The sequence below is a fragment of the Xenopus laevis genome, chromosome 2S (assembly GCF_017654675.1).
Source record: "Xenopus laevis strain J_2021 chromosome 2S, Xenopus_laevis_v10.1, whole genome shotgun sequence".
NCBI lineage: Eukaryota > Metazoa > Chordata > Amphibia > Anura > Pipidae > Xenopus > Xenopus laevis.
In genome coordinates this window covers 56,576,218-56,864,575 of record NC_054374.1, presented here as the reverse complement: position 1 = coordinate 56,864,575, position 288,358 = coordinate 56,576,218, and the positions used below count along the sequence as shown (strand labels likewise).

The 288,358-nt window shown below is 40.7% G+C and overlaps 3 protein-coding genes across 5 annotated transcripts in view; 1 reads left to right on the top strand and 2 right to left on the bottom strand.

The window, feature by feature from the left end:
• Positions 1-7,997, bottom strand: part of mdm4.S (MDM4, p53 regulator S homeolog) — a 109,613-nt gene extending 101,616 nt beyond the window's left edge. The window contains exons 1-2 of one of the 3 annotated variants that reach the window (XM_018248141.2): positions 7,861-7,997; positions 6,815-6,921 (exon numbers count right to left, since the gene is read on the bottom strand). In XM_018248141.2, coding sequence (XP_018103630.1) covers positions 6,815-6,895 — 81 coding nt within the window. In that variant the 5' untranslated portion in view covers positions 6,896-6,921; positions 7,861-7,997. 3 annotated transcript variants of the gene reach the window in all.
• A 41,575-nt stretch (positions 7,998-49,572) lies between these two features.
• Positions 49,573-261,964, bottom strand: LOC108708909 (phosphatidylinositol 4-phosphate 3-kinase C2 domain-containing subunit beta). The gene is made up of 14 exons (XM_041584723.1): positions 261,878-261,964; positions 257,533-257,625; positions 247,912-248,041; positions 227,188-227,324; positions 201,540-201,709; positions 200,415-200,571; positions 198,268-198,377; positions 159,562-159,763; positions 155,599-155,723; positions 135,467-135,584; positions 90,798-90,870; positions 75,737-75,843; positions 56,960-57,085; positions 49,573-49,820 (listed from the first exon to the last, which is right to left on the bottom strand). Exons 1-14 carry the CDS (start codon positions 261,962-261,964, stop codon positions 49,632-49,634), a joined length of 1,824 nt encoding a protein of 607 aa, XP_041440657.1. The 3' UTR covers positions 49,573-49,631.
• Positions 204,087-208,287, top strand: LOC121400539. Its single transcript, XM_041583819.1, has 3 exons — positions 204,087-204,722; positions 207,020-207,058; positions 207,170-208,287. The coding sequence occupies exons 1-2, from the start codon at positions 204,129-204,131 to the stop codon at positions 207,032-207,034; spliced, it is 609 nt and encodes a 202-aa protein (XP_041439753.1). The 5' UTR covers positions 204,087-204,128; the 3' UTR covers positions 207,035-207,058; positions 207,170-208,287.
• Positions 261,965-288,358: the final 26,394 nt, after the last annotated feature.

Sequence of the window (288,358 nt, the reverse complement as noted above, 5' to 3'; positions counted from 1 at the left end):
GACCTTTGTTTATCGTAACATGTTCTAGTGCTATGATCACTATTTCCTAAATACTCACCCACACAAATGCTAGAGATGAGTTCAGTATCATTAGTTATTACAAGATCCAAAACAGTTATTCCTAGTAGGTTCTTGAATGAGCTGGAATAAAAAGTTGTCATTCAGCATATTTACAAACCTACTAGCCTTTACTGTCTTGGCAACCCCATTACCCCAGTCAATGTCTGGATAATAGAAGTCATCCATAGTAATAACTTGACCTAGTTGTGAAGCCGCTTCTATTTGTAAGAGTAGCTGGGCTTCATACTCCTCACTTATACTAGGCTTTATAGACATCGCCTCTTAGCGTCACTGTTTAATAATCCTGATTTAACATCAGGTCAGGAACCTAAACACTTCCCTTTGTGTATAGACAAGGGTCTTACACATATACATCATTATATATATTACATGATAGAATATTAGCTGAACAGTCCTGCATTAAAGATACAATGTCCCAACTGAAGAACTTTATTAGTAGAATCAAATACTACATTTTTAACTGTCTTACAGAAGAGATGCCCTTTTTCTTTGCACTTTTGTAGCAATTGGTTTTTAGCATCCTCTAGTGGAAAGATATCTCAGTTTTTCACTATTGACAATGCACCACTACTCAATATATCAACACCTTAACCCTTTCCCTGCCAGCTGTTTTGTCCTAGATGCGAACATCTACTGCCAAGCAGTTTTTAGATATTTTGCACTCTTTCACTTTAAGGGCCTTTCTTGGGGCGGTCTTTTAGTTTACCCAGGAAAACAATATATTGTTTTATTCAGGACAACCTGAACTTTCAAAATATGCAAGAATTTTTGTGTAATTCTACTTCTCTAAAAAAATATAGGCTTCTAAGTGTCCAATAAAGTGAAAAAAATCATGTTTCACAAAGAACAATCACATATATCAGAAACATCATTATTTTATGTACGAGAACACAGCCGATTTGGAAAGGTCTATGTCTCCTGAACGCGGCAATACCAAATATATATAGTTTTATGGAGATTTCTCACTTGTATAGATCAAAATCTACAAGCAGTACACTACCAAATTTCCAAAGCACCGCTCCCCAAACGGCATACTTCTGATTTCAAGGCCAAACATTCCACTAACAGTAGGTTTACCCTAGAAAACTACCCATTATTAGAAAGAACAGATTCTGGTGAATCAAAAATGGGTAAATATAGTGTTGTACTCCAAACTACCAAGTTGCAATTGTTTCCTAAAGTTATGTTTTATCGAAATTGGTGAATTTTTTGAAAAATTACCTCAAAGCTTCCAATCTACAGAATCATATCTCCCACACATCATTAGGTATCAATGTAAAACACCCCAAATATGAAAGCCTGGGGTCCACTGAACAGTTTGATGCCCAATATGTATAGGTGTACCCAAGCATGTGGCATATAGGGGCCCAAAAATTTAGGCACCGCATTTGAGCTATCAGTTCTGTAATTCCAGATACTGCAAAATCAACACATTTACATAGTTTTGTGGGGGGGGTAAAAGTAGAAAAAAAAGTAAGTTCACCCCCAAAAAAAAAAACACATTTTCGGAAAGTACACATTCCCACGAATCTAAATTGGGTATGCATGTCTTTGTACTCCAAAGTACCAAGCCGCAAACCATTTCTAAATTTGGTGATTTTGGCGACATTTCCAAAAATCACCTCAAAATTTCTACCCTGCAGCATCGTATTACTCACATACTTTTAGGTATAAGAGAAATCACCCCAAATATTAAAGCCTAGGGTCCTCTGAACAGTTTGATGCCCAATATGTATAGGTGTACCCAAGCACGTGGCATACAGGGGCCCCAAAAGGAAGACCCCATATGGTCTGTCATTTCAGGTACAGCAAAATCAACACATTTACATCATTTGGGGGGGGGGGTCAAAAGTAGAAAAAAGTAAGTTCACCCCAGAAAACCTTATATTTTCGGAAAGTACACATTCCCACAAATCTAAATTGGGTATGCATGTCTTTGTACTCCAAAGTACCAAGCCGCAAACCATTCCTAAATTTGGTGATTTTGCTGACATTTCCAAAAATCACCTCAAAATGTCTAACCTGCAGCATTGTATTACCCACATACTTTTAAGTATCAAGAGAAATCACCCCGACTATGAAAGCCTGGGGTCCTCTGAACAGTTTGATGCCCAATATGTATAGGTGTACCCAAGCACGTGGCATATAGGGGCCCCAAAACGAAGACCCCCCCCATATGGTCTGTCATTTCAGGTACCGCAAAAGCAACACATTTACATCATTTTGAGAGGGGCAAAGTTAGAAAAGAGTAATTTCACCCCAGAACACCATATATTTTCGGAAAGTACACATTCCCCCGAATACAAATTGGGTATGCATGTCTTTGTACTCCAAAGTACCATACTGCAAAGCTACGCTAAAGGCTGTGGTTTTTAGGACATTTCTAAAATATCACCTAAAAATATTGTAATTGGCTGCATTTTTCTCACCCAATTTCTAACATACAATTGTAAAACACCCTAAATAATGATGCCAAGGGTCTACTGAACAGTTTGATGCCCAATATGCATATATACCAAAGAAGCTGGCATGTGCGGACCCCAAATACAAATAGTGTATATGAATTTTCTCGGCTGCCAATTCGCCTTCTGTGAACAAAGACCTTTGACTGCGCATTGTGTGCCACAAGACCCTCCTAACGGCACAAGGACCCCCAAAACCATATATTTTTGGAAAGTACACATTCTGACAAACCCAAAGGAACAACAACGAAAGCATAAAAATCACAAAAATCAAATACAATTAGGCAAATCAATAAAATAACTGATCCAACAGTGTGGTTAGTGGTCAGAATGCTTGATCCACTAGTCACACTGGTAAAGCAACAGTTTTTTAGGGAATAACAAGAGGGAAACTGATAAACTGAAGAACTAAAAAAAATAAATAAATAAAAGTTCCTATAAGTGTGTATTTATGTATACATGTGTGCACAGCTCTGACAAGTGTATAAGTGTGTATATCTGTATGTGACTCTGTAAAATACAAAGAAAAAAGCCAGAAAATTTTTAAAAAAAAATCTTCCTTTAGTTATATGTGTGCTGTGTATGTGTAAATGCATGTATGTATGTGTGGTTGCATGTATGTGTGTGTGTGTGTGTGTGTGTGTGTGTGTAACTGTGTAAATAGAAGGGCACTTAGTTTTTTGGAGAAGAAGGGATCAGAAGCAGATCTGCAGACTCCAGGATCGCAGAGATCAACAGCAGGAAGTGCGTGGGCGGAGCTTCACACTAGGTCGGTCCAGGAAGAAGCAGCACAGGGGGAGCAGCATACAGCAGCCAGGATCAGGTAAGAAGTCGGGACCTGCGACAGTCGCAGCACAGGACCCGACTGGCAGCCCCCTAGGCTCACCGTTTAGGGGGTGGAGGGGCCAGGAGAACCTCTCTGCACTTTGATTATTGCAGAAGTGCAGAGAGGCAGCTGAGAGGCAGGTAGCTCCTAAGTTCCTGGCACTTGCAGCCTTTTTTAAAATAACATAGGAGCTACGTTCTTGGCAGGGAAAGGGTTAAAGGAGAAGGAAAGGCTTAACTAAGTAAGCTTTATCAGAAAGGTCTATATAAATACACCAGTAATGCTGCTCAGAGTCCTCTGTCAAAAGAAATACCACATTTCTTTCCTTCTATTGTGTACACATGGGCTTCTGTCAGACTTCCTGTTTTCAGCATAAACCTCCAGGGCTAGGGCTTGAGCGTGCTCAGTTTGCTCCTCTCTCCCTGCTGTAAACTGAGCTCAGAGCTATGAGTGAGCAGGGAGAGACTCAGGCAGGAAGTGATGTCACAGCAAGCTAAATATTGCAGCTGCTATCCTAAACAAACAGACAGCTTCTAGAGCTGTTAACTTGGGTATGGTAAATCATTCTGCAGAATAAATACAGTGTTATGGCTTGCACTATTGGGGCTGATCTATTGGCAATAAACTGCTTCAGTAGCTTTCCTTTAAACATTTATAAAGAACTGGACTACAGCATTATCCCTTGCCTTAGATCAGTGCTGTCCAACTTTTGTGGTACCAAGGACCGGAAGTTTTCTGGCCTATGTGGTGGGGGGCCATAATGGAAGCCAGTGTTGACCACTTCCTGTTTTTAAACCAGACCCGTGTTACCACAGGAACTTTTAACACCATGTCCCTATTAATGGTGGTAGCACACCAAAAAAAAAAAACAAATGGTTGGTGCGAACTGCAAGGAAATCCCTCATCACTCATATGTGAAAATTGAAGTCATGTTAAAACATACTCTTAAATCCATATGCCTCATCCTCCCCTGTGGATAATACAACAACCCCCCAACACATGATTAACCTTAGGGGCCCTTAACAACAATTTCCAAATGCTAACAAACCCAGAGAACAAACCCCTAACAGGCTTACATTCCACAGGTAGCTTAGGGCAAACAGAGAACTCATCTCTTATGTGAAAATCTTGATTCATATTTAAACATACCCTTAAATTCATATGCCTCCTACGACTGCACCCAAGCACATGATTAAACACCTTAGGGGCCCCTAAGCAACAATTTCCAAATGCTACTAAACCCCCAGAGCAAACCCAACCAGGCTCATGTGCCACAAGTAGCGATGGGAGAATCTCACCCATTTCCCTTTGAAAATGAGCAAAACTGCAAATATATTCGCAAACTGCATTGAAGTCTATGGGCGACTGATTGTTTTGCAAGCATGCGTCATTTTCACTGCAAATCTTCACAAAACATTTCGCTCATCGCTACCCACTGGCAGAGAAGGTCACACACAGGAGCACAGGGAAGGCAGAATATGGCACACAAGTAGCATAGGACAGGCAGAATATGGCACACAAGGAGCATAGGGCAGGCAGAATATGGCACGAGCATAGGGACATTTCGCTCATCGCTACCCACTGGCAGAGAAGGTCACACACGGGAGCACAGGGAAGGCAGAATATGGCACACAAGGAGCATAGGACAGGCAGAATATGGCACACAAGGAGCATAGGGCAGGCAGAATATGGCACGAGCATAGGGCAGGCAGAGTATGGCAAACACAGGGAGCATAGGAATAGGGCATGCACAAGAAGCATAGAGGAGGCAGAGTAGGGCACATAGAATGGACATGGGGCAGGCAGAGTATGGCACGCACATGAGGCATAGTAGGGCACCCACATGGGAGCATAGGGAGGCAGAGTAGGGCACCCACAGGGAGCAGGCAGAGTAGGGCACCCACAGGGAGCAGGCAGAGTAGGGCTTGCTTGATTTTGCATTTTTTGTCTATTTAGCCTCATTTCCTACTCCAGTGGCCCCATTGGATCATGTGTGTTTTTCTGATGGCAGAAAAGAGTAAAAAAGAGTAAAGCAGAATCATGTGGTTACACTGAGTGGAGTTTGGCCCAAAAACACAAAAGCAGGCATTCTCAGAGCCAGGGAAAGGAGCAGATCCACTTCTCTCAGCCTGCAGAAAAAATGCAAGCAAAGAGAAGTGAAGCCAAGGCTCTGTGTGCCCTCATCCTAACTGCACAGTATTGTACCTGCCTTCTGGTGACGTGTGCAGGGGATTGTGGGATTTAGAGGATACACATTGAAGGCAAGCTGAAGACGGTCGACTACTGGTACTTTTTCTTTGAGTCTCAAATAGTTATCCAGATTAGCAGAACAGTGGGCCAGGCTTAGGTAACTGTTCTAAACCACATTATTGCATTACAAAAAGGCTGTATATTTTCTAATTGATGTATATTGCAAAAGTGCTTGAAATTATGTTTATTTTTCAAAAAGCTTACGTTAGAGGTTAAGTGATTACCCTTTGGGATCTCAAGCTAGAGACCCTGACACATTTCCCTGTGGAAACTCCTTTTAAATAGAACAAGTGTCTTAATCTCCCAGTGTACCTGCATACAATACTTAATAGCCAGTGCAATTGCTGGAGAAAAGTGCTATATAAATTACTTTTTTCATTATGAACATGGACAGGCTAGTGTTAAAAAACATCTCTACAATTTGCCTTTGATTGACCTGATACAATGGGCTGATGTGCCTGATCGTCAAAAACTGCACTGGTCCAAAGTATTTCTGTGGATGCTCATTCCCGGCAGTTTTCTTCAGTTTCTGTCTTCTTTTATTCAGGCCCAGGCAGGGGCATGCACAGTAGTGTGAAAAAGTGAACTTTTTCCATCTAAAGGTGGCCATAGACACACAGATCCTATCGTACGAATCGAGGATTCGTATGATTTTCGGATCGTGTGTGGCGTGTGCCGACATCTTTCATCCGGCGAGATCGGTCGTTTGGTCGATCAGTCAGGGTTGATTTTGACCCGACCGATCCCATATGGCCGAACAATCAGATTACCCCCGATATAGCCATGCTCGCTAATGGCATATCGGGGAAAGATCCGCTCGTTTGGCAATGTTGCCAAACGAGTGGATCTTTGCGTCTATGGCCACCTTTAGCTTGGATTTAATTTTACTATGCATGCACCTGCCTGGACCACAACAAATAAAAGGTGGAAGAAGCTAAATAAGGTGGCAACAATGAATTTCTACAGATATACCCTGGGCCAGTACAGTATTTAGCCAACAGATGCACTAGCCTGTGGCTTCAGGATAGGGATTATAATCAATGGGGTGCCTAACATTTTTGCAGCCACAAGTAATACCTTTCATTCTCTTTTAAATATCTGCCAAGATTTTTAATGAATGACATTGCTCTTGAAAAGGCATCAGAGATAATCATTTTACAATCATGTTATCAGGGAAAAAAATAACTTTACATACCAGACTTTCCTCCGTATTTTGAATGGTCGTTGGTGCAGGATCCTGTTCATCCATCAGATGCAAAGCAGTTGATGTAGACATGTTAGTAATTTAGCTTTGTCTTAGACCTACATATTTACAAAAAGTAAACAATAGTATTTGGAAAGAGTAAACAAAAATGAACAAACACCAGACCAAAGCTAAATCAGCAAAGTCACTGGAAGCGTCCAAAAGTATAACAACTATAGAACATTAGTTCTAAAGAGGGACACATTGTGTGTCTAAGACATATTGGAAAAATTGCTCATACTGCCATTATGCCTTTCTTTCAATCTGTAGAATAATATAATTTGCTTCATGAACTTCAAGATCGGCACTTTTATAACACAACCCAAGCCCGTTTGAAACAAAACATTGCCTTTATGGACCTTGCTGATACGGATTGGCATTCATTACTATAGCAGAGTTTTATTATACACACCCCATCTGTCCTCAAACAAGGGTGTGCAATGACTGGCAAGCAGACACACAATAAATGAACAGATTATGTAGAAGTAGACCTAAAAAACATGTGGCACATAAATTATCCTAGTCCAATTAGGGAGTTTACTCTTGACTACTTTCTGCACATGATCTATTATTACCAACTTACCTAGTCATGCACAAATACAAACCAACAAACTTTCGTTTACAAACACTGTACGAAAAGCTTTAGCAAAATCTGAACTAGAGCATTTCACTTGAACTTCCACTAACTTAACACATAAAAATACAAACAACAAACATGGGTGCAAAATACTTATTTTCCAGGTGTGCCACAGCAACCTTTTTATTACAAACTGCAATAGTTCTTCTGAAGCAAACACAGAAGACAGTACCAGCACACTATAGCTAAAGTCATTCAATGGACTGTTCTAGCTCTTAGACTTTGGTCTCAATGACGTATTACATCAGGCCCCAGAAACGTACTCACATTAATTTTGTTACAAAGACGTTAAGTATTGAATATCTAAATCTACCAACATCACAACCGCATGCCCCAGTGTAAAATATAAAGAAACCACTACCGTGTGTTTATTCATATATCGCGCGTCTCCTCCGTTTCCCTAGCACGGCTGCCATTTTGAAAACTCGTTTGAGACAGGCGCTCTTTCCTCCGCCTACCGCTACGTCAGTGTCTCCAGAAAAGCCAGGCGCGCGTAACCATTTTCATCTCTAGTACGCAGTAGCATAGTAATAGGTGCGCATGCGTACTACAACAATAATGCAGCTGCTTTATTATAGCATACCTCCCAACATTTTGGAAATAAAAAGACGGACAAAAAGATGTGCCCTTTAAGCTGTGAGTCTAACTTTTCCTAAGGGACCTCCTTATCTAAATTGTATAAATGAATTAATAGTATAAATAAATAGTATAGTATATAGTAATAGTATAAATTAAAACTAGAGATAATTTAGACAGAGTTAGTTTATTGCTTGTGCACTGTGTGAATAGAGTTGGGATAAGGGTGTCGGCACAGCTGGCATCACACACACAGCAGCAAACACACAGTCAGTAACATACACACACACATTAACACACACAGTAAGTCACACAGTAACACACACAGTAACACACACACAGTCAAAAACACACACAGTGTCAGCACAGCTGGCATCACACACACAGCAGCAAACTTACCAATCATTCATACATACAGTAACACACACACACACACAATCAGCAACATATACACACAGTCAGTAACACACAGTCAGTAAAACACACACACACACACACACACAGTAACACATACACACAGTAACACACACAGTAACTTGCACATAGTCAGTAACACACACAAAGTAACATACACACTAACTCACACACAGTCAGTAACACACACACACAGTAACAAATACACACAGTCAGTAACACACACACAGTCAGTAACACACACACAGTAACACACAGTCAGTAACACACACACAGTAACACACACACAGTAACACAAACACGCACATAGTAACACACCCTAACTCACACACAGTCAGTAACACACACACAGTAACTCTCACACACAGTCAGTAACACACACACACATAGTAACACACTAACTCACACACAGTCAGTAACACACACAATAACACACACACACAGAGTCAGTAACACACACACAGTAACACACACACAGTAACACAGTAACTCACACACACAGTCAGTAACACACACAGTCAGCAACACACACATAGTAACACACACACAGTAACTCACACACACAGTCAGTAACACACACAGTCAGTAACACACAGTCAGTAAAACACACACACACACACACACACACACAGTAACACACACACACACACACACTGTAAAAGCAGGAAGCCAGTTACTCACTGTCACAGATGCACAGTAACTTCCAGCACAAACAGGCAGTCATAGAAAGATGTTGGCAGCAGTGTAGAACATGAGACGGCGCCATATTCCAGCTCCAAGTTTACCGAGCCCCCAGCACAACACTAATTCCAGTCACGGGCGGCAGAGTTTAGGGGACGGAGTTTAGGACCCATCCGAGCAGCCTCTCAGACACTGAAGCACCACCCTGTAGGTTCAGCCCCCAATGACGTCATAGTTAGAAATATAAACTTCGGGGTTCTTTCTCAAATTCTGGCTGTCAGTGCAGAGAAAGTCGGGAATTTTAAGTAGAAACTCGGGACAGCTGGTTGAGCTGTCAAAAGCGGGACTGTCCCGCTGAAAACGGGACAGCTGGGATTATGTTATAGTTACTTTGCAACATCACTTTCGCGCTGATTTTTGATTACGTTGGTAAAGCTGAATGTATATATTTCTGTCAACACTTTGTAGCCATAAACTTTTTACACGGTTTGCTATACCGTGTTTTATGTTGTGATTGTATGACTAGTGCCTTTTTGATGTTATTCAATACTAAATAGATATATATTTTATTATTAAGGAGGAAGACCATGGCTGGGTACGAATTGTATATATAGAACATCAAGCAAATATACAATTTGCTAGTAGTGTAGAGTTAAAGTACAACACCACAACTGTGTCAATTAAAGTGGAATCAATTAATATAGTGAATTAGTCCCAACATATAACATTAATCCATCACTGGTAACCTGGTTGGTGCTGCTGCCTGAGGCAAGTTTCTTGGTTTGCCTCAAGTCAAGGCAACTTTCTAAATTTGCCTCATTGCTGGAGTGCCCCTGCCTACATGATCAAAATGCACTGTTTTTATGATTTTTTTTTACAAGAATACAAAATACTAACCCCAGCCACGCTGTTTGTGACTTCACACAGGCTGATCAGATTCAAACCAATGGAGCAGGGGCACTGAGCAAATCTGCGTCTCTCAGCCTGCAAAAATACTCAGGCTGACAACAGCCAGAGAAAACAGCCTGTGGGGTATATTCACTAATGGGGAAATTGTCGCCAGTAACCGCTTTGCCATACTGCGCACAACTTCTCCTGGTGCAAATGCACTATACAGTAGGTACGACAATTCACTAAGGAACACAAGTAAATTTTTTCGTTAACGGTCACTTACATATGACGCTAGCGTAATTTGTATTTTTGGTGCAAAAACATTAACGTTCTTGCACTAGCGTCTGTTTTGGTGGGAAAATTCGCTAGCTTAGGTGCGCTAGCGTCCAATGAAATTTAATTAAAGGGTATATATGGCGCAGCTGGAGAGTTTCCTTTTTCGGATGCTGCTCAACTTGCTGGAAGACATATGCCTGTTTCCATGGTTCTCCACAGAACTTGCAGTAATGTCTCTCATGCTTGCCCTTGTGGACTTGGATTATGTGGTGCTTAATATCTTTTTTCCTTTTAAACTTTTTGCCTTCAATAGATGGAGCTGGTTTGTTGTCATTCACTATAATTTAAAATATTGAGCTTTCAAGATGGTCATCGAATTAAAATATTGAGCTTTCAAGATGGTCATCGAAATAAGTTGAAGACATCAACTGTTCCTAAGTAAAGTAAGATGACTGTAAGCCTACTTTAGGTTTTCCCTTCACATAATAATGATTCTTACATGGCTTGAAAAAGGAAGAGCGACCATTCTCTAGCACGTTATTCTTCAATGTACTGATTCTATCCGGTGGGCGTATTTTACTAATTCACACATTTCCAACTATCACCCATCCAAGATTGGGTCTCTGGGCATAAGGAGCATTGCTGGGACCATTGCAGTACTGACATACTTTGTGAGCCTGTAAGATGTCCCTGCCAAGCAGAAGCAGTATGTTTGCATTCTTGTCTATTGCTGGTATCTGGTCAGCTATGTGCATCAAGTGGGGATGAAGACTTATAGCTTCAAGTGTTGGAATCTCATCTCTGTTGTTTGGTAATTGATTACACTCAATTAAAGTTTGCAATGGTAAAGTGAAGTGATGTTGTTGTGATGAAGTGATGCTACCATGAAGCCATTTGCTCTTCTTCCAATTGTCTCACGGCACATGTTCCAAGTTTGTAGGGTTCGGTGTTCCCATTAATATTGAACAAGTCAAAGAATTCAGATCTAGCTAGTGATCAATTGCTATGATCATCCAGGATAGCGTATATTCTTATAGCTTTTCCCAGGCTGTTCTTTAGGATACACATTAACAAGACATATTTTGGAGCATGACTTGCTATCAAGGCGATCTCCACAAACCTCTGTGCATGTAGAATAAACTATGGGAGATGTAGTGGTTTCCTCAGCTTCCTCCCCGCCATTCTATGCTGCAGGGGTTATCTGTTGCACAGATGAAGGTGTAACAGTCATGTTATCAGGAACCTTGCACAGTGATGGGTACACTCAATTGCACAGGGAATCCCTGTGGATTCCGGTGTTCACAGAGGCCCTTTTCGGAATCGTAGTCAAAAAGTCAGGTAGGAGTCAAAAATCAGGAGTTCAAAAGGCAGAATAAACACTTGGGCAGGATCAGTAAACTGAAGCCAGCTTGGGCACTCACAAAATGGAGGACTGGGCTTTAAAGGCTGCTTTGGCGCCAAAAATTCGAATTTGGCAGCAGTTCGTGACGTCACAATGTTTGGCGTCACGAAGCGAGCATCGTGCCGCTCAGCGTCATTTTAGCTGAGGACCCAAAAGTGTGCACCTGTGCAGAGTGACGCACCAGGAGGTAAGAGACGGAGGAAATCTCCTGATGCGTCTCACAGAAGGATTGATAGGCTTAGGATGAAGAGCAGAAACATGTTTAATGCTTTTACACTCTAAACAATCGATGAGTGCCTTACAATCTTTAGCAAGGTGTTCTGTTGATGCACTACAGCTGTAGCAAATGCCATATTTTTGAAGAAGCTCTTTGCATTCCTTGAGGGTTTTAGCCAGTTGTAAACCACTACACTTCTTAAGAGCATGTGGTTTTTTATAAAGAGTGTGCAGTATCACGTGCACACTCAGGCCCTTTCCCAAATGATTTCGCTTGGTGCACAGCTCCTAGGGGAGACGGCCCTCCCAATCTCAATTTGAAAAAGCAATACAGGCTGGCACACAAAGCGATTTTGTTTTTTAAAAAAAGGGAAGAAATATTGAGGACTTTTAAACAAAAAAAGACATTACATCAAAAAAAAATCCCTACAGGAACCTACCCATGCCATAACTGTGGCCACTGTAATAGCATTATCAAAGGGGAAAATGTAATGCACCCACTAAAAGGTACACCATATAAGACCAAGCATTTCCACACTTGCAACTCAAAGGGGTAATCTATTGCATTAAATGCCCGTGTGGCATGGCATACATGGGTCAGACACAAAGAACAATCAAAATCCGTTTAAATGAACACAAATCGGTAATAAGGAATTATCAACCAGGGATTGAGGACAAAACCAAGAAGAAAAAAAAGGAAACAACTTTGGCCAAACACTTTTTTGAAAATAAACACAGGATTTCACAAATTCGTTGGCAAATTTTGGAAAAAGTATATGAGAAACAGCGACTAGACTTTAAACAAAAACTTTTACAACTTAAAGGTTATTGGATATTGACTTTACAAACACAGACCCCCAGAGGGTTAAATGAGGAATTTAGTTTATCATGCTTTCTATAGAATTGTTGTTTTGTTATTAAACAACTTACTTTACAGATATTAATTGAAAGAAATGAAAATACATCCAGGGTGAGGTAAAACATTTTTGTCCCATTTTTACGGAGAGCTAATTGTCTAGCATTGTATAACCTTGTGATGTTATCTTTGTTTATCTCCTTGAAACTAACATAATTGCATTGCAATTGAATACTTTGTATAACTGAGTGTGGTTAACAAGTTACTTTTTTTCAAGCCGTAATTGGTTACATTTGTGGGATTGACAATAATTGGCAACACCATTTGGACACTTTTTTGGACACTATATTTCTATTTTGGACATTGGACATTTAATTGCTTTATTGGGGGTGGTTTTTTTGGTTATATAATGGGTATGCACGTTGGATTCTGTATTACCTGACGAAGGGGGAACACCCCCGAAACGTTGTGACGCAATAAACGTAGCAGGGGTTGCACCATGATTTGAAACACTTTGTGTGCCAGCCTGTATTGTTTTTTGTTTTTTATGAAGTGGACATTGTTTCTCTAGATTTTCAACCTTCTCTCTGAATGATGTCTGTTTTCTGAACAAATACTGACTCAGTTTTCTTTTTGTACCTGGAATCTGGCTTCTGTGACTTAGAAGAAAGAGACAAATGTACTCTTGAGTCAGTGTATATGAAGATTGGGTCATTCTTGGATCTGGCTTTATCCTGGATGAACTTACATTTCCCAAGCAAATGGGCTGCTGTTTAATTGTGCACATGCACTCTTCTGATCTGAACAACATGTTTAGCAGACTCAGAACCTAACCATTTCACCAGTAGGTCAAGTTCTTCTTTTGCAGTTATTCCCAAATCCTCTATTGTTGTTTTGTAACTTGACTTCCAAGCTCAGGACAGTTATCAAAGTTTGTAAGACCAGTGCTTATAAGCTAACGGCGAATCATGTACTTGGCAAAATCAGACATCTCTGACCTTTCTGTCTTAATGATCTGAGGAGCATGTTGCAGCCTGGTATCTGGAATTGTTACACTTGAGGTTGCAGGAATTTATGGAGGTGCAAAGGTGTTCAGTCCTGGAGAAGGGTTCAATGAGTTCAATATGCTGCGAGGGAGCCATATCACTTAGAAGCATTTGTCCTAGGGAAAAGGTCTTTCTGTCATGCGGTGTATCCAAACTTGTGATGCCAGCCTGTTGTAGTGCACCCATCTGTAGCTGCGTGGGTTGAGCACTGTAAAGGCTCCTAGTATTAATAGTTGTAACCACAGTAAGTTGTCCCTTGTTACATGACAAAACGTATGCCTCCTGTTGGGACTGCACCTGAGCTTTATGTGTAAACTCAAAGCTTTAAGACGGTGCTTATAAGCTCAAGGCTGATCATGTACAGTACTTGGCAAAATCAGACATCTCTGACCTTTCTGTCTTAATGATCTGAGGAGTGTGTTGCAGCCTGGTATCTGGAATTGTTACACTTGAGGTTGCTGAAATGTATGGCGGTACAAAGGTGTTCAGTCTTGGAGGAGGGGGGGGCAAAGGTAGAAAAAAGTATGTTCACCCCAGAAAACCATATATTTTCGGAAAGTACAAATTCCCCCAAATCCAAATTGGGTATGCATGTCTTTCTACTCCAAAGCACCAACTCACAAACCTTTCTTAAATTTGGCAATTTTGGTGACATATCCAAAAATCACCTAAAAAAATTCCACCCTGCAGAATAATTTTTCCCACGTACTATTAGGTATCAAGATAAATAACCCCAAATATGAAAGCCTAGGGTCCTCTGAACAGTTTTATGCCCAATATGTATAGGTTTACCTAAGATTGTGGCATATAGAAACCCCAAAATCTAGACACCCTATTTGAGCTATCAGTTCTGTAATTCCAGATACTGCAAAATCAACACATTTACATAGATTTGGGGGGGGCGACAAAGGTAGAAGAAAGTATGTTCACCCCACAAAAAGGTATATTTTCGGAAAGTACACATTCCCCTGAATCCAAATTAGTAATGCATGACTTTCTACTCCAAAGCACCAACCTGCAAACCTTTCCTAAATTTGGCAATTTTGGTGATATTTCCAAAAATCACCTCAAAACTTCAACCATGAAGCATCATATTTCCCACATACTATTAGGTATCAAAACAAATCACCCCAAATACGAAAGCCTGGGGTCCACTGAACAGTTTGCAGCCCAATATGTATAGGTTTACCTAAGCATGGGGCATATAGGGACCCCAAAATCTAGACACCCTATTTGAGCTATCAGTTCCGTAATTCCAGATACTGCAAAATCAACACATTTACATAGATTTGGGGGGGGGGGGCGACAAAGGTAGAAGAAAGTATGTTCACTCCTCAAAACCATATATTTTTGGAAAGTACACATTCCCCTGAATCAAAATTGTGTACACATGACTGTCTACTCCAAAGCACCAACCCGCAAACTTTTCCTAAATTTGGCAATTTTGGTGACATATCCAAAAATCACCTCAAAACTTCCACCCTGCAGCATCGTATTTCTCACATACTATTAGGTATGAAGGCAAATCACCCCAAATATGAAAGCCTGGGGTCCACTGAACAGTTTGATGCCCAATGTGTATAGGGTTACCTACTGTAAGCATGTGGCATATAGGGACCACAAAATGTAGACACCCCATTTGAGCCATCAGTTCTGTAATTCCAGATACAGCAAAATCAACACAACTACATAGATTTTGGGGCAAACATGCTTGGATTTACATACCTGCCGCCCCTAGTCCAGCTCTGCTCTTTACCCCTTCCGGTTTCGTCCCTCCCTCTGATATCCCCTTCCGGTTTCACCCTCCTGTTCCCTCCCCTTCCAGGCCCTGTCCTCTCTCCTCTTCTTCTCCCCTGCCAGGCACCGTCCCGTCCCTTCCCCCTGCCAGATGGCATCCTCTTCCTGTACTCCTCATACTGCATAGCTACGCTAAAGGCAGCGGTTTTTATGACATTTCAGAAAATCACTTAAAAATAATGCAATTGGCCGCATTTATCTCACCCAATTTCTTACATACAACTGAAAAACACCCTAAATATTGATGCCAAGGGTCTACTGAACAGTTTGATGGCCAATATGCATGGATATACCAAAGCAGCTGGCATGTGCAGACCCATGGGCAGAGGGTGATTTTTGTGTTTGGGGAGGCTAAACCCTTCCTTGCCAGGACTTATAGGTAATAGCTCACACTCACACTGTTTTATGAAGACCTTTCCATTAGCACACCAGTAATAAGTAAACATAATGCCAAGGAACTTATTTGTCCCTGACTAGTGGCAAGATGTGTATGGGTAGTGCGTATTCCTGCATTTCAGACTGCTGAATTAAAAAAACTGACAACAAAGGTGATGAAAGCAGATTCTACACAGGTAATCTATCTACCTTGAAAGGACCAAACAAGGGGTAACTTTAATTTATTCTCCAATTTAAAAACCTAAGGAAATCTAAGGATATTGAGAGATGCAGTTGAACACTGGCTTGGGACTGCAGGATGAACCCTGGTTGCTGAAATGTCTGGGTAGAATCCAGTGCACATGAATGGTAATGGGTAATAGCAGGGCAGGAACTAGGGGTAAACAGAGTAGGTACGTGCCTAGGGTGCAACGCTGGGGGGGCACCAGGCACATACCTTCTCTGCCTCCTAGTCCAGTCCCCTCTCATCCCGAATGTGCATGTGAGCGTGTTGTTGCGCATGAGCACACAAATGCTGCGACCGGCTGGGTTGCTTGGGGCACTGGATACTGGCAGCGCAAGCACATGATGTAGTGAGAGACATTGGGTTGAGGTATAAGGACATAGGTTATGATGCAGTGGCTCTGGGTGCACAGACAGAAGAAAGCAGATATGAGCGGAGAGGCTGTTTCTTGGCCTGTGCTTACTGTTTATACAGCCCAGTGTGGCATTAGCTACAAGAAAGCAGAAGCTGCAACACAGATACATTTTCTAAGGATGGTCCCCCTATTCTTCTCTCTCAAATTAGTCTCGCTTTATTCCCTTTTGTATTTGCTCTCTAACTCATTTCTATCTTGTCTCTACTCTATTTGATATCTCCTTTCTTTTTATTCTGCTTTCAACCATCACCTATGCATTCCAGGTTTTTTTTTTTCACCTCTTCTTTTCTCTTATTCTGCTTATGTACCCAATATATTTTCCCTTCTATCCCCTTGTATTTCTTGCATTTTTTCACCCCCTTTATTTCTGTGATCCAACTTAATTTTTCTTCAGTTTGAATACATGCCTTATAATTTTCTTAATGTTTTCTGGCTGGTAGAGAAAAGGCTGAAAGGAATTCAATGGGCAAAATAAAAGAAACTGAATTAAAGTACTTGGGTGCTGGCCGTCTCACATATAACCAGGAGGCTTCTCAATACTCATAAAAGCAGGCACGAAGGGACAGATTTCAGGAACTTCAGCTTTGTCCCTTCAAGGTGTATGTCCCAATCCTGCCACTAGGGGATTGACTAGGGTGAAGGAAGGTTCAAATTTCCTTCTGTAGCCTAGCCAATCACCTGGCAGCTCAACCGGGACATAGAACTTGAGGGAGAAAAAGCTGCAGAAGCTGTCGGAAGCTGCAGATGTCTCTGAAATTGCCAAGTTGTCGATTATTTGTGATCCCCACTTGCAGTGCAGGCAGAATAAAGTTTGTAAACGTTTTCATTTGTTTTTTTGCTTTAGTTTTTCTTAAAATAATTTGACTGCTTTATTCGGTTTAGTTAGAAGCGGAAGGTTTGGAGAGGCTAAGCCTTCCCTAGCCTTTATGAAAATCCGCCCATGTACGGACCCCAAATAAAAATAGTGCATATGAATTTTCTCCACTGTCGATTCACCTTCTGTGAACAAAGCCCCTGGACTGAATATTTTGGGCCCAAGACCCTCTAACAATAGAAAGACTCCCCCAAAATCATATATTTTTGTAAAGTACACATTCTGACGAATCCAAAGTTTCCAAAAAAAAAACAATGCATGCATGACTCCCCAGACAACGCAATATGGGCCACCATTGAGCAAGATACCCTCCTTGTGGGATCCTTACACAACCTGCTGTGGTCTAAACCTCCCCCCAAGAGAGGCAGCTACAATCCTGTCATCTCATACTCCTTGAGAGTCTGGAAGTCTATCCCCGATACGCACAAATTGTCTTCCTCCCATAAACCGGTGGTCCACTTTAACCTCAACACGGAGTTCTCACCGGGGGCTGAGAAAGGGTCCTTTCAGTGGTGGAAACTGAACAATCTCCACAACATACATGCTTTGACCAAAACCAACAAACTATTGTCGTTGCAACAGTTGCAAGACTCTTACAAGGCCCCTCAAAGTGAATATTATAGATACCTGCAAATCAGAAGCTACATATCTTCCCTTTGGCCTGACAAGAAATTTCCTAGCCCCACCATGTTTGAGAAAATGTGCTTACAAATACTCCAGCGGGAGAAGGCACTTTCTTCTATATATGATCACTTGATCCACCTGGTTCCTCTTAAGGACTTAAGATTTATTCAACTATGGGAAAAAGACTTGCTTATCTGCATGGAGGCAGATCAATGGTCTGATATCATTAAAGACAATGTACACTGCTCGGTGAACATTTCCATTCTGGAAACTTCCCAGAAGGTACTACACCAATGGTACATGGTCCCCTCTAAATTGGCAAAGTGGTACCCTGCTTGCTCCCCCCTGTGCTTTCGGAGCTGTGGCCACCACGGTTCGTTTCTACATGTATGGTGGGAATGCCCCAAAGCAGTCCGATTCTGGATACGAATATACACTATGATTACAAATGTGACAAGACTTTCACTTAAGAAGGATCCGGGGGAAGCATTGATCAATAAGCGAATCCCAAGAATTAACAAATTCACCAGGAAATTGATAACACATATTTTCTCTGCCTCCAAGCAGGTCATCGCTGCAGCCTGGAAGTCTCCCATCCTGGACTTTCCTGAGGTTAAAAGGAGGCTGGATAATGTCCTCATTCTGGAGAAATTAACTAGCTACACAAACGGCTCGCAGAAATCTTTTCACAAAGTTTGGTCCCCCTGGTTATCATACCAAAATATTTCCTCAACCTAATTTCTCTTGCATGTCCTCCCACTCTGACTCGGGGGAATCCCTAAATTTCCTTGACCCAATGCTGTACCAGTTAGTGCAGAAATGTTGACAGTACTCACTGTTATAGGCAACTGTTTATTTAGTTTTTGGTTTACTTTTGATTATTTCTTTTCTCTTGCTCCTTTTTCTATTTCTTTTCTTTTTATTTCTGTATAATTTTCTTGTCAGCTACTTGGGCTACTCTATTATACAACTCAGGAATACATGTTATGTACCCATGTGCCATAATACTACTGCAGCCTGGGGATTGTCCAGTACCTGCAGATTCTGAGTTTTGCTATGTGCCAATTTGTGCTATCTGCTGATATTTGAAAATAAAAATTTTAAATACAAAAAAAACAACAATGCATGGTTTTCCTAGGTGATTTAAAAATCCCCTCCAGGAAATGACCCTAAAATGAGAGATCACAAATAGTAAAAAAAAACATCTGGTACCGAGTGCAAATAAAATGCAAAATTCTGCTGGCAATTGTTTTCTGTTTATGTCACAATACACCTGTACATATTGCTCTCAATATTAACCCTTTAAGTGCCACCCCACGTAGAATCTACGTTCTTTGGGAATGGCACTTGAAATGCCACAGAACGTAGATTCTACGTTCTGCTGCATTTCAGGGTTAGGGAACAGAGGAACAGCTTTTCAAGCCGTTTGCTCCATTCCTCTTCGTTCCCCAGCCAACGAGCAGGGGCCGGGAACGAGTGGCCCCTGAGGCGCGATCGACCCAGGGGCCCCAAATGCAGCAGCAGGCACGTGCACTGCTGCTGCTTTCACTTCCTGATCCGAAGCCCCGCCCCTTCACAACGGATGTTCATGGGAGACGCAGCATTTTCTTCCTCCAGCCCGGCAGAATGATCTGGACCTGCTTCCCCCAGGTTAGTGCCCATCCACAAACACACACTTATTTTCCCATTACACACTTACATTCACACTTACACACAATCACATACATTTTTGGGGGATCAGGGGGGGTCACACACATTCACAGCACCCCCACACGCTTACACACGCACACAACATGCAGTTGGTCAGTTGTACACACATATACACACTTACACTATGTTGTGGTTTTTTTTTTTTTCTTATCGCATCGTCTGCTTTTTTTGCCTGAAAAAACTGTTTTATTGCCATTGCGAATAGCGTATTCGCTAATTGCACTGCACAATACCTTTTTTTATGTTATTTTGGTGATTATACTGCAATTTTGGTGATTTTGGTGCATTTTTAGTCATTTTATTGCATGTTTTGCCATTTTATTACATTTTCAGCTTTGCAAAGGTATTGTTCCCCTTTTTCTGTCTGTAAAACCTAATTGGCCATGCTAAAATAATCAAACATTGATTCTGACTGCTGATTACAGTAGGCAAAAAAAAGCATAGATTTTTTGCGGTTTTGTTGGATTTTAGTGATTTTTGTTACTTCATTTTGACCTTGGAAATTTTGTCTGCTATATAACCATTTGGAGGTCTCTGTGTGCAAAATAGTTTGGTAAATCTTTTCATATCAGGCATCAAACTGTTCAGTACACCCCTGGCGTTCATATTTAGGATGACTTTTGCTGGTACGTTGCAAATTGTGGGGTATATATTGGGGTAAAATGCAAGCTTTGTGACTATTTTCAGAAATTTCATAAAAAGCGTTATGCTTAGCATTGCTTTGCGGTTTGGTAGTTTGCAGCAGAAAGATGTAATTACCTGCTTTAGATTAGTCTAAATGTGTACTTTCGGAAAATATATGGTTTTCTAGGGTCACCATACTGTTAGGGGGTCTTATGGTGCATAATGCACATACCAGGTGCTTGTATTGTAGCAGTCAGAGTGTCATATGTGAAAATTCATATGTACTATTTTCATTTGGGCCTCTCTGTATGCCACCTAGTTTGGTAAATCTTTTCATATCAGGCATCAAACTGTTCAGTACATGCCTGGCTTTCATATTTAGGATGGCTTTTGCTGGTACATTACAAAATGTGGGGTATATAATGGGGTAAAATTCAAGCTTTGTGACTATTTTCAGAAAGGTTAAAAAAAATCCTTAGGTTTAGCATAGTTTTGCTGTTTAGTAGTTTGCAGTAGAAAGATGTAATTACCTGCTTTAGATTCGTCTGAATGTGTACTTTCAGAAACGATATGGTTTTCTACAGTGTCCGTACTGATAGGGGGTCTTACGGTGCATAATGCACATACCAGGTGCTTGTATTGTAGCAGTCAGAGTGTCATATGTAAAAATTCATATGTACTATTTTCATTTGGGCGTCTCTGTATGCCACCTAGTTTGGTAAATCTTTTCATATCAGGCATCAAACTGTTCAGTACACCCCTGGCGTTCATATTTAGGATGACTTTTGTTGGTACATTACAAAATGTGGGGTATATATTGGGGTAAAATGCAAGCTTTGTGACTATTTTCAAAAAGTTAAAAAAAAGCCGTATGTTTATCATAGCTTTGTGGTTTGGTAGTTTGCAGTAGAAAGATGTAATTACCTGCTTTAGATTCGTCTGAATGTGTACTTTCGGAAAATATATGATTTTCTAGGGTCTCCATACTGTTAGGGGATCTTATGGTGCATAAAACACATAACAGGTGCTTGCATTGTAGCAGTCAGTGTCATATGTGAAAATTCATATGTACTATTTTCATTTGGGCGTCTCTGTATGCCACCTAGTTTGGTAAATCTTTTCATATCAGGCATCGAACTGTTCAGTACACTCCTGGCTTTATATTTAGGATGACTTTTGCTGGTACATTACAAAATGTGGGGTATATAATGAAGTAAAATGCAAGCTTTGTGACTATTTTCAGAATTTCCATAAAAAGCGTTATGTTTAGCATTGCTTTGCAGTTTGGTAGTTTGCAGTAGAAAGATGTAATTACCTGCTTTAGATTCGTCTGAATGTGTGCTATTGGAAAATATATGGTTTTCTAGGGTCTCCATACTGTTAGGGGGTCTTATGGTGCATAATGCACATACCAGGTGCTTGTATTGTAGCAGTCAGAGTGTCATATGTGAAAATTCATATGTACTATTTTCATTTGGGCGTCTCTATATGCCACCTAGTTTGGTAAATCTTTTCATATCAGGCATCAAACTGTTCAGTACACTCCTGGCTTTCATATTTAGGATGACTTTTGCTGGTACATTACAAAATGTGGGGTATATAATGGGGTAAACTTCAAGCTTTGTGACTATTTTCAGAAAGTTAAAAAAAAAAAGCCTTATGTTTAGCATAGCTTTGCGGTTTGGTAGTTTGAAGTAGAAAGATGTAATTACCTGCTTTAGATTCGCCTGAATGTGTAATTTCAGAAACAATATGGTTTTCTAGGGTCTCCATACTGTTAGAGGGTCTCATTGGGTGCTTATGTTGTAGTAGCCAGAGTGTCATACTTGAAAATTCATATGCCCTCTTTGGATTTGGGGGTCTCTGTATGCCTCATAGTTTGGTAAATCTATGTTTATTGGGTATCAAACTGTTTAGTAGACCCCCGGCATTCATATTTAAAATGCTTTATGCTGGTAATAATACTTGGACAATACAATGCTGGAAAGTTGAAGCTTTGCAGCAATTTTCAGATATTTCACTAAAACTGATAATTTTGGGAAAGCCTTGCGACTCAGTTGGAGCAGAAAGGCATGGGTACCCATTTTAGATTCGGTAGAATGTGTCCTTTCCAAAAATATATGGTTTTGGGGGGTAAACGTATATTTCTGTGTTTTTACCCCACAAAAAATGCAGTCAATGTGTCACTTAAATTAAAGTGCACATAAATATGGAGTGTGAGGATTGTCTGAACAGAAACAAGGTCTGGGGTTACTGAGCAAAGTACCCCATCTATTGCCCACTGGTCAGCAAATTTCTTTCTTTCAACCGACCAGTAAACACTGCTTGGGTGTACTCTGCTCGGATTTATGAATGACTAATTTAGCTAAAGCCAGGAGCAAGTTGGAGAGAAGGTCTTTCTCTTGATTGTCCCGGGATACTGGGTGTCCAAAAATATAAACATGAGGTGAAAAGTGTAACCAGAACTGCTGGTAAAACTTCCTCAAAAGAGCAAGTCTGGCACACGTAAAATAAGCATGAAACACAGACTCTCCTTTGCCGCAGAATGGACAAGCAGCTGGGGAGTCTGTAAAATTAGCTAAATACTCTCCCGTGCTCAATGCACCATGCAGCACTTTCCAACTCAAGTGTCCAGTGGGTCTAGGCACCAAACTGGAATAAAGAGCTTGCCACTGAGGTCTTTCACCCTCGTCTCCAGATGGTATCATAGCGTGTCAATGGAAAATTCTCCAACTCAAGTTGGGGGAAGGAGGTGCTTGGGGGGATTGACAGGTTTGGGTGCTATTATTATGTCTGGAGGCGAGGAGTTCCAGGGTGGTCGTGGCTCTCTAGCATGTAAAACCCCATCAATAAAGGTATGAGAATCAGCAGAGATTGTGTCCTTGATTTCCTTGAGCAGACAGTGTGGAACCCTAGTGAGGTGAGGAATCCCATGCGTTGCATAACTGCTTGAGAGTCCACCCAATCTGATTTCTCAAAATCCAGTGTTTTTCCCTTCAATGGCTCCTTTCCTTAACACAGAGACCATGCTCCAGGTCTTTAGATTGTCTTGGTAGTAAGCTGGGAGGGTTGAAAGGTTTCTTAGGAAACCCTCAGGTTCAATGATAAACAATTGCTGGTCATATCCCATATTTCGTACCTGGCGATAGAAACTCGATGCTAGAGTACACCACTGTAGAGAAGGATCTGCATACAAGTATCTCTGTATTTGCTGGAGACGGAAGGTGTGCACCTGAGAACGTATACACACGACTCCCTGCCCTCCCTCTTTCAATGAGAGGCTTGATACACCTGCAGAAACCCAGTGCTTTCCTATCCAGCGAAAGTCCAGTAACCTTCTCTGGATCTGGAACATATCAGCCAGTACCAGATCTGAGTGGCCACAATAAGGTATTGAGCTGTATTATAAGGGGCATAGAGACAAGGGAGGAGGGGGTCCTTCTTCCACTGTATAGAGCACTTGTAAGGCCCCATCTAGAATATGCTGTACAGTTTTGGTCTCCATCACTCAAACAGGACATTATTGTATTAGAGAGGGTACAGAGAAGGGCAACTAAGCTGGTTAAAGGTATTGAAAATCTTAGCTATGAGGAAAGACTGGCCAAATTGGGGATGTTCACGCTGGAGAAGAGGCGCTTAAGGGGTGATATGATGACTATGTATAAATATATAAGGGGATCATATAATAATCTCTCTAATGCTTTATTTACCAGTAGGTCTTTCCAGCTGACACGAGGTCACCCATTCCGATTAGAAGAAAAGAGGTTCCGCCTAAATATTCGGAAGGGGTTTTTTACAGTGAGAGCTGTGAAGATGTGGAATTCTCTCCCTGAATCAGTTGTACAGGCTGATACATTAGATAGCTTTAAGAAGGGGTTGGATGGCTTTTTAGCAAGTAAGGGAATACAGGGTTATGAGAAATAGCTCATAGTCCAAGTTGATCCAGGGACTAGTCCGATTGCCATTTTGGAGTCAGGAAGGAATTTTTCCCCCTCTAAGGCAAATTGGAGAGGCTTCAGATGGTTTTTTTTGCCTTCTTCTGGATCAACTGGCAGATAGGTAGTTAATAAAAAAAAAAGGGTTGAACTCGATGGACATGTGTCTTTTTTCAACCTTACTTACTATGTTACTATGTTACCAGCTGATTAATCACCAAAGCCCTCCCCCTCATAGAAAGTACTTTAGCAAAACCCTTCCACTTTCCCAGGCGGGTTAGAATACGCTCCTCAAGTTCAATGAAATTCTGTGAGACAGGATACTCCTCAGCTGATAGGTAGACGTCTAAATATTTAATGATATTACTCTCCCACAAGATGTCATGAAAAGCAGGAGGCAGAAAATCTACCTGTAGAGAACTCTCCAGAAGGCTCTTGGACCAGTTGATCCGGGCAGATGAGGCAGCAGCGTAGACTTCTTGACACTCTTGTGCCCGCTCAAGATCAACTAGGTCCTGGGCCACAAGCATTACATCATCAGCATAGGCTGAGAGAACCACCCTCATGTCGGGTTCTTTGAGCACCAGTCCCATGAGCCTTTTCCTTAAGAGACAGAGGAAGGGCTCAATGGCTAGCGAGTACAAGAACTCCTCGCCCAAAGCCCAGAGGTGCAGTCAGAGACCAGTTGATTTCAACTAAACACTCTGCAGAGGCATACATTGTTTTCAGGTAGCCCACTGTCAGGAGTGTTAGAGCCAATTACTAGAAGAGTTCAAGCAGTTAAAACTGCTTAAGTGTAACAGCCAATCGAAAAGAACTTCAGTGGAGAGATTGACAGGCTGAAGTTCTCAGGCAGACTGAAGACAGGCGTAGTCAGAAGCAGGCAGAGGTCGGTAGGCAGGCTGAAGGCAAGCGTAGTCGGAAGCAGGCAGAGGTCGGTAGGCAGGCTGAAGTTGAACGTAGTCAGAAGCAGGCAGAGGTCGGTAGGCAGGCAGAAATCAACGAAGTCAGGAACGGGCCGAGGTCAAACACAGAAAATCAGAATATCAAGCAAGTCAAATCACAAGTGGGAATCACAAGCAAGGAAATAACCAAGCACTGTTTGTTTCCTCAGACGCCTATTTAAAGGGACTATTTTGGCGCCAAACGTTAAAGCGCCAAACATTACGCGCGCGCGCAGAGATGCGCGCGTCCGCGCAAAGATGCGCGCACAGGCAACAAGCCCCGAGGATGTACAGAACCCTGTACACCCCTGTGCCTGCGCACAGACGAAGGCTTAACTGTGCCCAGTGGTACCTTACATTGCCCCCCCCCTGAAGGACAGCCTGAGGACATCTTCAACAGGCTTATTTGGATGATTCCTATGAAAAGCTGAAGTTAATCTTGGTGCATGCACATTTTCAACCGGTTCCCAAGAATTCTCTTCGTTAGGAAACCCCTTCCATTTGACCAAGTATTGTAATCTCCTGCCCCGAAACCTGGAATCCAGAATCCTTTCGACTTCAAACTCCACTTCATCTTGACAAGAGATAGCCGGAGGAGGAAGAGGAATACGCCCAGCAAAAGTATTTGGAACAAACTTTTTGAGTAAAGCAGCATGAAATACAGGATAAATCTTGAGAGAATCAGGCAACTTCAATTCAAAAGAGACTGGATTAATAACTCTTTTGACAAAAAATGGCCCTAGGAACTTTGGAGCAAGTTTTTTAGAGGGATTAGAAAGACGTAAATTTGTGGTAGACAGCCAGACCTTGTCTCCAGTTTTAAATTCAGGATCCTTACCCCGTCTTCGATCAGCAAAACTTTTAAAATTCTGTTGAGCTTTAATAATGTGTTATTTGAGATGCTTTGTATTCTCTTTTAAGAAAGCAAGACGATCTTGCAAGGAAGGAAGGGTCACCTCAGGGAAAATATCAGGAAACATCATGGGATGAAAACCAAGATTAGAGAAAAAAGGAGTTTGACCGGTGGATGAATGTATTGAATTATTATAGCAAAACTCTGCACAAGGAAGAAGAGATACCCAATTATCTTGTAGATATGTAGAAAAGGTACGAATATATTATTCAAGAGTCTGATTCGTCCTCTCCATTTGTCCATTAGTCCGTGGATGATATGCAGAGGATCTGGACAAAACAATAACAAGAGCTTTGCATAAGGCAGTCCAAAATCTTGAGGTGAACTGAGTGCCCCGATCAGAAATAATTTCCATGGGTAATCCGTGCAACCTAACAATCTCCTTATAAATACGTCCGCAGTAGCTGCTGCAGAGGGTAACCGAGGAAGTGGAATAAAATGTGCAAGTTTAGTAAGACGATCCACAACCACGATGAAATCCATAGAAATGGAACTCCACGGTCTCTCAGGCGGGGCAAAGGGCGAAGCAACCCTACAGGTTTGCTGCAAGATGACTTGGATCTAGCACAAGACTCGCAGGAACGAACATAAGAGATACACTCTTTAAATAAAGAAGGCCACCAAAAAAAACGTTTTGCCAAATCTAGAGTCTTTCGAATTCCAGTATGCCCGCCAATGGATAATCATGTATTAGTTTAAGGGCTTCTAATCGAAGACTTGATGGTACAACCAATCTGTTATTCCGCAACAAAAGATTATCTTGAAAAAAAAAATTTCAACACCAGGATAGTCTGTTATGGACTGAGGAATTCTTTTTAAATTTTCAACAAAAGAGGATTGAAGAAGTAAGACGTGCCCAGACTGAAGAATAGTGTCTGTAACCATAGTAACCTTTTCCACCGGAAATACCCTGGATAGAGCATCGGCCTTCGTATTCTTCGAACCAGGTTTATAAGTAATATGAAACTGAAAACGAGAAAAGAAAAGTGCCCATCTTGCTTGACGAGGATTCAAACGTCTCACTGTTCGAAGATATTCTAAATTTTTATGGTCCATAAAAATGATAATAGGATGGAAAGCTCCTTCCAAAAGTTGTCGCCACTCTTCTAACGCCCCTTTAATAGCCAATAGTTTGCGATTCCTTACATCTTTGTTTTTATTACTTAGGGCTTAAGTTTTTAGAAAAGAAAGCTACTGGATGTAACACATCTTTAGGACCAGCACGTTGTGAAAGAATTGCTCCAATGGCGACTTCTGAAGCATCCACCTCGAGAATAAAAGGTTTAGTAGCATCCGAATGTACCAGAATAGGTGCATATGTAAAAAGCTTCTTTAGATGTTCAAAAGCTTGCTGTGCAATTGAAGACCAAGCTAATTTAACTTTAATACTTGTGAGATCAGTAAGAGGTTTTATGATAGCCGAATTTTTTTTTATAAATCTTCTATAAAAACTAGCGAACCCAACAAAACGTTGAACCCCTTTACGATCCACTGGAGGAGGCCAGTTAATAATTGCTTCCACCTTCTTAAGATCCATCTTGAACCCTTGGTCAGAAACCAGGAATCCCAAAAATTCAATTCGGGATTTTCTGAAATCACATTTATAAGCCTTGGCATATAACTGATGTTTTCTAAGCTGAAGTAGCACTTCTCTCACATGAATTCGATGATCTTCCAAAGAATTGGAAAAAACTAAAATGTCGTCAAGATAAACAATGACAAATTGATCCAGTAAGTCATGAAAAATGTCATTTATGAAATATTGAAATGTAGCAGGAGCATTGCAGAGACCAAAAGGCATAACAGTATATTCAAAGTGGCCATAACGGGAACGAAAAGCAGTCTTCCATTTATGCCCCTCCCCTCTTAGATCCAATTTAGAGAAAACTTTGGCATGACGAAGTCTTTGTAATAAATCAGAAATGAGGGGTAAAGGATAACGATTCTTAATAGTGACTTTATTGAGTTCACGGAAATCAATGCAAGGTCTTAAAGAGTGATCCTTCTTTTCAACGAAAAAAATACCTGCTCCAGCCGGAGAAGTTGAATGACGAATAAAGCCTTTTTCAAGATTTTCATCAATATTAATACTTCCAGAGAACTTTAGTGTAGCCAATTCAGTCTCAGAAAGAGGGTAAATTCTTCCAAAAGGAATGGCTGCCCCAGGAAGTAAGTCAATCGGGCAATCGTAACTTCTATGAGGAGGAAGAGGATCTGCAGCTTTCTTATTGAATACATCCGGATGGGCCCATGCTTGGGCTTGACCCTGCAACAGGGAAATCATGACCCCAACTCGAATTTGGTCAGTAGGATGTGACTGAGGTTTCAAAGTAAATAGGAGCCGACAACTATTGATAAAAGTTCTGAAAGTCTTTCGGTCACCTGAAAATCTATCTGGCATGGCAACTTTTGGTTCTCCGTGAGAGGAGTTAGCTGCAGCCTCTCTTGAAGCTGATGATGACTGCCTAGAAGTAGAAGGAAATGGAGGTACAGTAGACATTCGTATGTCTTGGAGCTGACCTTGCACGGTCTGATAATCTCCCCGGAGATCCCTCACGGCTTGAGTGAGTGAAGAAATCTGCTGGGACAAATCGAATAGCGTAGGTAACTCTTCAAAAGACTCCATTCTGGCTTGGTTATTCTGTCAGGAGTGTTAGAGCCAATTACTAGAAGAGTTCAGGCAGTTAAAACTGCTTAAGTGTAACAGCCAATCGAATAGAACTTCAGTGGAGAGATTGACAGGCTGAAGTTCTCAGGCAGACTGAAGACAGGCGTAGTCAGAAGCAGGCAGAGGTCGGTAGGCAGGCTGAAGGCAAGCGTAGTCGGAAGCAGGCAGTGGTCGGTAGGCAGGCTGCAGTCGAACGTAGTCAGAAGCAGGCAAAGGTCGGTAGGCAGGCAGAAATCAACTAAGTCAGTAACGGGCCGAGGTCAAACACAGAAAATCAGAATATCAAGCAAGTCAAATCACAAGTGGGAATCACAAGCAAGGAAATAACCAAGCACTGTTTGTTTCCTCAGACACCTATTTAAAGGGACTATTTTGGCGCCAAACATTAGGGTGCAGCGTGATGATGCTGAGCGGCAAACATTACGCGCACGCGTGCGTCCGCATAAACGGTCGCGCGCGCCCGCGTAAAGACACGCGCACAGGCAACAAGCGCCGAGGATGTACAGAACCCTGTACACCCCTGCGCCTGCACACAGGCGAAGGCTTAACTGCGCCCAGTGGTACCTTACACCCACAAACTGTGGGCCAAAGCTATAGGCCTGCAGAGTGCCTAAAAGATATTGGTGATCCACCCTGTCAAATGCCTTCGTTTGATCCAGAGAGAGAAAAGCAAGAGATAGACCAGTACTTCTCGCAAAATGTAGTAAGTCTCGGATTGAAAAGACATTATCAAAAATTGTCCGACCGGGGACTGTATAGGACTGGTCAGGATGAATCGCCTCTGCCAGCACAGATTTGAGCCTGAGTGAGATAGCTTTGGCCACAATCTTATAGTCTGTGCTGAGCACAGAGACTGGTCTCCAGTTCTTAATAAGACGGAGATCCCCTTCTTAGGAAGTAGTGATAACACTGCTCGACGACACGAAAGTGGCAACTCACCTTTCTTGAAGGCCTCAGTTAGGACCCCATGGAAATCAGGGCCCAGATTATCCCAGAAGAAATGGAAGAACTCTACGGTAAGTCCGTCAAGACCAGGAGATTTATTGTGGGGCATTAAACGGAGTGCTTGGGAGAGTTCATCTAGAGTGATTGGTGTTTCCAACCTCTCTTTTCTCCTCTCACTGACCACTGGAAGCCCATCCCATAGCTCCTCACAGGCATCTGGAGAGATGGGATCTGGAGAAAAAAGGTTTTGATAGAAGGACCGGGCTCTGTCCCGTATAGCCTCCGGATCCTCAAGGGGAGTTCCATCCTCCGCAAAAAAGCATGTGATTTGTTTTCGGTTCCCCTTCTTCTCCAGAGCATAGAAGAATCGCGAACCACGATCCATATCACAAAGTAACTGCATCTGGCTTCGCACAAATGCACCATGAGCCTGTTGTTGTTCCATGTTACGCAGCGATTCTATCCTTTCTAGGTATTCATACTGAAGGGCTTGGTCTTCAGAGCCTGATAGCCTTTGCTCAAGATCAAGCACCTCCCCATTCAGTGCCTCAATCTCTGCATTGCGCTGCCTGCTCACACTTTTGGTATACTCTTGACACAAGAGCTTTAGGTGAACCTTGCCTACATCCCACCACTGGTTCAATGTGGCAAATTCATCCTGAAAAGCCCTCCAGCCTCTCCATGTATCCTGGACTGATTTTGCAAAACCCTCTTCTTCTAATAAACTGTTGTTAAAGTGCCAGTAAGCAGCTTTTGGCAGAGATTGACATTCTCAGGGATACACAATTGTGGTCTGAGAATGGTGCCAATCTAATGGTGCTTGACTGGGCTTGTGACATGAGATAGCTCGATATATATATACTATCAATCTGGGATTGAGAAACATGACCATCTCTCACCCTGACATAGGTGAAGGCAACTGTCTCTGGGTTCTGTTCTCTCCAGACGTCAATCAAGGAGAAATGAGCAATTAGCTCTCGCAAAACTGACTCAGACGAGTCCCTTTTCTTGGGTACATTGCAATCTCGAGCATCAAGGGTGTAATTAAAATCACCCCCTATAATTAAGGCTTCATCAGAGTCAATTGTCTCTATATAGGCTGACAAACTTTCAAAGAACCGTGCCCTCTCTGGTCCGTTAGTAGGAGCATACACATTCATTAGATTATATGTTCTACCTGACTCCCGGACCTCTGGCTGGAAGGAATTTGAGAAAAGGGTCACCACCCCACATGATGTCCAAGTGAGGTGATTAAAAAAGACCCTTCCCTTCCACTCCAGATTCCAGCTTGCTTCAAGCTCTGGAGTGGTGTGGGTCTCTTGGAGGAAACTCACAGAGTACCCTCCTTGACGAAGAAAGGAGAGTACCTGAAACATTCGGGATTCCGAAGGATTCCGACAGCCATTAGTATTAAGTGTGTTTATACTCAAGGCCATTACTGAGTCTTAGGAAGTGCTTTAACCTTCATCAAGGCCTGATGAGACAAACATTTGTTGTGAAACTTCATTATACGGAGATATTCGGCTGTTTCTATAGTTCTTGGCATCTTTTATGACCTTAATGTATTGTCTCACAGAATTGATAACTAAAGGCAAATCATGCCACTTCTCCAGAGCCATATGCAGCTTCTTCTCTAATTTAACACCAAGGGTGCTCTCAAAAAACTTTTTGAGTTCCTCAGCAGGGATGATTGGGGTAGAAAGATTTGCCACTCCTATGTCAACCTCCTCTTCGATGTTCCCCTCATCCATGAGCTCTTCGTGGCTAAGGGATTGATGATCTCCCCTCTTCACTAGAGCTTTGAGAATCTCTCCACAAGATGTTACAGGAAAAGGATCAGAATCACTTTTCTGGAGACCCTGCAATGGCTCAGGTGTTCCCTCAACTTCACTTGAAACACATTTGGAAGTGTTAAACACAAGAGCAACAGAACTAATTAGCTCCCCAGCAAAAGGTGGAGCTTTGGAGGCCTGATGTTTAACCTCTGCCCTCTCCACTGCCTCCTGTGCTTTCTGGATGGCAATTACATTGGGATCAGTGGAAGACAAGGGGGGAGAGATCTTAGCATAAACAGTAGAGTTTGTCTGGCTACCCTCCTCCTTATTTACAACTCCACCCTCACCATTCTCCCCAGCAGTCTCATCTGCAGGGTCCTGTATGGGGGTTAGCCCAATATTCTCCCCCTCCTGGAGTGAAATACCCTGAGGCACTAAAAACTGAGACTGGTTGTAGTTCCCAAACTTCAGCACCTCAGGAACACTGACTGTCCATTCTTCAGGGGTCTCATTAGGTGTCCCTTTACACTCCAGGGGAAGATCTTCCAAATGATTTTGAGGCAGATGCTGCACCCCTGACTCTGTGGGGAGACCCACACTGCCATGTTCAAGGCCATGTAGACCATTAATCTCATTATTCCCCACCTGATCTGGAGGCAAGAGTGCATGGTCTGACACCGGTTGATCGCGACCAACAGTTGGGCCAGACAATGTCAACACATGAGGAACAGATGTTTTGCTGCCCTTTTTACCCTTGGATGGGGGTGCTCCATCATTAACCACTGATGCCCATTCCTCAGGCAGCAGCCAGTTTGATTTAAATTTCCTCTTTTTCTTGGTATCTGAAGAGGAAAGGACACTATCTGCCCAAACCCCAACAGGTGTTGCAATCATGGGTACCCCCACACCCTCAGGGTTACCCATAACAGGGGTACAATTTTTTGTGGTAGGAACAACTGTGGCCCCGGGGGATGCATTGACATTATTTCTCCCCTTCTCTTTTGCTGCAATTGTAAGACATGCTGCAGCCTTAGATATCTTCAGTGAAGAAAGAGGAGGTTTGGACGTTGTAGAGGTGGGTTGTGTAACAGCCACCTTAAGGTTTTTTAGTGAAGGAGATATCCTCTTTGAGGACCCTGCTGAAATAGTCCCAGCAGGATAAGAGGTTTTATTTGAGGCACTGGGGGCAGGAACAGGGGCTGTGGTCTTAATATGCCCTTTGAGGCAACTCTGGTGAGTGTGCCCAGGGTTCTTGCAAAGGAAGCACCTCACTTCCCCTGTGCTGTAAAAAAATGTATACAGCACCCCTTCAAAGGGAACCCTGAAAGACCCATCAATAGTGTCTTGACCCCAAAGTAAAAGTAGTTGCACCTGCCTTTTAAAAAAGGACATGCCTCAATCTGCTCTCCTTACATCCCAAGGGAATTCTAGACATATTTTACTTTAACTCCCCAAGGGCTTGCAGGAAGGGGGGCACATTCGATAAGACCACCCTTGTGCCTAATCCTTCTAGGGGTTCTACAGGGACATAACTCCCTCCCACTATGATAACACTCTGCACCAGAGCATGCACTGCAGTTAGCATACGGGCAAAGATTATGGCTTTCCCATACATTTTACTTGCTGCCACTACTGCAGAGGGGCCCACAACTTCAGCTTTTATATAAGCCTCTATGCCATGAGCACTTGACATTAGGCATCTGACCCCATGCTTCCTTGTAAGCTGCTCTACCCCAACAGTGACTTGGCTTGGGTTGCTGCCAGTAGCCACCGCCTGTACAAATGTTTTAGCAGGCTGCAGCACAGTCACATTGGATGCAGCAGCAGAAGTAGAGGCAGAGGGGCTTTTTGACATGGGCTCTGACTGGTGTTTCCTTGCAGAGCTACAGTTGGGTTTTTCAGGTCCTTTTGCTGAAAAACCTTAGGTGTTTATAACTTTCCTTTTTATTCCCTCCCATTATTTTACAAAACACCACATAAAAAGAAAGCTTTATACTATTGATCATCACAAAAGTAAATTTTAAGTTGGGAAGCTGTGGCAGGGAGAGGGTTAATATGAGCAGATGCCTGGGAGCTGCACAGCTGCTGCTGGAAAAGATTTTATATTTATACTTATATTAAATCCTTCTCACTTTAGCTTTCTCTCCTCACAAGACTGAGTGCAAAATCAAAATACCCACTCAATCTGTACAAAAAGTAAACAATTTGTGCTGAAACAACAGAAAAATGCAAATGAAACTGACACCCAGGTGCGAGGGAGGGGTAGGGGATCTAACAGTGAGTTTGTAGCCCAGAGCAAGTGAAGGGAACTGGGTTAGGAATCACTCACCTTCAGGGTCAATAGATTTTTAGTAAAGAAAATCAACTCAAAACTTCCCAAATTTCACCCACCAGGTGGACAACACATTCACACACCAAGGGGCCCATTTACTTAGTTCGAGTGAAGGAATAGAATAAAAAAAACTTCGAATTTCAAATGTTTTTTTTGGCTACTTCAACCATCGAATTGGCTACTTAGAATCGAACGATTCGAACTAAAAATCGTTTGAATATTCGACCATTCGATAATCGAAGTACTGTCAATTTAAAAAAACTTCGACTTCAATACTTCGCCAAATTAAACCTGCCAAAGTGCTATGTTAGCCTATGGGGACCTTCTACAACCGATATTTCACCAAAACAGATATTTCACCAAAACCGTCAATTTTGGGAAAGCCTTGCGTTTGGAGCAGAAAGGCATTTTAGATTTGGTAGAATGTGTACTTTCCAAAAATATATGGTTTTGGGGGGTAAACATATATTTCGGTGTTTTTACCCCACAAAAAATGCAGTCAATGTGTTGATTTTTCAGTAGCTGAAGTAAAGCCCTGGACAATTTGGATGTGCTAACTTCATATTGGGGTCTCTAAATGCCAGGTACTTTGGTAATCCTATGCACAATGGGGATCAAACTGTTCAGTGGACCCCTGGCAATCATATTCAGGGTGCTTTTTCTTGGTATCTAATATGGTGTGTGATATGCGGAGCAGCAAAATAAAAACTTTGAAGTGATTTTTCGAAATGTTGATACATTTTTAGAAAAAACGCTATGTTCAGACAAGCTTTGATGTTTGGTAGTTAGGAGTAGAGAGACATAATTACCCATTTTGGAATCGGCAGAATGTGTACTTTCCAAAAATATATGGTTTTCTGGGGTAAACATATTGTTTCAGGATTTTGTGGCCTTGGAATCTAAAGTATGCCGTGTTCTGCCTTCTGCTTTCAAAATTCGATAATATTCTGCCGGGAGTTTTTGCTGTACAGATGTCCTAAATCTGCCTAAAACTATACATATATAGGTATTGGCACGTTCGAGAGAAATGAGGCTTTCCAAATCAGTTGGATTTTCATGCATAAAATGAAATATTTTCCAGGTATAAGTTGATATATTGTGAAAAATAGGAATTTTTCTTTTTTTTTGTATTTAGCACTATAAATCTTTTTGCAGAGGTGGAAATACATGAAAACTCAGGCAGATTTAGAAAGCTCAGTTTCTCCTGAAAAAAAACAATGTTCCTAGGTAAACTATAGGTTTCCCCTCATACATGCCCCTAAAGTGAGAGAGCACAGAATGTTTCAAAAAGGTCTGGCATTTCGCGTAACCAAAATGGTCAATTCTGCTGGCACTTAAAGGGTTAACTATTACTAGTTTTTTTTATTGTAATCTACAAATAATGAGAGGAAGAATTAAAATATATGTAGGAACTTGTTTATTTGCACAATAATATGCAAATTACACACAACACATTGCACTTTATAAACTGGGTATGGTGAAAATTTTAACACAAAGTTTTATAAAACAAACTAAATAAAACAATATGTTTATTACGTACTGTGATGATATACTGAAAAGTGGAAAATTACAATTGCTCTGTACACTGTTGTTTTGGAACTTCACTTTTTTGTTGTAGTTGAAATGACAATGAAGTCTGACTTGAACTTAATACAGTGTCGGACTGGCCCAGAGGGATACCAGGAAAAGTCCCAGTGGGCCAAGGTGTCAGTGGGCCCTCATGCTGCTAGACATTTGCCCTATTTCATGCCATTCCCTATTTCTATGAGAACAAAATGGCTAAATAGATGGAATAATAGATTATAGTACGTAAAGAAAAGGAGAATAGATGAGTGAGGAAAGGAAGAATAATAGTACCAAGAGTGGGCCCCTGGTCTAAGATTAATTGGTGGACCCCTAAGTCAAAGGTTTTTGGGTGGGCCCCTGGTGTCCCAGTCCGACCCTAACTTGATATCTACAGTATATACAGTATCTATAAGTGGTTTTCATCCTTCTTTCCTGCTTCAAGATGTATTCATGTTTGAGAAAGACAAAAATGCTTTAAATCCCCAATGTGTATGTTAGCTGATTATTAGTATTGAAAATCAATGACTTTTTCGGATAAAACTAAGCTTCACTCGCATAACTGGCAGTTGAGAGGTCCATGACTAGCAAGTAAAAATATGGCTCTGCCTTTTTCAAGACTTTAAAGGAGAATGAAAGTATGTTTGCACTTGGGGGTGCCAAATGTTAGGCACCTCCAAGTTATTGTATTGACTTACCTGAAACCCGGGCCGGTGCTCCTACTGGCAGAAAACTGCACTGGCCCGGGGTTATACCAGTGAGCACCACGGAGCGATCCTCTTTTGTCTTCCTCTTTCTTTGCACGGTTGCACATGTGCAGTAGAACGAAAAGCCAAACTCAAACTAAAAAGTCGGCTATTTTGTTCTACCACGCAAGCGTTTGTCCGGGAAAATTTGAAGAATGAAGATGCCGGAAGAAGATCTCTGTGTGGTGCTCGCTAGAAAAACCCCATCCCGGTGCAGTTTTCTGCCGATAGGAGCACCAGCCCAGGGTTTCAGATAAGTGCAAACAGACTTTACTTCTATTTTAAATTATAACTATGGTGACTAACTACATACTGTACATTGCACTTAGGCAAAGCTGTCGTTTTTATTTATTATATTTAAAGCATCACCATAACTTTTATAATTTACAGAATCTCAGGTTAAGAATTTACGAAATATTAAGATCTTTTAATTAAGAACCCCACTTTTTAACCTTTTGCCTGCCAAGCATGTGAAGAGTGAAGTTAGAGATTGCCACAGTCTGCTAGAGTGAAATTCCGTCACTCTCCATTAATTTCTATGGGATTTTGAAAGGCATTTTTATGAAAGGAAGATCTATCACTTTCACCCATTGATAAATACTCTTTTAAAAATCCCATAGAACTGATTGGGGAATGGCGGAATTTCACTCTAGAGGACTTTGGTGATCTCTAACTTCACTCTTGATAAATATACCCCAATGAGTGTAGGTCCTTCTTGTGACCCTTCTCCAACTTAATTGCCCCAGAGCCGACCCTCTGCATCATCAACACGTGTCAACTGCTGGGGTATTTATCTGTGTGCCTCTAGAGGTGCCCCCTTTGTGCTCTGTTTCTGGGTGATGTTGAAGGAGCCTTCCTTCTACTGCCTGCAGTCCCTCGGTATCCATTCAGTGATATCTGCCTCCAGGTAAAGCTTTTGCATTCCCATTACACAACTACACACTTATTGCACATTTTTACCTATATTGATTGTTTTTGCATTTTTTTACTTTTTTGCACTTACTTTTGCATAGACATTTACTCACACATTCATACACACACACCTTTTGCAAGTGTACACACACATATACATTTTCTAATGTTTATTAGATTTTCAGTTCTGTATTACCATTTATTACTTTTTATTGCTTGTGCTACCTTTATTTTGCAATGTGACTAGTGATCAGGTACTCTGAATGCAAATGACATGTTGTAATCATTCTTGTTTATTGGTTTTATTGCATTTTGAGTGTTTTTTTGAATATTTGGGTTTGTGCTGCATTTTACTACTGTTTCTTACTTGCATTTACTGAATTTTTATTTTTTTATTTATTAAAGAGTTTCTCTTTATTTTTTATTGCTTGTGTTATGATTGCTATTGTTTTTGCCTTTAAAATTGTCATTGATTAGTGGGTTTACTGACCAGGTATTCAAAGCACACTACTTAATCACCTTTAGGTTGATTTTAGGTTGAAGTTTTGAAAGGTGTTTTATTTGGTGTTGATTTTCTTTGGATAGTGGGAGTGAAGTTTTCACCAGAAGGTTTCTGGGAGTTCAAGGGAATAGGCTCTGTTGTGTGTCAAATTGTTGGCTCTTTTGGCAGGTACATAGGGCATAGAATTCATCAAGTCAAGGGAGTTCAAAGCATTTGACTCATAGCTTTTTTCTACATGTGTAAGTGCTGCAGTTACAAGTAATCTTTCTTTTTCTGGCTACAGGTATCGGGTTTATATAGAGTGTGTATATATTTTGTTGGATACACACACATATACGTCTTTAAACTGAAAACTGCATGATGTGCACTCTTTGATAAATATACCCCCATGAGTGTAGGTCTTTCTTGTGACCCTTCTCCAACCCAATTGCCCCAGAGCCGACCCTCTGCAACAACACGTGTCAACTTTTTCTGGGTGATGTTGAAGAAGCCTTCCTGCTACTGCCTGCAGTCCCTCTGTATCCATTGTCAGTGATATCTGCCAAGAAACAGTATGCATTTTAAAGCAATAATATACATTATTCACATCACATAGTCCTTGGTCCATGCAGGTAGTTTTCTGATTCTCTCAGTACGCCTTATAGGTTCATTTTCCTCAGGCCTATTGCAGTTGGCAACAGGAGTAGGAAAATGTCCAACACCAAATGGAGCCTCTCCAAAGTCATATCCAGCAGGCACAAGACGACTTGCATTCCATATGTGTCCATTAGATAGTTCATATATGTATGGTCCTCGCTGGCGTCTCACTTCAAGTGGTGTAGTAAATTTAGATTGTCCTTGTTTCAGTATTCCTGGTTTCTTAATTCTGACTAAAGATCCAAGCTGAAAGTGTACTTCTCTGGCACCACGTTTTCTGTCAATATAAGCCTTGCATTTGGCTTGGTGATGTTTCACCTTGTCAGCAGTAGATGATTTTGTAGACAGTATTTTGTGGAAGTTTGATGTCTGCAACATGTAACTTAGTGTGCATCTGTCTGCCATGTAATAATTCAGCTGGAGATGATTGGGTTGTTGCATGTCGTGTTGCTCTGTAGTTATGTAGGAACTCTGTTAGTAATACTTTCCAAGATTTCCCAGTAAGATTTGCTGTCTGTAGTGCTTCTTTCAGACTTCTGTTGAATCGCTCAATTTCTCCATTTGCTTGTGGGTAATACACTGAAAATCTCCTATGCACAATATTCCTCTCTCTCAGAAAGAATTCAAACTCTGATAAGACAAACTGTGGTCCATTGCCTGATATTAACTCCTTTGGATTACGTTCTCTGCTGAAGACTGTAGACAGAAATGTTATTACTGTAGCTGATGTTATATGAGAAACAAATGCAATTTCAGGCCATTTACTGTAATAGTCTATCAAGGTTATAGCAAATCTACAGTCTGTAGGAGCATCTGTAAAAGGGCCGACAATATCAATAGTAAGTTTTTCCCATGCTGAATCAGGAAATGGTACTGGTTTTACATCTGGTCTCAACTTAACTTTGTGTACAAAGTTCTTTGCACAACCCAGTGAAGTTTTGCTTTGTGGTGAAATTTTAGACACTGCCTGAGTGGCAGGCACTGGTGCTGTAGTAATGAGACCATCAAATAATTATAGGTTTAATGCAGCAAAGAGATCCCTTTTAAGTAGAACAGTACCCTTATTCACAATGTAAAAGTCACATTTTGCAGTATTTGATTCAAATTGTACAGTCACTAGCAAGCAACCAAGCACAGGGATTGGATTGTTTAAGTAACTGACCAGTTTCAGGGCAAGTGCAACAAGCGGATCTTTTGCAAAGTATTTCAAGAAAATATCCTTTGGTAGTATAGAAAAAGCTGAACCTGTATCAAGCATCAGGTTAATGGAGTGTACTTTGTCAACAGACGCAGTATTGACACTGACAGTGCATATAAACTTGTCTGGAATAAATGTACCAGCTTTATCCACACTTAATACTGTGACATTTGTAGTAGTGACTTCATGAACATCAGGTAAATAGGTAAATTTAACACAACTGGACTTGCTGAGTAATCAATGAAGACGTTTCACTACTCATCTGAGCAGCTTCTTCAGTTCAACTGACTGGTGTGGGAAATTCTCGGCATATAAACTCTTCCACTAATCCAATCACAATGGCACATTGTAACTCTTCAAAGAGGTGACATCTGAAGAAATTCACAAATATGTTGATTCTGTGTAGTTACTGTAATAGGATTATCCAATGTGTCATGCAACTCCTAGAAAGAGGTGTTACTTGTGAGAGTTGCATGAATGGATGTGTGAAGTGTAGTGAAACGAGTAGTGAAAAAGAGTAGTGAAACGTCTTCATTGATTACTCAGCAAGTCCAGTTGTTTTAAATTTACCTATACTAGATATACCATGACCTGGGTGAATGAAAATCTTCATAGTAACATCTTTAGCAGAACTACGGCAGATCTTCGCAAAATGTCCTACCTTTTTGCAGTTGCAGCACTGTAAAGCTTTTGCAGGACATGTAACATAATTTGCAGTGTGTTGTGTTGAACCACAGCGAAAGCAGTATTTTTTATTCATATTTGCTGTATGATTTTGTAGTGTAGGTGAATCCCTTTCCTTAGCACTGTATTTTGCCTATGACTATGCATTATTAGGCCACAGTGCTGAATTCACAATCTGTACATCCCCAGCAGTTCCCTGCTTGAGAGTTTTAGCCTCTGCCACTGCTGTTTCAATTTGGCTAGCAACTGTAATAGCCTTTGCAAGGGTTAAAACCTGCTCTAGGAGCAGTCTCTCTCTAATGTGAGGTGAGTTAGTTTTTTCCAATATTTGGTCTCTTAGTATTTCATCTGTTAGATTCCCAAACTCACAAGTAACAACCTGCTCTCTCAAAGCTGCTACAAATTGTTCTGTGGATTCGCCATTACGCTGTCCACGTTGGCGGAATTTATGTCTTTCAGTCACCACCTCTTGGCACGAAAAAGTTCTTTATAGCAGTAAGAGCAGTTTCATAAGTATCATCAGATAATGGTAATAGAATATACACTGTCCCTCTGCTCCCAGGCAGTGAATAAGTAAAGCACGCTTTCTAGCAGCAGAAATCTCCCCTTGGTCAGCAGCAATAATGTAATTTTCAAACATACGAATCCAAGCAGTAAAAGGTATAGTAGACTCACCAGGATTTGGAAGAAAAGGTGCAGGCTGCTGCAGAGGTAGAAGAGCCATCCTTGTCGCCAATCTGTTATGTTTTTGGGTAGCCGAGGAGAGTAGACGAGTAGAGTATAACAAGGCTTTATTAGCAGAGACTCATGCAGCCATTACACAACAGTAACTTTAACTTTCACTTTTAAGCTACCAGGAAGTATGCACAGTATTAGTATGAGCACAGTGACATCTACAGGCCTTTTGCATGAACACCACATATTTCATGTAGGTTTGCTTGTCAGAAAACCTAAGTAAATGTAATGAATTAAAAATGTCTAAAAACTGCTTGGCAATAGATGTTTGCTTTTAGTGCAAATCAGCTGCCAGGGGTTAATAATACCTTAAAAACATCACCAAAATAATAAAACTATTAGGAAATGGTACAAGTTTCACTGCCAGTTAACTACCAGATAGTTTTAGCATTTTTTGCTCTTTCACTCTTGGTACATTTTACTGAGAGGGACTTTTATTTAACATAGGAAAAATATAAAAAGGGCAACATAAGATTTTAAATCTGGTTTATAAAAATGTAGTTGTAGAAATAGTTGTTTTCATAATATTATGAAAACAGAATAAATTAAAAAGTGAATGTACAGTAAGGGGCAGATTTACTAAGGGTCGAATATCGAAGTTAAAAAAACTTCGAAATTCGACCCTCGCATTGAAATCCTTTGACTTCGAATATCGAAGTCGAAGGATTTTTCATCAAATTTAGCGTTCGAACGATCGAAGGAAAATCGTTCAATTAAATCCTTTGGATCAAATGATTTGAACGATTTTAGCGTACGATCAAAGGATTTTGCTTCGATGTACAAAGACTTAGAAAATGGTTGTAGAACGTCCCCATAGGCTAACATAGCAATTCGGCAGGTTTAATTTGGCGAAGTATTGAAGTCAAGACATTCGACGGCAGACGGCACTTCTGAAAAAAGAGGGTTTATTGGAAATCCTGCTGGAATACACCTAACGCGTTTCGGGAGTTATCCCTTAATAATAGGTTCAAAATTCATTTGTTACAGCTGGGCTTCTTATACACTAGGTAATAGTGCCCTCCAGTGGGCTCTTAGTAAAATTACACCTTTATTACAGTCAATTAAAAAGTGAAACAAAATGAAACAAAATGAAACAATAAGAAACATTAAAACTTTTTTCTTTCCTTATTTTAGGAACATTAATCTTGATTTAAAAACCAAACAAACTGTCATTGTAACCTTTGTAGCTAGGGCGGTATGAATAACCTGTCTCTCTAGTATATATTGTTTTTCCCAAGAGGGAGGGGAAGGGAGGGGGAGGGGGGGGGTTTGATTTCTTGTGTAACTGGAGAAAAAGCTACTAAAGTGGCCTATCGTATCCATTCAACCATATTGGGCTTTCTTCAGTTAAAGCCTGGGGTAACTTCCTTAGTATAGATAGCTAATATCATGCCTATAGTTCAGACCCTTCGGGATCCTTGTATCCAATTTGAGGATCCAGAAGGCTTCTCTGAGATTTAGTCTATGGATAATGTCGCCCCCTCTGATAGGGACCCGTACTTTCTCAATCACTTTCACCCTTAGGTCTTTCAGACCGTTGGGTGTACACATCCTAAAATGTCTGCCAACCGGGGTATTTTCCTCCCTATTGGAAATGCTTCTGATGTGTTCCCTGATCCTCTCCTTCAGCATGCGGGATGTGCGACCCACATACTGCTTATTACAATAACCACACTCAAGTAGGTAAACCACATTCCTGGTGTTACAATTATAAAACGCAGTGTTCTTAAAAACATGCCCTGATGTATTAGATCTGAACTCGGACCCAATAGAAATTACTTGACACGTTTTACATGTGTTAGCCCCACATTTGTATGTCCCTTTAACTTTTAGCCAGTTATCAGCCACATTGGGTGAAGCCGATGAGACCAAACTCGGTGCCAGCATATTTCCCTAGAGTTGGGGCCTTTTTTGGGACATATTTAATCTCCGTTTGGGCCAGAATTTCCGACATTTTTGCATCGCCATTCAATATAGGTAAGTATTTTTTAATGATCTTACAAATCTGGCCATATTCCTCACTAAATTCGGTTACAAAAAACATTTTTTGTTTATCTAGCCTGATTGGTTCAACATGATCTTGGGTCAACCGTCTTGTGTCATTTTTCTCTCTCTTCAATACTGGTGCTACTCTGGCTTTCTCATATGCACTTCTGATAAGGTGTTTGGGATATCCTCTATCCTCTAATCTTTGTCCCAAGTGCTGAGATTGAAGATCAAATGTAGCATCCTGACTACAGTTTCTCCGGAATCTAACAAATTGGCTGTAAGGGATACTGTTCAGAGTATGCTTTGGATGGCAGCTATTGTATTTTAAAATAGTATTACCTGCCGTCGATTTCCTAAAGACTTCCGTGTCTATAAGGTTGGTGCTTGTGTTACCTGTTAAGGTTAAATCTAAGAAGGTAATAGTCTTCTTGTGACATTCAAGTGAAAATTGAAGATTGTATACATTGGTATTGAGGTAATGATGAAACTCGTCAATCAACTTTGGAGGACCATCCCATATAAATAACAGGTCATCGATGTACCTCCCGTACCAAACAATGTGTTCTCGAAAGGGGTTAGCACATCCATAGACGTGGCACTGTTCCCACCGGCCCATATACAAGTTCGCATATGAGGGAGCAAAGGAAGCCCCCATAGCAGTGCCACGTCTCTGGAGGTAGTAACCCCCATCGAAGTGAAAAAAATTGTGTGTTAATAAGAATTCAAGAACAAGTAAATTAAAGTGAATAAAATCTGGTGTATAAGTGTTTGATTCCGTCAATGTGTCTGAAATAGCTTGTATACCCATATTATGTGGGATCATGGAATATAAGGATTTAACATCCATGGAGATCCAATGATAAGTATCCCGCCAAGTAAAGGTGGATAACTTTTCAATCAGATGACCCGTGTCTCTAATATATGAGCCCAAAAGTGGGACTAGTGGTTTTAGATTCAAATCAAGCCAGTCCGAGAGTCCCTCGTTTGCTGATCCTATGCTGGCGACTATGGGTCTACCCTCAGGTGTATGGATGGATTTATGTATCTTTGGGAGATGGTGAAAGATAGGGACGATTGGGACCTTTTTGACCAAATAGTCCCTGTCGCGGCCATCCACCACTCCCAAAGACATACCATATGACACCAGTTCCTCGATTGCTTTCGTAAATTTTTCCTGAGGATTAAAGGAGAGGGTGGAGTAAGTTTCACAATCATGTTGTTAAATCCTTATATTCCATGATCCCACATAATATGGGTATACAAGCTATTTCAGACACATTGACGGAATCAAACACTTATCCTTATATTCCATGATCCCACATAATATGGGTATACAAGCTATTTCAGACACATTGACGGAATCAAACACTTATACACCAGATTTTATTCACTTTAATTTACTTGTTCTTGAATTCTTATTAACACACAATTTTTTTCACTTCGATGGGGGTTACTACCTCCAGAGACGTGGCACTGCTATGGGGGCTTCCCTTGCTCCCTCATATGCGAACTTGTATATGGGCCGGTGGGAACAGTGCCACGTCTATGGATGTGCTAACCCCTTTCGAGAACACATTGTTTGGTACGGGAGGTACATCGATGACCTGTTATTTATATGGGATGGTCCTCCAAAGTTGATTGACGAGTTTCATCATTACCTCAATACCAATGTATACAATCTTCAATTTTCACTTGAATGTCACAAGAAGACTATTACCTTCTTAGATTTAACCTTAACAGGTAACACAAGCACCAACCTTATAGACACGGAAGTCTTTAGGAAATCGACGGCAGGTAATACTATTTTAAAATACAATAGCTGCCATCCAAAGCATACTCTGAACAGTATCCCTTACAGCCAATTTGTTAGATTCCGGAGAAACTGTAGTCAGGATGCTACATTTGATCTTCAATCTCAGCACTTGGGACAAAGATTAGAGGATAGAGGATATCCCAAACACCTTATCAGAAGTGCATATGAGAAAGCCAGAGTAGCACCAGTATTGAAGAGAGAGAAAAATGACACAAGACGGTTGACCGAAGATCATGTTGAACCAATCAGGCTAGATAAACAAAAAATGTTTTTTGTAACCGAATTTAGTGAGGAATATGGCCAGATTTGTAACATCATTAAAAAATACTTACCTATATTGAATGGCGATGCAAAAATGTCGGAAATTCTGGCCCAAACGGAGATTAAATATGTCCCAAAAAAGGCCCCAACTCTAGGGAATATGCTGGCACCGAGTTTGGTCTCATCGGCTTCACCCAATGTGGCTGATAACTGGCTAAAAGTTAAAGGGACATACAAATGTGGGGCTAACACATGTAAAACGTGTCAAGTAATTTCTATTGGGTCCGAGTTCAGATCTAATACATCAGGGCATGTTTTTAAGAACACTGCGTTCTATAATTGTAACACCAGGAATGTGGTTTACCTACTTGAGTGTGGTTATTGTAATAAGCAGTATGTGGGTCGCACATCCCGCATGCTGAAGGAGAGGATCAGGGAACACATCAGAAGCATTTCCAATAGGGAGGAAAATACCCCGGTTGGCAGACATTTTAGGATGTGTACACCCAACGGTCTGAAAGACCTAAGGGTGAAAGTGATTGAGAAAGTACGGGTCCCTATCAGAGGGGGCGACATTATCCATAGACTAAATCTCAGAGAGGCCTTCGGGATCCTCAAATTGGATACAAGGATCCCGAAGGGTCTGAACTATAGGCATGATATTAGCTATCTATACTAAGGAAGTTACCCCAGGCTTTAACTGAAGAAAGCCCAATATGGTTGAATGGATACGATAGGCCACTTTAGTAGCTTTTTCTCCAGTTACACAAGAAATCAAAACCCCCCCCCCTCCCTTCCCCTCCCTCTTGGGAAAAACAATATATACTAGAGAGACAGGTTATTCATACCGCCCTAGCTACAAAGGTTACAATGACAGTTTGTTTGGTTTTTAAATCAAGATTATTGTTCCTAAAATAAGGAAAGAAAAAAGTTTTAATGTTTCTTATTGTTTCATTTTGTTTCATTTTGTTTCACTTTTTAATTGACTGTAATAAAGGTGTAATTTTACTAAGAGCCCAAATGAATTTTGAACCTATGATTAAGGGATAACTCCCGAAACGCGTTAGGTGTATTCCAGCAGGATTTCCAATAAACCCTCTTTTTTCAGAAGTGCCGTCTGCCGTCGAATGTCTTGTCGTATACACAGTGGGGTCACTGTCTGACTGTGCACCTGATTAGAGGGGAGAGCGGTGAGCTAGTGCGGCCCTTCCCTTTTGTTTGCCTATCTACGGAAGTATTGAAGTCGAAGTTTTTTTAAAGAGACAGTACTTTGATTATCGAATGGTCGAATATTCGAACGATTTTTAATCGAAGTCGAAGTAAATTCGAAGTTGTAGTATCCTAATCGACGGTTGAAGTATTCAAATAATTACTTCGACATTCAAACTTTTTTGACTTTGAAAATTCACTCGAACCTTAAGTATTATTGACTATGCGTTTTCTGTATTTAAAAATGTGACAAATACTGTATATTTCAGATTTCTTAAAAAAGAAACTAAAAAAACAATCAAAGACCAAATAAGTGTACTCCAGCTTTAAAGGAACAATAACACCAAAAAAATCAAGTGTTTAAAAGGAATGACAATATAATGTAATAAATGTATAAATGTTGCCCTGCACTGCTAAAACTGGTGTGTTTGCTCCAGAAACACTACTAGAGTTTATATAAACAAGCTGTTGTGTAGGCACGGGGGCAGCAATTCAAGCACATGATACACAATAGATAACAAATAAGCTCTGAAGAATCCTATTCTATACAATACTGCAGAACCTGTTATCTGCTGTGTATCCTGGGCCTTTTTTCCTTTTTCAGCTTTGAATGGCTGTCCCCATAGATACACTGTACCTTGTTTATGTAAACTATTTGTCAGGGAGCCGGGAGCTCCCTCCAGGGAGGTAGTCAGGATCAAGGAGGAAGCCCTCTAGTGGGAGCAAGAAGGGTTAAGCAGAATCAGTAGTAGTGGTCACAGGCAGGAGTTAACGAGGGCAGGCAGATCAGATGCAAAAGTCCAAAGTCCAGGCAAAGTTCAATAACACAGGCAGGTAACAAGAATCACAGACAGGGAGCAGGAATCAAGGCTGGGAGCAGGAATCAAGGCTGGGAGCAGGAATCAAGGCTGGGAGCAGGAATCAAGGCTGGGAGCAAGGCTGGCAGCAAGCAGGACAGGAACCCAGGATCAATAGTGGTTTGAATCCTATTCTTGGGTGCCGTCACAGTGTTTTGGGCGCCCTTTTATGACGAGATCCCGGCACCAGTGATGACATCATCATGCAGCGACGCTGCAGCCATGTGTTCAGCATGGGCGCCGCCATCTTGGATCTTCACTGACCGCCGAGAATGTAAACAGCGCCGTTGGGTACTTCTGGCAGTCCTGACACTATTATAGAGTTTCTGAAGCAAATACAGTATAACCCCGAAGTTTCATCCTTGGATTTAACTTTTCCCCGCATTTTTACATTTTTATCAGTTTGTTAGCCTTGTCCCTTGCCAATTGCTGCATTTTTAGATACAAAAAAAACCCTTACTTTGAGATTTAAGACTCCTGAAACTTTCCCTCACTCTGTGTGTATCGTCCATATCCATCTGAAGCAAGAAGAGAAAGCCAGCGAGGCAGCAGTGAGAGGGAGAGGTTGGGGAATGTGACTGTGCAGGCAACTGTGGCGAGCCCTGTGGTGAAGGAAGGCACTGTAAAGGTGACCGCACAGGCAAGGGTGGCAAGCTTTGAGCGGGAAAGGAAGAACGATGTGAATTGCGTTGGAGCAGGAGGGGGCTTGTGTGGAAGGGCAGAAGACTGAGAAGCAGCAGAAGCAGTGAGCATTGCTAGAACAGAAGAGGAGCAGTACGTGTTTTAAATAAAAGTATGACTCCTGGCCTTACTTCCTTTGTATACTTCACATTTAAGGGTCTTAAAGGGATCCTGTCATCGGAAAACATGTTTTTTCCAAAACGCATCAGTTAATAGTGCTACTCCAGCAGAATTCTGCACTGAAATCCACTTTTTAAAATAGCAAACAGATTTTTTTATATTCAATTTTAAAATCTGACATGGGGCTAGACATTTTGTCAATTTCCCAGCTGCCCCAGGTCATGTGACTTGTGCCTGCACTTTAGGAGAGAAATGCTTTCTGGCAGGCTGCTGTTTTTCCTTTTCAATGTAACTGAATGTCTCAGTGGGACATGGGTTTTTACTATTGAGTATTGTTCTTAGATCTACCAGGCAGCTGTTATCTTGTGTTAGGGAGCTGTTATCTGGTTACCTTCCCATTGTTCTTTTGTTTGGCTGCAGGGGGGGAAGGGAGGGGGGTGATATCACTCCAACTTACAGTACAGCAGTAAAGAGTGATTGAAGTTTATCAGAGCACAAGTCACATGCCCTGGGGCAGCTAGGAAATTGACAAAATGTCTAGCCCCATGTCAGATTTTAGAATTGAATATAAAAAAATCTGTTTGCTCTTTTGAGACATGGATTTCAGTGCAGAATTCTGCTGGAGCAGCACTATTAACTGATTAATTTTGAATTGTTTTTTCCCCCCATGACAGTACCCCTTTAAATTCCCTGATTTTAAGTTTACAAAATGTTTCCCTGGTCCCCTGAAAAACATAAAATGGGGGTCCTACTGTACATCAGTTTTACAAGTACAGGGAAACTATAATAAATTATATTGTCATTCTTTTAAAACACAAACAATTTTTGGTGTTACTTTTCCTTTAACATGCTGGGAGTAGCACAATTTCATGTGGGTGGCCTGGGAGAAAATGCAACCCCACTGTTCTGGTGAATGCAACTTCACAATTTTATTCTGCATAAATATAGAAATTGCTGTATATTAATGGAGTGGGATATTTATCTGGAGTTTGATGCTAGAAACTAGTAGTTTTATAGTTTAAAAAAATTATAAATCATGAGGGTGGAGAAGGAAAAGTCCAGGTAAAAGCTACAAAGACATTGCTACAGGTGTTTGTTTTACTTTATTATGCATATTGACTAAATGAGGCTAAATTATTCTAAAAACAGATTTGAGTACAAAATATTAATAAAAACCTTACTGATTAGTAAATAACACTCACATCAGCATATTTATTTCTAAAATCAGTATGCAGCTCTCTGAAACACTTTTGTGTGGGACATTACTGAAATTGGCTTGTTCGTCTATCTGTCCCACCTGTTGTTTGAGTCCACTACCTTATCTAGTCAATTTGGCGGAACCTTTTGCAAATAAGCTAAGCAATGGTCATACAGTAAATGCTGTTGCCTCCAAATACTACCAACAATACCAGGAATTCAAAGGTTCTTTGATCAATCTGCTCTAGCTATTAGCTCAATTCTTAACATCACTATTGTGAATAGACTAATAGACTTACAAAGTTTACATTTTAAAAAAAATCAAATGATTAACTCTCAACAGCAAAAGTGTAGTATGTTAAATTCCCTTGAAAAAATATTCTTACAACATCCATTAAATGATAAAAAAAAATCTTATTTTTGTTATAACACCCTTATGAAAAAAAGTATTCTTTATTATGCAACATGATATTCCATTGTGGTTTCATAAAAGCATTTAAACTGCAGTTTGCATGGTGGAGCCCAGTTTGAACCAACACAGCTTCCCTTTGCTAAGATCCAAATCTTGCAGTCGTATGCTGACCTCCCCGAGAAGGATGTTTTCCCGAAAACCTTCTTCACTAAGCACAGACAGCCTAATTTCACGTTGATGGAGGTCTTTTTTAGGGATCCCTTCATAAACTAGCTGTAAAACAGAATGGGAATCTTTGTGATTTGCTTATGACAACAATTATATTGACAATAATTTAGGATACAAGGATAATAATATTTTTATAGATTTGTAAGACTAACAAATTGCAAAATATACTATTACTCCAGAAATTGTAATACATTTGAAACTATTAAGATATATAAAATGTGGACATTAATGGGACTAAATTAAATGAATGGGATTAAATTAACATTTAGAAAATTTACTTCTAAAAGCAGCAATTCCGTTTGCTGTTGGATCCAAATAAGAAAATGAATTTGCAATAAAGAAAAGTCTTAATGATTCATTTGCAAACTGTTATACCAAATGTGAAATCTCTCAAGATAACTTGTAATTTATCACCAGACATGCACATTAAGGTTTATATATTAAATGTATGTTATACTAGGCATCATCTTCAGCTTTGCTGTTGGCTGGAACAACAAAGAGGATTTTTTTTTACTGCAAAGAGTTGGGTGTTGTTATTTGGGTTGAACACCTTTAAATTAATTTTTAGTATGACATAGAGGGTAATATTCTGAGACAATTTGCAGTTGGTCTTCATTTCTTATTTTCAGAGGTTTTTGAATAATCTGTCTAACCCTTTTGATAACCCTTCTGTCTGTGTTACACTCCACGGGACAAATATACTTACCTTCAAAGTTGCGCCAGCGTTGGCTTCGCCGCACTTCGGCAGGCGAAGTTTAGCCAGGGCGCCGCTAATTTATTAAAATCTGAAGTTGAGCTCAGGGAGGTGAAAGGTAGTGAAGTTGCGCTACCGTTAGTTCATCAAGCAAAGCGAAGTTACGCTAGCGATGCCTAATTTGCATACGGCGCCAAGTTAAGTACAATGGACGTATATGTAGCAGCAAATACATTACACTACACAATCCTGGGAAAGCTTCATAAAATAAAATAAAGTTGTTATTTTGCCTTATGCATGTGCCCGTTGTATAGTTTAGGTGCCATATGCTAGGAAATGTAGGGGGGAAGGAGGGTACCCCCAAAAAAATTTACGATCTTTTTCAGCATATCACCCTTAAAAAAGTAAAAGACGCCAGCGTTTTTTGGGACTTAGAAAAAATTTCAACTTTTTGTGAAGCAAGCCCTATCTACTCTATTGCACTTCGCCTGGCGTAAGGGTGCGAAGTACTGCTACAGTAGGTCCACTTCGCTAGCGAATTTATGGTATTGGAAGAGACTGGGTATCCGGTACTTATTAGCACATTTCCTCCACCTAGTGGGATTCGAGAATGCTCCTATGGGTGACCTAACTAGAAAATAATTATAATGCAGACACAGACTGGTGCCATTGCACTGGAGCCGCGACCCACATGGCGGCCATGGGTGCCTCCATTTTGGTTGTGATCCCAGAGGAGAAAGGCGTGCCATTGGGTGTTCCTGACAGTACCCCCTCATCCAAGGGGCCACTGGACCACCACGACCAGGTTTTTGTGAAATCTTCTTGAAGTTGAACAACCACTGGGTTGATGATCTCCCGAACAGGGAAATTATAAATAAATTTAGGGCCCAATTTGTGAGAAGGGATCCAGAGATGGATATTTTTGGTGGATAACCAGACTCTGTACCCAACAGAGTACTGAGGAGAATTTTTAATATTCCTATCAGTTTAGTTCTTTTGGGCTAATAAACATCTCTCCAAACTTGATTTAGTGGCATGATAAGGTGATAAGCCAAAGAAAATGGAAGAGAGATGCCAAGGGATTTGCATAGGGAATGCCAGAAATTGGAAATAAATTGGGAACCTCTGTCAGATACAATCTGCGCTAGAAATCCGTAAAGGAGAAAGGTAAGTGAGCTTAAGACAGCAAATGGAAGTATACGTAGAGGAATGAAATGTGCCATCTTACAGAAGCAGTCAATTACAACCCATATGACTGTTGCACTTGGAAGGTGGTGACTCAATAATAAAGTTCACGGCTAAATGAATCCGCAGCCAGGAGGGAGGGAACAGGAATGGATTGCAATAGTTCACATGGTAGAGAGTGGCTGGGTTTGGAAGAGGTAAAGACAGAGCAGGAAGCAACAAAGTAATTTATGTCCTTCTGCATAGAAGGCAACCAAACCAGATGATTGAGCAGATCCAAAGACTTTTTTTTTACCCCAGGATGATGGCATACTTGGAACTATGCATTTGCTGTAAAATAGAGTGACAATACCCAGGACAGGAGCTTCTATAATGAGCATCTGCTTTCTTATTCCTGGAACCAGGATGATATGTTATGACAAAACTAAACAAAGAGAAGAAGAGTGCCCACTGGGCCTGCTGGGGATTCAGCATATTGAACTCTAGATTTTTATGGTGAGAATAATAATGGGATGTGATGCTCCTTCCAGAAAAGGCTAACTTGTCGGCAAGTAATTCTCAGATTCCAATGTTGTAGTTACGAGGACTGGAAGCAAAGGAGTCCTTTAAGGATTTAAATGCTTCCAGAGCTTGTGAGTACCAGATATTAGGTTTACCACCTTTATGAATGGATAGGAATAATATGTGTAGAGAAATTGATAAATTGCCTATAATTGACAAAACCAATAAAGCTTTGTATGGCTTTGGTGTTGGTAGGAAGAGGCCAGTCCTGGATTGCAGAGACCTTGGTAGAGCCCATTTTAAACCCTTTTGGAGATATAATATAACCAAGGAAGGGTATATTGGGGACTTCGAAGATATATTTTTCCAGCATAAAGAGAGTTTTTACTCACACAGCTGGGCTCTATAATGAATAAAACTGATTATATGGATGAAGCACTGAGACTTAGGGGCCGATTCATCAATAGTCGAATATCGAGGGTTAATTAACCCTTGATATTCGACTGGGAACTAAAATCGTTCGACTTCGAATATCGAAGTCAAACGATTTTGCGCAAATCCTGCGATCGATCGATCGAAGGATTTTTCGTTCGATCGAACGATTAAATCCTTCGAATCGAACGATTTGAAGGATTTGAATCCAACGATCGAAGGAAAATCCTTCGAACAAAAATCACAGGCAAGCCTATGAGGACCTTCCCCATAGGCTAACATTGACTTCGGTAGGTTTTATCTACCGAAGTAGGTGGTCGAAGTATTTTTTAAAGAGACAGTACTTCGATTATCGAATGGTCGAATAGTCGAACGATTTATACTTCGAATCGTTCGAATCGTTCGAATTCGAACGAATTTAACCAATTCGATGGTCGAAGTACCCAAAAAATACTTCGAAATTCGAAGTTTTTTACATTCGAATTCTTCACTCGAATTTTGTAAATCTGCCCCCCAGAGTTGAATGATACAGCACACTATGTAAGGCTTGATAATGATCCAACTTTTGCATTGAAAAAGGAAATAGATGCCTATGTAATGGAAGTGTATAATAATGGTGTAATTGATAAGAATGTAAAAGATTTGTTAACAACAGATCACCCTATGGTCCCGGTTTTTTATCTCTTGCCAAAGAGTCACAAGAATTTGCACAAACCACCAGGGAGGCCAATAGTTTCCAGTGTCAATTCGATGTTACAACCATTAAGCATTTATCTGGATAAACATTTGCAACCTTTGGTTCAAGAGATAAAATCCTGCCTTAAAGATACAACAGATTTCTTAAACAAAATCACAACCATCTCAGACTTAGATACATGCACTTATTTATGTACTGCTGATATTCAATCCCTTTACACCAATATCCCACACACAGAAGGGATTATGTTTATTGAAGAAGCATTGTATCAATACGGATATGAGACACAATTGGTTATTTTTTAAGTCGAACTATTAAGGTTTGTACTAACTAAAAATTATTTCCATTTTGATAAAATCTTCTATTTACAGAAACAAGGCACAAGTATGGTTAGTAATGTGGCCCGAGTTATGCGAATATTTTTGTTTCCTTCATTGAGATCATGATCTTCTTTAAGTAGGCTGACAGTGTAAATGTAAAAAACTTTTTTAGATATGTGGATGACATATTCTTTACATGGCACGGAAGCAGGGAAGCATTGATCGATATGAGTGTGAAAATTAACTCATTACATCCCACACTTAAATTTACACTAACCTTTCATGAAAAAAAAATATATAAAGTTTTTTGGATGCATTGGTCACTAAGCAATCTAATGCTTTAAGCACTGATCTTTATCGTAAGGAGACAGACAGGAATAATATGCTAATGTGTTCTAGGTTTCACCCAAGAGCGTTAGTGGAGGTCTTCCATACAGCCAGTTCCTGAGAGTAAGGCGGATTGTTTCGGATGACCAATTATGCCTTAACAGGATGCTGTAAATGAGGCAAATATTTGAAGATTCCCCCAAAACGTGCTAGGAGCTTAGGTGATCAATTAACTAATACAGATCTGATAGAGAGAGATAGTCGCCAACCCATTTTTTTGGGGAAACCACAGAAGGGCATATACCCATGCTTATCATGCCAATGCTGTAGTAGCATAATAAAGGTTAGTAAAATTAATCATCCTTCGAAAGGATTTGAGATTAAGATGAAAGATTTTGCTACATGCAGTACAGCAGGTGTTATCTATATGCTTAAATGCCTCTGTGGGAAAGCATATGTGGGGAATACAAAGAGACAAGTAAAAATGCGTATCAGTGAGCATAAAAGGGCTATTTATAATTGTGATTTGGTAAAGGCAGCCAATTCTTTTTTGGCAATATGGACTCCAGTGGGAGATCTGGCTATTGGATCAATTGATGACAGGGTTATGTAACCGGAGCCAAGGTAACCCCAACACCACTGAAACAGGACAATTGATTATTAGAAAATATAGTTTCTCTTTATGCAGACCCCCATAAACTGGGATAGGTTTCCTGTAGATTTGGAGATTATTTCAGACGACAGAGATCTATTGTCAATTGCGAAAACCAGATGGGGGTAGTCGAATGAATAAGGGGAAACCCAAGGTGCTTGGAGAAGGCAGAGTGTTGACAGGTCTGGACTTCAGCAGAAACTGCACAGGGAGTAAGAATCTGTGAGAATTATTTTTGGGAAAAGGAACAACACCGTTCATATAAGACTCTCCAATCTTACCTAGGTGTTGGTATTTCCCTACTTCAGAGGGAAGTTGCTGGCAAAATGAGCCTTGCCACCACAGTATAGACACAATACAGTAGAACACCCCCAGGTGCCGGGCCGGGCTTGGAAGAAGGGGCATTTGGAACCGTGGTACCAATACAGGTTGGAATCTTTTCCCACAATCTTTATCTGATTACCACTTTCGAAGACGGGTGTCAACTTTGATAGTAAGGGCAATCAGTTCCTCAAGTTGTTCAGGGAGATCCCTGGTAACCAGATCGTCCTTTAATTTGTGGGACAGCCCCTGATAAAAGGCTGCCACATATGCCTCATAGTTCCAGAAGGTTTCTGCAGCAAAAATCCGGAACTCTTATCACGTACTGACTTGCACTGCGATTTCCCTGGCAAATCTGCATAAGCCATGAAGAGGCTGCAGCCACTCATCCTGGAGCATCAAAGAAAGTCCGTAAGGAAGGCTTTTGCATCATTGATCAGGGGCGAGTTCTTCTCCCAGAGAGGATTGGCCCATTCCAGTGCATTTCCCTCCCACATAGAGATGACATACCCCACTTTGGCTTGTTCCGAATGATAATGCAAGGACTGGAATTCCACCTGGATCAAGCACTGATCCACAAACTCCCTGCAAGCCTGAGGATCCCCACTGTAAAGAGGGGGTGGAGGAATACAGAGTTCCTTGTTGGAGAGTGCTGAAGGCGGGGCAACTGCTGCAACTGGAGAAACAGTGGGAGCTGAGGCAACAGCAGGAATATGGGAAAGCAAAGCCTCCAGAACTTGCCAATATGAGCCTATTGGACTTCATATGCCTCCATACCTCGCAGGCCTTTTCCAACTCAAAGCTTCCTTATCAGAGTCCGTGGTCCAAGTATACTGTCAGGGCCAATTTGCACAAATGGGTAGGGGTGGGGAACAAGGAGGAAGCTGCACACAGATTCCAAAGGGTTAAGGCAAGTTTGTATTCAGGAAGAGATCAGGGCAGGTGGCAAAGCAAGAAGGTAAAGATTCGGAAATCAGTCAGAGAATTATTATAACACAACCAGGAACACTCTAAAGTAGGATCTATACTCGAGCATTGAACCCAGGCCCTCAGCATCTATTTTTCATTTTCATGCCAGGCGCGGCATGATGACATCATGCACCTGTGCATTGGCGCTGTTACGTTGGTGTCGAGACTCACATGGCGGCCATGGGCCCCACCATTTTGGATGTGGTCCCGGAGTGGAAAGGAGTGCCGTTGGGCATTCTTGGCACTGATTCCTCCAGTCCGGACTCCTCTCATACTCTGTCTCTCCCAGTACAGTATCTGCCTTCCTTGTGCCAGCCCGAGCCAAATGACTGCTTTTGGTGAGGCCTCTTTCCTTTTCCACCTTGTGGCTCTACCTGCAAGGCTTTTTTGCTTCCTCTACATGACGCCCACTCCCAGTCTGCTGTGTAACTCCTGCAGCCTGGAGATCACTGTGCAGCTAGTTGCTAGGCAATGGCTTACAGCACACAGGCTCTGTGCCTGCTCCATTACAGGGAACTGCTGCAGTAGAGTGGTAAGTGCAAGGATTCTGCACCACCTCCCTACATTTGTACTATGTATATATGTTTGGTTGTTTCCAGTGTGGAATTTTGGCCGCTATCTGATGGCTAGGGTCTAATTTATCCTAGTGACCAGGCAGTGTTTTGTAAGAGAGACTGGAAGATGTAAGAGGGCTTGAACAAAACTAAAAATAACAGCATTGCACCCTCACACAGCCATAGCTGTTATGGCCCATTTGAATAACTGAAAGGAGGCAGAAGAGGAAGGCAAAAAAATGAATATAACTGCTAAGAATAGGCCATTCTATAACAAGTTAACTTAAAGGTGAACTATCCTTTAATTCTAATTATGGTGAAATATTGAACAGTAAATTATGTAATACATGATATACTTTTATATATGTTTTAACATACTTATGCAGTTAACCATATACAGTATTATTATTTACAATATATTTTTTTTATTTACAAATGCATTTTATTTGTATATACTACAAAAGCATTGCAAGCAATTTCTTGTATCCTCCCAGTGTTTTGTTTAGTAAATTTCCCTAAGGTTTCTTTTTACCATTTCATTGTAAGTTGGGTTGCAGGTTTTCCGAGCCACCTTAGTTTTCCTCTTGGTTGTTTTCTGTGAGTCAGGAAGGAGGTAAGTCTTTACATATGGATCAGGTTCATTGTTATTCTGAAGAGGCTGTTCATGTGGCATTGAGAAAAAAAGAAAAGAAAATACTGGAATACTTTGTGCTCACATTAGCAAACCCCCCCCCAAACATTTAAAATGATATCCCCCTCTACTGTGAAACAGTGCAGCCTATATCCCCCTCTACTGTGAAACAGTGCAGCCTCTATTCCAATATGTCCCTTATAGTACTGGCTGTACTTTTTGAAAGCGCCACTAGAAATTTACTCAAACAAGGCTATTGAATTGCCATCCAGCAGCATTACTGGGGACTGGACAGGATTGGTAAATTAGATTTATGGCACACTCTCTTCCTCTAGTTTTAGAAGTTTGGTTCTGGTTGTTACATAGTCAATTTGAGTTGAAAAATGGACAAAAGTCCATCAAGTTCAACCCCTCCAACAAACCCAGTGCATATATATATACATATGCCTATACAGATCTACAGGTATATATACATTCAACTATACCTATAGTAAACTGTTAAGTGGAATTATTGGGAAAATGAAAATTTTATATAAGTTTCATTAAACTAAAATAAATACATTCAATTAAAAATTCTAAACTGTTTCTGAAATAATCAAGTTTATATTTACTCTCCCTCAGCATCAGTTTCTCATCATTCTGTCATCATGCAGGAGCTGGGTGCAGATTTTCACTACCTATATATCATAGAGGGAACCTTTTTCCTAGCAAATGTATTAGAGCTAACTAAAATAACCAAACTCTGCATGCAGTGAAACAAGAATTCAGGTTATTGTGAACTTCCGGGTTATGCCACCTGCCAAAATTTTCATAAAACTGTCAGAAATTTGCCACATAGCTAATTCTGCTTTGCATGACAAATAATCAAGTTCTTTCATCATGTAGGAGTTGGGTGTCAGATTTTCACTGACTATATACAGTTTCATGGGGGAAACCTCTTTCCTAGCAGATGCATTAAGCCAACTCAAATAACCAAACCCTGCATGTAAGGAAACAAGAATTCTGGTGATCACTGTGAACGTCAGGGTTTCACCACCTACAAAAATGTACACAAAACTTTTCCAAAAATTCAACACGTGGCTAATTTTGCTTTGCATGACAAAGAAGTGTGACAAACACATATGTGATTTTATCCTTCCGCTCTCCTTCCACATCAACCATAGGCACCTGAGCCATCCCGCTATATAAGGATATACAGTACACATAAATTTAAGGTTTATTCATTTTAATGTGGGATACAATGCACCAAGATATTATTTGTTGGTGGTCAGATTTATTATTAGCTATGCCTGTGTTTGTAAGCTAGTAGTAATATATAAACTATAGATGGTGCTTTTTGGTTAAACAGCAACAGATACTAAGGGGGTATATTTATCATAGAGTAAAGTTAATAGTGAAGTTCCGCCACTAGAGTGAAATTCCGCCACTCTCCATTCATTTCTATGGGATTTTTATAGGCGTATTTATCAAAGGGTGGAGTTTCACTTTCACCCATTGATAAATACGCCTTTCAAAATCCCATAGAAATGAATTGAGAGCTGCGGAATTTCACTCTAGTGGCGGAACTTCACTCTTTGATAAATTTACCCCTAAGTGTAGTAGTAGATACCATTACAAGTGGACCAGTCATATGTCTAACATCACAGGCATATTTTTAAGAAATTGGCAACATGGGAGCCTATTTTTCTATTGAAAAAGCAGTTGTAGCCTGGTGGATATGATGTCCTCTAGCAATGTAGGGCACGTGTGCAGAAGTGAAAAATACATGTGATACCCTCCCAACTTTTATTGGTAGCTCTAAAGCAGAAACAAGGTGCCAAAATGGCCATAGACTCTAATGTTGTTTGCTAAAGAATAACGCGCAGCAAAATATTTGTGACAAATCCCTTTCACAAATTTTTCACTGTTTCACAAATTTTTATGCAGTTTTGCAAAATTACATCAACCAAAACAGGACATATTTACTCATCACTATGTGTAATTTTAAAAGACTGAGGTACATTTATCAAAGGTTATCGAATATCTAAAACTCTCACAAATTTTACTGACTCGAAAACTCGAATCAAATCAAATTCGACTAAACTCGATTCAAGTTTTTTCTCCGAAAGGCTACTCAGGAGGGCTACTAACATGTCCAAATTGATTCCTGGACCTCTCCCATTGACTTAAACATGAGCTTGCCAGGTTTTAGGTAGTGAATAGTCAAATTCTAGTTCTTTTTTTTTTTTAAAGGTAAGTTTTATTTCTTATTTTAAACACACACAACAATCATACATACAACAAATAAGTACACTCGCAGACTAAACTGTAGAAGTTAGGCAGGAAGAAAACATGGCACAGGCTATCACCAAGCATAACACAATACAGTTATTGAGAAGTTGAGATGGACACTATCAAACTCACTAGGAGGGGTGGTGAACTTTACATCCGAAGGCTAGGTTGGGACCCTCGAGGATAGGTAGGAGAACAAACCATGAAGGATTCCAGAATAGGAGATGGATTCAGTTAAGACGTGCTATAGAGGGGTCGGGTCAATGTCATTCCACAAGCCCCAAATTTTATCAAATTTTGCTGGTGTTCCCCTAACTTCGTAGGTGAGTTTATAGAGGGGTACTGCTTTGTTAACCAGTTGTATCCAAGCATTGAGAGAGGGTGAGAGGTTACCCATCCAGTGTAGGGCTACAGTTTTTTTTGCATAAAAGAGTAGGATACGAAAAGAGATTCGAGTATATTTAGCCGGGATTATCTCTTCTAGGACCCCCAAAAGGCAAACTGTAGGTGAAATTATTCTCGGGAAGTCAAGATTATCTGATAGATAGTTTACGACTTGTGTCCAAAAGCTCAATATGTAGTGGCATTCCCAGATTAGATGGAAGAAATCCGCAGCTTGTTGGTGACACCTGGGACAGGAGTCGCAGGGGATCCGGCCCATTAGTTTGAGTCGTGTGGGAGTTATGTAAATATGATGCATAATTTTATATTGTATTAGTTTGTCTTTCAACGATATCAGGCCAGTGTATATGTGTTCTGTTGCTTCATCCCAGTTATCTTGCTCAAGGCCTACAATTTTGGAATTCCACCAGACTTGTGTTGATCGAAAAGGTTTGGGGCCGGATAAAAGGCAAATTCTAGTTCTTAAAGGGTCAGAGTATGATAAATCTCGAAATTAGAATTAAAACTCGAATCGAGTTTGGATAATTCACAATTCCAATTTGAGAGTTTTGGGAAATTTGGAAATTCAAATTTGAATTTTCAATTCAACCCTTAATAAATCTGCCCTATAATCTAGGCAAAAGGAGCCCCCAGAGGCTGTATTAGACTTAACTTTATAATACATCCTTTTGTCTATAATGTCTATATCAAGAAGAAACACATTTGTGGTTAGTGATTCAATAGAATTGTTGATGTTGAGGTTGATAATAAAAGACGTGTTTTTAAGGCATTCAAGTTAGCTGGAATAGCTGAAACATTCATTAGCTACAAGGAGTCAAATAAATAATACAAAAAAGCTTTCAGACAAGCTAAAATAGAGATGGAAATGGGTACTGCGGGAAGAAGTAAAAAGAATTTATTTTTTTAAATATGTAAATATTTAGTTGATGAGAACAGAGAAAAAGCATAAATTCTGAATAGTTATTGTTCTTCTGTCTACACAAATAAGATACCAACCAATGAGGTTATGCTTTGCAACGACATTCTTTGCTTACAAGGGCAGTATACTGATGTGTATTTATTAAGTGTAAATTAACATTTAAAGACATCCCTAGTAGGTTCTTAAATGAGTTGAAATAAAAAGTTGTAAAATAGTACCATCAAGTTCAACCTTTAAAGTTTATATATAATGTGTCTAACTGCTAGTTGATCCAGAAGAAGGTAAAAACCCAATTTGTAGCCTGATGAAGGATATGTTTATCTGAAACATGTTGTGATGGAATAAACACAGAATTTGATGCGGTTCTCCAGAGTCAATTTTATTTTATATCAATTTGAAGCCTCTCCTCTCCAATTGGACCAGCCCCTGGATCAACTTGTACTATGAGCTTTCTTTTATAACCCTGTATTCCTTCACTTGCTAAAAATCCAAAAAACCCTTCTTAAAGCTATCAAAAGCTATTAAATGTATCAGCCAGTATGACTGATTCAGGGAGAGAATTCCACATCTTTACAGCTCTCATTGTAAAAACCCCTTCTGGATATAGATGGAACCTCCTTTTTTCTAATTGAAATGGACCTACTGGTAAATAAAGCATTAGAGATTATTATATGATCACCAGTCTTTCCTCATAGCTTAGATTTTCTATACCTTTATTTCTGGACCTTCTCTAATTCAATAATGTCCTGTTTGAGGTTTCAAACAAAAATTGTATGGCATACTGTAGATGGATCCTTACCAGCACTCTGTACAGTAAAGGAATAACAACCTCCTCCAGCGACTCTATGCTCCATTTAATACAGCTCAAGACCTTGTTTGTATCAGACCACTCCATTGTGGAGTATTCCACTTCGTAGACACACACAGGGACACACACTGACGACATTACACTGAAAACAGTGTGAAAATTCACAATAAAAGGAACACCAAGACACGGATTCAATGCCCTAAAATAACTCGCACTTGTTAGCATTCTTGGGTGTTTCTTAATTCTTTGCTAATTGTTTACTGGACTTCTGACCCTCCACTTTGTTCCTGACCATGACTGATGCCGCCTGCCTTTGAATCTTTGCCTGAAACACGCCTATGATCCTTCTTGACCCGTGGCTACCTCGTACTGGACTTTATACCTAGTGCTTCCTCCTTGGTCCAGAATTCTTTGCTTATTGAGTCGTGTGGCCCTGACAGTATTTTCGAGCCATGGGCCATATAGAGGAAGCTCTGCCTGATGTAGAAAGAACTCTTTGGGGGTTTGATGACTCACACGGAGGCCTATGAAGATCATCAAACTTGCATTGGGCAAGTTCTTGAGGCTCTTCTCTACCTTGATGCTTTCTGATTCACCAGTCATTGGGAACCCTGCCTCAGGAGTGCCACCTTCTCCAGCTTCTACAACAGCTAATGAACCCCTATATTTTACCACCTCCTTTTCGTCCTAATGGGCACTCTCAGGCCTGCAGAGGTTTTGTGAACCAATGTCTTATCCAGTTTGAGTTTCAACCCATGCAGTATGTTTTCGAGCTGGCCAAGGTGGGGTACGTAATCTCCAAGTTGGAAGGTAAAGCTCTGGCATGGGCAAGAACTCTCCCTTAACCTACGATGCTAAGGCTTTCCTCCAGTCCTTCTGAACAGTTTTTGATGCACCCGGGTGTGTTGCTAAATTGCAGTGCTAGTGAGTATGCTATTGATTTCAGAACCCTGGTGGTGAAAAATCACTGGAAAAATTATGCTTATGTGGCTGTCATCTGTTGAGTCCTGATCTATCTGGTAGCCCACCTTAGGACCTAAAGGACCTTTCACCTGTTTTATTTCTTTCCTTTTGATATATCAAATGCAATGCATATATTTTCATATAACAGTAATGATTTTATAAGATGCAGTTTTTTGCAGAATATAACAGCTAAAATGTTTGTAAGACAATGATTTTGATATGATATGATAAGTGATAAATATTTGTGTAATGGTCAGCTGGGACAAAGTTCTCTCCGAGCTACCGAATGCTTCTGTATTCTGTGCTTGAACTTCCTTCTCTGATTGAAACTTTGAAAAGGGCATTGGCTGCAATCATTGGGATAGACTGACACCGAGGTCCAGACCCAACACTTCTATTAAGGCCTGTCAAGTAAACTTAAAGATGACTTGGTGTCTAGAGATCTCCCAGAGCAGCTGGAAGACCTGATTGCCCCTGCTATCAAGGTGGACACCCGACTTAGGGAACATCAAGCAGTCAAAGAGCGTGACAAAAATTCCAGCCTATACAGTTCCAAAGACCTCTCCTTCACATCCCTGCCTCTTAACCCCCAGTTACGCCCTCTTAGGACCCTATGAAAATTAGTAGGGCACATCTCTCTGAGCAAGAGAAACTCTGGAGACACTCCACTGGATTGTGTTTATACTTCGACAGCAAAACCCAAACTGCCCCTTGAAGCAGGGAACTCTAGTGCCTTGGTAAGATTGGGGAGTCTTAGCTGGGTGGCACTGAAACTTCTCCCCAAAACAACTCTGATCGATTCCTCCTCCTATTACTGATTTGGCTGACCTCCAAGACTGTCAACATACAGGCCTTTCTAAACTACAGGCTGCAGGGAATTTTATGGACTCTGCTTTCACCAAGCATCTTGGTATTCCCCTATTTCCCTTGTCTACCCCCTTGTGGGTCCTGGAGATTGATGACAATTAATGTATGAAATCATTTCCTTTGGGGAATTTCCTTTGACAGTCAGAACTCTGCATAAGGAAAAATCATCTTATTAATTGCCCTTCTGCTCCTGTGGTGTTGGGGTTACCCTGGGTTTTCCTACATAATCCTTCCATTGACTGGTCAGCCAACCAGATTTTTCCTTACCAGCTGTCTATAGGGAGTTCTCTGATGTTTTTTGCAAAGAGTAAGCTGAATTCCTCCCTTCTCACCACCCCTATGACTGCCCCATCAATCTCCTCTCTGGAACCATACCCCCAGATGTTGTTACATAGTTACATAGTTAAATTGGGTTGAAAAAAGACAAAGTCCACCATGTTCAACCCCTCCAAATGAAACCCAGCATCTATACACACACCCCTCCATACCTTAACATAAATTATATATAACCATATTTATACTAACTATAGAATTTAGTATCACAATAGCCTTTGATATTATGTCTGTCCAAGAAATCATTCAAGCCACTCTTAAAAGCATTAACAAAATCAGCCATCAGCCATCAGTACATTCGGCAGTACATTCCTCAACCTCACTGTCCTCACTGTGAAGAACCACCTATGCTGCTTCAAATGAAAGTTCTTTTCTTTTAGTCTGAAGGGGTGTCTTTTGGTGCGGTGATCCCCTTTATGGGTAAAAAGATCCCCTGCTATTTGTCTATAATGGCCTCTAATGTACTTGTAAAGTGTAATCATGGTGACTTTTTTCCAGAGAAAACAACCCCAACCTTGCCAGTCTACTCTTATAATTTAATCCATCCCTCTAATCAGTTTAGTTGCAAGTCTCTGAACTCTCTCTCCAGCTCATTTACTGTATATCCCTCTTTAGGACTGGAGACTGTACAATTTTGTATCATCAGCAAAAATAGAAACAGTACTTTCAATGCCCACCTCCAGGTCATTAATAAACAAGTTTAAGAACAACACTTGTCCAATTAAAAAATGTTCCATTTACCACCATTCTTTGGAATCTATCTTTTAGCCAGTTCTCTATCCAGGTATAAATACTATGTTCCAGGCCAACATTCCTTAATTTAACCAGTAACCTTCTGTGTGGCACTGTATCTACTTTTAGCAAAGTTTAAGTAAATCACATCCACTACCATCTAGGATCAGAGTCCCTGCTCACCTTCTCATAAAAATAAATTAAGTTAGTCTGGCAAGATCTATTACGCATAAAACCATGCACGCACAAACTCCCTTTTTGAATAGCGGCACCAAATTGCCAGTCTCTCTGCACCAAGCCAGACCTCAATTAATCCTGAAAAATTAAGTAAAGAGGTTTGGCAATCACAGAGCTAAGCTCGCTAAGTACGGCACTCCAAGAAAGAGGCAGGTTTATTGCAGGGTCCTGCGAATAACAATCGCCTTAGGTGTTTCGGGAACAGATCCCTTAATCATAGGCTTACATAATCAGTAGTGCATGTGTGTTATATACAGAAAGGATGTGGCGATCCCTGCTGGGCCCCATATCACTTAATGCTCTTTCTAGTGTATCATAAGTTATTTATAAGGTAAATACATTCTGTGTATATCGATATTTGCCCCCTCATATAGTTACATAGTTACATAGTTAAATTGGGTTGAAAAAAGACAAAGTCCATCAAGTTCAACCCCTCCAAATGAAAACCCAGCATCCATACACACACCCTTCTCTACTTTTAATTAAATTCTATATACCCATACCTATACTAACTATAGAGCTTAGTATCACAATAGCCTTTGATATTATGTCTGTCCAAAAAACCATCCAAGCCATTCTTAAAGGCATAAACTGAATCAGCCATCACAACATCACCCAGCAGTGCATTCCACAACCTCACTGTCCTGACTGTGAAGAACCCCCTACGTTGCTTCAAATGAAAGTTCTTTTCTTCTAGTCTAAAGGGGTGGCCTCTGGTACGGTGATCCACTTTATTGGTAAAAAGGTCCCCTGCTATTTGTCTATAATGTCCTCTAATGTACTTGTAAAGTGTAATCATGTCCCCTCGCAAGCGCCTTTTTTCCAGAGAAAACAACCCCAACCTTGACAGTCTACCCTCATAATTTAAGTCTTTCACACCTCTAACCAATTTAGTTGCACGTCTCTTTACTCTCTCCAGCTCATTTATATCCCCCTTAAGGACTGGAGTCCAAAACTGCACTGCATACTCCAGATGAGACCTTACCAGGGACCTATAAAGAGGCATAATTATGTTTTCATCCTTTGAGTTAATGCCCTTTTTTATGCAAGACAGAACTTTATTTGCTTTAGTAGCCACAGAATGACACTGCCCAGAATATGCCCATATGCCAACCTATACATGGGTTGGTGGGAGCGGTCCCACGATTTTGGATGTGAAAACCCCTTTCAAAAGCACATTATTTGGTATGGTCGCTATATTGACGACCTCTTATTTATTTGGGGGTGGGTCACAAGACACGATAGAAAGGTTTCACACATATTTAAATAACAACAAATTCAATTTGAGTTTCACGCTAGAATCCAACAGAGTGGAGATCAGTTTTCTAGATCTCAGTCTAAAAGGCAATAGCCACACGGCCATATTGAGTCCAATATTTATAGGAAGCCGACGGCAGGGAATACTATACTAAGAGCCAACAGTTGCCACCCTAAACACACCATACGGAGTATCCCCTATAGCCAATTTGTTAGATATAGGAGGAATTGCAGTCAGGATGATACATTTAAAGAGCAATCAAGATTGTTAGGAGATAGACTACAGAGGAGGGGCTATTCCCATGAGTTGGTCAGGGCATCTTGCGACAGGGCAGGCAGGCTACATAGCAAGGATAAGAAATATTTGTCCTCTAACGATAGAATAAAGAGAGCTGAACCAACAGGGCAGGATCAAATTTATTTTACCACAGAATATAGTGAGGAATATGACAAAATCTGCGGCATTATTAGAAGACACCTGCCTGTACTTCAGAACGACGTTAGGCTATCTGGGATTTTGTCCTCGATCTACATTAAATATGTTTTAAAAATGCCCCTACCCTTGGGAGGATGTTAGCACCAAGCCTAGTAACTACAGCTTCAACAAACCCCAGGGAGAGCTGGTTATCATTAAAAGGAACTTACAAATGTGGGGCTGTTACTTGCAAGACTTGTACAGTTCTATCCACGGGGCCAAATTTTAAGTCAAGTGTTACAGGAAAGACATATCAAAAGTATGCATACTATAATTGTAACACGAAAAGGGTGATATATTTACTGGAATGTAAAAGCTGTGGCAAACAATATGTGGGATGCACGACCCATTGCCTAAAAGAAAGGATAAGGGAGCACATAAGGGCAATTGAAAAGAAGGACGAGGGGTCCCTGATAGGCAGACATTTCTCCCAATGTTCCCGTAGAGGTACCCAAGACCTGATTGTGAAGGTTATAGAACAGGTGAGGTTGTCTTTCAGAGGCGGTGACCAAATACGCTCCATAAATTTAAGGGAGGCATTTTGGATCCTTAAAGGGCACCAATCATGACCAAAATCATTTCCTAAGTAAATACACTATGTGAAAGTTCAAGAAAACCAATTTTTAAAACAGTTAGAATTGTTTGTATAATGTAAATGATCAGCTCACTTCTGCCAGATCTCGCCCATCTCCACTGTAGTTCTAGCTGAGGCAGGCATCTTGGATTTCACTGGCTCCTCCTACTTATATCTTCCCAGCCAACTGTAGCTCTGAAATCTCGCACATGCTCAGTTGAAATTCCTTGGTTGCTTATCAACCCTTCTAAGCTATTTTCAAATCAGCCAAACCTCTGTGTTAGCTGCTGTTCAGTAGTGCTGCCACCTGCTGGAAGTTAGTGTGTGTCCTTCATTTGCATAATAACATCACCAGCAGGGGACAAGATAGGGAAATCTCCTGATACTTCTAGTGGAGGAGTTTACTAAAACAAGGCATTCTGGGTAGAATACTCAAAGCAGAGTTACAATCTGAGCATGCTCCTGAAATTTGCTCTGTTATAGTCTCAGTATGGCCTTCCCTCAGTGAAAGAACCTATTGGACGAAGTAAGGGATTTTTTTAAAACCTGCAGTTTTTTCAAAAAACTATATATGTAGTTTGATTAAATGTGTTTAGCTTGTACTGGTCAGATTGTTAATATGTGTTTGATTTTTGCTAGGTGCCCTTTAAGTTGGACACGAGAATACCCAAGGGTTTAAAATCGAGACATGATATCACATATTTATATTGATCATACTAAATAGAGGACAGAAGTAGATCCTAGGCTAACCCACTGAATCTGAGACCCGAATATATGCACATTTGGAAAAAATCCATCCCTCCCCTATGTTCTGCAGAGCTTTAATTGATTTTATTGAGTTTTATTTTATTTCATCCAGAACACTGAATGTTTTTATAGAATAAATAAATGGTGTCTTAACTGTTAAGTGATATGGGGCCCAGTAGGGGTCGCCACATCCTTTCTGTATATAACACACATGCACTTCTGATTATGTAAGCCTATGATTAAGGGATCTGTTCCCAAAACGCGTAAGGCGATTGTTATCCGCAGGACCCTGCAATAAACCTGGCTCTTTCCTGGAGTGCTGTCCTTTACTTTGGTTGTGGACTTTGTGTGGACAGTGGGGACGCTGTGGACAGAGCACCCGGACTTTCGTGGGGGAGCAGCTACGGGAATGTGAGTTTTAGAGCGGTGCCCTTTGTTTTCTTTGTAAGCTCGCTAAGTACCCTGGGTGAATACCATCCGGCCCTAGTCCTTTGTTTATCTTAAGATGTTCTAGTCTCTTTTGAATTTCTGCATGTGTGAACCACGCATCATTAGTTGTATTACTAGAATTAGGACTATTAAGAAGGAAACCTTTATTAACGGGTTCCTCATTTGTGTAGACAGATGAAAAATACGAGTTCAGAATCTCATCTTCTTTTTGTTCTCCACCTGACCCACCTCTGATATTAAGGGTCCCATCCCTTCCTGCTTAATTTTTTTACTATTTGCATATTTAAAAAATAATTTTGGATTCTTTTTACTGCTTGCTGGAACATCCTTTTCCATATCAATTTTAGGTTGCCTGCTTTTTTGCATGATTTATTGGCCTCCTTGTACCTTATAAATGTTTCAGCAGTCTCAGCTAACTTGAAAGCCTTCAAAGCTCTTTTATTACCCACCTCAACATCAACACTTCTATTGAACCAAAAAGGTTTTGCTTTGCAATGATATTCCTTGCTTACAAGGAGAATATACTGACATGTATATTTATTAAGCAGCATTTTAAAGATTTCCCATTTTTGTGTTTAACCCTGTAAAAAGCAATTCCCACTTAATATGGTTCAGAGATGTCCTTATACTGTGGAGCGTGAAGGAAACGCGGGTCGGAACCTAAAAACAAACTACTGGGAAGACTTGCAGCAGCACGGATTTGCATGGAAAAGAGACAATATGCCTATTTTAACTACTGAAATGTGAGTGTAACCAATTGGTTTTTATATGATAAAAAAAAGGATTTTACACTATATTTGCGCACTTATATTTGCGCACTTTTAACCTCCTCCAGCTTAGAAAGAACATTCTACAGCTTAATTTTCTACAAATCTTGATGTGCATGTGTTAGACTTAAACGTCTGTAAGTACCCATCTAATAGTCAGAATCTCAAAGGAGACATGAGATATGATCACTTATCCTTTATCTCCTGCAGAGACCTCCGACTATAGTTAAATAGTAAGTTAGGTTGAAAAAAGACACACGCCCATAAGTTTTAACCTATTCAGTCTATTTATAACCTGCCTACAGCTAGTTGATCCAGAGGAAGGCAAAAAAAACAACATTTGAAGCCTCCACAATTTCCCTCAGAGTAAAACCCTTCCAAATGTTTAGACAGAACCTCCTTTCTTGTAATCAGAATGGGTGCTCTTGTGTCAGCTAGAAAGACATACTGGTAAATAAAGCATTAGAGAGATTATTATATGATCCCCTTATATATTATATATTATTATATGATCCCCTTATATATTTATAGATGGTTATAATATCACCCCTTATATGCCTCTGCTCCAGCGTGAAGAACTCCAACTCATAGCTAAAGTTTTCCATACCTTTTACCAGCTTAGTTGCCCTTCTCTGTTTGAGGACTCGAGAGCAAAACTGTTCTATTCTAGATGAAGCCTTACCAGTGATCTTTACAGTGGAAGAATATCCCTCTTCTACTGCACTGGGGGTATATATTCATGGAATAGCTACTATGCCATCCTGCTAAACATTCTGTGGCTATTTATACATGAAGTTGTCTCTGTGCCATCCTGATATGCCTTCTGGGGTATTTATTTATGGAATTGCCACTGTGCTATTCTGCTGTGAATTCTGGAGGAATTATACATGTTATTGCCACTGTGCCATCCTGCTCTATGTCCTGCTGCATTAATTTATATATTTACTCAGGGTGTGTCTGTAAATTGGGGAATGGTTTGCTTGGGGCATGTCTCCCTATATGGGTGTGGCCTAAAAAATGTCATGCCGTCCTTTGCGTGCTACAATATTTCCTTATTATTTGTAGGTCGGGAGTCGATATTAATGATTTCCGTAAATCCCTGACAAAGCCAGAGGGACCCGCCCCAGTTAAAAAGGCAATCAAAATGCAAAAAAATTATATCAAAAAGATATATGTCCCAAAGGTAAAGGTAAAAACAAGTCATTTATAATCACATTAAAAAGTTTTCGGTACATACTGACCCCACATGGCCCACCTTACACGTTTCGTACCCTCTGGCACTTAGTCATAGGTGTGTCTGCCAGTGAAAAATCAAGTACAGAATTTAAATCCAGGTGATCACACCCCATTTTTATTTAAAACCAATCGAAAGTCACAGGCAATTAGCCTTCCCGTATATACTAGAGTATAAGCCGAGTTTTCCAGCAAAATTTCACCAAAATGTGCTGAAAAAGTCTACCTCGGCTTATACTCGAGTCAGTGGGCAGTAGCTGAGATTGCAGTCACTTTTAATCATTCCTATACCAAGAGTTTGCTTGGGGAGAGACTGCAATATCACACAGAGCCCTCTGTTGGTTATATGAAAGAATAACAGTGCACCCTCTGTTGGTTATATGAAAAAAAAACAGTGACTGCAATATCACACAGTGCCATCTGTTGGTTATATGAAAGAATAACAGTGACTGCAATATCACACAGCACCCTCTGTTGGTTATATAAAAGAATAACAGTGCTCCCTCTGTTGGTTATTTGAAAGATTAACAGTGACTGCAATATCACACAGCGCCCTCTGTTGGTTATATGAAAGAATAACAGTCACTGCAATATCACACAGCGAGCTCTGTTGGTTATATGAAAGAATAAAAGTGCGCCCTCTGTTGGTTATATGAAAAAATAACAGTGACTGCAATATCACACAGCGCCCTCTGTTGGTTATATAAAGGATTAACAGTGATGGCAATATAACACAGCGCCCTCTGTTGGTTATACGAAAGATTAACAGCGATGGCAATATCATACAGCACCCTCTGCACATGGTAGTGAGACAGTGGGACAATGCACACAGTAATCCGTTTGGCAATTCTCTGTCACCATCAACTTTGCAAAGAAGTCTGGTTGATCGCTGGGGGGTCGCTTTGGCGGAATGTGCGCTGCTGGGAGACAGGGCTGTAGTTGTGACTAGGCTTATACTCGAGTCAATAAGTTTTCCCAGTTTCGTAGGTAAAATTAGGTACCTCGGTTTATACTCGGGTCCGCTTATACGCAAGTATATATGGTACTTCCTTTGTATTTTTTAACCCATAGTGCCTATGCAGGGTATTTGTACCATTTCCCTTAAGTTATACATAATAGTCTTAAGTTGTACATTATATTCAAATTATCAATTAACATCACAATCTCTAAAATTGATTATTGCACAACTACATTAGTAGTATATATGTCCAACTCTTAAAAAATCTAGTTAAGCTATAACTTTACACATACTTCATTATCATCAAACTGTTCTAAGTTACATTCTGTTTATATATGCTATGGGGTAGGTATATTTTTTTACTGTTTTTATACATTTAGGGGTAACATGTCACATCAAACTCATAATCAAGCCCTAATGGCAAACGCGTTCTCAGGTGAAAAATCCAGTATACTTCTCTCCTTTCTAAGAGCTCCTGGTGGTCCCCTCCTCTCACTCCTAATCTTACCCTCTCTATCCCTTGAATGGAGAACTGATTTATATCCCCTCCACTACACATTGCAAAGTGCCTAATAATATTACTTTTTTCTACTTCTTGGGGGTTCCTAATCTGACTCATATGTTCTCTCGCTCTTTCTTTCAGTTTTCTACCGGTACAACCAATTTCTTAGACACTTTCATATGTCCACAGGTAATACATCTGCGACTACCACATTTGTAACTACCCATGGACATAAGTGGCCCCATATCTCGTTTCTTAGATTCCATTCTGAAGAGGCTGTGTGATAACATGTGCTTTAAAGTGGGAGCCCCTTTGGGGACAATATTAATCCCCAGGCTCAACTCTTTAAAGAAGTGTTTGTCACCATAAAGGATAGGCAAAAATCTCTTTACAATTTTAGATATTTCAAAAAATTGTTTACTGTTTCCAGTTGTAAGTACCACCTTTTCTGACCAAACCTGACCTTTCTCCTTGGTTCCAGTTTCTTTGAGTAAATCCCCAAATGGATATATAGCAGTGCGAAATGCAATTAAATCATTAAAATCCAATAAAACCACAAAAATCAATGATTTATTTTGCCTAATGTAATCAGCAGTTAGAATCACAGTTTGAATATTTTACATTGGCCAGATAGATATTACAGATGAAAGGCAGCACTTTATTTCTTTTAGTAGTCACAGAATGACAGTGGCTGGAATTATACAACTTGTTATCTACAAAAAACCCTAGATTCAATTAAGGAAACCCCCAACAAGCTGCCATTAAGTGTATTAACTTGCATTTATATTATTTCTGCCAAAGTGTATGACTAAAGTGTAAAACCATCTATCAATATTGAACCTCATTTTCCAATTTGCTGCACATTTTTCCAATTTAGTACAATTACTCTGCAAAGTGGCAGCATCCTGGATGGAACTTATAGTTCTGCATAATTTAATATCATCAGCAAAACTAGAAACACTACTTTTCAGTGCCCACCTCCCATCATTAATAAACAACTTGAAAAGCAAAGGACCAAGTACAGAGCCCTGCGGTACTCCACTAACAACACTGGTCCAATTAGAAAATGTTCCATTTACAACCACTCTTTTGTGATTGATCCGTCAGCCAGTTCTCTATCCAGGTACAAATACTGTGTTTCAGGCCATTATTCCTTAATTCAACCTTCTGTGTGGTACTGTATCAAAAGTCTTAGCAAAGTCCAAGCCGATTACATCCACTGTCATCCCAGAGCCAAGGTTCCTGCTTACCATTTCATGAAAAGAAATTAAATTAGTCTGGCAAGATCTATTACACATAAAACCATGCTGGCACAAACTGATTTTTATGATTTGCAAACTGAATTTTATGTATTATGATTTGCAATGAAGTCAAGTATCTTACCCATTAATGCACCTTTGAAAAGCTTTCCTATCACTGATGTCAGTCTAACGAGCCTATAGTTTTGAGGCTGAGAACGGGATCCCTTTTTGAATAATGGCACCATATTAGCAATTCACCAGTCTCTCTGCACATACCAGACCTCAATAAATACTGAAAGATTAAGTAAAGAGGTTTGTCAATCACAGAGCTAAGATCATTTATTACCCTAGAATGAATACTATTCAGTCCTGGACCTTTGTTTATAAAAAGATGTTCTAGTCTTTTACTCCTCGCTGAAATACCCTTTTGCATCTTGATTTTAGCTTGTCTGCTTTTTGCATGATTTATTGGCCTCCTTATACATCAGAAATATTTTAGCTGTCCCAGCTAACTTGAAAGCACGTCTTTTCTTATCAACTTCAACAACACAATCACAGAGCTAAGCTCCTTTAGTACCCTAAGATGAACTATCCGGTCCTGGACCTTGGTTTATCTAAACATCCGTTCTAGTCTCTTTTGAATTTCCTTGCATGAACCTTGCATCTCTTGTTGAATTACTACAACAAAGGACCCCACCCTTAATTTTTTTACTATTTACATATTATTTTGGATTCATTTTACTCTTCCATATTGATTTTAGCTTGTCTGCTTTTTTGCATGATTTATTGGCCTCCTTATACCTAAGAAACATTTTAGATAAACAACGTTCCTTGCTTACAAGAGAAATATACTAACATGTACAGGGCCGGAACTAGGGGTAGGCAGAGTAAGCACGTGCCTAGGGCGCAAAGCTGAGGGGGCGCCAGGCACGTACCTGCTCTGTCGCCTACCCCATGTACGGTCCCCTCACTCCCCGAACGATGATTGGGGCTTCTGCGCATGTGCGCACGTTGATTGGCGCTTCTGCGCATGTGTGCTGCACGCTGGCGTTGACATGCACATGCGTCCCGGCGTTGACACAGACATGCACGACGGCGTCATCAACTTGCGCATGCGTGCACTCACCCCCCGCTCCGGCTGCCCAGGTCGCCTAGGGCGCCTGGCCAGTGTGGCCCAGCTCTGAACATGTATATTTATTAAACAGCATTTTGAAGACATCCCACTTTTCTTCTGTGTTTAACCCTGCAAACAGCCTTTTCCAGTTAACATGTTACAGAGATGCCCTTATCTGGAAAACTTTACATGTCTAAAATTTAGTGTTTTAGTTACTGTCTTATATAAATCAACATATCTACAAACTCGCTAGCTTTTTATGACTTGGTAACCCATTACTCCAGTTAATCTCTGGATAATTTAAGTCACCCATAATAAAAACTTGTCCTAGTTGTGAAGCTGCTTCTATTTGTAAAGGTAGCTGGGCATCATTCTCATCACTTATACAAGCTGGTGTGTAACATAAACCAAAGATAAATCTAGGTGACCTAGGTAAGGGGGCCTCCCTATCATCTAGAACTGCCAATCCAGAATTCACACTCCCATCTTCTTCGCACAATCTGGTCAATCTGATGGGATGTATAACCCCTGGAGCAGCCTCCCTTTTCCTTTTGCCCACACTAGATTTTCTAACTGTCACCCAGCTAACTGCCTTACCATCCTGCTGCTGTTCTCCTCCCCCCAAAATATCAAGCCCTGCTAAATCCTGCTCACTGAGCAAGAGACTCCTATCAAGATTGTCAACTGCATTATTGCAATTTGTTGCTCTAACACCGTGATCCAAAACCAGTAGCTTGTAAGCAACATGTTGCTCTCCAACCACTTGGATGTTGCTCCCAGTGGCCTCAAAGCACAAGCTTATTTTTCAGACTTGGAGGCAAGTTTTGGTTGTATTAAAACCAGGTTCACTGCCAAAAGAGCCTCAATGTAGGTTGACAATCCACATAGGGGTTACAAAATGGCCAATCACAGCACTTATTTGGCACCCCAAGAACATTTTTTATGCTAGTGTTGCTCCCCAACTACTTTTACTCCTGACTGTTGCTCACGGGTTCAAAAGGTTGGGGGTCCCTATAACACGAGCCTCTAAAGTGGCAATTTGCTCACAACCATAACAAATCTTGTTCCAAATCTGCATACATATGGCAGACCTTCAATATTGCTAACACTCATTATCCAAATTACAGATAAAAAAATAGGAATAAAAAAATTAGGTTTGGTTTAGACCAAACTTTTGACCTAGTTTGAATCTCCTTTAGTTTGAAACTTCTGTGTTTGTAACTCCACTTACAGAGAGTTTCCATTGTGAATAGTTGTGCCTACAGACTTTTTTTCTAAGCCATGGTAGCCTTCTGCTTCCTGGCCATGCTCTACTGTAGACATTGCTAGTTGATGCAACAGTTTCGATATCTTGGAGAAAATAGGTTACTGTCTCTTGAAATGTCAGTTTTCAGAAAAAAATTACTTTTCCTTCAATAATGCCTGCTCGCATTCTCCATCAGTTGTTACATTTTGGGGGTTTTACCATAAATGCAGAACTCTCCAGACTTGAAGGAAAGCAGTCTGTTTATTTTTCAACTCAAAAAAGGCTTCCCAGCAGCAGTAAAAGGGCAACAGAAAACAGTTTGTGTTAAGCAACAAAAGTCCAACAAAACACAAATTTCTTTTATCACATTTTTTAACATTCACTTATGCTATGCTCAATTTAATTAACTGTCCTGTATTTTTTTGGAGTGTAGAAGAAACCAGAGTACCTGGAGGAAAACCAAGCAAGAACAGAAAGTATATTTATACATTTGTGGCTAGACTTGAGCCAAGTATCCCAAGCAAGTCTATCCAATAAGAAATCAGTTCTATTTCAAAAGAAGTTTTAAATTCAAGTATTTACCAAGCCACGGATGTGCATCACCATAATCAAAAGATTTTCATTCTTGTAAGATATGGAGAGTTTGACCTCTCCTCCAACTGCCCCTTTGGCTACTGACCATGTGGTATCTACAAATTAAACAAAACAAATGATAAATGGAGAGAAATACAGTGTTTATAAAAAAAACAATTGTAATGCTTAACTCTTTGCACCAAATACTTTTTGTTAAAACATGGTTTGTGCAAAACATACTTTTTGCCTACTAATTAGAAAATATGTATGGTTATTTCTTGCACTAAATAAGGTAAAATCTGATAAGACATTACTTCCTTGATCCCTACAAACACAAATATAATTTATCATTATATTTATATATAAATATAATTTATATATATATATATATATATAAATATAATTTATATATATATATCTATATCTATATATGCTTGGTGATGTGGTGATGTCATCAGTTATAATTGGTGCTAAGTGATATAATTTATGCCACATAATTAACTTAAAGTTGTGCATTATAATAAATAAAGTACCCCCTATTACAAAATATGAATATTTTAAAGGTCAGCCTTCAGACTCATACTTTTATTTTTTTATGGGACTCCTTGGTGACTTACAGTCTTATACTATCCATATATTTTACAATGGGGATACTTTATTCATTATGTAATTAACATGTTTTTATAAAGTACCAACAAAATAAAAAAAAATCAGTAGTACCCTCTGTATAAACAAGCCGGGGCTCATTTATTAAAGCAACGCAGCGCATAAGTGGACGCAAAAGATTGTCTGCGCCATCACAAGCGTGATCGCTAATATATTTGCGTGATATTGCGCATAACACAGAGCTTTTGCGAGGGTTTTGTTTATGCGCATTGCGCAAAAGATTGGGCATTTATGTCGCAAACAATGCCGTGGTTGTTAGGGGCGTGGCTGTGGGCGTGGCTACAATGCGCTTGCACTGCGGCCGTCGCAGATTTGCGTCTGTATATGTGCAAAACTGCACCCGGGCAACAGCACCACAATTTTTACGACTGCCTCTTCGTGGCGTAATAGTAACGCTCTTCAAAATGCGCATTCCTGCCCAGCTGCGCTAGTATATTCACATTTTTGCGTTTCATGTTGCTTAAAAGAGAATTTTATATATGTGTGCAGAGCCACACTGCTAAACTGGGTTCTGGCAAATACAATGGTGCTGCTGTTGGTGGGGATGTTTGTTAACTCAAAGTTAACTCAAAGATGAACAACCCCTGTAAAGTGCATATTAACCACGCCTTCCACCCAACATGTTTATATTGACCAAGGTTCCTTTAAGGGTATCAGGTAGGCTAAACACCTTTGCAACCAAACAAATATTAGCACAGAAACAAATGCAGATGCGTCTAAGTGAACGCAATATGCGCAATATGTGACGCAACTAATTAAAGCAGCGCATTCATACATGAGCACAACTAATCCTTACCTTTGCGGTATCTTCCTGTGCGCACAATTTATTATAAGCACTGCGACAGCTGATACGCAGTTTCACACGTCGCACCTGTCTGTGTCTACATTAGCGCACAAATTGCACTGTTAAGGTATCGTGCACTACATTATTAAATACTCGCATGCGCTGGGCAAATGTAAGGCCACTGCGCTCTTTTTAGCGCTGCGCTGCGTTAATAAATGAGCCCCGCCATCCCTTTCCCCCAGTTCAGATATCAGATATCTTTCAGATAAAGAATAGCTCACTATACAGTCTGATTTAAATCTTTCATCCAAGATTTAACAAAGAGGAGGGTCAGAGGCTCATTTGTACCCAAAAAGGTTACTAAAAATAATGGTTATCAAATGTTTTGGGGGAATTGAGGCAGGGAATAGTTTCTCAAAGTGTGTGAAAATGCAATTGAATTTATGGTTACCGCCACTTTCTTGATAAAAGTGGCTGAGCTGATGTATGATTTGAAGGTGGTCATTCATTAGCCAGTGTCTAAAATGCTCCCATTTCATCTAAATCATGTGACCAGTCCACTATCCAGTTGAGGATAGCTGCATAATAATATTTTTTGCAATCTGGTAAAGCCACCCCTCCAAATCTTTTAGGTTTTTAAAAATTTTCACCCCTAACCTAGGTGGTTTACCTAGCCAGAGAAATTTAGTTATGAATCCTGACAACCAGTTAATTGGGTAGCGTACAGGAAGAGTCTGAAACAAATATAGTCGTTTGGGAAGAACAATCGTTTTAATGAGATTCATTCTACCAAACCATAAGAGGTTGTTTTTTCAATTTTTTTAGGTTGGCTTCTATATTTTTATATATCGCTAGACAATTCCCATTTCCCCAAGATGTGTAGTCTCGGGTCAGTTTAATACCGAGATAGGTGATTTCCCCATTTATAAGGGAAATTCTGTGATAAAGAGATATTAAAGGATAAGTAAACCTTTAAAATAAGTGGCATTTGCCTCGGGTACCACCTAGGCTGGGGGGTAGGAGATAGGGGGGTCTACAAAGGGTAGGGGGTAGGATTTTTTATGTTACAGGTTTGTTTCTCCTTTAATCAGGCAGTCTGTGGGAGCATCAGTTAGTAGCACTTAAGTTAGACCACGTATGGGACAGATTTCAAATTGTTATTGTATTTTTAGACAAAAATCCTCCCTGTGTGCTCGGACTGGTGAATTTCAACTTTTGCTAATGTTTATGATATGGGAGTGAATCAGCTGTTTCTCTGTCAGTGGAAAATCGCTGATGAAGAAACTATTGAAGTAACATTAGACTTAGCCTACCAAAACACAAACATCACCCTTCCATCTATGAGGGCTGCTCTGACGTTCTGTTTATTTTAAAGGTTTACTTATCTTTTAAGAGCATGAGATTTTGTGTAATTGATATTAAAATTGCTGATCTTCCATCCTTTCAGTACATTATTAAGGTTGGGGATAGAAATGACAGGGCTATTTAGAAAAAATAATAGATCATCATAATGATCTTGATAGATCATCATAATGATCTTGATAGATCATCTGCATAGGCATCAATGTTGTGTTATCTTTTTCTAATTTGGAGACCACCAATATCAAGATTATTCTGAATTACCTTTAAGGTCAAAATAAATATGGTGAGAAAATGGGGATAGCACTGATGGGTGCCATCACAGATATGTTCTGTCCTTTGAACCACTCTTTTTTGGACTTCTGTACATTATATCGCAGTATCATCCAAATACCCTGGCACTTTTGCCTGTAGCCCTCCACCACCTAGTACATGGACTCCAAGAATCTTCTTGTCATGCCTTATAGAACATAAAATCAGTTCAGTGGCACAGACAAAAAGCAGTGGGAACAAATAACAACCTTGTTTGGCACCACATTTTATGTGAAAACAGCCATTAATAAAACTATTTAGAAAAACTCAGATGCAGTTATCATAAAAGGATCTTGATAAAATAACCTTCAGGGATACACATTTTCTTTTTAACATTAAAAAGATTCACAAGGTATATGCAGTCAAAAGCCTTTTCAAAATCAAGTGATAAAATTGTCATAAGATGTCTACAGTCTTTCTTATACCAAATGATTAGTTATTAGGTAGATTGTGCACCCAGGGATACAATACACTTGATTGGCATGGTTGACCTGGCCTAAAACCTCCTTGTCATGATCGGCACCAAAAATCCAGAACCAATGCTAGGCTCTCTGGTCTCGGCTCTTATTTCTGCCTTTAACAGCCGCCTTTCACCTTGGGAGGAGCCCTCGGCTAATTGGATGCCACCAGGTCTTATAAAGAGAGGAGCTAAGCTAAGGGTTCTGCAAGAGCAGAGGGGCACGATCGTAAAACAAGGTCTTTGGGCAGAAGGTCACAGTTCAAGGAACAGATGTAAAAACAGTAGTCAAACAGGCCGGGTCGGTCAGAATCCAAGCGAAGTCAGACAGGCAAGGGTCAAAGCCGGGAGTTCAATCAGAATGGTCAAGATAGGCACGGGTCAGAATACAGATATCAGAATAGTTGGTTTACCAGGCAAAGGTCGGGATCACAGAAATCAGGAAAGTCAGGCAGGCAGGGTCAAAAACAGGAATCAGAATACAGGATAAATCAGAATAGCACCCAGGAACTCTCAAAAGATGAACCTAACAACGGGCAATGAACATAAGCCAAAGTCCCCTTAAATAGGTTTGAATTTGGTGCCATTGCGTGCTGACATCATCAGGTCAACGTCAATGCGCCTAGAAGATACGTAAGTGCACGCCGTGTGTGCCCTAAGGCAGAACTAAACAGTCAGGAAAGGAGGAAGCACCATGCGGCGGGCGTCCCCGCTAGCTAACTGGACCACCAGGGTGAGTTTTTGTTACACTCCTTTCATATATGTACAAATATTTTGGAAAGTATTTTAAAATCAGTATTAAGCAAGGTTATAGGTATCCAGTTTTTCAGGTCAGTCTTGGTCGCCTTCCTTGGGTAGAATTTAAATTACCCTTTTTTCCAGAAAATAATTCTCTGGATGACTCAACTTTTCTAAAGAGTATCTGATACATTTTAATTACGGTACTTCAGCATGCTGGACTCTGGTCTTATAAATCACATTCTTTGTGTTTTCCTTCAGATAATTTTTTTAACTTACATAATTACATAGTTAAATTGGGTTGAAAAAAGACAACGTCCATTGACACTGACCCCTCTATAATCTATAAATACACATATCTATACTAAATATATATTTTAGTATCACAATAGCCTTGGATATTATGCTTGTCCAAGAAATCATCCAAGCCACTCTTAAAAGCATGAACAGTATCAGCCATCACAGGGCAGGGCATTCCACAACATCACTGTCCTCACTGTGAAAAACTGCACTGCATACTCCAGGTGAGGCCTTACCAGGGACCTATAAAGAGGCAAAATTATGTTTTCACCCCTCGAGTTTTTTTTATGCAAGACAGTACTTTATTTGCCTTAGTGGCCACAGAATGACACTATTATCCTTCTCAGTTAAGGAAATTCCCAACACATTGCCATTTAGTGTATAACTTGCATTTATATTATTTTTGCCAAAGTGCATAACCTTGCATTTATCAACATTGACCTAATTTTCCAGTTTTCTGCCAAGTTTTCCAATTTATTAAAATCACTCTGCAAAGTGGCAGCATCCTGCTTGGAACTTAAAGTTCTGCACAATTTAGTTTCATCAGCAAAAATAGAAAAAGTACTTTCTGTGGTGTTTATACAAATGGCCTGTAGATGTCACTGTGTCCAGACTTATACTGTGCATACTTCCTGACAGCTTAAAAGTGAAAGTTACTGTTGTGTAATGGATGCATGAGAGCCTGCTAATAAAGCACCGTTATACTCTCCTCATCCTCGGCTACCCAAAACATAACAAATGCCCACCCCCAGGTCATTAATAAATAAGTTGAAAGCAAAAGACAAATGATAGAGCCCGGCTCCACTAACCAGGGCCAGAACTAGGGGTAGGCAGAGTAGGCAGAGTACCTTATCTGGCTCTTACCCCTAATCCAGTCACCTCTCTCTTGTTTATACTGTCCGCATTGGTTCCCTCTTGCTCTTTTGTGCGGCAATTCACGCTTGCATGCCAGCTTCAATTCGCGCGTGCGCACCAGCGTCAATTCGCACATGCACACCTGCATCAATTAACGCATGAGCACCAGTGTCAATTTACGAATGCACACCAGTGTCTGTGCACGCAAGCTTCTATTCATGCATGTGTGCCCCCCTTCAGCGCCACAGCTGGCCAGGTTGCCTAGGGTTCCTGCCTGTCCTGGCGCGGCTCTGCCACTAACAACACTAGTCCAGTTAGAAAATGTTCCATTTACCACCACTCTTTGTAATCTATCTTTTAACTAATTCTTTATTCAAGTACAAATACTATGTTTCAAGCCAGCCTTCCTTAATTTAACCTGTAACCTGTGTGGTACTGTATCAAATGCTTTAGCAAAGTCTAAGTAGATCACATACACTGCCATCCCAGAGTCAATATCCCTGCTCACCTCCTCATAAAAAGGAATTAAATTTGTCTGGTAAGATCTATTATGCATAAAACCATGCTGGCACAAACTCACAGTATTATGATTTGCAATAAAGTCAAATAGCTTATCCCTTAAAGTGTCGAGCTGCCAGACAGTCGGGTGCAGAACTGAAGAGTGGATTTATTAAGTGAGAAAAAACTTTAAGGAGAAAACAGTCAGCATGACCTATAGGTAACTTCAAATGAAGATTAATTTTTTTAAAAGAAGTTTTTTGGTGTTAGCTTCTCTTTAATATCCCTTCAAAAAAGCTTTCCTACCACTAACATCAGAATTACCAGCCTAGAATGGCACCACATTAGAAATTCGCTAATCTCTGCACCATGCCAGACCTCATTGAATCCTGAAAAATTAAGTAGAGAGGTTTGGCAATCACAGAGCTATACTCGTTTAGTACCCTGGGATGACAACCATCCAGTGCCAGACCTTTGTCTATTCTTTGAATCGCTTCTTGCATAAACCATGCATCGTTTATTGTATTACAAAAATTAGGACTATTATGAAGGAAACCTTCATTAGCTAGTTCATCATTTGTGTAGACAGACATTCTCATCAACCAACTGACCCCCCTGGTTATACATCTATATTAAGAGTCCCACCACTTCTTGCTTTATTTTTATTTACATTTTAAAAATAATTTGGATTATTTTTACTCCTTGTTGCAATACCATTATCCTTCTCAATTCTAGCTTGTCTGATAGCTTTTTTTGCATGATTTATTGGTCTCCTTGTATCTGATAAACGTTTCAGCTGTCCCAGCTAACTTGAATGACTTAAAAGCATGTCATTTCTTTCCCACCTCAACTCCAACACTATCAAACTACAAAGGTTTTGTTTTGTGACAACGTTCCTTGCTTACAAGGGGAATATACCAACGTATATATATTATGATCACTATTCCCTAAATGCTCACCCATGCAAATGCTATAGATGAGTTTGATATTATTTTTTATTACAAGGTCCAAAAGAGAATAATTTCTAGTAGGTGTTCTGGCCCTGTCATTTATAGTTTTCCTGTTTGGTGTTCTCAACCTATGAACCTGTAGCTACCTTAGCTGTTGCATGTGACAGGAAGTCAGTTTAACAGGGAGAGTAAAGCAAGTATTGGCAGTAATCTGCAGAAATTTACAGTCTTGAGGCCTCCTACATTATCCCATTGAAGGCATTCCCTGTAGGTTTTCTGCTTAGTAGTTATACATATTTAAATTCATAACTAGGTAATGATAATTTTACTATATCTTTGTTAGTATATAAGGGTTCATTGCACATCCAGCTAGTGAGATGCTTCTTGTAGTAGCCATGTTTATAATTCTGCTTCTTCAAATGATGAATTGTATTTTTTTATGTATTTGTATTTATCGTTTAACGCCATTTGTATAAGCAAACACTTTCAACATCACTTTGTCGTCTAAGAGTTGTTATGCAAAAGTGTTTAGCTTGCTGGATAATTGAACAGGACATTCAGTGATGCCATTACAGTAGGTTCTTGAACAAGCTGAAATAATAAGTTGTCATTCAGCATATTTACAAACCTGCTAGTTTTTCAAATACTCTATTACTCTGCCTGTCAGATCAGATAAGGAGTTTATGTAATTTGAAGTGTGGCAGTATAGGGATGCATTAGAAGTTAAAATAATATACTCTGATGAAAGGTTAAATACTCAGATGAAAGGTTTTTAGAATATTTGTGAGGAAATATCATCACTACTAAGGTATTTTGAAAATAAGAATTTGGAGGATGATCTACCTTTTCTTCTGATTCTGTTAACTGGGATAAACATGATGAAAATCTGAAAGATGACGTTCATGGTGTCAATCAAAACAATGCAGATTTATCATTTGCTAGACACTATCCCTAAGTAGTTGTATGTCTGATACACTGTGTGATACCTTGGCGGCCTAGTGGGCCAGCGGGGACTTTGACCGTGCTCTCGGCGGGGACGCCCGCCACACTGCCTTCCTTCTGATGTGCCGGTTCCTTAGTGCGCGCGGCACGCAGCTCCTTTTTTTATAGGCGCAAAGGGGCTTTAGCACTATGATCATTGCCCGTTATAGGTTCCTAGAGTTCCTGGTGCTTTAGCTATTGTAACCTGATTATCTGATTCCTGTTTTGACCCCTGCCTGCCTGACAACTCTTACTTACTTACACTGTTTAAAAGTGAACAGTCAAACTGAGAATCTATCCCATGACCATGGTTAGTCTATTCTATTAAAGTAAGTAAAAAGATTTTTTGTTCAGCTTGCTACCAGTATACAGTATATATCGGAATTGACAAGTTAGCACATTAAGGATTTAATGACTGAAAGAATGATAATTTTAACTGAATGAACAGGTAGTCAAAATTTCACAAAGACTGATATTTGCAGATGCAAAATAGGGCAAAAATTAGTTGCAGAGTTGACCAGCTTTTTTCTTGAGAAACAAAATTAAGAAATAGAATACTGGAGGAAAAAGGGTTTTTACAGCTGTGAAAATATTATCATGAGGTTTGCCATTCCAAAGCACAGATGAAAATTTTGGGTCACTCTCAAATGGCAACTACTTGATTCTTCTAGAAGCAGTAGTGGAACATGATGCCTTTTTAGCTGAGCACATCAAGAAGTATGGAAACACTGATTCTATATCTTGTGGATTCATTGATATTATAGCCTCCAATGAACTAGAAGTTATAATAAAGGAAGCAAAGCAAACTAATTATTACTCAGTAAGTATTGCTGCAGAAGTATCACATACAAATCAGCTTGCCTTCATCATTCACTATGTAAAAAATTATGGCATCCCCAAAGAAAAGTTAATTAAATGTATAGTTACATAGTTAGATCAGGTTGAAAAAAGATCAAAGTCCATAAAACACAACCCCTCCAAATGAAACCCAGCATCCATACATACACATACATACTATACATGCGGATCATAAATCTTTAAATCATAAACATTTCAGTGCAGTCAAGGACACAGTGAAAAGAATACCACATTGATGTAATAGATTGCAGATGACAGTGATTCCTCTAGCTGTATACATCCCTTGTGCTGCTGAAAGCTGTGGGGAAGCAGTCTCTTTCTTTTGCATTTTGCAACAATTGTACAATTTATTCTCTTCTTCCTCTGCAGAGTGGAAAGTGTTGATGTCTCATTACAGACAAAAGCTGCAGTAGTTAAAATTTGATATACTACATATGGTCAGCATGCCTCAGTCTAAGAAGATCATGAATATCATGTTTCCCAAACACCAACAACTCAAAATGAGGCTGCAGGACTAAGCAAAACTTGCAAAAGTTAAGAGACTGCCAACATGATAGTATTATGAAGCTTTATTTTTGAGAGGTTTAATACAAACAAATGCTATCAACGTGTGGATTGAAATAGGTACAGTGCAAAATACTATACCAGGGATGAATTTTAAAGGATTGAGATAGAAGCTAGAACATTATATGGGCTATAAGATTATGATTCATCTACACCAAGACCAAGATTGATAAAACTGCCATTTGATGTCAGCCCCCAAGGACACACACAACTAAGAAATAAACAAGTTAACACCTTCCTCCCTATCCTGGATAAATTGTCCCATGAGCTTAGAAGGAGAACAGAGGCTAAAATCACCAGTTATTGCACCTTATTTGAAAATGTAAGCACACTTAGCAATGAGGATTTGCTTGCTCAAGCACATCATCTGTGCAGTTAGTACAGAAAGTTTTCATATGACAGCATCATTGATGTAAAAGGGTGTATTAATATACATTTTTCAGATCTTTTAAAAAATCTACACGTCAAGCTATTTTATATGTTTTACTTGTATATACATTAATTATATTCAACAAAATTATTTCCAGTTTATTGTTATTTTGCATAAATACCTTGGGGGGGTGATGGCATAGCAACTGGGCCCAGGGGGCATGAAAGGTAAATCTGGCCCTGTTCATCTCCCATAATTATCAGACAAAACTAACTATTTGCCTTTGCCCACTTGCCCAATATTGAGATGTGTCTGGTGTCTGCTTGCTCAAAAGAACCATAAACCCTAGTAAGAGTGGGGAAGAATATTATCATCAATATTATATTATAAATCTTACATTATGGTGATCCAGGCAGACTATAATGTAAGATTTAATATTGATAATAATAATAGCAAGCAGACAAAGAATACACACCAATAAGTGTATAATAAAGTGATTATATTTAATAATAAATCGATTGACTGTTACAACTACCGTACACTTACAATTAAACTAAAATTGTACTCTACATTGTTACCACCAGACCAATTATATTTTCTTTCTGGTCATCTGATCCTGCTCCCATCTTAACTCCAGCATCTCTGGTCTGCAGTCCTCACATGCTTTCTTGTAACAGGCTTCTCTGTCTAATCTCCAGGCTGCCCCTGTCTTCCCAGGCTGCCCCCTCTTCATGTATCTGGTGCCCACCTTTATATATGTTTTCCCACCTACCTCCACAGCTACCAAGTTTCCTGCATACACAAATGAGTTTTATGGATCCTGTAGAACCTAACTATAATTTATAGGAAGTCCTTTTATTTGGAAAACTGACTTAGGGTGTGAGGTTAATGTAAGCTTCCTGGACAACTTGTTTTCTAGGGTGTGAGGTTAATGTAAGCTTCCTGGACAACTTGTTTTCTAGTAAGCCTTCATTAACCATATGCTCCATATAACCAATTGCCATGACCAAATACATTTATACCAGAAATATAAAATACCAAGATGGCAATTTCTCACCTTTAAGTCACGGTAAGCCTTTTGGGGCTCACCTGTTAGGAACTGAGCAAGCCCATTTGCCCATTGGGCCACCATGGTCAGCCTTCTCAACTGCAGAGGAGTGGAATGTAGCCACTGGAATACAAGCTCTCTCTCGGCCAGGGTTTTTATCTGCTGGTGTAGAAACTTATTTAACAGCTGTTGTGGTTCACCCTATAGAATGGGTAATTCTAAACAACTTTTCAATTGACTTTCATGTTCTCTTTTTTTATAGTTTTTGAGTTATTTTACTTCTGACTCTATCTAGCTTTCAAATGGGGGTCACTGACCCCATCTAAAAGACAAACTATCTAAAAGGCTACAAATGTATTGTTATTTCTAGTTTTTATTACTCATCTTTCTATTCCAGGTCTTTCCTATTAATTTTACAGTCTCACATGTAACATGTGAGTACAGATTAGATCCACACATTTGATCCTAGCAAATTCTTGATCAAATTGGTATTGGTAGAGTTAAGGCAGACAGATGCCAAATTTACAAATTTAAAGCAGTTTTCTCACTGGACAGTTTATTATCCGCAAAACAGGTTGCAAACAAAATAGTGCAATAAACACAATTACTTCTGCAGAGACATCAATTTAACAGCAAACAGGACCCTCACTCCTGTGGGGTCTACATGATGGCATTCTCTAATTCAAACAAGGTAGGTCACATGGCTTGCAGCCCTCGATCATTTTGCCCTAGAGCAGCTCTTCAGAGAGACTTCTCTCTAGGGTTGCCACTTGTCTGGTTTTGACCCAGATAGCCTGTTCTTTTGAAGGGCTGTCTGGGTCAAGCCCAGAGATTGATGTGGCAATCACTGATCCCCACATCATAGTCCTGCCCCTGATGTTACTGGCCCACCCCTGATACAATATTGACCTACTCACCCTGTTATTGGCCCACCCAACACGTTATTGGTCTGCTCCATCATGTCACAGCCCCATATTCCTCTCCCTATCTAGACAGTATCCAGATTGAGACAACAGACATCTTCTCAGCATGAGTCAGTTTAGGCTAATAATACTTAGCCTGGCACTCCTCACTATTCATAAGTGAGAATACTAGGAACAATGTATTCCTCACCACTACTCTCAGGCTGTGCCTTACACTATTATACATTTTGTTTTGTGATTGTTAAGAGAGTTACTCCTGTTTCCTTTACTGTATATCCTGATGGCATATACTTTGAAAATGTTGAGGGCATAGTTTGTAGCAAGTGCTGTTCTGGTGGTTCTTGTAACAACAACTGAACTGATTTATTAACAAAGATCCACATAGGAGAACAGCAATGTGATACAGAGCATATACAGTATATATGTAATATATACTGATGGGGAATATCCATCTACCCAGAGTATCTCCTGTTTCTTCTGGGGTAAGCTTACCATTTGTCCCCATCCCACGGGGACTGGCCCTGTTTCAGGACCTCAGTCCCTGTAAGAAATTGCACCGTGAAGTGTCCCTGTCTGCTGAAAAATCTTTAAAAAATCCCAGTGAAGCCGTTGATCAGGGCCCGCATTGCATTATTCTACAGGCAGGGGGTGCAGGAGAGAGCCAGCAGGCAGCAGGTTGATGAAATCATGAGGAGACTGAAGAGAAAAGGCACACCTATGCAAACCTCCGATGGACTCGGCTGACTAATCAGGCAGGATCATGTTCCCTATGCTGCAAATTCCCCCCCCCACTCCTCCCAGACAATCAGTGGCAGGCACGGAATGTTGGTAAGGTTCTGTTTATTTTCTCTGTCTGTTCACTGAGTTTCACTCCCTATCCCCTCATGAATGCTCTTGCAAAGTTTTATCTGGTTCACCTAGTTTCTCCCATTATGCTACCATTAACCCTTTCCTTACCTTTATTTATCAATATTACCTCTATGCCATCCTACTATGAATTCTGGGGTATTGTACATGGAATTGCCTCTGTTATACAAGGAATTGACTTTATGCCATCCTACTATGAATTCTGGGGTATTGTACATGGAATTGCCTCTATGCCACCCTACTATGAATTCTGGAGGTATTGTACATGAAATTGCCTCTATGCCATCCTACTATGAATTCTGGGGGTATTGTACAAGGAATTGCCTTTATGCCATCCTGCTATGAATTCTGGGGGCATTGTACATGGAATTGCCTCTGTTGTACATGGAATTGCCTCTTTGCCATCCTACTATGAGTTTTGGGGTATTGTACATGGAATTGCATCTATGCCACCCTACTACGAATTCTGGGGTATTGTACATGGAATTGCCTCGATGCCATCCTGCTATGGATTCTGGGGGTATTGCACATGGAATTGCCTCTGTTGTACATGGAATTGCCTCTATGCCATCCTACTATGAATTCTGGGGTATTGTACATGGAATTGCCTCTATGCCATCCTACTATGAATTCTGGGGTATTGTACATGGAAATTTCTTTTGTGGCATCTGCAGTGAGTTCTGGAGGTATTATACAAGGAATTGCCACTACGTTCATTGATATATTCACCAAGGGTGTATTTGTAAAATGGGGAGTGGTTATTGGGGTTTGTCTTACAAGTGGACGTGGTCTAAAGATTTGCGTGTGCCGCTACATTCTCCCCTGTCCCCAGATTTCTTTCCAAAACTCTGGTCACCTTACTCTGGGGAATTGAAAATAACCACACACCCTACGTTCCCAAATCTCTCCTCTTGGTGTTCAGTGATGGGGGAATCGGCAACCTCCAGTCCAACGTATGAAGAATATCACGACACACAAGACGTGCGTTCAGCAGGGCAAGCTCTTGCAATTTTATTTAATGCATGGTCCAGTGTAGAGAGGAGTGCACAGATCTATACATTGGGGAGACAAAACAACTGCTCACCAAGCGAATGGCTCAGCATAGGAGGACGAACTCTACAGGGCAAAACTCAGCTGTCTTTCTACACTTAAAAGACAAGGGACACTCCTTGGAAGATAGCAAGAAGATGCCTTCGACACCAACTGTCTGCTACATACAATGCTGTTCTAACATCTGTACCCGGCGGTTTCAGAACACTTCACACGTCCATTCATGTAACTCTCACAAGTAACACCTGTTTCTATGAGTTGCATGACACATTGGATAATACTATCACAGTAACTACACAGAATCTACACCTCTGTGAATTTCTTCAGATGTCACCTCTTTGAAGAGTTACAATGTGCCATTGTGATTGGATTAGTGGAAGAGTTTATATGACGAGAATTTCCCACACCAAACTGAAGAAGCTGCTCGGATGAGTAGTGAAACATCTTCATTGATTACTTAGCAAGTCCAGTTGTTTTTAGATTTACCTATACTAGATATACCATGACCTGGATGAATGAAAATCTTCATAGTCATATTACAGGTTCTAGCTACCCCATACTAGTCCTGACTAATGATGGCTCCACGGGAGGCTGAAATCCACTTAGGTTCAGGTGACAACCCTGACCAAAGTCTCTGGCAGAATCACCTGAAGCCACATGGCTCAGGCATTATTTACTATATATTATATTATAATATATTATATTAAGTGTGGTATTACTCCATTCCTTAGTCTATGGACACACAGGTTGTTGTCCGCGGCTGTTGTCAGCCTGTGTATTTTTGCAGGCTGAGAGAAGAAAATCTGCTCAGTGCCCCTGCTCCATTGATTTAAATCAGATCAGCCAGTGTGCAGTCACACATAGCTTAGCTGAAGTCAATGTGTAACTGCACACAGGCTGATCTGATTTAAATCAATGAAGCAGGGGCACTGAGCAGATCTACTTCTCTCAGCCTGCAAAAATACGCAGGCCGTTGACAACAGTATGTGTGTCCAAAGCCTTAGACTAAGGGTCCCCTTTGGGCACAATCTTTGAGGGAAGACAAAGTAAATGGAGATATATTTACCAGTCCCCTACAGTTACTTGATGCATAATCAAAATTTCCTTATAGTGTTCACACTTATCAGGTATGTATCACTATGGCTTTAATATGCTCTTTAGCGAGAAACTGGTACAGGTGGCCCCTCTGCTGGACCTCTGTTGTCTACTGTTGTCCTTACCCCCCCCCCCAATACCATAGTACGGGGGAGGGGGTAAGGACAAATGTAGACAACACCTCAGCAAACCAGGAGTTTGGCCTGCCCTCAAAAAACAATGAATGGGACATTAGAGAAAGGAGCTGAATTGGACTCGAACAAAGATCTGTAAAATAGGTTCCTTGGGGAGGCAGGCAACTCTACAAGCAACAGATCTGATTTAACACTATTCAGTGCTTCTTATTCTGTACTTAGCAAAATAAATAAAGCAAGGTCAGTTATTTAACGAATTACCTGTGGTTGTAGTGTTGCTAGGATTTTTCTCATCACGAAGAAAGGAATGAAAAAAAGTATAGACCAGGTCACACTGCAGGCAAAAGAATAACAAAAATTAAGCTTTGAAGGTAAACAAAAGCATTATTTTCTAGCAACAGTTCCCCAATGCAATTGCAAGATAACCATGGGGTGCACCTTAGTGCTCATTTAAACACTTGCTGCCAAGGACTGCGTCTGGTCTGCACCTCACAATGAACAGAAAAATGTGACTTAAATTACAGCAAAATAAAATATCTTTTGGCACTCAGTGGTGTAATGAAACATCTTATACATACAATGGTCACCGTGGTTGAATGGTCACTAATGTGGTCAAAGCAATTAAAAGCAATTAACCAACATAACAAAGAGTTTAGGAGCTACAGTATATGATATAAATAGTAGTACTCATAACATCTTATAAAGTCCAGCATCATCCTTTTTAAATCACAGCTGGAATGCATTAACAGAAAGCAGTATTCTAAATAATGAACCCCATAAAGCAAACAATTTAAAAAATAATATGTCACTCATTAAGACAATGTGGGGGTCAAAATATATTACAGCATCTGTTGCTAGCTACATCATACCAATGTAATTAATGGAAACAATAAACTGGACATGAAGTGAAAGAATAAATAGATACTATCAATTCAAAGGAAAAACAAATCTATACATTAATTCAATGTAGAAACAAGATAGTAGACATATATTTTTGCAGTCATTTATCAGTAAATATTATTAATTTGTGATCCCTTTTAGGTTACCTAAATTTCTGCATTTATTACTGATAAAAAATGTGGTCTGATCTTCAACTAAGTCATCATCTGACTGTACTTTTTGTTACATTGCCCAACTTTAGGTAACAGATCACTACTTTGACATTCCCAGTCTCAATTTTGAATTGATATGATACAATTTTGGACTGATTTGCTGCCTCAGGATTAATCATAAGGAATATTGTATATTATTAATTTAATTGTTATCAACATGTATTTATAAAGCATCAGTTTTGTGGAATGGTGGAAAAAAATGCCATTGCGGTAAAGTAGTCAGGTTTAGGAATAAATGGTTTTAAGGAGCAATACACCACTGTGAGCATCAGCTAGCGCTGGGGAATAGTTCACTGATCTGATCAGATGGTGCTGTGAAAGCTATGGCTGTAATTGTAAGAGTACCATCTGAAAGATAAAAGTAACCAAAGCACATATTTAATCATTTATGCTTGTAACGTATAAGCAGCACCCACAAAGAGACTGTGATATGCTGAATATTAAGTTATTTTATTTTAAAATGGACCTGTCACCCAGACACAAAAATCTGTATAATAAAAGTCCTTTTCAAATTAAATCATGAACTCCAATTTCTATTTTTTTATTAAAGCATTCTTATCTGTTGTAAGCTCATTTAAAAATCTCAGCTGTCAATCAAATATTGTCTGCCCCTCCTCTATGCCTAAGCATAGAAGCGGGGCAGACAATTACTTTCACTTTCCATTCAACACTTCCTAGATGTCACTGCTCTCCATGCATTGCCTCAGTTCTCTTCACCGTTTAATTGTGTAGCCAGAACATGGGGATGGACATCAGGTCCCCCACTCTGGTGCACAAACAAGATTTGGAGATGATGCAAGGCTTGTCTTAATAACAGTGTCCACAAAATGGCTCCTGCCTGCTTGTTATAATTATGAATTCCCAGACTGATGGAAACATGATTCAAATAATTTATATAGTGTAATTAAAGTTCATTTTGCTTGACTAATGTGATAAAATAGGATTTCGAACAATTTTTTTGGATGACGGGTCACCTTTAAGAACTACTGGTGCCCAAATTATTTGAGAGATCAGCTTAGCTCTTTGTCCACCAGTATAGTGAAAGCCCATCTGACTAAAAGAGTTGCATGTAACACGTGCTCTGCCAAGTTGTAACTTGTCCGGTCAAGTCTTAGGGGCAACACCTGAAGATAACACATAGGTCCAGATTCAATTCAATGCAATATGGTACTTTACATATCATAAGTGTTTTTTTTGTACCCTATGCAGTTCATTGTGCTTAAATAATTTTTCTTTTTGCTACTAAAGTTTTTGCAAGCAAACAGCCCATTGAAACTGCTAGTAACATTTAATTATCACAATTCAATTAATCCCAAAAAGGCTTAAGTAGTGAAGTTTGTTGCATTATATTCCGGTTTCCTTTGCACTAACTTGAACTTGCATAAATGCATTTACTTGCAATGCGACAACCTTTATTCCTTGATAGATAGCTTCTATTCTGACACATGCACATTTTTCCCACAAGTGTTGTAAGGGTAATTCGAACTAGGCCAACACATATTTTTTTGCCATCAGTAGTTTAAAATTATATATGTGTTGCCTATGAAGATTCTCATTTATCCAGGTCATGATATACAGTATCTAGTAGAATTAATTCAAAGGCAACTAGTAGGTTTGCCACCATTCCTCCTGACTAACTCCAGGTGGGGAGATGCAGTGTCGGACTGGGACACCAGGGGCCTACCCAAAAACCTTTGACTAGGGGCCCACCAATTAATCTTAGACCAGGGGACCACTCTTAGTACTATTATTCTTCCTTTCATCACTCATCTATTTTCCTTTTCTTTACATACTATAATCTATTATTCCATCTATTTAGTCACTTTGTTCTCATAGAAATAGGGAATGGCCATGAAATAGGCCAAATGTCTAGCAGCATGAGGGCCCACTGATACCTTGGCCCACCGGGACTTTTCCTGGTATCCCTGTGGGCCAGTCCGACACTGGGGAGATTAGTTAGGTCAGTGATATAGCGGGGGTGGCGCCGCGTTGTAGCAGTTGGGGTGTGATGTAGAGAGGGCAAGATCTGACATAGAGGGGCAGGATGTGGCAATTGCCTGATAGCCTCATGAATCTCAGGGAATGATGAGATTTCCTAATTTGGAGAAATCGAGAATACACACCAATGCTATTTATTTAACTAAATGAGGTTGACCTGCATTTGTGCTAAGTGTAACATTGTTTTGTATCTTTTTGTTTTTAGATTAATACAGCTCGTGCTCTGGGAATGGCTGTGTTTCTCAATACATAGGCATTTTCGGCGCAGGATTAGAGCACAAAAATTGTGAGTAGTGATTTTAATGTATGTTGCAAGATTTCTGGTTAAGCAAACCATATTACTGCAAGTTGCAGAGTTTTAATGGACACTGGACACTTTGGACACTTTGGTGTTTTGGATTATATATGAACAAAAGGTACTTGAATATTTATTATGCATTTTATGGATTTTTATATGTCATAAAGGGTTAAAATAAATTTTATCACATGGGAGGAGGCAATGTGTTCTCCCCTCCCCCTACTGAGGTATATAAAGGCATAAATGTTACACTGGTGTTAAGCTTGATAAAGGGCTGGTTATGCCCGAAACGTTGCTTCATTTGCACAAATAAAATTTTTTTCACCTTACCGGAGTGCTGCTGGAATTTGTATTGGAACTATTATTCCATCTATTTAGTCACTTTGTTCTCATAGAAATAGGGAATGGTCATGAAATAGGCCAAATGTCTAGCAGCATAAGGGCCCACTGATACCTTGGCCCACCGGGACTTTTCCTGGTATCCCTGTGGGCCAGTCCGACACTGGGGAGATTAGTTAGGTCAGTGATATAGCGGGGGTGGCGCCGCGTTGTAGCAGTTGGGGTGTGATGTAGAGAGGGCAAGATCTGACATAGAGGGGCAGGATGTGGCAATTGCCTGATAGCCTCATGAATCTCAGGGAATGATGAGATTTCCTAATTTGGAGAAATGGGCAGGCAGTTTTGACCCAAACAGGACAGGTGGCAAACCTAGCAACTGGACATTTAGACTTTTTCTTGAAAATGTTTCAACACTCATCTGAGTGGTTTCTTCAGTCTATATGTTATTTTTTTTTTCATATTATGGTTTCCCCTTTTCGATCAACACTCAAATAATAATTGATGCAAATATGCACTTTCTGAATATTTTTTGCTGCCTTCCCTGGAAGTACACACAGTTCTTACATTCTTCATCAGTGTACAGGCCTTTTGTAACATTTTGCCTGGGTTTGAACCAGAGACCTGCAGGTTGCTATTTAATCTCCTACACAGAAGCGCTATACAAGCAGACAAGCAGATCTTAGTTCACTATTATTGATATCCTTTGATTCCCTGGTAGACAAGATGAACTTAGCTGTTGCTTATCAGGCTACATGTGCTCAGTATTAGCCATTAGTCTGGGTTTAAAGCAGAGACCTGCAGGTTGCTATTTAATCTCCTACACAGAAGCTCTATACAAGCAGACAAGCAGATCTTAGTTCACTATTATTGGTATCCTTTTATTCCCTGGTAGGCATGGTGAATTTAGCTGTTGCTTACAAGGCTACATGTGCTCAGTATTAGCCATTAGTCTGGCTATATAACCCTCTGCTCTGCAGTGACTTATTGCCCATTATAGGTCAAGTGTGCATGGTCCTACGTGCTCTGTTCCCTGTAATTGATGTTCTTTTAATACTTGTTTCTGCCCCCTGTGTGACTTCGTGGTTCTGACCCTGGCTTATTCCTGATGTTGAATTTGCCTCACGATTCTGCTCCATTTATCTGGTTCTGACCTGGCCTGTCTGACTACATCCAGTTCTTTCCTTACTGGCTCCTTCCCAGAATACAATGTAATTCTCCTACCGCACACCTGTTGTTCACCAATCCTGCAAGCTGGTGGTGCGTTCCTTCCGTTGACCTGGCCGGGTCCCTTAGCAACCAACATGTAAAAGAAACGGATCCGCACACACACTGATTAGTGCAGTCGGGGATTATCCCCTTTTATTCAGCCACCAAACATCAACGTTTCGGGGGGGAAACACCCACCCTTCATCAGGTGAAGGGTGGGTGTTTCCCCCCCGAAACGTTGATGTTTGGTGGCTGAATAAAAGGGGATAATCCCCGACTGCACTAATCGGTGTGTGTGCGGATCCGTTTCTTTTACACGTTGGTTCCTTCCCAGAATATACATTTGACCTCCTTGCCTGTCCCTGTGGGAGTACTGAATTCTTGTGTGGTACCCAAGAAGGCCCAGGCCCATAGTCAAAGATGGCTGCTATAGGCAGAAAAGCACAACTAGATAGGAATCCAGTCACTCTCCTCGCATTTGGATTTGCCAAACGTGACATTTTATTAATCTGCTCATTTAAGTGGTGGTTGTCTTGTAGGTAAGTATTTTAAAATGTTTCTTTATATTTATGCAAATTTTGTTGTCATACTTTAGTATTGTAAAATTAACCCAAAATGTTGCATACTAATGTTGTGAATGTAAAAGATTGACAAATGTTAAATTTTATTATGTATTAAGTATTAGACATAATTCGTAGTAAAAATTGTTCTAAATAGTGATGGGCGAATTTGCGCAGCTTTGCTTCGCCAGAATATTAGCGAATTTCCCGCGCCGGCGTCTCGTTTTTGACAACGGCAATTTTTTTCGGGTGAATTTTCACGGGCGTTTCGCAAATTTATCCACTGTCGGCAAATAGCGCAAATTCGCCGCAAATTCGCGCCTGGCGAATCAATTCGCCCATCACTGGTTCTAAAGTATTTACTTAGTGCTTTGGGGCTTTAGCAAAGTTTGCCGTATTATTTTAGCAGCCTGCATTTTACACCAATTACAACCCGACCCTGCATGGAAACCAGGTCTGCCAGCAAGTAATTCATGGACACTTCCCTTGTATTTTATAAAAAGCAATAGGACATCATAATAGGATTTTTAGTTTCTAAATCTCAGCAAAAACTTTTCCATCTGTGTGACCTTTTTTTTTTTATACATCTGCCATCTTACTGCTAGTTCACCCATGGACATGCTAAGCTTGTGATAATATATTTTTTTATAAGGCCACATTTATATGGGAACAGTCTATTCCAATGACAGACAAATGGTTATGTGTCAGAGTGTAAGAATAATAAAATCTAATAACAAATGCCCCTATTTGATCAAAAAAACCAAATGCCCAAGGCAGGAAATGTGAAGGGAGGGGTGATGTTACCCAATTAATTATTTCTCTTATAAATGACACCGCCGTGATGAGAGTCCACTTTGTAAGCTACTGACAGAATCCAGAGTGTCAGCAGATACTAGATGGGGCCTACTTTGTACAGAAGTGTTTTCTTTTTATTGCTGAGACACATCCCTGTGTCTGCTTGTAACAGATAAAAAACTGCAAGGCTGAGGGACAGCCTTATCTCTGAGTTTTGCTTTCCATATAACGAGGTCCTAGCAATAAAAATTAGCAAAACATATTTGGTGACCCCGACGTGATAATTTTCCGGACGCTGGACGCCTGAATTTTTCCATTCGCATTTCTTCAAGGGCCAGTTATCTACAGGATATCTACAGGATATCTACAGGATAAATTGATGGTAGTGCAAGCGGTCTATCGCTGAGGTACAAAGTTGATCCCACAGCGGCACTCCATAGTGTGAGTATTCATGTTTTTCAACCTGTTCTATTTTGTTCATTTTTTTGTTAAGTGTTGTGTCAATTTGTTCAAATAGTTCGTGACAGGAATATGTTTTTTTCCTTACTATTTTTGTCATGTATGTCGTTCCTTATCATGAAGCATTAGACTAATATGAAAACATCTGTCATAGAAACTACACATGCATGTTGGTTGATGAATGAAAAAGAATCCCTGTGTCTTGAGCTGGATGAATGAGGTTGAGACCGGATACAATAACGGCATCAGCCTAGTGCGTGAATAAGATTTAGAATAACTATAATCTGTATGAAAGTGTCCATGAGGGAATTCGCAGCTCTTTCACAGAGTCTGTTTGTGATCTAGGATTTTCCCTACATTTCCTGTTTAGGAGGCAACTCCACGGGCTAGGGAATGGAAATCTTAGATCTTCCAGACTGAATTCTTGTAGTGTGTGAGGTGTGCATCACTTTCCTGTCTGTTTGAATCGGCAGATGACAAACGAGAGCCCTGGAAACATCTAGGTGTCCACCATCTGCAACTTCAAAAGGGTTTTCTTCCCTTACACTCAGTTGTAAGCCGCACACAGTAAATACCCACTACAGACACACTTCCCACTATCTATACTAGGGAGCTTTCTCATGTCTCCAAATGGAGAAATTAGTACTGCAGAAGCTGAAAGCTCCAGCTGTAACTATCTTCTGCCTTACTTTTTTCATTTTCGGTGTCTATTATTTGATATTAATTGTTCCCAATTTTAAAATCCAAACCCTTCTAAATTACAGAGAAAAGTATAACATAATTTTTTCCTGCAGGTGACTCGAGTTTATATGTATGTTTGTCTCCACTGTTTGCTTTTATAAACAAAACAAATGTTAATAGCTTGCTGCTAAGCTTTTTTGCATCCTTACATTGTTATATAGGTGTGTTTCTACAGGTCTGTCAGAGCATATTTTGAATGTAATACTTGTGTGTATGTTAGAAAGAAAAGGACTTGACGGAAATATGAATTTGATGTGTCTGTAATGAATACATTTACTATATTGTTTTTGGTTCTCTTTAACCCTTTCCCTGCCAGCCGTTTTGTCCTAGATGCGAACATCTACTGCCAAGCAGTTTTTAGATATTTTGCACTCTTTCACTTTAAGGGCCTTTCCTGGGGTGGTCTTTTAGTTAACCCAGGAAAACAATATATTGTTTTTTTCAGGACAACCTGAACTTTCACAATATGCAAGAATTTTGGTGTAATTCTACTTCTCTAAAAAAATATTGGATTCTAAGTGTCAAATAAAATGAAAAAAATCATGTTGCACGAAGAACAATCACATATATCAGAAACATCATTCATTTTATGTACGAGAACACAGCCGATTTAGAAAGGTCTATGTCTCCTGAACGCGACAATACCAAATATATATAGTTTTATGGAGATTTCTCACTTGTATAGCTCAAAATCTACAAGCAGTACACAACCAAATTTCCAAAGCAACACTCCCCAAATGGCATACTTTTGATTTCAAGGCCAAACATTCCGCTAACAGTAGGTTTACCCTAGAAAACTACCCATTACTAGAAAGAACAGATTCTGGTGAATCAAAAATGGGTAGAAATATCTTTGTACTCCAAACCACCAAGTTGCAATTGTTTCCTAAAGTTATAATGTTTTATAGAAATTGGTGAATTTTTTGAAAAATGACCTCAAAGCTTCCACTCTACAGCAACATATCTCCCACACATCATTAGGTATCAATGTAAAACACCCCAAATATAAAATCCTGGGTCCACTGAACAGTTTGATGCCCAATATGAATAGATGTACCCAAGCACGTGGCATAGGAGGCCCCAAAAGGAAGACCCCCCGTTTGTTCTGTCATTTCAGATACTGCAAAATCAACACATTTACATCGTTTTGGGGGGCGGCAAAGGTAGAAAAAAGTACGTTCACCCCAGAAAACCATATATTTTCGGAAAGTACACATTCCCCTGAATCCAAATTGGGTATGCATGTCTTTCTACACCAAAGTACCAAGCGGCAAACCATTCCTAAATTTGGTGATTTTGGCGACATTTCCAAAAATCACCTAAAAATTTCTACCCTGCAGCATCGTATTACCCACATACTTTTAGGTATCAAGAGAAATCACCCCAAATATGAAAGCCTAGGGTCCTCTGAACAGTTTGATGCCCAATATGTATAGGTGTACCCAAGCACGTGGCATATAGGGGCCCTAAAAAGAAGACCCCCATATAGTCTTGACATTTCAGGTACTGCAAAATCAACACATTTACATTGTTTTGGGGGGGGGCAAAAGTAGAAAACAGTAAATTCACCCCAGAAAACCATATATTTTCGGAAAGTACACATTCCCACAAATCCAAATTGGGTATGCATGTCTTTCTACGCGAAAGTACCAAGCCGCAAATCATTCCTAAATTTGGTGATTTTGGTGACATTTCCAAAAATCACCTCAAAATATCTACCCTGCAGCATCGTATTACCCACATACTTTTAGGTATCAAGAGAAATCACCCCAAATATGAAAGCCTAGGGTCCTCTGAACAGTTTGATGCCCGATATGTATAGGTGTACCCAAGCACGTGGCATACAGGGGCCCCAAAAGGAAGACCCCCATATAGTCTGTCATTTCAGGTACTGCAAAATCAACACATTTACATCGTTTTGGGGGGGGGCAAAAGTAGAAAACAGTAAGTTCACCCCAGAAAACCATATATTTTCGGAAAGTACATATTCCAACGAATCCAAATTGGGTATGCATGTTTTCTACGCCAAAGTACCAAGCCGCAAATCATTCCTAAATTTGGTGATTTAGGTGACATTTCCAAAAATCACCTCAAAATATCTACTCTGCAGCATTGTATTACCCACATACTTTTAGGTATCAAGACAAATCACCCCAAATATGAAAGCCTAGGGTCCTCTGAACAGTTTGATGCCCAATATGTATAGGTGTACCCAAGCATGTGGCATATAGGGGCCCTAAAAGGAAGACCCCCATATAGTCTGACATTTCAGGTACTGCAAAATCAACACATTTACATTGTTTTGGGGGGGGCAAAAGTAGAAAACAGTAAGTTCACCCCAGAAAACCATATATTTTCGGAAAGTACACATTCCCACGAATTCAAATTGGGTATGCATGTCTTTCTACGCCAAAGTACCAAGCCGCAAATCATTCCTAAATTTGGTGATTTTGGTGACATTTCCAAAAATCACCTCAAAATATCTACCCTGCAGCATCGTATTACCCACATACTTTTAGGTATCCAGAGAAATCACCCCAAATATGAAAGCCTAGGGTCCTCTGAACAGTTTGATGCCCAATATGTATAGGTGTACCCAAGCACGTGGCATACAGGGGCCCCAAAAGGAAGACTCCCATATAGTCTGTCATTTCAGGTACTGCAAAATCAACACATTTACATCGTTTTGGGGGGGGCAAAAGTAGAAAACAGTAAGTTCACCCCAGAAAACTATATATTTTCGGAAAGTACACATTCCAACGAATCCAAATTGGGTATGCATGTCTTTCTACGCCAAAGTACCAAGCCGCAAATCATTCCTAAATTTGGTGATTTAGGTGACATTTCCAAAAATCACCTCAAAATATCTACCCTGCAGCATCGTATTACACACATACTTTTAGGTATCAAGACAAATCACCCCAAATATGAAAGCCTAGGGTCCTCTGAACAGTTTGATGCCCAATATGTATAGGTGTACCCAAGCATGTGGCATATAGGGGCCCTAAAATGAAGACCCCCATATAGTCTGACATTTCAGGTACTGCAAAATCAACACATTTACATTGTTTTGGGGGGGGGCAAAAGTAGAAAACAGTAAGTTCACCCCAGAAAACCATATATTTTCGGAAAGTACACATTCCCACGAATTCAAATTGGGTATGCATGTCTTTCTACGCCAAAGTACCAAGCCGCAAATCATTCCTAAATTTGGTGATTTTGGTGACATTTCCAAAAATCACCTCAAAATATCTACCCTGCAGCATCGTATTACCCACATACTTTTAGGTATCCAGAGAAATCACCCCAAATATGAAAGCCTAGGGTCCTCTGAACAGTTTGATGCCCGATATGTATAGGTGTACCCAAGCACGTGGCATACAGGGGCCCCAAAAGGAAGACCCCCATATAGTCATTTCAGGTACTGCAAAATCAACACATTTACATCGTTTGGGGGGGGGCAAAAGTAGAAAACAGTAAGTTCACCCCAGAAAACCATATATTTTCGGAAAGTACACATTCCAACGAATCCAAATTGGGTATGCATGTCTTTCTACGCCAAAGTACCAAGCCGCAAATCATTCCTAAATTTGGTGATTTTGGTGACATTTCCAAAAATCACCTCAAAATATCTACCCTGCAGCATCGTATTACCCACATACTTTTAGGTATCCAGAGAAATCACCCCAAATATGAAAGCCTAGGGTCCTCTGAACAGTTTGATGCCCGATATGTATAGGTGTACCCAAGCACGTGGCATACAGGGGCCCCAAAAGGAAGACCCCCATATAGTCTGTCATTTCAGGTACTGCAAAATCAACACATTTACATCGTTTGGGGGGGGGGCAAAAGTAGAAAACAGTAAGTTCACCCCAGAAAAACATATATTTTCAGAAAGTACACATTCCAACGAATCCAAATTGGGTATGCATGTCTTTCTACGCCAAAGTACCAAGCCGCAAATCATTCCTAAATTTGGTGATTTTGGTGACATTTCCAAAAATCACCTCAAAATATCTACTCTGCAGCATCGTATTACCCACATACTTTTAGGTATCAAGAGAAATCACCCCAAATATGAAAGCCTAGGGTCCTCTGAACAGTTTGATGCCCAATATGTATAGGTGTACCCAAGCACGTGGCGTATAGGGGCCCCAAAACGAAGACCCCCATATGGTCTGTCATTTCAGGTACTGCAAAATCAACACATTTACATTGTTTTGAGGGGGGCAAATGTAGAAAAAAGTAAGTTCACCCCAGAAAACCATATATTTTCGGAAAGTACACATTCCCACGGATCTAAATTGGGTATGCATGTCTTTCTACGCCAAAGTACCAAGCCGCAAACCATTCCTAAATTTGGTGATTTTGGGGACATTTCCAAAAATGACTTCAAAATTTCGACCCTGCAGCATTGTATTACCCACATACTTTTAGGTATCAAGACAAATCACCCCAAATATGAAAGCCTGGGGTCCTCTGAACAGTTTGATGCCCAATATGTATAGGTGTACCCAAGCATGTGGCGTATAGGGGCCCCAAAACGAAGACCCCCATATGGTCTGTCATTTCAGGTACTGCAAAATCAACACATTTACATTGTTTTGAGGGGGGCAAATGTAGAAAAAAGTAAGTTCACCCCAGAAAACCATATATTTTCGGAAAGTACACATTCCCACGGATCTAAATTGGGTATGCATGTCTTTGTACTCCAAAGTACCAAGCCGCAAACCATTTCTAAATTTGGTGATTTTGGTGACATTTCCAAAAATCACCTCAAAATTTTCACCCTCTAGCATCATAGTTCCCACATACTTTTAGGTATCAAGAGAAATCACCCCAAATATGAAAGCCTGGGGTCCTCTGAACAGTTTGATGCCCAATATGTATAGGTGTACCCAAGCACGTGGCATATAGGGCCCCAAAACAAAGACCCCCAAATGGTCTGTCATTTCAGGTACTGCAAAATCAACACATTTACATTGTTTTGGGGGGGGGCAAAGGTAGAAAAAAAGTGCGTTCACCCCATAAAACCATATATTTTTGGAAAGTACACATTCCTGCGAATCCAAATTGGGTATGCATGTCTTTGTACTCCAAAGTACCAAGTCGCAAGCCTTTCCTAAATTTGGCGATAAAAGCAACTGTTTTTACATTTCTGAAAATCGCCTAAAAATATTGCAATTGGCCGCATTTATCTCACCCAATTTCTTACATACAATTGTAAAACACCATAAATATTGATGCCAAGGGTCTACTGAACCGTTTGATGCCCAATATGCATAGATATACCAAGGCAGCTGGCATGTGCGGACCCCAAATAAAAATAGTGAATATGAGTTTTCTCCGCTGCCGATTCGCCTTCTGTGAACATAGACCCTTGACTTCATATTATTTGCCTCAAGACCCTCCTAACAGCAATGACCCCCCAAAACCATACATTTTTGGAAAGTACACATTCTGCCGATTCCAACAAAGATAACGACGTCTTTCTACACGAAACTACCAAACTGCAAAGCTTTTCTAAACATATAGGTTTTTACAACATTTCTGAAAATCGCCTAAAAATGTTGCAGTTTGCCGCATTTATCACACACAATGTTTTACGTACAAAGAAAAATCTCTCTAAATATGGACGTCAGAGGTCTAATAAATAGTTTGATGCCCAATATGTATAGATTTACCAAAGTATGTGTTGTGTATGGACCCCAAATGAAAAACGTGCCTATGAATTTTCACGCTAGCCAACTAAGCTGCAGAAAAGAGAACCCTAACTGTACGTTATGTGCCGTAAGACCCCCAAACTGTAAAAAGACCCCCAGAAACCCATATATTTTTGGAAAGCACATATTTTGGCGGATCAAACTAAGTAAAATCTATCTTTCTATACCAAAGCACCAAACAGCAAAACGATACTAAAGATACATAAGGAACAATAATGCAGGGATAAAATTGCAATAAAACCACAAAAATAGCGTAAATCAATGAAATAACAAAATAATTGTTCTGACAGCGTAATTAGTGGCCGAAATCGATTATCCAATAGTCACGCTGCCAAAATAACACGTTTTTAGGCAAAAAAACCAAAAGATAACAGTATAATGAATTCGTAAAAAAAAAAAAAAACACCTGTTTGTGTATACATATTTGTGCACTAATAAAAGTTATCTGAGTGTGCAAATACATGTAAATAAGTGTAAATAAGTGTAAATAACTGTACAAAAGGGACCAAGTGTGCTAAAATTAAAAAAATTTTTTTTTAAAAAATTCCAATCTTTACTAAAATGCATAAATGTACTGTAAGTATGTGTAGGTGCAGGTAAGTGTGTAAAAAAAACGTGCACTTACCGTTTTTGGAGCAGGAGAATCACTGTCTTCTTTGGAGGAGTCCTGGCAGCGTGTCTGCAGAGTTGCTGCGCAGCAGGAAGTGCGTGGGCGGCTCTGCAGGCAGGAAGAAGGTGAGTGTAGTAGAAGACGCTCCATGCGATGCGTCTGCTACTTTGAAGTCGGATCTGCAACAATCGAGTTGCAGATCCGATTTGACAGCCCCCCAGCCTCGTTGCCTAGGGGGCTGTCTTCTCTCCCCACTCTCTGCGGAGGCGGCAAAAGCCTCCGAAGCAGAGAGAGAGCTCAGCTGCCAAAGAACGTACAATGTACGTTCTTGGCAGCCTGAGCATTTGCCTGCCAGCACGTACGCCGTACGTGCTTGGCAGGCAAAGGGTTAATGTTTATATGTTTTAATAGGTACCACTTGTAATATAATATTTGTTCTATGTGTCTGTCACTATTATACTAATATTGTCATTTGGTCTTTGACTATCATGTCATTATTCTTATCTTATCCTAACATTGTCTTCTTTGTTATTTAGTTGTGTATTTTCGTTTGTGAATGGGTTACTCATGAATAAGGTTAATACACTCCAATTGTCATTATAGTGTTAACAGAACTATTAGTGTTGTCTCTTTAAATGTTCTCTGTTATAGTTTTTGTCTCAAACTAACTTTACTTCTATTTTTTATCTTTATGGGTCAGATTGATAACTCTTTTTAAGTGTATTATGTTTTACTTGTGATCTGAAACAAAACCACTTTCCATATCTAATAATCCTTTAACCTTTTCGCTGCCAGACAATTTGGCTGATTAATACTTTTATTGCCAGCCCAGTTTTGAACATTTTGCACTCTTTCACTTTAAGGGCCTTTCCTGGGGGGGGGGGGGTCTTTTAGTTTACCCAGGAAAACAACCTGAGCTTTCAAAATATACTAGAATTTTGGTGTAATTCCTCTTCTATAAAAAATATAGGCTTCAAAGTGCCTAATAAAATGAAAAAAATCATGTTTCACATAGTACAATTACATATATCAGAAACATCATTTATTTTATGTATGAGAACACAGCCGATTTGGAATGGTCTATGTCTCCTGAACATGGCAATACCAAATATATATACTTTTATGGAGATTTCTCACTTATATAGATACTATAAGCAGTAAACTAGCAAATTTCCAAAGCACCGTTCCACAAAACGGCATACTTCTGATTTCAAGGCCAAACATTCCACTAACATTAGGTTCACCCCAGAAAACCATATATTTTCAGAAAGTACACATTCCCCTGAATCTAAATTGGGTATGCATGTCTTTCTACCCCAAAGTACCAAGCCGCAAATCTTTCCTAAATTTGGCAATTTTGGGGACATTTCCAAAAATCACCTCAAAACTTCCATCCTGCAGCATCTTATATCGAACATACCATTATTTATCAAGACAAATGATCCCAAATATGAAAGCTTGGGGGTCTTCTGAACAGTTTGATGCCCAATATGTATAGGTGTACCTAAGCACGTGGAATATAGGGGCCTCAAAAGGAAGACCCCCCATTTTGTCTGTCATTTCAGGTATGCAAAATCAACACATTTACATAATTTTGGGGTGGGCAAAGGTAGAAAAAAGTACGTTCACCCCAGAAAACCATATATTTTCAGAAAGTACACATTCCCCCGAATCTAAATTGGGTATGCATATCGTTCTACCGCAAAGCACCAAGCCGCAAATCTTTCCTAAATTTGGCAATTTTGGGGACATTTCCAAAAATCACCTCAAAACTTCCATTCTGCAGCATCTTATATCAAACATACCATAAGTTATCAAGACAAATGACCCCAAATATGAAAGCCTGGGGTCTGCTGAACAGTTTGATGCCCAATATGTATAGGTGTACCTAAGCACGTGGAATATAGGGGCCTCAAAAGGAAGACCCCCCATTTAGTTTATCATTTCAGGTACTGCAAAATCAACACATTTACATCATTTTGGGGTGGGCAAAGGTATAAAAAAGTACAATCATCCCAGAAAACCATATATTTTCAGAAAGTACACATTACCCCAAATCTAAATTGGATATGTATGTGTTTCTACCCCAAAGCACAAAGCTGCAAATCTTTCCTAGATTTGGCAATGTTAGTGACATTTCCAAAAATCACCTCAAAATTTCCACCCTGCAGCACCTTATATCGTACATACTATTAGGTATCAAGATAAATCACCCCAAATATGAAAACCTGGGGTCCTCTGAACAGTTTGATGCCCAATGTACATAGTATTATCGAAGTACATGGCATGTAAAGACCCCATACTTATACATACTTATTTGATGGCTTACATTTGTACTAATTTCCAAACATTACCAGTTTTATATGGGATAAAAGCTATAAAAAGTTATAGTGACCCCTAAAAACCTTATATTTTTGGAAAGTACACACGCTGATGAATCTAAAATGGGTAATTATATCTTTCTACTCCAAACTACCTTACTGCAAAGCTACGGTAAATGCAGCGGTTTTTATGACATTTCTGAAAATTGTCTAAAAATATTGCAATTGGCCGCATTTATCTCACCCAATTTCTTACATATAATTGTAAAACTTAAATATTGACGCCACGGGTCTACTGAACATTTTAATTCCCAATGTGCATAGGTATACCAAAGCAGCTGGCATGTGCGGACCCCCAAAAAATTAGTGTATTTGAATTTTCTCCGCTGTCTTTTCGCCTTCTGTGAAGAATGACCCGTGACTGTGTATTATTTGCCAAAAGACCCTCTTAACAGCACATAGACCCCCAAGACCATATATGTTTGGAAAGTACACATTCTGATGAATCTAAAATGGGTAATTATGTATTTGTTCTACAAGCTACCTTACTGCAAAGCTACGCTAAATGCAGCGATTTTTATGACATTTCTGAAAATTGTCTAAAAATATTGCAATTGGCTGCATTTATTTCACCCAATTTCTTACATACAATTATAAAACACCCTAAATATTGATGCAAAGGGTCTACTGAACAGTTTGATGCCCAATGTGCATAGATATACCAAAGCAGCTGGCATGTGCGGACCCCCAAAAATTAGTGTATTTGAATTTTCTCCGCTGTCTTTTCACCTTCTGTGAAGAAGGACCCATGACTGCGTATTATTTGCCAAAAGACCCTCCTAACAGCACACAGACCCCCAAAACCATATATGTTTGGAAAGTACACATTCTGACGAATCTAAAATGGGTAATTATGTCTTTCTACTCCAAACTACTTTACTGCAAAGCTACGCTAAAGGCAGTGGTTTTTATGACATTTCTAAAAATTGTCTAAAAATATTGCAATTGGCCGCATTTATCTCACGCAATTTCTTACATACAATTGTAAAACACCCTAAATATTGGCGCTAAGGGTCTACTGAACAGTTTGATGCCCAATATGAAAGATATACCAAAGCAGCTGGCATGTGCGGACCCCCAAATAAAATTAGTGCATTTGAATTTTCTTCTCTGTCTTTTCAACTTCTGTGAAGAATGACCCATGACAGCCTATTGAGCCACAATACCCTCCTTACAGCACATAGACCCCCAAAACCAATACAAAACGAATACAAAATAGGTAATTATGTCTTTCTACTCCAAACAATCGTACTGCAAAGTTACGCTTAGGCAGCGGTTTTTATGACATTTCTGAAAATTGTCTAAAAATATTGCAATTGGCCACATTTATCTCACCTAATTTCTTACATACAATTGTAAAACACCCTAAATATTGATGGCAAGGGTCTACTGAATAGTTTGATGCCCAATATGCATAGATATACCAAAGCAGCTGGTATGTGCGGACCCCCCCAAAAAATTTGTGCATTTGAATTTTCACCTTTTGTGAACATAAAGCAGTGACTGCATATTGTGCCACAAGACCCCCTAACAGCACAAGACCCCCCAAAAACATATATTTTTGTAAAGTACACATTCTGACATATACAAAATTTCAACAACAACAAAAAAGCCTGAAAAGAAATCTGGATCTTTTCACCAACATGAAGGTAATATTTCATATATTATTATTGTTCTGCATTTGCAGTACAACAAAAGGGGAGTATTATATTGTGGGTTTTGTTGTTGTTACTATTTTTTCTTATTAAATAAGCTTCAGTTCATAAAAATGCAGCTTATGTGCTTGTGCCGCTGCTAAAAAGAGAAAAGAATTCTCAAGTATCATTGCACTTGTGTATTTTGTATCACAAGTCTGCAAGTGTAAGAAAATGCACAAGTAACTTAATGGATTTATTGTTGATTTCATCGGATAAACTAGTAGTTTTACTACCAAATTTGCTACCAAATTTGTAGAACTAAATGATGCTACTAAAATGGGTCTATGTCATTTTCATTTAGGATAAATATATAAAGATACAAGAGAGAACTTGTTAAATGTTTTTCCTAGTTATGATTAATCAAAATTGTTTTGTTATAAGAAGGAAACAGTACAGGTTGTATTTGACAGTTCACACAATTACATTTTCAATTCTGTTAGAAATTTGCAAATTACACTGATATTAAGTGAAGTTGTGTCTTTGTACCATCCCACTTCCAACAACACAATTACTGGCAGCATTTGATTGGATTTACTCCCAGCTGTCCTGTCAATTCTCCACAACAATCCTATCAGGCGTTGTGGACTTTCTTCATTAACCAGAAGAAAACAAACGTCCTTCACTCATATCATAAATATACAACCACTTCTACTTCTAGTATTACCAGAACACGTCACCAGATATTGTCACATTGTCTCTTTGTTTCCAGGTTGGTGATCTGAGCAAAACTCCATCAGCAGCTGTTGAGATTATCCACTATATTCCAATCCATTCCAAACAGAGCAGTTATCATTGATCACCACTCACCACTCATTGAAGGAAACTCTGCATGCATACAAAGAGCCATTTCAAAAGTTTGCCATTCATATCTGTGATGCCTTTATGTCTTTCGCATATGCTAAATGGACTGATTATGAATTCTTAAAGGAACAGTTCAGTGTGAAAATAAAAACTGTTTAAATAGATAGGCTGTGCAAAATAAAAAATGTTTCTAATATAGTTAGTTAGGCAAAATTGTAATATATAAAGGCTGGAGTGAACAGATGTCTAATAAAACAACCAGAATCCAACTTCCTGCTTTTCAGCTCTATAACTCTGAGCTAGTCAGCGACTTGAAGGGGGCCACATGGTACATTTCTGTTCAGTGAGTTTGTAATTGATCCTCAGCATTCAGCTCAGATTCAAAAGCAACAGATATGACCCATGTGGCCCCCCCTCAAGTCTCTGATTGGTTACTGACTGGTAGCCAGGGTTACCAGTCAGTGCATTAACTGAATACAAGTGACTGTTGAATATTAGGGATGTAGCGAACGTCGGAAAAAAAGTTCGCGAACATATTCGCGAACTTGCGCAAAAATGCGAGCGGTTCGCGAACGGTTCGCGAACCCCATAGACTTCAATGGGAAGGCGAACTTTAACATCTAGAAAAGACATTTCTGGCCAGAAAAATGATTTTAAAGTTGTTTAAAGGGTGCAACGACCTGGACAGTGGCATGCCAGAGGGGGATCAAGGGCAAAAATGTATCTGAAAAATCTGCCTGTGTGTGCTTGGAAGAGATAGTGTAGGGGGAGAGCTGTTAGTGATTTCAGGGACAGATGATAGTAAGCTTGCTGGCTAGTAATCTGCTTGATACTGCTCTGTATTGGAGGGACAGAAGTCTGCAGGGATTTGAGGGACATTTTAGCTTAGGTAGCTTTGCTGGCTAGTAATCTACTGTTCTCTTTAAACAACTGCCATACGTTGACCTTGTAGGCATTGTTTGCCCAGTTTTTTTGGACGCAGCCACTGAAGCACAGTTGCCAGAAAAAATATGCCATATAAATGCTGAAAATAGTAATTTTTCGCCATACGTTGACCTTGTAGACATTGTTTGCCCAGTTTTTTTGGACGCAGCCACTGAAGCACAGTTGCCAGAAAAATTATGCCATATAAATGCTGAAAATATAAATTTTTTTGGTTGCAGCCACTGAAGCACAGAGGCCAGAAAAATTATGCCATATAAATGCAGAAAATATGCATTTTTTTGGTCGCAGCCACTGAAGCACAGTTGCCAGAATAATTATGCCATATAAATGCTGAAAATATAAATTTTTTTGGTTGCAGCCACTGAAGCACAGAGGCCAGAAAAATTATGCCATATAAATGCAGAAAATATGCATTTTTTTGGTCGCAGCCACTGAAGCACAGTTGCCAGAAAAAATATGCCATATAAATGCTGAAAATAGTCATTTTTTGCCATATACGTTGAGTCAACGTATGGCAAAAAATTACTATTTTCAGCATTTATATGGCATATTTTTTCTGGCCTCTGTGCTTCAGTGGCTGCGGCCAAAAAAACTGGGCAAACAATGCCTACAAGGTCAACGTCGTTGACCTTGTAGGCATTGTTTGCCCAGTTTTTTTGGCCGCAGCCACTGAAGCACAGAGGCCAGAAAAAATATGCCATATAAATGCTGAAATAGTAATTTTTTTGGTCGCAGCCACTGAAGCACAGTTGCCAGAAAAATTATGCCATATAAATGCTGAAAATATAAATTTTTTTGGTTGCAGCCACTGAAGCACAGAGGCCAGAAAAATTATGCCATATAAATGCTGAAAATATAAATTTTTTTGGTTGCAGCCACTGAAGCACAGAGGCCAGAAAAATTATGCCATATAAATGCAGAAAATATGCATTTTTTTGGTCGCAGCCACTGAAGCACAGTTGCCAGAAAAATTATGCCATATAAATGCAGAAAATATGCATTTTTTTGGACGCAGCCACTGAAGCACAGTTGCCAGAAAAAATATGCCATATAAATGCTGAAAATAGTCATTTTTTGCCATACGTTGACCTTGTAGACATTGTTTGCCCAGTTTTTTTGGTTGCAGCCACTGAAGCACAGAGGCCAGAAAAAATTAAACCAGTAGGGTTTGCACCCTAGTTTGTAACGGTGGCGGAGGGAGGAGGAGGACGCTAAAGGACAGCTGTGTGTGGAGTCATGAGGCTTGAAGAGAAGGACAGCTGCATAGAAGTCAGAACAAGTCTTCCGGCGTGCAGTAACCCTCCGAGATCCACCCCTCATTCATTTTAATAAAGGTCAGGTAATCGACACTTTTGTGACCTAGGCGAGTTCTCTTCTCAGTTACAATCCCTCCTGCTGCACTGAAGGTCCTTTCTGAGAGCACACTTGAGGCTGGGCAAGACAAGAGGTTCATGGCAAATTGTGACAGCTCTGGCCACAGATCAAGCCTGCGCACCCAGTAGTCCAGGGGTTCATCGCTCCTCAGAGTGTCGATATCTGCAGTTAATGCCAGGTAGTCCGCTACCTGCCGGTCGAGGCGTTCTTTGAGGGTGGATCCAGAAGGGTTGTGGCGCTGCCTTGGACAGAAAAACATTTGCATGTCTGACGTTACAGACTGGCCAAAGGGCTTTGTCCTTGCAGGTGTGCTCGTGGCAGGATTACTGGCACCTCTGCCCCTGGAATGTTGATGAGTTCCTGAAGTGACATCACCCTTAAAAGCATTGTACAACATGTTTTGCAGGCTGGTTTGTAAATGCCGCATCTTTTCGGACTTGTGGTATGTTGGTAACATTTCTGACACTTTATGCTTGTACCGAGGGTCTAGTAGCGTTGCGACCCAGTACAGGTCCTTCTCCTTAAGCCTCTTGATACGGGGGTCCTTCAACAGGCATGACAGCATGAAAGACCCCATTCTCACAAGGTTGGATGCAGAGCTATCCATCTCCGCTTCCTCATTATCAAGGACTGCATCATCCACGGTCTCCTCCCCCCAGCCACGTACAAGACCAGGGGTCCCCAAAAGGTCACCACTAGCCCCCTGGGAAGCCTGCTCCTGTTGGTCCTCCTCCTCCTCCTCCACAAAGCCACCTTCCTCCTCTGACTCCACTTCTGGCACCTCTCCCTGCGTTGCAGCAGGTGCCTGGGTTCGTTCTGGTGATTCCGACCAGAAATCGTGCGCTTCCAGCTCCTCGTCACGCTGGTCTACAGCCTCATCTGTCACTCGTCGCACGGCACGCTCCAGGAAGAAAGCGAAGGGTATTAGGTCGCTGATGGTGCCTTCGGTGCGACTGACCATATTTGTCACCTCTTCAAAAGGTCGCATGAGCCTGCAGGCATCGCGCATAAGCACCCAGTAACGGGGGAAAAAAATCCCCAGCTGTGCAGATCCAGTCCTACCACCCAGTTCAAAAAGGTACTCGTTGACGGCCCTTTGTTGTTGCAGCAGACGTTCCAACATAAGGAGCGTTGAATTCCAGCGAGTCTGGCTGTCAGAAATCAAACGCCTGACTGGCATGTTGTAGCGCTGCTGAATGTCAGCAAGGCGTGCCATGGCTGTGTAGGAACGTCTGAAATGGGCCGACACCTTTCTGGACTGGGTGAGAACGTCCTGGAATCCTGGGTACTTGGAGACAAAACGTTGGACTATTAAATTTAACACATGTGCCATGCAGGGCACATGTGTTAAATTGCCTAGTCTCAACGCTGCCAACAGATTGCTTCCATTGTCACACACCACTTTTCCGATCTGCAGTTGGTGTGGGGTCAGCCACCGATCGGCCTGTGACTGCAGAGATGACAGGAGTACAGATCCGGTATGGTTTTTGCTTTCCAGGCACGTCATCCCCAAGACAGCGTGACAACGGCGTACCTGGCACGTCGAATAGCCTAGGGGAGAGCTGGGGGTGCACAGGTGTGGAGGAGGAGAAGGAGGACCCAGCAGCAGAGTAAGAAGAAGAAGAAGACGAGGTAGAGAGCGATGGAGGAGTAGAGGTGGTGGCAGAACCGCGTGCAATCCGTGGCGGTGACACCAACTCCACTGTTGTTGTTGAGCTACCCATTCCCTGCTTCCCAGCCATTACCAAGTTCACCCAGTGGCAGTGTAGGTGACATACCTGCCCTGACCATGCTTGGAGGACCATGCGTCAGTAGTCATATGGACCTTTGGCCCAACACTAAGTGACAGAGATGCGGTAACTTGGCTCTGCACATGTTGGTACAGGTGTGGTATTCCCTTTTTAGAAAAAAAATTGCGGCTGGGTACCTTCCACTGCGGTGTCCCAATTGCTACAAATTTGCGGAAGGCCTCAGAGTCCACCAGCTGGTATGGTAAAAGCTGGCGGGCTAAGAGTGCAGACAAGCCAGCTGTCAGACGCCGGGCAAGGGGGTGACAGTCAGACATTGGCTTCTTACGCTCAAACATGGCCTTCACAGAAACTTGGCTGGTGGCAGATGACTGGGAATGGGAACAGGTGGTCAAGGTGGAAGGCGGAGTGGAGGGTGGTTCAGACGGGTCAAGGAGAGCAGAGGTAGAGCAGTAAGATGCTGGACCAGAAGGAGTGTGGCTTTTAGTTTGCCTGTTGCCTTTGAGGTGTTGCTCCCAAAGTGCTTTGTGCTTGCCGCTCATGTGCCTTCGCATAGAAGTTGTACCTATGTGGCTGTTGGGCTTACCAAGGCTCAGTTTCTGACTGCACTCATTGCAAATTACAATGCTTTTGTCAGAGGCACACACATTAAAAAAATCCCACACTGCTGACTTTTGGAAGTGTGCGATCTGGCGGTAACAGTAGAAGTTGGCGGAGTTGGCGGTATTGGCGGCAATGGCGGGTGCGTTGGCCGGCTGAACACAGGTGCCGATACATGTTGTTGCCCTGCTGATCCCTGCGGGCTGTCCTCCCTGCTTCTTCTAAGTCTTATTCTCCTACTGCCTCTCTGACTCTCCGTCTCTCCATCTGAACTACCCTCCTCTTGCTCTCTTCTACTAGGCACCCACAAAACATCAATCTCCTCATCATCATTCTCCTCAGATGCATCAATTTCTTCTGACACATCACAGAAGGAAGCAGCAGCGGGGACCTCCTCCTCATCACTCATTATGTCCATCTCTATCGTGTTCTCTGCCAGAATTAAATCTGGTGTAAGGTCCTCATCTCCTTCATCTTCTTCTGGCAATAATGGTTGCGCATTACTCAGTTCAAGAAACTCATTGGAAAATAACTCCTCTGACCCCAGTGAAGAAGGGGCACCGGTGGTGGAGGAAGTGTTACGTGGGGTGGCCATAGCAGTGGAGGATGAGGAGGATGTTGTGGTAAAGTTAGAAACGGTAGAGGATGGGGTGTGCTGTGTAAGCCAGTCAACTACCTCTTCAGCATTTTGGGAGTTCAGGGTCATTGGCTTTTTAAAACTGGGAAATTTGCTAGGGCCACAGGATTGCATAGCAGCACGGCCCCTAGCACGGCCTCTGCGTGGCGGCCTGCCTTTGCCTGGCATTATTTTTAAAAAAACAACAACAACAACAAAAACTCAGTTGGTTTTTCTGGAAACGATAATACACACAGCTAGATGGCGGGTTGAAGAAAACACTGTGCAAATAATGCCTACAAAGTCAACGTATACACTACTACAGCGGTGGATACGGATTACGTAAAATATATGAATGCTGCTTGAAAAAAAGTAACTCAAGTGGTTTTTCTAGAGACGATAATATTATCAATATTTAGACAAAATGTGAACAAGGTCACACAGCTCGATGGCGGGTTGAAGAAAACAGTGTGCAAATAATGCCTACAAGGTCAACGTATACACTACTACAGCGGTGGATACGGATTACGTAAAATATATGAATGCTGCTTGAAAAAAAGTAACTCAAGTGGTTTTTCTAGAGACGATAATATTATCAATATTTAGACAAAATGTGAACAAGCTCACACAGCTCGATGGCGGGTTGAAGAAAACAGTGTGTAAATAATGCCTACAAGGTCAACGTATACACTACTACAGCGGTGGATACGGATTACGTAAAATATATGAATGCTGCTTGAAAAAAAGTAACTCAAGTGGTTTTTCTAGAGACGATAATATTATCAATATTTAGACAAAATGTGAACAAGCTCACACAGCTCGATGGCGGGTTGAAGAAAACACTGTGCAAATAATGCCTACAAGGTCAACGTATACACTACTACAGCGGTGGATACGGATTACGTAAAATATATGAATGCTGCTTGAAAAAAAGTAACTCAAGTGGTTTTTCTAGAGACGATAATATTATCAATATTTAGACAAAATGTGAACAAGCTCACACAGCTCGATGGCGGGTTGAAGAAAACAGTGTGCAAATAATGCCTACAAGGTCAACGTATACACTACTACAGCGGTGGATACGGATTACGTAAAATATATGAATGCTGCTTGAAAAAAAGTAACTCAAGTGGTTTTTCTAGAGACGATAATATTATCAATATTTAGACAAAATGTGAACAAGCTCACACAGCTCGATGGCGGGTTGAAGAAAACAGTGTGCAAATAATGCCTACAAGGTCAACGTATACACTACTACAGCGGTGGATACGGATTACGTAAAATATATGAATGCTGCTTGAAAAAAAGTAACTCAAGTGGTTTTTCTAGAGACGATAATATTATCAATATTTAGACAAAATGTGAACAAGCTCACACAGCTCGATGGCGGGTTGAAGAAAACAGTGTGCAAATAATGCCTACAAGGTCAACGTATACACTACTACAGCGGTGGATACGGATTACGTAAAATATATGAATGCTGCTTGAAAAAAGTGACTCCGGTGTTTTTTCTGGAGACGGTAATATTATGGATATTTAGACAGAATGGGAAAAGGTCACACAGCTCGATGGCGGGTTGAAGAAAACAGTGTGCAAATAATGCCTACAAGGCCAACGTATACACTACTACAGCGGTGGATACGGATTACGTAAAATATATGAATGCTGCTTGAAAAAAGTGACTCCGGTGTTTTTTCTGGAGACGGTAATATTATGGATATTTAGACAGAATGGGAACAAGGTCACACAGCTCGATGGCGGGTTGAAGAAAACAGTGTGCAAATAATGCCTACAAGGCCAACGTATACACTACTACAGCGGTGGATACGGATTACGTAAAATATATGAATGCTGCTTGAAAAAAGTGACTCCGGTGTTTTTTCTGGAGACGGTAATATTATGGATATTTAGACAGAATGGGAACAAGGTCACACAGCTCGATGGCGGGTTGAAGAAAACAGTGTGCAAATAATGCCTACAAGGCCAACGTATACACTACTACAGCGGTGGATACGGATTACGTAAAATATATTATGGCTGCTTGAAAAAAGTGACTCCGGTGTTTTTTCTGGAGACGGTAATATTATGGATATTTAGACAGAATGTGAACAAGGTCACACAGCTCGATGGCGGGTTGAAGAAAACAGTGTGCAAATAATGCCTACAGGGCAAATAATGCCTAAAAGGTCAACTTATACACTACTACAGCGGTAGTAAAATAAAAAAAAGTAAAATAAAAAAAAATGAATATTAAAAAAAAAAAATTAAAGTTGGTGCTGCTGAACTACTAGGAGCAGCAGATTAGCACACCAGTCCCACTCCCCAACACTGCTAGACTAATAGCACTGGGCTCTTATAGTAGTAGTAGTAGTAGTAGTAGTAGTAGTAAAACAACAAAAAAATAAATAAAAGCAGTCCTTACAAGGACTACTGTTATTGCAGCAGTCAGCAGATGAGATCAGAAGCAGGACAGCTGCCCACTGCAGCTACATACAGAGCACTGCAGTAGAAGGTAGATTACTAGCCAGCAAAGCTACCTAAGCTTAAATGTCCCTCAAACCCCTGCAGACTTCTGTCCCTCCAATAACAGAGCAGTATCAAAACGATTACTAGCCAGCAAACTTTCAACTGTCCCTGAAATCACTAACAGGCAGCAGCTCTCTCCCTACACTATCTCTTCAGCACACACAGGCAGAGTGAAAAAACGCTGCAGGGCTTCGGTTTTTATAGGGAAGGGGAGTGGTCCAGGGGAGAGCTTCCTGATTGGCTGCCATGTACCTGCTGGTCTGGGGTGAGAGGGCAAAAAAAAGCGCCAACAATGGCGAACCCAAAATGGCGAACGTCGCGCGACGTTCGCGAACTTCCGGCGAGCGCGAACACCCGATGTTCGCGCGAACAAGTTCGCCGGCGAACAGTTCGCGACATCTCTATTGAATATTTCTTCATATGCCTATCCAAAGCCATGATGTCTTTCTGATTGGACTTTCCTTTATAATGAACTGATGGACTGGTATTGAAATGGGTTAATTTTAAGTTTTAGATTGTTACAGTATTGAATGTGATATAGTTAAATTGTGTGAAATTGACAAGAAAACAATGGGAAATATATAATGTAACATTTTCTCTGTATGTTTAGTTATAGATTAGTTATGAAAACAACAAAGGTAAAATTGTATTTGTTTAAAAAGGTTTTAAAAGGAAAGTTTCCTGTAATTACTTAATTGTATTATTGCCCCAGGTCCTCAGCTCTATATGCAGCTGGTTGTGTGTAAACGGCACTGACATAAACAAAATGATAGAATCCATAATAACAGAACTTTGTCATGTGCTAATATTAGTATTGAATAGAGTCTAGATTCCAAGACTAGCCCTGCCCATAATGTTAAAATCTTTAAATCTATCACCGTCATAAACATAGAGGTTGTCCAAATAAATAGAGTAGCTGACCAAAATAGTATGACTTTAGATTAGTATGTGTTTTGATAGGAGAAAGAAGGTGGTACTCATATACATATAAAAAATATTGGTGATTTTTTTTTATTTCAAAGATATTAAGGAACACAGGTATTGTTAATATGAATGAATTTTGTTACAACAGTGCCATCTGAGCATAAGAAATTAGCCATTATTCTCTCCTTATACCTCCTCTTCTATACTGTATATTGATGTGTGTGACCACAGCTGCAGGGATGGGCGCCTTGTTTCGCCATAAACTTGTATAACGTCAAAAAAAAAAATAGACACGCGTCAAAATAATTTTGCTGCACGACAAAATATTTTTGACGCCCATACACTTTTATAGGGCAATGGCAACATTTTGCTGCCGGCGAATTTTAGGCGAAACGAAACAGGTCAAATTCGCCCATCCCTACACAGCTGTGCTTAGTGTCCTAACACCCACCCATCTTAGGCACAGATATTATAGGATACATGTATTGTTGATATGAATTTTGTGCTAGTCTGCTAGTCAACTGGCGATTTTTCGGCCATTGACTGCCAAGTAGTCAAGAAAGAAGTTATCAGGAGAAAGAAAGATGGCTGTTCTGATGTTTTTCTGATTTGAGAAAGGTTTCTATTTTTTTTCCCAACAATGTCTGTATTGACTACTTGGTGGTCATATTTGTTGGAAGCTGACCAGTTGACTAGCTGTTGACACAAAATTGATTAGTATCAACAGTACTTGTATCCTATAATTCAATAGTTCTATTTCCTGCAGAAATGTTAAAAATGTTTTTGTAAAAATTAAAAAAAAGTATCGTGAATACATGACATGAATGTTTTAAGGCATGTTTTTTTTTCATTAATAAGGCACATTTTAAGAAAGTTCAAACTGTTTTAACCATTATTGTTGACATGCAGAAACCAGAGCAGTAGCTAATCAGTTTCTAGGCATAGTGGCAGAAAAAATGGGTGTGTTTAACACTGTAGTGGTAACACAAAACAGAAAATGCAATAAAAAACATTGAAAATACAATAAAAAAATGAGTCACAACGTTAGTAAACGTTAGTTCTCCTTTAAAGTTCCAGTCGTGGAACCCTAAAAACTAATATGGCTGGAAATGCTATAATATATATATTGAAGTTATAGAACCAGTCTCAAGTTTCAGCATCTCCACAGTAGTTATGATCCAGTCCTTCAAAGTTGTCACAGGAGTTGCCCATCTTTCCCAACCTATATACCATAATGGCATTTTATCATTTCACATGTTGTTTATTTTCACATGGCATGGGTATCCCATCCAGAAAATAGAAATTTCATGTCTAGATGGATATGCCCAGCATCTATACAATGGCGTGTTAGTAGTAACTCCTTAAACTGACCTTTTACTCAGGATCTACTGTATGTTGGGAGAAGTGGTTCTTGACACAGTTGGCTCAATTTAATCCAATGTGATATAGTACTTTCACATGAAATAAACACTTATGGCATTAATCAATATATCTTTTCTTACCTATGTTTTCACTAGCTAACAGTCCATTAAACGTGCCAGTCACATTTACTTTTCACAATTCAATTCAATTCAACCTGAAAACAAGCCTGTTGTGTGCTGAAGTTTCCCTTACGCAACTGGAACTGGCGGAAGTGCTATTTCTCGTATCAAATAAGCCTTATACTGTAGCCTTCTTTCCGTCTTTCTGACACATGGGCCTTATCACAAAAGTATTTTAAGGGCAACGCTAATGTATATTTACAGTTAATTACCACATGTACTTTCAAATGATATGTTAGTCTATATATATTTCTTAAAATGATATGACGAATTTCCCTTATTTTTATTTATTCCATTTTCATTTATGTCAATTTTTTTTCATAAGGGTGTGTATGACACTTTACTAGAACTACATAAATGTATTTATTAAACATCTCTTATCTTTCTCTCTGTCACCTTTACATTAACTTTTCTCATGCTGCATAAAGAAATGTTTTCTTTGCTGCTACAATGTATTTTTTCCATTTTTAAAATATCACCTCTATTTTTTATAATTTTATTGGTTGTTTCTTTTTGACCCTAGCAAGCAGGCAGTGTTTGACTTTGACTGCAAGTTGACTTGGAGAGGGCCTGGCCCAAACTCCAATTTTTTACCTTAAAATAACATTATAATGTTAAACCTCACTCGTGAATATAATTTGTCTTTTGGGTCATTGGTCATATTTTAAAACTGTGAAGACAAGGCTTCAAAAGATATTGATGTGTTTAAAATATAGTATTTGTTAACTAAAACATATTCACACAAATCCTAAATAGGCCTTTCAACAATTGCCATTACAAATCATTCTTAATCAATACCTTTCACCGGATCCCACTAATACACTGTACATGACTTGTCATCTACTTGTCATCTTTGCAAATTGAATGTGTATTCAATGTATTTTTAATATTCAGATTTGAAAGTGTTAATGCTTGATTTTGTTATGTCAGGACTACAAAAATCCTCAGTCCTTGGCTTGTTACTGTGCAAACTCCAATGTAAAAATGTAAATTTATTATGCAGGTGTTTGGCAATAACCTAATTATTATTAGATTATTTTTAGGATGCAGTGCATGCCCGCGCACGTTTGCAGACGCGCACGTCATCACACTCCGCGCAACGAAACAGACGTGGGCATCTAAAAGTCTGCTAACAAGAACTTGCGCATGGACATGACACTGGACGCAGGCGTCGTTACGTTTGGTGCCAAAACTACCTCCTCAAAAGGACACTCAGGGAATGGTTCTGTGCTTGATTATAAACTTGAACTTGTATCCTATTGAATTGATACCGGTTTTGACTCCTGCTTGATTATTTGACTATGCTTGTCAAATAATCAATGCCTGCCTTGACCCCGGCCTGCTTATTCGAATACGCTTGAACTCTGCCTGCCTTGATCCCGGCTGAACTACTACTATATTAGAGGGAAATTGTGGAAGCACTCAAGGCTAAATCAAAATATATTTAAATATAATGGAAGTGCTACTTACAATGCACTTCCCTGGGCCCCTGTCTCATAAATAATTCAGTATAAATGCAAGTGCATGTTTACAAAACAGGGGTTTTTAGTTACCGAAGTTATGATCATAAAATTGAAAAGCCACCATACCACGTCAAGGTAAACCCCATATGGCGGTCCCTAACTTACTTATTAAAAAGAAATATTTCTCTGCATAATAGCATTACCTGTGTTCAGTGTATGTTGAGCATTGGTTTCAATTTGAAGGCTGAATCCTCCCCCGCCAGTAAAGGCTTTTAAGAGAGAGGGATTGCCAAACCAACGCCCACATTTAAAAGCGTAGGACCACCATTAGTTTTAAGGGGTGGGTATGGGGTGCTATTGAAAAACCACATGAAGCTATGCCACAGCTTCAGGCCAATATACTATATTAGAGGGAAATTGTGGAAGCACTCAAGGCTAAATCAAAATATATTTAAATATAATGGAAGTGCTACTTACAATGCACTTCCCTGGGCCCCTGTCTCATAAATAATTCAGTATAAATGCAAGTGCATGTTTACAAAACAGGGGTTTTTAGTTACCAAAGTTATGATCATAAAATTGAAAAGCCACCATACCACGTCAAGGTAAACCCCATATGGCGGTCCCTAACTTACTTATTAAAAAGAAATATTTCTCTGCATAATAGCATTACCTGTGTTCAGTGTATGTTGAGCATTGGTTTCAATTTGAAGGCTGAATCCTCCCCCGCCAGTAAAGGCTTTTAAGAGAGAGGGATTGCCAAACAAGTTAGGGACCGCCATGTGGGGTTTACCTTGACGTGGTATGGTGGCTTTTCAACTTTATGATCATAACTTTGTAACTAAAAACCCCTGTTTTGTAAACTTACTTTTGAGACAGGGGCCCAGGGAATGTGCATTAAAACTAGCACTTCCTTTATACTTAAATATACTATTACTTAGCCTTTAGAGTGCTTCCACACCCCTATTTTTATACATTGTATTGTTGCCAGAAGCTGTGGCTGAGCTTCATGTGGTTTTTAATAGCACCCCATACCCCCCCTTAAACTAATGGGGCCCTATACTTTTAAAAATGGGCGTTGGTTGGACAATGCCTCTCCCTTAAAAGCCGCATACTGGCAGGGGAGGATAGATCCTTTTCACTGAAACCAAGGTTCAACAGACACTGATTACACTGAATGCTACTATGCAGTAAGACTTTTTATACTATGGCCGAAAGGCAAACAAGTTAGGGACCGCCATGTGGGGTTTACCTTGACGTGGTATGGTGGCTTTTCAACTTTATGATCATAACTTTGTAACTAAAAACCCCTGTTTTGTAAACTTACTTTTGAGACAGGGGCCCAGGGAATGTGCATTAAAACTAGCACTTCCTTTATACTTAAATATACTATTACTTAGTCTTTAGAGTGCTTCCACACCCCTATTTTTATACATTGAACTACTACTATGCCTGAACGGTCAGTCTCACTTCACACATTGGCTCACTTCTCCTCACACATTGGCTTAGAGAAAGGGAGAAGCCCGACAGTATAACCAAGCCTCATGGAGCCTAAAGAGGAGACTTCTATTCTTCAGACTCTGTCACGACAGATTGTGGGCCTTGCCACAAGGAGGGTACCAAGTCATGCAGGATCAGCTACAGGCTCTGCAGAATCCTGCCGTTCCTCCAGTTTCCTCTTGCGGCCCATCGTTGTTGTCTCCAATGTCTCAGAACAGCCCTACTCTAGCGTCCATGGAGACTTTTATTCAGGTCTTATCCTCCTTCTACGATGACCCTCATCGTGTTGACAGCACTGAAATAGCTTTAGGTGCTCTCCATCAAAGGCAAGGACCTGTGGAAGAATACATTGCTGAATTTAGGCGCTGGGCCCCTGCCACTGAATGGAACGATAAGGCTTTGAAACGGCAATTTTGCATCTGAACTCTCTGAACTTTAAAGAGACGAGCTAGCTTGAGTTTGGAATTCCAGAAACACTAGAGGAACTTATCCTGCTGGCAACCCAGATTGATCTGAGATTGAGAGAGGAAGACGACAAGAAAAAACTATGTCCCTCCTTCTTCCTCTTCTCCTTCTTGGCTCATTCCGAAGGCACCTCCTCCAATTCATCAAACCTTCACCTCGTCAGTCTCTTCTGAATCCATGCAGATTGGGGTTGCCGAGGGGCCCTATCAGCTGAAGAAAGACCCTGACATAGGCCCCTCAATATGTGCCTGTTTTGTGGCCAATCAGGTCACCTCCTCTGTGATTGCACAATTCATCCTAAGAGTAATCTGCTTCCTAGTCCATCTCTTGTTTCTCAATGACCTCATTTTTGATCATTCACATTTTCTTGCAGATGGACTCAAAGAGGCTTGAAGTGGATGCAGTAATAGACTCTGGGGCCTGTGGCTCCTTTATTTGCTTCCTTATACAACATTCCTTTGACCCCAAAATCACAACCTTTAATTATCAAGCTCGTGCATGGCACCCTGATGTTTTCTGGTTCCATTCTTTTGGAGACCCCTTATCTATGTGCCTCTTCTTATGTCAAGCATTATGAAAGAAGAAAGTATGACTATGAAGATTTTCATTCATCCAGGTCATGGTATATCTAGTATAGGTCAATCTAAAACAACTGACTTGCTGAATAATGATTGAAGACGTTTCACTACTCATCCGAGCAGCTTCTTCAGTTCAACTGACTGGTGTGGGAAGTTCTCAGCAAATAAACTCTTCCACTAATCCAATCACAATGGCACATTGTAACTCTTCAGAGAGGTGACTTCTGAGTCCAGTTGTTTTAGATTTACCTATACTAGATATACCATGAGCTGGATGAATGAAAATCTTCATAGTCATATTGCCATTAATTTTGGAGAGAATACTTTAAAACTGGTTCGGGAATATGAAAGAACAGCAACAAAACTGGCAGACTATGGTAACCATCTACGCTTTAATATCAGATGCCGACATCAGGGACTCACCCCTTGTAGCCTATGCCTGGGTTCCACTGTAAAAGGTCACAGAGCCAACAAGATTTTACAAAAAGCCCAAAAAACATCTAATAAATGAATGGATCAGGCAGATCAACTTTACTATTGATGCCCTTAAGCAGAAAGTTGAACATCTGAAACAGAGTCTGGCAAAAGAACTGCCAGATGGCACTCTGGAAAGGGTGGTTGTTTTTGTTGAACATGCACAGATTGCCCAACACATTAAGAGTAAGGAGAGACAAATAAGCAAATTCACAACCTTACTGTCATGAAGCAGCAGTTGGAAAAGGACAGAAGAACTAAGAAAGATGAGACACCAAAGAACAACAAAGACATGTGAGTTAGGAACCTATCAGGGTACTACAGATGCAGCCACTTTGGTTTGTCTGTTTGACACAGAATAACTAAACACAGATATCCCATTTATCTCATTTAACACAGAAAACTGTGTCACAACAACCCATCTAATTAAAGCATTCACCATTGTGAACAATGGAGCTTTGGTATGCTAATGAAAAGGTTAAATGCATTAAATGAGTTAAGATGACTTAAGATAACACAGTTTCTTCAATTACCCCTGAGTCATGACGCATTTAACTCACAAATCCAAGTGGCTTCATCTGTAACTCAGCCGGAAAAGGATGTGCTAGTTAAACAATGCAGTGACGCCACAACACATCCCAGTAGCTGAACTCATCACAGCCACAGAATCTGCTATTAATAATAATCACATGAAAAAGGAAGAACAACTCTGGATAAAAGTGTCAGCTGCCTTGTCAAGTGCCAGAACACCTCCCTCTATTTACCCACTTTCCGAACCTGAACTCCAGAAGCTCAAGAAATATATTGACGAAAAACTAGTGAAAGAACTGTTTCAAAGACTGGGTCAAGCCAAGATTTTTTTCGACACGGGACTTTAAGGGAGCATATAATTTGATTTGGATCCTTGAAGGAGATGAATGGAAGACTGCTTTTCATTCCGGCTATGGTCATTTCGAATACATAGTCATGCCTTTTGGTCTTTGTAATGCCCTCGCCACTTTTCAGCATTTTGTGAACTATATTTTCCACAACTTACTTGACCAGTTCATTATTGTTTACCTCGATGGTATTTTGACTTTTTTTCCTCTTCTCTGGATCAACATCATGAGCATGTTAAAGAGGTCCTTCTTTGATTGAGAAAACATAATCTCTATGCAAAAGCTTTTAAGTGTGAATTTGAGAAGTCCTCTATCAAATTCATTATTGTTTACCTCGATGGTATTTTGACTTTTTTTCCTCTTCTCTGGATCAACATCATGAGCATGTTAAAGAGGTCCTTCTTTGATTGAGAAAACATAATCTCTATGCAAAAGCTTTTAAGTGTGAATTTGAGAAGTCCTCTATCAAATTCTTGGGATTCATAATGTCTGCCTCAGGGTTTCGAATGGCTGGAAGCAAGGTGGACACAATCCTTAAGTGGCCTCTTCCAAAGGATCAGAAAGAAGTCCAAAGTTTTGTGGGCTTTGCCATCTTCTATAGGAAGTTTATTTAGAACTTTTCTGCAATAATTAAACCAATCACAGACTTAACTAGTCTCAAGAGAATTTTTTTTGGTCCCCTGCCACTCAGGAAGCATTCGAGAAGCTTAAGGTTCTATTCCCTTCAGCTCCAATTTTATTGTACCCGAATCTCACAAGGCCTTTTTTACTAGAGGTGGATGCTTCAGAAGAAGTAGTGGGAGCTATTCTTTCTGTCAGGACTGCCAGAAATAACTGACGGCGCTGTTTACATTCCCGGCGGTCACAGTGAAGTTCCAAGGTGGCAGTGCCCATGCTGAACACATGGCTGCAGAGTCGCAGGCTGGAATGACCAGCTCTCTCAAAGCTTCTACAAACTGTTCTGTGGATTCGCCATTACGCTGTCCACGTTGGAAGAATTTATATCTTTCAGCAACCACATTTACTCTTGGCACAAAAAAGTTCTTTATAGCAGTAAGAGCAGTGTCATAAGTATCATCAGGTAATGTTAATGTATAGAATATACTCTGTCCCTCTGCTCCCAGTGAATAAGTAAAGCACGCTTTCTAGCAGCAGAAATCTCACCTTTGTCAGCAGCAATAATGTAATTTTCAAACATACAAATAAGATCCAAGCAGTTAAAGGTATGATAGGCTCACCAGGGTTTGGAAGAAAATGTGCAGGCTGCTGCAGAGGTAGAAGAGCCATCCTTGTTGCCATTTGTTATGTTTTGGGTAGCCAAGGATGAGTAGAGTAAAACAGTGCTTTATTAGCAGAGTCATGCAGGCATTACACAACAATAACTTTCACTTTTAAGCTACCAGGAAGTATGCACAGTATACGTCTGAGCACAGTGACATCTACAGGCCGTCTGCACAAACACCACACCGACTAAGGTAGGTATGTTAGCAGAAAACCAAAATGAAATTTGCTTGCGAAAGTAAGCTAGTGTTATATGCCCGTGTTTGTTCGCTGAGATGCATCTTCGTATTTTAGTGAATAAGCGTAGTGGTAACAAATTTACCTGACTAAACCTATTATGTAGTAGTTGAACTGTAGCTAAGCCTATTATTAAGAGACTGCTTAAATAACTGGTGTAAAATTACAGCTAGGAAGAGACATTGGAGCCTAACAATCATATGCATACATATTACTGAGAGTTTTTTACACATAGTGAGGGAATATTAGGCTTATCATAATAATGGGTTAGGCTGCAAGATAATTAGTGTGATAAACTGCCTGCTGTGTTTCTTCAGGTTAAGCAGCCAAACAAGCACAGTAATTTCTGTTACATTTTTTTTACAACGTTGCAAGTACAGGTATGACGGCAATGCTTCATGCTTGCTTTCAGCTTAGGCAGGAAAAGGGAAACAGGAACAGGAATCATAAGATAATGGCAAAGTAGCAGGAATGCCATTAACCAAAATGTCGACACAAGCAGATAACTACAATAGCCATGTAACCTAAAATTATCATATTTATATTTTGCATGCTTTTCCTTCTCTAGAATTTGAGCCAGAAGATCAGTACAGCATTATATTCTCAGCCATTTGTATGAACTTCCATTTAAGAACCTTTTAGGAAATGTTTGTTCATTGTTCATGTCCATTGCTATGCCAGATAGTATCATATGCATTAGTGATGATGCAACAATGCGGAGCAGAGCTAGAAACTTTTCATCTTGTTTGTTATAGGCCAATAAGCTTTGTTCTTATTGGTTCAGTTATGTGACAGTTTTTTTTTTCAAAGAATGGATATTTTATCAGTTTTGTGAAACTGAGTTTTCATTTTGTTGATAGAATAAATTCTGTGTTATAAAATCTTGCTTTCTGTCACAAGCAAATATTTGGCCATTAAAATCAAGCTTGGCATGCACTAGTTAGTTACACCAAGATTTTTTTATATAATTCATTCTGTAAGTAACTTTGCACATAACTGTGTTTGTTACATGGATGTTACATTTTTGAGATAGATTGCCTGTTAACATTTACAGAATGGAGTTTGTAATTTTTGTGCATAAACCAGATTTTGTTTTCATCCTTTAATAGTAATGGGTCTTTTGTATATTTTTTTTATCTTTGTATGGTCACAAATACGTATGTACACCGAGAGACATTCATTCTATGTACTGTGCTGAAAAGGAAAGGTAGATGATCTGTTTGAAAGGCTGAAGATGGTCCTTTTCAGCTGCTCTGAGGATATTGAGTATATTGTTTAGAGTGCAAGTGGAAAAATTGTGGAAAGTGGATAGATGGAAGCAGCGCCGGATTCGCTGGGTGGGCGCCCCTAGGCCGTGCGCTCTGCGCGGTCCTAGCGCCCGCCCGCACTACCACACGCTGGCACAAAAGTGTGCAAGCGCCGAAGCACTGGGGAGCACAGGCGGCTGGGCAGCATGCCGCCCTAGGCCCGGGTCTATGTGGCCTCGCCACAAATCCAGGCCTGGATGGAAGTCCATAAAACAATGTGAGGGTGATGGTTTATTTTGATGCAGTTAAGTTAAAATGTTTGGGTTTTGTGGGTTGTTTGAATGTACATTACTGTATTTTGGCAAGGACAAATGTGCCTGGAATAGTGGGCTTGACACAAGCACCTGCAGCATGGAGTTCAAAGCAGTACAGAAACAAAGATAAATGACCATACCTGGAAGGCTAGCGATTGTCTGGTCTGAGGTTCGATATAGAGTTAAACATAGTTAAATCAGGTTGAAAAAGACAAAGTCCATCACGTTCAACCCCTCCCATAGAAATGTTAGGTCAGTGTTGACCTTTAGAAGGTAACCAGGAGTTATTTTCCACATAAAAAAGTGAAAAAGTTATTAACTTGGCATATGTTGTATTTAACAAATTCTAGATATATTATAGGTATAATATTGTGTTTTAAGCTGTGCCATCATTTGAGAAAAACAGATAGATACAAACAGTTTCCACCAAAAACACTAGGCAAAACCAGAAACAGGAATAACACAGTTAAGCCAACTTGACAGTTTCTTGCATTCAATAAATTCTATATCACAATGAATTGAATTTGGTAATATTGTGCATTATTTTTGGAGGTAAAGACATCTTTATCAATTTATCGCAACATTTATTGCATTTAATTTCATCTGACCCATTGTGTCATTTTACCCACATAGATCTTCTTACATGGGCAAAATATATCATATACTACATACTAGGACAGACAAGTATAATAGCTCTGTACTTTTATGGTGCCAGTATTAAATGTATGTTTACAAATGCAAGAAGTCTGACTGGTGAAATGGGAGAGCTGGAGCTGCTGGTGATGGAAGGAAAATATGATGTGATTGGTGTGGCCGAAACATGGCTGAATGAGTCGCATGACTGGGCAGTAAATATCAGTGGCTATACTTTGTTTCGGAGGGACAGAGGCAATAGAAAAGGAGGAGGGGTATGTCTGTATGTTAGGCAGGATTTAAAAGCTCATATAAAGGAGGAGGTTATGTTAGAAAATGAGGGGGCAGAAGTCGTATGGGTGGAGTTCTTCACCAATTGTAAAGAATCCAGCAAATTAATTGTAGGCGTATACTAAAGACCCCCTAATGTAAGTGAGGAGGAAGAGACAAAGCTCCTAATGCAAATAGAAAAGGCTGCTAGTTAGGTAAAGTAATGATAATGGGGGATTTTAATTACCCAGATATTGACTGGAGCAACGGTACTGCTAGATCAGTTAATGGGAACAAGTTTATAAACTTATTGCACGACAATTTTTTTAGCACAGGTTGTTGAGGAGCCTACCAGAAAAAATGCTATTCTTGATTTAGTGATCTCAAATGACCCAGAACTTATAGCAAATGTGCAAGTCATTGAACCCCTGGGTAATAGTGACCATAAGGTTATATCTTTTAATGTCTGGTGCAAAAACAAAAATATACTGGGGCAACAAAAACCATGAATTTTGCAAAAGCTAATTTTAGTGCCTTGAGGGCTGTCCTACAGAGCATTGATTGGGGCATTAGGTTTTCAGCTAAAAACACAGAACAGAAATGGTTGTCCTTTAAAATGATATTAAATCATTACTGTTCTCAATTTATTCCCTTAAGGACTAAACGTTGAAGCTCTAAGAATCATCCTGTGTGGATTAATACAGAAGTAAAGAAGTTAATGGGAAAGAAGAGAAAGGCATTTAAAAACTACAAATCTGTAGGGACAGAAGCTGCATTTAATGAATATAAACACTGTAATAAATGTTGTAAATCAGCAATCCGGAAGGCTAAGAAAAGAAATGAAGAGTTAATTGCGGTGGAGGTGAAAACTAACCCTAAAAAGTTTTTTTAAATATATTAATAGTAAAAAGATGCAGGTTGAGAGTGTTGCTCCATTAAATAATGGTACCAGTATGGTTGTAACAGATACAGATAAGGCAAATGTGTTAAATCAGTTCTTTTCTTCAGTGTATACAATAGAGGAGTCTGGGTTCACAGGCTCACTTAATAACTGCACGAATGGTGGCCACTTTTTGGAAAATGTCATTAAAGTGGACCCGTCACCCAGACATAAAAATCTGTATAATAAAAGTCCTTTTTAAATTAAATATGAAATCCAATTTCTTTTTTTTATTAAAGCATTCATAGCTGTTGTAAACGCATTTAAAAATATCAGCTGTCAATCAAATATTGTCTGCCCCTCCTCTATGCCAGTGGCATAGAGGCAGGGCAGACAATTACTTTCACTTTCCATTCAGCACTTCCTACATGTCACTGCTGTCCCTGCATTCCCCCAGCTCTCTTAACGATTTAATTGTGTAGCCAGGACATGGGCATGGACACCGGGTCCCTGTCCCCTGGGCCACAAACAAGATTCTGAGATGATACAAGACTTGTCTTAATAACAATGTCCACAAAATGGCTCCTTCCTGGTTGCTATAATTATGAGTTCCCAGACTGATGGAAACAATATTCAAATAATTTATACAGTGTAATTAAAAGTTCATTTTGCTTGACTAACATGATAAAATAGGATTTGGAATAATTTTGCTTGGGTGACGGGTCCCCTTTAAGGAGAGTAGTCTCTGCTGGGGGGGGGATATACACAGTCACCAAAATATATAACAGGCCGTTCAGTCTACATTTAACAAATACATATCTGCCCATCCGATCAGTGATCACCCACTCCAAAGCAAAATTGAGGGACTTCCTAACCAAAACAGCCACACCTCTTGAGTATGTGGAATATTCCGAGTGATATACAGCCGCCACCCAGTTACGTTTCAGAGCTAGCACTCGCTGACCTATAAGATGCGTTTCCTGAAGCAAGATTAGATCTGCTCCAGATTTCCGTAGTTGACCCATTACTACAGAGCGTTTAATCTTGTCATTGAGCCCCCGGGTATTCCAGGACAACACCGTGAATTTCACTGACATAAGTTACGGTATAAAATAAACCAGCACCGGTGGGGGGTCGCAACTCGGGAGCCGCCACCCAGAAGCTGTGGTATCTTTCTGTACTGTGCGATACGTAGCCATGGGTTTCAGGCCCAGGGCAGTTCGCCCCCCCGGTGCATGCACATCATAGCAGTTGCATATACAAGATAGGCATGGTACTCATTACCTGCTTCCAGAAGAGAGAAAAAGAAAAGAAAAGAAAGGACAAAAAAAAAATACATACATATCACCCACATTTTCCCCCCTCCCCGCATCCCCTCCCCAACTTGGGGATACCTCTATCCCATAACAGAAGAAGTTTCAAACTCAGAACGTGGTTAAGGCAGTTCCAGTCTCTAGTCTGTCGTCAAACAAGGGCGTTGGAAATAGAGAAAAACATCTAGGTTCCATAGGGGCCTGGGCAAAACAGAGTGACAGGCCGCAGAAGCTTCTCGTGTGCTGGAAAAAGGAGGCTGTGAATTAGGGGGTCATCTCGGGAAGCCTCTGGCGCGCTCTTTCAGCAAAAAACAGGGCCGACGAGCAGGGTTAGTGACACATCCGAAACTCAGCAGAAGAATCCAGAGCAGAGGCCCAGGGTCGATCAAATTTACGCAATGCCGAGGATGCAGCAGAGGATAAGAGTTATAAGAGGGTTACGGCAAAACAGCAGCCGATGTAATACACAGTAGGGCTCCAAATAATGGTAGTATCACACAAATGGCTGGTCGCAGAAAAAGCGGTAGCAATCGACTGTGTTGCGGCTCTGTGTAGTGAGAGTGGGGCCAGCAAAACACCATCGTGAGAGGAGGGGGAGCCCCTATGTATAACCGGGTGGAAACTGGGTATAGAAAGACATGGTAGGTAGCGAGGCACAGGTATCCATGTCATAGTGAACCGAGTACTCACGGATCGCGAGGCGAGCGGCTCCTGCTGGGCCTGGCTTCCAGCCATTCATGGGCATCCGCTGGGTGTTCAAAAAACAGGGATCTGTCGCCCTCCACCACTTTCAATTTGGCCGGGAACAGCATCGCGTATTTGAGGCCCCGATCTCTCAATTTTCTCTTGACTTCGATAAAGGAGCCTCTTTTCTTCTGCACTGCAGCAGAGAAGTCAGGGTATAGCGATATACGGGCCCCCGAGTATTGCAGGGCTTCCCTGTTCCGAGCCTCTCTCAGGGCTGCGTCCCGGTCCCTGTAGTTCAGTAGCTTGATCAGGAAAGGGCGTGGTGGCGCTCCAGGTGGACTGGGCCTAGTAGGGACACGGTGCGCCCTCTCTACCACGAATTGCGCCGAGAAGATGGCTGGGCCTAGGAGATCTTTGAGCCAGGCCTCCGCAAACTGCTCAGAAGATGTCCCTTCGCTCCGTTCCGGCAGCCCGACCACTCTAATGTTAGACCTACGCAGCCTGTTCTCCATATCATCAAGGCGGTCTGTGTTGGCTTGGACTTGGCGGCGTAGAAGCCTCAGATCCTCTGGCAAAGAGGCAGTGCGGTCCTCTAGGTCGCCGATTCTGCTTTCGGCTCTGTTGGTTCGCTCACGGACATTTTGTAGATCCTGCTTAATCAGGGAGAGGTCCACCCGCAGCTCTTCTATCTTGCAGGTAAAGGTGGTAGTCAGGGTGGTCTGGCATTGCAAAATAGCCGTCATTAAGTCAGACGGTGTTGGCGCTGGCTGCGGGTCAGTCTCTATTGCGCCTGCGTCTGTTCCATGGAGGGTTGGTGCGTAGGACTCTGCGAGGGCCCGCCGCCATCTTGGGCCTGCTGCCGCGCAAATTGTTCCAACTTGGTAGCGGCTTCTGAGCGCACTCTCTGGGTACTTTTCCCCATATCCTCACCAGCGTAGTCCAAGGAACGTTGGGGAAGAGAGGATGAGCCTCTTGCAGCCCTTCAGTGTACTTTAAAGTAAAGTTCAGGATGAATGTAGTGCGGAGCACCTAGTGCGCAAGTCCTGCTAGGTTGCCATCCAGACCACGCCCCCCTGGTAGCTTTAATACAAATTAATGTAAACAAGGCTCCAGGGCCTGATGGCATACACCCCCGGGTTCTAAGAGAGCTTAGTTCAGTTTTAGACCAGCCCTTATTTCTGATTTTCTCAGATTCACTGTCATCTGGTATGGTGCCTATGGATTGGAGAAAAGCTGATGTTATTCCAATATTTAAAAAGGGATTACGATCTCAGCCTGGCAATTATAGGCCAGTAAGCTTGACATCTGTGGTGGGCAAATTATTTGAAGGCTTGTTAAAGGATCACATTCAAAATTTTGTCCTAATGAATGGCATTATGAGCAACAATCAGCATGGCTTTATGAAGGATAGGTCATGTCAAACGAATTTGATTGCATTTTATGATGTGGTAAGTAAGATTCTGGATAGTGGGGGGGCAGTAGATGTGATCTATTTGGATTTTGCCAAAGCGTTTGATACTGTGCCCCACAAACGACTGCTTTCTAAACTGAGGTCTGTCTGGCTTAATGAAGTCGTTTGCACGTGGATAGGAAACTGGCTACAGGATCGGGTACAGAGGGTGGTTGTTAATGGGACATTCTCTACTTGGAGTAAGGTTCTTAGTGGGGTCCCCCAGGGCTCAGTATTGGGTGCACTTTTATTTAACTTGTTCATTAATGACTTAGGGGAGGGTGTTGTAAGTAATGTATCAGTGTTTGCAGATGACACCAAATTATCCAGCCCAATTAATTCCATCCAGGATGTGGCATCCTTGCAACATGATCTTCACAAACTGGCAATCTGGGCAGCTAAGTGGCAAATGAGATTCAATGTTGATAAATGTAAAGTCATGCACCTGGGATGTAAAAATATCCAAGCCATTTATACCCTTAATGGGACTGCACTAGGCAAATCCATTATGGAAAAGGACCTTGGAGTCCTTGTAGATGATAAACTTGGCTGTACCAAGCAATGCCAGTCAGCAGCATCAAGGGCAAATAAGGTCTTGAGCTGTATTAAAAGGGGCATAGAGTCAAGGGAGGAGGGGGTAATTCTTCCACTGTATAGAGCACTTGTAAGGCCCCATCTAGAATATGCCATTCAGTTTTGGTCTCCATCACTCAAACAGGACATTATTGTATTAGAGAGGGTACAGAGAAGGGCAACTAAGTTGGTGAAAGGTATGGAAAATCTTAGCTATGAGGACAGACTGGCCAAATTGGAGATGTTCATGCTGGAGAAGAGGCGCTTAAGGGGTGATATGATGACTATGTATAAATATATAAAGGGATCATATAAAAATCTCTCTAATGCTTTATTTACCAGTAGGTCTTTCCAGCTGACACAAGGTCACCCATTCCGATTAGAAGAAACGAGGTTCTGCCTAAATATTCGGAAGGGGTTTTTTACAGTGAGAGCTGTGAAGATGTGGAATTCTCTCCCTGAATCAGTTGTACAGGCTGATACATTAGATAGCTTTAAGAAGGGGTTGGATGGCTTTTTAGCAAGTAAGGGAATACAGGGTTATGGGAAATAGCTCATAGTCCAAGTTGATCCAGGGACTAGTCCGATTGCCATTTTTGAGTCAGGAAGGAATTTTTCCCCCTCTAAGGCAAATTGGAGAGGCTTCAGATGGGTTTTTTTTTACCTTCCTCTGGATCAACTGGCAGATAGGTAGTTAATAAAAAAAAAAAGTTGAACTCGATGGACATGTGTCTTTTTTCAACCTTACTTACTATGTTATCTGCCTGTCCTCCTCAGGTATATCTCTGGTATCTCTAAAAAGAAAATGTTACTGCTAGTTTCTTCAGCAAGGTTTTAAGTATGCGGTACATTGTAGGTGGTTTCTTCCATGTCCATTACAAAACAATAACTGCGGTACCATGTTAGCCAGTGGCAAAAATAAATAAAAAACAAATCAATAAAAAAGCATTGTAGAAATGGTACCTAAATTATCTAACAAAAAAAATACATTGCAAGATACCACAACGTACTACATACAAATAAAACTTAAAACCCAGCTGAAGAAACTGGAACAACTGGACAGTGATATTTTTTTCCCACAAAGTGTCACAAAGGAAACCTGATTCCAAAAGTGAAAAAATGATCTAACCAAATATATGCTGTGCCTTTCCAGCCTTCATTTGTATTTTGCCTGACAAAAGGGCTGTGAGAAAATTGCCTGGTGGTCTAGTGGGGGTGCAACGGAGACACCCGTCGCACCGACAGCAGAGACGCCTGCTGCCTCTACTCCCTTCCGTGGTGCCTTGACTCCTGTGCTGTTCTCCTCAGGTAGCGATCAGGTATCTTCAGCTTTATTCAGAAGTGTCGAACTTGACGCCATTGCTTGGCGCGAAGTTTTAACATTTAAACAGTATCAAAGTTTTTGTTTTGTGATTATTAGGTATTTTACAAAACTTAAAATGGACTCTTTGGGAGACTTCCTTAATAAGGAATTTCTGAAAAATGGATTTTCAGATAAGAGACCCCACACAAATACTATTTTCAGCTAACCTTGTACATTTACTGCCTTTATAATGATGTAAATCTCTTACAGTGTTCAAGTGTTATATTACTGATTATTGATACAGCGCATGTGGTGTTGTAATAAAGAGATACAGAATGAAAGCACCTTGTAAAGAAAATTTCACACAGAACAAGTCTATGTTTGTCTCACCTCATCCACCCCATAGTCTGAATAAAATAAATGGCACACATATCTGTTCAGTTCTTCTTTCCTGCGCTCAGCTGCAGTCTCCCCACGAGATCGGCCAATTGCAAAGCGGCTAGGAAAACTGGAAAAAGGTAAATATGTGTCTTAAAGGGCATAATGTACTCCTGAAAATGTGTAAAAAGTAATGTGAAGCTAAAGAAACATTTTTTAAAATTCTATTTCAGGCTAGCCCTAATATATTTAATAATTACAGTAGACAATGTGTTACTGTACTGTCATTTCCCTGTAACATGGTCTAGACTTTACCAGTACTACATGGACCGTAATCTGAAAAGACAATAGACCCACTATGGAAAATGTTTTTTAAAACACAGATCAGCAGTGTCCAACTTCTGTATGGAATGGGTTGATAAACTGACATTGCAGATTACTAGGTTACAATATCTAAATCCCTATAGCCTTAAGGTGTTTAACTTTATGGGACTGATTTACTGATGTGTTCAATTGCACTGCAGGAAAGGGTAGTAATCAATCAGGAATTAGTTTTATTAGGTCTACTACAAGTAAAACAATTGATTGCTTGTATGGGTAACAGAATTTGTGCAAATTTTGTATGTGTTATGTAAGGGTTCTTACACATTGGTGTTTGTTTTTTTTTGAGCATGTTTTTTTCCATTCCAAATACAAACCTCTATTCTATCGAGAGCTGAGTGCACATCAAGCACATGAAAATGCAGCATGCTGCAACTAAAGAAGTGCACTGAAATACAAATAGAGGAAAGTGCAACTCAGAATGCTTAGGCAGAATATAATTTATTCAATTAGCGAATGCATTTATTTGCACTGAAAACTGCATATAAATGTGTGTGAAATGCATGAAAGAAAAAAAAACACCTGTGTCTAAGAGCCCTAAGCTTGTTGTATAAGCTACTGGAAGTGAGGCACAGAGATGCCATCCTTTCACTTCTTTATTTCTGTGAAATAGCACCTCCACTTGTGTTTGCAGAAGCTAAAGTAGCAGCCAAGAAAAGTCATATTCATGATTTTAATTTTAGGGTCCTTGAAGGCCACATACGTGTCGGCATCAGTAAAAAGAAGCTGCACACAAAATATAAGCAGCAAAAAGCTCCCCAAAGCTGCCCCCAGCCTGGCCAACCTTAGTAACAGTGACCCTCCGACATTATTAAATCATCTTCAGTCACACTGGGCTGGGGGCGGCGCAATCCCTCCATAGGCTGGAGTCCTGTTTTCATTTGTAATTAGCCTATGGAGGGATTGTGCCTTTCCCAGCTCAGTGTGACTGAAACAACTCTTGAAGATCATTTAATAGTGTCAGAGGGTCGCCGTTACTAAGGTTCGCCGGGCTGGGGGTGGCTTTTGGGGAGCTTTTAGATGCTTATATTTTGCGTGCAGCTTCTTTTCACTGATACCGACACATTCTTATTTTTATAGGAATGTGTCAGTATCACTTTAAGTCAATTCTATGTATACTGGGCATCAAAATGCTTATTAGAAAGAAACACCAAAAATGAAAATAGCAAAATGGCTTTGATTTAAGGTAGCTAAAGACAGAAAATATTGGTAGGTAAAGCTTATTATAAAAGTATGCATGGCTTATAATTGTAGGAGTGGCTTATTTGTTTTTGCACCTCCACTTTTTTTCAGCCCAATTCAAGTACTACTTGTTAACCAGGACTAGGGCTAGGCAGAAGAGGCATGTGCCTAAGGTGGTGGTGGTGGTGGGGGGGGGTCACTATGCATGTACCTTTTCTGTACCCCTAGTCCAGTCCTTCATCCCACCACCTCCTGCTTCTCTATTTGCTGCAACCCTGCCAAAAATCATTCTTTATTTGTTCACTGAACTGAATAGATCACAACATTGTAAAATTTCTGAGAATCATCTCTAATCTTGCACTTTAAAACTTCTTTTATACCAGGTGTTATTGGGTATCATGAATATGAATGCCACAAGACTTCTCAGCAGTTTAATATGCTGAATCAGTATGATTACCCAAAACATGTAAATTATAAAGACCTTAAGATATAAAGTATATACATTTTTTTATGGCTAGCACTTTGGCCACTACAAACACACTCCTTGGTTATATGTGTTGTAAAAGTCACCCTCCCATATGTCCCTCTACTTAAAGGGCAAGGAAGAGGTTTATCACTACAAGTGATCCCTGAGAAAGGCAAGAAGATGACAGCATGGCACTACAAACAATAGTGGAGGGGGGGGGGTCTGAAGTAGAAAATATAATCACCAGGGCTTGTCTAAAAAATTGCCACCCCTCCTGTTTTTCCCTTTCATCATCATTTATTTATATAGCGCAGACAAGATACACAGTGCTTTCTTTAAATTAGAACAGCATATCATGTTATAGTACAAGCATTAATAGTTTTTCTTATGAAAGACAAATAGGTTTTGCATGGGCAATGCAAAGTTCAACCTAAGCTAGAGCAACCATTTGAAGTACAGTAGGTCATGTTTTATTTATTTATAATGCTGCAAAAGTAGGAATACCAGGTGAGCTACGGGGGTCAATTTTGGAAAATTGAAAAATATGGAAAATGTTGTTTTTACCAAAACAAACTTTAGAGAGAAGGGACTGGTTGTGTATCAAGCCACAATCTATTTTCCAAACTATTCTGTGCAATTTTTGGATTTGTGAAGCAGATACTTGGATCAAAATTGCAAGTTACTGGCATGCTTAAAACGATCAACATGAGCTATAGGTAACTTTTCATGTACATTAATATTTTGAAGAATATTTTTTTAGTATCAGTATTACTTTAACCTTCCAGGTCAAATTAATTTAATAAATATAGTATTTCTCTCCTACTTTATAGTTTGATTAATATTTTGATTCCCCTTCCATCTAATCTCTCCTCAGACATAGATGAATTCTTCGAGAAACAACCTGGAGACCCTGAAGCAGTGGAAACTTCCAAAATGGGCAACGAGGATACTCAACATCAGATCTCATCCAGAGATGCAATTGAGGACCCTACAGAAGGAGCGGTTCTACAAACTTTTATTTCACTGAACTGCCGAATAAAGCCAATCTAGCCCAACTATTAACTGAAATTAAGTCTACTCTTAAACAAGAAGTTGTCACACTTCCATCTGAGCTTACGACGCTTACCCAGAAAATTACCACAGTCAATGCCTCCCAGGCGGTGACACAAGTGGCTACTGCACAGTAAACAGCAACGGTAGAATGCCATGACTGGTAATTGTTCTTACTCAAGAGCTATGGAAGACGCTGAAAATCGGAGCAGACGTTGCAATATCAGGATACGCGGTATCCCTGAAGACGTTGGGCTCCCTGAAGCATGCCAACTCACGTAGAACCTGTCTTGCCAACTGCTAAATCCTGAGCAAGAGGCCCCGATTCGCATTGAGCAAGTTTTTTAAAGAGTGGCTGTCTCCAGATCGGGAAAGCCCTGCAATGTACTATGCTGCCTCCATCACTATAATCCAACGGAGGGCGTGGGAAGCAATCGACCTGAAAATAGAAGATGACAAGATTGAACTGTTTCAAGGCCTGGCTTACTCTACAATACTACAGCGGCGCTTCCTCCTCCAGAGTCACAGAGGCTCTACAAATGGGCACATCCGTTTGCTCTTTAAGCTCGTTTCAATGGTAACTGGCATACTCTCCGAAAACCAGTGGAAGCTGTCAGGTTCTGCAAACCTGTGAGTATCTCGATCCCTGATCTCTCTGAATGGAGCAATTATCTATTCAGTTCACTCCCGATGAAAGACGCAAAAGGATGACTGAGCCACTGACGATCATATCGATCCGATTCTTCAGCCTTTTTGCAACCAGTTTGTAAGTTTCATAAGTTATATGTTTTTTTGGGAGTAATCTGATGCGCAAGGGCGTCCGCCTCCCCATTCATAGTTCAAAAGATTGACCTAGTTATATGTTAACGGCTTTAAGAACTGGTCCTCGGGTATATTCCTACATGATCGCAGCGACTAAATATTAGTCCCCTCTACAGAGAACAAATGGGATCTAAGAGGGCCTAGGGCCATACACTCGGACAATGTAGATAACCTCACAGGAGAACTACAGGCATATGAACCATACTTTGGGCCTAATCTACTACTAACGCCAGTCATTTCACAAGGGATTTAGCGACTCTCCATAGGCAGACACATAAGCTGCATGTGACCTCTACAGGAGGCGATTAAGCCAACGACATTAACCCTCTCCATGGAACATCGGAACTTTGGAACTAGTTATACAAAGTCAAGATTACCCTAGCCAATCAGTTTAACCCAATTCTCTCTAAGGATGTGTGTTTTACTGCTTAAATAGGTTACGATTATTGTTTCACTACATATATTAAGCAGAAGGCTTGAAATTATATATATGCTGTGACACTCTGTGCATGATGGTTTAAGACGTAAGGGTAATAAGCTATAACTTAAAGATAAAAGGTACATAATTATAGTGGCGGATGGTTATTCCCCTTCTGAATATAAGGTTAAATGTTACAATTGGTACAGAAGGGCTGACACACCGGAGTAACATTATCCCCAATTACAGCTCACTCCATGTCTCCCTAACACACATGCTAGTAGCCAGAGCCACCCAGAGGCTACTGTTTATCTACCCTTTGGAGGTGGTATAGCGTATACCTCTCCACCGGATTAAAGGAGGACTCTCCTTCCAGTGGCTTTCCTTTTAACCCCACTTTAACTCTATCTCACTTTCCCTCTCTCTCTCACACCCCAGTTTAATCCACCCCTCCAATAACTTTGTGAAACATGGCAAGCACAGGTAAAAATCAGAACAAGGATGCACCTAAACCGCTCAAAATACTGAGCCTCAATGTAAATGGTCTTAGTATCTTAGAATCCTGAGTGATTTTTCTGAAGCGGTATTGATCCTGGGGGGAGAATTTAAATGAATTGTTCAGTATAAAAATAAAAACTGGGTAAATAGATAGGCTGTGCAAAATAAAAAATGTTTCTAATATAGTTAGTCAGACAAAAATGTAATGTATAAAGGCTGGAGTGACTGGATGTGTAATATAACAGCTACAACACTACTTCCTGCTTTCCAGCTCTCTTGGCTTCCACTGACTGGTTACCAAGCAGTAACCAATCAGTGACTTGAGGGGAGGCCACATGGATCATATCTGTTGCTTTTGAATCTGAGCTGAATGTTGAGGATCAATTGCAACTCACTGAACAGAAATGTACCATGTGGCCACCCTTCAAGTCGCTGACTAGCTCAGAGTTATAGAGCTGAAAAGCAGGAAGTAGTGTTCTGGCTACTGTATTAGACATCCAGTCACTCCAGTCTTTATACATTACATTTTTGCCTAATTTTTGACTACTTGTTCATGTCACAATACAATCTGGATAGCACCCAACAAGCCCAAATCCAGACACAAACTTGGTCAGACCACTCCACGATCACCTTAGATATTGCACTCAAACGTCGGTCTCACCGACAGAACACATGGAAACTGAACGAATCGCTTTTAACAGATCCCTCTATCTTGAAAGATGTTAAAAGAGAACTAACCAATTATTTCAAAGAAAATACAACAGCAGACATGAGTCCAATTATCATATGGGAAGCTCATAAATGCCTAATCAGGGGAATACTGATACAAATGGGGGCAAGCATGCTCATCAAGCAAAATTCAAGGCAGTACTAGATGAGATCCAGCATTTAGAAAACCCACACAAACAAAACCACACCATAGAGAAAACAACACAATTAGCTGTTCTACGCAAAAAATGGCAGATTTGCAGGGCTTATATGTTGAAAAGGTCATAACAAGAATGAGGCATCACTTCTATGAGCATGGGGAAAAATGTGGCAAACTATAAGCCAGACTCCTACAGTCACAAACTTCCAAAAACCAAATACATAGCATTAAAAAGAAAGATGGAGACAAGGCAACGGCATTTTATCAGATTATATACACATTAAAAATAGCACAAGCCAATTTTGCCAGCTTTCACCTACCCTTTTTATTCTGGCACTCAAACCTTTCTTGGAGAAAGTTTGCAGATCCCCAGACATCTCAAGAGTACACATAAAACATAAGCATTACAAAATAGCGGCCTATGCAGATGACCTGCTCTTTTTTATATCCAATCCATTAACTACCATTCCTAAACTAAATGGCCTGTTTGATACTTTCTTTAACATTTTTAAAGGGATACTGTCATGGGAAAAATTTTTTATTTCAAAATGAATCAGTTAATAGTGCTGCTCCAGCAGAATTCTGCACTGAAATCCATTTCTCAAAAGAGTAAACAGATTTTTTTATATTCAATTTTGAAATCTGACATGGGGCTAGACATTTTGTCAATTTCCCAGCTGCCCCTGGTCATGTGACTTGTGCCTTCACTTTAGGAGAGAAATACTTTCTGGCAGGCTGCTGTTTTTCCTTCTCAATATAACTGAATGTATCTCAGTGGGACATGGGTTTTTGCTATTGAGTGCTGTTCTTAGGTGTACCAGGCAGCTGTTATCTTGTGTTAGGGAGCTGCTATCTGGTTACCTTCCCATTGTTCTTTTGTTTGGCTGCTGGGGGGGAATAGGGAGGGGGGTGATATCACTCCAACTTGCAGTACAGCAGTAAAGAGTGATTGAAGTTTATCAGAGCACAAGTCACTTGACTTGGGGCAGCTGGGAAATTGACAAAATGTCTAGCCCCATGTCAGATTTCAAAATTGAATATAAAAAAATCTGTTTGCTCTTTTGAGAAATGGATTTAAGTGCAGAATTCTGCTGGAGCAGCACTATTAACTGATTCGTTTTGAAAAATTTTTTTTTTCCCATGACAGTATCCCTTTAAGATAAATTTTAATAAACCGCATTGAATATATCTTTGACTACTCCCACAACTCAAAGGTTGTCACAGAATTTTCCATATAGTTGGTAGAAAAAGGAGTTCACTTACTTGGGGATACCAATCTCTAAAGATGAAGAATGGGCTTCTAATAATAGCAAAATCTTGCTAGCTAAACTTAAAACATATATACAAAAATGGATTAGACAGTCAGTCTATTGGTTAGGCAAAGTAAACGCCATAAAAATGAACATAATGCCAAGACTTTTATATTTATTTCAGTGCATTTCTCTCCCCTTTCCTTGCTAAAGTCAATTCAAGCAAACATCACCAAATTTATTTGGAATAATCGTCCCCCCAGAATCAAGGTCTCAACATAACACAGGGCTAAGCCTGAAGGAGGGTTAGGTCTACCAGATTGCTTACGTTATCATCAGGCCTCTGTCTTAGGGTAGGACTACACGGACGTTTCTGTCGGATCTGACGCTGGCCGACAAAACGCCCACGTCAAGTCGATGCGACGGGAAACAAGGTAAGTAATGCAAAAGTCACATGGTGTCCCAGCGCTAGCACGGTGCGACATGACTGACGGATGCAAAGGCAGCATTGTAAGTGGAAGACCACTAACAAATCATTCACTTGATGGTCCGGGGTCAGCTGGCTGATATAGAAATGTTGCGGTCTGCTAGACCAAATAATAATTTGCGAGATTTATATTACTTTCAGATCAGACACTTCTATATGCACCTGGGGGGCAAAGGAAAGTTAGGAAGGGATCTCACAAAATTTGAAACCATATCTAATAGCCCACCAAGACACATGATCTTGACACTATACAAACTCCTTAGCCTTACGGGAGACAGTAAACAACTGCTATTTATTAAGGCTTGGGAAAGAGATTTGGAATGCGACTTGCCTGAAGAGACGCTCAAAAAAGGCATAAGTAACCTGATTTTTAGTTCTCAATGCTGTAAAATCCAAGAATTCAATTATAAGATCCTTACCAGATGGTACCACACAACCCATAGATTGAAACAAATTTACCCGCAAGCAAGTAATATATGCTGGAGATGCCTGACTGACATAGGGACTTTACCACACATTTTTTGGGAATGCACAAGGATACGTCCGTATTGGACAAATATTCTCCAAATGTGCAAAACAATTTTGGGTCGGGATTAACCAGATTCTTCAACTCAGATTTTATTGTTTTGGGATGTTGGGCATATGACCAATATTACAGACCGGGTGTTAGAAAGGCTACATATTCCCCTCAGATGGAAAAATGCCACTCGCCCATCACCCAAAGACCGGTTACTTAAAGTAGATGAACTACCTAGTTCAAGAATTGTCAGCACATTCGAGTAGGCAAAAGAAAGTCTACAGAAATATCTGGTGGTTTATTTTCAAAGAAACAGATGAATACAAAACAACAATGGGTCATTAAGTCATATGTGGTAAAGCTTTTGGAGATGACATGTTACCCTGCCTAGCAATAGGCCACCAGAATATAATAGGATGTTTGTAATTTTAATCAAATGTTTACACATAAACCAAAGGCAAAGTTAACCAGTTAAACCTGAGTAAGATAGGGGTAATACATAAGACCATTGCGGTCCTTTGCACTGAATGTATAGGTTGGAACTAAGCTGTATAACATTTGGAGGACAGGTACTCCTCCCCCCTTCCCCTTTCTTCTGTACCCCCTTCACTTATGTTATCTCTGTTTATTTTAACAAATGCTCAATAAAAAGCTATGATAAAAAAAAATCTTCAAATAGTTAATGAGAAAGCTGCATTTGACTTAATAAATAATCCTTTAAGTGTGAAATGCATAGTTGTTATAAAGTCTGCTATGATGAGTCCAGCCATGCATTTGAGGTCCTGAAGTAAAGTAGAAAAACAGGGGTAAAACCATCCACAGAAACCAACTTAGCTGTTCATAATTATCTTTTCCCACCTGAAATATGTCCCTCAACTTTTGGGCCTCCATAGAAAAGTAAGAAAAAATGGACACAAATTGGTACATTGTATACTTCCTTGCCAGGGAGAAGACAATGCATATGTCTTTGTCATTTAATAAGCTATCAAAGAGAGTTTAGGTGGGCTGTCTGAAGGAAGGATCTTGTTAGAGAGAAAGTGTACTCTTTAATAAGTAGTAACAAAATAAAGCAATGGGTTGTGGAACCATTTAGTATCAGAGTTACAAAAAATTAATTCCAATCCCAGTGTGTCCCCAGTCCAGCAACCTGTTGGGCTCTTTACTACCTTAAAAATATCAAATCCAATAAGGGTTGCTGTACAACCACAAAAGAAATAGGGGGAGAAAGACAAAAAAAATATAGTGAAGCATTCTATAATATACTACCAAAGCCATTGTGATTTTAAATGTGGGTACCAACCATACCCTAATTCTGTCTTCTTTGTCACCCATTCACTATACAGTATTTGATGTAAGTTTAGGTTCAATTTCACTTTTCACTGAAACTTTTTTAAGTAATATAAAAGGTGAAAGTTCTTTTAGCACTGATTAGAGTGATTGTTTGAACACTATACTGTATATGGGCATGTAACGCTCACGTTATCAGGAACCTTGCGCAGTGACGGGTACATTTGAATGCACAGATGAACCCTGTGGATCCCGGTGTTCCCCGATGCCCTTTTGGGGCCCCGGGCTTTCTGCTGAGGAAACCAACAAGCTAGAAACAAGTCCGCAAGTGAGGTACCGGCAAGGATTTAGAAAAGACGTGGTCAAGAATCAGGCGAAGAGTTCAAAGACAGGTGGCAGGAATCGTCAAGGGTCAGGCAGGAGTCAAAAACCAAATCAAAAGACAAAAATACACTTGAGCAGGAACAGTAAACTGAAGCCTAGCTTGGGCATTCTCAAAATGGTGGACTGGCCTTTTAAGGAAGATTTAGCGGCAAGAATGAAAATCTGGCGCCCGTGGTGACGTCATGACACTCAGCATCATGACACAGGTGTCAAGACTCACAACGTCAAACGGCAGCGTCACCTAGCCCCTAACCAGAAGTGCGCGCCTGCGGAGTGCACGATGCAGAGAGATGCGCCAGGAGGTAAGAGAAGGAGCAGATGTCCCGGCGCTTCTTACAGTATCCCCTTCAGGAGTAACCCCCGGGGACTCCCAAAACTTCTTTGGAAATTTCCTGTGAAACAAGGAGCATGAGTGTCTGCAGCCTATGACTAAGTGTCTACCAAGGACACTTAGTCATAGGCTGAATCTTTTGAAGTTTCCTGGTTTTTGATCCTCTTGCTGAAGGTCTGGGACATGTGCACCTGGGTCCACCGTATACAGCGGTAAGCTCAAATAAACGTATCTAAACTTAGTATATACTGGTTACACAATTGTATAGTTTATCTGCAGCTCTCACCCAAGACCTTTCTTCTGGTCCAAAACTCCTCCAATGAACAAAGTATTGGACCTTGCTTCTCACATTCCTAGAGTCCAAAATCTCCTGAACCTCAAACTCTTGATGACCCTGGAGAATAATGGTGTCACGGTCGGCACCCAACACCAGAACAAATGCCAAGCACACTGGCGTTGGCTCGTTCTTCACCTATAGTGTGACGGCCTTTGGCCTCGGAAGGAGCCCTCAGCTACTTGGATGCCACCAGGACTTAAATGAGAGTTGCAAGACCAGATGTTCTGGATAGGCAGAGGGGCACTATGGTTAGCGAGAGTCTTTGGGCAGAAGGTCGTAGTACAAGGCATTAGGCAATAGAGTAGTCAGATCAGGCTGGGTCGGGGCAGGCAGAGAATAAATGTAGTCAGGCAGGCAAGGGTCAAACCAGGAAGTCAATCAGAAGGGTTAAGCAGAAGAGGTAGTCTGTATTCAGGCAAAGGTCAGGATCCAGAGGTCAGAATAGTCAAAAAAGCCAGGCAGGGTTCACAACAGGAATCAAAACAGGTTCAAAACAGGATTAGCAAAATATCAGAAAGCACCAGGAACAAACTCCTATAACGGGCAATGTGTAAAAAGAAAATGTACCTTTAAGTACTTTTAAATTTTGCGCCATTGCACGCTGACGTCATACGTCAGCGCGCCTTTAAAACAACAGGAAACCGGCATAGCACACTGTAATGGTGGGTGTCCCCGCTTGGAGTGCAGTGGGCGTCCCCGCCACCCCCCACGAACCCCACCAGGGTAAGATGTAGACTTTATCACAAATGGGAGCAGGAGGAGGAGATTGATCAACCGACAAATTATTTCTAACAAAAGGCTTGAGTAAAGAAACGTGAAAAGAGTTGGAGATATTCATGGTAGCACAAAGTTCCAAACGAATGGACACAGGATTGATCACCTCCTTAATCTTGAAGGGTCCCACATAACGAGGTCCAAACTTGGGAGAGGGTAAATGTAGCTTGACATGTTTAGTTGAAAGCCAGACAAAATTTCCAACTTGATAGGGAGGACTAGCATGAAGGTGCTTGTCAGCAGCAAGTTTCTGAGAAGAAAAAGCCTTGAGGAGGGATTGATGAACTTGAGACCAAATGGTTTTAAAATCCCAAACAAGAGTATCGGCTGCAGGAATCTTGAATACATCAGATGGAAGAGCAAAAGGAGTATAACCAAACACAGTGAAAAAAGGAAAACATCCCAGAGAGTCGTGCTGAAGGTTATTATGAGCAAACTCAGCCCAGGGAAGTAGTTCAACCCAATTATCTTGATTGCGGGAAATAAAACAATGCAAGAACTATTCCAGGATCTGATTGGTCCTTTCGGTCTGATCAAGAAAAGTTTAACGTGATTCCTAAAGTTTAGAAAAAGCTCGCCAAAATCTGGAAACAAACTGCACCCCCAGATCAGACACTATAGATTGAGGAACACCATGTAAATGAAAAATCTCTTTAATGAAGACTTGAGCTAACCCAGCAGCAGAGGGAAATTTCTTCAAAGGAATAAAATGGGCCATCTTGGAGAACCTGTCTACTACTACTAAAATAGTAGACATATCCTGAGATTTAGGCAAGTCCACAATCAAGTCCATAGCTACACCTAACCAAGGTTGAGTAGGAATAAGCAAAGGCTGGAGAAGACCATCTGTTTTTTTGTTGTGTACACACAGTGCAGGCCGAAACAAAAAGGTTAACATCTTTCAACAATATCTTGAATTAAAGTCATGAGTCTTCTTGATGCCGGGATGTCCAGAAACTTTGGAAGAATGGGCTCATTTGAGGACTTGGGCAACCCTTTGCTGGGGTACAGAAATATTGCCAGGAGAGCACTCAGGAGGATGGTCCCCATTAGGCAAATCTGACCATGAAAGAGAAGTAGGTGCCACCACTAAATCAGGGGAGATAATAGGAGTGGGTGGGACTGGATTCACCCCTCTCTCTGAACCAGACATCTGGACAAAGCATAAGGATGAAGAAGAATTGGAGCAGAACTAAACCATCTGTAAAGGCAATTCTCCCTTAGTTTGAGAAGAACTTGTTTTACTTGGAAAGGATGATCAGGTATTGCAGAAGAGTAAACCAGAATATCGTCCAAATAGACAATGACACAAGTTTGCAAAAAGTCACGACAGACATCATTGATGAAATCTTGAAAGACAGCGGGTGCGTTAAACATCTTCCACTCGTCACCTTGACGGATACGAATAAAGTTGTATAGGCCCCCCAAATCTAATTTGGTGAAGACTTTAGCTCCTTTTATATCGTAGAGAGGGATATAGGAGGAATGGAGCCAGGAATCAAATCAACAGGACAGTCATATGGATGATGAGGAGATAAGACTTCAACATTTCTCTTCTCAAACACATCTGCAAAATCTTTGTAGGCATTGGGAAGAAGAGAATTGGATGCTGGAAGCAGAGAAGAGGCGCTACAGGAATAACAGAAGAAGAAATACAATTAGAACAGCAAAAAGGGCTCCATGCCGTAAGTTCACCAGTCAATGGAAGGGTTGTAAAAGTCAAGCCAAGGAAATCCCAAAATGATGGGAGTCTCAGGAAGTAGACCTCCTCTTCATGAAGACTGCCAACTCGAATTAGGACTGGAACAGTAGCAGAAGTAAGAACACCTGGTGAAATTGGTCTCCCATCCACAGCCCGGGCAGAAAGAGGAATCTTGAGAGGTACAGGACTCAGACCACAGGATTTAGCAAAGGAATTATCGATGAAGTTTCGTGCTGCTCCGGAATCCAGAAAAGTTTGGCAGGAAAACATACCAGACAAGGTGGACACGGAAGCAGGGAGAAATAAGCAAAATCTATAAGAAACCAGGAGTGCAGAAATATTAAGTGATGACTTGTCCCTCATCCTGGAATCTATCTTGACAATGAAGATAATGAATTCTTCAAAGGAAGTAGGTAGATCCCGAGTAACCAGCTCGCCTTTAAGGTCCTTACTAAGCCCCCTCCAGAAAGCTGCAATAAGCGCATCATTGTTCCATGATACTTCTGCAACCAGAGTCCGTCAATTAATAGCATATTTGGAGGCTGTATAGGATCTTTGGTTGATTTTCATGAGCCGGTCTGAGGCATTACGTTTTCAACCTGGAAAATCTAAAATTTGACGAAAAGTGGAAAAAAAGGCTGTGGAGTCATGTACTAGGGCAGTGTTTTTCAACCTGTGTGCCGCGGCACACTGGTGTGCCACAAACTAATGTTAGGTGTGCCGCTATCAATTTGAAGGCCGAAGTGCGCGGACCATTCACGTGACGTCACGTGACCTGAGCGGGCAGAAGAGCCGTGCCTGGGTTGGCTGATCAGGGAGGTCGCTGGCTGCACTGCACGCAGCTTCGATGTGAAGGCAGAAGGCAGAAGTGCACGGACTGACAGGTGAACGGCTAGTGCTGTTATCAAAATATTAAGGAAGCAGACCCTGCGGCTTAGCCATGCTGTAATAAGGAGAACCATATTTCTAGCTGTCTGGCTGCAATGCATGAGGCAGAAGGTTGTCAGTAAGAAAGTAGAAGGAAACATATATGAAAAGGCCAATTGAACTTTTACCTGATAAGATTTTCCAAAGCAGGGTAGCGCTGCCCTCTAGGGGATTGTCTCTATCCAATAATGGAGAAGCCCAATCAAGGGCCTTCCCCTTCAGAAGGGCGATGATATAGGAAACTTTTGCCTTTTCAGATATAAATTGGTTCAGTGCCAAATCGAACTGGATCTTACATTGCACCAGAAAATCATGACAAGCATCCGGATCACCCCCTCACCCCCAAAGTGAACTGGAGCAGGAATCTTGGACACTTTTGCAGGTGCAGATTAAGAAGAAAGCTGCAGACCCAGAAATCTGAAGTGACTCTAGACGGGACATAATGTGCTGTAATGCTTGAGCAAGATGAGCCTGTTGAGCCTCCTGGCTAGGGATGTAGCGAACGTCGGAAAAAAAGTTCGCGAACATATTCGCGAACTTGCGCAAAAATGCGAGCGGTTCGCGAACGGTTCGCGAACCCCATAGACTTCAATGGGAAGGCGAACTTTAACATCTAGAAAAGACATTTCTGGCCAGAAAAATGATTTTAAAGTTGTTTAAAGGGTGCAACGACCTGGACAGTGGCATGCCAGAGGGGGATCAAGGGCAAAAATGTATCTGAAAAATCTGCCTGTGTGTGCTTGGAAGAGATAGTGTAGGGGGAGAGCTGTTAGTGATTTCAGGGACAGATGATAGTAAGCTTGCTGGCTAGTAATCTGCTTGATACTGCTCTGTATTGGAGGGACAGAAGTCTGCAGGGATTTGAGGGACATTTTAGCTTAGGTAGCTTTGCTGGCTAGTAATCTACTGTTCTCTTTAAACAACTGCCATACGTTGACCTTGTAGGCATTGTTTGCCCAGTTTTTTTGGACGCAGCCACTGAAGCACAGTTGCCAGAAAAAATATGCCATATAAATGCTGAAAATAGTCATTTTTCGCCATTACGTAAAATATATTATGGCTGCTTGAAAAAAGTGACTCCGGTGTTTTTTCTGGAGACGGTAATATTATGGATATTTAGACAGAATGGGAACAAGGTCACACAGCTCGATGGCGGGTTGAAGAAAACAGTGTGCAAATAATGCCTACAAGGCCAACGTATACACTACTACAGCGGTGGATACGGATTACGTAAAATATATTATGGCTGCTTGAAAAAAGTGACTCCGGTGTTTTTTCTGGAGACGGTAATATTATGGATATTTAGACAGAATGTGAACAAGGTCACACAGCTCGATGGCGGGTTGAAGAAAACAGTGTGCAAATAATGCCTACAGGGCAAATAATGCCTAAAAGGTCAACTTATACACTACTACAGCGGTAGTAAAATAAAAAAAAGTAAAATAAAAAAAAAATGAATATTAAAAAAAAAAATTAAAGTTGGTGCTGCTGAACTACTAGGAGCAGCAGATTAGCACACCAGTCCCACTCCCCAACACTGCTAGACTAATAGCACTGGGCTCTTATAGTAGTAGTAGTAGTAGTAGTAGTAAAACAACAAAAAAATAAATAAAAGCAGTCCTTACAAGGACTACTGTTATTGCAGCAGTCAGCAGATGAGATCAGAAGCAGGACAGCTGCCCACTGCAGCTACATACAGAGCACTGCAGTAGAAGGTAGATTACTAGCCAGCAAAGCTACCTAAGCTTAAATGTCCCTCAAACCCCTGCAGACTTCTGTCCCTCCAATAACAGAGCAGTATCAAAACGATTACTAGCCAGCAAACTTTCAACTGTCCCTGAAATCACTAACAGGCAGCAGCTCTCTCCCTACACTATCTCTTCAGCACACACAGGCAGAGTGAAAAAACGCTGCAGGGCTTCGGTTTTTATAGGGAAGGGGAGTGGTCCAGGGGAGAGCTTCCTGATTGGCTGCCATGTACCTGCTGGTCTGGGGTGAGAGGGCAAAAAAAGCGCCAACAATGGCGAACCCAAAATGGCGAACGTCGCGCGACGTTCGCGAACTTCCGGCGAGCGCGAACACCCGATGTTCGCGCGAACAAGTTCGCCGGCGAACAGTTCGCGACATCTCTACTCCTGGCTGTCCAGAAGCTTCATCATTACGTCAAAGAATCCCTCCATAAAATAGGAAGCAGCAGCCTGGGAAGGTTCCATACTGGCCCAAGCTAACTCAAAATGGTGGACTGGCCTTTTAAGGAAGACTTGGCTCCAAGAATTCAAATCCGGCACCTCTTGGTGATGTCATAATGCTCAGCATCATGACGCGGGTGCGAAATGCCAGCGTCACCTAGCCCCTAACCTAGTGCGTGCCTGCGCACCCGAAGATGCAGAGAGATGCGCCGGGAGGTAAGAGAAGGAGCAGATCTCCCGACGAGTCTTACAGGGTTGTTTAAACTAGAATATACACTATATTTTTTTTCACCCCCTATTTGTTTTGAGGTTGTACAGCAACTGTTATTGGGTTTGATACAGTATTTTGAAGGTAGAAAAGAGCCTGAAGGGATGCTGGACTGGGGACACACTGGTTTTGTGATTCATCCCAAACCTTGTAGATACTGGATGAATTACCTCACTAATTGTACTCCATACTGCTACTGTTTGGAACAAGCTATTATTATTTTGAACACTGCTATTATGTTAATTTGTTTGCTTTTAGTTGCTTTTTCCAGTCAGCAGCATGTTAGTACATAATTTTTTGTATTTGTTTTAAGTTATTAGCCTTTGTAAAAACTATAGTTGGCTGTGTTGGGATCACTTTTCTCTCATCACAATTTAGTACTTCCCAATGTTTAATAATTTTACCAATTTCCTTTGCCAAGGGATTATAAACTGTGGAAAAAATCTATGGTATTGTCATCTTTAATACCCTTTCCTTTTGTTTCAGCAAATCCTGTCTGCTGATATTCTGCACTTTTTTAATTGATCTTTCTATGATATTCTCATTGTATCCTCTCCCTAAACCATTTGCTCATGAAATCCATTTGTCTAGAAAATACCTCCTCCTCTATGCAGTTCTTTTTAAATCTGCACCTCTGTCCAAAGGGGATATTGTGTATCCATATTGTGTATCCACTGTGGATGATGGTTGCTGGTTGGAATTATATAATTATTCGAGTCCGATTTTTTATGTGTCTTAAAATGAATATGCTATTTTTTATGTAAATCTCTAGATCTAAAAAAGTGATTGTCTCCATATTATAAAACAGAAAACAACTCTAAATTAAGATAATTCTAATTCAAATCTTCCATAAATTGTTTCAGATTCTGTTCTGTTCCTTTCCATAATATAATAATATAATCTATGTAGCACTGCCATAGGCACAGGTTACCACCCAATTTCAATTATGGAAATATATGGGAGTATATGGCACTGTGAACCTAGTCCCTGTGGCGGTCCCACATGTCTTCAAACCAAAAAAATTGTGTTCTAAAATAAATTCTACAAATTATTTCTGTTGAATGGTTTCATCCTTTTTAAAAGCATACTTTTAATTTTTTGTTACATTAGATTTTTCTCTTTTATTACTATTAGCTTCATATCTGTCTTGCAATTGTGCCAGATTTTACCAACTCCTCTTACAGTATGTCTTTATGTGATTTATGAAAAGACCTATTTTAATAACAATCAGCATTCTGTAATCCCCTCCAACAGCAGTCATTTTCAAGCAGCACTATCATGCTGAGAAAAAACAGCTGACTTGTCTATCTGGAATCTCCCATGCAGCTGCAGTTTCAGATAAGACCAAGACCCGTGATTCTGCACAGTAGTGTCTCCAAGGTAAGAAGAGCGGATTGAGTGGCAGAGTAGAAGGAATGCCTAACCTCCCTAGTGTTTACCAGCAGCCAACAGCAACATGTGCGTCTGGTTACCTGGTTGATGTCACGTGTCAATTCCAAATACAGATTATGCAGGAGAGACGGTGGGTTATGATGGCGCATGCGCGCACACACACACTGCATACACCATCTTGAGATTGTCAGCACATAAATCATGGCAGAGTGGAAAGGAATGTAGGAGACAGCATGATTTAAGTGAAGAAGGCACTTTTCAGAAATTTAACTTAGCGATTATGTGCACCAAAGGGTAGCGAATATATGCACAAGGGGGTCTTTATCTGATGGGCAAAATCATTAATAATGACTTTCCTTGTCCTGTATACACAATGAAAGACTGTTTAGTGTAAAGGGCACATAATAAACATTAAAAACTGTGGGTACTGATACTCCAAGCACATGTATACACAATGAAAGACAGTGTAAAATGTACAGGGAAGGTGGATTTGACACTTGGATAATAATAATAATTATAAACAGTATGGGTGAATGATGACATTGTATTTATTATTTATTATTAACATATATTTATAAAGCCAACATATTGCGTAGCACTGTAGCATTTGTATAAAAAATGACATTTACACACAGAGTGCCATCCTTTTTTTGCTGGTGGTAATCCATGCACACTGCATTAACTGCAGTTGCAGCAGGACAGATAAATTTTCTTAGGTTTGGGCCGGTGCCCTATTCTGCTCTCCTATGTTATCCCGCTGTTTTTGACTCTTGCTCATTAACCAGTTCTATCCTACTGCTCTTATTTTTTGATAGCCAATCCCCCTCAACTTTTATTGTGCTTTCCAGCATCACATATCAATCTTCCTGTCACGTTCGGTATCCTAAATCCAGAACCATTGCTAGGATCCCTGGTCTCGGCTCTTGCTTCTGCCTTTAACAGCCGCCTTTCATTTTGGGAGGAGCCCTCCGCTAATTGGATGCTGCCAGGTCTTAATAAGAGAAGGGCCAAGCAAAAGGTTCTGGACGAGCAAAGGGGCACAATCATTTTACCAAGGATATTGGATGGAAGGCAACATAGCTCAGAAGATGGGCCACATGGGAAAGCATGGTCAGGCAAACTAGGCCAGCACAAGCAGCGTACAAGAATAGACAGACAGGCTGGGTCGGTACAGGCAGAGTACAATGAATGGTCAGACAGGCTAGAATCAGGATTGGAGAGTTTAAAATAGTCATCAGGCAGGCAAGGGTCAGATTGGAGAGTTCAGAATAGTCAGCAGGCAGGCAAGGGTCAATATCAATATAACCAAGCAGGATTCACAAGGAAATACCCAGGAGCAAGTTAGACCTATCAACAGGCAACTTCCTCAATTCAAAATCCCTTTAAATACCTTTTGAATTTCACGCCAATGACGTCATCACCCCGTCGCATAAAACCTGGGCGTCCCCGCTGGAGGCACGGTGGGCTCCGCCACCGCCCACTAGACCACCAGGGTAACACTTCCCTTGAAGCACTTTCTAGGTCCCCTTGTATTTTTCTTACTACTAACCTTGCATGTTGGAGACTTCCCCCCATGTTTCTGCACTCTAACTTCATGTTTCCCTGATTTTGAATGTCTGCTCTATTCTTTTCATTTTGTATCCTGATTGATGGGGTAATGGAAAGAAACATGCAAAGCCTAAGAATTAAAATCAACAGCCTAAGGTGCTGTCCCTGGGGCATATAACCAAATGTGTTTAACTATTAATGGTAGCTGCTGGGTACTGAATGAAAACCAAGGCAGAATCAGAAACTTCAGCTTTTCCCCCCTGAAATTATAAGTCCCGGTGCCGCCAGAACTGGGACTTAAACCTTCAGGGGAAAAAAATTAACCACAAATTGCTTAATTTATTTTATTTGCTCTTGTTCCTCTTCTAAATGTAGGAGGGTAAAGATTATGTTAACCTTTAGGTCCTTTAGTCCCCTGGGCATCATTTACTCACCTAGATTGGGTCCTCAGTTATAGAAGGGAAGCTGTTTCCTTTTCCTGTGTGAAAGTATTCTGCTGGCAGTTCGGTGCCTGGCCAGTAGATGTCACTATTCTATTATTAGAGGGGAAGGTCACGTGCTCAGTCTCTTTGACCTGCACACTTTCTGGAGAAAGTACAGTTGTGCTCCATAGGGCCTGGAACAAAGGTAGGTTCCAGAATAGATGAAGTAAATGCAAGGGCAGTTCTGTTATAGTCACTCTAGGAGCAAAAGACAGGATCAGGAGTTATTTAGTGAGCAGCCGGAAGCCCAAAAAGGAGACCAGGAGGGTTAGAACCATGTGGTGACAAGGCCGAAAATCTGCCCATGTGCATAAAGCCTCAGATCCATTCCTCCAAATTGCCCTTGAAGTAATCTATATGTTATTTTCATCAGCTCTCCCACATAATCATTGGCTCTGTATTGTCATATAAATTGTAGCATAGCAATTTAGGGGATTATTTACAGTTAAGCTATCTATCTGGAATGTATTTGGAACTAAGTTTTTTTGGACAAGATGTCTTTCCATAATTTGGATCTCCACATATTGTCTGCTAAAAAAATCATATAACAATCAATAAACCAAATTATTTTGCACCAAGATTACCTAGGCAGTTGTGCTGAAGGGAAGAGAATCCTTAGTTTGCTATGTAGCTCCTGGAACTCTTCAAATGATCTTTGAATGAGAGTGAACTCTTTGGAGTTTTCTCTTACCACTTTAATGACAAATACCTGTATAAAATACACAATGACCTTTGTTAATTTGTTTAAAATATACAATTAGTATACAAGCTCAATGAACATAATAACATAGTAAATAAGGTTGATAGAAGACCCCTACAGCATGATGCAGTTAAGCAGGTTATGTAAAGACATAAAAGGTTGTTTTATGACTGTATATACCTTGCCTAACTGCTAGATAAGCCAGAGGAGGGCAAAAACTACTTCTACAGCCTCTACAACTTGAACTATAAGATATCTTCTATAACCCTGTATGCCCTCACTTGCTAAAAGCCAGCCAACACCTTCTCAAAGCTATCTAATGCATCAGCCAATACAACTGATTCAGGGAGAGAATTCTACAACTTCACAGCTCTCACTATATATTTAGATGGAACCTCATTTCTTCGAATCGGAATGGGTGCCCTTGTGTCAGCTGGAAGGACCAATTGGTAAATTTGCCTAGTGCAGTCCATTTAAGGGTATAAGTGACTTGCATATTTTTGCATCCCAGATGCATGACCATACATTTACAGTATTAACATTAAATTTCATCTGCCCAGATTGCTTGTTTGTCATGATCTTGTTGCAAGGATGCCGCATCCTGTATGGAATTAATTGGGCTGCATAATGTTGTGTCATCTGCAAACACTGATACATTACCTTCAATAACCTCCACCAAGTTATTTATAAATACGTTAAGTAAAAGTGGACCAATACAGAACCATGAGGGACCCCACTAAGAACCTTACTCCAAGTAGAGAGTACTATCCACTAACCATCCATTCCTGTAGCTAGAGATCCATGTGCTAATGATTTCATTAAACCCAACAGCCCTTAGTTTAGAAAGTAGTTGTTTGTGGGGCACTATATCAAATACTTTGGCAAAATCCAAATACATAACAACTAATGCAACTCCACTGTCCAACTTCTTACAAACCTCATAATAAAAAGCAATCGCATTTGTCTGACATGATCTATCCTTCATAAAGCCATGCTGATTACTGCTCATAATGCCATTCTCTAGGTCTAGAACATAATTTTGAATGTCATCCCTTAACAAGCCTTAAAATTATTTGCTCACGTCAAACACACTGGCCTATAATTGCCAGGCTGAGATTGTAAACCTTTTTTAAATAAAAGAATTACATAAACTTTCCTTCAATCCATGACAGATTAAATAAAGTCTAAAAAAATCTGAAAAATAAGCCAGTCTAAAATTTAACTATGTTAATAAAAAAGGATCCCGTTCTCAGCCTCAAAACTATAGGCCAGTTAGTCTGATGTCAGTGGTAGGAAAGCTTTTCGAAGGGTTAATAAAGGATAAGATACTGGACCTTATAACAAATAATAAAAATATGAGTGTGTGCCAGCATGGTTTTATGCATAATAGATCTTGCCTGACTAACTTAATTTCTTTTTATGAGAAGGTAAGCAGGGACCTCGATTCTGGAATGGCAGTGGATGTGATTTACTTAGACTTTGCTAAGGCATTTGATACAGTGCCACACAAAAGGTTACCGGTTAAATTAAGGAATGTTGGCCTGGATTGGAACATAGTATTTGTACGTGGATAGAGAACTGGCTAAAAGACTACAAAGAGTGGTGGTAAATGGAACATTTTCTAATTGGACCAGTGTTGTTAGTGGAGTACCGCAGGGCTCTGTACTAAGTCCCTTGCTTTTCAACTTGTTTATTTATGACCTGAAGATGGTTCCATGCAGGATGCTGCCACTTTGCAGAGTGATTTGTCTAAACTGGAAAACTGGGCAGCAAACTGGAAAATGAGGTTCAATGTTGATAAATGCAAGGTTATGCACTTTGGCAAAAATAATATAAATGCAAGTTATACACTAAATGGCAGTGTGTTGGGAGTTTCCTTACATGAGTAGGATATTGGGGTTTTTGTAGATAACAAGTTGTCTAATTCTGGGCAGTGTCATTCTGTGGCTACTAAAGCAAATAAAGTTCTGTCTTGCATAAAAAAAGGGCATTAACTCAAGGGATGAAAATATAATTATGCCTCTTTATATGTCCCTGGTAAGGCCTCATCCTGAGTATGCAGTGCAGTTTTGGACTCCAGTCCTTAAGAGGGATATAAATAAGCTGGAGAGAGTGCAACTAAACTGGTTATAGGGATGGAAAATTATGAGGGTAGACTGTCATAGTTGTTTTCTCTAGAAAAAAAGACGCTTGCAAGGGGACATGATTACACTTTACAAGTACATTAGAGGACATTATAGACAAATAGCAGGGGACCTTTTTACCCATAAAGTGGATCACCGTACCAGAGGCCACCCCTTTAGACTAGAAGAAAAGAAATTTCATTTGAAGCAACGTAGGTGGTTCTTCACAGTCAGGACATTGAGGTTGTGGAATGCATTGCCGGGTGATGGCTGATTCAGTTAATGCCTTGGATGATTTTTTGGACAGACATAATATTAAAGGCTATTGTGATACTAAACTCTATAGTTAGTATAATTATGGGTATATATGATTTATGTGAAAGTATGGAGGGGTGTGTATATGGATGCTGGGTTTTCATTTGGAGGGGTTGAATTTGATGGACTTTTTTCAACCCGATTTAACTATGTAACTCCAAACTGTATTCCATCTGGCCCTGAGGTGGGTTTTGAAATTCTGACTCCACTGTTGTATACACTGAAGAAAAGAACTGATTTAGCACATTTGCCTTTTTTGTATCTGTTACGACCATATTGGTATCATTATTTAGAGGAGCCACACTTTTACAAACTGCATATTTTTCCTATTAATATACATAAGGGGGAATGTAATTAAAAGTCGCAAGCTTTACTTAAAATGGTGCCTTTACGAATGTTTAGAACTGCTCGCAATGAAAATCTGGCGAATATTACATTGCGCATTTTTCACCTGCTCTGGAGTTTCATTAAATATTTTGTCGCTAAAAAGAATTTGCATTTGCGAAAATTAATTACATACACTGCAAGTGTTCAGAAACTTTGCAAAGAAGTAGTTGAGGTCTTTAATCGGTCAAAAAGGGAGCAAACATGGTCGCTAACATTCGCAAGCATCTTGATGCAGGTTTTTTGCACTAGCAAAACATATTACACTCCCCCCCTAAAATGTTTTGGGCTTAGTCTTAGCCTCACACAAAATACAATTTTTAAGGAAGTATCTCTTAGGCAATCAGTAAAAAATTAAAATTTTTTTTAAAAAAACAGACGTTTAAAAGCAGCAAACAGGCATCATCTTTTAGACACACCATGTGTTATGACATAAGTAGTCACCTGATGCGTTTCATGCCTCATTCTGGTACTTCATCAGAAGTCATATCATTTTATTTAATATCATTTTGAATGACAATCATTTCCCAAACCAAATTTCTGAACTGAAGGACAGCCCTTAAGGAGCTAAAATTAGCTTTTCTGAAATTAATGTTTTTTATTGCCCCAGCATATATTTGTTTCATGCACCAAACATTAAATTATATCACATTATGGTCACTATTACCTAGTGGTTCAACCACATGCACATATACATTTGGCCAGGGTCAAACTTGGGGGCCTAGGGCCCTCCGGGGTTACTGCCTCAGGCCCCCTCCCTCACCGCATATGTGGGCGTGTGTGCAAGCGTGCAAGCTCTGCGATTTGCCGCAACCAGCTGCTCATGGCAGAAAGAGAGGGAAAGGTGCAGGTGCTGGTCTGGGCCGGCGGCAAGAGCCGTGGTGAAAAATTTCCCACAGGTACTACTAAAATCCTTTTCAATATGAGCAGAGGGCTTCTTTATCATAACATAATGCATTTATGCATTCCAATATACTTATATGTCAATAAACAAATATAAATGTTAGAATATCTATTTGACTTACATATCCTTTGTTAGGGGTGAATATCTTCTTGCATTTGGTCAGAAAAACATTACTTATTCTTCCATCTAACTTCATTGTATACATCTGTTGACAGAAGGACAATGCGAGGTGTTCATCTGTGTGGCTGAACTTCAGTTGTGCCAGGTTATGAATAAAAAAGTTTAGCTTAGTTGCTACAGATCCAAGACTAGATTCTATGAGCCTGTAAGGAGAGTCGGGTATAAAAATAGTTTAGACCTGTGGAACAGGAACTATGGTTACTATAGCGAAGTTTAAACTGACTCACACGTGCTTCAGCTATACATATAAAAAGCACAAATATTTCTTATGAAAACCAATTCAAATATCTTTTTTCAGGAATACTTTACATATATACTGTTTTACTTTTAGTACAATATGCAGTCTTTATATTGTATGTAAAGAAACTACAGTACATTGGACAAATACAAGTAACTTTTTAGGGTTGTAAAATAGGGATCAGCAAATGTTTTCACCAGATACAGTTTTGTGATGATTTGTGGTATCTCTGCAGTCAAAAGGTTTGTGAGATGTGTTAGGAGATTGTCATGCTGTCCATTCTGTGAAAAAAGTGGTCTGTAGTGCTGGGATAAAAACACATATGTCATATTATCCTCCCCTTGCCTTCTACCTCAACCAATGTGATTGGGGCCCTCCCACCAGGGCCGCCATTAGAAATCATGGGGCTCGTACAACAAAATTTTTGGGGCCCCACCCTACCGACCCTTGCCCCCAAGCCCGCCCCAGATCCCGCCCCCTCTACATCACAGTTAGACGCCATAGACATCAGCACTAAAAAAGGTAACCCCCCCCACACACAAGTTATAAAAAGCTATTGGTGACCAGGGCCCCCCTTACAAGTTAAAAAAAAATTGGGGCCCCAAACAATATTTTTTAAAAAATCATTGGTGGCAGGGGCCTTTAGAGTATTAATATAATACATTGGTGGCCAGGGGATGTAAAAAAAAACAAAAAACCAAACACTGGTGTTCAGAGGAATTGAACTTCGCCTCCTTTCGTGACTTTGGGTCTTTTCGCCTCTTCAAGACTTCAATTACAGCTGTTTTTGTGACTTTGGGTCTTTTCATTGCTTCATGACTTCAATTCTAGCTGTTTTCGTGACTTCGGATCTTTTCACCGCTTCAGGACTTCAGCTTCGGTTGTTTTCATGACTTCAGGTCTTTTCGCCACTTCGGGACTTCGGCTATTCGGCTTTTCAGCACTTCCGCAATCGAGAAGTCAGCTTTTCGGCACTTCCGAATTCAAGACTTCGGAAGTAGACGGCACTTCTTCGAGCTTAGCCACTGTCAAGGGCGGCCAGGCTCTTTCAAAAGTTTAACACTGGCAGGCCCTCTTCAGGTCCGGGCCCGGTACACTCATACCCACTGTCCCCCAATGATGGCGGCCCTGCCTCCCACTGTCTACATAAGGAGCTGTCAAGGAAACCATTGCTCAATGCATTGTAGAGCAGTAGATAGAGCTGTAGTAAGATAATTCAGCTAATGTAGGAGTTGGAGCTAATTGAATCAGTGCAAATAGAATCTGTGGAGCAGCTACTACTGTTTTCCCTATTCTGCTGTAGGACCCAAAAGCCCTTTTTATGGCTATGTATGTACTGTATGTACTGTATATTTTTTATTTATATACTGCTAATGTATGCAGCAATGTACAGCAGTACAATAAATTGATAGAACAAACAAGGGTTATGAAAGTAATAAATACAAATACATCACTCACACATAGAGCTAATTGCTGTCTGTGTGCATCCCATGTACCTTTCTGTTTTTTTTTTTAATTGATTTTAATTTATTTTAGTACTAGTTAGGTGTAGGGCTGTTTTTTATCTGGGCAGTCAGGTTATTACACAGATTGTTTGGTTCGACTGCCTGTCTGAATTTAAACTGTGATAGCAAGAAGCACACCGACTTTTTAGTCAATGCCTTTATCTCATTTTATTGCAATAAAAAGAGATAAAGGTATTGCCAGAAAAAGTTGGTGTACTTCTTCCCTACACAAGTCAAATTACCAGCAGCACACTAAGTCAGTTGTAATGATGCAAAAAAGTGATTTATTTAGCCCAAAAACACATACCAAACGGGCAACTTACGGGCCTTCAAGACCCTTAACCGAGCCTAAGTCTTAAAGGCCCGAAACGTTGCCCGTTTGGTATGTGGTTTTGGGCTAAATAAATCACTTTTTTTGCATTAGAACTGACTTAGTGTGCTGCTGGTAATTTGACTTGATATATTTATGATCCCGTGGCAAGTGGGAATCTTCCAGTTCAGCACCAGACACCGTTGCTTGGATGTACATTTTTGGGAGTCTAAGCTCTCCATTCCTGTTACTCTTCTTCCCTACACAGTCTGGATGACATAAGTGGCTTGGAAGTGGCTTGGGATACGAATGCACCCTGCAGTGATATGTAAGTGGTGCGCTGCAAGAAAAAGCTGTTGTTGAATTTAAACACATTGAAACACTTTGAAAACTCTACAGGACCCTGTGTCCCCATGATGTTACCATGTCATTGTGTTGTGATGTCACAATGCCATTGTCCCCCAACAATGTTACTCCCATCACCTGACATCCCCATGACTGGACCTGCAGTGGAACAAAGGTGACAACTCAAGTTAGGGACCTAATTAGTATTAGTACAGTTCATGTTCCCCCACCTACACTCTTCCCTTTTAATACAAATACCTCCCACCCTTTTCCAAGTAAGCTTTCTTTTTCTTGTATTAAACTGTTTCTTGATACTGATCCAGTACGAGGAGCTGAGAAAGAGGGAGAAAGGGTTGTTTAGGTCATGGAATTGGCAGTAGCCCTAAATTGGCCCCAGTAGTGTCCAACCGACAGGATGTGGCCATTGAGTTGCAGTGGGGCACCTGACACCAGCAGGAACATTTGTGAGATACAGAAGATTACAAGGGAAGAACAGTATATATTGTATGGAGGAAGTTAAGTGATCATAGTACAAATCTAAAAATGAAGTAACAGGAAAATCACAAGGGGAAAAGGAACAAAAGATCCAGCCAAACTGAGGGACAGAGGCAGATACCCAAAGCAATCAGATTTTGAGTTGAATGACCTTTGTGGAAAAAAGTGAATTGGTTTCTGTCCAGTAGTAAAAAATGGATTAATTTACTTTTTTGTGAAAAATGTACATAGGCTCAGACTCAGGGAGGGCTTCCAAAAATTGGGAGCCCTCACCAGCAGCAGCCAGATTTTAACTGTCTTACTCTTTGCTCATCCAACTGATAATAAATAAATGTTAACTATACCTCATCCTATCTATTAGATAACAGATAGATAACAGAGCTCCTTACACAGTGCTGTGTGTGTGTAGTTGTCAGCGGGGGCCTGCAGCACCCACAGAGGGGTGTAGTAAGGATCAAGGAGGAAGTCCTTTTCCAGTGAGTCCAGGCTAAGTACAATTCAAGGGAAATCCAACAGAGAGGTCTATCAATCCAAGTAGATGGGTAAAGAAACCAATCAGCGCAGGTGTACTGCTGCAAGGTGCTTTTATTGAATACACGACATGTTTCGAGCTTAAAAGCTCTTTATCAAGTGTCACCAGAGAGGTCTAGTCCAGGCAAGGGTTCAAGATGGCAGGCAGCAAGGTTCAAGGTCAGGAAACAGGCAGATAATCAATAACAGGTAAAACAGGCAAGCAGGGAGACCCAGGAACACAATATAATATTGAGCTATACTCGGGCATCGAACCCGGGTCTCCGGCGTCTTTTTATGTTTGAATTCGGCGCCACATCGCGTGACGTCACCGCGCCGGCGCTCCAGCCATGTGTAGTCCTGGGCGCCGCCATCCTGGATCCACCGCCGCGCCGGGAGGAAGGTAGGGAGCGCCGAGCGCTCATCGTGACAGTACCCCCTCCCCCACGGGGGGCCACCGGACCACCAGGACGAGGCTTCTGGGGAAACCGATTATGAAAGACATTCACAAGGCGGGGAGCATGCACATCCGAGTCCTTCTCCCAGGAGCATTCCTCAGGAAAAAAGCCCTTCCATTGGATGAGGTACTGGAGAGATCCCCTGGAGAGTCTAGAATCCAGAATCTTCTCGACTTCGTACTCTTGCTGGCCGTCCACGAGAATGGCAGAAGGAGGGGACTGACCAGAGGAGAAGTGATTGGACACTACAGGTTTCAACAAGGAAACATGGAACACGCTGGGAATCCGCATCTCAGGAGGTAGTTGCAGATGGACAGCCACAGGATTGATCACCTCAAAGATGGAGAAGGGACCCACGAATTTAGGACCCAGCTTAGGGGATGGAACCTTCAGGCGGATATTCCTAGAAGAAAGCCAGACTTTATCACCAACCTTGTAAGGAGGGGAAGGCTTTCTCCTACGATCAGCAAAGGTCTTGTGCACCAGGGAGATCTTCTCCAAATTAGACTTAGTGGCAGTCCAGATGGCCGACATGTGAGCTGCATGATCCTCAGCAGCGGGAACGTCGGAGAGAAGAAAGTCCTGAGGAAAGGCTAGAGGATGCTGACCGTATACAGACAGGAAAGGAGATCTTCCAGTAGAAGAGTGATTGGCATTGTTGTGAGCGAATTCCGCCCACTGAAGTAGATCTGACCAGTCGTCTTGGCAGAGGGAAACATGGTTTCTCAGAAATTGTTCAAGAGCTTGATTCACTCTCTCCGCTGCCCCATTAGTCTGAGGTTGATAAGCAGTGGAGAACTGAAGAGAAACCCCCAGAGACTTGCATAGGGTACGCCAAAATCTGGAGACAAACTGGGAACCCCTATCGGAGACAATTTCCACAGGGAAGCCATGTCGACGGAATATATGCTGTATGAAGAGAAGAGACAGTTCCACAGCAGAGGGAAGTTTCTTTAAGGGAATGAAGTGTGCCATCTTGCTGAAGCGGTCTATTACCACCCAAATGACAGTGTTCCCACAAGAGGGCGGCAACTCCACAATGAAGTCCATATCCAAATGAGTCCATGGATGAGAGGGTACTGGTAGAGGTTGTAGAAGACCGCAGGGTCGAGAGTGGCTGGCCTTAGTGGTGGCACAAACAGTACAAGCTTCGACAAAGTCTCTGACACCCTTGCGGATGGTCGGCCACCAAACTAGGCACCGAAGGAGCTCAAGAGTCTTTTCTGAACCAGGGTGGCTGGCTTATTTGGAGCTATGAGTCTGCTGGAGGATGGGAAGGCGTAACTCAGGGGACACAAACGCCATTCCAATGGGGGTATCTGGAGGAGCGGCAGACTGGCAAGACATGATTTGTTCAGTGAATTGGGGTAGTACAGCAGCAAAGATCCTGGATGGAGGGATGATAGGATCTTGCTCTATAGGAAGGCGGTCCTCTGGGGAGAAACTTCGAGACAGGGCGTCTGCCTTCCGGTTCTTGGTCCCAGGACGATACGTCAGGACAAAATTGAAACAAGAGAAGAAGAGAGACCATCTTGCCTGACGGGGTTTAGTCTCTTGAGGGATTGTATAAACTCTAAGTTCTTATGGTCAGTGTAAATCGTGACCGGATGAGGTGCACCTTCCAAGAGATGACGCCATTCCACGAGGGCGAGTTTGATAGCCAGAAGCTCACGATTCCCAATGTCGTAATTCTGCTCGGCGGAGGAAAACTTCTTGGAGAAGTATACACACAGATGGAGCTTACCATCTGCAGAATGTCTCTGGGAAAGGATAGCACCTGCCCCGACATCAGAAGCGTCAACTTCAATGAAGAAGGGTAGATGAGGCTCAGGGTGCCGAAGAACTGAGGTAGAAATGAAGGCATCCTTCAGGGACTGAAAGGCTTCAAGGGCCACAGGAGGCCAACAATTGGGCTTCCCTCCTTTGCGGATGAGGGAGAGGATAGGAGCAATGCGGGAAGAAAAGCCTTTAATGAATTGGCGGTAATAATTCGCAAAGCCTATGAACCTCTGGATCGCCTTGGTACTCTGGGGGAGTGGACATTTCTGGATAGCTGATACCTTGGCAGGATCCATCTCGAAGTCCTCAGACGAAATGATGTAGCCAAGGAAGGAGATCTTAGGAACTTCGAAGGTACACTTCTCCAGCTTGGCGAAAAGGGAATTCTCCCTAAGACGAGAAAGAGCCTCTTTGACTTGGGAGCGATGGGTTTCCAAATCTTGAGAGAAGATGAGAATGTCATCCAGATACACAACAACCGACTTCCCCAGGAGGTCCCGAAAGACATCATTAACGAACTCCTGAAAGACGGCAGGGGCGTTGCAGAGGCCGAAGGGCATCACGAGGTACTCGTAATGCCCATCACGAGTATTGAAAGCTGTCTTCCACTCATCGCCCTCTCGGATCCTGATGAGGTTGTAAGCCCCGCGGAGATCCAACTTGGAGAAAACCTTGGCCCCTTTAAGCTGGTCGAAAAGTTCAGAAATAAGGGGTAAGGGGTATCTGTTCTTGACAGTTATCTTATTAAGACCCCTATAGTCTATACAGGGACGGAGACCACCGTCCTTCTTTTCCACGAAGAAGAAACCAGCTCCGGCTGGGGATGTGGAAGGACGAATGAAACCTCGCTGGAGATTCTCTGAGATATACTCCTTCATGGCAGTAGTCTCCGCAGGAGACAAAGGGTAAGTCCGCCCACGGGGTGGCATGGTTCCAGGAAGGAGGTCAATGGGGCAGTCATACTGCCGATGCGGGGGGAGGAATTCTGCTGACTTTTTACAGAAGACATCAGAGAATTCCTTGTAAAAGGAGGGAAGTGTCTTCAAATCAGATGTAGAAATATTCACCCTCTGGATGGGTTCAGCAGGAAGGCAGTGCTGTTGGCAGCATGGACTCCAACGGGAAACCTGCCCCGAGGACCAATCAATGATAGGGTTATGCAGGCGTAACCAAGGAAGCCCCAAGACGACTGGAACAGAAGGGCAGGAAATAATCAGGAACGATTACTTTTCTTTGTGTAAAGTCCCAACCTGCACAGGCAATTCCCCAGTCGTCATAGAAATAAACTTGGATACAAGGGGTCAGTCATCAATGGCGGTTACTCGAAGTGGAGGAGTCAATGGAAATAGGGGAACATTCATATGCTTGGCAAAGAGAGTGTCCATGAAATTTCCGGCAGCTCCAGAGTCAATAAAAGCTGAGCCAACAATGGTCTTAGTGGACAGACGGATCTGTAAAGGCAGAAGAAACCTGTGAGAGTTCTGTTGTGACTTGGGAGTAACACCGCCTACATGAGTCTTTCCAAGGTTACCTTGAAGAGGGGAACACTGAGGCTTCACAGGACAGGAGTTGGCAAAGTGAGATTGACCCCCACAGTAGCGACAAAGTCCAGCCGTACGTCTCCGGAGTTTCTCCTGTTCAGAGAGACGAGCTCTTACGACTTGCATAGGTTCCTCCGGAGGAATAACAGAAGGCTGCTGGGGGGTAGGAGGTAATAGAGGTCTTTGAAAGCGAGGTGCCAACAAGGGTTGAAATCTTTTACAACGCTCCTTCTCAACTTGATGCTCTCTGAGACAAGTGTCCACCTTAATGGATAGTGCAATCAGATTTTCCAGCAGGTCAGGGAACTCCCTGGAGACAAGATCATCTTTAATGCGAATAGACAGACCTTGATAGAATACGGCCTTATAGGCATCGTCATTCCAGGAAGTCTCAGCCATCAAAGTTCTAAAGTCAATAGCATAGTCACTGACACTGCGGTTTCCCTGCCGGAGTTGCAGAAGACGAGAAGGGGCATTAGTGACCCGACCCGGGGCATCAAACACAGTACGGAATGCTTGAAGAAAAGCCTTGGCATCAAAAGTCAGTGGAGAATTCTTCTCCCAAAGAGATGTTGCCCACTCAAGCGGTTTGCCCACCAAACGAGACATCACATAGCCCACCTTGGAACGTTCATTGGGGAAGTGCGAGGGTTGAAACTCAAACTGGATCTGGCACTGTGTAGTGAAACCTCTGCAGGCCTGTGGGTCCCCACTGAAGCGAGGAGGAGGCGGAATACGAGGCTCACCAGACGAGAAACCTGTGGTAGACGAGACAACCGCCATGGGAGGATTTACAGCAGCTTGGGAAGCAGGAGGCGCTGGAGGCACTCAAGAGAGAAGGGTATCGAGTGCCTGCCCTATGCGGTACTGCTGGGCTTCATATTCCTCCATGTGGGATGCCAGTCCGCAGAGCGCTCGTCCGACATCAGGCGTAGCTTCCTCAGTAGGATCCATGCCCCGAGTAAAATGTCAGCGGGGGCCTGCGGCACCCACAGGGGGGTGTAGTAAGGATCAAGGAGGAAGTCCTTTTCCAGTGAGTCCAGGCTAAGTACAATTCAAGGGAAATCCAACAGAGAGGTCTAGTCCAGGCAAGGGTTCAAGATGGCAGGCAGCAAGGTTCAAGGTCAGGAAACAGGCAGATAATCAATAACAGGTAAAACAGGCAAGCAGGGAGACCCAGGAACACAATATAATATTGAGCTATACTCGGGCATCGAGCCCGGGTCTCCGGCGTCCTTTTATGTTTGAATTTGGCGCCACAGCGCGTGACGTCACCGCGCCGGCGTCCTTGCGCCCACGTGTAGTCCTGGCCACCGCCATCTTGGATCCGCCGCCGCGCCGGGAGGAAGGTAGGGAGCGTCGAGCGCTCATCGTGACAGTAGTGTGATTGGACAGTTGGCAGACTATTGCACTTTGAACCTCTGCACTCACTGTCCAGTGATGCTGCACACATTGCAGTGTGAAAGAAACTCTTCATTCTAGTAGATAAGATAAGGTATATTTAACCCGTTATTAAATGCAAATAGCAGTCTTTCGACAACTTTTTTATTATTAAAAAGAAAGAGGATGTAAAAAGAAAGAGAAAAAGTTAATAGAAAAGTTCAAAAGGAAAACAGTATAAGTTCATGTGGAATGAAAGCTAACAAAGAGAGGGAATTATAACAGGTATAATACTGAGCGGAAAGGAAAAAATTTACATAATGCACAGAAAAACAAAGATTAACACAAAAATAGATTAAAACAAAAGAAAACGAGAGCCATTTCCAAGTTACATAGTTAAATTTGGTTGAAAAAAGACAAAGTCCATCAAGTCCAACCCCTCCAAATGAAAACCCACACCCCTCCCTACTTTCACACAAATTATATATACCCATGCCTATACTAACTATAGAGTTTAGTATCACAATAGCCTTTGATATTCTGTCTGTCCAAAAAATCATCCAAGCCATTCTTAAAGGCATTAACTGAATCAGCCATTACAACATCACCTGGCAGTGCATTCCACAACCTCACTGTCCTGACTGTGAAGAACCCCCTACATTGCTTCAAATGAAAGTTCTTTTCTTCTAGTCTAAAGGGGTGGCCTCTGGTACGGTGATCCTCTTTATGGGTAAAAAGGTCCCCATTAGGGATGTAGCGAACGTCGGAAAAAAAGTTCGCGAACATATTCGCGAACTTGCGCAAAAACGCGAGCGGTTCGCGAACGGTTCGCGAACCCCATAGACTTCAATGGGAAGGCGAACTTTAACATCTAAAAAAAAAATTTCTGGCCAGAAAAATGATTTTAAAGTTGTTTAAAGGGTGCAACGACCTGGACAGTGGCATGCCAGAGGGGGATCAAGGGCAAAAATTTATCTGAAAAATCTGCCTGTGTGTGCTTGGAAGAGATAGTGTAGGGGGAGAGCTGTTAGTGATTTCAGGGACAGATGATAGTAAGTTTGCTGGCTAGTAATCTGCTTGATACTGCTCTGTATTGGAGGGACAGAAGTCTGCAGGGATTTGAGGGACATTTTAGCTTAGGTAGCTTTGCTGGCTAGTAATCTACTGTTCTCTTTAAACAACTGCCATACGTTGACCTTGTAGGCATTGTTTGCCCAGTTTTTTTGGACGCAGCCACTGAAGCACAGTTGCCAGAAAAAATATGCCATATAAATGCTGAAAATAGTCATTTTTCGCCATACGTTGACCTTGTAGACATTGTTTGCCCAGTTTTTTTGGTTGCAGCCACTGAAGCACAGTTGCCAGAAAAAATATGCCATATAAATGCTGAAAATAGTCATTTTTCGCCATACGTTGACCTTGTAGACATTGTTTGCCCAGTTTTTTTGGTTGCAGCCACTGAAGCACAGTTGCCAGAAAAAATATGCCATATAAATGCTGAAAATAGTCATTTTTTGCCATACGTTGACCTTGTAGGCATTGTTTGCCCAGTTTTTTTGGTCGCAGCCACTGAAGCACAGTTGCCAGAAAAAATATGCCATATAAATGCTGAAAATAGTCATTTTTTGCCATATACGTTGAGTCAACGTATGGCAAAAAATGACTATTTTCAGCATTTATATGGCATATTTTTTCTGGCCTCTGTGCTTCAGTGGCTGCGGCCAAAAAAACTGGGCAAACAATGCCTACAAGGTCAACGTCGTTGACCTTGTAGGCATTGTTTGCCCAGTTTTTTTGGCCGCAGCCACTGAAGCACAGAGGCCAGAAAAAATATGCCATATAAATGCTGAAAATAGTCATTTTTTTGGTCGCAGCCACTGAAGCACAGTTGCCAGAAAAATTATGCCATATAAATGCTGAAAATATGCATTTTTTTGGTTGCAGCCACTGAAGCACAGAGGCCAGAAAAATTATGCCATATAAATGCTGAAAATATGCATTTTTTTGGTTGCAGCCACTGAAGCACAGAGGCCAGAAAAATTATGCCATATAAATGCTGAAAATATAAATTTTTTGGTTGCAGCCACTGAAGCACAGAGGCCAGAAAAATTATGCCATATAAATGCTGAAAATATGCATTTTTTTGGTTGCAGCCACTGAAGCACAGAGGCCAGAAAAATTATGCCATATAAATGCAGAAAATATGCATTTTTTTGGACGCAGCCACTGAAGCACAGTTGCCAGAAAAAATATGCCATATAAATGCTGAAAATAGTCATTTTTTGCCATACGTTGACCTTGTAGACATTGTTTGCCCAGTTTTTTTGGTTGCAGCCACTGAAGCACAGAGGCCAGAAAAAATTAAACCAGTAGGGTTTGCACCCTAGTTTGTAACGGTGGCGGAGGGAGGAGGAGGACGCTAAAGGACAGCTGTGTGTGGAGTCATGAGGCTTGAAGAGAAGGACAGCTGCATAGAAGTCAGAACAAGTCTTCCGGCGTGCAGTAACCCTCCGAGATCCACCCCTCATTCATTTTAATAAAGGTCAGGTAATCGACACTTTTGTGACCTAGGCGAGTTCTCTTCTCAGTTACAATCCCTCCTGCTGCACTGAAGGTCCTTTCTGAGAGCACACTTGAGGCTGGGCAAGACAAGAGGTTCATGGCAAATTGTGACAGCTCTGGCCACAGATCAAGCCTGCGCACCCAGTAGTCCAGGGGTTCATCGCTCCTCAGAGTGTCGATATCTGCAGTTAATGCCAGGTAGTCCGCTACCTGCCGGTCGAGGCGTTCTTTGAGGGTGGATCCAGAAGGGTTGTGGCGCTGCCTTGGACAGAAAAACATTTGCATGTCTGACGTTACAGACTGGCCAAAGGGCTTTGTCCTTGCAGGTGTGCTCGTGGCAGGATTACTGGCACCTCTGCCCCTGGAATGTTGATGAGTTCCTGAAGTGACATCACCCTTAAAAGCATTGTACAACATGTTTTGCAGGCTGGTTTGTAAATGCCGCATCTTTTCGGACTTGTGGTATGTTGGTAACATTTCTGACACTTTATGCTTGTACCGAGGGTCTAGTAGCGTTGCGACCCAGTACAGGTCCTTCTCCTTAAGCCTCTTGATACGGGGGTCCTTCAACAGGCATGACAGCATGAAAGACCCCATTCTCACAAGGTTGGATGCAGAGCTATCCATCTCCGCTTCCTCATTATCAAGGACTGCATCATCCACGGTCTCCTCCCCCCAGCCACGTACAAGACCAGGGGTCCCCAAAAGGTCACCACTAGCCCCCTGGGAAGCCTGCTCCTGTTGGTCCTCCTCCTCCTCCTCCGCAAAGCCACCTTCCTCCTCTGACTCCACTTCTGGCACCTCTCCCTGCGTTGCAGCAGGTGCCTGGGTTCGTTCTGGTGATTCCGACCAGAAATCGTGCGCTTCCAGCTCCTCGTCACGCTGGTCTACAGCCTCATCTGTCACTCGTCGCACGGCACGCTCCAGGAATAAAGCGAAGGGTATTAGGTCGCTGATGGTGCCTTCGGTGCGACTGACCATATTTGTCACCTCTTCAAAAGGTCGCATGAGCCTGCAGGCATCGCGCATAAGCACCCAGTAACGGGGGAAAAAAATCCCCAGCTGTGCAGATCCAGTCCTACCACCCAGTTCAAAAAGGTACTCGTTGACGGCCCTTTGTTGTTGCAGCAGACGTTCCAACATAAGGAGCGTTGAATTCCAGCGAGTCTGGCTGTCAGAAATCAAACGCCTGACTGGCATGTTGTAGCGCTGCTGAATGTCAGCAAGGCATGCCATGGCTGTGTAGGAACGTCTGAAATGGGCCGACACCTTTCTGGACTGGGTGAGAACGTCCTGGAATCCTGGGTACTTGGAGACAAAACGTTGGACTATTAAATTTAACACATGTGCCATGCAGGGCACATGTGTTAAATTGCCTAGTCTCAACGCTGCCAACAGATTGCTTCCATTGTCACACACCACTTTTCCGATCTGCAGTTGGTGTGGGGTCAGCCACCGATCGGCCTGTGACTGCAGAGATGACAGGAGTACAGATCCGGTATGGTTTTTGCTTTCCAGGCACGTCATCCCCAAGACAGCGTGACAACGGCGTACCTGGCACGTCGAATAGCCTAGGGGGAGCTGGGGGTGCACAGGTGTGGAGGAGGAGAAGGAGGACCCAGCAGCAGAGTAAGAAGAAGAAGAAGACGAGGTAGAGAGCGATGGAGGAGTAGAGGTGGTGGCAGAACCGCGTGCAATCCGTGGCGGTGACACCAACTCCACTGTTGTTGTTGAGCTACCCATTCCCTGCTTCCCAGCCATTACCAAGTTCACCCAGTGGGCAGTGTAGGTGACATACCTGCCCTGACCATGCTTGGAGGACCATGCGTCAGTAGTCATATGGACCTTTGGCCCAACACTAAGTGACAGAGATGCGGTAACTTGGCTCTGCACATGTTGGTACAGGTGTGGTATTCCCTTTTTAGAAAAAAAATTGCGGCTGGGTACCTTCCACTGCGGTGTCCCAATTGCTACAAATTTGCGGAAGGCCTCAGAGTCCACCAGCTGGTATGGTAAAAGCTGGCGGGCTAAGAGTGCAGACAAGCCAGCTGTCAGACGCCGGGCAAGGGGGTGACAGTCAGACATTGGCTTCTTACGCTCAAACATGGCCTTCACAGAAACTTGGCTGGTGGCAGATGACTGGGAATGGGAACAGGTGGTCAAGGTGGAAGGCGGAGTGGAGGGTGGTTCAGACGGGTCAAGGAGAGCAGAGGTAGAGCAGTAAGATGCTGGACCAGAAGGAGTGTGGCTTTTAGTTTGCCTGTTGCCTTTGAGGTGTTGCTCCCAAAGTGCTTTGTGCTTGCCGCTCATGTGCCTTCGCATAGAAGTTGTACCTATGTGGCTGTTGGGCTTACCAAGGCTCAGTTTCTGACTGCACTCATTGCAAATTACAACGCTTTTGTCAGAGGCACACACATTAAAAAAATCCCACACTGCTGACTTTTTGGAAGTGTGCGATCTGGCGGTAACAGTAGAAGTTGGCGGCATTGGCGGCAATGGCGGGTGCGTTGGCCGGCTGAACACAGGTGCCGATACATGTTGTTGCCCTACTGATCCCTGCGGGCTGTCCACCCTGCTTCTTCTAAGTCTTATTCTCCTACTGCCTCTCTGACTCTCCGTCTCTCCATCTGAACTACCCTCCTCTTGCTCTCTTCTACTAGGCACCCACAAAACATCAATCTCCTCATCATCATTCTCCTCAGATGCATCAATTTCTTCTGACACATCACAGAAGGAAGCAGCAGCGGGGACCTCCTCCTCATCACTCATTATGTCCATCTCTGTCGTGTTCTCTGCCAGAATTAAATCTGGTGTAAGGTCCTCATCTCCTTCATCTTCTTCTGGCAATAATGGTTGCGCATTACTCAGTTCAAGAAACTCATGGGAAAATAACTCCTCTGACCCCAGTGAAGAAGGGGCACCGGTGGTGGAGGAAGTGTTACGTGGGGTGGCCATAGCAGTGGAGGATGAGGAGGATGTTGTGGTAAAGTTAGAAACGGTAGAGGATGGGGTGTGCTGTGTAAGCCAGTCAACTACCTCTTCAGCATTTTGGGAGTTCAGGGTCATTGGCTTTTTAAAACTGGGCAATTTGCTAGGGCCACAGGATTGCATAGCAGCACGGCCCCTAGCACGGCCTCTGCGTGGCGGCCTGCCTTTGCCTGGCATTATTTTTTAAAAAACAACAACAACAACAAAAACTCAGTTGGTTTTTCTGGAAACGATAATACACACAGCTAGATGGTGGGTTGAAGAAAACAGTGTGCAAATAATGCCTACAAGGTCAACTTATACACTACTACAGCGGTGGATACGGATTACGTAAAATATATTATGGCTGCTTGAAAAAAGTCACTCCGGTGTTTTTTCTGGAGACGGTAATATTATGGATATTTAGACAGAATGTGAACAAGGTCACACAGCTAGATGGCGGGTTGAAGAAAACACTGTGCAAATAATGCCTACAAGGTCAACGTATACACTACTACAGCGGTGGATACGGATTACGTAAAATATATTATGGCTGCTTGAAAAAAGTCACTCCGGTGTTTTTTCTGGAGACGGTAATATTATGGATATTTAGACAGAATGTGAACAAGGTCACACAGCTAGATGGCGGGTTGAAGAAAACACTGTGCAAATAATGCCTACAAGGTCAACGTATACACTACTACAGCGGTGGATACGGATTACGTAAAATATATTATGGCTGCTTGAAAAAAGTCACTCCGGTGTTTTTTCTGGAGACGGTAATATTATGGATATTTAGACAGAATGTGAACAAGGTCACACAGCTAGATGGCGGGTTGAAGAAAACACTGTGCAAATAATGCCTACAAGGTCAACGTATACACTACTACAGCGGTGGATACGGATTACGTAAAATATATTATGGCTGCTTGAAAAAAGTCACTCCGGTGTTTTTTCTGGAGACGGTAATATTATGGATATTTAGACAGAATGTGAACAAGGTCACACAGCTAGATGGCGGGTTGAAGAAAACACTGTGCAAATAATGCCTACAAGGTCAACGTATACACTACTACAGCGGTGGATACGGATTACGTAAAATATATTATGGCTGCTTGAAAAAAGTCACTCCGGTGTTTTTTCTGGAGACGGTAATATTATGGATATTTAGACAGAATGTGAACAAGGTCACACAGCTAGATGGCGGGTTGAAGAAAACACTGTGCAAATAATGCCTACAAGGTCAACGTATACACTACTACAGCGGTGGATACGGATTACGTAAAATATATTATGGCTGCTTGAAAAAAGTCACTCCGGTGTTTTTTCTGGAGACGGTAATATTATGGATATTTAGACAGAATGTGAACAAGGTCACACAGCTAGATGGCGGGTTGAAGAAAACAGTGTGCAAATAATGCCTACAAGGTCAACGTATACACTACTACAGCGGTGGATACGGATTACGTAAAATATATTATGGCTGCTTGAAAAAAGTCACTCCGGTGTTTTTTCTGGAGACGGTAATATTATGGATATTTAGACAGAATGTGAACAAGGTCACACAGCTAGATGGCGGGTTGAAGAAAACACTGTGCAAATAATGCCTACAAGGTCAACGTATACACTACTACAGCGGTGGATACGGATTACGTAAAATATATTATGGCTGCTTGAAAAAAGTCACTCCGGTGTTTTTTCTGGAGACGGTAATATTATGGATATTTAGACAGAATGTGAACAAGGTCACACAGCTAGATGGCGGGTTGAAGAAAACACTGTGCAAATAATGCCTACAAGGTCAACGTATACACTACTACAGCGGTGGATACGGATTACGTAAAATATATTATGGCTGCTTGAAAAAAGTCACTCCGGTGTTTTTTCTGGAGACGGTAATATTATGGATATTTAGACAGAATGTGAACAAGGTCACACAGCTAGATGGCGGGTTGAAGAAAACACTGTGCAAATAATGCCTACAAGGTCAACGTATACACTACTACAGCGGTGGATACGGATTACGTAAAATATATTATGGCTGCTTGAAAAAAGTCACTCCGGTGTTTTTTCTGGAGACGGTAATATTATGGATATTTAGACAGAATGTGAACAAGGTCACACAGCTAGATGGCGGGTTGAAGAAAACAGTGTGCAAATAATGCCTACAAGGTCAACGTATACACTACTACAGCGGTGGATACGGATTACGTAAAATATATGAATGCTGCTTGAAAAAAAGTAACTCAAGTGGTTTTTCTAGAGACGATAATATTATCAATATTTAGACAAAATGTGAACAAGCTCACACAGCTAGATGGCGGGTTGAAGAAAACACTGTGCAAATAATGCCTACAAGGTCAACGTATACACTACTACAGCGGTGGATACGGATTACGTAAAATATATTATGGCTGCTTGAAAAAAGTCACTCCGGTGTTTTTTCTGGAGACGGTAATATTATGGATATTTAGACAGAATGTGAACAAGGTCACACAGCTAGATGGCGGGTTGAAGAAAACAGTGTGCAAATAATGCCTACAGGGCAAATAATGCCTAAAAGGTCAACTTATACACTACTACAGCGGTAGTAAAATAAAAAAAAGTAAAATAAAAAAAAATGAATATTAAAAAAAAAAATTAAAGTTGGTGCTGCTGAACTACTAGGAGCAGCAGATTAGCACACCAGTCCCACTCCCCAACACTGCTAGACTAATAGCACTGGGCTCTTATAGTAGTAGTAGTAGTAGTAGTAAAACAACAAAAAAATAAATAAAAGCAGTCCTTACAAGGACTACTGTTATTGCAGCAGTCAGCAGATGAGATCAGAAGCAGGACAGCTGCCCACTGCAGCTACATACAGAGCACTGCAGTAGAAGGTAGATTACTAGCCAGCAAAGCTACCTAAGCTTAAATGTCCCTCAAACCCCTGCAGACTTCTGTCCCTCCAATAACAGAGCAGTATCAAAACGATTACTAGCCAGCAAACTTTCAACTGTCCCTGAAATCACTAACAGGCAGCAGCTCTCTCCCTACACTATCTCTTCAGCACACACAGGCAGAGTGAAAAAACGCTGCAGGGCTTCGGTTTTTATAGGGAAGGGGAGTGGTCCAGGGGAGAGCTTCCTGATTGGCTGCCATGTACCTGCTGGTCTGGGGTGAGAGGGCAAAAAAAAGCGCCAACAATGGCGAACGTCGCGCGACGTTCGCGAACTTCCGGCGAGCGCGAACACCCGATGTTCGCGCGAACAAGTTCGCCGGCGAACAGTTCGCGACATCTCTAGTCCCCATGCTATTTGTCTATAATGTCCTCTAATGTGCTTGTAAAGTGTAATCATGTCCCCTCGCAAAGGGCCTTTTTTTCCAGAGAAAACAACCCCAACCTTGACAGTCTACCCTCAAAATTTAAGTCTTTCACACCTCTAACCAGTTTAGTTGCACGTCTTTGCACTCTCTCCAGCTCATTTATATCCCTCTTAAGGACTGGAGTCCAAAACTGCACTGCATACTACAGGTGAGGCCTTACCAGGGACCTATAAAGAGGCAAAATTATGTTTTCATCCCTTGAGTTAATGGCCTTTTTTATGCAGACAGAACTTTATTTGCTTTAGTAGCCACAGAATGACACTGCCCAGAATTAGACAACTTGCTATCTACAAAAAGCCCTAGATCCTTCTCATTTAAGGACACTCTCAACACACTGCCATTTAGTATATAACTTGCATTTATATTATTTTTGCCAAAGTGCATAACCTTGCATTTATCAACATTGAACCTCATTTTCCAGTTTTCTGCCCAGTTTTCAAACTTAGAAAAATCACTCTGCAAAGTGTTAGCATCCTGCATGGAACCTATAGCTCTGCACAATTTAGTATCATCTGCAAAAATAGAAACAGTACTTTCAATGCCCACCTCCAGGTCATTAATAAACAAGTTGAAAAGCTCCACTAACAACACTGGTCCAATTAGAAAATGTTCCATTTACCACCACTCTTTGTAGTCTATCTTTTAGCCAGTTCTCTATCCAGGTACAAATACTATGTTCCAGGCCAACATTCCTTAATTTAACCAGTAACCTTTTGTGTGGCACTGTATCAAATGCTTTAGCACTGCCATCCCAGAATGGAGGTCCCTGCTTACCTTCTCTTAAAAAGAAATTAAGTTAGTCTGGCAAGATCTATATGCATAAAACCATGCTGGCATACACTCATAGTATTATGATTTGCTATAAAGTCCAGTATCTTATCCTTTAATAACCCTTCAAAAAGCTTTCCTACTACTGACGTCAGACTAACTGGCCTATAATTTTGAGGCTGAGAACGGGATCCTTTTTTGAATAGAGGCACCACATTAGCAATTCACCAGTCTCTCGGCACTATGCCAGACTTAAATGAATCCTGAAAAATTAAGTAAGGAGGTTTGGCAATCACAGAGCTAAGCTCGCTAAGTACCCTGGGATGAATACCATCTGGCCCAGAACCTTTGTTTATCTTCTAGTCTCTTTTGAATTTCCTCATGTGTGAACCATGCATCATTAGTTGTATTACTAGAATTGGGACTATTAAGAAAGAAACCTTCAATAACTGGTTCCTCATTTGTGTAGACAGACGAAAAATATGAATTCAGAATCTGCGCTTTTAATTTGTTTTTATCAACCAGCTGACCCGCCTCTGAAACTAAAGGTCCCACTCCTTCCTGCTTCATTTTTTTACTATTAACATATTTAAAAAATACTTTTGGATTCTTTTTACTGCTTGCTGCAATATCCGTTTCCATATCAATTTTAGCTTGCCTTAATGCTTCTTTGCATGATTTATTGGCCTCCTTGTACCTTATAAATGATTTGGCTGTCCCAGCTAACTTGAAAGCCTTAAAAGCACATCTTTTCTTACCCACCTCAACACCAACGCTTCTATTGAACCAAAAAGGTTTTGCTTTGCAACTTCTTCCTTGCATACTAGGGGAATATACTGACATGTATATTAATTAAATAGCATTTTAAAGACTTCCCATTTGTGTTCCGAGTTTAACCCTGTGAAAAGCATTTCCCACTTAATATGTTGCAGAAATGCCCTTATACTGTCAAAGTTTGCACGTCTGAAATTTAGTGTTTTAGTTACCCACTTATAGAATTGCTTTGCAACAGAATCTCAAAGGAGACCATGTTATGATCACTATTCCCTAAATGCTCACTCATTTCAAGTGAAATGCTTGAAGCCACAATAGTGACACTCCAAAACTGGACAAAGACCTGACCACATACCCAAATTTTAGGTCCATATCCCTATTAAACTATGATAATTAAACTGCATAGCTGGCTCCACATGGAAAGTGTAATAACCATAGAATCCTATAATACTCTAGGATTCTCCCTGGACTGCTGTAGAGGGTGCCCTTTAGTATCAGCAGTGCTGCATAGCAATAAACATAAACAAAGCATAATAAACATGTCCTTAGAAGGGATGTTACTAAACACTTCATCGCTCCCTTATTTCAAATTAGAAACACATATACAATTTAAAAAGCAGTAGCCAAACAGATAATAACAGTGACTTTCAAGTTGTAGCCTTATATACTTATGTCTCAAAATCTTTCAGATATGCAGGAGGTTTTCTACCAGTTCTCACTGGATATCTGTTGGTGAGCACAGGTGGTAGTGATATGCTATCATCTAAAGAGCTCCTCCCTGTAGAGCAGTCATTGGCTTGTTTCAGCATTCTCTTGAAATAGTCTTTGCAAAGGCAAACCATCATCCTCATCCTCAATGTCAGATTGTTCTCGATTCTGTTCAGGAATTCGAGTGATACTATGCTGATCATTTTCTGCAGTCACCATAGAACCCTTGATATCTGTAGCGGTATATGGTTGTGTATCATACAAAGGATCCAGTTTGTGTCTTCTCTGTTTCTTACACAGAACTCTGTCTCCCTCTGCCAAAACAGAAGGTCTGGCATGACAATGTGTGTCAGAATATGCTTTAATTTTGGACTTAGCACTAAGATCCTTTTGCAACAGGTCTCTATCCAGAGTCTCAGTTTTGCTTTCACCAATGTCTGGGATTTAAATCCTGAGTTTGCGGTTGAACAGTAGCTCTGCAGGTGATCTGTCTGTTGTGCAATGTGGAGTGGACCTGTAGTCTCTGAGAAAAGAAAACAGATTTTGCCTCCATGGCCTGCCTTCAGATGTAGTTGCTCTAAGAAACTTCCCCATCGTGCACATGAACCTTTCAACCTCTCCGTTTGCTTGGGCCACAGTGGAGTTATGCGCTGGTGCTTAACGCCTAAGTATGAAGCAAAGTTCTTGAACTGAAGGGTGAGCCATTGTCTGTTTTTACAGTCTGTGGGATGCCCAGCAAGAAGAACACTTTGTCTAAAGCAGGTACAACTGTAACAGAGGAAGTTGATCTAACAGTCTCAACTACTGGGTATCTGGAGTAATCATCAATGATAACCAACAGGTATTCACCGGTATGGAATGGCCTGTAAAAATCAACGCTCACATGACACCATGGGGCTGCTTGTAAAACAGACATCTGTAATGGTTCCTTGTGTGTACCAGGCGTTGTTGCCTGACATGCAGTGCATCTTTTCACCACCATCTCTGCTCGCTGATCTATGTTAGGAAACCATACTTTTTCTCTCAGAAGTCTTTTCATTTTTACTATGCCCTGGTGTCCTTCATGTGCTAAGGCCAACACTCTGTTTTGTAGACAGTGTGGCACAAGTATTCGACTTCCCCTTAAAAGGATGCTGTTATCATCATTTACTGTAAACTCCTTTGCAACTCTTTTGAATGTTACGAGCTTTGCTGAATGCTCTGTGTGTCTGTCTACAGTATACCATTTGCCACTGCGTATCAATTTTGCAAGTGCCTGTAACACAGGGTCTTTTAGTGTGGCCTCCTGAAGAATCTGTATTTGTTTTTGGGACTGCTTCTGCTATTTTACATTCTCTGGAATTTGTGTATGGTGCAGAAGGTATGGGATGGCGTGACATGTAATCTGCTGGATTTGTTTTTCCAGATTTGTATACCACATGAAAATTATATGGCTGTAGTCTTAGACCCCATCTCTCTATTCTAGCTGGTGGTTTAGATTTGGGATTATTCCAGATCAGCTGTAGTGGCTTGTGATCTGTCACTAGAGTGAAGGGACTCCCATACAAATATAGGTGAAAATATTCACAGCTCCACACTGTTGACAAAGCTTCACGCTCTGTTTGAGAGTATCGCTTTTCAACATAACTGAGTGAACGGCTGCCATATGCAATGACATATTGTTTACCTTTGTGTTTCTGTGTTAGGATGGCACCAAGGCCAACTGGACTGGCATCTACTATCAATTCAGTTTCTCTGTAAGGATTAAAGTATGACATAATGCGCTTGCTTGTTAGGCTTTGTTTCAATGTCTGGAAGGCATTTTCCTCAGTTTCTCCCCAGCGCCATAGTTCACCTTTCTTTGTAAGCTCTCTCAGTGGAGCTGCAAGGGTAGAAAAATGTGGAATGAGATGAGAGCAATAGTTAGCCATGCCAAGGAAACTGCGTATTTCACTGGCATCTTTGGGAGCCAGTGAGTTTTGTTAAATTCACATTTGTTGCGGTTCAATGTTAAACCATTAGCACAAAGTCTTTTAAACACCGTAGTTAGATTATCATCATGTTCCTTCTTGGGTTGCCCCATACAATAAGATGTCATCACTAAAGTTTATAACACCTGAAAGTCCAGACAAAGATTGCTGTATTGTATTCTGGAATACCTCTGCAGCAGATTATACACAGAAGCTCAGACGTTTGTATCTCCACAGCCCAGTGTGTGTAGAAAATGTTGTTATATATCTGCTATCTGGATGCAGTTCAGGTTGATGATATTCTGCTTTTAGGTCCAATTTTAAAAATATTTTAGCCTGGTTTAGGTCATGAATAATATCATCTATGGTTGGAGTGATGTGACGCTCTCTAATAATTGCAGTGTTAGATTGTCGCATATCTATGCAGATTCCGACATGGTCAGGGTCTTTGGGTTTTGGTGCTGTTACTATTGGGGACACCCAAGGAGTGGGCCCATATACGCGTTCAATAATACCCTGCTTTTCAAGGTTTTCTAGTTCTGTGCTAACTTTCTGCCTTAAGTGGAAGGGAATTCTGTGTGGTTGTATTGTAGGTTTCACAGCAGGATTTATGTGAAGTTGCACCTAAAAGTCTTTTAATTTTCCAATTCCCTCAAACAAATGAGCATATTTCAACACTAAGCTATGAGTTTGATTAGACCCAGGCAAGATGATGTTTCAAAGCTTAAAATTGAAGTATGATTTCCCTTGGTCACATAAAACCATGTTATTTTCCTATCTCTGAATCTGCATGTTGTCATGAATTTACCACATATATCTAGTGGTCTTTTTGCACCATGTTTTATATTTTAATGCTGCTATGTAATAGCTGTGGCTGTGGTTGTAAACAGCCCAAATGTTGCTTCTCCAATGAGATTCACAGCACAACCTGAATCTATCATAGTAGTAATTGTAGTATTGTCAAGGAGTATATCTACTTGTGGTTGCTTGATGTTACACTAGGTGGTGGCCACAAATGTATAGTTATTTTCATCACTGAAAGTCTCAGGTTTCATCCCTGTGTGGGGTGTGACTTGATTCACTTTCCTTTGCTGCATTTTAGTGGAAAAATGTGATTCACTTTTTTTAAACAATTTTGTCCTGCACTGTTCTGCAAAATGATTAATTTTGCCACAGGCTCTGCATTTCTGGCCACATGACTTGGGGCAGCTGGGAAATTGACAATATGTCTAGCCCCATGTCAGATTTCAAAATTGAATATAAAAAAATCTGTTTGCTCTTTTGAGAAATGGATTTCAATGCAGAATTCTGCTGGAGCAGCACTATTAACTGATTCATTTTGAAAATTTTTTTTTCCCATGACAGTATCCCTTTAAAGACAAATCAGATTCCCTCCGTGCATATCTCCTGAGTCTGGAGGAGGTGCAGTTTTGTATTATTTGTGCTTTTATTTCCTCATCAGTATTAGAGAAGTCACAATATTTGGCCAGCAAATGTAATCTGGTGTGATAGGCATCCAGAGTTTCATCTGACTGCTGTGCTGCTTGTCTGAATAGATTTCATACTGTGTATTCCTCTTAGGGTTAAAGTATGTAGTTAGTTTCACTTTCACTTCTGTGTATGTGTCAGTGGATTCAGCTAATGTGTCATAGATATCATAAACCTTTTCTCCAGCTAAATGCAGTAGTAAAGCTTTCTTTCTATCAGCATTAGTGACATCCATAGCAATCAGATCATTTTCAAATCTTTGTATCCATTTCATCCACCTTTGTCCAGCAGAGTTGGCTTCAGCATCAGAGTCAAATGGCTGAAAAATGTATTCATGGCAAAGAGCCATGATAAATGCAGGTTACTCACTGTTAGCAAGAATCAATGAGAGTTATGCAAAATGTTGATCCTAGTCGCCAGTTGTAGAATCTTGACCCACACACACAGAGAAGGCTTCGGTTGTAGTCTTTATTCAACAAACTGCAGAACTGCATAGCTGGCTCCACATGGAAAGTGTCATATCCATAGAATCCTAGAATACTCTAGGATTCTTCCTGGACTGCTGTAGAGGGTGTCCTCTAGTGTCAGCAGTGCTGCATAGCAATAAACATAAACAAAACATAATTAACATGTCCATAGAAGGGATGTTACTAAACACTACAATGAACAGGTTGGTTTTACAAAGGGGAGGCAGGAAGGAACCTGTAAATCTAATCCGAATTGCAGAAATAACTCCTACCCCTTTATTGTCAATGAAAGCAGAAAAAGCTTTTGACCTGATCCAATAACACTCTTAAAACACTTTGACAAAATGTGGTTTTACAGAACAGATTATAAAGCAAATGTTTGCCCTATACTCTTACCAGTGTAGCAGGAGGCACAACCTCTAAGAGGTTCAATATCTCCAATGGCACCCACCAAGGATGCCTGCTATCTCAGTTAATATTCACCTAGTGCAAGTCACCAATCACAGAATAGGTCTATTTGCAGATGATGTGATACTAGCACTATAAAATATAGATTCCTCCCTAGAGGAAGTTCAGGAAATATTGCAAAAATATACTGAAATATCATACTACAAATGAAACATAAAAAAAACCAAAGCACTTAAAGGAACTGTAACGTCAAAAAACTAAAAGTGTTTTAAAGTAATGAAAATATAATGCAGTGTTGCCCTGCACTGGTAAAACTGGTGTGTTTGCTTCAGAAACACTACTATAGTTTATATAAATAAGATGCTGTGTAGCAATGGGGGCAGCCATTCAAAGGAGAAAAGGCTCAGATTACACAGCAGGTAGCAGATAAACTCTGTCTGTCTAATGATGTTATCTGTTATCCATTAGTTAACCTGTGCCATATAGCCGTTTTTCAATTTCCGCCATTGCTACAAAGCAGCTTGTTTATATGAACTATGGTAGTGTTTCTGAAGCAAACAGATCAGTTTTACCAGTGCAGGGCAAAAGTACATGATATTTTCATTACTTTAAAACACTTTCATTTTTCGGTGTGACTGTTCCTTTAATTTAAATGTTGTGTTGTTTATACAAATAGCCTGTAGATGTCACTGTGCCCAGACCCAGACTGTGCATACTTCAAACTGCTTAAAAGTGAAACTTACTGTTGTATAATGTCTGCATGAGTCTTTGCTAATAAAGCACTGTTTTACTCTACTCATCCTCGGCTACCCAAAACACAACAAATTGTCGACGAGATGGCTCTTCTACCGCTAGCCTGCACCTTTTCTTCCAAACCCTGGCGAGCCTACCATACCTTTTACTGCTTGGATCCGTATGTTTGAAAATGACATTATTGCTGCTGACCAAGGGGAGATTTCTGCTGCTAGAAAGTGTGCTTTACTTATTCACTGCCTGGGAGCAGAGGGACAGCGTATATTCTATACATTACCATTACCTGATGATACATATGAAACTGCTCTTACTGCTATAAAGAACTTTTTTGTGCCAACAGTAAATGTGGTTACTGAAAGAAATAAATTCCGCCAACGTGGACAACGTAATGGCGAATCCACAGAACAATTTGTAGCAGCTTTGAGAGAGCTGGTTGTTACCTGTGAGTTTGGGAATCTAACAGATGAAATAGTGGGAAAAAAAACCTCACCTCGCATTAGAGAGAGACTTCTCCTAGAGCATGATTTAACCCTTGCAAAGGCTATTACAGTTGCTAGCCAAATTGAAACAGCATTGGCAGAGGCTAAAACTCTTAGTCAGGGAACTGCTGGGAATGTACAGATTGTGAATTCCGCACTGTGGCCTAATAATGCACAGTCACAGGCAAAATACAGTGCTAAGGAAAGGAATTCACCTACACTTCAAAACCGTGCAGCAAATACAAAGAAATACTGCTTTCTCTGTGTTTCAACACACTGCAAATCATGTTACATGTCCTGCAAAAACTAAACGGTGCCGCAAATGCACAAAAGTAGGACATTTTGCTAAGATCTGCCGTAGTTCTGAAAAAGATGTTCATGAAGTCACTACTACAAATTTTACAGTATTAAGTGTTGATAAAGCTGGTTCATTTATTCCAGACAAGTTTACATGCACTGTCAGTGTCAGTACTGCTTCTTGCTGACTAGGGACACTCCATTAACCTCATGCTTGATACAGGTTCAGCTGTGTCTATACTACCAAAGGATATTTTCTTTAGATACTTTGAAAAGATCCGCTTGTTGCACCTGCCTTGAAACTGGTCAGTTACTTAAAGGATCCAATCCCTGTGCTTGGTTGCTTGCCAGTGACTGTACAATTTTAATCAAATACTGCAAAATCTGACTTTTACATTTTGAATAAGGGTACTGCTATACTTGGAAGGGATCTCTTTGCTGCATTAAACCTACAATTAGTTGATGTTCTCATTACTACAGCACCAGTGCCTGCCACATAACCAGTGTCTAAAATGTCAACACAAAGCAACACTTCACTGGGTTGTGCAAAGAACTTTGTACACAAAGTTAAGGAGAGACCAGATGTCAAACCAGTACCATTTCCTGATTCAGCATGGGAAAAACTTGCTTTTGATATTGTCAGTCCTTTTACAGATGCTCCTATAGACTGTATATAGACTGCTATAACCTTGATAGACTATTACAGTAAATGGCCTGAAATTGCATTTGTTTCTCATATAACATCAGCTACAGTAATAAAATTTCTGTCTACAGTCTTCAGCGGAGAAGGTAATCCAAAGGAGTTAATATCCGACAACAGACCACAGTTTGTCTCATATGAGTTTGAATCCTTTCTGAGAGAGAGGAATATTGTGCATAGGAAATTTTCGGTGTATTATCCACAAGCAAATGGAGAAATCGAGCAATTCAACAGAATTCTGAAAGAAGCACTACAGACAGCAAATCTTACTGGGAAATCTTGGAAAATAAGAGTTCCTACATAATTATAGAGCAATGCGCATGCAACAACCCAATCATCTCCAGCTGAATTATTACATGGCAGACAGATGCGCACTAAGTTACATGTTGCAGACATCAAACTTCCACAAAATACTGTGCCTACAAAATCATCTGCTGCTGACATTGTGAAACATCAACAAGCCAAATGTTAGGCTTATACTGACAGAAAACGTGGTGCAAGAGAAGTGCACTTTCAGCCTGGATCTTTAGTCAGAATTAAGAAACCAGGAATACTGAAACAAGGACAATCTAAATTTACTCAACCACTTGAAGTGAGACACCAGCGAGGACTATACACATATGAACTGTCTGATGAACACATATGGAATGCAAGTCGTCTTGCTCCTGTTAGATATGACTTTGGAGAAGCTCCATTTGATGAAGGACATTTTCCTACTCCTGATGTCAACTGCAATAGGCCTGAAGAAAGTGAACCTATAAGGCGTACTGAGAGAATCAGAAAACTGCCTGCATGGACCCAGGACAATGTGATGTGAATAATGTAAATTATTGCTTTAAGATGCATCGTTGTTGTTTATTACATTTGCCCAAATGCTTTCCTACTATAGGGGGAATATGTGGTGTTTATACAAATGGCCTGTGGATGTCACTGTGCCCAGACTTATACTGTGCATACTTCATACAGCTTAAAAATGAAAGTGAAAGTAACTGTTGTGTAATGGCTGCTTGAGCCTGCTAATAAAGCACTGTTATACTCTAACATAAACATAACAAATGTGATGCATTAGCTATTACATTCCTGGGCATAGAATTGCAGTATATATATATATATATATATATATATATATATATATATATATATATATATATATATATATATATATATATATATATATATATATATATATATAGACAAATACAAGATTCCTCTGCACTCAACCCATTATCAATATATTTAAGACAGCGACATTTTGTGCATACTGCTACTGAAAAATGCCTTACCCTTTAAACAAAACAGGGATTGTTTGTCCATATATTGCAATATATTTAAGCTGGCCAACTACGTCAAAGTCATCCCATATCTGGCCAGTCCTATGCTCAATTTTCATCTGATATATTGATAATGGGTTGAGTGCAGAGGAATCTTGTATTTGTCTATATGTTTTTTGTGGTCACACCCTCATTGCACCCCCGCCTAATGATTTTAAAAACTAGTGGTGAGCACAACTTTCCCCTGTTTATATATATATATATATATATATATATATATATATATATATATATATATATATATATATATAAATATATATATATATATATAAATTCCAAGGGATGCCAGGACTCACGATAAAGCAAAATAAACGTGCCTGGGTGCGCGATCAGTAAATAGACTATACAAAACAAAAAAGAGAGATCAGCACTCACAGGTCTTACAAAAATAAAATAAAAATTATTTATTAAAGAGCATGGACTAACGTTTCAGCTCTTCCAGAGCCTTTCTCAAAGTAGCTAAACAGACAATGAATATTGTTAAAATACACACACTGGCGGGAAACACACAGCACTGATTGCATATAAGTATCGTCATATGTTCAGCGACTATCATTAACCCATCACACTGATGTTGCAAACTATAATCCATAAGGAATTAATATTTACCCAAATGTTCCTAAATTGTATCATAATAACAAGTAAGAATAAAAACAACCATATGTAACATTCTTATCTCTAGTAATTAGTAACTTTGTATCCCTCAGTGACCTTTGTTACAATATGTTATAATGAGAAAAAAGATCTAATACGTGGCCCATGGGTATTCCTCTCCCATTCCAAGAGTTCTCTACTCACCAAAACTACTTTTTGTTGCCCAACTAAACCACTTATAAAAGCCCAGTCCATATAAATACTGCATATCTTTGTTTTTTATTATTTAATGCCCTTACCCTACTGCATTGATGGTCTCCTACAGTCTTGTAAATTGATTTATACAAAGTTGCATGTATGCTATTAATTGACCGTACTCGTCATTGATTTATATACAAAGTTGTGTTTATGCTACTAAATGACCGTATTTGTACTATCGTACCACTAGGGGTCTGCCTCTGAGAAATGCACTCATATTACAATAGCTCCTCTGTCCTGTGTACTTTTAGGTAATAAACCATTATAACTGTTCCATGATAAGCCCATATGTGTAAATCTAAGAACGCACTCATGCTGTAATCACTCCTCTGCCTTGTGTGCTATTACTGTAAGTGATAGACCATTTACCAATTCCATAATAAGATTACCCCATATATCATTAATCAATCATTCCATTTAAATGTGAAGCTATATAGCTAAAATATCTTTAACCCCATCTATATATACATAATATTAAGATTGTGTAGACAAATCGAATAATACACAAAATCTACCTCCATACATACAGATAAAAATATTAACCCCATAATCTCAATTATTATAGTACTAAATCAAACACCTAAATTAGTGAAAAAATAGAAAAAATGAATACAAGAAAAAGAAAATTTTTTTTAAACCACACATTTCGGATCAGGTGTAAATCCTCAAGGCTCCTGTGTATAAATCATGTGGTTAAATTGTCACACGGCATCCCCCAACACATTGCAACACCGGCCCCCTCCATAGGTCATTATGTATTATCAAAGAACTGTAGGGCAACCGGAGGCCACGTCAGTCCTCCCATAACAGTGAATCATTATGTAGGCTATCTGCTATGGACCAGCAATCTCTGCGCCGGATGCTCCCGGCAAGCATATTAGGACAGGTGATCAATCCCGAATTTGGAATCCTACCTCACGAGGTAACTCGGATCTCACTGGAGGCCTCTCAGTCCACAGGGTGTCACTTAGTTACACACAGCGTGTGATCCACCTCAGCCACCATCATCGGTCTGGCGTGCGTCCAGATTTCTCAGTCCATCCTCCATTGGTTTGTTTCATTCGATATCCCTTCTGTGTGCGATTCAAATGGATGAAGGATGACATAGGTGCCAAACATACATTCTCAGGCTCCATCCTTAATAAGGTGCCAGAGCCCTACGGGTGCACGGCATTAAGATTTTTGAACAAATTCCAAGGGATGCCAGCACTCACGATAAAGCAAAATAAACGTGCCTGGGTGCGCGATCAGTAAATAGACTATACAAAACAAAAAAGAGAGATCAGCACTCACAGGTCTTAGAAAAATGAAATAAAAATAATTTATTAAAGAGCATGGACTAACGTTTTTTCAAGGTTTTTATTCAAACCTCTTTTTGGTACCAAAGAAGGATGGTGGTTTCCGTCCAGTACTGAACTTGCATCCACTCAACAAGTCGGTCAAGTACCAAAGGTTCAAAATGGAGACAGTTCCCTCCATAACAGCAGCCATTCCAACAGGCGCATTCATGACGAAAGTAGACCTGAAAGATGCGTACTTACACATCTCCATACACCCAGATCACCACAAATATCTCAGATTCTTCCTAAACCAGCAACACTTCCAGTTCCAAGCAATGCCCTTCAGCTTAACCTCAGCTCCACGAGTATTTACAAAAGTCCTAGGAGCACTGGTGGCGGTAATTCGCTCATTGGGGATACACATCTATCCATATTTGGATGACATCCTAATTTTTGCAGAGTCCAATCAAAAAGCTCATCTAGCTACGCAACTTTGCATTCAACATCTGATACAGCTTGGCTGGATAATAAATTATCAAAAAAGCATTCTCACTCCAACTCAAATTCTCCCGTTCTTAGGCTTAGTGGTCAACTCCACTCTTCAAAGCCTTCCTTCCAGGGGAGAAGATTCATCATATTCAGTCAGTGATAAGGTCACTACAGACAAAAGCGGCAACAGGCTTTCGCCATACTTCAACTCCTAGGTCTCATGGCATCGACCATAGACGCAGTTCCATTCGCAAAGTTCCACATGAGGCCATTGCAAAGAGAATTTCTTCGTCAGTGGAACAAGGATCATCAGGATCTTTCTCAAACAATGTCATTATCCATGATGGTATTATCCAGTCTCCACTGGTGGTCCGAGGAAGTCAATCTCTCCAAGGGCAAGCCTTGGCATCTACCAGCTCTGGTGGTAATATCCACGGATGCCAGCCTCAAGGGCTGGGGAGCGGCTTGGCAACACCGTTCTTGTCAGGGCCTGTGGAACCTGCAGGAGCAGAAATTCCACATAAATATTCTGGACATCAGAGCTATATTCAATGCCCTCATCCATTGGTCTCAACTACTAAGAAACACCCATGTCCGAATACAATCAGACAACAGTACCGCTGTAGCGTACCTAAACAAACAGGGGGGTACACGGAGCGCGACAGCAATGTCAGAAATATCCAAGATCATCACATGGTCCGAAACACATTCTACCACCATAACAGCCATTTACATCCCAGGTCTACAAAATTGGCAGGCGGACTATCTCAGCCGCAACACATTGGACCCTGGCGAATGGCAGCTCAAGAAATCAGTATTCCAACTCATCGTCAACAAGTGGGGAACCCCCTGCGTGGATATCATGGCATCCAGACACAATTGCCAAGTACCAAGATTCTTCTCCAGGATCAGGGACCCAATGGCAGAGGCTGTAGACGGGTTAGCTACTCCTTGGGTCTTCAAGATGGGTTATGCCTTTTCACCATTGCCGATGTTGCAGCGGACACTCATGAAGATTCGTCAAGAAGGCCTACCTGTCATACTAGTAGCACCGCACTGGCCAGCTCTCTGTTGGTTCGCGGAGGTGTTAGCAATGATAACAGATCATCCATTTCGATTACCTGTCACACCAGACCTGCTGTCACAAGGTCCCGCCTGGTATCCAGATGTCCATAGGCTGAGTTTAACGGCTTTTCTCTTGAATCCAGTATCTGGAGCCCGAAGGGATTTCAACAATCAGTGATAGATACGTTGCTTTCTGCAAGGCGACCAACTACTGCCAAAGCTTATCACAGAATCTGGCGTATCTTCATCTTGTGGTGTGTGAATAATAATTTAGTTTGGAGGAATTGTAAATCTCCTCACATTCTACAATTTCTACAAGAAGGATTCAATAAACAGTTAAGCATACCATCGCTCAAGGTACAAACGTCAGCACTAGCAGCACTATTTCAAAATCAATGGGCTCTACTTCCAGAGGTGAAATTGTTCTTTTAGGGTTTATACCGTCTCAAACCACCAAGGAAAACACCTATTCCTCCTTGGGATTTGAATTTAGTTTTGGAGGCGCTTAGGTCCGCTCCTTTTGAACCCATTGATTCAGTGGAAGTTAAATTTTTGACTCTCAAAACAGTTTTTCTTCCACCAGGAGAGTATCTGAATTAGCTTCCTTGTCGTGCAAATCTCCATGGTTCAAGTTTCATCCAGACAAAGTAGTTCTTCGTCCTAATTCGACCTTCTTACCTAAGATGGTATCAGCCTTTCATGTCAACCAAGACATTGTCATTCCAGCCTTCCATGTTAGGGATTCTGATCAGTCAGATGAGCTCACACATCCTTTGGATCCAGTCAGAGCCCTCAAGACTTATGTCCAGAGATCTCAACCTCTTAGACAAACAGATGTTCTATTCATCCTATTCGGGGGTCATAAAGCTGGTTCCCCTGCTTCAAAAAAGACCATAGCTGGATGGATTGTGGACACCATTTCTCTAGCTTATACACAGGCAGGAATGCCCCCCCCCTATTCAGTTGAGGGCACATTCCACTAGAAAGGTCAGTACTTCATGGGCCTTCTTTAATGATGCTTCTTTAGAAACAATTTGCCAGGCAGCCACTTGGGCCTCACTTCACACATTTTCCAAGTTCTATAAGTTTGATTTGTTTAATGCAAGCCAATCAGATTTTGGCAGGAAGGTGCTACAAGCAGCAGTAGCACGTAGCTAGCTTCCTATAGTTCGAAAAATCAGTATTTTTGTTACACGTTTTCGAGTTTGTTCTACCCTACCCTTTTTTTAGGACGGATTTGGGACATCCCCAGTCGTCCTGCACTGACAGGTAGGGCCGTATGCATAAAAGGAGATTTACTTGCATAGGCCCATACTGTCAGTACAGCATCCCGCCCTTTTTTGGTGTGAGTGTCGGTTGCTGCCGCTCCATAGCTAGTTAGGGAGTTAGTTCTATGTTTGCTGTGTGTCACCATTCACAGACTTTACAACCAACTGAGGGTGGAAGGAGACACAGGAAGAGGAGGAGCTTCAGAATTCATTAATTGTTTGTCCTGCCTCCAGAGAGGAGAACTTACCCCCTGTCGTCCTGCACTGACAGTACGGGCCTATGCAAAAGAGCTTTACCAGGTAAGTAAATCTCCTTATAAACAGTTTAACACTGGGGCAAACTAATACACACACTTCACTCCTACACTGGGGACATGTGGGGCACTGTCTAAACCACTATTATGTGCTTAACTGTTGCTTTACACAGTCCTTGGTAAATATCACAATCCCAATCCTCCGGAAGGGGTTAATAACCACACAGTTCAAATATTGTCCCTTCCCCAGAGCTCTTATTTCCCAGGTAGCGCTACCTTATTCCCCAAAAGTACCTCTCCATTTTGAAGTTGGCAGCAGCTCTCTCGTAGCAGGTAAATGGTTAAAAGCTGTCTTCAGTATTGGGCCCCACGCTTGTATCTGTGCCAGTATCCTCCCTTGGGTGGCTCACTCACCTTGGTGTTCTCAGAGGAATTCACACTGGACATCGCACACAGCTCTGCAACAGAATAGTCTCACTAGTGGTACCTTTCTCTTTCTGAGTTTGCAGAAACTTGGCAGGGGACAGGCTGGGCTCAATCTCCCCAGATTCAGCAGCTTCTTCTCTGTACCTTACAGTCTTACAGCTACTCACGTTGGCTCTCTCTGCACTCTCTCTGGGAGACCCCGTGCTTTTGGCTCCAAAGTCAGGCACACCCTTTCTACCAAGGATGCACTGGGGTTCCCAGCCAATTGGGTCGCTATCCAGCATGCAACTAGGCTGGATGATGTCACTGGCAGACAAACAGAGGAAGGATTTCTCATGTCCCCTATATATATATATATATATATATATATATTTATTAATATTATGGTCTAAGTACAGTATACAAGATGGGCTGGAAGGTAGAATATTTCTAAATATAAAGCAGAATGAATTTTCAGCATAAGTCCCACTTCTGTTTTTTTTTTTTTAACAAAAGTGTTTTTAGATGTATATAGTCCCATTAAGATCAAGTAACTGTAACTGTTATTATTGTTGGAGAGGATTTTCTCTGCACATCTTTAAGAACAGATAATTTATATTTGGTAGCTAATTTATATTTTTTATATGTTCTTAAAAATGTGCTCCCCATACTTCACATCCTTAAAAATTATGAAGTTCCAGATATTACATCAATTGCAATACATACTTGTATAATGTGTTGTCTACAAATGCATGTGCTGTATTAAACAAACTTAAATTATGTCCTTGCTAGCTCAACAGGCCAAAACTGAAACAGGCAGAGAACATCAATGCCAATGTGGCAATAAGACTTGAAGATGTCTGGGCTCTGTACTAAGTCCCTTGCTTTTCAACTTGTTTATTAATGACCTGGAGGTGGGCATTGAAAGTATTGTTTCTATTTTTGCAGATGATACTAAATTGTGCAGAACTATAGGTTCCATGCAGGAAGCTGCCATTTTGCAGAGTGATTTGTCTAAGTTGAAAAACTGGGCAGCAAACTGGAAAATGAGGTACAATGTTCATAAATGCAAGGTTATGCACTTTGGCAAAAATAATATAAATGCAAGCTATACACTAAATGGCAGTGTGTTGGGAGTTTCCATAAATGAGAAGGATCTAGTGGTTTTGTTAGATATCAAGTTGTCAAGTTCTGTCTTGCATAAAAAAGGGCATTAACTCAAGGGATGAAAACATAGTTATGCCTCTTTATAAGTCCCTGGTAAGGCCTCATCTGGAGTTTGCAGTGCAGTTTTGGACTCCAGTCCTTAAATTACGAGGGTAGACTGTCAAGGTTGGGGTTGTTTTCACTGGAAAAAAGGCGCTTGCGAGGGGACATGATTACACTTTACAAGTACATTAGAGGACATTATAGACAAATAGCAGGGGACCTTTTTACCCATAAAGTGGATCACCGTACCAGAGGCCACCCCTTTAGACTAGAAGAAAAGAACTTTCATTTGAAGCAACATAGGGGGTTCTTCACAGTCAGGACAGTGAGGTTGTGGAATGCACTGCCGGGTGATGTTGTGATGGCTGATTCAGTTAATGCCTTTAAGAATGGCTTGGATGATTTTTTGGACAGACATAATATCAAAGGCTATTGTGATACTAAGCTCTATAGTTAGTATAGGTATGGGTATATAGAATTTAATTAAAAGTAGAGAGGGGTGTGTGTATGGATGCTGGGTTTTCATTTAGAGGGGTTGAACTTGATGGACTTTGTCTTTTTTCAACCCAATTTAACTATGTAACTATGTAACTATCCTGCACCAATGACACTTGAGACCAAAGTGAATGCTCAGTCAAATGATAATGGTTATGTAGTCCAAAAGTTTGCAGGTAGTCAGGTATATAAAAGGCAACTAATATTGAGTAGGCCCGGACTGGCCATGTATGAGATAGGGCATTTGCCCGATGGGCTGCTCTCTATAATGAAAATGGGCCGCTGGGAACTTTATTATGTAAATGATTTTCTGGAGCCGTACAGAAATCCAGCTAGGATCGGATGGCGCATGTGCTAGCAGAGCATAGAGAGGAAGTACAGATGCAGCCACTTTGGTTTGTCTGTTTGACACAGAATAACTAAACACAGATATCCCATTTATCTCATTTAACACAGAAAACTGTGACACAACATCCCATCTAATTAAAGCATTCACCATTGTGAACAATGGTGCTTTGGTATGCTAATGAAAAGGTTAAATGCATTAAATGAGTTAAGATAACTTTAGATAACACAGTTTCTTCAATTAACTCTGAGTCATGACGCATTTAACTCACAAATCCAAGTGGCTTCATCTGTAGTAGTTTCAGCAAAGTGACTTGCCTTGTAGGAAGTACTGCCAGCTCCAAGTGTATCTTTTCCATGTATAAGAAACCCCAGCTGAAACAAAGTATCAGACGCTCCCGGACTGAGCCTGCCGAGGAGGGGGTGGGGCTTCCATATTAAAACTGCAAGAACTCAGGCAAGATGCTTTCCATTTATTTCACTGTTGCTTTTTAGTTTGCAACTTTATGTATTCCCTGTAAATATGCTCTTATTGTTAATGATCACCATTTTTCCTCTGACACAGACTTTTTAAGTTACTTCTGCTCTTTTATTGATGAAAATTTTAGTTCTTTAGCCTGTGCCTTTTTAACTTCCAGCACTTTATAGCAACATCTGATCAACCCAGAAGCAAAGAATCATGCAGATTAACTTACTACACTCAATAGGCCACTGCTGTCAGTTTTAAAAAGGATCTCAACAAGGGACCCTAGAAGGACCTACTGTCTATATAGTCATTTTTGCATGGAGATAATGAAGACTTAGGGGCAGATTTATCAAGGGTCGAATTTCGAATAAAAAGCTTAAAAATTCAAATAAAAAAAGACCAAACGAAATTTATAAAAAAAAAAAAAAATCAAAGTTTTTTTTTTGGGTGAATAGACCATTTTAGTTTGAATTCAAATCATACGAATCGAAGTAACATTGTATTCAATCAAATTCAATTCAAAGTTTTTTAAAAAAAGTGACTCCAATTAGGTTATAGGAGGTCCCCCATAGAATTTTCCAATTGTTTTCAAATTCAAGTTAAATTTGGACTATTCCCTAGTCAAAGTACACAAAAAATAGCTTGAAATAGAATTTTTTTCATTCAAATTTTCACTTCGACCCTCGATAAATCTGACCCTTAAAATGATGCTGACACTAAAAAATGTATTTTCAAAATATTAATCTACATTAAATGTTACCTATAGGTCATATTGATTGTTTTTTGCTGCTTTTGTAAGTAATTGGTACTTGAAGTTCCTAAACCTGACTGTTTTGCCAGCCTAACTGTCCCTTCTTAACCTGTCAGTTAAAGTTTATAATGCATAAAAGCATTAGGGAAATACTTTTATGACAAAATTATAAATAGCATTAAATGATTTTAAAAAAAAGTTTTAAAAAAAGTTGAAATAAAATTCGGTTTAATGGTTAAAAGCACATACCTTTTGTCATAATGTCTGTCTATTTCAGGTGAATTCGAGCCCTTGGTTTTTAAGCCATTTAGCCATTTAGAGAAATTGCACAAATAGACCTCTGATCTAATAATTATATTAATTACCCATAATAAATAATACTTTTATGAGCAGGTGTGCAGTGAAGGAGTATTGCACAGTGTGCCGTACAGCTTTGCAAGGCCCCATGAGTGCATTCTTGAGTTCTATATTTTATTGATCCACATCCATAATAAGGCTTATCGGACTATATACTGTGTAAGTCAAGTCTTAATGCATACAGTTTATTAGTATTGAAACCGATATTTGGACACTTTGGGGCACATTTATTTAGCTCGAGTGAAGGATTAGAATAAAAAATACTTCGAATTTCGAAGTATTTTTTTGGCTACTTCGACCATCGAATTTGCTACTTCGACCTTCGATTACAACTTCGACTATGAATCGAACAATTCGAACTAAAAATCACTCGACTATTCGACCATTCGATAGTCGAAGTACTGTCTCTTTAAAAAAAACTTCGACCACCTACTTTGCCACCTAAAACCTACCGAGCACCAATGTTAGCCTATGGGGAAGCTCCCCATAGGCTTTCCTACCAATTTGGGATTGAAGGTAAATCGTTCGATGGATGGATTAAAATCCTTCGAATCGTTTGATTCTAAGGATTTAATCGATTTTTCCTTCGATCGTTCGATCCCAGGAATTTCGGTAAATCCTTCGACTTCGATATTTGAAGTCGAAGGATTTTACGTCGATGGTCGAATATCGTATAGACACTAAATACATCATGCATGTGGGCTGCTTAGTTTTTTTGCCAGGGCAGCTTTAAACTCCCAGTCCGGCCCTGATATTAAGGATTAAATATTATTTCAGGAATCCTTATTGATGTGTATTTTTAATCTATGTTGTATTTCAAAGACTGCTATATTTGCTAATATATGTTGGCAATATGTGCGAGAAAAGCACCTAAAACAGTTTTTTGTTACTATGAATGTAAAAACTTTTCAAAATCTTTTAACATTTCTATGTTGAAAACAGAAATTAAAGTTTCTATACTTCTTTTGAATAATTTAACTACTCAGTATCTGAAGGTATTGAAAAACTGACTATTATCAATTTTAGTCATGTAAAATATATAAACTATTTTTTATTCAGTACATTTACCACAAAAATGCATGGTTTGTTCATTTCAAGCCATATTATTCTTCTAAATGCGTTTTTATTAATTGTAAGCTATAAATGGTAAATATCTGTTTAACAGCAAAATATTTACAATTAGATATAATGCTCATCAAATTTTCCCTGATTGATGCAGGAAAACCAACATTTTCTAACTTCTGTGGAGGAAAGATAGAAAGAGGTAGTTGGATACCCCTCTATCTCTAGTAAAAGATCATCAATCACCTATGTTGTCAAGTACCCCTGACAAATAAGAGTCACGTTTGAGTATCACACAAACAGCAATAATGAGACCTTGTTGAGAGAATAGTACAACATCATTATAGTACCTAATAAATGTAATAAATGTAAAAGTTAGTTTTGGTCAAGCTGATTTGGAGAATTTGTGGTCTGAGCAACTGGGAGAAAAGATATTTAGATGGTACAATGACATAAGTAATAAACATAAACAACTGTTTGCATACAACGTTCCATGGTGAAAAGGATCTTCTCCAACAATGTGGGACAATGTGTATGTTATTGCAGAGTGAAAAATGCCTTTTAACTGCAATGTAATTTTGCATTTCTACTGACTCCAGTGCATACTGGCAATATTTTGTGGTTTTGGTAATTTTTTTGCAGTTATTATTATGCAAAGCACAGCAGATTTGCTCATGGCTGTTGTAGAACACTTTCAACAATGGCTGAACACATATTGCAGAACACATTCAACAATGGCTGAATATAAAAAAAAGCAATACTTTTAATTACCGTGTGAAGTAGGTAGTGGCATCAGACTCTGAATCTTGAGGACGCAGTGCATCATATACATATTTTAAGTCCTGTAAATCTGAAAGTTCTGGAATCCCGCAAGACAACATCTGAAAAAATATGGAATTAATAATAGTCATTAATAAAAATATAGCCTATATACAAATATAAACTAAAAGCTCAGTACTATTCTATAGATGCAATCATTGCTTAATAGCCCTATATGCACATTTACATAGCAACATAGTATGTTAGGTTGAAAAAAGACACACGTCCATCTAGTTCAATCTCTCCTGTCTTTATTAAACCTGCCTTTCTGCTAGCAGATCCAGAGAAAGGCAAATAAACCCTATGAAGCTATCTAATTTCCCTCAGAGGAGGAAAAAAACTCCTTCCTGACTCCAAGATAAATATCAGACCAGCCCCTGGATCAACTTGTACTAAGTAGACCTTCATTAACCCTGGATTTCCTTATTTATTAAAATGCCATCCAACCCCTTCTTAAATCTATTTAATGTTTCAGATAGTACGACTGATTTAGCAAGACAATTTAACAACTTCACAGCTCCCACTGTAAGAATCTCTTTCCAAAAATTAAGATGGAACCCCCATACTTTAATCAGAATGGATGCCCTTGTGTCTGCTGAATGGACCTACTGTAAATAAAGCATAAGAGAGATTAATATATGATCCCCTTACATATTTATACATAATTATCATATCTCCCCTTAAGCACACCTACTCCAGTGTATACAGCCCCAACTTGGCCAGTGTTTTTCATAAATGAGACTTTCCATACCCTTTACCAGATAAGGTGTATTTCTCTGTACCCTCTCCAATTAAAAATATTCAGTTTGAGCACTGAAGACCAAAACTACATGGCATATTCTAGGTGGGCCTTAGCAGCACATTAATGTGAAAGACCCCCTCCTCCTGCAAATCTATGTGCCTTTTAATACAGTTCAAAACCTTGTTTGCCTTTTGAGCTTCTGATTGACATTGCTTGCTACAAGGACTGCAAGGTTCTTCTCTATTAAGGATATGCCTAATGCAGTCCCATTAAGGGTATAAGTGGCTTGCATATTTTAATTTCCCAGTTTGATGACCTTACATTTATTGACACCGAATCTGCCTCTTAGCCTCCCAGATTGATAGCTTTTCAAGATCCTGCTGCAAGTATGCTGTATCCTGGATGAAACTCCCTAAGACTCCCCAAACCTGTTTGCCTAAATAAATAAAAGCCAAATTAAAAGAAATCCTCTGACAGTTGTGTCTATTTGAGCATGTCTGTGGGAAGGGGTGCTGCTGATTTGTGTCTTTGGAACAAAAATCCCTACCTGGTGACTCCAGTGATATCATCATGAAATTTTGCACTGAAAATCGAATGAGATTTCAGATAGGAAAGCTTAAGAGCTGATATTTGTGTCAAGCATAGTTTGGAAGTAGGTGTGCCTGAGCTTTACCCAGGATGATTGTTTGTGCTGGCAATCAGGGCCAAGAAACACAGCAGCTGCTAATGCTCCATCTGCTTGTCTGGTATGTGGGGATTGTTGAATACTTACATTGGATCTGAACTCATCCTGGATAGGTGGGGTTGGAAAGAGTTATTGCAAGGGTTTATTGGTACAGAAATAAATACCATCATTGGTCAATGGGAGTGTCATTGAACTATTCGGGTTGCTGTTAACTGAAACTGAAAAAAAAGTGTGAAGATATGATGCAGTCGTTATGGTACCATTATGACCAGATCACACTTTTACACCTCTGTGAGTTTCTGATAACACCTGCCTGAATATTTCAATGGAACTATTGTGATCGGATATTGGTAGCTGTTTAAAGGTCTTGTGTCCTTAGCTGCCTGCCAAATAAATAAGCAATTCCTTCTTACAGCATACATGACTTTAATGTATTTTCACCTTTCTCTGGGTCAGCTAGTAGATCAGTTAGGCTAATTACACTTAGACACAAATTTTGTGCTGACGGTTGAATTCAATTACTTTGAAACTGCAGAGGACCAAACTATACTTCTATATATGAGGACTCCCATAAATGACATAGTTAGCATATACCTTGTGTTTTATGTGGAAGTAGAGCAGTAAATATGGGTTAAACAAATCAAGTTATCACCCAGGCAGAGAATGACTCACCAGCCCCAACAAATTAAGAAAGAGATGAGTGTGCTTGCGGATGAGATTATAGGCCTGACAACATAAATCTACAAAGTCATGGAAACGACTGGATGGTTTGTCTCCTCCATTGATGATATATGCCATGTCAGATGTGAAGACAAAGGGAGCACGATCACTGCAAAAGAAGGGAGGTTAACTACTTAAATTAAAGGGACAATGTACATGATGCAAAAATTTAAAATATGGCCACCCTTCTAATATTGGAACTGGCTATATATAAGACATCCATCACTGTTGCTACATCAACCACACATTATACAATGGTCTTCTTCAGAACACTGAGATTCCTACTCTCTGGCAACAGGTTCAGAAAGGTAATTTTCTTCTTCAGCATGTAATTACCATGTGCACAAACTATGGCCCATCAAGAATGAGTTTGCAGAAATGGAAAATTTGCTATATATATTTTTGGCCATATAGTATATTAAAGACAATTCTTTTTCTTCACTGTTCTATTAAAACATTAAAAACATACCGTAGTAAGTATTTATAAGCCTGTTAACTATATTGACAGGTTCAGATATGTGATAAGTTATGCATAATATGCATGTTTTTATTTTAAGCAGTCACCAGCAGGGTCCAGTCAATGGAGGGACAGTTTCAAGGATAGATAATTCTAAACGATATATAATAAGTGAATCTGCATTTTTAGTTTACGATTCAGAACCAGAGAACAGAAAGAAAGGGATAAAGAAATACTGCTTCCAATAGTAATTACACTTTAAAACCATTAAGTATGTTTAAGTAATGTATATAGGAAAGTTACTTAAAATTAAATTTTGTTAAATTTTTTTGGTTGGAGATTCCTTTTAACATAGATTTATGCTGTGCTAGTTACATTCATCTGAAAGACAAATTATTGTTCAGCAGTATATCAGTTTAAAAATGAAGAATATATTGTAAGGAAAAACTGCTGATTCTAGAAAATTTCTGGCACTGGGGTTTCAACAATAAACCCAACATCTGTCTTTCTAAAAGAAATACAGAGCACCTAACCATATACGTATGGTGCACCTATAGAGCAGGAGCTATATTATTGTCTGAACACATTGATATCACAAGTCACAAATTAAGAATTCTTACCGCTTTATGTTACCAAACATCTGTGCATGTCCAAGAAAGCGGCCAAAGTCAATATGAAACATATGCCCACTTGTCTTCAGCATGATGTTGTCATTGTGCCGATCACAGATACCTAATACATATGTTGCTACACAGCATCCGGCACATGAGTAGATAAAATTCACTACTGCCTGCCACAAAAGAAAGACTGCATCACTGTTGTTCATTGAAAAGGAGAAAAAGTTATATAATAATTTCAGAAGTAAATGATCCAAAAGCCAATCTGATTGATATTTGGGGTCAGAACCAATGGCCCCATAAGTCTGAACAGGCAGATAGTCCACTGGTAGTTTTGTCTGTCTTCCTCTAGATTAATTTGCCAGTCCTTGGGAAGGTTTGATACTGTCATTATTTTATGTTGTAGTTTTTATTTCTAAATTACTTTGTTTATACTGCACATAATTCACTCCACCATATAAAATTTTATTCCTGAACCAATAAGCATATATTTTTTTACTTGTAATATTGGTGCGTAAGCATTCATCTAAGGTCATTGTGCCTGGTTATGTGCTTTACAAAGAGCCAACACTTCATGATGAAAACACTTCATGATGACGCTTTCAGGAAGACTATTGTTTCTCCTACGCAATGTAACTGAAGGAGTCACAGTGGGACTTGGATTTTTATTATTGAGTACTATTCTTAGATCTACCAGGTTGCTGTTATCTTTTGTTAGGTAGCTGATATCTGTTACCTTCCCATTGCTCTATTGTTAGGCTTCTGGGGAGGGGGGGTAAGGGAGAAGGTTGATATCACTCCAACTTGCAGTGCAGCATTAAAGAGTGACTGAAGTGTATCAGAGTACAAGTCACATGACTGGGGGCACCTGGAAAACTGACAATATATCTAGCCCCATGTCAAATTTCAAAATGAAATATTTAAAAATCTGTTATTCTGTTTCCTGTTTTGAAAATGTTGCTGGTGCAGTACTATTAACTGATGCATTTTGGAAAAAACATGTTTTTCCATGACAGAATCCCTTTAAGGTCAAGGCTGGATTTCTATCTGCGGCACCCCAAGGCCTCGCCGTCCTAGCACCTGCTGATCGCGCCTCCCCCCCGCGCTTGCGTGCATGCATGCTCCTTATCGCTGGGGAATGCTGCAATTCCCAATGCTGCTGGGCGGTATGGCACCCCTGGAATTTTGCCACCCTAGGCATGGGCCTTTGTGGCCTCGCCACAAATCCGGGCCTGTTTAAGGTGGCCATAAACGGTAAAGTTTGCAATTTGGCAGGGTCCCTTGTGGTGAGGAACTTCAGCCAAACGAAATGCAGATGCACACCTGGTCCCTCTTTCAACGTCCACGGTGCATGGATCATAGGAGGACGGCACCTCCAACAAACGGTACGTAATAGAATTAATCCAGCACACGAAATCTGCTCAAGGGTTATTACCCGTGTTTAATGTCAAGCCAAACAGGTTACAACGTTTCGGGGGCGTACCCCTTCGTCAGGTGATCTGTGCCTCCCACTTCCACCATTAAATAGGTAAAAAAAAAATTTAAACAACACCCCCATAGTAAGAAAAATTGACATATCAATCAAGAACAATCAACAGGAATCCTTGGATTATAGTAAAAGTCCAGAGTCCATCCAATAGTAAAGATATCCATTATTCACAGTAAAGTCCAAACCCCTGAAAAGTTTGAAAACATTTGTTCACACATTATTTTGTTACAAGAAAATCTTTTCTAAAAAAACATACTTAAAAAAATTCTTTAAACAATATAGGAAAGATTAATCATACCTTTCCTTCTCTAACGAAAAATTATTATAGAGAATCTGTAGAAAAATAGAAACAAATTAGCAACTCAATTTCAAACCGAAAGGTACATTGTTACAAGTAAGATCTCAGGCTAAACTCCTCATTTAACCCCCTTGGTGTCTGAGTTTGCAGCAGCCATATCCAGTAAGCCTCACGTTGTGCTAATCTTATCTTTAGATTTTGGTTCGATGAATGTATTTTCTCTAGCACCTGCCATCTTAGTTGTGATGTCCTATGGCCTGCTTCAAAAAAATGTTGGTATAAAAAAGTTTCCTGCTTTTTCTTTTTATCACTAATTCCCTTAATGTCATCCTTTTTTAGTGGTTTAAAATTTCTTATAGCAGCCTTATGTTCATTTAACCTTATTTTAACCTGTCTACTCGTTTGGCCAATATATGCCAAACCACATGGGCATTTTAAACAATAAATTACACCCTGAGAGTTACAGGTATGGAAACCTTTCGTGTTATGTTTTGTACCTTTTTGTGGATGTACCACATAATCACCCTTAACCCGTTGAAAGAGGGACCAGGTGTGCATCTGCATTTCGTTTGGCTGAAGTTCGTTTCTACTACGGCAGCAGTATTTGCACCCTCGTGTGTGTCCCCTACGTGATGTCATTTGCCGATATTTCCGCCTCAACCGACCAACGTGCTGATACTTTCAGCTTTACTGAGGCGGAAAGGAAAAGGATATTGAACGCCGCACAAGCATTACCTTCGATAACACCGGCGGGCGACGCTGAAATCTTGCGTCATCTCGAAAGGCTGAAGAGGAGAGAGGTAGCATGGACACTGCACTCCTCTACTTTGTCCGAATATGCAAAGGTACAGAGAATACCTCGGGGGTTAAGACTGCACATAAAGCCAGGATTGTTCCGGGAGGACAAGGATTTTGTCTCCAGATGGCAGAGTATTCTAAACAAGTGCAGCCTCGATCTCATCACTCTCACTGTGCAGCAGCTGCAAAACGGCTTACGGGAAACTCGCCAACAAATACATACAGCAGAGGAGGAACTCAAGGCCAAGGATACGATGAATACTGTCAAAACGACACTTGCAGAGCTCCAGGCGAGGATAGATACACTCGAACAGGAAATCCTTCAATCCAAATTGCGCAAATTCAAAAGAGATACAAAAGATTACGAGAGGGGGGAGGTGTACACATGGAAAACGACAAGGAAGGCCCAATATACAAGACAGCCCAGATCAACAGGGGACTTGGAAGGAGCTTACTCTCAACAATCCTCGGATTCAGATTCTATTTCTGGCACCTCTGCACAATCCTCACCGGCTTTTTTAGGCCAGCGCCAAAGCAACACAAGAGAACCAGGAGGGGCAAAAAAACGCCAGCCAGCAGCCAAGAAACAACAAAAACTGAGGTGAATAACGTTTTTAACTTGTCCTCATATGTTTTGACTGAACCAGAACTATCAGTCCTGAACAAAGGGCTTAATTTTGTACCTATGCATGTGAATGCCCCTTTTGATTTTACGGTTGATTTCTTTAAATTTATGCGATCTCTTAAATTAAAGGTGCATTTTTCTGATAAAAATGTGGGCATTAAGAGTGATGAGGTGAATAAAAAACTGGCCTGTAAATTGCAACAAAAAAGTACATATGTTCCCCCTGGGAATTATCCCTCACTTGATGCTTTTGAATTTCTAGTGAGAATGGAGGTTGAAAAGCATTTGTTTGATAGTCACAATAAAATCAAACAAAATATATCGGCCCTGGAGAGGAAGGCTTTGGTTAATCTTCAGGAGAATGATGCTATTATGATTTGCAAAGCTGACAAAGGAGGTGGGATTGTGGTGTTAAATAAATGTGATTACGAAAAGGAAGCATTTCGCCAGTTAAATAATGATTGTCATTATATGAAAATTGATTATGATCCCTCTTTACAACTTAGGGATGAAATAAAAATTTTCCTATATTCAGCAGTTATGGAGGGTATTATCACAGAAGATACTTACAATTTACTGTTTCGTGAACAAGCTAAAATCTCACACATTTATTTTCTGCCAAAGATCCACAAGTCCCTAATCAATCCACCTGGGCGCCCTATTGTAAGTAATGTGGGCTCTTTGTTACAGCCTCTTGCTATTTATATTGACATTGCACTACAAGAAATAATTCCAATGTTGAAACACTGTGTACAAGACACAGGTGATTTCCTGTTACGTTTGGATGAGATTGTTGTACCATTAGAGGATTACCTCCTGTGTTCCCTTGACGTATGTGATCTGTTTACGTCCATCCCGCATAATGAAGGCATAGAGTGCGTTCGTTCTTATCTGGGCCTTACTAAAACACCTACACATCAGATTAATTTTTTATGCACTTTACTGGAGATGGTGCTTACGAAAAATGTTTTTTCTTTTCAGAACAATTTTTTCTTACAGACACAAGGCTGCGCCATGGGTGCTAATATGTCACCAGCTTATGCAAACATTTTTATGGATTACTTTGAAAACACTTTTATCTTTGCCAGTTCTGAATTTTCTCCGCATATTTTGTCATATTGGCGCTATGTGGATGATACTTTTTTTCTTTGGAAAGGTGGCAAGGATAAATTGTTGGAATTCCTTGGATATTTAAACACTGCACATAGCACTTTAAAATTCACTCTAGAGTACCATCCTACCAACTTACATTTTTTAGATGTTGATATTTGTCGATCTGACAATGGTTTTAAAACTACAGTTTTTACAAAACCTACTGACCGTAATAATTTATTGAGTCCTGCCAGTTTCCATGCCCCTAGCCTTTTTAATGGCTTACCTAAAAGCCAATTAATGAGGGTTAGGAGAATTACATCGGATGATGAATTGTATGCATGTGAATCTGAAAAGATGATTGAAAAATTTCACACAAGGGGTTATGATAAAAATAACCTATTAAAAATTCGTGAAGAGGTTAGTAAGATACCTCGAACTAAACTCTTACATAAACAGATTAGAACCACTAATAATGATAAACGCATACCTTTTATTTCCACATATGATATTAATGCGAAATATATAAGGAAAACAATTTTGAAGCACTGGAAGGTCTTAAAAGGTGATGTTACATTTGGTAAATTGTTCACATTGCCCCCTGTGTTTTCATATAAACGTGGCAGGAATGTTGGTGACATTATTAACTTTTCCCTGTCTTAGCTGCGGCCATTGTACTTGTATTATTAAGGGTGATTATGTGGTACATCCCCAAAAAGGTACAAAACATAACACGAAAGGTTTCCATACCTGTAACTCTCAGGGTGTAATTTATTGTTTAAAATGCCCATGTGGTTTGGCATATATTGGCCAAACGAGTAGACAGGTTAAAATAAGGTTAAATGAACATAAGGCTGCTATAAGAAATTTTAAACCACTAAAAAAGGATGACATTAAGGGAATTAGTGATAAAAAGAAAAAGCAGGAAACTTTTTTATACCAACATTTTTTTGAAGCAGGCCATAGGACATCACAACTAAGATGGCAGGTGCTAGAGAAAATACATTCATCGAACCAAAATCTAAAGATAAGATTAGCACAACGTGAGGCTTACTGGATATGGCTGCTGCAAACTCAGACACCAAGGGGGTTAAATGAGGAGTTTAGCCTGAGATCTTACTTGTAACAATGTACCATTCGGTTTGAAATTGAGTTGCTAATTTGTTTCTATTTTTCTACAGATTCTCCTAAGTTGATAATTTTTCGTTAGAGAAGGAAAGGTATGATTAATCTTTCCTATATTGTTTAAAGAATTTTTTTAAGTATGTTTTTTTAGAAAAGATTTTCTTGTAACAAAATAATGTGTGAACAAATGTTTTCAAACTTTTCAGGGGTTTGGACTTTACTGTGAATAATGGATATCTTTACTATTGGATGGACTCTGGACTTTTACTATAATCCAAGGATTCCTGTTGATTGTTCTTGATTGATATGTAAATTTTTCTTACTATGGGGGTGTTGTTTAAAATTTTTTTTTACCTATTTAATGGTGGAAGTGGGAGGCACAGATCACCTGACGAAGGGGTACGCCCCCGAAACGTTGTAACCTGTTTGGCTTGACATTAAACACGGGTAATAACCCTTGAGCAGATTTCGTGTGCTGGATTAATTCTATTACGTATCCCTTGTGGTGAGCCAACATGGGTGGATCATATAGTGGGCCTAAGGAGACTGGTTGGATATTGTAAACATACTGAGCTAGAACAACCAAATGCTGATTGTATTGTAAATAAGGCTTATAGAGGTTGCTAGCTTTCACTTATAGTTAAAGACCAAAAGTGGGGATATCATGGGTACTCATATAAGTAAATCTTATGGTGGTCACTGCAACATCTTGGGAGAAAAAAAGTTAAAAAAAAAATATAAAGGCTTTTACATTTTTAAGTACATTAAGGGCATTACAGTTCGACAGTAAGTGCTTTTCTACTGACATCACATTAGGGTACACTGTAATCATTTAAAATATACTTCACTATATTATCCCTTTGTTCTTGCTTTTAAAGTGAACTGGTCATCATAATAAATAATACCAAATCCTATTTTATGATGTTAGTCAAGCAAAATAAACTTCACTCACATTATATAAATGATCTAAATTCATGGAATTAATCACAATCACATCAAGCAGGCAGGTGCCACATTGTTATTAAGGCAAACTTTGCATCATGCTAAAATCTAGTTTATGTGCCACAATGGGGCACCTGATCAAATGCCCATGCACTGTCTACACAATTAAATGGAGATGAGGGAGGGGAATGCAAGTAGTGCAGTTATATCTAGGAAGTACAAAATGGAAAGTGTAAAGTAATTGCCTGCCCTGCCTCAATGCTTAAGGCATAGAGGAGGGGCAGGCAATATATTATTAAAAGCTGAGAGTTATATGAGTTTATGACAGGTATGGACATTTAAAAAGAATTTAAGTTTCATGTTTAACTTGAAAAGGAATTTTTTTATTACAGCTTTTTATCTCTGGATGACAGATCCCCTTTAAGCACTGACTTTGGAGATATATGGTGTATTGTATTCAAGGATGTATTTATGTTCAACACAACAAACCTCTTTTCCCTCCTGGTTGGCACATGTGTATAACATACCATATTCGCTAAAACCAAGGGCCACTCCCTAAAGCTGCTGCCCCAGGCCCACAGCCCTAAATATATGCCTCAGATTGCATTTACCTGTATTGCTTATTATGTGTTTAACCTTACATCCGTTTTGTCACAAGTTATAATGGTGACATTGATTTTGTGAACGAGATATTGAGTACTAGTAGATTAGAGTCACTGGCAAATCTAATAATTCATATACCAGCATAAATAGGAATAAATATAAAAAAAAACCTGCTAAAAATCAACCTCAAACATGATTTAATAAGGAAAATGGCGAAAATTTATATTAAATTTATATTAAAAATTTATATTATTCAAATTCGTCCACTTTTAAGGTTCCTTAATTTAAATCTATAAAGATGATCAGCAATCATTGCTGAAAAGCTAACCTTCAGCATATGAAGCAAATATGAGTGGGAAAAGGAAGCCAATAAATCATGCAAAAAAGCTAAAATCGATATGTTAGAGGATGTTGCAGCAAGGAGTAAAATGAATCTAAAATTATTTTTTAACATCATTATATTAGATAACAATATAACATATTATATTACTTTTGCAATTCTTGAGCCTTAGGAAGCCATTGAAAAAATGGGTTGGTGAAACTGTGTTGCGTATAATGATATTATATACAGTACCTAAAAAAAGGAAGTTATTCCTTCTGGACCTATTTTCTAGATCTTCAGCCTTGTTTTATAATTCAGAAACATTCAGTGGTTTAGAGTTCACTGTGGAAGAGTTGTCTTCTATAGAAGAGATCCTATCCTTTATTTCAGCCCTTGAGTCAATGTGTGAGGTAAGTTGTTCTGTTATTTTGCTAATGTCTGATTGTATACTTTTTACTGCAGCCTCTATGGATTTCTCAATAGTAGGGTTGATTAGATGTGCTATTCTAAATCCATTTAAAATTTGTAGCATCAGAAGATGTTGGCATATAGTCTTGGGGCATTATACATGAAACTGGCACATAATTGATCCTGCTTTGTAGTATGTTGCATGGATTTCTAATTGCATTAATACTTTTTTTTCATGGGGAAGCATGTGATATTGAATATACTTTCAATGTGTTTTGGGGAATAAGCTTGAACTTGAGTTGTATCAACCAAATTAGCCTCCCCAAAATGAAAAGTCACTCTCAGCCTATGAGTACAATTTTGTATAAAAGGGAGAGCACACATGTGCTCAGGTCTCTTTTCCTGGATCCCACCAATCAGGGAGGTGGGTACAGTATTGGGTCTAAGCTGATGTCAGGCCCAGTTAGGGAACGTTTAGTGCTTGAAGTTCTGGTTATAGTCGCTCTAGTAGTGAAAATCTGTGAAAGTTTGATTAGTAAGCAGCTATACACTCCAATGAGGAGATTAGTTGGGGTTGCGGTGACAAAGCTGCCAGAGACACGAGTGGGTGAGCTCAGGGTCAGGGACGGTGCCTTGACAGTGCCAAGGGATCCCTATTGCTGGCAGAGGATCACCAAGATAGGCTGCACAACCTCTTAAGAGGGAACTATCTGAACTATATCAAGGTGTGGCCATCTAACGGTTAGTTAGAAATACCAAAGTGAAAATAGCAAAATGGCTTTATTTTAAAGTGGCCTACACCAGAAAGTCTTGGTGAGTGAGGCTTATTATAATAGTAGGTATGGCTTATAATTGTGGGAGTGGCTTATTTGTAGCATGCTGCACTACACACAGCTTCATATGCTGTTCAAGTGAATTACTACTGATATCACCAAATGAATAGCTGCCTGGGATTTAATAAATGAGTTCATTTGTGGCAAGAGACATCTATGGTCCTGGTCATTTTGTCAAATCTGCCAGCTGACAAATATGCAATGTGTGATCTTTTCCCCAACTATCTGACCACCTGTAAGAAGAGTGAGAAGAACTAAAGGTAATATTTTCAGTTGTTGGGAGTTGTCCCTAAAGCACTGGGTACCAAAAAAAAGGCAGCATGCACCTGTACCACACTATAACTATACTTCTATAGAACACCCATGGGTGGATTACTTTTATGCTTGTTCATTTTTTGATCCAGAAGATGGCCTAATATCTGTTCTAGCTCTGTTGTTTTGTTATGTCTTCTAAATTAGGTAGGCTTGGCAGTGAATATGACAGCTTCCTTAGGACTAGGGTCTGCAATCTTATAGTATTTTTTGTTTTGTTTTGGACTCAGGTGAGGGTGAAACTATGAAGTTGATCGCTCTAGGAAGAAGCCAGGATGGCGAAACGCGTCAACAATGACAACTATGTTCTGAGGATTGCGGAAGCGTGTTTTGAATATGTGCTGTGAACTGTAAAGGACGCTGAGAAACCGGGAGCAACACACAGAGATTTTACTGACTCTACATGCTGTTTTATCGAGAACGTTTGTGAGTGTATTTTTAATTTGGGTGTTATTTTCAATTGGGTGTTATAGAGGAGTCCCATAGTGACTGGTCAAGCCCCATCGTGTTAATCCCAAAACCAGATGGGAGCTTACATTTTTGTAATGACTTTAGAAAACTGAATTCTGTTTCCAAGTTTTATGCATACCCAATGCCTCGGGTTGATGAATTAATTAAAAGACTTGGGGAAGCTAGGTATTTAACAACCCTAGATTTGACCAAGGGATACTGACAAGTACCCCTGACTGAGCGTACGAAAGAAAAGACTGCATTCTCTACTCCAGATGGTCTTTTCCAATATTCAGTTCTACCCTTTGGGTTACACAGGGCCCCAGCTACTTTTAAGCGTATGATGCATAGAATCCTAATACCTCATAGAAAGTATGCGGCAGCCTACCTAAATGATGTTGTTATTCATAATGCTGACTGGGAATCACATCTACACTAGGGTACAGGCAGTCTTAGACTCTATACGGGAGGCTGGTCTAAAGAAGTGTTCTATGGGACTTGAGAAGGCAAAATATTTGGGATATACAATTGGATGAGGGCTAGTGAAACCCAAAATTAACAAAATAGAGGCCATTCAAAACTGGCCACGGACTTCCACTAAGAAACAAGTTCGTACCTTTCTAGACATTACTGGCTACTACAGGTGGTTTATACCCAATATTGCCACCATAGCTACTCCCTTAACAGACCTTACGAAAGGGAAGTCTGTTATGGCTACGTGGAACCCAGAAGCAGAGAAAGCTTTCCAGTTATTAAAAGGTGCTCTGTGTTCCCAGCCAGTGTTAATCAAGCCTGATTTCACAAATTAATTTGTTGTCCAAACCAATGCATCAGATGTTGGACTTGGAGCTGTGCTGTCTCAGAACAGGAATGGTGAAGAACATCTGTCATATGTGTGGTAACCTCAGCAAATGTCAGTTTTGCAATGGGGAATCATAAAAGGTTTTATTTTACTATTGCTCAGTTTAAGTAAAAGCTGGCTTATGAAGTCCTGGAGTCCCAGACAGGTAGCTGCATGGTTATTAGGCTGCAGCTGCACAGGGGTTGGCTCCTTACGGAAAGGAGCTGGGGTTTTCAAACAGGGGGAGAGAACCTTGGGGGAAAAACGTATTTGTGCATTTTGCTTTGAAAGGGATTGGGGCACAAGGCCCTTGTCCTGGGTTAGTAAGGGAAAGCATCTTTGTATTAGTTACACCCCGACAGGCTTAGGTTTTTTTTTGTTTTATGTATTTTGTCTCTCGCTGCAAAAGCTTCTAATATAGTGGCCAAATATCAGTTATGCTCAACTGAACTGTCTGTGCCTCTGTTTTGGAGTGTCTGGAATTGTAAACAAAGGTCTATTCCCCAGTAAGACCACGGCCCAACTACCTGTAATCGATACAAAAAGTAACTCAAGCGCATTTACAACATATGCTTTGTTTTAATGTTTAATGTGTTATAACACAATAAAATTTTACATATAAAAAAATTAATGTGTTCGCTAATTCTATTTTTTAATTGTTGACTTGTTTGGCCCACATACTGTTTTTTTACATTGCTCACAAGTAAGAAGATAAATTACATTTCTAGTTTTACAATTAATGTAGTGTTTAATGTCATAATTTTTTGAGGTGGTAGTTAATATATATATATTTGCATACAATGCACTTCGTTGTCTAAAGTTCATCTAAAGCTCCCTTTTGTATGCAACCAAGTTTTAGTTAGTTAGTTAGTTAGTTCTTATTAGACATGGGGACAGTATGTTTCCGAGAGTCTGTGTTTTTCTTGATACAAAACTGTGTCCTTTGTCTAGAACTGCCTTAAGAACTGGGTCAGTGTCCAAATTAGACAGTTTTCTATTCACCATATTTTTTATTTTATTGAATTGGGAACTATAGGTTAGAATGCATGTTATACTTTCTGAAAAGTTCATTTTGCAAGTATCTTTGTTCTTGGCTTTATTTTTATTCTTGTTTCTTGTTTCTCTTATTTTTATACTTGCATTTGAGTGTACCCTATAAATAATGTAATTATCTGTTTGTACATTCTCCACTTTATATCTGTTAAATAAACTTCCTCTATCAGTGCTTGCAGCCTTTTTAAAAGCTATTTCCAAATTCTCCTGACTATAGCCTCTCTCAAGTAATCTACTTTTTAACTCCTCAGATGTATTGATGAAATCTATATTTCTTGTACATAGACGTCTCAATCTTAAAAATATGGAATACTTTGTATTAGATGTGGATGACAGAATCGTGTTTGCTGAGCAGTTCTTTCTGTATAGGGTGGTTATTACATTATCATTTTCATCATATAGGGTGATATCAAGAAAATTAATGGATTTTGTATTGTATTCACTAGTGAATTTTAAATTGAGGTAATTATCTCACCGCCTACTTGTCTCCCATTGGCTATTTTTCTTTTAAATACTTTGTATGTAATTTTTAATGTTCAGCCTATGACTAAGTTACCCTGGTAGACACGAAACCGGTCAGGCCTTGGTTCTTAATTACGGAGAATAAAATCTAAGCCTTTGACAATCTGACTCCGGCTTTACTACTTTGTGGGTCCAGGCTTGTGCCAGCCTCTATTGATGTTTCCTGGTGTTTGCTCCCTTTGTTGAAGGTCTGGGGCGTGTGCACCCGGGCCCACCATGTACAGCGGTAAGCTCAATTAATGCATTCTAATACAGCACATACTGGTTACATGTTTGTATACCATCAGCTGAAGGCCAAGTGATCAAACTTTGCTATGTAAAAGGAGGTAAATGTCTTAAAGTAATGCTGACACTAAAAAACTACTTTTTAAAATATGAATGTACATTAAAAGTTACCTATAGGTCATGTTGATCGTTTTTTGCTGAGAGGTTTGTTTTTGTAAATAGTTGAAGTTCCTAAACTTGACTGTTTTGCCAACCTGACTGTCCCATCTCAGCCTGCCTGCACAAATATGGCAGCCCCTTCATACAGGAACATGGGGCATCAGACAGGTAATGTAAAAGCATTGTGCAAATACTTTATGGCAAAGTTATAAGTTGCTTTCAAAGTCAATATTATGATAGATGTAAAAAAGAGTTTAATTTCTGTTGTCAGTATCTCTTTAACAAGGTGCATCTGCCAGAGAGCAAACCTACAGATGGTGATGTGGCTGACTGGGCTGAGGATGGAAGGTCCCTGGGCACCCTGCCTCTGTCCCAAACCGAGTCCACCAGCCGCAGGATTACCCTGGTACCTAGCTGGATGGAGGCGATGGCGAGGGGTATCCTGGCTGTCCCATGCCTGCATCACGCCACCCTGGTGGTTAGAAGACTCTGCCTGCTGGAGGGAATTCAGAGGGGGGGAAGGGAAGTAGGTGGTTAGTCCAGCTGGCTGCCACCTAGCCTAACCAGCCCCCTGCCACAGCCCACCTGTTGGTGGTGCAGAGTGCCAGGGCACCAGGGGTTATGCCTGTCTAAGGGTTGCTCTGGCTCCATCGCCACCCACTGGGTCTCCCCCAGACTGGGTGATATGGCGGGGGCTGCCACAGAAAAGGGCTGTGACACCCCCTTTGTCCCGCCAAGGCCAGACCCTGGAGGCCTGCGGTTCTCTCTGGCATCCATTGTCACCCACTGGGTCTCTCCCAGAATGGGTGGCATGGTGTGGGGCTGTCACAGGGATGGGCTGCTGCCCCCCTTCACCCCCCCAAGCCAGACCCCAGAGGCCTGTGGTTCTCTCTGGATTCCATCATCACCCATTGGGTCTCCCCCAGATTGGGTGACATGGCGGGGGCTGCCACAGGGAAGGGCTGTGACACTACCTTCATCCTGCCAAGGCCAGACCCCAGAGGCCTATGGTTCTCTCTAGCATCCATCGTTACCCACTGGGTATCCATCAGACTGGGTGGCATGGTGTGGGGCTGTCGCATGGATAAGCTGCTGCCCCCTACATCCCCCCATGCCAGACCCCAGAGGCCTGTGGTTCTCTTTGGCATCCATCATCGCCCGCTGGGTCTCCCCCCAGACTGGGTAGCATGATGGGAGCTGTCACAGGGATGGACTGCGGCCCTCCCTTCGTCCCCCCCCAAGCCAGACCCCAGAGGCCTGTGGTTCTATCTGGCATCCATCGCCACCTGCTGGGTCTCCCCCGGTGTGGGTGGCACTGCTGAGTCTGTCGCAGGGAAGGGCTACGGTCCTCCCTTCATCTCCCAAAGGCCAGACCCATGGAGGGGGGTAGGAGGTTGGAGAGAGGTGTGTCCCTGGTAAAGTGTCTCCAGCTGCTTTTGTTTGAGGTGAGTGGAACCCTGTACTGGGATTCATGCTTCCTTTCAGTGGGGGAGAGAGGTAAGGCAGAGGGTTTTTCCACCCTGCTTATGGCAATAGCAGTAGGAACCCCTGCCAGGGGTCCATGTTCTTTCCCTCCTCTCCCTTTCCAAGGGGGGAGAGATAGTGGAGAGGTGGGTGCCTGGTAGAGTGGTTCCATCCCTGTTTGGGGGTTGAATTTGTCTTCCCCTGAACCAGCCACATAGTGAAAATTTAACCTCCTTCCCTGCACCTCCCAGTGAACCCTGCACTCAGGGGCCATTCAGTGTGTGGAGAAATACAGAGAGCATCCACCATGCAAGTAGTCACAGGGGCCTCCAAGCCCGGCCACCGAGCCTCGTGGCAGGCCATTACTACTTGTACAATTTGGTGGTTAGGTTTCCCAGCATGGAGGGCCACGCTAGCCTCTCCTGATGGAAAGGGGGCCTGTGTTTTCATCCTGGGGCTTAATGGTTTCTCCCTGAGGCTTAATGGCCAGGGCTTAATTGTCTCTCCCCGGGCTTAGCGAGCCCAGTCACGACAGGCTGAATAAACTAAGGCCCCTTATCAATAGCCTGTCCCAGCGCGTCACAGAGGTTTACACCCCCTCCCAAAACATATGCATAGATGAGTCTCTAATGCTTTTCAATAAAGAAATCGAGAAGGTCGAAGTTAGCCATATTGGCCTTAACCCCAGTAAAAGTGGGGATTTGGGGGGGGGCAGAGTTACCAGGAGGCCCCCATGCAGGCTCTACGCCAGCTGCAGCAGACTCCTCTGTCACTGCTTCAGCCTCCTCCATCTCATTTGTCTCCAAGGGAACTTCTGGGGCAATCGGAGTGCTACTGTGTCAGGGGGCCTATCGGCTCCCAGCGGGGAGTAGTCGGGACCAAGGAGGAAGCTTAGGGGTTAAAGTCCAAGTTTGCGGTATCAGAAGGGATCAGGAGTATTCGTCGTCAATTCCAGGCACAGGTTCAGTAGGCAGGCAGAAGTGTAGCAAAATCCAAGTTCAGGCAGGGTCAGGAAGTTCAGGAATCAATAAACACGAATTATAGATGCACCCAGGAACCAAACAGGAAATCCTACAATCGGGCATCGAACTGGCATCCTTGGCATCCTTTTATTTTGAATTTTGTGCTGGGTGCGTGACGTTGTGACGCTGGCGTCAACCCACGTGGAGCATGGGTTGATGAGTCTGATTCTAGGTTGCTCGGCATTCTAGTTGCTCGGCACAGTCTGAATTGGAATCACTAAATTCCATCGAGCTAGAGGCCTCTGCAGCCTTGCGAAAGCCTTTTGGCCATCCCGCCCAGCTCCCCCCAAAGAACGGGAAAAAAACAATACAGCCCAATCACAGAATGGAGTATAGAGTGTGTGGAGCGGTGATAAAACCTGATTTAGGTGGGCAGTCAGTCACTATCGTCTTCAAAAAAAGCAAGTAGGCCACTGGAAGGCAGCAGGAGGGCTCCAAGATGCAGAGGGTGCAAGGAGGAGTGAGGGAGTGGCACGTGAGCACAGCTTTATATAGCGAAATGGCAGTCCCACAAAGCTCCACGTGATTACAGTCTGGCTCCTGGTCCCCACTGGCTGCAAGGGTGTCAATCAGGTACCAAAACTGGATGTGACATAAACCGGAATAGGAAGCGGCTTGCAACCTGTGCGGTGCGCCTTCAGGTTGTAGCCTGGCTCCTGTTCCCCATTGGCTGCAAGGGTGTCAATCAGGTTCCAAAACCGAATGTGACGTGGATTGTAACGTATACCACTGACAGCGGTGGTGCACTTTGATGTGATCTTAAATTTTACGATCAATGGCAGGGAAAAGGTTAAAATGGGAAACTATGTCTTTCTACTCCTAAGTGCCAAACAGCAAAGCTTTTATGAACTTAGGGGTTTCAATAAAAAAAAATATGAAAATTCTGAAAAATCACCTCAAAACTTGTACTTTGCAAGTGTGTAAAAAACATTTATTGTGCATATGATTACCAAAGTATCTGGCGTTTTTATCTACTCTATAATCAACACATTAACTGTATTCTTTGCGGGGTAAAAACAAAAATAAATATGATGATCCCCCAAAACCATACATTTTTGTTACGTACACATTTGTGTGAATCCAAAATGGTTAACCATATGTTTCTACTCTAATAGAAAACATCGTACATTTGAATGCCAGGGGTCAACTGAATAGTTTGATGCCCATTGTGCATAGAATTAACAAAGTTTTGACAAAGATCCCACAATGAAGTTAGTGTATACAAAATGTCCAGGAAGTGTAAGGAGCGCTTGCCGGGGCTCCTTACTCTGTTAGCATCTCCCCCAAGATGACAGCGCCCAGGGGAAGCACATGGGACATTGGACGCCATCAGGCCATGGACCACTCTGAGGAAGCTCAACCTCAACCTGCCTTCGGGAGAGCATTTCGAGGACTCGCATCCAGTATGGAATCATATGAGCCATAGCAGACCCATTATGGCAAAGCATTGGAAGCCATTTTGGCTAAGCTTTCGGTTATCCCACCGGCAACCTCAGCACCAGCCTGCCTTTCGTCTCCTAGCCAGGAACACAGAATTCCAGCCCCTCCTCGCTACAATGGAGACCCCCCCAGGCCTGTCTGGGTTTTTTAGACCAGTATCTTATACAATTCAATTTACAGCCTGCTCAATATGTGTCCGAGCGAGCCAAAGTGGGGTAAGTGATCACTTGCCTCAAAGGGAAACCGTTTGAATGGGCATCCCCCATGTGGGAGAAGAATTCCCCACTCATTCAAGACGCCAAAGTTTTTCTTCAGTCCTTCTGCACAGTCTTTGATGCACCTGGTCAGATTACTACTGCTTTGTCACGTCTGATGCAAATTCGTCAAGGGAGTCGGAGTGCCAGTGAATATGCCATAGACTTCTGTACCCTTGCGGCTGAGACAAATTGGAATAATGAGGCCTACAATGCTGCCTTTTATCAAGGACCGTCAACCCATCTAAAGGACAATTTGGTCTCCCGTGATCTCACGGAACAGTTGGAAGATCTTTTTGCTCTGGTCACTAAGAGATACCAGAATGCGTGAGCACCAATCTGACAAGGAAAGAAGCAAGAAATTTCAACCCTTGCTGGCTCCGCGCTTTTAGAGACCTTTCCTCCCTAGCATGACTGCTCCATCCCCATCTACCTCTTCTGAAGAACCCTTGCAAATTGGGGGAGCTCGCTTGTCTGAACAAGAGAAGCTTGAGAGACGTACTGCTGGGTTGTGATTGTATTGCGGGGGCAAAGCCCACTTCGCTTACAACTGTTCAGTGAAGCAGGGAAACTTCCATGCCTAGGTTTTGGGGAGACTCATCTGGGCGGAATTGATCCCTATCCCCACAAATCCTCTCACTGGTTTCTGCTTCCTGTCACATCTAAGATGATCATGGCTCAAGCTTTCCTTGACTCTGGGCGGCTGGGAACTTCCTTGATCGGTCGTTTGCTGTACTCCATGATATCCCTCTGCAACCCTTGTCTGTCCCTCTCCGGGTTCTGGCAATTGACGACAGACCACTATCCACTGCCTTCATCTCTAACACCACACAGGGACTATCTGTCACAGTTGGAGCTCTGCATATTGAAAGACTTTAATTTCTCATCATCAACTGTCCTTCTACGCATGTGGTCTTGGGGCTGCCCTGGCTTTGTCTCCACAATCCTCGTGGTCGTACATATCTGTTTTCACCATCTGAAACAAAACCTATGAAGGACTACATCCAGGAAAACCTTCAGCACGGATAACTTCACCCTTCCTCTTTTCCAGCTCCTTCTTTTTTGAGGATTAAAAGGATGGCAGTCTATGACCTCTACAAGGTCTCAATAAAATCACCTTGAAAAATTGTTACCTGCTACCCCTTATTTCTGAACTTTTTGATCATCTCAAAAGGGCCTCTCAATTCACTAAATTGGATCTCAGGGGTGCATACAATTAAATCCGAATCCAGGAAGGAGTGGAAGATTGCTTTCAATACTCGTGATGGTCATTATGAGTACCTCGTAATGCCATTTGGGCTCTGCAATGCACCCACAGTCTTCCACGAGTTCGTCAACAACATTTTCAGAGACTTACTTGGACTCAGTGTAGTCGTTTATCTGGATAATATCCTCATCTTTTCCAAGAATCTGGATGAACACAGAGTCCATGTTTGGGAGGTCCTCTATAATCTAAGAAAGAATGCACTCTTCGCCAAATTAGAAAAATGCTCATTTGAAACCTCTAAGATCTGGGTTACATCATATCCCCAGTAGACTTTGAGATGGATCCAGCCAAAATTTCCACAATTCAAGAGTGGCCACTTCCTACTAGTACCAGAGCCATACAAAGATTCATCAGCTTTGCCAATTATTATAGACAGTTCATCAAAGGCTTTTCTTCTGGAATTGCTCCAATATTGGCCCTCATCCACAAAGGAGGGAAGCCTGCTGGACTCAACAAGCTATAGAAGCATATGAGTCATTGAAAATATTTTTTTCTGCTGCTTTTGTTCTTAAACATCCAGATCTCCTTCTCCCCTTTTTTTATTGAAGTTGACGGCCTCCAATGTGGGTGCTGGTGTGGTCCTATCACAAAGACAACTCAGCAAAGAGGAAGCTTTACTGTTGTGCCTTCCTTTCTAAAAAATTCTCTCAGTCAGAACAAAACTATGATGTGGGCAATCAAGAACTCTTGGCAGTCAAGTTGGCATTGGAGGAATGGAGGCATCTGCTGGAAGGCTCTATGATACCAGTAACAATCTTTACAGACCACAAAAATGTAGAGTACATTCAAGCTCTTAAACGTCTTAATCCCAGACAAGCTCGATGGGCACTATTCTTCTGACGTTTTAATTTCATCATCACATTCTGACTTGGTTCCAGGAATATAAATTATCTTGACGTTTTGTTCCTGTGGATTCTTGCCCGAAAGATAACGACCCTATAATTTCTTCAGCAAAAATTGTAGAGGCTTTATTCCCTTCAATGGCATCTCAAATCTTATCGGCACAATCTGCTGCACCACCCAATACACTGATTGGAGTGGCCTATGTACCACCGGACCTTCGTCACACTGTTTTTTGCCAATCACACAATTTCAGACAAGCTGGCATCATGGGATCAAGAAAACTGCTGATTTGTTGTCTCATCTTATTTGGTGGCCTCCTATATGGAAAGATTGTCAAAAGACTTTAAAGACTTGTCAAAGACTTTGTATCTTCTTGCTCCATTTGTGCCACTTCCAAATCCTGCCATTCCTCTCCCAAGGGACTGCTGATGCCACTACCCCGTCTCGGGGTTACACAGTCATTTAGGTAGTAATTGACAGGTTCAGTATAAAGTGCTCATTTTATTCCTCTCCTTAAATTACGCTCAGCAATGGAACTGTCAAAATTATTCATCCAACATATTTTTTGCCTCCATGGTTTCCCCGCTGAAATTGTTTCGGACAGAGACTCTCAGTTCATTTCTAAATTTAGGAGATCTTTATGCAAAAAGCTCAATATGTCACTTCAATTTTCTTCAACCTATCATCTTCAATCCAACGGAGCCACAGTACGAGTCAATCAAGCACTTGAACAGTTTTTAAGATGCCATATTTCATTATGTCAAGATGACTGTCCCTCCTTACATGCCTCTTCTGAGAGATCACCTTTTTCTGTGTATATGGTCAACATCCTTTGGCATTTCCTTAAGACTTACTTCTCACCAATGTACCTGCAGCCATTCAAGTGTCCCACATGTCTGCAATCTGGCAAGCTACTAAGTCCAACCCGAAGAAAAGTTCCATTTCTGAAAATGGTTTCAGATTAAACTTTCAGGCATCCATGCTCCACTTCTTATACAGAGGTTCCTTAAGCAATTTCCTTCAAAACCCAGTCTTGGTGGTCCCAAGGCCCCCCCATGGAAAAGGGGTGATTGCTGGCGATCCTTACTCCATCAGCATCTCCCCCAAGATGGCGGCACCCAGGGGAACCACGTGGGACGTCGGACGCCAGAGCGTTAATCTGGGCACAGCAACACCGGCGTCAAAACGTTCAGCGTCAATGTGCAACATCAGTGCGTGATGTGTGATGTCATCACGCACGTTTTGGGTGCGAAAAACTGCCTATAAAAGGACGCCAGAGGCCCACAGTAATTGCCCGATTATAGTTTCAACTTATTGTGTTCCTGGGTGTGTTATACTGCTTTTGACCTTTGATTCCTGAGCTTGACCTCAGCCTGTTATCCTGACTAAGAACCTTGTTGCCTGAACTGAACTTTACCTGGATTTGACTACTCTTCTTCTTAACCCCATGATTCTGTGTACTGTGTTTGGAATCTACGGCTTCCTCCTTGGTCATTAACTCCAACCTGAGCCTTCGGGCCCTGACAGGAAGTCACTTCAGCTACTAAATAATCAACACATTTACTGCATTTTTTGCATTGACCCCCAAAACCATATATTTTTGCAAAATTAGACAAATCCAAAATGGGTAACCATCAGAAAACGCATGGTACTGCACAATAAAATTTTCTGGGCCGGTCTTGCCACCACTCCCCCACACAGCAGCACAAAGGCCACACAGGCACAAGTGCTAAAACATTAAAGGCCCCCCTACAAGTTAAAGAAAAAAAACATTGGTGGCCACAAACCCCCTATAAGTTACTAAAACCTTAGTGACCAGGGTCCCTACAAGTTTTTAAAAAAGAACTTTGGTGGCCAGGGCCACTACATGTTATATAATAAATGGTGGCCAGGGCCTTATAAGTTATATTAAAAAATTGGTGGCCAGGGTCCCTATCAGTTATACTTAAAAAGAACTGGTGGCCAGGGCCCCTACAAATTATGTTAAACAATTGGTGGCCAGGGCCCCTATAAGTTATATTTCAAAAATTGATCCTTGCCTGTCCCTGACTTGTTTTCCTGAAACTGACTGGTTTTGACTATTCCTCGAATCCAGATTTGGTGCTGTGCTAACACTCTGAGTTTTGACCTTGGCTTGTGACCCCGACCTTGCTTCTGTACCGCATTCTGGTATTGACCCTGCCTGTTTTAACACCATGCTGACTGCTCCCACGTCCTCTCCCCATATGTTTGGACTGCTCAGAACTCTCTCCTTGGTCCTCTCATATTAGGTCCTGTCAGCACCTGAATAAGGCAGTCCCTGGGGAGCCAGCACAGTAGCAGACACTGGCTGGGGAGCCAGCACAGGAGCAGACATGGGCTAGGGAGTTGGCACTGGAGCAGACACTGGCATACAAACTGAGGTTGGCTCTAAGATATAAGAGGCTGACTCGATTGACAGCAAGTTTAGGAGCAGACAGAGGAGTATGTAGAGACTGGATGACAGACAGGCACTGAGTGATTGACCAATCCTTCATTTTTCTTTCAAAGGTACCAGCCCTTAAATTTTGTGGTAAATGCTGTAGGGATTTCATCCTCAATTGAGTCTATATCTTCCAACTCCTCCTCATCAGAAATATCATCTGCACAGTCACTCCTATCAGAAATGTCCTTCCAGTAGACGTATGTCATGGGCTCACGGCCCAATTAGCAGAGAAGTCTGGACCAAGGAGGAAGCACTAGGTACAACGTCCAATACATGGTAGCCAAGATGTTAAATAAGGATAGTCAAGGGGTTAAACGAGGATAGTGGTCAATATTCAGGCTGAAGGTTCAGGGGCAGGCAGCAATTCATCATGGTCAGGTACGCGGCAGAAGGTCAAAAGTCCAGGAATCAGCAACTTAAAAATTATAGAACACCCAGGAAGGCCAAGAAGTGCGACCTATTTTAGGGCATTGAACTCGCATCTTGGTGTTCCTTTTATTTTGAACTTTTGCACCCTATGGCGCAGCACAATGACACCAGTGCACGGTTCTGGGCTCCACCATCTTGGATGCGGAATGGATCGCTCATCATCCTCAAAGCAGAATGGAACAACAAGTTGAAAGGTACTTTGTGCCTCACATGTTGGGAATATCCCAGAGCTGGGGGGTCAGTTGAAAAGGGAACCTTGAACTGTAGGAGAACTAGAAGAGGGAAAAATGGCCACAATTTTCCTGTGAACATAGCTTTTAAAAAAGAAAGAAAGAAAAATGTGGCTTCTTCATCAGTACATGCTTATGCCCTCTCTTGAGCTTTGCCCTTAAAAGAAACAGTATAATGAACCTGTTCTTCATACAATTAGGGACTTGCTTGACAAAAGAAATAGAGGTACATTTCTTACATGTGAGCAGGAAATCAGAAAATGTGCCCTCAAATGAAACCCTGTGCAAATGAAACCCGGTGGCAACAGGAGAGTAGGAACAAGAAACCAGACAGTGGGTAAGGAACCATGCAGGAATCAGGCAGAGACACAGAAATCAGATATGGGCACAGAGACCTTTTTATGATCAAGCAATAGACAGTTGCAAAAAGCCAGTTTATAAATGCTCCTAATTTCTTGATCACAAGCACACATTGTAAACAAGGTAGATGGAGAGAAGAGTATAGGAAGTAGAGATGTCATATCAGGAATACTGAATCCCAGCTCAAAAAGTTCCAAATGGCTCAGAAGATTAATGCAGGAGCAGTTTATCGCACAGACCAGAGTTTTGTTACCGTAGATCCTGACACCATGTATCGGCTGATAAACCCAAGCCGAATGTAGCACTTCAGGTAAAAAGAAGCACTCGCTTGACATTGACCAGCTGCAGTCAATTAAGTTTTAAATTTGGCAAACATCACAACAGAAACAATGGTAGGTTTGTGTTATATACTGGCCACTGCTCCTCTTGCTTGAGTCACAGGCGCCAGTGTGGCATCAACCTGAACCTACAGAATGTCTGTGACTCTTCCTCCGTGTCAATATTCCTTAATCCATGCCTACTGTCCAGTTGTATACTCATTAAAGGACTATTTAAGGCCACTTATACCCAATACCCTGGGGCTGGATCATTAGCCTGTTCCTGTCAATATGCATATGAAATTAGGGTTCTGATTCAGTTCAGAATCTTTTACAAAGGATTCGGGTTTTGGGCAAATCCCAAAATAGTGAATTTGGTGCATGCGTAATTATTATTATTATTAACATGTATTTATATAGCGCCAACATATTGTGTAGCACTGTAAAGTAAATGTGATTATACAACTAAATCACATGAATTACATACATAGAACATATGGAGTTACATACATCACAATCAATACCGTTACAAAAGGTGAGGAAGGCCCTATGCATAGGCATACACTCTAAAGGGAAGTGAGTAATACACAAGGTGTGGGAGTGGGCAAGATTGAATTAAGTGGGTGATGTGGTACTGTGTGTGGTGTTGGTAGTTAAGCAGAGTGAGGGTAGGCTTTCTCGAAAGAAGTGCGTTTTAAGAGATTTCTTGAAGGCAGAAAGGTTGGGAGAAAGTCGGAAACACCGTAGGAGAGAGTTCCAGAGGAGGGGTGCAGCCCTTGCAAAGTCTTGAATGCGAGCATGTGAGGAGGTAATGAGAGAAGAGTTGAGTAGCAGATCAGTAGAGGAGCGTAGTAAGCGGTTGGGTGAGTATATAGAGATGAGTTCAGAGATATAGGGTGGGGCAGAGTTATGAAGTTCTTTGAAAGTCAGTGTCATTAGTTTGAATTTGATTCTGAAAGGTAACAAAGCCAGTGCAGGGATTGACAGAATGGCGAGGCAGAGGAGGAGCGGTTGCTGAGGTGTATGAGCCTCCCAGCAGTGTTCATTATGGACTGGAGAGAGTGAATAAGAATTTTGGCAGCATCTTGGGTGATAAATGATCGTATTTTGGATATGTTCCTTAGGTGGAAGTGACATGATTTAATAAGTGACTGGATACGAGGAGTGAATGACAGGGCAGAATCTAGGATAACCCCAAGGCACTGGGCCTGGGGAGAGGGTGATAGTGGAATTGTTAACTATGCTGGATACTTCCGGGTTGTTACTGGTGTTAGTTGGAGGAAAGAGAACCATTTCAGTTTTAGAGAGGTTTAATTTAAGGTAGCGTTGCGACATCCAGGTAGAGATAGCGGACAGGCAGGAGGAGACGCGAGTTAGGAGTTCTGGGTTGAAATCAGGAGATGAGAGATAGATCTGAGTATCGTCAGCATAAAGGTGGTAGTGGAAACCATACACGTTGGTTAATTTGCCGAGGGAGGAAGTATAGAGGGAGAATAGTAATGGTCCCAGGACAGAGCCTTGAGGAACTCCAACAGAAAGAGGTAGGGGAGAAGATGCTACTCTGTTGTAGGAGACACTGAAGGAACGATTGGTGAGAGAACCAGGACAGGGCTGTGTCACGAAGGCCAAGCGAATGGAGGGACTGGAGGAGGAGAGGGTGTTACAGTGTCAAATGCGTGTCAAATGCGGCTGAGAGATCAAGCAGTATTAGTAGTGAGAAATGATTGTTGGCTTTAGCGGTTAAAAGGTCATTAGTTAGTTGAGTCAGGGCAGTTTCCATGGAGTGTTGTGGCTTAAAACCAGATTGTAGGGGGTCCAGCAGGTTATTGTCAGAGAGGAATGAGGTTAATTGGTTGTAGACTAGGCGCTCAAGTAGTTTAGAGATGAAAGGTAGCAGAGAGATAGGTCGGAGGTTGTCACGATTGGAGGGATCAAGAGAGGGATTTTTCAGCATGGGGGTGACAAAAGCATGTTTTAGTTGAGAAGGAAACAGTCCAGTTGAGAGCGAAAGATTAAATAGGTGAGTTAAGGCTTTTATTAGACAAGGATTGGTTTTGCTGAGAAGTTTTGAAGGAATTGGATCAAGCGGGCAGGTGGTAAGGTGAGAAGAGGCCAAAAGCTTTGAGACTTCCTCATCAGTGACAGGGGTGAAGGAGCACAGGATAGACTGGGAAGTGTGGAGGGAGGGTGGTGGAAGTCTAGGGGGGTTGAGTAGTGTAATGTCCCTTCCAATAGTGTCAATTTTGTTTTTGAAGTGCTCAGCAATATCTTGAGCAGAGACAGATGTGCATGGAGGGGGTGGAGAAGGGGAAAGGAGAGTTTTAAAGGTGGAGAAAAGTTGTGCTGGAGTTAATGAGTGAAGTAAAGTATGTTTGTTTGGCTTGGAAGAGGCTGGTATTATAGGATCGCAGGGCAGATTTGTAGCTCCAAAAGTCTGATTCTGAACATGATTTGCGCCAGCGATGCTCAAGTACACGTGAATGTCTTTGGATAGCTTTTGTATGTGCAGTATGCCAAGGTTGAAGTGGTTTGGGTCTAGCACATTTATTTTTTTAAAGGAGCAAGCTCATTAAGGGCAGTGGTGACAGTACTATAGTAGACAGAGGTAGCCACATTAGGACAAGAGATGGCTGAGATATTAGAGTGAAGAGAGTCAAAGGAAGAAGAGAGATGTGACAAGTCTACAGCTTGCAAGTCATGGTAGTACGTGGTTGGGGAATAGCAGGGGGTGAGAAGGGAGTTAGTGAGAGTTGAAATGTGAGCATTTAATTATGAACTCATAGCCAGTTTTTTATGTTGCTTTTTAAATAGTAGACTGGCCAGTCACTTAAATATCACATTAGGGTTTTCATTTGTCTGGTTTTAAAGTAGAAAGTCCTGTTTTCACAAAGACTGGATTTATGAAGTCTGAAATCTGGAAAGGACTCTGCTCTGCAATAATGGGGTGATGTGTTAAAGTGCCACTCCTTGGTTGTCATCAGACTCAATGACGTCTCACCCCACCATCATCGGCTCTGACCTCTTTCCAGACCTTCCACCAAACAAAGATGGCAATCCTAGATCATATGTATGGATATATAATAAAGATGAATCTAGTCATACATATTCTGTGATTTGGATAACCATACCTTAAGCCTGCTAAAAAAATATTTAAAGACTAAATAAACCCAATACAATTGTTTTGCTACCATCTTAATTTAAATTAGCTTGGCTTATTTGAGACAAAAGATAAGGTACTGGTTTATTAATACAGAGAAAAAAGGAAATATGTTTAAAAAAAAAAAAATGAATTTGCTTAAAATGGACTTCATTAGAGATAGCATGCAGTCCATTTAAATAACCAGGGCCTTCTGGATAACAGGTTTCCAGATAAAGGACCACATATCTGTATAATAAGTTATAAGGTGAATAGAGCCATTATCAAGTTCAGCACTGTTAAAGTTCATAAAAGCACACATATTTACCTTTTCATACTCGTCCACTGTTGGATTGTGTTTTTGTAGCCAGTCAGCAAGTGGATGGTCCTTAAATGAACCAGTGACTCCATGTTCAACTTGGATCTTTCTCAAAGTTTCAGCAGATGGAATTATTTCTACCATCCCTGCAACATAAATGGCTTGTTATCTACTGAATCAGTTTTGCATTTTCAGGCCATCAATGGTCATTTGTTTAACTAGCCTGATGAGGTTAAGAAATGCTGCATGCAGAAAATGATAAAGTAGAAAGTGTCAGTAAAACAGAATTTACAACTTCCTTTTTTTCTACATTAATATTTCTAAAACAGGCATTTTGCAAGGTTATGCTGAGTTCTATACTGTACTACATATTTTTTAATAACTGACAGTAACTAAAAAAGCACCTAAGACTTTGTCTGAAACAGAACATTCAGGGTAAAGGGTCTGCAATCTAGCATAACATTTACACATTCATAACTTTGAGCCAATGTAGCAATCTTTAACATTATTCAAGCAAATCAGTGCCTTGGGCAAGGTGAGTCAGTTCATCAGATGCTATTGTCAGTTTGTATAACTAATTTATGCTCTCAGAATGGCATGGCTGTGCAGTAGGGTAGAAGAGGGGGTGTAATGTATAAATATATACAGAAAAGAAGAGACTGGGCAATAATGTAACTACCTGGCACGGAGCCCAGGTGCAGGTCATGCAGCCGGGCTCCCCAATCACCTCCAGAAGTGTTGTTCATGGCGGATTCTCGCATGCAAGGGTGTGGCATCCTGCACCCCTGGTAGTTCCGACACTGAGACGAGGTTAATACAAACTCAAAGGTAGGGGGTAAATAAAGAGAAGTGGGATAAATATACTGAGGATAGAATAGTACATAATCAGCAGAGGGATAAATGAGTGGATGCATTACTGAGAACAAGAAGTGGAGTTATTAATGGAATATAGGTAAAGTTCATATACTCCGTATACTGTTCCTGTTAAAAGATCTCTGAGGGAGGCAATTTTATTGCTGTATTATTCTTTTTTTGCTGTAAAAAACTTGGATGAGGTGGTTACGTAGTCTCTCAGAAGTCCTAGTGCAAAGTTATTGAGCAAAGTGGATGTTGTAAGTACTTCTAACAGGGTTCCTTAGGGCAAGCCCTTTGGGAATGAGATTTTCCTTTTTTTGCAGGTTTTGAGGAAGAAGATGTCACTATCCAGTTGAGCCAGTTTCTTTAGAAGGGTCTTGAGCTTCATTTGTGTCTGGTATGTCCTGGTATCTTCCATTGTAATTGCAGGTTAAGTTGCTGTACCGTGTTAGCCAGTAAAAATTTTACAGGGTAAGCCTTTTGAATTAAAAATAACAAAAGTGGTATAAAGGTGATATCTTTATTGGCTAACTAATACAATCATAGCAAGCTTTCAGAACATTTTAGTTCCTTTTTAAGCTGATTGCAATGAAGCTGTGGTGTTCTCTGGTATATATACAATATATATAAAAAAAAATATATAAAATTGCTATGAATAACCGAAAACTTAAAAAGCCTGAGGGCTATTGGTTTCGCTATTATAAACCTATAACCTCCATATATTTATAAATTTATCCACACATCCTCTCGAAAGATAAGTTGCTCTATAGTACGGCAAAGCATTATTAACCGATGCCTTCCAATCTACAACCGTTGGTATATCACCCCTATTCCACCTGAGAATTATTTGCTTTTTTGCGTAGTACATGAGCAGTTGAAGTAGTGTTCTCCCCTCAACTGAAGTAGCTATGCCTTTAGTGAGTCTTAATAGTGCCACTCCGGTTGAATTGTAAGTAGCATTACCCTGGAGATAAAAACAAAAACTTGTGTCCAGTAATTAACCAGCCTAGGGCACGTCCATACTACATGAAACCATGCTCCTGGGGCCCCACATCCTCGAGGGCAACAAGAATCCTTTACAGGGTTCATCCGGTGAAGACACTCCGGAGTCATATACGAACGATGGATAAATTTAATTGGTATCACTCTAGCTGAAATAGAAGGTAACAACAAATGCCTCAGTATCTCAAACCACTTGTCCTGGTCTAGGTCCCCAATATCCTGGGCCCATTTAGAATAACAAATGAGAGCTTTCTTTTCCTCTGATGACAGAAGTGTTTGATATATAGTAGATAATGGCTTAAGGACCACCTGACATTGTAGACCCGTTTCCAGGATAGTAGCTGCAATCCTAGTATGTGGAGTCGGGAACTGTGCTTGTGCTGTATGACAAATTTGCAGATTTCTAAATTGCGCTGTATGTTTCACCTGGAATGTACGTTGCATTTGGCTGAAAGTCAGAAATTGTCCCTCTGAATACAAGTCCCCAACAAGCTTAAGTCCCACCTTGGTCCAGGACTGGCAGCCCGGTATATTCATAAAGTGCTTAAGTGTACTATTAAACCATAGAGGAGCATATGGCGAACAGTATTGTAATCCAGACAGGGTAAGAAGTTTCTGATCCACCTTCCATGCCCTGAGCGTAATTTCCATAGAACTACTGTAGTTATTTCTGGGTGCACCTACCTGCCTCTATATGATAGCCACCTCAAAGTTTCCCTAGAGCACAACAAAGAGGCTTCCAGAGTAACAGAATTAGTACGGTCTGATTCAAACCACCAGCAGGTAGTCACCAGTACAACCACCAAATAAACTCCTTTTTTCTGATAATGCCTACTTCCAATGATGTCACTTCCGGTTTACAATCACAGAACTTCCTGTTTTACTCCTTTTTTTCTGATCACACCTACTTCCAATGATGTCACTTCCGGTTTACAATGACAGTACTTCCTGATTCTTGACGGTCATCAGGTTGCGGGTCTGGGTTGCGGATAAGGTACTTGCGGGTCGGATCTGGTAGCGGTTCCAAGCGGGTAAGAATGCGGGTTGTGGAGGAAAAAAAATGGACCCGCGCAGGACTATTATAAGTAGCCTAATATATATATATATATATATATATATATATATATATATATATATATATATATATATATATATATACACCCCAATAGTTTCCAAACCAGCACTCCCTTTTATGTAAAACATATAATCTTTTATTGTTGTATCAATATCCAATGTTTCGGTCCCTGTTTCAAGGATGATACAAAATGTGATAAAATCAAACATTAAATAACCATGTGCTTCATACCAAACCAATCCGTGTCCTTGTGTTCAATCTACCCTTAATTGGTTAATTGGTTCCATACCAAATCCTTAGACATTTCAAGTCTAAAAAACATTTTAAAAAAAAGTTATGTGCAAATGATGTAACCAACATCTTAATACAATATGTGTTATAAAAATACAAATATTCAATAAATAATTTTTAAAGATCTCTGTGTCTGTGTCCAAGTAAATAATCACATAAAAAAATATATAAAACAATATTACATCCACAATGTGTCCCCAGTGTGCTTTAAAAAGTTTGTGTTACAGTGTCCATAACATCCAATTGTTACAAATCCTAAAAGGAAACAAAAAACAAGAAACAAAATAGCATCAATTAAAAAGACTCAATCTGCTACTGTAACAACCATATGAGTACTCTTAGGGGCAAATTCACTAAGCAGCGAAAATGCAGTAGCGACGCCTTCGTCGCACTTCGCCAGGCGAATTTTTGACAGGGCGCCGCTAATTCACTAAAATCCGAAGTTGCACTCAGGGAGGCAAAGTTAATTCGTCAGGCAAAGCGAAGTTACGCTAGCAATGCCTAATTTGCATACGGCGCCAAGTTAAACATAAAATGGACGTATATGTAGCAGCAAATACATTACACTACACAAGCCTAGAAAACCTTCATAAAATAAAATAGAGTTGTTATTTTGCCCTACACATGTGCCCACTGTATAGTTTAGGTGCCATATGTTAGGAAATGTAGGGTGGAAGGAGGGTACCCCAAAAAAAATTTTACGATCTTTTTCAGCCTATCACCTTTAAAAAAGGAAAAAACGCCAGCGTTTTTTGGGACTTAGAAAAAATTTCAACTATTTTTGAAGCAATCCCTATCTACTCTATTGCACTTCGCCTGGTCTGAGGTGGCGAAGGCAAGTCTGGCGCAAGAGGTAACGTTCAGTAAAATGCCCAAGTTAGTGAATTAGCGTAGTTACATTGACCCTTCGCCAAAGCGCAACTTCGCCTGGTGTAAAGGTGTGAAGTAGCGCTAGAGTAGGTCCACTTCGCTGGCGAATTTGCGCTAACGTTAGGCCAGTCGCCCTTTAGTGAATTTGCCCCTTAGAGTCATCTTTCCGTCTGCTAGAAAATGTTACTATCTATTTCTTTTTCTTTTGGCTAACCAAACAAATATTGCATTTTCCCACTATGCATAGTCATGTCAGAAAACAGCTCAAGTTGACCTGCCCATTCAGGCCATTCGGACTCATACAATTTAGCTCATAAATCCAAAAAGCTTCTCTCTGCAATAGCTTTTTTTCGGTGTCACCACCCCTGGGATGTGCTCTAATGGGTTCAATGTGCCGATTTCTGCCAAAAATGGTGCCAAATCCTTGATAGATGTTCTCTGGATCTGGTTCTCCTTGTAGTGGAGGAAGTCGGCAGAGAGTTGAAGTTGGTGCGGAGCGATTTTGAGGCGTTTGAAAGTACATACCGAACATCACTGGCGGCAAGCAGAGAAATGGATTGGGAACGGAGGCTGCAGGAGCAGGTTGGCAAGTATAAGGCGGATATTCTTGCCTTCAAGAACTCTAAGCGACTCATAGTACTCCAAGATTACAAAGAAAACCGAGTGTATCGGTGGCTGTCAGGAGGTAATAATCACTTTAAGAGGAGGTTCCCATTGCGACGTGCGCAACGTCCAGCCGGCTATGCGTCCAGTAGTGTGGGGACGGACAGTGAGGCAGAAGCAAGTGCGTCTCATGCTGCAGCACCAGCACTACTACTATAGACAATTCATTAGGGGATTCTCCTCTCACATAGCACCTGTGCTGGCTCTGATCTGAAAAGGCAGGACACTTAACAGTTAGCCCCCCACAAGTCTTGGATCCTTTTAAATCTTTGAAAGAAACCCATGCTTCTGCTCCAATCCTCAGACATCTAGATACTCTTCAGTCCGGTTTTATTGAAGTTGATGCTTTTAACATTGCAGCATTGTCTCAAAAGCAAGCATTTGAAGGAAAGTTACATCCACATACTTACTTTTTTAAGCAAAGTTTTACTCCAGAGCAGAACTAAGATATTGGAAACTGAGAGTTACTTGCTGTCAAGCTCTAGCAGAGTAGCAACCTCTTCTAGAAGGCACATCATATGCCATCACCATTTTTATTGACCATAAGAATCAGGCTCTCAAGTTGCTAGGGCCCGAATTACCCCAGCAACCATGCATTGATTTAAATAAGGGACTGGAATATGAATAGGATAGGCCTAAATACAAAGATGAGTAATAAAGAGTAGCAGTAACAATAAATATGTAGCTTTACAGAACATTTGTTTTTAGATGGGGTCAGAAGAAAAAGGCAAATAAATAAAAAACTATAAAAAAATAAATAATGAAGACCAATTGAAAAGCTGCTTAGAATTGATCATTCTGTAACATGCTAAAAGTTAACTTTATGGTGAACCACCCCTTTCATTTAACCAGTAACCTTCTGTGTACTCTGACACTGTACCAAATGCTTTAGCAAAGTCTAAGTAGATGTCATACCCTGCCATCCAGAGTCAAAATCCCTGCTCACCTTCTCATAAAAAGAAATTAGTCTGGCAAGATCTATTACACATAAAACTATGTTGGAACAAACCCATAGTATTATTTGCAATTAGTATGTTATCACTTAATACCCCTCAAAAAGCTTTCCTACCACTGATGTCAGACCAACCGGGCTATAGAGTTGAGGCTGAAAATGGGATCCCTTTTTGAATAGCGGCACCACATTAGCAATTTATCAGTCTCTTAGCACCATGCCATAATGTACCTCAGAAAGATTAAGCATAGGTTTGGCGATCACAGATCTAAGCTCTTTTAGTACCTTGGGGAAAATACCATCTGGTCCCTGTCAGGAACTATATAGTTACAAGTTCCTGCATTACCTCACTGAGCCACTGGAGACCTTTGGGATTTAACTCTACGCAAATGATTATAGACACTCTGGTTTCCTTATGTGTTTGCTCACCTCCTGCTCCTTCATCAATTGCAAGTGTGTGAAGTTTGCCAATTAAGGGGCTTTATAAGCCTGTTGCAAACCATGCCCAAGTGCTTGATCATTAAGCATCACCATCAGCTCTAGCTCCTGTTTCTACAGACCTGAGATTACCTTGCCAGGTTCCATTTTTCCTGCCTTTGTTCCTGAGTCCCCATCTGGTTCCCTGTTCCTTCTCAGTGCCTGTATTCTCTGCTCCAGTTCCCATTGCCTGCTCTCTGTTGGATCTCCTGGTAATTGACCTCGGCTTGTTTACTGGACTACCGTCTGCCATCAGTCTGCCTCCGACCTCGGCCTGCCAAATGGACTAGTTATTGTCTTCAGCCTGCCTCTGACCTCGGCCTGTTACTTGGACTTGCCTTTATTGTTGCCTGCCCTTGACCACTGGCCTGGTGTAAGAACTTATATATATTTTTTATCTTTTGTTCATCTGTTATATTGCCATAATTTTCATTATTAAAATATTCCACTGCATAACATGTTTCCGGCCTATCAAAACCTCAAATACCCGCTGTACCTGTGTTATACAGCACCACAGCTATTACTTTCCAGCCACTCACCTGTGGTCAGTCTTGACAGTCCCAGACCTTTGTTTATCTTTATATGTTCTAGTCTCTTTTGAATTTCTTCATGCATGAACCATGCATCATTAGTTGTATTACTAGAATTGGTTTTATTAAGAAGGAAACCTTCATTAGCTGGCTCCTCAGTTGTGTAGACAGACGAAAAACAACAGTTCGAAATCTCTGGTTTTTCTCTGTTTTTATCAACCAACTGATCCCCCACTGATATTAAGCGCCCTACTGCTTCCTCCAAAATTAAATAAAGCTTATCTGCTGCAGTCTAGAAGGCCTGTCTAAAGGGCCATGGTTGCTGGGATATAGCTGTTCACAGGGCACATATATCAAACACAAAAACATATCCCAAAAACTCTGTAATTAAGTTAAAAAGTTAGCTTTTATTTAACATAGAATTCAAATAGTAAGCATACAGACCAACTGGTGTTCCGCCTACTGCTTCCTGTTTAATTTTACTATTTACATATTTCAAAATAATATTGTAATTTTTTTTACCCCTTGCTGCAATACCCTTTCCCATCTCAATTTTATCTTATCTGATAGATTTTTGCATGATTTATTGGCTTCCTTGTACATGACAAATGTTTTGGTTGTCCCAGCAAATTTGAATGCCTTAGAAGAACATCTTTTCTTACCCACCGCAACACCAACACTTCCATCAAACCACAAAGGTTTTGTATATTTATTAAGCAGCATTTTAAAGATTTCCTATTTTTCTTCTATGTTTAAGCCCATGAAAAGCCTTTCCCAGGTAATATGTTGCAGAGATGCCCTTATACTAGCAACGTTTGCAGATCTAGAATTTAGTGTTTTAGTTAATCCCTTATAGAGTTGCCTCTGTAAAATAATCTCAAAGGAAACCATGTTTTGATAACTATTGCCTAAATGCTCAACCATGCAAATGCTAGAGATGAGTTTGGTATTATTAGTTATTTACAAGGTCTAATAGAGAGTCATTCCTAGTAGGTTCTTGAAAGAGCTGAAATAAAAAGTTATAATTCAACATATTTACAAACCTGCTAGTCTTTTCTGATTTGGCCACCCCATTACCCTAGTCAATGTCATCAATGACATCACCCATAATAATAACTTAACCTAGTTATGAAGCCGCTTCTATTTGTAAGAGTAGCTGGGTTCATTCTCGTCACTTATACGAGGAAGTTTGTAGCATACACCAATGAAAATTTACTTTGTAAACTTTATTGCAGTTGAAATCACTACCCAGAGGCATTCCATACCATCCCCAATGCCATCCATGGTTATTTCTTTGGAGCATGGTTTTAATTCAGGCATTACATACAAACACACTCCTCCACCCTTTTCAATCAATCTGTCCCTTCTAAAAAGGGTGTAACAATTTAAATTCACATTCCAGTCACGTGTTTCATCCCACCAGGTCAGTCATATGAAAAAGTTTGGCAACCTCTCTCAGCCTGCATAATAATTTACTCCACTTTCAACAAAAAAGATAACAGTGGTATGTCTTTACTTTCCTGGGAACATCTAAGTATTGGGATGTTTTCTGAACAAAGATTTTCAGTGAAGCAGTATTCAGTTGTATAAAATTAAATAAAATGTGAAAAACCGGCTGTGCAAAAATTTGGGTACCCTTGTAATTTTGCTAATTTGAATGCATGTAACTGCTCAATACTGATGCCAACACAAAATTGGTTGGATTAGCTCATTACGCCTTGAACTCCATAGGCAGGTGTGTCCAATCATGAGAAAAGGTACAGTGCAGTATTTAAGGTGACCAATTGCAAGTTGTGCTTCTCTTTGACTCTCCTCTGAAGAGTGACAGCATGGGATCCTCAAAGCAACTCTCAAAAGATCTGAAAACAAAGATTGTTCAGTATTATGGTTTAGGGGAAGGCTACAAAAAGCTATCTCAGAGGTTTAAACTGTCAGTTTCAACTGTAAGGAATGTAATCAGGAAATTGAAGGCCACAGGTACAGTTGCTGTAAAACCCAGGTCAAGCCAAGAAAAATACATACATTTATTGCGAGAATGGTTACAGACAACCCAAAGATCACCTCCAAAGACTTGCTAGAACATTGTGTAGAGCAGATAGTGTAACTATACATCGTTCTACAATTCAGCACAATTTGTGCAAAGAACATCTGTATGGCAGGATGATGAAAAAGAAGCCCTTTCTGCACTCACGCCACAAACAGAGTCGCTTGTTGTATGCAAAAGCTCATTTAGACAAGCCACAGTCATTGTGGAACAAAGTGCTTTGGACTGATGAGACAAAAATGAAGTTATTTGGTCAGAACAAAAGCGTTTTGCATGGCAGAATAAGAACACCACATTTCAATAAAAACACCTGCTACCTACTGTCAAATTTGGTTACATCATGCTGTGGGGCTGTCTGGCTAGTTCAGGGACTGAGGCCCTTGTAAAAGTCGAGGGTCAAATGAATTAAACCCAATATCAACAAATTCTTCAGGATAATGTTCAAACATCAGTCACAAAGTTGAAGCTGCGCAGGGGTTGGATATTCCAACAAGACAATGACCCTAAAAACAGTTCGAAATCTACAAAGGCATTTATGCAGAGAAGAGAAGTACAATATTCTGGAATGCCTGTCACAGTTCCCTGACTTGAATATCTTTGAAAATCTATGGGATAATTTGAAGCAGGCTGTCCATGCTCAGCAAATTTAACTGAACTGGAGAGATTTTGTATGGAAAAATGTTCAAAAATACCGCCATCCAGAATCCAGACACTCATCAAAAGGATATAGAAGGCGTTTAGAGGCTGTTATATTTGCAAAAGGAGGCTCAACTAAGTATTGCTGTAATATCTCTGTTGGGGTGCCAACATTTATGCACCTGTCTAATTTTGTTATGATACATATTGCATATTTTCTGTTAATCCAATAAACTTTATGTCACTGCTGAAATACTACTGTTTCCATAAGGTATGGTATATATTGAAAGGAAGTTGCTACTTTGAAAGCTCAGCCAATGATAAACAAAATTCCAAAGAAAGAGGGGTTCCCAAACTTTTTCATATGACTGTATATAATAATTTTTAGTGCGTGCACTTAACTCTAGCTCTCCCTTTTCACCTGACAAAATCCATGCATTTGCCAGCATACAGCAGAGGTTAATACTTTTTGCTTTGCAATGTATATTACTTAAAGTGGACCTGTCACCCAGACAAAAAAGCTGTATAATAATAGTCCTTTTCAAATTAAACATGAACTCCAATTCCTATTTTTTATTAAAGCATTCATAGCTGTTGTAAGCTCATTCAAAATCTCTCAGCTGTCAATCAAATATTGTCTGCCCCTCCTTTATGCCTTAGGCAGTAATGACTTTTACTTTCCATTCAGCACTTCCTAGATGTCACTGCTCTCCACACATTCCCCCGTTCTCTTCACTGTTTAATTGTGTAGCCAGTGCATGAGGATGGACATCAGGTCCCCCATTCTGGTGCACAAACAAGATTCTGGGATGATACAAGGCTTGTCTTAATACCAGTGTCCACAAAATGGCTCCTGCCTGCTTGCTATAATTATGAATTCCCAGACTGAAGGAAACAAGATTCATATAATTTATATTGTGTAATTAAAGTTAATTTTGCTTGACTAATGTGATAAAATAGGAATCTGAATAATTGTTTTGGGTGAAGGGTTCCCTTTAATAGAGAATTATATCTTAAATTAGTGTTTTCCTTGTAACAGAGGGATCTCATTAGCTGGTAAACTGCTTGTCCCTCACTCCTCCCCCACGACCCCCTACTAATTCCACTGCCCAGTCTACTCTAGCTTCCCCATAATTCTTTAGCTCACCCCCCCCTTGCCTAGTTTAAACACTCTCCTCCAACCTCTTAGCCATTCTTTCCCCTAGCACAGTAGGTCTACTATGTTGAGGAAAGAATGGCTAAGAGGTTGGACATCCATTGAGGTTATTGGTAGCTTCCTGGGACAGGTTTGTAAGCAACAAGTTGTTGCTGAATAATGTCCAACTTGCAGAAACATTGGATGTAATGTCACATTTGGTATCCCAAAACCCAGAACAAACACCAAGTTTCTGATCATGGCTCACGCTTCTGACTATAACAGCTGCCTTTCACATCGAGAGGAGCCCTTTGCTACTCGGATGCTGCCAGGTCTTAAAGTGAGAGAACCAAGGTGAGGGTCCTGGGCAGGCAAGGGAACTGGAATGTGTGACTGTAGGAACGGGGAAAGAGTAAGCATAGTCATGTAACAGTCAGAGCTGAACAGAATCAGAATCAAGGGTAGTCCGTAATCAGGCAAAGGCCAGTACAGGTAGAAAACACGAATGGTCAAGGACAGGCGAGGGTCCAGAACCAGTGAAACAGACGAGAATCTAGAATAGACCTAGGTTGGGCAGTGAGAAATAGTGTGCAAGCCTTAAAATATTTGAATATTTGAACAGAACAATACACCAGAAAGTTAGACAAAGTTTCCTGGCATTTTTGTTTTTGTTCCATTTCTTTTTTGTTCCTTTTTTTTGTATTTCATGCTTTTGTTTCGTTTTTACAGTTGTGAAGTTGCTTTTCTTTTTTTTCATCTTATTCTTTTTTATTTTATGCAATTATTGTAAAATAAACCAAATATAGTGTTGATAAACGTAAAAAAAAAAACTACACATTAGCCCTTTCACTGCCAGCGATTTGGTACTTTTATTACCAGACCATTTTTGAACATGTTGCGCTCTTTCTTTAGGGGCCTTTGCTGGGAGGGTCTTTTAGTTTACCCAGGAAAACAATGTACTGTTTTTTTTTCTCAGTACAAACTCAGCATTCAAAATATGCTAGAATTTATAATTATTCCACTTCTGTAAAAAATATTGGCTTCTAAGTGTCTAAAACAGGGGTGCCCAAAAGGTAGATCGGGATCTACCAGTAGATCTTTAGCTGGTGATCAGTAGATCTAAAGACACTGTCAGCAAACAACTTGTCTAAATCACTCTCACGTTTCATGCTTTCCATTCAAATATTTATTATGTTAAGGTTACATAAGGAATAGTTGTTTGTTAAATATAACAATATAAATGTTGTCATAAATCAGTATTTAAGTAATATTTTCCATGGAACAGAATCCTAACAATACTTTTATGGATGTAGATCCTCATGGAACAACATTACTAAAAAGTAGACCTCGTATTAGAAAAGTATGGACACTCCTGGTCTTAAACATGAAAAACAAATCATGTTTCCCATAATACAAACATATATATCAGAAACAAAATGTATTTAATGTGTGAGAACACAGCAGATTTGGAAAGTTATATGTCTCCTGAACTCACCAATACCAAATATAAATAATGTAGTTTTCTGGAGATTGCTTGTATACTGTATATCAAAAACCGCAAGCAGTAGATCAAATTTCCAAAGCACCATATTTCTGATTTCAAGGCCAAACACTCCACTAACAGTAGGTATTCCCTAGAAAACGAGGCATTATTAGAAAGAACCGATTCTGGCGAATCCAAAATGGGTAAATATATCTATGTATGCCAAGCTACAAAGTTGCAATTCTTTCCTAAAGTTATCATTTTTTATAAAAATGTGTGATTTTTTTTGAAAAATTACCTTAAAGCTTTCAGTCTACAGCATCATATCTTCCACATATCATTAGCTACCAAGCTGAAACACCCTAAATATGAATGTCAGAAGTGAACTAAACTAAAGTTTAATGTGTGTTAGTTTGCCTACATACAGTATGTGGCATATTGGGGCCCCAAAATTTAGACAACCCCATTTGAGCTATCAGTTCATGTAATTACAAATTACATGAAAGAACAAATTCCCCCGAATTCAGATTGGGTATGCATGTATTTCTACTCCAAAGGACCAAGCCACAAACCTTTCCTAAATTTTGCGATTTTGGTGACATTTCCGAAAATCGACTCAAAGCTTCCAACTTCCAGCATCTTATCTCTCACATACTACAAAGATAAAACACCCCAAATATGACTGCCTGAACAGTTTTATGTCCAATATGTATAGGTTTACCTAAGCACATATAGGGGCCCCAAAATGAAGACACCACCACATGGTCTGTCATTTCAGGTACTGAAAAATCAACACATTTACAAAAATTTTTCAGGGGCAAAGATAGAAAAAAAGTATGTTCATCCCAGAAAACCATATATTTCCTGAATACAAATTGGGTATGCATGTCTTCCTACTCCAAAGCACCAAGCTGCAAACCTTTCCTAAATTTGGCAATTTTTTGACATCTTCAAAAATCACCTCACAACTTCTACCTGGCAGCATCTTATGTCCCACATACTATTAGGCACCAAGATAAAACACCCTAAATATGAATTATTATGTATTATAAATTATGGTGACCCTTGAAAACTATATATTTTTGGAAACTACAAAAACTACAGAAAAATGTGTGTAAATAAAGGCCACTTACCATTCCTGGAGCATGAGGGACAATCTGGTCACTGGAGGGGTCCTGAATGAGTGTTATGACACTGTGATTGGTGATTGCCCAAAAGTCATGTCAATCTCAGGGAATCCTGCCCAGTTTTCCAAATTTGGAAAACCAGGCAAATAGTTTTGACCCGGACAGTCCTTCCAAAAACAGGGCTGTCCATGTAAAAACTGGACAGGTGACAACCATAAGTAGACCACTGACATTCATATTTAAAATGTTTAGTTAACTTTAAAATGGTAAAATGCAAGCTTTGAGACAATTTTTCAAATGCAATCAAAACAACTAGGTTTAACATAGCTTTGCAGTTTGGCAGTTTTCAGTAGAAAGATGCATTCACCCTTTTTGAATGTGCATTTTTTAAAAAAAAAAGATATGGTTTTCTAGGTATCTATATTGTCTTATGGCACATAATACACACACCAGGTGCTATTTTGTAGTAGCCATGTAAATTCATATGCATATTTTCATTTGGGTGCCTCTCCAACCCACATAATTTGATAAAACTAAACATATTGGGCATCAATCTATTCCGTAGAGCCCTAGCATTCATATTAAATATGTTTTAAGCTGGTCATTACAAAATGTGAGGCATATAATGGGGTATAATGCAAAAGCTTTGAGATTATTTTCAGAGATGTCCTAAAAATTACAACGTTTAGCATTACTTTGCAGTTTGGTAGTTTGCATGAGAAAAATGTATTTACCCATTGTGGATTCAATAGAATGTATACTTTCTAAAACTATGAGGTTTTCTGAAGTTGACTTACTTATTTGGCATTTTTACCACACATAAATCAGACAGTATATTTTTTTAGTAGCAGAAATAAACGCCATATAATATGTATGCACAATATACATTTTGTTATTCCCATCTACCAACTCTAACACTTATACATTTTACAACCATTTGTAAAACATATGCCCTCCAGTTACTGCTCATACATGGATGAACAGCCACATCAAATTCTATTCCTATTTTTTCTTATTTTACTAACTGCTGGAAATGTCTTTCCAAACCCTTCATCCTGCTCCATACAAACTTTTATTCCAATTTTCCTTTCCCTTTACTCAAAGCCTTTCATTCCTCTTAAGTCTTTAACCTTATCTGTCTGGCTTACCGATAGTTTATGAAGGGATGGACCTCTTCTAGATGATAAGGACCCACAAGTGGCTCACACAACACAGAACCCACCCGGGGATGAGACAGGAGGAAGCCGTGAGTGGAGAGAAGCCAGTGAGGCTAGGCCGAAGCGAGGTACCAGGGATTTCAGAATAGTCAAACCGGATCCGAAGTCAAATGGCAGGCAGCAATTCAGCAGGAACGAAAGATAAGCAGAAGTCTGGGCAGGCAGCGAAGTCTCAGAAGTCAAAAATACATCAAGGTCATACACAGGAGTCAATCAGAAGTAGTTTAAATCTGTAAGCTAGGTCTCAGGACAAACCACGATAACCAGGCACAGTTTAAATACAAAAGTCAGTTTAAATACCTTTAAACTTGGCGCCAATTCTGCAGCGTCAAAACGCCTGCGACGAGGAGCCAGCGTGAACACGCTCTGCGCCGCAACGAGCCTGCGCCTGGATGCGCGCTGACGTGCCCGCTTCTGCGCGCACACGTGACCCGACGCCCGTGACGTCAGGAACGCTGGACGGAGGCGCATCGAGGGATCCGCTCGGTAAGTATTTCTTACACTTATCAAGATTCTAACTCTTTCTTCTTCCTACCTTTCTTGTGCCCATCTAAACATCCACTCTTTAACTAAAGCTGGCCATAGATAACAATTACATATTTCCTGGCTATTCCACTCCTTTCAAAGAAACTTCTTGGTCACCCTCCCACTACTACTGCTGTTTCCCGCCTTAAAACCTTTCTGACTTGCTGCTCCTTACAGTGTCGGACTGGCCCACTGGGATACCAGGAAAACTCCCCGTGGGCCCAGGTGTCAGTGGGCCCTCATGCTGCTAAACATTTGGCCTATTTCATGGTCATTCCCTATTTCTATGAGAACAAAGAGGCTAAATAGATGGAATAATAGTTTATAGTATGTAAAGAAAAGAGACTAGTAGAATAGAGGTTAAGCGAGGTTTATGGGTGGGCCCCTGTTGCCCCAGTCTGACACTGGCTCCTTACATTTGATATGCCATCCCTGAATTCCTCTGAAGAAAATATTTCCTCAGTCTCTTCAGAAATAAAATGTAAGCCTACCTCTTGGAGCACTTGCACAACCCCAGACCAAGTTCAGGCACTTATAATGCAGTAACAACAAATGTACACTGCAGCACTTAATGCCCTCCTCTTTGTGTCTCTTTGTGTCTGTACATTACCCACCACTTAGATTGATGATTAAGTGTTTGAAAAAAACGTAAGGCTACCTCCATGTGTACCTGAATAAATTCCACGAATTTTCCACGTCTGTTGGGAAGACTGGTCTTTGAGTGCCTGCAATACACTATAAGGTATAAACAAATATAGATACTTTCACAAATGTTTTAATTTTTTTTCCTAATAAAGTCATTCTTTTCCATAAAGTAAGTTCTAATCACTCTTGTGTATTTTTATACAATGTGATTTGCACTTTTCAATATTCTAACAGTTTATATGTGGTGCATTTTCAGCTATGATTTGTATTTTGCCTGACGAATGGGCCTTGGTGCTCCAAACTTTTGCAATGTATTTTTATTGTTAGCCAATATAGATATCACTTCTATAATACTTTTGTATTTGTTTTGTATGTGCTAGTTCAGAGTGAAAAGACTTGTTTACTCATTTTGGATTCAGCAGAATGTGCACTTTCCAAGAATATATCATTTTCTGGAGTGAACTGTGGATTTATCCAACAAAGGGCCAGATTCAATTCAATGAGAATATGGTTTATCATATGAAAACTCATGAACAGGATTCAATTTGAAATGCAACTGTATTATTAAAAACTTATCTTACTATTTATCACATGAAAACTCTATTGAAGTCTATAGTAAAAAAACGAAACTGAATTTGGAGAAAAGTTTTTTCTCCTCAAATTGAATCTCATCCATGAGTTTTCATGTGATAAACCATAAGAACCACTGAATTGAATCATGTCCCCAGCATAAGCTTTCAACACATTTGTTATTTTTTGACTTCTTTGCTAGGAACTCCCTCTGCTGGTCATGTCAGATATCTGTCCAGCACCTCCATATGGCCATTTACAGTATTGTATTTAAACATATCTGGCTACCATACTTGCAACATCTGACTCAGCACAGTGCTTTGTGGGAGTTCAGACTCCATTTTACAGCTCATGGTGTGGAAGAAGCACACAGTTTTTCACTCTCCCTTTATGGTAGGATCACTGGCAAGTAAATGGACTTAACCCAGTACTCAGTCAGCACCTGAGAGACACTACTGTATCATACCTCCTAACTGTCCCATTTTTCTCAGAACAGTCCTGATTTTGACAGCTCAACCCTCAGTCCTGCTTGTTACTGAAATGTCCCAACTTTTTCTTTGATCTCCTGCACTGAACAGCCAGAAAAAGATACAAAGTTTCTAGCTTAATTGGCAGAGAGCCCTGAACTAGTGATGTGTGGGCCGACCCAATACCCGAGGGACCCGTGGGCTTACCGACCATGCCGACCGACCCGTGGGTTTGGGTCGACCATGCACTGCTCCTTGCGGCATCCGACTTCCGGTTTTATAGTCTTGCGTCTGCTCGCCCCGCCCCTTTTGTGACGTCATTGTGACGTCATCGGTGGGTCGGCGCGGGTCTATAAAAGGACCCCAGAAGCGCGGGTGCGGGCAGGCGCGAGCTGCAGCACGGCGGGTTAGGGTCGGTTGCGGGTCAGGAAAATCCTGACCCGCACATCACTACCCTGAACAGCTACCTGGTGCACTTGGATACTTTTGTAACAATTTTATATAAGCAAATAAGTAATTGTAACAATTTAAGATAAGTCTCTTGGGGAAAATGACTTGCAATTTAAAGGGCAATTCCCCTTCATTAGCAAAACTGTAATAACACATAAATACCATAGAAATGTGTACAGACTTTATAACCTGCCAAATTTTGTAAAATGAACATGGTAATTAGGGGAGGTGGACATAAAATGGGCATGGTCAAAAATTGCCTCGCTACACGTGACAGTCTTTTTGTCCTTCTTTCTACTGTATTTCAAAAATTTTGGGTGGTATGCTGTATATAATCTTCTGCCAGCATAGATATATATGAGTGGTCATGCTGCAGCTACTTCACCCATGCATCCATGTTTCATGTACTTAGTTCATCGTGGTAGTTATTGTATACCATCTACATTTTTATTGTGTTAATTGCAAATGTACTCACTGAATTTTCTGTTATTTATATAACAGTTTCACCTCTTCCAAATATTCCAGTAAAACCTATGGACTTACTCTCAGTGTCTTTATTGGAGTGCGCTGCCTCAGGTAAATACTTAGGACAAAACATAATAGAACTATAAGAGGCAGTAAAGTGTGTTAATTTTGTAGTAGCTGAAGTGACTACCATGACAAATCATATGGACTATTTTAGTTTAGAGTAATTTAGGTAATCCAAAGCATACTGGGCATTCTACTTGCATTTATAATAATGTTTTAATGTTTAATAATGTTTCATCTTGGTGCCCAATGATATGCAGCAGATACAGCACTGCAAACTGCAGAGTTTGAAGTTTTTTGAATATTTTTGCTAAAATGTCTTCCAATTTCTTACATACAAACACCCTAAATACTGACAGCAAGGGTTTACTGAAATGTGTGATGCCCAATATGCATAGATATACCAAAGTAGGTGGGCATGTGCGGACCCCAAATAAAAACATTGCATATGAATTATCTCCGCTGATTTGCCTTCTGTGAACAAAGAACCCTACTGTGTATTATGTGCCACAAGACCCTCCGAACAGCACCATATATTTTTGGAAAGTACACATTCTGGCGAATCCAAAATATGTAATTACGTCTTTCTACTTCAAACTACCATACTGCAAAGCTACACTAAAGGCAGCGGTTTTCATGGCATATATTAAAATTGTCTAAAAATATTGCAATTGGCCACATTTATCTCACCCAATTTCTTACATACAATTATAAAATACCCTAAATATTGACAAGAGCATATGAACTCTCTACTGCCGATTTGTCTTCTGTGAACAAAGACCCCCACTGTGAATTATGTGCCAGAAGACCCTCCTTACAGCAAAAAGAACCCCCAAAACCATACATTTTTGAAAAGTACACATTCTGATGAATCCAACAAAGATAAAGACGTCTTTCTACACCGAACTACCAAACTGCAAAGCTTTTCTAAACATAGATTTTTACAACATTTCTGAAAATCGCCTAAAAATGTTGCCGTTTGCCGCATTTATCTCACACAATGTTTTATGTATGTAACGCTTTTTTTTGGGCTATCCTGCCAATTAGGGGTTAAGATGTCCAGCTAGTGTATGAGCATGGGTTACACTGTGAAACTACACTCAGAGCGGAGCCTACGCTAAATGGAAGCTTCCCCTTTAAGATAGTGGAAAACTACAACCCACAGGCTAATTAGTGTTAAAGATAGATTAATTGGACGCCAGGAGGTTCTTAAATGGTGAAACAAGTGAGATGGTTTATTAGCACACAAATATGCAAAGGCAATTGACCACAGGTTTGCTCACGCAGGAGCTGTAACAGGACTTAGCATATCACAGAGGAGGAAGGATAGCATGATGATGATGCAGCATGTACAGATGTCACTCCTCCAGTCAAATAGTAGAATATCTCACTCTCAAAGACCAGCGACCAATGTGAAACAGGATCAATCAAGTAGGGGTCAGGCAGTGCTCTGCTAAACTGAATTCCGTATCACTGATTTCCCTACACTAAAGGCAACCTTAGAAGCCTTTGGGAGGCTACTCCCTGCTATTCTCCTTGATGGAGCACACAACTGCTCATACTACCTAAATCTGGCTCTCTCTCTCTCCTAGAGAGACTATTACAGATCTGCCCTAATGATAGCTAATCCTCATTCACGGGAGAGCCTGGTTCCCGACTTCAGCACCAAAGGTACAGGTCCCTTTGGGGTAAATGCTTTACTGGGGCCTTGGTGATCCCAGGCTCAATGGGAAACACCTAGCAGCACAGACACCAGGAGCCAAAGAGGAAGAGGCCACTCCCTGCACAACACTATATAGCAGTGTAGCAGGGGAGTGTCATTACACGCTTTGTCCAATAGGTCAAGATGTTACACTTAACCAATATAAAGGGCTGGGCCCAATAACAAGGGATAAGAGAACTTAAAGAAAGGTAGGGGATTAACTCTATAGGAGCCTAATAGATCCTATACCTATAGGATCTATTAGGCTCCTATAGGGTGAAAAATCACCCTAATCACCCTAAATATGGACTTCAGAGATCTACTGAATAGTTTGATGGCCAATATGCATAGATTTACCAAAGTATATGGATGTACAGACCCCAAATGAAAAACGTGCATATGAATTTTCACGCTGGCCAACTCAGTTGCTGAAAACAGACTGTGCATTATGTGCCGTAAGAACCCCAAACTTGAAAAGACCCCCAGAAAACCAAATATTTTTGGAAAGCACATATCCTGATGAATCAAACAAAGTAAAATACACTTTTGTATACCAAAGCGCCAAACAACAAAACTATACTAAAGATACACATACAATAATGCAGGGATAAAATTGCAATAAAACCACAAAAATTTTCTATATCAATGAAATAACAAAATCATTTTTGATCCAACACTGTAATGAGTGGCCAAAATAGATTATCCAATAGTCACGCTTCCAAAATAAACAATTTTTAGGGGTAAATAAAAATCACAAAATGGTAAAATGAAAAAATAAAAACCCTTTGTAAGTTTTTTGTGTATACATGTGTGCACACTTCTAAAAGTTTTGTGACAGTTTTAGTCTTTACTAAAATGAGTGTATAATGTATGTAAGTGTATATGTTTCTAAGTAAAGGGCATTAACCATTTCTGGAGCAGGAGGGACGCTCTCTTCACTGGAGGGTTCCTGGAGCAGCTGTCTGCAGAGTCTTGCACAGCAGTAAGTCGGTGGGCGGGACCAGCACTATGAAGAGACAGGCAGAGCAGCAACGCAGGATCTGCTGTGTCTGCTTCTTTAAAGTCAGCCCTGAGACCATCCTGTCGCAGGACTGACTTGACAACCCCCCAGCCTCATTGCCCAGGGGACTATCAATGCTGCCAACTCTCTGCGACAATGTAGAGAGAATCGCCAATTTCCGCAAGCATGCATTCTGCAAACATTGTATGTGCTTGGCAGTTAAAGCCCTTGCCTGCACATACACCAAAAGTGCTTGGTAGGCAAAGGGTTAAATCTAAAGCTTCTGTCCCTTTAACCAGTCTAGTTGTGTGCCTCTGTACTCTCTTCAGCTCATTAATATTCTTTTTAAGGACTGGATCCCAAAACTGCACTGCATAATCAAGATGAGGCCTTAACAGAGACCTATAAAGCAGCATAATAATGTTTTTCACCCTTAATTGATCAATTAGATTTTTTTTTGGAGAAAGCACTAAGTTTCTAACATTTTACCTGTCCCACGTCCTGTGGAGAAACAGCGGAAGATTACCATCTGCATATCAAGGCCTTCCTGTACCCAGATCTTGTTCATGATGCGTATCATCTGCAGTGTCAGCATATCCTGTCGAAGGTCATCTCCATACTGCAAATGAAAACAAGCCAGTACAAATAAATCTGAAAAGCAGCTTTTAAAGTATAGGTACTGTATAAGATCAGAAAGCTATCCAGAAAGCTATTTATTATGCTTTTATGCTATAATTATGGGAAGACCAGCTCCCATTGACTCCTTTTTAAGCAAATAATTATGATTTTTAAAAGTGATTTCTTTTTTTTTCTTTGTAAAAATGAAACACTACTTTGTACTTGATCCAAACCAAGCTGCACGAATCTATATTCGTAGATATATTATTATATATAATCCTAGTGGGTTTATTTAATGTTTAAATTATTTTTAGCAGTCTTAAGGTATAGAGATCATAATTACGGAAAGATCCGTCATCCACAATGTCCCAGGTCCTGAGCATTATGGATATTAGATCCAGTACCTGCATTCTGTTGTGTGACAGAAGCTTTTACAAAAGCAACATTATGCAGCTTACATAACCATATAAGTGGAAGCATTTAAAGCAGTAAAAATACTGGTGATGTAAATAATTTTATCACCCAAAAATATATAGGGGATTTCCTGACTTCTGGAGCATATACCATATTTTAAACTAAGACAGCTGCTTTTATATGGGCTGGAAGGTACACTAAATTAGGCTGTGTACACACCACACAGAAAATGTTTGCTAGTGCTTGCTTGGGTATTCCCCACCAGGCCCACCTTACGCGTTTCGCACCCTCCGGCACTTTGTCATAGGTGTATACACCTATGACTAAGCGCCGGAGGGTGCGAAACACGTAACGTGGGCCTGGTGGGGTCAGTTTGTATCTGAGTTTTAATGCTAATTTAAATAAAATGACATTTTTTTTACTGAAAAAAGCCTTGGGACAGTTATCTTTGGATAAAGGAATTTTTTATAGCTTGCTTTAACACATTGTTCTGGGAAAGTACCTCACTCTCTCCCCACCTCAAGGGTAATAGATCTAATGCACTGGTGTAAGCATCTTTTACAGATAACCTTGGGAGGCCCCTTTATCAATTTTTGAATTTGTGGTTTTTCAAAATTTTATTATTTTGTGGTTAAACTCAATTGGTCTTTGAAGAAAAAAACTTGATTCTGATATAAATGTCATTGTTCCAAGCATTTTTTTTTACCAAATCTGAATTTTAAGGGGACTATTTAAATCATATTCTTAGGTTAATAAAATTAGTGGCAATTCACTTAGGAGCATTTGTTCTCCTGACGATGTCCTAAAATTAATATCCATAAAAAAGAAATCCATAAATGCGGGCCAATCATGCCCCCCCCTGGAAACTTTTCTGTGGACACTGTTTGTAGTGTATGATTTATGATTCCAGGGAATTCATACCAGGTTTGAATATTATAACAACCATGATAACTGTCACCAGTTTCATCAAGAGTGTTCAGATAATAAAGTTGATTATATTTCTTGAATTTGGTACCATTCTGTTGGATCAGTTCACTCCCATCTTGCCGAAATGTAACAGATGCACCGTTGCTCGTTGCTTGTTTTCTCAACAGAGAAAATGTCTTGTGGATATGTGGGGATATACACATTTAGTAATGTTGTCTTTACTATGTTCCCCTGTTCCCCTTGCTGTCAGTCAGGCACATTTCTGCGTCACCTCTCCTCAGCGCTACACCAGAAGTCTTTTTACCGTCCACCAACTCCATGTAGTGGTTCTCTGGCTTGAATGTCTCATCAAATCTTTTATACTTTTTAATATTTGTAATTACTGTATATGTGATGTTGCTACTTTATCCACAATTAGTTCCTTTGGTGTTAAACTGTTTGACTGCCTCTCGTATATTTTGTAGGCAAATGTTTGCTCTGTGTGATCAGCTGCTTGCTTTACATTGTCCCGTCCCTTGTGTCTATAAAATGACACTTTATGTGTCTGGCTCTTGCAATAGTTACACATAATGACCTTCTTTTATTTAGTTTGTTTCGGCATGTGTTAGCTTTTTTTCGCAGTTGTAGCAGACAGGGTTAATGTTGCCTCTCTCCCTTACTGTTATAACAGGGGTGCTGACCTGCATCACATTATCAGTGTTTGGGCTAACAAGGTATTTCTCAGTGTCCTCAAAACTTCTTAATTACATTTTAAACTCAGTAAAAGTCACCTTTCCATCATCTTGTGTGATATGGATAGCTGTGTCCTCTGTGAGCTCATGCAGGATGGTTTCTTTAAGATTCATCGGGCACACGTGGCCTAGAAAGTTTGTCTCCCATAGTTCATAGTTCATTAGATCACCTTACATGTGTTTGTATGGAAAAGATTTAAGCACTTACACTTTTAAGGAAATTAAGCAATAATATTGGTGCATATGCACTTTAATTTACTTCATTCAAGGTATTGCACCAGTGGCTTGTTTTATGTGCTTCCCTACAGAATTTTTTTTCTATGGTGTACATGAATGTGTCATCTGCTGCTTTTAATCCTTTCCCATGTTTAAATTTCAGAAGGAATTCCTCATGGCTTAACCTGGTCAAGCAAGTTTCACCTTGGAACATACTCAGCCATAACCTTTGACAAACAGATTCCTTCCTCTTGGGCTGGAGGCTCTAGTCTGACTAGACTTACTTCATAAATACTGTAGGTTACCTGCCTTAGTGCCCCTTCCCTCAAAACCTGGACTATCTTAGGGTATCCAGTGGTACCTGCTGATGATGATGTCACACTCCTATATTATTGTTCTCCTCTGAATAAGGCAACAATGTTCTGACCTTTAGTGATAATGTAGTGTATTCCTTTGAACATGTTCTTACATACATTTAAGTTATTATTTTGACATTTGTTTTGCTGCTGGATTACACTGTTAAAGACTTAGTGGTTTGCTAACGTAACATGCTGAATTATATGTGTACGTTTGCACTGTAACCTTTGGGAATAAATACAATTCTGTATGTAGATTCCCCTGGATTCTGTTCTCAATCTAGCTTGGTCATTATCACCTTGACCTTGAGGAAGAACCATCTCATTGGTTATATGGGCACTTTGTTTTGCTGTGCTGTGAAACCTCTATGTTTTCACAAAGGTAATGCCCTTTGATGTCTGTAAATTCCAATAATATGTTCCAAAGATTATAAAAACTCTGTAATTTTGTTCTGACTCTTCGTGAGTTCAGAATCCACAGAGCTTGTGTCAAATAAACTGTATCATTTCACCTTAAGTGTTCTCCCATTATTGAAGTTCCACAACAATTGGTGGAGTTAATGTGGGCAGTAGTGATGGGCGAATTTATTTGCCAGGTGCGAATTTGCAGCAAATTTCCGTGTTTCGCGGCAGGCGAATAAATTTGCAAAATTGCCGCAAAAATTCACCGGAGAAAAATCTATGGTGTCAAAGTATTTTTGACGCCGGAGTCAATTCCGATGCTGGCGACAATTCTAGGACCCCATTGGCTGTAATGGGTGTCAGAATTGTCGCCGGCGTCGGAATTGTTGCTGGCGTCAGAAATATTTTGACGCCATCGTTAAAATTAGCGTTTTGCTAATTTTTCGCCGTTTCACAAATTTCACGGGAAATTTGCAAATTTTTCAGCAAATCGATATGGGAGAAATTCGCCCATCACTAGTGGGCAGCCTCAATATCGCAGATGTTACCCAGCCAAATTGATAGCCGGTAGACGAACGAGACAGAAGCGGCCGCCAAATAAAGATATCCTTGAATCTGTTAATCTTTCCTCAATTTTGCCAAGGATTGGATAACATGGGACAAGCATCCTGATCCAGAAGGCTACTTAAGGTATTTGTGTTTTGTTCTAACCATTGTCTGGTATGAAAGTGTGTATGTGTGGAAACTAGAGGGAGAAGTGCACAGGACCAGCGTCCTCGCTGACGCGTTTCGCCCAACTGGCTTCCTCTCAGAGTGATGACGTCCCCTCCTGCTCATCACTTATTTATCCTCCACAATCGTTTCACATATCTTCAAACAACTTTATTAATAAAAGTGTATTATATTCAATCACGGATTGTTTTGTTAAATAACAATTTACGGAGAAAGTAAAAAGTGGTCAACAAATGCACTGTTGTTATAAATAATCACTAAGGGTGAGATCTGGATTTCATTTTATAAATACTACACTATATAAAACTTTCTGTTATCTCCCCCTGGATAAACTTTGGTTTTTTGAGGCATACAGCAATTCATATTTGAAGAGAACTTCTAAGGGTTAATATTTAGCTGAGTGCCCATACTTTACTAACGCAAGGTCTACTTTTAGAGATGTTGTCTAGTGATGGGTGAATCTTTCCAGTTTCACTTTGCCTTAAAATTCGCAAAACGGTGAAAAAATGTGCAGAAACAAATTTTAACGCGGGACAGTTTTTATTTGCGCAACAATTATTACAAGTGCCCTTTTACGACTGTTACTGTTGGACCAGTGTCTTTGCTGAAGACAGGAGCTGGGGTATAATTCTGTAAGGGGTAAAGAGTGAAAACAAGCTGGACAGTGTCCCCACCACCCTCCAAAACCCAAACGAATGCAGAGGCCCTCACCTCACTGCTAGTGGTGCGGTCGTACAGACAGGTGCAGAAGGTTTCCTCTATAGTTGGAGCTTCAGGGGTCAGTGCTACATCCCACCGGGACACTTTTTTTGCTCCCAGGCTGCATGAGCTAACTCCACCCTCAGCCTTCTGCCCTCAGTCTTCTGCCCTCAGTCTTCCACCTGCAGCCTTCAGTCTTCCGCCTACAGCCTTCAGTCTTCAGCCTGCAGCCTTCAGTCTTCATCCCTCAGCCCTCAGGCTTCCACCGACTGTTGGCTGAAAAGAGAGATCGGAAGCCTGAGGGCTGAAGGCGGAAGCCTGAGGGCTGAAGGCGGAAGCCTGAGGGCTGAAGGCAGAAGACGGAAGGCTGAGGGCGAAAGACGGAAGACTGAGGGCAGAAGACTGAGGGCGGAGTTAGCATGACTGACAGCTGAGAAGGGAGGGTACAGGACGGAGGTGTGAATGCAGATTTGGATGATGAGTGACGCTAAAAGCACTCGATGCGCAATACAGAAGGCATAGGACATCGCAGGAAGGATGGGTATTTTAGCAGCAGGATGTCCTAAAATGCATTCCGTAAGAATATCTGATCCAGCATCTGCTTCCTCCCCTTCAGTCCGCTCCAGCGGATCATGCCAGGTACGAACTCCTCAAGCATCGGTGCCTTGTTCGGTGTGGGCTGCGGGGAATGACGGTGTCCCTGCACTGCTCAGATCGCCTCCCTTCTTGGTGCTGCTTCTACGTCCCTTCCCAAGCTCTAGGCCCTTCCACAGCAGGCTCTGGAGTGAGGAAGGGGGGCTCTCCACCAGTGCCTGCTCCATCACCCTCCTCCTCCTCCCCGCTTGTTGGTGGGGTGGCTGAGGTGACAGGGAAAGTCTGCCTTCATCTGCGATGCTATAGGTCAGCTCGGTGTTAACCCCTTGTCCACAATCTTGACCTTTATGATCGCGCTGCTTGTAAGATGCGGGGATTTTCAGGTCCAGCTGCATCCTTCATGATCACAACCGTGACCACGTCCCTTTCGAACACTGGACTGCTGTCATTAAAATCCAGTACTCGCACATTAACCATTGCTTTGCCAGAGGGGGGTGGGCTCCCCCCATTCATAGCCAACAGCTCCAAGGTATAGGAATCCTGGTACCCACTGGCACTCTCAGACACCTCCACAGGTATATCGGCGCTGGGGAAGCGAGGGCTCACAGGACGATTGTCATTAATGTCTCTCACCTCACCATGGATCAACTTAAACTGTTCCTTGGCCAGACTGACCACTTCCAGAGCAAGGTTACAATGAGGGAACTGCTTGTAGATCCGCTCCCGGTCTATCCGCTCCGAACGTGGATAAGGTGATTGTTGAGTTACTTCCCTTGTCCTCCAGATGCAGAGCTTATGTAAAAGTCACTATTACCGTGCCAGGTTCATTCTCCGTGTAAGTCCTATAGCCCTCTTGGACAGACACACTGACAGCAAGAAACAGAAACACAGTGAATTTTTTAGTTGCCAAATTTTTGCAGAGGTTTCGCGAAAAAATTTGCAGGTGGCGAAATGCGAAAATGTGAAAATTCGCAGTGAAACCATGCCTGGCGAATAAATTCGCCCATCACTAATGTTGTCCCATTATGATCTACAGCCATAAAACAATTGTTAGCATTCTGTTCCATGGAAAATATTACTTAAATTTTGATTTAAAAAATTTACATTTCTATATTTAACGAACTAAAGCTATATTCAAACTAAAGCACTGCGTATCTTGTCGGCGCTATATAAATAAATGATGATAAATATCTGAATGAAAAGTATGAAATAGGGTGACTTAGACAAGCTGTTGAGATCTACTGATCACCAGTTAAAGATGTACTGGTAGATCCTGATCTATCTTTTGGGCACCCCTGATTTACCCAATATACAGGTGCTTTTCAGGGCCTGATGCCGCCGCTCCTCCCACTCAGTGCTTCTAACTTGTAGCATTATAGTGGGTCGAGGAGGGGCAGCATCACTAGTGCAAGTAAGTACTATAGCGCTCGATGCACTAGTGAGACAAATTTCCTTTTTAAAAAACAAAAATTTGTCTCTTAAAGTTACCAGAGGCGGCTTTTTGCCGTCCCTGGTAACTGGCCGCTCCGTGCTGCCTGAGGCAAGATTCTCAACTTGCCTCATGGCCGGAGCGGCCCTGCCAATATAGGGGCAGATTTACTCGAGGGCGAAGTAGCTAGCGCAAGCGTCAATTCGCTTGCGTTACCATCCACAGGGACATCACTAATTTACTAACGGGTGCAGGCGTCACTTTGCTAACGGAAGAGACAGACGCTATCGCCAGGCAAATTTTCGCTCTGATGAATTGACGTAACTACGCAAATTCAGTAAAATGCAGATTTTACTGAACGTTACCTCTTTCGTCAGACTTGCCTTCACCAGCTCAGACCAGGGGAAGTGCACTGCAGTGCATAGATCTTTCTCATCATATTTTTCAGTGGAAAAAGTCCAAAAACATGTCTTAAACATCGCCAGCGTTTGGCACCCACGACGAAACTACTCATTCCAGTGAATTAGCGTTGTCTGAGCAAATTTTCGCCTGCAGATGTGTAGCGATGGCTGTGAATTGGTCTCTGGCAAATTTTCCCTCAAATAAATATGCCCCATAGACATCTGCCCCTATATACCTTTAGTATATCATATCTCACAGACAAAAATCATACAAAATTATAAAAAGTTTGGAGAGCCTGTCCATCACTTAAATCATCCTCTTTGAAAACAGTGGTTTTCAAGGCTACATTCAAAAATATAAATAAGAAATGTTAATAAGAACACAGCATATTACCAAAAGTAATCAATAACTAAAGGTATAAGCTATATTTTCCCAAATGCTTGTGACCCAGTGTTTTCCACAATTAGATTATTTCTGTTTTCTGTCATTTGGATCATCATATCCTAAGCTAAGATACATTTAAAGATCATGTAAAAGGTACTCTTTTTATTACAGATAAAAAGGAAATCATTTTTAAGAATTAGAAATATATCCTTGATCTCAACCAAAAATTAACTAAACCTACCACTGTTCTGATGGAATAACCTGGCAAGCACTAAAAAATTGCTAAAAATTGGGTTAACAATGAAATATACACAAACAGATATAAAGATGTTACCCCATAAACTTCTCTAGCCTATTTACTGAAATTCTAAAACAATGCCAAAACAATGTTCTACTTCATTATGAAAGAATCTGATGTCTGCATTTGTGCCTTTTGAGTGCTTTGTGATGGATAAGGTATGTGAGAGAGTTAAGCTGTTCACATATTTTGCCAAATCGTTTGATACCGTGCCCCACAAATGACTGATTTCTAAACTAAGGTCTGTTGGGCTTAATTAAGTCGTTTGCACATGGATAGGAAACTGGCTACATGATCAGGTACAGAGGGTGATTGTTAATAGTAGATTCGATAATCGAAGTACTGTCTCTTTAAAAAAACTTTGCTTTCAATGCTTCGCCAAATTAAACCTGCTGAAGTCCTATGTTAGCCTATGGGGACCTTCTAGAGCATTTTTCTAAGTTTTTGGAAGTTGAAGTAAAATCATTCGATTGATCGCTGAAATCCTTCGAATCGCTCGATTCGAACGATTTAATCGTTCGATCTAACAATTTTACTTTGACCATAGGAACCCCAAATTCGATGAAAAAAAGTGAAAGTATTTCAATTCGATGGTCGAATTTCGAAGTATTTTTAACTTCGAAATTCGACCCTTGATAATTCTGCACCTAAATGTTGATAAATGTATAAAAGTCATGCACCTGGGATGTAAAACTATCCAAGCCAATTATACCCTTATTGGAACTGCACTAGGCAAATCCATTATGAAAAAGGACCTTGGAGTCCTTATAGATGATGAACTTGGCTGTAGCAAGCAATGCCAGTCAGCAGCATCAAGGGCAAATAAGGTATTGAGCTGTATTAAAAGGGGCATTGATTCACGGCAGGAAGCAGTCATTCTTCCACTTTATAGAGCACTGTTAGGCCCCATCTAGAATATGCCATTTAATTTTGGTCTCCATCACTCATACAGGACATCATTGTATTAGAGAGGGTACAGAGAAGGGCAACTAAGCTGATAAAAGATATGGAAAATCTTAGCTATGAAGAAAGACTGGCCAAATTGGGGATGTTCACGCTGGAGAAGATGCATTTAAGGGGTGATATGTTAACTATGTGTATATATATATATATATATATATATATATATATATATATATATATATATATATATATATATATATATATATATATATATATAAGGGGATCATTTAATAATCTCTCTAATGCTTTATTTATCAGTAGGTCTTTCCAGCTGACACAAGGTCATCCAATTCCGTCTAAAAAAAAAAAAAGGTTCCGTCTAAATATTCGGAAGGGTTTTTTTTACAGTGAGAGCTGTGAAGATATGGAATTCTCTCCCTGAATCAGTTGTACTGGATGATACATTACATAGCTTCAAGAAGGGGTTGGATGGCTTTTTAGCAAGTGAGTGAATTTTTTCCCCCTCTGAGGCAAATTGGAGAGGTTACAGATGTTTTTTTCCCCTTCCTCTGGGTCAACTGGCAGTTAGGCAGGTTAAAAAAAATTAAAAGGTTGAACTTGATGGACGTGTGTCTTTTTTCAACCTAACTTACTATGTTACTATATGTGCCAATAATATTGTACAAAACAACAATGGATATGTTGACTGATATCTATGTACTAAAGCACCAATAACCCATGAAAGAGTGCTCTGCAGTTCATCACTTTGGAAGTAGATTAAAAAGACAAGCTGAGTACTATAAAATATGTCATGTAACGGGTAATCGAGCATCAGGTTTAAATTGTGTAGAGTCAGTTTTGGCAATAATGCATGGCTTTTGGCTAACCCCAAAATACTTCTGTATACTGTAGTTTTGCCATTATTTAAATCATTTCATCATTTAATCATTTCAATTTCAATGTTTTCAATGTTACAATCTCAATAGGAAAATAAAAAGGTATTACCTTAAATATAATTTGGATATTTTCCCCCAATGTATCCACATTCTGAAATGCGAGTTTCAGTGGTACTGCGTTTGAATTAAAATGGGAACATTCCTGTGGAGTACAGAAAAAATGCTCTTTAAATATGCACACAACAATAATTTTTCTTGTACACTGCCAGTCAAAAGATCTTGAACATATTTTTTTAGCATTTGTTGCTGTAGAATTTTTTTTAAATCTTTAATTTAAAGTCAACATGTATTCAATATGTAAAAAGGTTAAAGACTATGAAATAGTTTTATCAAAATATCATAATACATATGAATCTTAGCATGCATGGAAACGTACAAGACCTAAGATACAATTTTGGCTATTTTTCAAAGGTAATCAAATGAAAAAGTAACATAGTAACATTGTAAGTTAGGTTGAAAAAAGACACATGTCCATCAAGTTCAACCTTTTAACTTTTTTTAACCTGCCTAACTGCCAGCTGAGCCAGAGGAAGGCAAAAAAACCCTATCTGAAGCCTCTCCAATTTGCCTCAGAGGGGAAAAAATTCCTTCCTGACTCCAAAATGGCAATCGGACTAGTCCCTGGATCAACTTGTACTATGAGCTATCTTCAATAACCCTGTATTCCCTCACTTATTAAAAAAGCCATCCAACCCCTGCTTAAAGCTATCTAATGTATCAGACAGTACAACTGATTCAGGGAGAGAATTCCACATAATCACAGCTCTCACTGTAAAAAACTCCTTTCGAATATTTAGGTGGAACCTCTTTTCTTCTAAACGGAATGGGTGACCTCGTGTCAGCTGGAAAGACCTACTGTTAAATAAAGCATTAGAGAGATTATTATATGATCCCCTTATATATTTATAAATAGTTATCATATCACCCTTTAAACGCCTCTTCTCCAGCACGAACATCTCCAATTTGGCCAGTCTTTCTTCATAGCTAAGATATTCCGTACCTTTTAAAAGCTTAGTTACCCTTCTCTGTACCCTCTCTAATACAATAATGTCCTATTTGAGTGATGGAGACCAAAACTGTATGGCATATTCTAGATGGGGCCTTACCAGTGCTCTATAAAGTGGAAGAACGACCCCTTCCTGCAGTGAATCAATGCCCCTTTTAATACAGCTCAAGACCTTATTTGCCCTTGATGCTGCTGACTGGCATTGCTTGCTACAGCCAAGTTTATCATCTACAAGGACCTTTTCTATAATAGATTTGCCTAGTGCAGTCCCATTAAGGGTATACGTTGCTTGGATATTTTAAGATCCCAGGTGCATGACTTAACATTTATCAACATTGAATCTCATTTGCCACTTAGCTGCCCAGATTGCCAGTTTGTCAAGATCATGTTGCAAGGATGCCACATCCTGGATGAAATGTATTGGGCTGGATAGTTTTGTGTCATCAGCAAACACTGACACATTACTTACAATACCCTCCCATAACACATAATTACAGTGTGAGCTGTGAAGATGTGGAATTCTCTCCCTGAATCAGTTGTACAGGCTGATACATTAGATAGCTTTAAGAAGCGGTTGGGTGGCTTTTTAACAAGTGAGGGAATACAGGGTTATGGAAGATAGCTCATAGTACAAGTTGATCCAGGGACTAGTCTGATTGCCATTTTGGAGTCAGGAAGGAATTTTTCCCCATCTGAGGCAAATTGGAGAGGCTTCAGATGGGTTTTTTTTTGCCTTCCTCAAAATCAACTAGCAGTTAGGCAGATAAAAAAAAAACTAAAAGTTTGAACTTGATGGACGTGTGTCTTTTTTCAACCTTACTTACTATGCTACTATGTATAAGTCATTAATAAACAAGTTAAATAAAAGTGGGCCCAATACCGAGCCCTGAGGGACCCCACTAAGAACCTTACTCCAATGTACCATTTTTTGTGTTATTTTGTGTAATAACACAAAAAGAAAAATCAAAGAAGAATCAACAATTACTAATATATTGGTCTGGTATTCTAGTAATCAGAATTGTGTAAAATATACTGTATCGTGTAAACTGTATAAAGGAAAGGAAAATTAAAAACATAAATACCAGGGTAAAATATAAAATGCAAACTCAGTTAAGACCTTGTGTATATTGCAAGTATTTTTGCAAGTATTGCTGCAAAAAGGAATTGGTTCCTATTCTTGAATCATGATTGCCATTTGTATTTCCTGAAAGTATCTTTGCAAATAACAAACTAGGAACCAGAAAGCTGCTGAAATACTGAATAACTACTTAACAAAAAACTAAAAAATTGAGAAACAAATATAAAATATACATTGCAAATTGTCTTAGAATAGAAATGTCTTCTACATTATACTATAAATTGATTTAAAGGTGAACAACCCCTTCTGCAGAGCATTTTCCGGTTATAATTAGTGATGGTGAATATGACCAATTTTGTTTTGCAAAAAATTTGCAGAACAGCCCAAACAATTTCATGTTTCGATGTCGTCAAAGTTTTTTCCGACGCTGGCAACAAATTTGACGCTGGCGACAATTAAAGCACACCCTAGACTAATGCCCATCGGAATTGTCACCACGTTTTGAATTTTTGGCAAAACAGGACAAATTCGCCCATCACTAGCCTCCAGTAGTACCATATAATTTTCAGAGATGAATAAGAATAAAAAAAAGATTGGTAGTTTAATTGTTACCAGTAAAATTTTTCAAAAGGTAACAACAATTTCATCTCAGGAAGGACAAACACATGAATAAAGAAAGACCTGTAGCTGTCTTGGCGGAAGGAGAGGGTCAAAAAGTGAAGAAAAAACACATTAAATCCAATGGACAGACAGAGAGGCAAGTTTACTAAAGAGAAAAGAGGCCACTTCTAGCAATTTCCCCAACATCACTCATAAATACATAAATCTGACCTTTATAACATCAGATGTAGTTGCGCAAATAATTGCGGAGCCTTCCTTAGTGAAAATTTACATTTAAGTATAAATACCCCATATTTCCAGAATGTGGAACAATCTGTTATAATTGTAGGGACCCATAGGGTTAATATGCCCCTATGACTTTAAAGGAATTGTTCAGTGTAAAAATAAAAACTGGCTGAATAGATAGGCTGAGCAAAATAAAAAATGTTTCTAATATAGTTAGTTAGCCAAAAATGTAATGTATAAAGGCTGGAGTGATTTGATGTACAGTATAACATGTCAGTCAGAACACTACTTCCTGCTTTTCAGCTCTCTTGGTTTACACTGACTGGTTACCCTGGCTACCACGCAGTAACCAATCAGAGACTTGAGGGGGGCTACATGGGTCATATCTGTTGCTTTTGAATCTGAGCTGAATGCTAAGGATCAATTACAAACTCACTGAACAGAAATGTACCATGTGGCCCCCCTTCAAGTCGCTGACTAGCTCAGAGTTATAGAGCTGAAAAGCAGGAAGTTGGATTCTGGCTGTTTTATTAGACATCTGTTCATTCCAGCCTTTATATATTACATGTTTGGCTAACTAACTATATTAGAAACTTAGCCTATCTATTTACACAGTTTTTATTTTCACACAGAACTGTTCCATTGCCCTAGAGGGACCGGTACCTCTAGTGTTTGGGGAGCAGGAAACCCCGTGAACGAGGTTAGCTAAAACAGGGTTATATCTGTCATAGACTATCTATGACAGATCTGTAGCAGGGAGCAGCTTCCCAAGGCTCCTAGATTGCCTTTAGTGAAGGCACCACAGTGGATAGGGTGTCAGGCTTAGACTCCTTCTCCCTGACCACTTCACTTGGGGGGATCCGGACCACTTCAAGGTACATCTGCATGGGATTCCTTATTACAACTTGACTACAATGTCTATGTGAGTCACATTCCTAAGCTGTATCATCCTTTGCCTGTTTCAGCACTGCTAATACTACTTGCATATACTGTACCTCATGACTGTAAGTAAACCTGTAGGTCATTTGTCTAGAACAAATTGTACACCAACATCCTGGCGTCCATTATTCCTATTCTTTTTGCACAGTAGCCTCAGAGTTGTAGTTACTCTACACCATTCCTGAAATGTTGCACTCAGCAAAGGCCCTAGCCTGAAGTGTTTCAGTCACATGTAACCCATGCTTCTATCACTAGCTGGACATTAACTACTTTTTGTCTGCCTAGCCCAAGTTAGCATTACATAATCTTTTGGAGAACATTAAAATTTTTATTTAAGAACAGATTTTCAGAATATTGAACAATCTGTTATAATCTTTTGGAAAACATTAACATTTTTATTGGAGAACATATAAGCTTCTTTGAGTGATGAAAGCTGAAAAGTAGCTTCACAAGGTTTTATGGGATTTTTAATGATTCCAATAATGAAGCAGAGAATTGAAAATTAGCCAATATTTTGTCTCATACAGGTTGCAAAGGAGGTGATATTTGTTTAGGAGAATGTTCTTTGTCAGCAAGGCCAATTAAGAAACGGGGCCCTTTAGGGGGATTCATGATTGGAAATGTGGTGCCATTCCAGGATACTGTTAGTCTAATTTACATCTATTTTTTAAAACCAGCTTGTTGAAGCTTTGCTGTTACAGGCCTTAAGTCTCACCTTTTTTGTTCAAAATAATTTAATTTAACAATCACCTCTTTTGGATTTTCATCAGGTGGGGTTTAGGGCATAAGGCTTGGTGGACCCTCTCTACAATAAACAACTGTATTCCAATTGAAGTGGAAAATAGAGGCTCAAATCATTTCTGGCACATTACATATTATATGGTTCAGGTTAGCTGGGATCATAGCCATGGCTCAGGTTAAGCACACAAATGCTAACACCACCTTTAAGAGTTCAATGCAGCTTGGCTGGCTTTCACTATGAACAAAATAAATAACTTTAACACACTTGCTTCAACACAGGATTAGCAGTCCTACTTCAATACACAGATTGGTGGTCAAGGAAAACAGTTACAGTATTAGGCTAAGGCCACACTAGGCGATAGCGCCGCGATTTGACTCGCGGCGACTTTTCGCCGCAACTTTTAAGCCGCAATCGCTGGGGAAACTTTTGCGCTGGCGTCTATGGGGAATCGCGAAAAATCGCCAGCGTAAAAACACACGCGGCGATCTTTTTTCTATTGTCGCTCGAAATCGCCTAGCGAGGCAATTTCGAGCGACAGTAGAGAAAAGATCGCCGCGTGTGTTTATACGCTGGCGATTTTTCGCGATTCCCCATAGACGCCAGCGCAAAAGTTTCCCCAGCGATTGCGGCTTAAAAGTCGCGGCGAAAAGTCGCCGCGAGTCAAATCGCGGCGCTATCGCCTAGTGTGGCCTTAGCCTTAGAAGCTTAAAGTACCAGAAGCTTTTTTTAAACTTTAAACACACAGGGGGTCATTTATAAACTTTGCGCTGGGCAGATTGGTTCGCAAAGTGAATATGTTTGCCTTGCGCATGGTTATATTTATAAAGCTGAATAAGAGGGTGCAAACAGAATTGCGAATTTTTTTTTCACAATGCGTATGTCTATAGGAGCTTTTTAAATATGACACAATTCGAAAATTGCGAATATTTATGCGCACACTCTGCGACTCAATTACGCCACAACTTTGGTGGCGGATAAAGTATTCATAACAGTTTCGAATTTAAGTTACTGTCAACGCTATTTTCGCGCACAACAACCTCGCACAAACTCCCTTCTGATTTGCCCACCATTTGCTAAATTTATTCACACTGCGAATTCGCAAAAACTGGAAAGACGGGCAGAGCAGTGCAATATATTAGTGTTCAGGAAAAAACATGCGCAATACAACCATTTGCGAAAAATATGCGCTGCGCGAACTTTATAAATGACCCCCACAGTCTCTGTTACTCTCTCCAGTCACTTGGGGGCAAATTTACTTATGGTCAAATATCGAGGGTTAATTAACTCTCGATATTCGACTGCTGAATGGAAATCCTTCGACTTTGAATATCGAAGTCGAAGGATTTACCACAATTTTAATCCATCGATCGAACGATATTTCTTCGACCAAAAAAAGATTGCTAAGCCGCTAACATTGACTTTGGTAGGTTTTAGGTGGCGAACTAGGGGTCAAAGTTTTCTTTTAAAGAGACAGTACTTTGACTATCGAATGGTCGAATAGTCGAACGATTTTTAGTTTGAATCGTTCGATTCGAAGTCGTAGTCGAAGGTCGAAGTAGCCAATTCGATGGTCGAAGTAGCCAAAAAAAACATTCGAAATTCAAAGTTTTTTTATTATTCCTTCACTCAACTAAGTAAATGGGCCCCTTGGTGTTATCTCATAAAACTGCAGCTCAGTATAGAAAATGCAGTCTCCTTCCCAGCTACTACCTCGCTCACACACACACTGGAAAATGCTGTTTAATTAGTCCATTAGTACAAGAAAACCTGGCCTGGATACATGACCAAGAACCATTCTGACAGAATGAAGTGAAAGTAGCCTAACTGATCTGCTAGCTGGTTCACAGAAAGGTGAAATACATTATGGGCAGGACTCCATGGACTGCAGCATGATCTGACGCGCTGCCTAAAAACGCAGGCGTCACATCAGATGCGATGGAAATAAGGTAAGTAATGCTATTGTCGGATTGTGTCGCATTGCTGATGCGAAACGACTGTCGGATTCAGACGCAGCGTGCAGCTTTGCGACACGATCCGACAATAGAATTACTTACTTTGTTTCCATCGCATCCGACGTGACGCCTGCGGTTTTGCGTAGTGCGTCGGATCGTTCCGGAGTCATCCTGCCCTATAGGGATGTATGTTGCAGTCTAATCTGTGATACAAATTAAGGCAGCACTCCAGTAAGAAGAATTGGCATATTTATTGGTAGACAGCTAAGGATACAAGGCCTTTAACCCCCTGATGAACCATGCATAAGAACTTATAGTACTAAAATTTAAAGTATTTAGAAGTACACCTTCATTAGATGGTTCTTCAGTTGTGGAGACATACAAAAATAACAATTCAGAATATCAGTTTTTTCTCTCTTCTCATCGACTAAATGACACCACTCTTCCTGCTTCATTTTCTTACTATTTACATACTTACAAAAAGAATTTTGGATTATTTGTACTCCTTGCTGCAATACTCTTTTCCATCTCATGATTAGCTTGTCTGATCTTTTATTGCATGATTCATTGTCCTCTTTGTACCTTATAAATGTTTCAGTTGTCCCAGCTAGCTTAAAGGACAAGGAAAGTCATTTTCTAACACACACATTATATGATTGGCCACACCTTCTTCTCCTAGATCGGAAGGTTTTTATTCACAAACACTACTTCTGAAAGCAGCTGCTTTATTAAAGAAACTTCTTATGCTGGCTTCGGTCGCAGGCTCGATCTTTACATGAACTGCACATGTGCAACACCCCTGCTCACTCTTTAAGGTCTTCCATTTACCATTAATTTTGTTGTTAGTACCTACATGTACCAAGACAACAGGGTCATGCCAGCCTCACCCAATGATTTGTCTACCCGATTAACCACATTTCAAGCCCTGGCACCAGAAAGACTTGGTTGTACTGATCCGGACATCAGATTTCCCTATTCACTTTTCTAATAATTGAATCCTCTATAATCTGTTAGTCCAGAAACTCAGTGATCTGGGCTCTCTGCCAAAAGCCTCTTATTTTAATTAATTTTCACATTGTGGGGCAAATTTACTAACATCCAAAAATTTGCCAGCTAAGGCTTCGCTCACATCGCAACACTTCGCCAGGTGAAAATTTGCCAGAACAACGCTAATTCACTAAGATGCAAAGTTGCGTCCAGGGCACCGAAGTTGAATGGACTTATATGTTGCATCAAATATATTACACTACACAAGCCCAGGGAAACCTTAATAAAAGAAAATAGTTGTTATAATGCCCTACACATGAGCCCAGTGTATAATTTATGTGTCATATGTTAGGAAATGTAGGGGGGAAGCCGGGTACCCAAAAAAAAATGTACGCTCTTTTGCAGCCTATCACCCTGAAAAACTGAAAAGTCGCCAGCGTTTTTTGGGAAAAATGTCAACTTTTTGAGGAACTCCTATCTACTCTATTGCCCTTTCAGGAAAATCCGCATCTTAGTGAATTTGCGTAGTTACGTCCATTCGCCGAAGCGAAAATTCGCCTGGCGTTGGAGTGCGAAGTAGTGCTAAAGTCTATCTCCTTCGCTAGCGAATTTTCGCCAGCTTTAGTCACTTCGCCCTTTAGTGAATTTGGCCCTGTATCTTTTCCTGGCGTCAGTGCAGGAGATCAAACAGAAACTCTAGACTGTGGGCTAAGTTGTCAAAATTTGGACTGTCCCGGTCCCGCAGTAAATGGCACAGTTGGGAGGTATGGTATATGTCAGTTAAGAAATGTTTAAGACTTTTATCCAAATGTTTCAAATGTTTTTGTTTGATATCAAACAGTAAAAAGACAAGAAAGAACTCAGATTGTAAAAGGTCTTTCAGCCTAAAGTCGATGGGACTCATTTATTAATGCAGCGCAGCACTTAATCTGGCGAACTGAATGTATGCGCTATTTTGTGTGCACGCACAAATATATTTGCGTTACATTGCCTGTAAATATTATCTTTGCAAAGGGTTTGTTTATGCGCAAGTCTCAAATATTGGGCAATTAGGTCGTAAGTAATGACATCTTTCTTAGGAGCGTGGCTGTGGGTGTGGCTACAGTGCACAAGTATTGTGAGAGTTAGGCAATTTGCATGTACGCAAATGTGTGGCTACATAATAGCATTGATATTTTTATGACTGTAGTTTGTGGTGTACTTCTACCGCAGTTGTGGCCAGTAGCGCTAGTATGTGCACATAATTTATTACAAGTCTTGCAACAGAAAATTCTTAGTTTCCTGCGACGCAAATGTCAGTGTCCAAAGTAGCACATTCATTGCAATTTAAAACATTTCTGCACTATATTATTAAATATACGCATGCCCTGGGCAAAAATTTTACCTGCATGACCAGAGCTGCGTTGCGTTAATAAATTAACCCCACTTAGACTTATCGGCTAGACTTGTGTGATGCAACAGGATAATGATCATAAGTATATTTTCAAGTTTTGTCAGAAATATTTGAAGGAAGCATAAGCTTCTACCATGCTATCATATTTCACAATTCATTTGGTCGGCGTTACCTCCGCTGGACACTTGCTGTATTTGTTCTGCACCTCCACATGGCTTATGGCAGAACTGCATTTGGACTAATCAGGCTACCATACTCCCTTCATGTGACCTAGAGCAGTGCCTTGTGGGAGCTAAGACTCCATTTTACAGACCATGCTGTGGAAGAAGCACGCACAGTTTCATCTCTCCTCATGGTAGCATCGCTGGTAAGCAAATAGTTGCACCAAATCGCCTCCACAGCTGCCAGCACCCCCAGAGACATTGTTGAATAGACATTTCATGCCAGCTAGCATTTTGATGTTGCATTTATATGCATATATCTTTATATTGAACTGTTCATTGCAAACATACTTATTGCGCTTTCTGTTATTTATTACAGTTTCACCTATTCCCCTTTGCCATCCAGTAAAATCTACAGACTTCAGTTCACAGTTCAGTTCAGTTCTCTTAATAGGAGTGTGGGGAGGTTTAGCTGCACGTCGAACTAAAGGTCGAAAAGGAAGCTGCAGTGGCCATAGCAGAAGCAGAAGCTCTAGAGATGATTGTGTACCCTGACAGTGAAAGACACAGCAAAGTACCCAATCTGGAGATTGAACCCCCAAGATCCACTACAACGCACTAGAGAGTAAGTCTATCAGCACTCCAAGCAAGACTCAGATTCTCTTTCAGCACGGCAACCAGGCCAGCATGCTGCCCCTGAGCCAGACCAAGGATGCCATACTCCTCCAAAGGCTGTCAGCAAGCTGCAATTGCATCAAAGAGGCCATGCTGAACAAGGTGATCCCACTTACAGCACCTACTTCAGCACCCAAGCCTAGGGTTAACCCTGCACCAGCCTCCTCAGCTATGTTACAGCGATATGTCACAGATCAGCCTAAAAGAGAACCTCCAGACAGGTACGACTACACAACACCTTCTCACTATTATATGCAACCACCTACCTATCCTGGTACTAACCAGGTCACAATGGACTTTGCCAAGTTCTTTGCACGGCGCAAGCTAATCACAAAGGGACTTGAAAAGTTCAACGACCACCCAGAAGGCTTCAGAGCCTGGCGTTCCTCCTTTCAAAACACTATCAAAGGCTTAGACCTTTCATACAGCGAGGAAATAGACCTTCTAATCAAATACCTAGGTACTGAGTCTGCAGAGCATGCCAAAAGAATCAGGGTGATCAACATATCAGAATGATCTGGCACAGACTTAACGAGTGCTATGGCTCAGCAGAGGTAGTAGAGAATGCACTTTTCAAAAGAATTGATATCTTCCCTAAAATATCTAATAAAGGTTACCAAAAACGTAGGGAACTAAGTGACCTGTTAATGGAACTACAGGTAGCCAAAGCCGAAGGGGACTTACCTGCACTTGCATTTCTTGACACAGCCAGAGGTTTTAACCCCATAGTGCAAAAGTTGCCCTACAACTTACAAGAGCGATGGATGGCACATGGGTCAAACTTCAAAGAAGTGCACAATGTCCCATTTCCTCCTTTCAACGTATTCATGGACTTTGTATACCAACAAGATGAGAAATGACCCCAGTTTTGATTTCACTTTGCCACATGCCACAACTTCAGTACCTAATACTCGCAAAACAGCAGTAACAGTAGACAAAACTAATGCTTCCTCTTTAGATTCTTTTCACAGATCTACTGAACCTTCTCATGAGGAGACAATGAACAAAGATCCTGGTAAGCAGTGTCCTTTACACCAAAAGCCTCACCTTCTGAAATGCTGAGCCATAAGAGAGAAGTCCATAGAAGACCGCAAAGCCTACCTAAAAGAAAACAACTTCTGCTACAAGTGCTGTTCATCAACATCTCACCTCGCCAAGGACTGCAAGGTCAATGTAAAATGCACAGAATGTGACAGCACACAACACAACTTTACATCCTGGGCCAGCCCCGTGGACTGTACCTTACACCAAAAGCGCCAGCAAGCATGGTGGGGAGGAAGATGACAGTGCCACAAACACCATAGAGGTCAGTTCTCATTGCGCAGAAATCTGCAACGGTGTCATAGGCCGCAGATCCTGCCCCAAAATTTGCCTGGTCAGAGTATACCCGACAGGCCAAACAGATAAAGGCATTAAGCTCTATGCAATCCTGGATGAACAGACCATCAGATATTTAGCCTGCCCAGCTTTCTTTGATGCATTTAATGTCAAGGGCCCAAATACTCCTTTCTCTCTAAAAACATGTGCAGGAGTTATCGAGACAGCAGGAAGAAGGGCATCCGGCTTCCAAGTAGAGTCCATAGATGGAAAGGTATGCCTACCCTTGCCCACTATAATTGAATGCAACCAGATCCCCGATAAAAGATATGAAATCCCTACACCAGACCTAGCTAAGCACCATGTACACTTGAAACATATCATGCACTTAATCCCTGAACTTGACCCTAAGGCTCAGATAATGCTTCTCCTTGGGAGGGATATGCTATGGGTCCACAAAGCAAGGGACCAGATAAATGGCCCTCACAATGCACCTTATGCCCAGAAGCTTGTTATTATAAAATATATCTGGAACGGTCTAAATCCTAAGACGGACGAATGGCTAGTGTCAGAGGGTTGATAGTTGTCACCCCCGCCCTCTATGATGCCATAACGCTATAGGGCCCAAGGCAGGATGGACTATAAGGGCTAATGGTCACTCATATAACTTATAATAGGCAAATACAAATATACAAATATACAAATAAATGATCTCCACTCTGTTACTTAGAAGAGTGTCAGCATAGTGTCAGCATGTCTCGTTTGCCCTTTTGCAGAAGTGTTGCTCAATAGCTGTCTGTACCACAATGGCTATGATTAGCCAACAGATGTCTACGAGGCTGTGGACAGTTGGAACCAGGAAACTCTTATGTTGCAAAACTGCACATCTTACAGGAATGTATAAATATATATGCCAGTAAGTCTCCTCGCCAGACCATGTATGGTGTTTCCGTGAACCCCTTGTCACAATTACTGTAAATGCCTTCTGAAAGCTATATAATGCCTGGACCAAGAGGTGGGTCTTTGGTAAGTCCTTGGCTGACATTCTGTGTGTTACTCCAACAGCTTACCCAGACAAAACTGTTATTTTGTATTATGTATGAATAAATTGCCTGACTATTACTAAAGGTTTTCCTTTACTGAGTTTTGTCTTACACGAGGTCAAAATGGTACTACTAAAAATACCATCAAGCTAGACATCGGATGGGTCATAATAGGAGATGCTTGCCTTGGAAATGTACACAAACCAGTCTGCGTAAACAGCATACTGACAAACACACTAGAAAATGGGCGCCCCTCCATTTTTCCACCATGCCACAACCAGTTCCTAATAAAGGAAAAACCTACGTGGTACATCCCCCCCAAACATTTCTGATGATAATCTCACCTGTGACAATGATCAAGATCATTTGGGATGCACACTGTTCCAGAGAACAAAAGAGGATAACCAATTGGCAATGTCTATAGAAGACAAACTCTTTCTAAAAATAATGGAACAAGAACTAGTTAAAAACGAGTCAAACAGTTGGGTCGCCCATCTACCCATTAGGCCTCAGAGACAACATCTACCTAATAACAGAGAGGAAGCCCTTAAACATTTCTCTTCTCTCAGATGTAACTTTCAAAGAAAACGAGAGATGAGAGATCACTTCTTTTCTTTCATGGGGAAAATATTTTGAAAATAGCCATGCAGAGATAGCACCCACCCTCAAAGACACAGAGGAGTGTTGGTACCTACCAATCTTTGGGGTATACCACCCAAAAAAGCCAGGACAGATTAGAGTGGTCTTTGATTCCAGTGCCAAATTCAAAGGTGTTTCCCTAAATGACGTTCTCCAAACAGTCCCTGACCTCAATAAGAAAATTCTGGGAGTACTCCTTCGTTTTCGCAAAGACTCTATTGCCTTTATTGCTGACATCCAACAAATGTTTCATTGTTTCCTTGTTAGAGAGACAGACAGAAACTTCTTGAGATTTTTCTGGTTCAGAGACAACAACCCTTCCAAGGACATCACAGAGTACCATATGAGGGTGCATAAGTTTTAATAAATATGAACAGAATTGTGGAGAAAAAATGTGATTTGAGATTTTTTTACACAACAGTAACTTTCACTTTCACTTTTAAGATGACAGGAAGTATGCACAGTATAAGTCTGGGCACAGTGACATCTACAGGCCATTTGTATAAACACCACATAGTCCACCTGCTGGTGTCACTGTGCACAGGACTTGTACTGTGCATACACAGGACTTTCTGTACAGCTTGAAAGTGAAAGAGAAAGTTGACGGTTGTGTAATGCATGACTCTGCTAATAAAGCACTGTTATACTCTACTCATCCTCGGTACCCAAAACATAGCAAATGGTGACAAGGATGGCTCTTATACCTCTGCAGCAGCCTGCACCTTTTCTTCCAAACCCTGGTGAGCCTACCATACCTTTTACTGCTTGGATTCGTATGTTTGAAAATTACATTATTGCTGCTGACCAAGGGGAGATTTCTGCTGCTAGAAAGCATGCTTTACTTATTCACTGCCTGGGAGCAGAGGGACAGCGCATATTCTATACATTACCATTACTTGTTGAGACTTATGAAACTGCACTTACTGCTATAAAGAACTTTTTCATGCCAAGAGTAAATGTGGTTGTTGAAAGATATAAATTCTGCCAACGTGGACAATGTTATGGCGAATCCACAGAACAATTTGTAGCAGCTTTGAGAGAGCTGGTTGTTACCTGTGAGTTAGGGACTCTAACAGATGAAATGCTAAGAGACCAAATAGTGGAAAAAACAACAGATCCCTTCCAAGTATAGCAGTACCCTTATTCACAATGTAAAAGTCAAATTTTGCAGTATTTGATTCAAATTGTACAGTCACTGGCAAGCAACCAAGTACAGGGATTGGATCCTTTAAGTAACTGACCAGTTTCAGGGCAGCTGCAAGAAGCGGATCCTTTGCAAAGTATTTCAAGAAAATATCCTTTGGTAGTAGGTAATGGAGTGTCCCTTGTCTGCAGAAGCAGTACTGACACTGACAGTGCATATAAACTTGTCTGGAATAAATGTACCAGCTTTATCCACACTTAATACTGTGACATTTGTAGTAGTGATTTCATGAACATCTTTAGCAGAACTACGGCAGATCTTAGCTAAATGTCCTACTTTTGTGCATTTGCGGCACCGTTAAGCTTTTGCAGGACACGTAACATGATTTGCAGTGTGTTGTGTTGAAAAACAACGAAAGCAGTATTTTCTATTTGTATTTGCTGTATGGTTTTGCAGTGTAAATCCCTTTCCTTAGCACAGTATTTTGCCTGTGACTGTGCATTATTAGGCCACAGTGCTGAATTCACAATCTATACATTCCCAGCAGTTCCCGACTGAGAGTTTTAGCCTCTGCCATAAATCTTTCAATTTGGCTAGCAACTGTAATAGCCTTTGCAAGGGTTAAATCCTGCTCTAGGAGCAGTCTCTCTCTCTAATGCGAGGTGAGTTTGTTTTTTCCACTATTTGGTCTCTTAGCATTTCATCTGTTAGATTCCCAAACTCACAAGTAACAACCAGCTTTCTCAAAGCTGCTACAAATTGTTCTGTGGACTCGCCATTATGTTGTCCACGTTGGCAGAATTTATATCTTTCAGCAACCACATTTACTCTTAGCACAAAAAAGTTCTTTATAGCAGTAAGAGCAGTTTCATAAGTAATGGTAATGAATAGAATATACACTGTCCCTCTTCTCCCAGGCAGTGAATAAGTAAAGCAAGCTTTTTAGCAGCAGAAATCTCACCTTGGTCAGCAGCAATAATGTCGTTTTCAAACTTATGGATCCAAGCAGTAAAAGGTATGGTAGGCTCACCAGGGTTTGGAAGAAAAGGTGCAGGCTGCTGTAGAGGTAGAAGAGCCATCCTTGTCGCCATTTGTTATGTTTTGGGTAGTCGAGGATGAGTAGAGTATAACAGTGCTTTATTAGCAGATTCGTGCAGCCATTACACAACAGTAACTTTCACTTTAATCTGACAGGAAGTATGAACAGTATAAATCTGAGCACAGTGACATCTATAGGCCATTTGTATAAACACCACACACAGCTTGAAGCTGTAGGTAAAAATCATGTTTCTCATGATTTTTAACTACAGCTTCACAGGATGTTGATGTACTTGCTTTTATAAGCAAGTACATCAAAATCCTGTAAAGCTGTGGTTAAAAAAAACTCAAATCACATATTTTCATGTATTTTGATGCATTTTTATATAAAATGGCACAAAGTTGCAAGAAAAAAAATTTGAACTAACTAAAATGCTGAACATACATTTCCACTGACTTTAGTGGCATTTTACTAATCTTAGATGGTGTATTTTTTCATTTTAATGTTAATAAATTTAGTTGTTTGTAATGCACATAATGAATATTGGAGCAGTTACTTACCCTTAAAAAAATTAATCAAAGGAAAACTATACCCCACAAACAATGTAGGTCTCTATAAAAAGATATTGCATAAAACAGCTCATATGTAAAATCCTGCTTCATGTAAATAAACCATTTTCATAATAATATACTTTTCTAGTAGTATGTGCCATTGGGTTATCATAAATAGAAAATTGCCATTTTAAAAAATAAGGGCCGCCCCCTGGGATCATAGAATTCACTGTACTCACAAACATACCAACAAACCATACATGTTAGGTCACATGAGCCAATACAGAGTTCTGTATTTTGCTTCCACACTTATTCCTGTTACAGTTAGAGTTGTAGTATTTCTGGTCAGGTGACCTCTGAGGCAGCACAGAGACCATCACGAAATGGTGGCTCAAGGCAAGAGATGTAAAAGGGCAATATTTACTTAAATATATATTCCAGCTTGGTAAGATTCTTTAATATGCCACTAATATGATATGAACTATCTGTTGCTTAAGTGTTCATTTTGGGGGTATAGTTTTCCTTTAAAAGAGATTTAATAAAAAAAGACAGCGTAATACCATTGGCCATGATTCAGTTTTTGCCTTTTGGGAACAGTGTGCTAGGCTATAATATTGTGGCACATATTTGCAGTCATAATTAAAGTAGTTAGGCAAGACAGGCCATTAATAGACCAAGTCACTGCCACTATGAGATTGCACTATATAGTTATTTATCAGTGGGAGTGTCACAGGACCCAGGAGACACTTGTACCACCAGGCACATCGGCTCCCAGACCCATCTTCTGCACCGAGTATGCACAATGACAATGACAAGTGCCGTGTTGTGATGTCAGTGGACGCAATGACTTCACTTTTGGTATTGAAATTCAAAAAAATATAAGTTTTTGCTTGTTTTTCATTGTCCAAGCTGGCTCTGTATATTCGAATCTTAGCTCAAGCCCTTCAGTGATTTGTAATGTAGGTGAAGAGAAGGCAAAGCTCCTGATGCAAATAGGAAAGGCTGCTAGTTTGGGGAAAGTAATAAGAATGGGAGATTTTAATTACCCGATTTATTCCCTTAAGACGTAAATGTAGAAGCACCAAGAAACGCCCTATGTGGCTTAATATAGAAGTAAAGAAGTTAAAAGGAAAGAAGAGAAAGGCATTTAAATAAATGTTGTAATACCGCAATCCAGAAGACAAAGATAGGTAATGAGGAGGCTAAGACTTCCCCCAAATTCTTTTTAAGTATAAAGTGTAAAAAGATGCAAGTCAAGAGTGTTGAAAAGGCAAGTGTGCTAAATAAGTTCTTCTCTTTAGTGTATGCAATAGAGGAGTCAGAGTTCCCATTTACTGGCCTATAATTCCCAGGCTCAGATTGTAATCCTTTAATAAATATTGGAATTACATCAGCTTTCCTCCAATCCATAGCTACCATACCTGATAGAATGTGAGAAAATCAGAAATAGGGGCCTGTCTAAAACTGGACTAAGCTCTCTCAGACTCCTTGCATTTGCAAACATACATTTAATACTAGTACCATATTGAACATATCCTTAACAGTACACCCAACCAAATCTCCTCCCCTATTTCCCCTTCTTTTGCCCGCTATCTCATCTAACCTATCTTCCACAGCATCATTTATTGAACCCTCCCCCCCACACCTAGTTTAAAATCTCCTCCAACCCTCAAGCCATCTTCTGCCCCAAAGCAGCTGCACCATCATCATGGAGGTGCAGCCCATCCCTTGCAAAGAGCCTGTAGCTGAAACCCTCCTCCCTAAACTAATCTCTCAGAGAAAATTACCTTGGAAGTCCTCGACCTCTACTTTACACCTACAGGCACATTTATCAAGGGTCGACTTTCGAATTCATGGGAGTTTTTCAACACTCCCATGAACTAATAAAATCTAATTTTTCAAACTCGGATGAATAGATTTGAACTGAAAACTCGAATCAATTCGATTAGAATTTAAAAACTCAATTTGAGGGGTTTTTTTCCGAAAAAAACTTGAATGTCAGGAAGGCTGCAAAAAACTCAAAATTAATCCCTGAACCTCTTCCATTGACTTAAACTGCAATTCGGCAGGTTTTAGGTGGCGAATGAGATTCAATGTTTAGAAATGTAAAGTCATGTACCTGGGATGTAAAAATATTCAAGCCACATATACCCTTAATGGGACTGCACTAGGCAAATCCATTACGGAAAAGGACCTTGGAGTCCTTGTAGATGATAAACTTGGCTGTAGCAAGCAATGCCAGTCAGCAGCATCAAGGGCAAATAAGGACTTGGGCTGTATTAAAAGGGGCATTTATTCACGGCAGGAAGCGGTCATGCTTCCACTTTATAGAGCACAGGTAAGGCTCCATATAGAATATGCAGTACAGTTTTGGTCTCCATCACTTAAACAGGACATTATTGTATTAGAGAGTGTGCAGAGAAGGGCACCTTCAAGAACCTACTAGGAATAACTCTCTTTTGGATCTTGTAATAACTAACAATACTGAACTCATCTCTAACATTTGTGTGGGTGAGCATTTAGGGAATAGTGATCATAACATGGTCTCCTTTGAGATTCTGTTGCAGAAGCAATTCTATAAGGGAGTGACTAAAACACTAAATTTCATACGTGCAAACTTTGACAGTATAAGGGCATCTCTGCAACATATTAAGTGGGAAATGCTTTTCACAGGGTTAAACACAGAGCAAAAATGGGAAGTCTTTAAAATGCTGCTTAATAAATATACTTGTCAATATATTCCACTTGTAAGCAAGGAACGCCGTTGCAAAGCAAAACCTTTTTGGTTCAAGAGAAGCGTTGGTGTTGAGGTGGGTAAGAAAATACGTGCTTTTAAGGCTTTCAAGTTATCTGGTACAGCCGAAACATTTATAAGGTACAAGGAGGCCAATAAATCATGCAAAGAAGCTATAAGGCAAGCTAAAATTGATATAGAAAAGGATATTGCAGCAAGCAGTAAAAAAATCCCAAATTATGTTTTAAATATGTTAATAGTAAAAAAATGAAGCAGGAAGGGGTGGGACCCTTACTATCAGAGGGGGGTCAGCTGGTTCATGAAAACAAAATAAAAGCGCAGATTCTGAACTCATATTTTTCATCTGTCTACACAAATGAGGAACCAGTAAGTGAAGGTTTCCTTCTTAACAGTCCCAATTTTAGTAATACAACTAATGATGCATGGTTCACACATGAAGAAATTCAAAAGAGACTAGAACATGTTAAGATTAACAAAGGTCCGGGGCCAGATGGCATTCATCCCAGGGTAATTAGCGAACTTAGCTCTGTGATTGCCAAACCTCTTTACTTAATTTTTCAGGATTCATTGAGATCTGGCATAGTGCCAAGAGACTGGCGAATTGCTAATGTGGTGCCTCTATTCAAAAAAGGATCCCGTTCTCAGCCTCAAAACTATAGGTCAGTTAGTCTGACGTCAGTGGTAGGAAAGCTTTTCGAAGGGTTAATAAAGGATACGATACTGGACTTCATAGCAAATCATAACACTACGAGTTTGTGCCAGCATGGTTTTATGTGTAATAGATCTTTCCAGACTAACTTAATTTATTTTCATGAGAAGGTAAGTAGAGACCTCAATTCTGGGATGGCAGTGGATGTGATTTACTTAGACTTTGCTTAAGCATTTGATACAGTGCCACACAAAAGGTTACTGGTTAAATTAAGGAATGTTGGTCTGGAACATAGTATTTGTACCTGGATAGAGAACTGGCCAAAAGATAGACTACAAAGAGTGGTGGTAAATGAAACATTTTCTAATTGGACCAGTGTTGTTAGTGGAGTACTGCAGGGCTCTGTACTAGGTCCCTTGCATTTCAACTTGTTTTTTAATGACCTGGAGGTGGGCATTGAAAGTACTGTTTCTATTTTTGCAGATGATACTAAATTGTGCAGAACTATAGGTTCCATGCAGGATGCTGCCACTTTGCAGAGTGATTTGTCTAAATTGGAAAACTGGGCAGCAAACTGGAAAATGAGGTTCAATGTTGATAAATGCAAGGTTATGCACTTTGGCAAAAATAATATAAATGCAAGTTATACACTAAATGGCAGTGTGTTGGGAGTTTCCTTAAATGAGAAGGATCTAGGGGTCTTTGTAGATAACACGTTTTCTAATTCTGGGCAGTGTCATTCTGTGGCTATTAAAGCAAATAAAGTTCTGTCTTGCATAAAAAAAAGGGCATTAACTCAAGGGATGAAAATATAATTATGCCTCTTTATAGGTCCCTAGTAAGGCCTCATCTGGAGTACGCAGTGCAGTTTTGGACTCCAGTCCTTAAGAGGGATATAAATGAGCTAGAGAGAGTGCAGAGACGTGCAACTAAATTGGTTAGAGGGATGGAAGACTTAAATTATGAGGGTAGACTTTCAAGGTTGGGGTTGTTTTCTCTGGAAAAAAGGCACCTTCGCGAGGGGACATGATTACACTTTCCAAGTACATTAGAGGACATTATAGACAAATAGCAGGGGACCTTTTTACCCATAAAGAGGATCACCGTACCAGAGGCCACCCCTTTAGACTAGAAGAAAAGAACTTTCATTTGAAGCAACGTAGTGGGTTCTTCATAGTCAGGACAGTGAGGTTTTGGAATACACTGCCGGGTGATGTTGTGATGGCTGATTCAGTTAATGCCTTTAAGAATGGCTTGGATGATTTTTTGGACATAATATCAAAGGCTATTGTGATACTAAGCTCTATAGTTAGTATAGGTATGGGTATATAGAATTTAATTAAAAGTAGGGAGGGGTGTGTGTATGGATGCTGGGTTTTCATTTGGAGGGGTTGAACTTGATGGACTTTGTCTTTTTTCAACCCAATTTAACTATGTAACTATGTAACTATGTAACTAAGCTGATAAAAGGTATGGAAAATATTAGCAATGAAGAAAGACTGGCCAAATAGGCGATGTTCGCCCTGGAAAAGATGCGTTTAAGGGGTGATATGATAACTATATATAAATATATAATAATTTCTCTAATGCTTTATTTACCAGTAGGTCTTTCCAGCTGACACAAGATCAACCATTCCATTTAGAAGAAAAGAGGTTCCACCTAAATATTTGGAAGGGGTTTTTTACAGTGAGAGCTGTAAAGATGTGGAATTCTCTCCCTGAATCAGTTGATTAGATTACTTTAAGAAGGGATTGGATGGCTTTTTAGCAAGGGAGGGAATATAGGGTTATTGAAGATAGCACATGGTACACGTTGATCCAGGGACTAGTCCAATTACCATTTTGGAGTCAGGAAGAAATTTTTTCCCCCTCTGAGGCAAATTGGAGAGGCTTCAGATGGGGTTCTTTGCCTCAACTGGCAGTTAAGCAAGTTAAAAAAGTTAAAAGGTTGTCTGGGGCATGGCACGGCACGAGTGCTAACATTTCTTAAGTGCTAATATTTCACAAGTGCTCAGAAATGACAGTTAAACAAGGCAGTTCCATGTAACTAACTCCTATCTCTTCTCATTCCTACAGGTAATTCTGCTATATCCATATACTGCCATATCCATATACTGCAACTGTTTATTCTGGTAATTCTGCTATATCCATATCCTGCCATATCCATATACTGCAACTGTTTATTCTGGTAATTCTGCTATATCCATATACTGCCATACCCATATACTGCAACTGTTTATTCTGGTAATTCTGCTATATCCCTACTTGTATTTGTTAACCCCAATAACTTTTGTCTGTCAGGCCTATACTACTATGAACAAGAGATATTTTTATAGCCCCAAACCTGGTTCTGGTGTCTGTAAAACTCTGCCCTTTGCTAGCTATTTAATTGATTAATTGATTAATTATGCTCTGGTTTTCCCAATCAGCTACATATAAATTCAGACCCAGTATTGGGGATGGCACTCGTGTCTGGGGCATGGCACGAGTGCTAATATTTCACAAGTGCTCAGAAATGACAGTTAAATAAGGCAGTTTGACAAGGCAAAAGGAACCGGATTCCCCTGCAATCAACGGTGAACCATCTGGGATAAGAAGAAAACAGATTTGTTTGTACCTACTAGTTTGTTACTTCTTACTCCAAACATGCTTTATCCTGCATTTCTCCTCCTTTCACTCTCATGCTTCATAAAACATTTTTAACTACCTCCTCCGCAAATCCCAGTTCTATACAAATCTCAGCCTCTCTACTCTCCTCTCCTTCCCTCTCCACACATGAAGTTTATAAAGTACTCTGTTTAGCTATTCCACAAAACTCCTCTTTTTCATACAAACTAAGGACTTATAAATCCCACTCTCACTTAGTCTATCTTTCCTTTCTATTGCTGGCAGCTGGGGACATTTCCCCAAACCCTGGCCCTTACCCCATCCCAGTTATATCACGACCACGAGCTCCTTCTCTCCGGAGCAAATTCAAACAGTACAGAACTCTTACTCCTATACCCAAAAACCCAGTTAATCTTTCCTGTGCTCTCTGGAATGCCACATCTGTTTGCAACAAGCTCACCGCTATACACGACCATTTTCATTGTAAATTCCTTTAACCTACTCGCACTTACTGAAACCTGGCTTTCTCCTACTGACACTGCCACACCTGCTGATCTGTCCTATGGGGGCTTACACCTTACTCATACTCCCAGACCTGGTAACAGATCTGGAGGTGGGGTAGGTTTGCTTCTCTCTCCCCGCTGTACTTTTAAAGTTCTTCCACCTGTTCCCTCTTTATCATTCTCCTCATTTGAGGCTCACTGCATTAGGCTCTTTTCTCCTGTTTCACTCTGCATTGCTGTTATATATCGACCACCAGGACCAACTGCACAATTTCTGGACAACTTTGCTGCCTGGCTTCCTTAGTTTCTTTCATCTAACATCCCATCCATCATATTAGGTGACTTTAATATACCCGTTAACAACATTAACAACTCTTCTGTCTCTAAACTTCTTTCACTAACCTCCTCCCTAGGCTTATCTTTGTGCTCAGACTCCCCCTCTCACTCCAATGGTAATGCTCTGGATCTCATATTTACCAGACTCTGTTCAACCACCAATTTTACTAACTCACCATTTCCCCTCTCTGATCACAATATGCTCACATTTCAACTCTCACTAACTCCCTCCTTACCCCCTGCTATTCCACAAACACGTACTTACCGTGACTTGCAAGCTGTAGACGTGTCACATCTCTCTTCTTCCTTTGACTCTTTTCACTCTAATATCTCAGCCATCTCATGTCCTAATGTGGCTACCTCTGTCTACTATGGTACTCTCACCACTGCCCTAAATGAGCTTGCTCCTATAAAAACTAAACGTTCTAGACCCAAACCACTTCAGCCTTGGCATACTGCTCATAGAAAAGCGCTCCAAAGACACTCACGTGCACTTGAGCGTCGCTGGCGCAAATCCCGTTCAGAATCAGACTTTTAGAGCTACAAATCTGCCCTGCGCTCCTTTAACACCAGCCTCTTCCAAGCCAAACAAACATACTTTACTTCACTCATTAACTCCCTTTCTAAAAAAACCAGCACAACTTTTCTCCACCTTTAACACTCTCCTTTCCCCTCAAGATATTGCTGAGCACTTTAAAAACAAAATTGACACTATCAGAAGGGACATTACACTACTCAACCCCCCTTAGACTTCCACCACCCTCCCTCCACACTCCCCAGTCTCTCCTGTGCTCCTTCACCCCTGTCACTGATGAGGAAGTCTCAAAGCTTTTGGCCTCTTCTCACCTTACCACCTGCCCGCTTGATCCAATTCCCTCAAAACTTCTCCGCAATACCAATCCTTGTCTAATCAAAGCCTTAACCCACCTATTTAATCTTTGGCTCTCAACTGGACTGTTTCCCTCTCAACTGAAACATGCTCTTGTCACCCCCATTCTGAAAAAACCCTCTCTCGATCCCTCCAATCTTGACAACCTCCGACCTATCTCTCTGCTACCTTTCATCTCTAAACTACTTGAGCGCGTAGTCTACAACCGACTAACCTCATTCCTCTCTGACAATAACCTGCTGGACCCCCTACAATCTGGTTTTAAGCCACAACACTCCACGGAAACTGCCCTGACTCGACTAACTAATGACCTTTTAACCGCTAAAGCCAACAATCATCTATTACTACTAATACTGCTTGATCTCTCAGCCGCATTTGACACTGTAGATCACCCTCTCCTCCTCCAGTCCCTCCAGTCGCTTGGCCTTCGTGACAAAGCCCTGCCCTGGTTCTCTTCTTACATCACCAATTGTTCCTTCAGTGTCTCCTACAATGGAGTATCATCTTCTCCCCTACCTCTTTCTGTTGGAGTTCCTCAATCCTCTGTCCTGGGACTATTACTATTCTCCCTCTACACTTCCTCCCTCTGCAAATTAATAAATTCGTATGGTTTCCACTACCACCTCTATGCTGACGATACTCAGATCTATCTCTCATCTCCTGATCTCAACCCAGAACTCCTAATTCGCGTCTCCTCCTGCCTGTCTGTTATCTCTACCTGGATGTCGCAACGCTACCTTAAATTAAACCTCTCTAAAACTGAAATGGTTCTCTTTCCTCCAACTAACACCAGTAACATCCCAGAAATATCCAACATAGTTAACAATTCCACTATCACCCCCTCTCCCCAGGCCCGGTGCCTTGGGGTTATTCTAGATTCTGCCCTGTCATTCACTCCTCATATCCAGTCACTTATTAAATCATGTCACTTCCACCTACGGAACATATCCAAAATACGATCATTTATCACCCAAGACGCTGCCAAAATTCTTATTCACTCTCTCATCATATCGCATCTAGACTACTGTAACTCTCTTTTAATTGGCCTCCCCCTCCAGAGACTGTCACCTCTCCAGTCCATAATGAACACTGCTGCGAGGCTCATACACCTCAGCAACCGCTCCTCCTCTGCCTCGCCATTCTGTCAATCCCTGCACTGGCTTCCGTTACCTTTCAGAATCAAATTCAAATTAATGACACTGACTTTCAAAGCACTTCATAACTCTGCCCCACCCTACATCTCTGTACTCATCTATATATACTCACCCAATCGCTTACTACGCTCCTCTACTGACCTCTATTACCTCCTCACATGCTCGCATTCAAGACTTTGCAAGGGCTGCACCCCTCCTCTGGAACGCAGATTTCTTGAAAGCAGAAAGGTTGGGAGAAAGTCGGACAGACCGTGGGAGAGAGTTCCAGAGGAGGGGTGCAGAACTTGCAAAGTCTTGAATGCGAGCATGTGAGGATGTAATGAGAGAAGAGTTGAGTAGCAGGTCAGTAGAGGAGCGTAGTAAGCGGTTGGTTGAGTAAATAGAGATGAGTTTAAAGATGTAGGGTGGGGCAGAGTTATGAAGTGCTTTGAATGTCAGGGTCATTAATTTGAATTTGATTCTGAAAGGTAACGGAAGCCAGTGCAGGGATTGACAGAATGGCGAGGCAGAGGAGGAGCGGTTGCTGAGGTGTATGAGCCTCGCAGCAGTGTTCATTATGGACTGGAGAGGTGACAGTCTCTGGAGGGGTAGGCCAATTAAAAGAGAGTTACAGTAATCTAGACGTTATATAATGAGTGAGTGAATAAGAATTTTGGCAGCATCTTGGGTGATAAATGATTGTATTTTAGATATGTTCCTTAGGTGGAAGTGACATGATTTAATAAGTGACTGGATATGAGGAGTGAATGACAGGGCAGAATCTAGGATAACCCCAAGGCACCGGGCCTGGGGAGAGGGGGTGATAGTGGAATTGTTAACTATGATGGATACTTCCGGGATGGTACTGGTGTTAGTTGGAGTAAAGAGAACCATTTCAGTTTTAGAGAGGTTTGATTTAAGGTAGCGTTGCGACATCCAGGTAGAGATAGCGGATAGGCAGGAGGAGACGCGAGTTAGGAGTTCTGGGCTGAGGTCAGGAGATGAGAGATAGATCTGAGTATCGTCAGCATAGAGATGGTAGTGGAAACCATATGAGTTGATTAATTTGACAAGGGAGGAAGTATAGAGGGAGAATAGTAATGGTTCCAGGACAGAGCCTTGAGGAATTCCAACAGAAAGGGGTAGGGGAGAAGATGATACTCCATTGTAGGAGACACTGAAGGAACAATTGGTGATGTAAGAAGAGAACCAGGACAGGGCTGTGTCAAGGCCAAGCGAATGGAGGGACTGGAGGAGGAGAGGATGATCTACAGTGTTAAATGCGGCTGAGAGATCAAGCAGTATTAGTAGTGAGAAATGATTGTTGGCTTTAGCGGTTAAAAGGTCATTAGTTAATCGAGTCAGGGCAGTTTCCGTGGAGTGTTGTGGCTTAAAACCAGATTGTAGGGGGTCCAGCAGGTTATTGTCAGAGAGGAATGAGGTTAGTCGTTTGTAGACTAGGCGCTCAAGTAGTTTAGAGATGAAAGGTAGCAGAGAGATAGGTCGGAGGTTGTCAAGATTGGAGGAGTCAAGAGAGGGTTTTTTTCAGGATGGGGGTGACAAGAGCATGTTTTAGTTGAGAAGGATGAAAGCAGTGTAGGACCTCGCACATCCTGCAGAACGAAAGAGACACCCGGTGCACAAGGGTAGAGGCTCGGCCACCTGACGATAAGGTAACACGAAAAAATCCGATGGCACACAGGACCGAATGAACTCTTCCAAACTTCATCTCAACACGCAAATGCAACACCCCGGGGAACAAACCCCCCCCCCCCGCCAAGCACACAAACCCAGAAAAACAGTGCACATTTACTGTGTGGAATGTTTCGCTGGTATCAACGTTTCAGGGGGAAACCCTCCCCCACTTCTTCATCCATAATTATTACACATCCAGCGAAACATTCCACCCAGTATTTGTTTCCATAAAGTCCAATTTTAAAAGTATATCGTTCAATAATGGCATTAGATAGTCCTTTAAATGTGGGATCAGATATCCCAAAAACAAATCCATGGATCACAAAACTGCATGATTATATTTGAGAAAACATTTTTTATAGAATATTAAAAAATCAATATCATTACTCATCATAAAGTATCATCATAATAATCATAAAGGGGATTGTGCACTTGAATCTGTATCCTGATGATGGGAGTGTTCCCTCCCCCAAAACATTGATACTATTGGTAACTTAATAAAGAGGGGTAAGCTCCCTGACTGCACACAATTGTGTGGGTGCAGATCTGTTCAAGAATCTTTTGGTCTTACTTGAACTCTGCCTGGACCAACCTTTGCCTGCCTGACCTTGCGTGAACTCTGTCTGGACTGACTTTTGCCTGCCTGACCGTGCTTCAACTTTTGCCTGCCTGAACCGACCGCAGCTTGTAGCGACCATCCTTCGACCAAAAAATACTTAGAAAGCCTATGGGGACCTTCCCCATAGGCTAACATTGACTTCGGTAGGTTTTAAGTGGCGAACTAGGGGGTCGAAGTTTTTTTTAAAGAAACAGTACTTCGACTATCGAATGGTCAAATAGTCGAATGATTTTTAGTTTGAATCGTTCGATTTGAAGTCAAAGTAGTAGTCGAAGGTCGAAGTAGCCCATTCGATGGTCGAAGTAGCCAAAAAAATCATTCCAAATCCAAAGTTTTTTTTCCTCTATTCCTTCACTCGAGCTAAGTAAAAGGGCCCCCTAGATTTAAATTAAATAGTGAAATAATTTTTTTTACATTCAATGAGTTCTAGTAACCAATGAGTTGTTAAAGAAAGGGGGAAAAGGTGAAACCTTCATTAAGGCCATTGGGAGCTTTAGTGTTAAGCCAGTAGATCCAATGTGCTTCACGCTGCAGAAGTTTTCTATCTATGTCACCAATTCTCATGGTGGGTTTAATATGATCTACTGCTGTAAATGTCATAATTTCTATATTAAACAAGGGAAAGTTGTGCTCACCACTATTTTTTAAAACCAATGAGGGTGTGACCACAAAATACATATAGTCAACTACAAGAGGTCCTCTGCACTCAACCCATTATCAATATATTTAAGACAGAGACATTTTGTGCATACTGCTACTAAAAAATGCCTTACTCTTTAAACAACACAGGGATTGTTTGTCCATATATTGCAATATATTTAAGCTGGCCAACTACGTCAAAGTCATCCCATATCTGGCCAGTCCTACGCTTAATTTTTATCTGATTCATTAAGAATTCAATTGCTTAATTATACATTTTACAAAGGGACTAAGTTTTACCTGCAACTTACTAGCTGCCAGCTTAAATATATTGCAATATATGGACAAACAATCCCTGTGTTGTTTAAAGGGTAAGGCATTTTTTAGTAGCAGTATGCACAAAATGTCTCTGTCTTAAATATATTGATAATGGGTTGAGTGCAGAGGACCTCTTGTAGTTGACTATATAATTTCTATATTGCCATTATGGACTTCATTAATGTGTCTTGCCACCGATGTATTTCTCTTATGTTTAACGTCCCCACATGCACAAGAATTCTTCTCCCGAATTCACGTTTTGTTTTGCCCACATATCTTTTGCCACATTTACAATTTATCACTCCTGCTGTTTTACAATACATTAAATGGTTCAGAGTGTATACAGATTTCAATAAAAAAATGTATTGCTTGCAATATGCAATTGTTTAAAAATGTCAGTCTCTTAGGTTATTTCTTGCCGAACACTTCACAGTCCCTCAACTGTAAAAAAATCCAGACCAAATGTATATATATTCCAGAAGAAGTATATATATAGGGAGATCAGCGCCTGTGGCAACAGAAATTAAAAACCAGCATAGCGTAATACGTTCATTTAAAAGGGATATCACCCTGTGTTTAAAAATGGCGTATTTACAAGTGTGCTCCCCCTTTCTTTTGGGCAGCTGATAGTTAAGGAAAATGATAAATCAAAGGTAAGTATAGGGAATGTGAGGTGTTTTTCCTATGCAGCAAACTGTGTTTCAAGAGTGAAGCACCTCCACCCTCTGTGCGAATTGCCTACTTACAAACCACTGCTGTGGCGTTGTGCATGTAGTAAAATACCTTCTTTGGTTCTTCCTCCGAGTCACCACTCCCTCCAGGCTCCGGACCAGGGATGAGAACCAGGGATAGTGTAAAAACGTTTTTATTAAAATATAATTAAAATCAGTAATACATACACTCACATTTACCCTCATCATGCCATGTCAGGCAAGGGTGGACACGCACCAGTCCAAGATAAGCACCACGAGGGAGTCTAAAGGAAGCCGGCAGAATTATCCTCTTGGACCTCCCATAAACATTTTAAACTGTGCCACAGGCACTGATCTCCCTATATATACTTCTTCTGGAATTTGGTCTGTATACAGATTTCTCCATCCTTCCAAGGCAAGTGGATGCTTTTTCAATGAATGGGCACGCTTGACAATCGCCACACTTGTAACATCCTTTAGTTCTATTTTCCAGCCATGTTGGTTTGGCACTATTACTGAGATGGCTACGTACCAATAGATCTCGCAGGTTTTTACTGTGTCTGAAATTGATTAGTGTTTTTTTTCCCTATCACTTCAATAAGATGCTTGTCCTGCTCTAAAATGTGACAATGTTTACTCAGTTTACTCACTTATGCCCCTGATGAAGCCAAGCGTGTCGGCGAAATGTGTTGGGCTGGCATAGGTGGACCGTGGGATACCTAGCTCCCACCAAGTTCCTACGTAGACAGGCAGGTTTGCTAGGAGGGAATACTTGGAAGGGTGGGAATGGGAAATGGTGCACTGAATCACTGGAATAGATATCAAACCACAGCTAGGGGCAGAGGAACTGCCATAGCTCAGATAATCCAGGTGTCCACTGTTTGCAGTTTTTAATTTTATTTTTTATGGACAGAGTCCAGCACTGCCAGCGATTTAGTTGGGCAGTGGGTGTGTACATTCATGAGCATTTTTATTGGCAGAACATAATAAAAGTAACATTTTAACTTTCTTTAATTTGCTATGCTGCTGACTGAACTGGTTTGCTTTGTTGCGACAGGGGGAAACGTTTCTATTTTGTTTCTGGACACCTGCCTCTTCACTTTGTTTGTTGTGATACGAGTCTGATGTACTTGATGATGAATGAGTGATAAGTAACAGAAAGATAAAATAACATCAGATAATATAGATAGTAATGGCCTGTGCTGCAGTTACTGTTAATAAAGAATAAAGGTTATTAGAGTACAAACTTGTTGTTGAGCAGAGGGATGGATGATTCACTGACCCTGAACTACTATAATATTATGATTGGACACGGAGTGGCGGACATGCGCCACACCTCTTCAAAATAACATACTACGCATGTCTGACTCGTGATTTTTATATAACTATTGCGCATAACCGTAAGCTAGTAACTAGATAGCACAATATAATGAAGCTCGTGCATGATGCACGAGCCGATGTAATATGTTGTAACAACTGCGCATGAATATAATGAAGCTCGTGCATGATGCACGAGCTAATGTAATTGTCAGGGCCCGAAGGCTCTGTTGTAGTGTGGACCAAGGAGGAGACAACAACACCAAGTTCGCGGTACAAAAGGATTTATCAGAAGAATAGTCGTAAGCAGGCAAATGGTCAAATACAGGCAGCAAGGATCAGAATCGTAAAACAGGCAAGAAGTCGGTACACGGATAATCAGAATAGCAAGAAATCACACCCAGGAACTATACAAGATAGACCTATAATTGGGCAAAGACAGAAAGGGAAATTGGTATTAAATAGTCCAAGGTTGGCGCCAAAACTTGACGCGGTGACGTCATGACGCCGACGCCGGCGTCCTCACGTTGGCGTCCTGACGCCGACGCACATTCTGACGCCGGCGTCCATTCCGTCGCCGGCGACCAATCCTGGGGCGACACGTTTCTGACGCAGTCATATTACGACCAGGAAGAACCGCATGGTGGAGCAGGAGGTCACCATCTTGGACGTCCCGTGGGGTAAGTTCTTCACTTTCCATTACAGTACCCCCCTCCTTAGGGGGGGCCTCAGGACCACCGAGGCTAGGGGAAGAAGGAAAAAGTCTGTGGAACTTACGAACCAGGAAAGGTGCATGTACGTCAGAGCTTCTCACCCAAGAACACTCCTCTGGACCGAACCCCTTCCACTCGATAAGATATTGAAGAATGCCCCTGGAAATACGAGAGTCCAAGATTCTTTTGACTTCAAATTCTTTATGGTCGTCAACCAAAACAGGAGCTGGAGAGGAAGAAGAAGAGGGGCAAGACATAGCAGGTTTAAGCAGGGAAACATGAAAAACATTGGGTATCCGCAGCTCAGGAGGAAGTTGAAGACGAACAGCCACAGGGTTGATGACTTCGATGATAGGGAAGGGGCCGATGAATTTAGGACCAAGCTTGGGTGTAGGAATCTTAAGACGAATGTTGCGTGTAGAAAGGAAAACTTTATCACCAGGAATATATGGAGGGGAAGAAATCCTTCTTTTATCAGCAAACTTTTTCTGCACCAGG

Excerpts from the sequence above, each read along its gene's own strand:
- LOC121400539 (XM_041583819.1), top strand. The coding sequence starts at position 204,129 with ATGGACACTGCACTCCTCTACTTTGTCCGAATATGCAAAGGTACAGAG.
- LOC108708909 (XM_041584723.1), bottom strand. The coding sequence starts at position 261,964 with ATGAATCCCCCTAAAGGGCCCCGTTTCTTAATTGGCCTTGCTGACAAA. Across the intron at positions 135,585-155,598 it reads CCTTCAGCACAACTGCCTAG|TTTTCCTAGCCGCTTTGCAA; the intron begins GTAATCTTGGTG and ends ACCTTTTTCCAG. Across the intron at positions 57,086-75,736 it reads TGATGCACATCCGTGGCTTG|CCTCTTCAGAATAACAATGA; the intron begins GTAAATACTTGA and ends CCACATGAACAG.